Source organism: Heptranchias perlo, chromosome 3, assembly GCF_035084215.1.
Source record: "Heptranchias perlo isolate sHepPer1 chromosome 3, sHepPer1.hap1, whole genome shotgun sequence".
Classification (NCBI taxonomy): Eukaryota; Metazoa; Chordata; class Chondrichthyes; order Hexanchiformes; family Hexanchidae; genus Heptranchias; species Heptranchias perlo.
This window is the reverse complement of record NC_090327.1, coordinates 87,326,808-87,615,165: the sequence shown is the minus strand read 5'-3', so window position 1 is coordinate 87,615,165 and position 288,358 is coordinate 87,326,808. Positions and strand designations below refer to the sequence as shown.

At 43.2% G+C, this 288,358-nt stretch overlaps 1 protein-coding gene and 1 long non-coding RNA gene across 6 annotated transcripts; one reads left to right on the top strand and one right to left on the bottom strand.

The window, feature by feature from the left end:
* Positions 1-93,302: 93,302 nt before the first annotated feature.
* On the bottom strand, positions 93,303-241,365 carry rbbp8 (retinoblastoma binding protein 8). 4 transcript variants are annotated; one of them, XM_067980737.1, is made up of 21 exons: positions 240,906-241,363; positions 218,662-218,821; positions 173,145-173,334; positions 161,452-161,494; positions 148,682-148,777; positions 142,051-142,163; positions 141,863-141,938; positions 141,566-141,768; positions 140,998-141,105; positions 138,094-138,194; positions 132,063-132,184; positions 128,203-128,305; positions 127,489-128,079; positions 123,937-124,069; positions 115,463-115,551; positions 112,008-112,113; positions 108,141-108,251; positions 105,870-105,939; positions 104,704-104,800; positions 102,222-102,363; positions 93,303-93,815 (listed from the first exon to the last, which is right to left on the bottom strand). In XM_067980737.1, exons 3-21 carry the CDS (start codon positions 173,263-173,265, stop codon positions 93,715-93,717), a joined length of 2,526 nt encoding a protein of 841 aa, XP_067836838.1. In that variant the 5' UTR covers positions 173,266-173,334; positions 218,662-218,821; positions 240,906-241,363; the 3' UTR covers positions 93,303-93,714. The 4 variants fall into 4 exon arrangements, with proteins under 4 accessions (XP_067836838.1, XP_067836841.1, XP_067836840.1 ...); XM_067980740.1 differs by lacking the exon at positions 108,141-108,251 and having other exon boundaries at positions 240,906-241,365; XM_067980739.1 differs by lacking the exons at positions 218,662-218,821; positions 240,906-241,363 and adding an exon at positions 194,295-194,353.
* Positions 102,728-137,997, top strand: LOC137317305 (uncharacterized). Of its 2 annotated transcripts, none has more exons than XR_010961694.1 (4): positions 102,728-102,804; positions 107,510-107,627; positions 123,664-123,715; positions 137,929-137,997. It is a non-coding gene; the product is annotated as an uncharacterized lncRNA (long non-coding RNA). The 2 variants fall into 2 exon arrangements; XR_010961696.1 differs by lacking the exon at positions 102,728-102,804 and adding an exon at positions 104,601-104,659.
* Positions 241,366-288,358: the final 46,993 nt, after the last annotated feature.

Here is a 288,358-nt window from a genome sequence, read left to right as displayed (position 1 = left end):
GAGAGCGGAATTGATTAAAGTGGACTGGGAAAATAGATTAAAGGGTAAGACGGTACATGAGCAGTGGTGTTCATTTAGGGAGTTATTTTACAACTTTCAAAATAAATATATTCCACTGAGGAAAAAAGGGTGTAAAAGAAATGACAGCCACCCGTGGCTAAGTAAAGAAATCAAGGATAGTATCCGACTAAAAACAAGGACATATAAGGTAGCCAAACTTAGTGGGAGGATAGAAGATTGGGAATTCTTCAAAAGACAGCAAAAAGTAACTAAAGGATTGATTAAGAAAGGGAAGTTAGATTATGAAAAGAAATTAGCAAAAAATATAAAAACAGATAGCAAGAGTTTCTATAGTTATATAAAAAGAAAAAGGGTGGCTAAGGCAAACATAGGTCCCTTAGAGGATGAGACCGGGAAATTAATGGTGGGAAACATGGAGATGGCAAAAATGCTGAACAAATATTTTGTTTCAGTCTTTACAGTAGAGGACACTAAGAATATCCCAACACTGGACAAACAGGGGACTCTCGGGGGGGAGGAGCTAAATACGATTAAAATCACTCAAGAGATGGTACTCAGTAAAATAATGGGACTCAAGGCTGATAAATCCCCTGGACCTGATGGCTTCCATCCTAGGGTCTTGAGGGAAGTGGCAGTAGGGATTGTGGATGCTTTGGTGATAGTTTTCCAAAATTCCCTGGACTCAGGAGAGGTCCCGGCAGATTGGAAAACTGCTAATGTAACACCGTTATTTAAAAAGGGTAGTAGGCAGAAGGCTGGAAATTATAGGCCAGTTAGCTTAACATCTGTGGTGGGTAAAATTTTGGAGTCTATTATTAAGGAGACAGTAACGGAACATTTAGATAAGCATAATTTAATAGGACAAAGTCAGCATGGCTTTATGAAGGGGAAGTCATGTCTGACAAATTTGCTTGAGTTCTTCGAGGATATAACGTATAGGGTGGATAAAGGGGAACCAGTGGACGTAGTGTATTTAGACTTCCAGAAGGCATTCGACAAGGTGCCACATAAAAGATTATTACTTAAGATAAAAAATCACGGGATTGGGGGTAATATTCTGGCATGGGTGGAGGATTGGTTATCAAACAGGAAGCAGAGAGTTGGGATAAATGGTTCATTTTCGGACTGGCAACCAGTAACCAGTGGTGTTCCACAGGGGTCGGTGCTGGGTCCCCAACTCTTTACAATCTATATTAACGATTTGGAGGAGGGGACCGAGTGCAACATATCAAAATTTGCAGATGATACAAAGATGGGAGGGAAAGTAGAGAGTGAGGAGGACATAAAAAACCTGCAAGGGGATATAGACAGGCTGGGTGAGTGGGCGGAGATTTGGCAGATGCAATATAATATTGGAAAATGTGAGGTTATGCACTTTGGCAGGAAAAATCAGAGAGCAAGTTATTTTCTTAATGGCGAGAGACTGGAAAGTACTGCAGTACAAAGGGATCTGGGGGTCCTAGTGCAAGAAAATCAAAAAGTTGGTATGCAGGTGCAGCAGGTGATCAAGAAAGCCAACGGAATGTTGGCTTTTATTGCTAGGGGGATAGAATATAAAAACAAGGAGGTATTGCTGCAGTTATATAAGGTATTGGTGAGACCGCACCTGGAATACTGCATACAGTTTTGGTCTCCATACTTAAGAAAAGACATACTTGCTCTCGAGGCAGTACAAAGAAGGTTCACTCGGTTAATCCCGGGGATGAGGGGGCGGACATATGAGGAGAGGTTGAGTAGATTGGCACTCTACTCATTGGAGTTCAGAAGAATGAGAGGCGATCTTATTGAAACATATAAGATTGTGAAGGGTCTTGATCGGGTGGATGCAGTAAGGATGTTCCCAAAGATGGGTGAAACTAGAACTAGGGGGCATAATCTTAGAATAAGGGGCTGCTCTTTCAAAACTGAGATGAGGAGAAACTTCTTCACTCAGAGGGTGGTAGGTCTGTGGAATTTGCTGCCCCAGGAAGCTGTGGAAGCTACATCATTAGATAAATTTAAAACAGAAATAGACAGTTTCCTAGAAGTAAAGGGAATTAGGGGTTATGGGGAGCGGGCAGGAAATTGGACATGAAGCTGAGTTCGGATCGGTCAATGCCCTGTGGGTGGCGGAGAGGGCCCAGGGGCTATGTGGCCGGGTCCTGCTCCGACTTCTTGTGTTCTTTAGATTTGTGGTTGGGATCAGATCAGCCATGATCTTATTGAATGGCGGAGCAGGCTCGAGGGGCCGATTGGCCTACTCCTGCTCCAATTTCTTATGTTCTTATGTTCTTATGTTCTTATGTTTATTTTAGAAATCCAAGACAGTCTGCTCAAAACTGGACAGTCAAATCCTAAACTGGACAGTCACTACACTTGAACGAAATATTTAAGTTATTTTTGGCGTCTTTCTAAATGTATCGTATGTCTCTGGTTCTTGCAACCAGAAATCCGTATTTTTTTTCTTAAGCACTTGCTTGTTGATCTCATTAAAACCTTAATTGTTGGAGAACATGGAAAATCCTTCATTTTAAGAGACACAGCTCAAGTCATTTAACCTTGGTTTTGTAACAACTTTGCATTACAGACAGACAAATTAAGAGTTAAAGATCACTAAGAGCAAGCTGGCCCAGAGCCAGAGGACATGTGGCATACTGTTATGTCTTCTCATGCTGTAAGTGGAGCTTCAGCAAAGAGCCAATTTTGTACTTAAGCTGTGACCAAAATTACTTCTTCAGCAAGAAAGGGAAACACCTAATACAAAGATGTAGTACGGTGTAAAAACATTCATTTTTTAAAATATATATATATCAAAAATGAAGACGCTATTTTTTGTTGCCAGGCATTAAGGTATTTTGGACAGTTACGTAATGGTTCGTACACAAACACTGCTCAGGCAGAAAAGCCAATATTCCAGTAAATAGTATCTTATTTTACTCTCCAATTGGTTATTAGTTGAAACAACTTTAATTTTATGCCTCAGTGAGAGGAAACAAGGTACTTGACCCGTGCAAATATATGTGACATTGTATGGTGGTGACAGTAAATGGTAGAGAATAGGAACCAAAGCCAAAGTGAAAATTCCACCATGCAACATCCCACCTGCCGGGAGTGCAAATTGGGAAATCGTGGGGATCGTGCCTGTGATTTCCCAATAAGTGCACCTGGTGTAGGAGACTTCATCCAAAATCATAAAATTGGCCCATATGTTTGACTTTGGTCCAAGCCTTTTTGCATCCTTCTGGGCCTGGGAGAACACATTTTGTACCAATAAATTCACTTTTGTGTTTGACAAGATTCAGAAAATCATAGAATCATAGAACGGTTACAGCACAGAAGGAGGCCATTCGGCCCATCGAGCCTGTGCCAGTTCTTTGTAAGAGCAATCCAGTTAGTTCCGTTCCCCTGCTCTTTCCCCATAGCCCTACAAATGTTTCCCTTCCAGATGGTGAATCTGTTTACAAATCCCCTGAGCAAATTACCCTCAGCTAATTAAAGGGCACTGGAGTTTGAAAGCTCACTGGTAGTTGATGGAATGGGTGCTTCATCCCTGGTAGAGCCTTCAGCCAATGTAATAGTTTCAGCAAACCATGTGTTGAACAATTACTCTGCAAAGAATTTAACTGTTCTATCATTGAGTTAACTCCAGCTCAGCTGGTGAACTAATTCACCTCTGGTCATTTTATTTTCTTCCAGTAGAAAACTGCAGCATCTTTCTCTGAAAGCTCATTGGTAAACCTTTTGGACCATAATAAGGAACAGCAGGTTTAAAAAGTGTTCTGAACAATTTCAGTTCCTGCATGTTTCTGGCAGGAAACAAGAAGTAGTGCAGAAAAGGAAAAAAAAGCTGGTGATTTCATATCATCTCCCCGTACACAATGCCCTGACTTTCATAAACCTCAAAGGATTCCACTCCATCAATTTGGAGATGGTCAGTGACTGTTACCACAGGATCATACAGGCCTGCTCCCAGGTCATAGTCATGATTCTTTCATTTTAAGTCTGCTCCTGTTAATTTTAAGTAGTTGTTTTGCTGGAAAAAAATTCAAATGATCCAGCAATTCATAGAATGACATAGAATTTTACAGCACAGAAACAGGCCATTCGGCCCAACAGGTCTATGCTGTTGCTTATGCTCCACACGAGCCTCCTCCCACCTCACTTCATCTCATCCTATCAACATATCCTTGAATTCCTTTCTCCCTCATATACTTTTCTAGCTCCCCCTGAACCATTTTAATAACACAGCATGAGGCATTCGTTGTTGCACAATTTAAATTCAAATGAACAAATAATTCAAAGTAAGAGGAGTACACTGTAATTGATTAAGAAGGCAAACTGGAAGGACTACAAGACCAAGAATACCCTTTTAAACTCTGGCTCATGATACTATCACGATGGCCACGATCATCAGCTAAGTGAAGGTAAAATGAGGTGCATACAACCAACATAATAATTATTTAAGCGTATTATTGATATCTTGAAGCCGTGCCTCAGATGCCTGAACAGATGCCCAAATGTGCTTTACAGTACCTCTACCCCCAATCATCATTATCTGCTGCATGCTGTACAACTTTGCCATCCAAACAGGCCTAACCATGGAGAAGATTGAAGAGGAGGAGGAAATGGAGGCGTACCCACAGCAAAGGGCAAAGCAGGATGCTGTTACTGATCCAAATGATATTGGGCCGGATCTTGCTGGAGCGTGCTATCATGCGGAATGGCCCATTAGTTAGGCTTTATTCTGCACCCTTCAGCTCAAATATTTTTTGCGCCGTAACTTGCTGGAAGTGCAAGCTAATGACAGGTGGTGAGAGCAACGGGGCATCTGGGACCTCAGTGAACAGTGGGACCAACAGTGCATCTACTTAATCAATGAGATTTATGGATTGAGAAAGAAACAGGAATGACTGAGAAGGAGGGTGAATTAGAGTCGGTGAATTAGAGACAAATCATGTATAGAAGGAGAAATAAAGAGAGCGAAAGAAAGATTGCGTTAAGAGAGAGAAAAAAGGGTCAGAAAGGAAAAGTAAGAAAAAAATGTTAAAATTTAAAATTTGACATTTTAAAAATCTCTAAGAACAATGTACCACCAGAAGGAGTAAGACTCCACAGTTTAAATTGTTCAATTTCTGAGCCAGAGAGGTTGATTGGCATTGCATTAACAATTATTACATTGTTAAAAAGATACTTACACTGTTAATGATCAGAATTAATTTTCTGTGACGAGTTTAATGGGCAATTAATGTGCAAATCCAGCAAGTTGTTAAAAATAAAGAGGAAGCTAAGGGTGAGATGCCGTTTGTGTGAAGCAACTGGCGGAGCGGCATAAATCAACCAGCAAATTCTGGAGATTTGCAACTCACGGCTTATCTCTTAATCACCTGAACTTGCTGGCCGATTTTCACATTAATAACAGTGTGCGTTGTTAACACGCCATTATTTTTCCAGCAAGTTCCAGCCCATTCATGCAGAACACCTTTGCAGCTATGAAGAGTCTTCACCTAAATGTTTGATTTGCCCAATGCACTAAAGATCCCATCCACATGTGCACAATGGAGTGGCCCAACATACCTTCACCAACATCGTCCTCTGCATTACCCTTACTTCCATGGATGCCCATCCTTTGGTCTGCTGAAACCTCATTCTGCATCATCAGAGGAAAACTCCCTGGACATGGCTAAAATAAAGTTCAAATCAACGTCTAAGAGTGAGGAGTGTAACGACTAGTGTGTTTAACCTCGTGCTTCTACTTGTTAGCCGTGTATGATATATGCCTTCTAGAGCCTAACCTAGTCATTCACAACTGAACAGATGTGGGTGAAGGACTTCTCTTTAGTTGCTACCAGACCTTCCAGAATGTTTTGTGCACACTCAGATGACTATATAAAATATTTATGCTCAGATAGCAGCTTTCTTTTAAATAAAGGGCCGGTGCAATCTAAGGTGCAATGCAGTCTAAATTCCAGGGCTTTGCAACTAAGAAGGACGTGAGTTAAACCTCCAGCCAGCAGGTTCCTGCTCCTCCTCTGTCAGCACCAAAAGCTCTTACTTATACTATGTGATTACCTAGTGCATCAGCCTCAAGTTAACTAACTAAAATTTCTCTGGTAGGTGTACCTGTGCCAGTGCTTGCAATGGATGGAGTGATTGATGCTGGGCGCTGTGAGGTGATAACTCGTTCCTATGGCAAATCAGGCTGTTTCGACCTATAAAAACAGAAGAACGCTGTTAAAATGCTGGCTGCAAGACATCCCTTCAACTAGTACTTACATGACTATGTATCACATGGTGGTGTGCTGGGGTGTATGCATGTGACTGAGTAAAGGAGTGAGTGAAGAAAGAATAACAGGAAAAGGGTGGTACTAGCCCTGAGCTCGGCAGAAGGTTCCAGCTTCACGCTGCTCCACTCCTTTTATGCTCTCCAGCCCAGGATTCACAGAGTGGCCTCTTCAGAAACACTTATTTGTAGGGCCCTCTTCCCATGCAGTTTGCTCATCCTGTTACGTGCCACTTTGTTCTGTAAGCAAAAAGTACTACGAGGTAATGGAAGTATGAAGAGCCTATGCAGTGACACCCAAGTGCCCACCCTGTACTCCAACATACGTGTGAGTAAATTATCATACACAATGCAGATAGTTTTTGTGGGTTTACCTTTTCAAACGCGAATTTGACAATATGTCAGGGTTGATTTTCCTGATTCATGCCCCAAGTTAAGTGCAGGTCAGAAAAAAGGGTCACCGTCCTGTTTTTCCAGGTCTCCACACTTTTTACATTGCCATGGGATTTCTGGAGCTTCCCAGACGTTTGGGGTGAGGGCGAGGCGTCAAAACTGAGCCTGCATGAAACGTGGCACTGTGGTCTGTCCTGGGACCCCCACTGACCCTTTGGTTGGTGCAGGCTACAGAGGCAAGCCAAAGAAATTTGGGTAAGTCTCACTTTATCACTATTAGCCCCACCCCGCCAGGATTTTTGGTTGTAATTGAGGCTTTCTGGCTACTGATCTCCATCAGCAGCCAGAAGGCTCTGATATTGGAGGCCCAACACACAGAAACAGGCCTGGGAGGTGGTTGGCCTGTGCCAGGGGTGCTCTTCAGTGTGCTACTTCTATCCAGCATCGGGGCGAGTCGGGCAGGAAATTATGCCCTCTCTAGTTTTAAGTGCCATCTAGAAAGTTTGCCATGCTACTTTCTAGATGGCACTTAAATCTGCAGAGGTCATTATGTAGAGGTATGCATTTTAAGCTGTGAAAGAGCCATAAGGTTGTTCTGAGTGTTTTTCAAGTGGTTACAGTCAAGGTGCAACAGGTTGAGAAGAAACACTTTGTAGTGTACATATTGCACCCATCTACTATAAGCAAATGCAGAGGATGCTTGTTTTGGCAGACTTTCTGATATTGGCAAACTTTCTCATCTGCACCCAGGTCCTCTGGGTGTTTGTTGCAGCGTTCACCTTTTCTGCCGTCTCCTCCCATGTGGTCTGCGTCACTTTCTTGTGAGGAGGGTTCCCATCGGTGATAAATAGGGCAACCCTCCTTTCACCCACTTCCTGAAGAAGCAGCTTCCCAGCTGCATCAGTGGATGGAGGGTTTTTTAATAGTTACTCAACCATCCTTCAGCTATTGGAACAATCTTCTGCCTTATATCTTCTTCCTGCAGAAAGAAATCAACTCACCTTTAATTTGCAACTGCAGCCCTTTAAGAGTTGCAGCTGTACCAGATGTTACGGTTGCTCTATCAGTGAGTGAACTACCAGTGGGAGTCCCAACCCTAGGTCAGGAGTTTGTGTTGAATATATAATTAGGCCAAATCCAGGAGATCCAATAGGGACAAAAAGCTGTTGAGGTTAGGTCAATTGAAAATGTCAAAACTGAGATTGATATATTTTTGTTATGATGTGGAGATGCCGGTGATGGACTGGGGTTGACAATTGTAAACAATTTTACAACACCAAGTTATAGTCCAGCAATTTTATTTTAAATTCACAAGCTTTCGGAGGCTTCCTCCTTCCTCAGGTGAACGTTATATTTTTGTTAGGCAAGGGTATTAAAGGTTACCAAACCAAGGAGGGTAGATGAAGTTAAGATACAGATCAGCTATGATCTAATTGAATCACGGAACAGGCCCGAGGGACTGAATGCCTACTCCTATTCCTATGCTCCTATGTTCTCATGACAGCAGTTCCAAGTATGTGGAAGTGCAAAGCTCAGAGTGCATTAGTCCTACAATGCCGGAATGGAAAATCTACCATATTATGAAGCTTTTTTCCCTTTGCAGAGGCTGGTCACTATATTACAAATCCCTGAACTGTGACATATTGAACCCTGAATATAAGTGTACTTTTAAAAATCAGGATATTTCCAAATATTAGAACTACTAAGTCATAGAGCTGTAAAACATTAATTAGCCCAAACCACTTACATAAAAAATAAAGCTAAAAATTACTGTTTTCAATAAACGCTTCACACATTCCTCTGACATTGCTCTGTCCATTATTTTAATGGGATTGTTAACCAATTTAAATAGGATTACACCTCCGTTAAAATAGTAGAAGGATGGCATATGGACATGGTAAGTGTTTGTCCGCTAATATCACCAAGAGTAATTTTTAGTCTACATTCTCTACTGCAAAGCACAAAGGTTTTAAAATATGGCAACAAGACAGCTATAGGGAGAGACCAAAGTTGTACTGACCTTACTGTTGTTCCATAGAAATTCAACAAATATAAATACATTTATTCCATAGTTATTTAAACATATGAATGGTACAATTATTTAAAGTAACATCTTGTAGGCTATTTTCATTTACTTTGAATGCGCAATAAATATTTAACAAAAGTTGCATTGTTGAAGACTGAAATACACACCACACCCAGAACACAAGGAAAATAGCTGCTTTCTTTAAATATTTATAGTACTTTTTTGCCTAAATCGCATGACAATTTATGCAGAGTTGAAGGGGCAAAAAATCTGTAGGCAGAAATTTGACATTTAAATCACATTTGACAGTGCCCCTATAGTGCTGACCCCACCGGAGTTTGCTGGGTCAGTGGGTGGGCACTTCATTTGCATGGGGCCAGTGGGTGCACACGCATTATCAGTGCATCTTGACCACTTGCCTGCCACGTGCTATCAAGATCTGGTGAATACCAATTTATGGGAGGGTGGGGATACTCGGCCCCTGTCTCTGGGAGATCCATTCTCTGACCCCTGTGTGTAATCAGACCAATACTCAAAACTTTTTAAAAAAAACTTTAACCATCTTTGGGAATTCAGGCTGCTTCTCTGGCCTGGACTCACCTTCCCCCACCCTGGGGGGATCCACTTGCACCCTTCTGGAAGCTGGAACACCTCAGATGGCTCAGTGTACTGACCTTCAGTCTTACACTGGCCAGGGAAGCAGGAACAACTAGTGTAGGGAGTCTCCACCCTCTCTGACATGGGAGACCTGGTAAGGGGTGGGCAAAGGCTCCGCCCCTTACAAGGCCAGGCACGATTTCCCAAATGTGGTCCACCCAACATATCCTGATCACAGCCTCTTTCCAAACTGAGCCACAGTAGAAGTCCAGCAGAACAGATGAGGAAATTTAGCCCCTATATGTTAAGATTCAGCTTACAATTAGTGAATGAAAATTATAAATATTTAGTTTACCTTACTCCTGAGTGTTTCAAAGGTCCCATCATTATCCAAGGAAGATACTTCAAAGGCCTCACAACTTTTTCTGCTTTTACCACATACTGATTGTACATTGTACTGCATTGAGGTACTGTTTGAAAGTAACTGGGGAGGTGGCGATCTATGCAATGACAAATATAATTATTAGAACATATTCATTGCCTTCTTGTCCATAAAGTGGCAGAAACAGTTAATCATACAGCAATAAAACAACAGAATTGCTAGCTCTGGAAAGTTTTATTTACTGGGATTATGTTATATCAGATAGCACTGCGTGACTTAAATTAAATCTTAATTGGCTGAGATGAAAAGAGTCAGAAATATAATATTCTTTAAAAAAAGCACAACGGTTTGATAATATAATCACTGGTTGCAATTCTGTAAAATTCTAGGATTACTTTTAACACAATATGATTTTTAAGACAGATTTCCAGAAAAGCTTTAAATGCTGACCAGCTAAATTAACAAAAATCATTTAGTACAGGGACTTGACCATGTCATCAAATTAAATGGTGTTCATTGGGTGCAATACAAACTTTTTGGTGATTGAAATTCTGATGGGGCGGCACAGCAGAAAAGGTGTGGACCTCCCATGGTGGGGGGGCGGAGAACAGCAATTTGAAGCATAACGTGGATCATCTGGGTTTCCGTCCCATGCATCATCTGGCCCAAATGCTGCTCAGCGAGTCTGCCATCCACCCTTCCTAAGTCCACTGACAACTTTGGGGCATGCCTGCGGGTCTGCCCATTACTCTTCCCCCCTTAGTGGGACTTACACCAGCTGAGAGCCTATGTAGGTCCTGTACTAGACCTTCCAAAGACCACAAAAGGACCACTGGCAAAGGTAGTTGATCTCAGAAAGGATCGATTACCTTAAATAATTCGCCTTTTTTCCCTTCGGGGAATTAAATAAAAATTTGGGCAATTTGTCTTCAGCCCTTTAAGGGCCTCTGGCTCCGCTATTGTTTCCCTACATCATTCGGAACAGTCACCTCTGTTCCACCTGTACAGGTGCGCACTGCCTACCGCGCTTATGGAAATGACCCAATCTTTGCTTTTTGGGGTCTATGGATTCAGACTGCAGATAGATAGGAGTCCCATTGTGCTGTACTTCTGCACTCCTGGGATTTCGGGACCCATGATTTTATCAACAAAATGGATAAAAGCAGGATGATTTTTTTTTCATTTCTACCTAGTAAACCTCTAGTGCTAAGAGTATGGGTGTTCAGGGGGTTGGTCAGTGCTAGATCTAAATAGGTGTTAGTTTTAGTTGAAAAGTAAACCAGCTGGAAGGAGCTATCAGCGACAGCAGAGTGCAGCACACCTGCCAGGATCTGCTTTTTGCTTCCTCACTAACTTATGGTGGCACCTTATCACGGTTCTCAGAATGCTTCACATGAATTACTCTAAAGTGCAGACATTATTGTGTAGGCAAACATGGATGTTTATACGCAGCAAGATCATACAAACAGCAGCAAGATGATTGACCAGTTGATATGTTTATTAGTGATGTCAGTTGAGGGAGAAATGTTGGCCAGTACACTAGGAGAACTTCCTGCTTTTTTCTTTATAATAATGCCATGGAATCTTTAAAAGCCATCTGACTAGGTAAAGGGGGAGGGGCTCGGTTCAATGACTTATCTGAAAAATGGCACCACTAACAGATTCGCTGTACTGGAATGCCATCCTTGAACCCATACTTTCTGACTGAGAGGCAACAGTGTTACCAATTGAAGCAGGCCGACACATACGGGCCAATTTTGCGATCTTGGTTAAGTGGAGCCAAGACTGAATGGCTGCCAGCACAAATTTATCCAAAACCACACTGCTGTAATTTTCTAGAGTCAGCTTATTTGATTAATGAGCATGAGCTCCCTGCACAGCTTTGGCCTTGTGACAGGAGCTAAAATCTGGCCAGCAGCTCAAATTTAAAGAGATGTGCCCACTTAAAGGTAAGTGTAGGGGGTAAAATATTATTTCAGTCATTATGAAGGTTTAATATGGATTTTAAATATTTTTCAGCCTTTCCCAAAGCTGGACGGTAGGGGAAAAAATATGCCAGGCATAAATGACATGAAAGGATACCCGATGTGGAAGCACGAAATAGTCTGTGGACAAATGATGAAATGGCACTTCACCTGGCCCCTTGTTTGATGGCTGGCAAAGTTGACAGGTTGCTGAGTAAATTGGTGCAAGAGAATTGCCTAGGTTGCACTCTAGGGTACTCTCCCCAGAAGACAGCAGGCACCATGTCAGTCAGGAGGTTGTGGCCAGGTTCAATGGTCTGTAAAGTACATGTTTGCCATCTATAATGCCCTGCATTCTTAGGAACACTAACATTTGGGAAAAGTTCTGTGCCCTATTGAGGTGATGCCTCCTTTCCATGGGATAGGTGATGAATATTTTGACCTTTGCAAACAAGGCTCTGCTTTGCGAATGGAACCTCAGGAAGTTTCCCCAATATAATAACTGAAGTAGCTAATCAGGAGAATGGTATAACTAGAGGTAGAGCAAATTCTGTAAATATAGGATCACCAGCAGATAGTCGTAAGTTGCAACCAAAAGGACATTCTCACTTTGAGAAGTACTTCTGTTAAAGTACTTTGAAGATACTTAATTCCAAATTTTGCCAGCCCATGAAGCAAGGCTATTCTGCTACCATTTGCACTATGTCCTGTAAAAGGGCATAAAACAGTGGATGGATGTAACTTGAGCGCATCCAAATCTCTGTTATTTTTACCCTAACTCACACCAAGTCCTGTTCACCCATCACCCCTGTGCTCGCTGACCTACATTGACTCTCTGTCCGGCAATGCTTCGATTTTAAAATTCTTATCCTTGTTTTCAAATCCCTCCATGGCCTTATCCCTCCCTATATCTCTGTAAACTCCTCCAGCCCTACAATCCTCCGAGATCTCTGCGCTCCTTCAATTCTGGCCCCTTGCGCATCCCCGATTTTAATCACTCCACTATTGGCGGCCGTGCCTTCAGCTGCCTAGGCCCTAAGCTCTGGAATTCCTTCCCTAAACCTCTCTGCCTCGCTTTCCTCCTTTAAGATGCTCCTTTAAACCTACCTGTTTGACCAAGCTTTTGGTCAGCTGTCCTAATATCTCCTTATGTAGCTCGGTGTCAAATTTTGTTTGATAATGCTTTTGTGAAGCGCCTTGGTGTGCGATATAAATGCAAATTGTTGTTGTTGTTGTTATGACTCGCTGTTGCACTGACCATCATGGAACCATAGAAATTTAGAACACAAAATAGAGGCCATTCAGCCCATCTTGTCTTTGCTGGCATGTTGCTAGAGCAATCCAAAACTAATCCTGTGGCCCTGCAATCTCCTCACAGCCCTGTATGTTACTCTTCTTCAAATATTTATCCAATGTTCCCTTAAAAGATGCAATGGTTTCTGCCTCAAACCAGTGCATATAGAATTTTTTCTTAACCTCTCTCCTCATTTCCTTAGTGACAATTTTAAATTGACCCTTTATCACTGACTCCCCAACCGGAAGAAATAATCTTTCCCTATTCACTCTATCAAAACCTTTCATAATTTTAAAAAAACCTCTCTTAAATCTTCTCTTAGCCTTCTGTGCTCCAGTAGAAATAGTCCCATTATCTCAAGTCCCTCCTCATTATTTCCTAACCCTGGCATCATCCTGGTGAAATTATATTGTACAATTCTATGGCTTTAATGTCCTTCCTATAATGGGATGCCCAAAACAACACACAGTATTCTAACTGTCACCCATCCAATGTTTTACACAAATCTATCATTACTTCTTTATATATATAAAGTCCAAATGTTGTTGTCCTTATTTTTGGCTTTATCTACTTGCATAGAATCATAGAATCATAGAATGGTTACAGGACAGAAAGAGGCCATTCGGCTCATTGAGCCCATGCTGGCTTCCCACAAGAGCAATCCAGCTAGTCCCATTCCCCTGCCCTTTTCCCGTAGCCCTGCAATTTTTTTTTCCTTCAAGTACTTATCCAATTCCCTTTTGAAAGCCACGATTGAATCTGCCTCCACCACCCTTTAAGACAGTGCATTCCAGATCATAACCACTTGCTGTGTAAAAAAGTTTTTCTTCATGTTGCCTTTGGTTCTTTTGCTGATTACCTTAAATTTGTCTGCTCTGGTTCTCGACCCTTCTGCCAATGGGAACAACTTCTCTCTATCTACTCTGTCTAGACCCCAAGACATAGGGCTCAATTTTAGGGGGCAATTGCGTTGGGGGTGGGGGGCTCCGAAAATCACGGAAATCCCGTTCGGGTTCGGAAGCCGGCTTCAACCCGCTGATTTCTGAGTTTCCCAGGGACCCACCTGTGTGCGGCGGGCGACCCAGAAACGGAAGTCTCACCGGCAATTAAAGCTGGTAGGATGACTGTCAAAGAGCCAAATGTAATTCACTGAGGTACACTTTTAACTTACCTGGGCGGCTTCTGATTCATGCCTGGCTCTGATGTCTGATGTCTCCGATCTCCCCCTCTTCACCCAACTTCTCCCCCGATCTCCCCCTCTTCACCCCTGATCTTCTCTTCTCCCCGATCTTCCCCTCCCCCCCGATTGTCCCCTCTCCCCACCAATCTTCCCCCTCTCCCCACCAATCTTCCCCCTCTCCCCCCCAATCTTCCCCCTCCCCCCGATCTTCCCCTCTCCCCCCCCCCGATCTTCCCCTATCCCCCCCTCCCCGATCTTCCACTCTCCTCCCCCCCCCCCCCACCCGATCTTGCATTCCAGCACCGGATGATGTCTCACTCTCTCTCTTTCTCTCCCCCCCACCCTCGGATTGCAGCTCCTGACGGCCGCCAGCCTGTCAATCGGGCTGGCTACCGGGCGCGAAACCCGGAGAGCACATTAATCAGCAATCAACATGCGATCGCGTCGGAAACGGTAAGTTTTGTTCATCGAGTTTGCCATGCGCACCTTCACCCCCCCTGCTGCCAACCCGCCATCATTGCAAAATTGACCCCATAGTGTCAACTCGGCTCGGTTGGGAGCACTCTTGCCTCCAAGCCAGAAGGTTGTGGGCTCAATCCCCACTCCGGGACTTCAGCATGTGATCTAGGTGGACACTCCAGTGCAGTACCAAGGGAGGGAGATCTTGTTAACATTTTCAAGTATCTAAGCCGGGCTAATAATATTAAACTCTGTAACTGGGGGGCGGGGGCATGGATTGGAGCTGAGAGCAAGGAAGGTGAACAAACAGTTTAGATTGAATTGTTTCACGCAAGAAGGTGTGGAACAGACTGCATGGGGGTAGAGAGAGAGTAGAAGAGGATAGAGAGTGATAGTAAATTCAAAAAGGAGCTGGAGAACTTTTGACAAAAGAAGTGATGAGGGGTACATGAGAGAGAGTTTAAGATGGGAATTTCAGACCTTTGTGACCAGCTACATGGACTGTAGTGACATACTTAAAGTTCAAAAGTTAAATAAAGCCAATTACGTAGGTATGAGAGGCAAGTTGGCAAAGGTAGATTGGGAAATTAGATTAAAAGGTATGACGGTAGATAAGCAGTGGCAGACATTTAAAGAAATACTTCAGAATTCTCAACAAGTATATATTCTTGTATACTCTTGTATATTCTGCATTCTTCTTTTGTATATTCTTGTATATTCTGCACTTGCTCTTTCGGGGAATTTTGTATTTGAATGTTGAGGTTTCTCCTAGGTTTCTCTATTCATCCACACCCTTCAGCATCCTATCATTGAGTACACACTCCCATTCCTTGTTGTTCATTCCAAAATGTGTTACCTCACACTTATCCACTGTCTTCCCATTCTGCTAACCTGTCTATGTCTTCCTGAATCTTTTACAGTCCTCTTCACTATTTGCTGAACCTCATATTTTGTTTCATCAGAAAATTGAGATTGTGCTCCCTATGCATAACTCCAAATCTCCTATATATACTCAGAAAAAAATGGACCCAGCACTGACCACTGAAGTAAATCGGTTCCAATTCTTCTCTATTCCTTTCTGAAGCTGCAGTGTGCGACCAGTTGCTATTCGAGCACAGAGATCTTCGGCTTCAATTTTCCAACACTTAGTGCAAATATGCTGCCCCTGGATACACTGAAGATTCATGATGGCCCACAGATCACAGTCCACGCACATCACAAGGATTCCCTACACTGCCATCACTCTCCTGAACTCTCCAACTGCAACTCAAAGCTGAACTCCTTCTAAGGTTGAACTCCCACTGAGGCTAAATTCCATACTCTTCTGGCCTATATACTCCACAGGCCTCTTGCAGCTCATTCACACATAGCTATTATGTTGAGATGTCAGAAGCTGCAATACTGTAAAAAGATGACAAGTCTGTCCAAAGGCTGCAAAAGTTTAGAAATTGTAAACTTGCAATCCACCTGTATCATTACCTACCAATTTACCAGCAGTTATAGCTATCTATATCTGAGCCATTTCCCAGACCATGCAGTACAATAGGTTTGGCCAGACTCACAACCCCCGACCAGGAGGATTGGTGGACAGACTTGAGTCTGGTTCCTACCTTTCGACCTGTTTGACTTGGGTAGCCCTACCAGGAGTTATATTCCTGCCAGCACAGGTCTCAGAGTCAGAGGAGCGCAATCATTCCCACCTTATCAAGGTGCCTTCTCTAGTTAATTGAAGTAGAACATTTGCAATTTACTCCAAGGTCCTCTAGTTTCTTTAAAATATTCTACTTCAATTAACTAGTTTTATTGCTGATTCACATACTTTATTTATTATTTTAACTAACTTGGTAAATGAATTTTTATTTGCATAGTTCATGTTAGAAATGTACCGAATGAAGTTTGCTGAGTCAACCAGCTGTTGACATCACAAAATCTTAGCAGGAGTTGGACTGACAACTAATGTAACAAAAACAAAAGCCTGAGGGTGCAATGCATCGAAACGATTATGTAAAATGGTCATGTTAGTTGGAGATAATCACAGTAAAAGATTCTGACTATTCGAAGTAAGTGTATAACTGCTTCAATACTCACTATTTACTTCCCTATTACCACGCCGGTGTTTACGGATGCTACGAGTAATGACACCATCTGAACAAAACACAACCAGGAACAGAAGGAGCATGGAGCTGCAAAAACCTGGTGAGAAACAAAACATAGAATTACATAGAATTACATAGAATGTACAGCACAGAAACAGGACATTCGGCCCAACGGGTCCATGCCAGTTTTTATGCGCTGCACGAGACTCCTCCCATCCTTCTTCATCTAACCCCATCAACATATCCTATTCCTTTCTCACTCATGTGTTTATCTAGCCTCAATTACTTCCTGTGGTAGCGGGTTCCACATTCTCACCACTCCCTGGGTAAAGAAGTTTCTCCTGAATTCCCTATTGATTTATTATTGATTGTCTTATATTTATGGCCCTTAGTTCTGGTCTCCCCCGCAAGTGGAAACATCTTCTCTACATCTACCCTATCAAACACTTTCATAATCTTGACGACCTCTATCAGGTCACCCCTCAGTCTTCTATTTTCTAGAGAAAAGAGCCCCAACCTGTTCAATCTTTCCTGATAGCTATAACGTCTCGGTTCTGATATCATCCTAGTAAATCTTTTTTGCACCTTCTCCAGTGCCTCTATATACTTTTTATAATATGGAGGCCAGAATTGTTCCAAGTGTGGTCTAATCAAGGTTCTATATAAGTTTAACATAACTTCTCTGCTTTTCAATTCTATCCCTATAGAAATGAACCCCAGTGCTTTGTTTGCTTTTTTACGGCCTTATTAACCTGCGTCGCTACTTTTAGTGATTTGTGTATCTGTACCCCCAGATCCCTCTGCTCCTCTACCCCATTTACACTCTTATTTTCCAAGCAGTATGTGGCCTCCTTATTCTTCCTACCAAAATGTACCACCTAACACTTACATTGAAATTCTTTTGCCAATTACATGCTCATTCTGTAAGTTTATTAATGTCTTCTTGTATTTTGTCGTAATCCTCCTCAGTATTAACTATACTCCCCCAATTTGGTGTCGTATACAAATTTTGAAATTGTACTTCTGATTCCCGAGTTCAAATCATTTAAAACAAAGTAAAAGATTATAAGGAATCAAGATTATAAGGAATTACTGTTATTAAATGATAATGGTCATCAAGAAGTTTCCTTTTAAAAATAAAAATGTAACTTGTTATCAGTATTTAGAATATAATCATTTGGACATAGGTAGATGCTCAACATTGAGGAGGTTTGAACCACTTTCACAATATAACAAAAAATCTGCTATGAGTGGTACCTGTGCATAAACTTCCCCTCAACCTGTTGATTGCTGTATTATGATAAATTCTCTACTACCTGTGTAGATTCCCTCCCCCCCTTCCATTCTTATGATTGCTGTTTTACTGAAAAAACCTGTTACATACTTCCATTCATTTAAAGGCTGAGCTCTCTTGGGCAGTGTGACACCACCAGTGCCTCTGGACTAGGTTTGTGGATTATTAGTATGACATATAATTTGTTGCAGTCCTACAACGAATTCCACACTTACCATGTGTATTGTGATTTGCCTCCTGACTACCGCAATATTGCATTAAAAAGTCCTGGAGGCAGTGAAAATGCTGCTTTGTGAGCAGATCTGAGTGATAACAAAACAAATCACTTACCCTAATCATAAACTAACTACAGTGCCATGTAATTAAAATTTCACAATGGAAGAACCCCTCTATAATGGAGACCATTTAAATTATTTTTAAAAAACGTGAGTGGAGAAAGCTATTAAAAACATAAAACATTCCATAATGAAACCATATTCATTTTTTTTCAGAATAATGAGAGCAAATTATTTGAAACTATAGGCTTATTTGACCATTATCAATACAACAAAAAAAACCTCCATACTCATACTGCATGATAGTTCCAAGAAGGGCCTTACAACAAAAAGTAAATTCACTTGGTGCAGCTTTGATATCCATATGCAAGTCACCATAAGAAATAGGAGCAGGAGTAGGTCATACAGCCCCTTGAACCTGCTCCACCATTCGATAAGATCATGGCTGATCTTCGACCTCAACTCTACACATACATATACAGGGTAAGTTTTACTTTTATTCCATATTTTAATAGGTCTCAGTAAGACACAACATTCATAATAGTTGGATCTCACAAACTTTAACCTATGAGTTTGCGTGTTATAATGTAGAGTTTTTGCTATTACTAAAAAGCAGACTAAAATGTTCAATTGTAGCTTATTTGAAGAAAAACCTCAGGTAAAACAAGTATTTGTCCATGTCTCAGTTTTGAAAAAAAAAGAAATCAGAGCCTAAGATATCAATGTACAGCTCTGCGTAACATCTCTCACTTTGCCCCACCACTGGTTGGAGCCCCTTCAGTTGCCTCAGTCCTACTCTTTGGAACTCCCTTTCTAAAATGCTCTGCCTCTGCATCTCGCTCTCCACCTTTAAAAACCTCAGTAAAATTCATCTCTTCACCCTTGCTTTTGGTCACCTTTCCTAATCACTTCCTTTATTCCACCATTGTAAACAATTTTACAACACCAAGTTATAGTCCAACTATTTCATTTGAAAATCACAAGCTTTCGGAGGCTTCCTCCTTCCTTAGGTGAAACATTCACCTGAGGAAGGAGGAAGCCTCCGAAAGCTTGTGATTTTCAAATAAAATAGTTGGACTATAACTTGGTGTTGTAAAATTGTTTACAATTGTCAACCCCAGTCCATCACCGGCATCTCCACATCATTCATTCCACCAATTTGAGAAATGACTCAGCCCTCAGGTAAAATTTTACATTAAAGGTGCTACATAAATGCAAGTTGTTGAAGTTGTTGTTAACTGGACATTCATTTCAATTGCTGTGTATTAATTGGCTGCCAAGTTTGTGTATATAACGACCGTCACTGCATTTCAAAGTAATTCATACTATTTAAAGTGATTTGAGATGTTTCTGAAAGATATGATAAGGTGCTTGTTACCTTTTTGTGTCTTTTCTAACCTTCTTACTGTTGATTATTTCAATCTCTAGTTTAAATCACTCTCATGAGCAAATCCCAATTCTCCATACCATCATGACTATCTATCCTTGCTTTGAGATCTAGGTTAGCTTTTGGAAATGTGTCCAGAAAATGAACAGACAAACCAGTCTGGTAATTGCTTTTAGCTATTTGACATATCTTATGTCTCCACATGGTCTCACGCCAGTCTTTGAAAGCAGTAGAGCACCACATAGAGTCATAGAATGGTTACAGCATGGAAGGAGGCCATTTGGCCCATCGAGTCTGTGTCGGCATTATGCAAGAGCAATCCAGCTAGTCCCACTTCCCCGCCAGGCCTTGTTTTAAATTGAAAATATCAAGTAAATTAATTTTACAGAAAAAAATGAACAAGTAGATAAGTAACAGTCTTAGTTATATATTTGCAGTAGACATACGTCCACTTAACTCCTCAAGTGAACAAAATAATAAAAAGAACTAAGCTAAGCCTTTGTAAATAACTTTTAAACAATACATAGTATTTATTTTCCTAGAATTTCTTATAATTATGGGAGCCTAATTATTCTAAACTGTTTCTTGGAAATTCAAGTTGATTTTATGCTTTCAGGAGTTTCAAATTGATTGGTTTCTTAGAACCATAGAATTTTATAGTACAGAAAGAGGTCATTCGGCCCACCATGTCTGTGCTAACTCTTTGCTAGAGTCTTTCAAAACTAATCCCATTGCACTGTTTTCTCCCCATAGCCTTGTGTCCTCTTTTTCTTTGACTATTTATTCAATTTTCCCTTAACAGATGCAATGGTCTCTGCCTCAATCACTCACTGTGGCAAAGAATTCCATGTCCCAACAACCAGCCGTGTAAAGAAATATCTTAACCTCTCTCCTCAATCTTTTAATGGCAATTTGAAATTGATGCTCCATCATTACTGACTCCTCAACCAGAGGAAATAGTCCTTTTCTATTCATTCAATCAAAACCATTCATAATTTTTTTTTAAAACAATAAAAATCTCCTCTTAGCTTTCTCTGCTCCAGTGGAAATAGTCCCACTATCTCAAGTCGCTCCTCAATACTATAATTTCCATCTCTGGTATCACCCTGGTGATTCTGTTGCACACTCTTTGTGGCTTTAATGTTCTTTCTGTAACGGGGCCCCCAAATGTGCGCACAGTACTCTGACTGTGGCCTAACCAATTTTTGTACAAGTTTATCATTACTCCTTTACACTTGTACTCTATGCAAATATTCATAAAATGAAAATGCTCTTAACCTTTTATATGGCTTTATCTACCTACGCTCATACTTTTGGGGAATTATGTATTTGAATCCCAAGGTTTCTCTATTCATCCATACCCTTCAACATCTTTCCATTTCCTCCCAAAATGTATTACCTCACATTCATCCACATAAATGACATTTTCCACTTGTCTGCCCATTCCACTAACCTGTCTTCCTGAAGTCCTCACTGTTTACAAACCCTCTATTTTTGTGTCATCAGCAAATTTCAAGACTGTTCTCCCTTTGCACAAATCCAAATCACGTAAGTATACTGAAAGTAAAAGTGACTCCGCACTCACCAAACTTTCTCTAATTGAGCAAAACCCATTAATCCTAACTCTTTGTTTCCTGTATGTTGACTAACTTTCTATCCATGGGACTGGGATTTTTCTAACAAACCTCTTGTGAGACACCTTATCAAATGCCTTCTGAAAATCAATATACACTATATACATTGCATCATTTTTATCTATCCAATCAGTTATCTCTTCAAAAAGCTCTATTAAATTTGTCAAATGCAACTTGCTGTTAATAAATCCACACTGGCTGCCCTTAAAGAACACATATATTTCTAAATGCTTACCGATTTTATCTCTAATTATGGATTCTAAGAGTTTACCTACAAATGACATTAGGTTAACTGTCTATAGTTACCCGACTTTATCCTTCACTCCTTTCTTGATCAACAGTGTTACATTGGCTACATTGCTGTCCAACAGCATAATTTGCATATTTAAGGATTAAAAAATTGTGGCCAGAGTCTCTGCTCTCTCTTCTCTGACTTCTTTCAACAGCTTTGCGTGCATGCAAGAGAACAGACTCTGTAATATAAAACAGAATTGGTCATTTTATCTCCCAAAAGAGTGTCACTGGGATTTCTGGAATTTTTAATATCTCACCATGCAAATTTAAAAAAGGAGCTGTCAATTATACATGAACTGAACCAATCATATAACATTGTCTAAGTTTGTGTTATTCCTCTCTTTAGCCTGAAACTGACAAATCTTGCAACGTTGTATTGGTTTAGGTCTGCTACATGATTCTGTCTTAGCTGGATCTTAAACTCCTTAGCCCTAAAATTCTTTTGAATTTTTAATGCAATTTTCACACAATTTGGGCAGGGAGGTGGGGTGAGTAAAATGGGGCATGACCCCCCCACCCCCAGATCAGTCGGGTTTCCGCCCCTTTTTATGACCGCCAAAAGTTCTGCAGGAAGTGCCCGCCCATTCCAAGGTGACGACGTTGGAAAGGACGGGACTGGATGGATGACAATATGGGGGTAAAATTGGTTAACCCCTGATACCGGGCGCGGGTACCCCGATCCGCAATCAACCTGCGCCCGGTGCTTCTGGCGTAGGCAGGACGAGACATTCGTCCAGCCTAAACATTTACCTGACAGCAGCGTTAAAAACCAGGGCTGACATGTGCACTTTCCACCAGCAGGGGGAGCCCCAATCTCTTAAAGGGAGGCTGTCTCTCTGACAGGAAGCCAAAATCTCTTAAAGGTAGTCGGTACCCGTTATTTGCTGAAAATAACAGTTTACTGTCTACACGGAGTCTGAATGGAGATTAGACATCGCACAGGTAAAACACAATTGCAGGTCCCGTCCCTATGTTTACAAACTGATGAGTTATGTTAAAACATTAAATAAAGTTTGTGCACTACTAAATCCCACATCCTCCAATCTGCATGCCAGATATCAGCAATCTGCCGGTCCAAGTTGGTACCAGTCCTGTGAGAGTGCGTGCACCAAGGTTCTCTGCTGATGCACTAGAGGCCTTGGTGCAAGAGGCGGACAAAAGGAGGGAAATCCTATATAGAAGCCCTCCAGACATATGCCTAAAAGCCCGTGGGAGGCAGTAGGGGATGAAGTCAATGCCTGGCGCACAGCACCATGAACATGGATGCAGTGCAGGAAGAAGTTCAATGCTTTGACACAAGTGGTCAAGTGGCATCTCCTACCAAGTGCACCACTAGCCGCATCCACTGCTCCACGCACTACAACCCCCCATCACTCACATACCAACAAACTCTTTCAATCAGTACTCAACTCTGTCAATCAGATGCCTCCTCTCACCCTTACACATTACCACTGTTGCAAGCTGCCCACCCACAACTCACAGGCCACACACACACTGGACGCTTTCTTGCAGGAGAAGCAAGTGGCAGTGGCATTTAGCCCCTCGAGTCTGTTCCGCCATTCAATGAGATTATGGTTGACCTGTGATCTAACTCCTTATACCCGCCTTAGTCCCATATCCCTAAACACCCTTGGATCACAGAAATCTATCAATCTCAGATTTAAAATTCTCAATTGAGCTAGCATCAACTCCTGTTTTCAGACAAGCGTTCCAAACTTCTCCCACCCTTTGCGTGTAGAAGCGTTTCCTAACTTCACTCCTGCACGTCCTGGCTCTAAATGTTAAGCTCTCTCCCCTCGTCCCACTATTCAAGTATAGGAGACCTCCAAAAACAGGTACAAATGCATCAGCAGCTAGAAGCAATAATCCAACAACTAACCTGTAAATCCTGCATGGTCCCTTTAAACAGCACTGGTGGGGGGTTCCTTCAGGCACTCTAAGACATGTTCAGCTGGTCATGGTTAAGAATGTGCATTGAGTGGAGGCGTAAAGTCCCAAAATGGTGTCTATCACTTTAAATCAGCATTTCACACTGACTGAATGCATTTTCTCCTTACTTTACATGCTGCCGGCGTTTGTTATTTGCGCATGTGCTAAACCTTTTACCAAGATGGCGTCCAGCGCACATCACGCTAGAAGCTTGCCAAGAAGCCATCTTGTATATTCAGGAGGCAGCGTAGTGCCGAAACAATGGGCGCTCGACGGCCCAATTTCTAGCCCTATACGTCCTAAATCCTGCCAGCTGCCAGCTGGTAGAAATGGGTCCCAACATTTCTTTAAAGGCTAATTTCCCTGTGCTAATCGATCACAGATGTCAAATAAAAAAGAGTGAGCCTCCAATATGGTGTGATTGGCCAGAAAGTTATTTGTTCTAAGCTGAAGGAACTACAAACTCACGGAGGTAAATGAACCCACAATACATACTCATCCTTGAAGAGGAAGAAATTCCAAATGTACTCGGAACACAGAATGACGACCACAGTGTCACTAATAGGATTCCACTAGGTGGCAGCTAACTAGGTTCCAGGTGGCAGCTAACAGCTCTGGATTCACACCAGTTTTCAATATCACGGGGAATGAATTAATTGCATTTCTGTCCCGACTAAGGTGGGGTTCGATCTGCTGTAAATTGCCTTCCAGAGACAGGACAAAGGCCCAATTATGTGGGGGAGGGAGCTGAGTGCATTCTCACCAACACCCAAAAGCCACATCACAGCAGCGTGTATTTTAGGAATAAAGAATAGCTTTAAAAACACAGGTCTAGGTTTAATATCTTTATAGCTGGAACAGACAGTCTGTAAATGATGATGTGGTAACACTGCTCCTCTCTCTTTTAGACACACACAGGGGCTCCGACTGCAACCGCAGGAAGCTTCTGGACAAATACCAAAAGAGCTGTGGGGCAGGCACACAGATTGCTAATCTGCAGTCAGGATCCTGTGTAATTTAGGGGAGTTTCTCCTTGTAAGGAGGCAATTTATCAGAAAGTTATCAGGTTCTGGAACTGAATGTTGTAGGTTTTCCTAACGGGGAGACGCATGGTTGTAAACAACTCCCAACAGTTTGCCAACAGAGCCAATTTAATGAAGAGAGAAAACACAACCACAGCAATTCACACGTGTAATCATAAAAAAGTTCAAAATAAGTAGGTGCAGAATTAATTAAAAAAACACCACAGAGACCAAGTTCATGCAATTTTCTGTCAGATTTGTATTTACTTTGGGTGAAGGTTCATCTGTGCAGTAATCAGTCTCCATAAGGATGAAGTATTGTTTTTGTCTGTCAAAACGAACGCTGTAATTAACTACAAAACTCAGCTATGTTTTTAATCCTGTAACTCACCTCTTCTTTTAATAATCTGTGTTTTGAATGAAACAAACTATATCTTTAGTGTGCTCCACCAAGGGAAGAACAGCGCACAGTGACTGTGTGCACAACTAGCTGATAGATAGCACAGGAGCCAGAGGGGTGGGGGAGGGAGAAGGAGAGGAAGGATTTTTTTCTCTCTCTGTGGTTAGCTACTGAGGTAAAGTGTGAAGGAGACAGTGAGTGACAAGGACAGAGAAGCAAGGGATAAATTAGAGAAAGAGTTGTGGCCAAATGATGGAGATTCACAGTGCTAGGCATTGCGGGAGACTGATTCATAGGGAATTAAACCCATTAATTGCTTCTTTGCAGTAAAAAGAGAAAATGCTGGAAAACACAGCAGATTCATCGGCACATGTAAAGAGAAAAGACAGGTTAATATTTTGTGTATCAATCACCTTTTGATCAGTCCTATACAGAAGCTCACAACCTTCTACTTTACAGTTCTAGTCAAGAGTATACATCTTAAGCATTAACCTGTCTTTTCTCTTCACAGATGCCAATGGACCTGCTGTGTACTTCCAGCATTTTCTGTTTTGAGTCAGCCTAAGGGCTGGACTGTTGACTGAGAAAGAAGACTGAACACTGGAGTGAGCAACGGCACTGACCCGGCAGTGATTACCTACCTCCCTGATCTGTCCCCTCTCTCCACACAACATGTCCTGATCAATCTCAGTGCTGGCAGAATGCAGCTGCACGATGAAGAACGAACATCTCCTCTCCCTTTCCACCACCAGCACAACCCCAGCGCAAAAGAAAATAGTCCGAGACGTATAACTCCACATCACCCTATTTATAGGGATACTGGGTGATTATGGATATAATTTGAGCAGCATAATAGATGGTGATATGGGTTATTGGTGCTGAATTTCCTGGAACAACACAATTGGCGACGTACTCCATAACTTACGTTGTTTTGGTTGCAGATCTTCCCGTTGCGAACTTACTCCAAAATTTCCTGGAAAATGAATTTGAATACACTGCAACGAGCATAGTGGTGAATCAGGGACCTCAGAAATGGCGCTGTCAATGGCGGGCCCCCGAAAACCAATCCCGTGACTATAAAAACTCAGATCAGACGCCATGTGAGTACCATCGACAGTCCCCTGCACCTTGGGAAAGCCAGCAAGATTGTGGAAGTTGATGGCCCTGTCTCTTTGCCCTGGAGGTGATGTGTCATATTTGATGAAATATCATGCCCTGCAGAAGAGGGCATCTGTCACCTGTCGAATACAGGCCCTCACAGCTTCCTGGATGATGTTGCAGAAGTCTCCAGTGAATTACTGGGAGGAACCAGAGCCAAAGAAATTGAGAACTGACTGATAAGGCCCTGCGGGAAGTAGGCCTCGACCTCAGGTCTTCCTGCAGCATTTCACAGAGGTGGCCAATTGCTTCTTTGGTGAAGCACAGTCTGTGCACGCACATCTCCTCCGACAGCTGCTGGTATGACATTCGTTCCCTGTACACTCTCTGGGGGGGAGGGAGGGAGGGGGAGTGCCTCGTGCACCGTGCATCCTGCCTCTGCTCCTCCCCCTCGTCATCCATAATAATACTTAATAGGGGAATGCCCAATGGAAAGGCCATTACAAAATTTTGATCTTCTGAACATGTTGAGTGGGTGGAGGTCCTGACAAGATTTATTGCCTTCAGACACTCACAGGACACTGGATGGGAGAACTGGCAAAACTGAAGATCTCAGTAACAGAGAAGCAGCAAAAAAGATCTGAGCGATCAATTCCAGACTGCAGAGATGAAGATTTAATGGTTCTCTCAGGATGAGATGTCATGTGCGAGCCATAAACCCTCGGCCCTCAATTTCAAGCCACAAATCACGTCGCTACCGGCTGGCCATGGGCACACCTACAATATGATTCTTCAGTACAAGTGGATGTGATGAGAAAACTAGTGTAAATCCAGAAAATTGGTGATTGCCATTGTCTTGGGTGGAGCTGTGATGATCAACTTTTCATGGTTTTGGCAGAGCGGCTGAAAAGTCCCAGGAAATTATGGTGTAGTGTGAATAGTGTCGTAACTCACTGAAGCAATAATTTCCTCTGACTTATGCGCTGGAAAACAGATTCAACGACGTAGATACGCCATTCCAATAGCCTAAGTTTCGAGGCAATTTTCACCCATTGTATTGAGGATTACTATGGGCAATGCCATGGCCTCGACCTCGGTGGAGCTCCTGTGGACTGAAATTACTAATCCTAATACATCAAGACAGAGGGACTGCACAGGCTGGTAAACGTTACATCCAGGATTAAGGTAGGAGATAGATTCCATCAGAAGATAGATTCCAACGGGAGCTATCAGCATCAGAAGAAAAACCCTTCAATAATAAAATAAACACTCCAAAGCATTGGGAACTGCATGACATAGCATGGGGCATAGCACAGCATGGCATAGCATGGCATGACTTGGCATGTGTGGAGCTTCTGGGAGGGTAGGTAAAACAAGCGAAGTAAAAGAACTAAAAAGGGATTACGGAGATAAAGAAATTTACGAAAAGAACAACATAGGTAGAAACAAAGTTATTACAAAGAAAGCACCTAACTGGATTTAAAGGCAATAGGAACAGTTGAAAGTAACAAGAAACCCCAGAAGTTAAGTAACAATTAAAAGAGGGGCATCGGATAGAAGAAAAAAATCAAAAGGGAACACCTGAGATTAAAAAAAAGTAAAACTAAAATGGGGCAATAGGGGAAATATAATGAGAAAGGGAAAGAGCCGAGAGAAGTACAACTAAGATGGAAACTATGACGTGTATTTGCTGTGGGCTGTTCACAAATGAGACAGGCAGAGGGAGGCAGAGATGTGGAAACTGCCTGTTGATCAGTGAACTTAAAGAAAGAGCTATGGCCTGAGAGAGTAAAGTACAGGAAAATACGAAGACAGACAGAAGGGAGGGATTTTGAAGGGTGAGTGGAGAGTAACACATTCAGTAAATGAGTCATCTCAGGCAAGTGATATGGCCAGGCTAGCATTGGACCTCAAGAGTGAACCTTTGGGGATTAGAGCTGGAGACCAGTAAACTCAGGAAGAGCAGTATCATTACAGAGAGACAAGTGCTGAAGGAAGCTGAAATGGGAATACTGGATGGATTAATAAGTAAGAAAGGCAAAAGAAAGAAAGAATTTGCATTTATATAGCGCCTTTCGTGACCTCAGGACATCCCAAAGCGCTTTACAGCCAATAAAGTACTTTTGAACTGTAGTCACTGTCGTAATGTAGGGAACGCGGCAGCCAATTTGCACACAGCAAGCCCCCACAAACAGCAATGAGATAAGTGACCAGATAATCTGTTTAAATAGGTAATAAATCCTATGAGGCTACCCAAGAGATTATGCTCTCGAAAATATACAGGCAGGCACACCCCAGCATATGTGCCCATGGCCACTGGTCCTGCTGGAGCTTGTGGGGTCAGGGGTCAGGACCATAAAATGTGATCTTTTGGGCCAAGGGACACATATGGGGCAGAGGAAGCCACATATAATGGTGTAAGTGACGAGACAGGGACAAGGGTTCTGACCTACCCCTAGAAACAAAATGTGCTAGACCCTCCCACTCCCCCCTTTAAAGGGGGCTGTCCATATTTTTTTTAAAGTCCCCTCATTTTTGGGAGTTCAAGTCCAAGTCTCAGCTTAGCCTGGACTCTCTCTCCCAGTGTGGCCCACATGCACCAGTATTCCTCTTCTCCCACAGCACAGCAGCCCCTGATATTACCTTGGGTCCTCTGTAGGCTAAGAATACAGGAATTCCCGGAGTTGGGAGTCTCCGACCTCTGCTCTGACCCTTCTTGTGCAGGTGCTGAAGTAAGAGGCGGATGGCAGTTCCGCCCCTTACAAGGCTCCACGGGAATTCCTATCTAAGGCCAGGATCCAGTAGATCTGGGTTCTGGCGGAGCTCCACTGGAACACCACACAAGTCCACCCCCAGTATTAACAAAGATACCAAGCACTGTCCAACATTGCAGAAGGTAGTAAGGTCCCAGAAGAAAAGGTGGTTAGAAAACGAAAGAGGACAGCATGGACAAAGATACAATTTGCATATCACACAGAGATTGTAGTTGTACAGGATTAACGACCTGGTAAACAGCAGTCAGCATTGATTTATAAGTGGAAGATTTTGCCTAATCAACCTCCTTGACTTTTTTTAGGCAGTGACAAACCAAGAGGACTGTGATAAGTCCTATGATATGGTGTACCTTGACTTCCAAAAGGCTTTTCATAAAGTTTCATATGAAAGGCTATTAATTAAACTCAAATCTGTGGGGATTCAGGGTAAACCCTAGGAACGGATAAGAAACTGGCTGAAAGGTAAGAAACAATGAGGTCGATTTTGACTGCCTTCGCCTGGTGTTAACGCGCAGTACAGGCTCTGACCATTTCCACGGGTGATGGAATCGAAGAGGCCCATCAAAGGTAAGGGTCGAATTATTTTGTAGGACTTGGAGGAGGAGGAGGATCATGGTACCTACCCCCCCCCACCACCAACAACATACCTTGCTGGCAGCCACCAAGGTCTGTTTCGAGCCCCGCAGCTCACCTATCAGATTTAAATGAGGTCGGAGCTTCAAAATTGCTGGAGCCTCTTCGCTGCTCATGAAACAGGCGGCCCATCAACTACAAAAGTCAAAACAGACCCCAATGAGTATTCGTTAGAGGAATTATGTCAGAGTGAGGATAAGTACTGAATGGAGTGAATCAGGGACCACCCCTGTTTCTAATTTACATAAATGGCCTGGACTCAGAACCTCAATGCAAAGAGGTCAAATTTGAAGATGATACCAAACTAGGAGGGGCAGAGGAATTAGAAGAAGTAGCTCAGAAATTATGAAATAAGTTGGCCAAGATGGGATAGAATTTCCATAGGCTATTTCCTGATCTTGGGCTTTTCAGCCTCGAAAGGAAGCATCTAGTAGTGATCTTGTAGCAGATTCTTAAGTGTATAGAAAAAGTTAACCTCAAATATTAATTTAAATTAAACTGTGGGAGTAGAACCAGTTGAATACAGATTCAAACAAGTGAAAGGTAATTTTAAATCTGCTAATCAGGAAATTCTAGTTCACATAAAAAGTGATCCACGTATGGAAAAATTTCCAGATAGAGTAGTGGAATTATTTAAGAAACAACTGAATGCTACAATAGGGGGGATGTTAGGATCTCTCTGGATGGATGAATTAAAATGGGCTGAATGGCCTTCCTCCTCCGTAATTATTTTGTGATCTGTAACAGTACTGAAGATTAGAGGATAGATTGTATGAATTTGTGCTTCCAGTGGGGAGCTTGCACACTTGAAGTGCAAATTCATAAAACGTACTCTTAGATGTCATTAAGATTTTCAAAATAGTTAGCTGGTTGTCTATCCAGTGCCTTTTAAAGCTACTTTTACATTGGGTTTAGTGGATAGTTAGTAACATCAGCTCCTGATTTACTAAGGCTGGCCACCAAGAAAACATAAATTTAACTTGTTCCGACAGAGGGTTATGCTCAAAACATTAAACTGTCTTTTCTCTTTACAAATGCTGACGGACCTATTGTGCATTTCCAGCATTTTCTGTTTTTGTTTCAAACTGTGCAGTACAGACTGTTGCAAACACAATTCTGTTGAAAGAATCTGCAGACAGACCATCATTTGATTGTCTGGGCAATAATGAGGTTAATGAAAAGTTAAAGGGGTGTGTGCGCAGTCCAGGAATGTGGGAGGGGCAAGTATGTGGGAGGCCATCAGCTATCCCTACCATAATTTAGTTGGTGGTTGCACCCATGTTCATCGCCTGGCATACTTCCTTCACCCAAGTATGCCCAGTGCTAATCTGTGGTTACTTCAGATTCCCTGCTGGAGTAAAAGTTTGAGGATCACTTGCTTCTTTTTGACACTTTCCTTTTTAAGAATTTGTTTATCTCACATCAGATATGGCTGAAGGTTACTGATCATTCCTTCTCGTTATTTAAAGGGCATTAGTGGGGGTCGATTTTCACTACCTTTGCCTGGCGTTAACGGCCTCAAAATTGGGATGGTAGCTAATACCGGTGATGCGACCGGCTCCATTTTGGAAGGGGCCTACATAGAAACACAGGAATAGCTAGACGAAGAAGGACCAAGGTTCATCTAGTTCACCTTCTACCATCATGGTAGCCGCATGGTACAATGATAATGGAGTTGTTGATCAATCATAGCAATCAGTCTCTATCAATTAGTCTACAACAAACCCAGAAATGACACAAGAAAAACCCCTATGGTGGAGATCTTTGGGAACCATAGTCCAAAGTCACCTTTTTTTTCCCAAGCATGCTACACTTACCATATGTCATGTCTCAAATTACTCATATACTATATCGCAAAATGTTATTCTCTGAAAGAAATCTATCTAATTTGCATTGCCTTCTGCTGGGTGTCTAATGCAATTGCCTGTTTCAGGCGATAGGCTCCTTTTAATATAGAAATTGGGATTCAAAGAAGTAAATAGGACCTTGATTGCCATTTTAGGTGGGAATTGGTCAGAGCCTGCGCCATACAGACTCTGACCAGTTCCACGGGCAATTGAACCGAAGAGGCCCAGCCAAAGGAAAGTGTCGAATTATTTTTGTGGGCCCCACAGAAGCAGCATTGCCCATCTGGGTCCCACAAAAATGTTCTGGGTCGTTGTTGCCCAGGACTCCCATGTTCCACTTGAATCCAGCGAGCTTCATCGGGACACTTCTTTGGCATCTTGCAACTTGCCTGCCAAATTTAAATGAGGCCAAGGCCTCAAAATCACGGGCGCCTCTTCGCTGGCGCCCAAAAGTTAATTTTTTTTTTCTTGAAAAGGATTGCTGAGCTTTTACTACCTGTCTCCTCTACTCACTTCCTCCATCCAATGTTTCTCCTTCCTATCTTTTGGGTGAACTTTTACGGGTCAATTTTATGAATTTGCACCCCCGACATGGAGCTTCAGGCGCTGAGAGCACATATCAGAAATTGAAGCAGGGAAGTCAGTGTTCCCATCCTGGATCTTTCATCCAGCTGCCCGAATTCCTGATATTGAATCCCAGCACATGAAACTGTGCGCAGGCAGCTTGAATTTGTAAAGTTTATCCTTTACTGTTATTTCTTTGAGCAAAGTCTTTTTTGTTTTCCAAAATCACAGTAGAGCTACTTTTTCTATGATTACTTGTTCTTATTTTGATGTTTCTCTCCAGCATATTAAATTGAGAGACCATTGAAGAACTAAGATTCTTTTGCAGGATACAGCCAAGGATTAAATGAGTAAAAGAGATGAGATAAATCCGGAACTAGTGATTAGGTGATGCTTAGCTTAGGTTTTAGAAACCTGTAGATTTTAGCAGGAACGTAAGACCGAGGGAGGTAAGTTTTGAGCTCCCGGAAAAGAATGAGTTACAGTAAGAGACAGTGGGGGAAAAATTGGATAGGGCCTATTATTGGGCGGGGATAGCGTGATCCGCTATTGCCCAATGGCCCATGCGCAGGCAGGACGAGACTTTCGTCAGGCCTGTGGATTTACCTTCAAGCAGCGTTCCGAATCAGCGTTGAACGAGGATGCAATGCAATTTGCACTTTCCACCAGCAGGGGGAGCTGCAATCTCTTAAAGGCAGGCTGTCTCATAAAAACCTCTTAAAGGTTGTTGGTACCTGTTATTTGTGAAAATAACAATCTGCTGTCTGCACGGAGTCTGAATGGAGATCAGGCATCGCAAATGCAAAACAGATGCAACTCCCATCCCTATGTTTACAAACTGATGAGTTACGTTAAAACATTGAATAAAGGTTGCGCACTACTAAATCCCACATCCTCCAATCTGCATGCCAGACCTCACCAATCTGCTGATCTGAGTTAGTACCAGGCCTGCGAGAGTGCGTGCACCAAGGTTCTCTGCTGATGCACTAGAGGCCATGGTGCAAGAGGTGGACAGAAGGAGGGACATCCTATATCCGCAGGGGGTGGGGTGGCAAGAGCCTTCCAGACATATACCCAAAAGGCAGGGGGAGGCAACAGGGGACGAAGTCAATGCCAGGGGCACAGCATCATGAATATGGATGCAGTGCAGGAAGAAGTTCAATGCTTTGACACGAGTGGTCAAGGTGAACGAGGTCAACTGTCAAGTGGCGTCTCTGACCAACTATACCACTAGCCGCACCTCGCACTACACCCCCCATCACCCACATACCAACAAACTCTTTCCATCAGTACTCAACTCTTCCAATCAGATACTTCCTCTCACCCTTACACATTACCACTGTCGCAAGCTACCCACCCACAACTCACAGCCATACACACTGGCAGCTATTCAACCATGACAGATATATCACCCAGGCAAACGTCCCACTTTCTTGCAGGCGAAGGTGGCGCTTATCAGGAGGCAGCAAGTGGCAGTGGCATTTAGCCCCTCAAGCCTGTTCCACCATTCAATGAGATCATGGTGGACCTGAGACCTAACTCCATATAGTCCCAAAATGTGTCTATCACTTTAAATCAGCATTGCACACTGATTGTATCCTTTTTCTCCTTACTTCACATGCTTCTGACGCTTGCTATTTGCGCATACGCTAACTCCTATACCAAAATGGAGCCCACCGCACGTCATGCTGGAAACATGCGTGCGCAGCCAAGACACCATCTTGGCAATTCGAGAGGCCGCGTAGCGCTGAAACAACGGCCGCTACACTGCCCAATTTAGCGCCCAGTGTATTAAGCCTTGATTTCAATGCAGTGAGGATGCAGGAAGCACGAAAAGCATGTAGCACAGTGTAGGAGGAACAAGCGTTAAAATGTTCAGAGCAGCACCTAGCCAGATTTTACTCAGAGAACAACAACAAAAAGAGTTGCAAGGGAGAGAGAGGTTGGATGCTCCTGGGGACAAGAAGGATTGCCGAATGGATGGCAACTTTTTTCTTGTATCTTTTTCAGGATTGGGAGAGGGGGGTCAGAAGAACCTCTCCAAATATGAGCACTATTCAAATCTCATTCAGACTTGGGCTTTATGTGGAGTTATCAGTTGCTGAGGGTAAAAGTACAAAAGAGGAAATCAAGCTCCTTGCAGCAATGTTAGCAGTGGAGGAGATATGGGAGTTTGATTTGAGATCTGAGTAGACAGTGAGGCCAAGAATGTTAAATGAAGAAGGAAGAATGGAGCCATCAAAGGTAACAGGTGGGAGCTGTTGGTTAGGCTTGCAAGAGACATAAAAGGGGTGATTCTAAACCTGCCTACAGGTGGGCAAGCAGTTAAAATCGCCTGTGGATCTAACCCGACAACATCCCACACCAATCCCAATCAGATTTTAACCTGCTCTTCTGAGCAGATGAAAGGACGGCCTGCCGGAAACTGTCAGGGTTCATCTTTAAATATGCGGATTGGGCTCCGATGATATCATCAGGGTTCGACTGCTATTTGAGCCAGCGGCCTGCGCTGGAAGAGGAGTCGGGGCCAGAAGAGGTCCAAATAGATAAGACGTTTTACATTTTTTTACTTTTCTTGTGGGGTGAAGAGTAACAGGAGTGCTCCTCCGGGCCCCACAAGGAAAGTTTAGGCCTCCCCTACCTCAGGCTTCTCCCGCCTGCACCCCCTCCCCCCTCCCCACCGATCACAATGCCATCCTGAACCCCTTCCTCATGACTTACCTGAGTGCAGAGGACTGTTCCTGTGGCCCCCAGCAATCCTGCCAGCCCACACTGTGCTCCCTCCCACAGGCCAGCTACTGCTTCCCACCGATTTCAGGCAAGAGGCTGACTGAGGTAATGAAGATGAGGCCTGGGAGTTAAAAACTCTCAGAAGTTAAAGTCTTCTGGGTCTCACACTGCTAAATTCAGGTCAGCTTCCTGCCCGTCTTGGCTCCTGCCCCAAGGTGAAATTAAACTCAGGCGGCGGAAGTGCCATGGAGTGCCCTTCGTTGGCTTCTGTCTCGAACCCTGCCGAAGTATCTAGGGTTAGAGGGAGATCGCCTAATTTAAGTGTCACTGGGCACATTTAGGCAACCGTACACTGAGTTCATTCCCACGTCGAGGTGAAAGAGGCCGGGGCCAAGGAAATTCCTGGTGTGGGAAGTCCTTCCCCTCAGTCCCACCCCCTCTAGCATCATGGGACATGTTTGAAGCAGAGGTCTTGCTTGCCCCAGGCTTCAGTGAGAGTCGATGACCAATAGATTTGTGGCAGAGAGTGAATGTTTCCAGGCCCCTTCTCTCCAATTCAAAGCTCATATTCTATAGAATATAATTCTGGCTCATGTGGATATCTTCTATGACTTTTTAGTTTAAATATGCTAAAATTTTTATTTTATATATCGCCTTATCACATTGGCCAAATACAATGAATAACTTTGAAATGCCGACTGTTGTCATGGCAACGAATTTAGCAGCCATTTTGTACAAATATAAGATTCCATAAATAGAGATGAGATGAATAGCCCATTAATCTTTTTTGGTGATCTTGGTTAAGGGAGGAATGTTGGCTGGGGAACTCCCTGCTCTTCTTCATATAATGCCATAGAATCTGCAACATCCACAGGTGGGGCCTTGGTTTAACATTTCATCAAAACGATGATGCATCTAACAACGTAGTACTCCCTTAGTATTGGACTGAAATATCAGCTTATATATGTGGGGGTGCCCTGGTGTGGGGCTTGAACGAACAGCCTTCTGACTCACAGGTAAGTGTGCTAACAACTAATTAACCAGTGTTTTATACAGCTCCATCATAACCTCCTTGCTCTTATATTCTATGCCTTTATTAGCCGAGGCATAGAATATAAGAGCAAGGAGGTTATGATGGAGCTGTATAAAACACTGGTTAGGCCACAGCTGGAGTACTGTGTGCAGTTCTGGTCGCCACACTACAGGAAGGATGTGATCGCTTTGGAGAGGGTGCAGAGGAGATTCACCAGGATGTTACCAGGGCTGGAGCGCTTCAGCTATGAAGAGAGACTGGGAAGATTGGGTTTGTTTTCCTTGGAGCAGAGGAGGCTGAGGGGGGACATGATTGAGGTGTACAAAATTATGAGGGGCACAGATAGGATGGATACTAAGGAGCTTTTTCCCTTCGTTGAGGGTTCTATAACAAGGGGGCATAGATTCAAGGTAAAAGGCGGGAGGTTTAGAGGGGATTTGAGAAAGAACTTTTTCACCCAGAGGGTGGTTGGAGTCTGGAACTCACTGCCTGAAAGGGTTGTGGAGGCAGGAACCCTCACAACATTCAAGAAGCATTTGGATGAGCACTTGAAATGCCATAGCATACAAGGCTACGGACCAAATGCTGGAATATGGGATTAGATTAGACAGGGCTTGATGGCCGGCATGGACACGATGGACCGAAGGGCCTCTATCCATGCTGTATAACTCTATAACTCTATAACATTTCTGTTGCATTGCTTGGGGATTTCCCTTTGCCTTGATATGTTTTTCTACATTAAAGGCACTATATAAATGCAAGTTGTTGTTGTGTTTACCTTTCCCATTACTGTGTACGTTAAATCTGTGACACCCAGAATTCTGCTCTTCAACACAGATCAGCATGCTCAAAACTTCTTTTTGTCCTTCAGTGGAGTAATTACTTGTACACAAAACTTGATTTTATTGCACAAAGGTCAGGTTGCTGGTCATGCTTTTACTTTTTTAGGGCTGTGCATACAGGAGATAAGGGCCAGGAATCTCCTTACACACGTAAACGGGGTTTCCGCCACACTTCTGACATAGTCACAGCGGCAGAGTGGAAGCAGGTCCGAGGAAATTCCCAGCCATGGTCACGACTGTCAATAGCCTGATTTGTGTTAAAGATTGTGGGAATACAGGTCATGAGATGACAATATTGCTTAAAGAACTGTAGCAGTAAATTCACCATAATGAGGTGGTTACCAATGTTCTTTATTTTTTTGTTTTTGCCCCTATCCTTTCTATCCCTTCCCCATATCCATGCTATCCTCCTTGGTTATAAGAACAGGATCAGCCAGCCAGCTCGTTCCTTTAGTACTGCTACTGTCATGTTGGTTGACCAGCCAACACTTGCTTGATCAGTATGGGAAACGGGGGTAATTTTAACTTTTAGTGTAAAATGGCTGATATCGGATGACTTCAAAGGAATCGGAAATTGGGAGATGTGTATAACGGGAGGCCGATCCTATGTCAGCCATTTTACACTATCGCCAAAAATTAAAGTGACCCCCTTTTCATCACTCAAAATGCCTGGCAAAACTTTGCGGGGGAGCCTTATGATGAATGTCAATCAAGGTTTGTATACAAACTCAGGTTGCCAAGTTAGGAGCCCAACATTGCAATGTTATGTTGATTATGCTTTATTCATCTTATTTATAAAGTATGGTCTACCTGGGGTCTGCTGTATTAAAAAGAATGGCAAAATAAATGCCTAAGAATTTTCCAGAGAATCTTCACGATCAGACTGGCCCCCTTGGGCTCAGAGCATGTGCAAGTCAGGCCTACACTTAACTGCTCGTATATAACAAATATGTAACCACATTACACACCTACAAAATTGCTGCAGAATCTTTCAACCGGTATTTCTCTGTACTCTTGTGTAAAATTCTATATTTAGTAGATAGACTTAACTGATATATTCTGCATAATTAACTTAAACATTGTCTCTACATGAATGAACCTCAGCTACAAATTTTTAAACTTTTAAGCAACATGGTAATCTATCTCAATTTCAATAGGTACTCTAGGCAAAAACAACAAAAAAATCCAGTTTGGTCCACTGTTGTACTGTGGATTACATGTTCTCATAAACTTCACAGACACACATATACTGCACATTTTGAAGCAAAAAGATGTAACATTAGGCTTTCAAACAACTGACTGAAGACTCATTTGAACATTTTCTAATTTTCAATATCAGTTAATCACTGTAAAGAAGGGAAATGTAAATCATAATTTTACCTGAGAAGGAACTCATGTTTTTATCACAAATCCTGGATCACTGATCTCTTGTTCTGTGATTCTGATCTCCCAGTTCTATATATCTAGTATATCCCACATTTTATAGAGCTATGCCCCTTATACCACAGGTCATGGGTGGAGTTAAGCTAATTTTCATTTAGCAGAAGAAGTGTGTAATAAACAATCTACCAGGAAGTCTTATAGAAGGTTGTCAGCAGAATCCTTCTGACTACATAATGCTCTCGAATCATTCACAATACTCCAGCAAACCTATCAAGATATGTCACGAATATGGTGGGAAGTAACTACCAATAAAATAAAATAAAGAAAGTAAAAATATGGGAAAATAAATCGAATAATAATACTTTTTGAATACAAAGTCTAAAAGCCTGTTGTGATTGCCAAAAAAATTAACTCCTCCAGAAATTTGAGTATTTCAAATCCAGTCTATCCAATATCATTTTACTCTACTCTTTAAACAACACTGCATAGTTGGTGAATAATCTGTATGTATTTATTTTGAGATAGAAAAGATAAGAAACAGAATAGTGAAGAAAGATGTGTTTGGTTAATTCACATGTGAAATCTAAGCCAATGATTTACATCTGATGATGTTTTATTTAACTTATCACATTTGGAACAGTGAAACTTTGATGCATGCTGGTGTGTGCTCATGAACACAAGCACAAATCACAGCCTTCCGAATCTTATTCCCTTTCCATCATTCACTAAAAAAGACTCACTAAATTCCTCTTGCTGTTACTACTGAAATGCCTACAAGCAGCAACAACCACATGATCTTATCACCATCTCACTCTGTATACAGCTGTCTTGGCACTGTCCCTTCAGCTACCTAGGCCCTACACTCTGGAATTCCCTCAATTTATTTTTATAAACATCTCTGAAAGCTGTCACTCAGATTATGATTAAATGTGTCATGATTCAGTTTCATTCTAATTGTACACCTGATGCACTATTAAATGTAGCCACGTAAATCCCAGTCAGTCTCCATGGGATCAGAGTAGAGTAAAAATATATTTTCAAACTGTCAGATTTTTTACATTGAATTATCTTCATTTAAAAAATTACAGCTCAGTTCTTAAGACTATTTTGGACAGTTTAAATGTTAATGTGCATTTTCCAATGTAGAGAGAATCCAGAAAAAGAGAGTATAGTCTTAAAATTAGAGCTAGACCATTTCTGAGTGAAATCAGAAAGCATTTTTTCAAGCAAAGGGTATTGGAAATCTGGAACCCTGTCCCCTAAAAGGCTGTAGATGCTGGGTCAATTGAAATTTTCAAGACTGAGATTTTTGTTGGGTAAGAATATCAGGGAATATGCAGCATAGGTGGGTAAATGGAGTTGAGGTAGAGATCAGCCATGATCTAATTGATTGGCGAAACAGGCTCGAGGGACTGAGTGGCCTACTCCTGTTCCTATGTTCCTATAAAGCAGCCCACTTACCACTCTTTTTTCGTCCAGCAGGTATCTTAAAGCCGGGCAGCTGAGATGCCCGCCTGACTCAGGCAAGAGCTTCATGAATTTATGCTAATCGAGATCCTATTATGTGGATAGGACCCCAAGGCCATTTTTATGGCCTATTGGGTGGAGTGTCCACCATGCGAGGTGATGAATGGACAGCTATTGCATCTCCTGCACCTGCATGGAAAGGTGCCAGGATAGGGTCAACAGATGGTGGGGCTGGAAAAAAAGTGAACAGAGGGGAGTGGGGAAGATGTTTTTGATGGTGGGATCATGTTGAAGGTGATGGAAATGGTGGAGGATGATCTGATGAATGTGGAGGCTGATGGGATGGAAGGTGAGGACAAGGGGGACTCTATTACAATTTTGATGGACGGGAAAGGAATGAGAGCAGAAGCACAAGAAATAGGACTGATCCAAGTCAAGAGTCCTATCCACCATGGCAAAGGGGAATTCATGGCTAAGCTAAAAGGAGGACAATTCAGAATCACTGGTGTGGAAGGTGGTATTGTCAGAGCACGTGTGCCGGGGAAACCGGGAGAAAGGAATGGAGTCCTCAAAAGAAGTGGGGTGGGAAGAAGTATAAGTCATAGTTGGGCTTGTAATAGATGTCTATGGAAAGCTCATCATTGAAGATAGAGTGAGAGAGAGAGAGAGAGAAGTCCAGAAAGGGAAGGGAAGAGTCAGAGATAGACCAAATATAGGTAAAGGATAAATAGAAATAGATAAATAGAAATTTGAAGCATAGTTAAGGAAATTCTTTAGATCAAGGCAAGAGCAGGAAGTAGTACTGACCACAGTCCTCAATGTAATGGAAAAATACATCAGGGAGGGGGGCCTGTGTAGGACTAGAACAAAGAGCGCTCAACATATCCTGCAGAAAGACAGGCATGGCAAGGACCCATGCAGGGTCCCATAGTGACACCCTTTATCTGAAGACCAGGACCCAGATATGCCGAGTCCCAGCCTGTTCTGGGAGTTATGATGTGGAGATGCCGGTGATGGACTGGGGTGGACAAATGTAAGTAATCTTACAACACCAAGTTATAGTCCAACAATTTTATTTTGTAAGGTTCCTTACATTTGTTCTGGGAGTTGACATGGGGCTTTGAAAGGCTGCCCCTAAAATGGCCTCTAATCGCCCATATAAGGCCGGTGACATGGAGTGAGCAGGACCAAGATGTGGTCCTACGTTGGAGTCCCTGAGACCTTGGCCTCTCAGAAGATCAGCACATCTTCAGGCGACACACCCAATGGGAAGAGGCATTCTGGCCTTCTTGGTGGTGGTTGTGGGGCATTCCCGGGGGGTCCAGGCTGGGGTAGTAGACTAGGACCCTGACGATTTATGATTAGGTAACTTTTTTTCTCTGAAGATGGAAAAACTTACAAAGGGGGCTGCTGGGGGCCGAATCTGAATATTTCCAGGGTAACTGACCTGGGCATCAAGGCTGCATTTTGCAGCATCTGGGGCAAGCGAGTGCCCGAGATGCAGCCATAATGGCATGGGTGCCTGCCACCAGCATTTAAATGAGGTGACTCCCACTGTGCTCACATACCCCAGCTAGGGGATCACTGCCCCAAGGAATTTCTGGACCAATATGCTCAACAGTAAAATAATTAGTTAATAAGATTACTACTTCACCAATGCATGGTAATTTAACATAACCTGGGTTCTAAAGTATGTAAGCTTGATTTCTTCTTCGATTTACTAGATTTACTAAAGCTTCTATGCTTTGGGAGGATGCATTACTAGATGGATCCTCTACAAGATGATATTCCAGATGAGGGGCCATCTCAGCCACAGAAGAACTGGTTACTGGCTCCAAAAATACTGCTGAAAGGCCTTCGAGACACACATCCCAGAATTTTATGGAGGAAGACTGCCAATTTCACATCCATTATGGTGAATAGGCTGACTAGAGAGTCAATCTGCTCCATCAATTGTGCTCAGCTAATTGTATATTTTGCAAGCCAAAATGTTTATACCAATCTTTTGCACTTAGTGGAACTTTAGAGACTACTCCCTACTCCACTCCCTACCACACTGCATAGTGAGTTGTCAGGCATCATTTTCATTTCTAAAAATTTGCGTTGTTTTGTAATGAGACATGTTCCATTTCCCACAAAGAGAACAGACAAATTAAATGTCATAGGTGCTGACTGGCCTACTGTGTATTTCTAGTACTTTACTTTGGATTTCAAGCATTTGTCTTGGGCTCTAGTGCCATATGGGCGAGAGTGTATCGGCAGCCTGTTTTACACTCCATTACACGACATTGAAGTCAACGGAAAAGAGAATCGGGCGGAGTGCAAAAAAGGCTGCCGATTCACTCTCGCCTGTTTTGCATAACTGCCCGAGATAACCCGACCTGTCCAAACACAGCAGAGCAGCAATCAACAAAACAGATATAGCTAAACTATATAGCCAAAACAGTAGTGTACAAGTTGGAGGAAGTCATGTTAAAACTGTTCAGTGCTCTTGCCAGACTACTGAAGTGCTGTGTCCCGTTCTGTTCACTAAGACTCAAGGGAGATATTCAAATCCTGGAATGAGTTTGTAGAAGAGCACTAAGATTGATCCGTGAGGCAAAGCTAGAGAAATTGGAGGTTTTCAGTCTTAAAAAAAAGTGCTTGAGAGGGAATCCATTAAACGTATATAGATAATAAATGGTGTAGAAAAGGTAAACACTACTTTTAATCAAACTGTGACGGTAGAACAAGGGTCACAGGTGCAAACTAACAAAAGGTCAAGTGAGGACTGATATCACAAAGATCTTCACACAGAACGATCACTATGTGGTATGCACTTCTGAGGAGTGGAGGCAAAAAACCTTGAAATCATTTAAGGAATGTTGTGATGGAGGAACTGTTGATGGATGAGCTGAGATGGGTAAAACAGCTTTCCTCATCTGTATCGAACACAAAAACTAACAGACAGAAACAATTATCAATAATACCTTCCATAATGTAATAATTCACAGCTATTATCATTAAACTATTTGTCACATGTCTGCCTCTGACTCACTCTTACACCATCTGCAATTAAGTATGATTTTTATAATTGTTTTTCATGTTCTTTCATACTTGTTTCATGATTTGGCAAGCCAATGTGTAAATATTCATAAATAATTGTATTTTTAATGGAGCATTTACAGTTTACACCAATCTATATCTAGATCTATAATATACTAAAGGCTGGGTTTTCCACTGAAATTGGTTTTACTTTCCATTGATTTTTTTCTGTATAACCTGATAACATAAACTATGCTGTTATCAAGGCTTTAAATTTTTGCTGGTTTTCCCAAAGTCTAGCTTTAACTTGATGGGAGATCAGTGGAACCCCTGGAGAAAGGGTGTAAATGGCTAAAAATGGTTACTTATGCCATTCCAGGGATTGTGCCATTCTTCTGCTGGAGAAACCCTGCAGAAATTCCAGGAACAGGTTTTTATCCAAAACAAAATAGTTTTGGACTTTTATCCTCGGTAAATGATGATTTTTTTGACATAATTTCTGAAAGTGTTTAGGGTTGACAGCAAGACTGTCCTTTCACAGAGAAAGCTGATGGCAAGTCCCACCTCCTCCCACTCACGTTCCAAGAGGTGCAAAAATTGATAACCAACTTGCATTGTTGAAAAAACAGCCATGTGTTTACTGTTCCAGAGATGCAAGGACAGAGGCATGCATGTTTATTTATACAACTGTGATATTTATTTATCTAAAGAAAACAGTATTTACTTATTTTACAGGAACCAGTCTGGCTTTGATGAGAGCTCATCTGGAGTATTGCGTACCTTTTCATTGCCCCCTGCCTCAAGAAGGACAGTTTCGCTCTAGATAAGGTATAGGGAAAAGCAACGAGGAGAACGCCCAGCATAAGTGCATTGAGTCATGGAGATAGACTTCATGCTTTGGGCCTGGATTTGAGTTTGGATCTGTTGGAGATTGGGGTCCATTTTACCACCCCCCCCCACCCCCCCACCCCAAACCAGGCAGGAATGGTGTGTAGAAGAGGTTAAAATCAGGAAAGTTGACTTATCAGCCCAGGGTCACCCTGTTCCTGCCTAGAGCCATTTTCTCTTCACTTACTATTAACTCGGCTGAGGCTTCCTTTACAGGCAGGTGGGGGCCTAATTGAAATGCCTGATGATATCCCAACACTATTTTTACTCAGGAGGAGGCCTGCCTGGTGACAAACACACCAGAGAACCTCGGCAGGAGGCAGCAGATGGGCAGATAGAGGCCAAGATAAATTAAGTTTTTTAAAAGTTGGAAGGATTCCTTGGGGCCAGGAGGAGCTAAACTCCACATTCTACCTCAGTTCTAGCCAAATCCAATTCCACTTCCAAAATACTACCAAACCAGAGCCACCTCACTCACAATATTGCCAAACTCCAGCACCTCAATCTCACTGCTGCCAAACTACATATCCCTGTTTTACTAAACCCCAGGACATTCCCCCCACCCCAGTACTGTTAAAATGCATGACCGACATCAGCAGCCAGATGGCTCTCACTGACTGCAAGTATAGGGGGTGTATAATCCTAAAAAGAAAAAAACTTATCTTTCTGTCTTCAGCCTACCCACATAAGACCCTCTGTTAGCAGGGTCTGGGAGCAGGCCACAGCACCAATTACCAATCAGCCATCCAGATATATGGCTCTGAGTCATAACGACTGGCATGGCGGATTGTCACATGATACAGTGTTATGGCAGCTTCTTGCGCAACTGGCATTGACGAGTAGGATGAGGTCATTGGCATTTCCCACTAGATGGACATTGAGCATTTCCTATTTATAAAATTGAGGTTTTTTTTCATATGGGTGTGTTGAGTGCCACATGTCAATTGTTCCTTGGATCTGTCAAAACCCTGACAGTTTGTAGAACTGGATAACTCTCACTCTTTTTGTCTGCTTGCATTGGGAAGGATATAAATTGTGTGGTCCTCCTGAATACAGTATCATTTACCTTCTTGATGCAATGGTGAGCAGCTGCCCAGCTAATATACTAAAGGTCACCTGATGCTGCCTGAAAGGATCCAGACAAAAAGAAATTCAAGGCAGTGCTGACCTTGCCGGGTACAGACAATGCTGTTCTCCTGGTAGAAGTGGGCTTAAGGTCTTCAGCCAGCAGTTGACATATTTACCAACTACATCCTGGGGAAAGTGCAGTCTTCAAAGGGACTGATAGTCAGAAAAGCATAAGTAGGATCTTCTTAATCTACAGACCCAGATGAGTGGGTGTGAGCATATAGGAAAAAGGCGCCTTCTGCAATGCCTCACACTAGGAGCCTCTAATCTAGCGTCAACCTTAAATAGCATCACACAAAATAGCCTCCTCAATGTAGTATTCATTTAAGCATTAACTTCCTACAACTCCTATCATAACTTGTACAATGGCAGTAGTTATTTGGAGTAGAAGTTGGGCAAAATAGATGGGAGGAGTTAGCCATACTCCCTTGACCTGATTTACATTAGATGGGTCGGGCTCCCAGAGGGCCTTATAGAACTTTGTATCTTTTGGGAGGATACTTTAGGTACAGGTTTGAAGCAGTAGCCTCTAAGGACCCATTTTGCTCCATTTAGCATTCCAAAACCTCCCCAAAATGAAGGAAAGGAAAATCTAGCCCATTGTGTTTTATATGGAATATAAAACTGAATAGTTCACAATGATTAAACTTACCTATAAAATTATCTTATTTGACTTTCAGTACCTTTACTAAGGTTTTAGAATCTCTCAAAAGCCTAGGCATGCAGTTGATATCTTTCACAAGCTAACATAAAAGCAAAATACTGTGGATGCTAGAAATCTGAAATAAAAACAGAAAATGCTAGCAATACTTGGCAGGTCAGGCAGCATCTGTGGGGAGAAAAACAGAGTTAACGTTTCAGGTCAATGACCTTTCGTCAGAACTGCATATCTTTCCCAAGCTATGTGTGCCTGCTATTCCCCGAAGTCCCTAGTCTGAACTTGTCCAGAACATGTGCAGCCAGGTTTCCACTCTAATGCCCACCAGACGCAAAATCCATTCCCATCGTTCTGCCCCAGACTTCCTGTATTTTTTTTAAGTCCTGCATCATTGTGTCAGAAGTAGGCACAGATATTTAAATCAATCCGTTTTATCGCATTTTTGACATCACGACAACCTTCGACCTGACTTCCAGGTTTACATGAATCAAAATGGGCACTACTCCATTAATGTCCAGTTAGTAAGCAATCACTGACACAAATATATTCAGGGAAATGCACAATGCTTTCCCTCTTGTTTGAAGAAGGTCAAGGATGGAAGGGCTGGCTGTTCCTGCCTCTGAGAAGCCATTTAGAAGAAGCACCAGACTAATTATCTGTCTACAAAAGACACTCATTATTACAACAATAACAACGACAATTTGCATTTATATAGTGCCTTTAACGTAGTAAAATGTTCCAAATCACTTCACAAGAGCATTATCAAACAAAATTTGACAACAAGCCACAAAAGGGGATATTTGACCAAAAGCTTGGTCAAAGAGATAGGTTTTAAGGAGCATCTTAAAGGAGGAGAGAGAGGTGGAGAGATTGAGAGAGGGAATTCCAGAGCTTAGGGCCTAGGCAGCTGAAGGCATAGCCGCCAATTGTGGAGCGATTAAAATTGGAGATGCACATGAGGCCACAATTGGAGGAGTGCAGAGATCTTGGAGGGTTGTAGGGCTGGAGGAAATTACAGAGATAGGGAGGGGCAAGGCCATGGAGGGATTTGAAAACAAGAATTTTAAAATCGAGGTGTTTCTGGACCAGGAGCCAATGTAGGTCAGCGAGGACAGGGATGATGGGTGAACGGGACTTGGTATGAGTTAGGACACGGGCAGCAGAGTTTTGGACGAGCTCAAGTTTGTTGAGGGTGGAAGATGGGAGGCCAGCCAGGAGACCATTGGAATAGTCAAGTCTAGAGGTATAAAGGCATGGATGAGGGTTTCAGAAGCAGATGAGCTGAGGCAGGGGCGGAGGCGGGCGATTGTTATGGAGGTGGAAGTAAGCGGTCTTGGTGATGGAGCGGATATGTGGTTGGATGCTTGTCTCAAGGTCAAATAGGACGCCAAGGTTGCGAACAGTCTGGTTCAGCCTGAGACAATGGCCAGGGAGAGGGATGGAGTTGGTGTCTAGGGAACGGAGTTTGTGGCTGGGACCGAAGACAATGGCTTCGGTCTTCCCAATATTTAGTTAAAGGAAATTTTTGCTCATCCAGTATTAGATGTCGGATAAGCAGTGTGACAAATGGGAAACAGTGGAGGGGTCGAGAGAGGTGCTGGAGAGGTAGAGCTGGGTGTTGTCAATATACATGTGGAACTTAATGTGTTTTCAGACGATGTTGCCAAGGGGCAGTGTGTAGATGAGAAATAGGTGGGCAATCCTTGGGGGCTCCAGAGGTAACAGTGTGGGAGTGGGAAGAGAAGCCATTGCAGGTGATTCTCTGGCTACGATGGGATAGATAAGAATGAAACTAGGCGAGCGAAGTCCCACCCAGCTGGACGACAGAGGAGAGGCGTTGGAGGAGGATAGTGTGGTCAACCATGTCAAAGGCTGCAAACAGGTCGAGAAAGATGAGGAGGGATAGTTTATCACGGTCACAGTCACATAGGATGTCATTTGTGACTTTGATAAGAGCCGTTTCAGTGCTGGGGCGGAAAACTGATTGGAGGGATTCAAACTTGGAATTGCGGGAAAGATGGGCACGGATTGGGAGGTGACAACATGTTCAAGGACTTTGGAGAGGAAAGGGAGGTTGGAGATGGGGTGATAGTTTGCAAGGACAGAGGGGGCCAAGGGTGGGTTTTTTGAGGAGGGGGGTGATGACGGCAGATTTGAAGGGTAGGGAGACTGTACCTGAGGAGAGGGAACCGTTAACAATAACATGGGAGCCAGGAAGGGAAGTTGGATGGTCAGCAGTTTGGTGGGAATAGGATGGATGGAGCCGGAGGTGGGTCTCATGGTCAAGTTGAACTCTGAGAGGGCAAGAGGGAGATAGGAGAGAAACTAGGGAAAGATACGAGTTCAGGGCTAGGGCAGTGGGAACCTTAGGGGAAGTTTGGCTTGGTGGGCTACAGCTTGGGAGGTGGAAGGCTGCTGAGTTTCCATTGAGGACACTGCAGATGGCCATGGTGGGCGACCTTAAGCAGTTCAGGACCTGTTCTAATATCACTTTATGTGGCTCAGTGTGAAATTTTATATGATAACGCTCCTGTGTAGCATCTTGAAACATTTTATTACGTTAAAGGCGCTATATAAATGCAAGTTGTTGTTAGAAAGGGGAAGCAACAGATTGGGAAAAATTAGGTTGATATAAACAATTTGCATATCTGTGCAATAAATGTGTCCTTTTGATGTTAGAGGGAGCTGAGATTTTTGTAGTCGATAGAATGGTAGCATAGAATGGGGGTCAGGTAACCTCAAGTGGCTGTGAGGTGCTCTGCCTTACAAAAGGTACAATGGACAAGCACTGCTAAAGTTCCCCTATAGGCACCAGTGACTCACCCCGACCATGAAGATGACCCTTTCCTTGGGATTTGGGATGGAGTATGTATCTTGGCATCTGTGTGGTCAGGAGTTCTAGAATTTTGGCCTATAAATTATCTATTTTCCAAGAAACTTGGTGAATATATTGAACAGCAAACACATGCTTCATTGTCTCTGAGGAATTCTCCCACAAACTTCTTTCCAAATTCTTCCCCCCATCTGCCCCCAGTGCTTTCAAACTCCAGGAGCCCTATCCATGCTGCTAACCCCCACAGTCCATCCTACATTCTGCCAAACCCTAAGTTCTTCCTGCGCATTGCTTCTAAACTATAGGCCTACACAGGTCCCAAACTCCAAGGGCTCGTCCCCAGTGCTGACAAACCAAAGGTGCGCCAACTCACTGCTAGCACACGCCTGGCTCCATCCGTGCTGCCAAACCTCAGGAGCTCCACTTCAGTGCAGTGAAACACCAGAATCACCCTTTGATGCTACCAAACCTAGGACCGCCTGTCCATACTACCAAATCCCAATACCCATCTCTCCATACTACTAAATCCCAGGACCCATCCAATACTGCCAAACCACAGAAGTCTCACCCACCCTGCCAAAGGCCAGGACCAACCCTCACCTCCCTCCACTGCTACCAGAGCCCAAGACCATACCCATTATACCCCATGACTCCTCTTTTCCCTGTGCTGCTAAAAGCCAGTACCTATCTCCAGCCTGGTACAACTTGCTGCGCATCCTGACTTTAAAAAAGTCAAAAGATAAATAAAACTGAATGTGAGAGTAAAGGAATGACTACGGCACTGATGTATGGTTCTCACAGAAAAATGGGCTGGTAACAGAATGAAGTGGAAACAGAATGAGAACAGTGGCAAAATAAAACAAAATCACAATCTGTTTCTCTGACTGTCTGATTATCTGACTTCAGGGAGAGACAGAGAAAACAAAGATTGTCCTAGTAGTATCATAGTATCATAGTATGGTGCAGCGCAGGAGGAGGCCATTCAGCCCATCGTGCCTGTGCTGGCTCTTTGGAAGAGCTATCCAATTACTCCCATTACCCTGCTCTTTCCCCATAGCCCTGTAATTTTTTTCCCTTCAAGTATTTATCCAATTCCCTTTTGAAAGTTACTATTGAATCTGCTTCCACCACCCTTTCAGGCAGTGCATTCCAGATCACAACAACTCTCTGCGTAAAAAAATGTTTCCTCATGTTGCCTTTGGTTCTTTTGCCAATCACCTTAAATCTGTGTCCTCTGGTTACCAACCTTTCTGCTACTGGAAACAGTTTCTCCTTATTTACTCTCTCAAAGCCGTTCATGATTTTGAACACCTCTATCAATTCTCCTCTTAACCTTCTCTGCTCTAAGGAGAACAACCACGGCTTGTCCAGTCTCTCCACATAACTGAAGTCCCTCATCCCTGGTACCATTCTAGTAAATCTCTTCTACACCCTCCCTAAGGCCTTGACATCCTTCCTAAAGTGTAGTGCCCAGAATTGAACAAAATGCTCCAGCCGAGGCCTGATCAATGTTTTATAAAGATTTAGCATAACTTCCTTGCTTTTGTACTCTATGCCTCTATTAATAAAGCCCAAGATCCCATCTGCTTTTTGAACAGCCTTCACAACTTGTCCTGTCACCTTCAAAGATTTGTGTATATACACCCCAGATCTCTCTGTTCCTGCACCCCCTTTAAAATTCTACCATTTAGTATATATTGCCTCTCCCCATTCTTCCTACCAAAATGTATCACTTCACACTTCTCTGCATTAAATTTCATCTGCCATGTGTCTGCCCATTTCACCAGTCTACACCCTCCCGAAGTCTGTTACTATCCTCCACATTGTTTACTACATTTCACAAGTTCCTCTTCCCTCTCCTCAACTCTAGGTATCAAAGATTAGTTCACAGAACTGCCAAAGTTACTACCTTGAATGAAAAGCAGCTCCCCGGTGCAGAAGCTTGTGGCATATGTTCAGCTAAGCCTCCTGCCGGGGCATATTAAATGTAAAATCATTCTAACATAATGGCAGGAGATACCTTTAATTACTTTCATTGTTTCAAAGCTAACTTGACAAAGATAACAGTTCAATTTCTATCAAGGCTGCTCTATAGAATCACAGAAACATAGAATCTTGCAGCACAGAAGGAGGCCATTCAGCCCATTGTGCCTGTGCTGGCTCTTTGAAAGAGCTGTCCAAATTAGTCCCATACCACAGCTTTATCCCCATAACCTTGCAAATTAATTCTCTTCAAGTGCCTTTTGAAAGTTCCTAATCTGCTTCCATCACTCTTTCAAGTAATGCATTCCAGATCTTAACAACCCTCTATGTGAAAAAAAATTCTCCTCATTTCCCCTCTAGTTCTCTTGCCAATTATTTTAAATCTGTGATCTCTGGTTACCGAGCCACTTGTCAGAGAAAACAGTTTCTCCCTACTTGCTCTGTCAAAATCTCTCATAATTTTGAATACCTCTATTAGATCTCCCACTAACCTTCTCTGCTCTAAGGAGAACAATCCTAGCTTCTCCAATCTCTCCACATAACTGAAATCTCTCGTCCCTGGTATTATTCTGGTAAAACTAAGTACCCTCTCCAAGACCTTGACATCCTTCCTAAAGTGTGGCGCCTGGAATTGTACACAATAGTCCAGCTGAGTCCTAACCAGTGATTTGTAGTGGTTTAGCATGACTTCCTTGTTTTTGTATTCAATGCCCCCAAGTATCCTCTACACTTTCTTAACCACCTTATCAACTTGCCCTGCCACCTTCAAAGATTTGTGAATCTGCACCCCCAGGTCCCTCTGCTCTTGCAACCCCCTCAAAATAGTACCATTTAGATTATACTGCCTCTCCATGTTGTTCCTCCCAAAGTGCATCACTTCACACTTATCCACATTAAATCGCATCTGCCATGTGACTGCCCATTTCGCCAGTCTATCTATGTCCTCCTGAAGTCTGCTACTATCCTGCTCACTAATTACATTGCCAAGTTTTGTATCAGCCGCAAACTTTGAAATTGTACTCCCTATACCCAAGTCCAGGTGCTTTATATATAACAAGAAAAGCAATGGTCCTAATACTGACCCCTGGGAAACCCCATTGCATACTTCCCTCCAGTCAGAAAAACATCCGTTCACTGATACTCTCTGCCTCCTATCCCTTAGCCAATTACGTACCCAAGTTACCACCGTCCCTTTAATACCATGTGCTTCTATTTTCCAAATAATGCCTTTTGAAAGTCCATATGTACAACATTTACTGCACTACCTTCATCAACCCTCTCTGTTACTATTTGGTACCCCATTCTGCTAACCAATCTAATCAATGTTTTAAATGGATTATTATCCCTGGGAATTAACCTTTTCTAAACTGATTCCAACCTTATATCAACAACAAATCATGAATTCAAACAAAATCCTTCCAGGCCACATAGATGAAAGTGCCAAAACGTTACATTAAGGATTGTAGGAAAATGATGCATCATTCCGGGCACTCATAGAAAACCTATGGTCAATCTGGATACAATGTAGACATTATCAGAAAGCTCAAAAGGTTAACCCTTGCATGTTGGGAAATCCTTCAACATAGTCAAGAGTCACACCCTGGTACAGTCAGATGTTTCTAATTAAAACCCTGGTGCCAGCTTGAACTGCACATAACAAAGAAACAAACTAATCAACTGATTAATATGGTATCATCTTTGATTAGAAACATTAACAAATGCCTTTTGAAAGTCCATATATATAACATAGTGGAGCTCTCTGAAATCAGGAAAGATGCTTTCCTTAACCTGCTTTAAACATTATAAACCAGTAGGAAGTTGAGCATCTCATGGGAAGTCTGCTCATTGACAAACTAATTAAAATTGAACTGTTATAGTTCCTGATATGTGTGTCCAGTTGAATGACATCTTGGAAAAGGATTCAATGATTGAGTTGATTATCTTTATTGGTCACTGATAGTTAAATCCCATAAACGGGGCTTTCTTTAAAGTTATGCTTTGTTCACCCGAAAGGGAAATTTTTCAGAAGATTTTAGTAGGTTTAAGAATGTTGTAGGGAACTTTGAAGCAGGCCTTTAAAAATTGAGAATTTACGAGTGCAAATTGAAAGACCAAGGCTGGGAAATTCCTTGGAGCAGCTCCCGCTCCGTCCGCATTACTTCAGCAGATGTACAGTGGAAACCGTATTTACGTGCGTAAACAGCTGATCTTATAGAAGTCTATAAAATAATGAGGGGCATAGATAAGGTCGATAGTCAAAATCTTTTCCCAAAGGTAGGGGAGTCTATAACGAGGGGGCATAGATTTAAGGTGAGAGGGGAGTGATACAAAAGGGTCCAGAGGGGCAATTTTTTCACTCAAAGGGTGGTGAGTGTCTGGAACGAGCTGCCAGAGGCAGTAGTAGAGGCGGGTACAATTTTGTCTTTTAAAAAGCATTTGGACAGTTACATGGGTAAGATGGGTATAGAGGGATATGGGCCAAGTGCAGGCAATTGGGACTAGCTTAGTGGTATAAACTGGGTGACATGGACATGTTGGGCCGAAGGGCCTGTTTCCATGTTGTAACTTCTATGATTCTATGATTCTATAATGCTGGCTGAGTGTGGATAGACTGGAGAAGCTGGGGTTGTTCTTCTTAAAGCAGAGACGTTTGAGAGGAGATTTGATAGAAGTGTTCAAAATCATGAAGGGTTTAGATAAAGTAAATAAAGAGAAACTGTTCCCATTGGCAGAAGGGTCGAGAACCAGAGGACACAGGTTTAAGATGATTGGCAAAAGAACCAAAGGCAACATGAGGAAAAATCTTTTTACGCCTGAAAGGGTGGTGGAAGCAGATTCAATCGTGGCTTTCAAAAAGGAATTGGATGAATACTTGAAGGGAAAAAATTTGCAGGGCTGCGGGGAAAGAGCGGGGAATGGGACTAACTGGATTGATCTTAAAAGCGTCGGCATGGGCTTGATGGGCCGAAATGGCCTCCTTCTGTGTTGTAACCATTCTATGATTCTATGAATTTTCCGGCCCAAGTGTTTAATTGAGCTGAAATATATCACAGCTGTTAATTTGAGAGAAATAATGTACAATATAGAGAAATAACACATGTGAAAGGTTAACTAAAACAAAGAAGAGAAGAAAACAATCAAAGAAAGAAGCCAACATCTCACTGCAGGTGTCCCCAGAGGTAAAGCTTGACTATACCAGAGGAAGCCAGAGCTGCTCATCAGCAGCCAACCTACTACGAAAGGACAATTTACTTCTTTTGCACATGTAAGAAGGATAGCTTTAATAATGGAAACTCCCAGTGATACATTAAATACAGACTATACTTGCTAAACCGTACTATAAATTTGGCCAATAAACATTATTTTGTTAATGTTTTTTAACTAAGCAAAACTTAGCTAGTGCTGTAATATCGTGATACATTTAAATACTGTTGTGCCTATGACAATTTACATTTTCCAACCAAAGTTAACCATCCTCTTACTTTATTGTAATCCTTAATATTTAACCTTGTTATGGTATTAATTGCATTTTCATAGATATTAAATAAATTAGTGTAGTTCATGCATCTTTGTGGCCAACTTCATCTTTGATAACTGACAAGTAGGCGTTAATTACGGTTTACTTAGTGTTGTGCTGCGGTCTTGCTGTGATTTATTTGGCTTGGTTAATTATTAGTATAATTTGGGATGTGTGGAATAGTTCTAAGGTGAGTTAATTTAGAGACCTTATAAACTATATACATGAAAGGTAAGTCTCAAACCAATCTTCCGATGTGTACAGTAGGAAAGAGAATGGATTTGCCTGATACTCTTTAACTAATATAGTTTACATATTGGAAATTCAGATACAATGGGCTAGATTGTCCAGTGTGCTGGATTCATCACAGAAATAGTACTGAAACTGCAGTTCTGCCCATCAATATAACTCTGCCAGGACCAGTCTATTTTTCTTCAGCGCACTATAATTACATATTCATAGCAGACACCCAGCACTATTAGTACCCTCTACAGGCAATTTACCTCAGGGGAGAAAAGTCCAGTGCGCCTGCAGCAAATGAAAGGGTCAAGGTAGCCACTTTATGTCTGGAACAATATAACTCACTGAAGTGGCTGAGGCTGGTGCTTCCTTAGAGCACTGAGCGCATAAATTTAAAGACTCTTATGTTGAGGTGACACTGTCTGTGATCTGGCAACACAGGATCCAGTTTTTGGTCTCAAGGAAGGAGGCTCATGAAAAGCATGATCCAAACTCATGGAAGGAGGTGACCTTGGCAGTGAGTGCTAGTTCCAGCATCCTCCACATGGCAACTCAATTCCAGAAGCTCACTGACCTTTCCAGGACAGCAAAGTTTCCCAGGGCTTGGGAAACTAAAGGGAGGTGAGAACTGGATCCAGCAGGTAAGTACTTTTCCAACACTGCTTGTGGGCCAGGAGGAGCAGGAGTGTTTCTCCCCAGCCCCCCAATCAAATGTGCCATGATCCACGACCTCCCCCCCACCGCCACGATCTCCAGGTCAACCCCCCCAGCAATCTGAAGCCCCCCCCCGCAATCTCCAGACCCACCCCGCTGTGATACGACTACCACCCCACCCTGATCTCCAGACCGACCCCCCTGTGATCCTATCCCCCCCACCGTGATCTCCAGATCGACCACCCTGTGATCCGATCTCCCCCCGCGATCTCCAGACCGATCCCCTGTGATCCGATCCCCCCCACAATCTCCAGGCTGACCCCCCCACCGTGATCCAATCCCCCCCCCCCAACCCCGTGATCTCCAGGCCGGCCTTCCCCCGTGATCCGATCTCCCCCACGATCTCCAGACCGATCCCCTGTGATCCAATCCCCCCCGCGATCTCCAGGCTGAGCCCCACCACGTGATCCGATTCCCCCCCACCCCCGCGATCTCCAGGCTGAGCCCCCCCCAACGTGATCCGATTCCCCCCAACCCTGCCGTGATCCCCCCCCTCCCCATGATGCGATCTCCCCCACGATTTGTTGCCGACCCGCGATCTCCCTCCCTCCTCTCCGATCCCCGGCTGCAGCCTTGTGCCACAGGCCTTCCCGCCTGACAGTCTGGCAACCTTTCAAGCTGGCTGGCAGCCAGTCAGGAAACAGAGAAAAAGAATTCAAATGCCCTTAACTTCGGCAGGACCTCTGGGTTTCCTGGTCACTAAAAGACGCCCCCATTCCCTCGCCGCCTCCCTGTAAATATCAGGGCCAATATTTCTCATGGGCAGACACTGGGGGATAACACTATCAGCTTTAGGGGCAAGCAACCAGGGCAATTGCCCGATGTCCTAGGCCATGGTGGGGGCTCATAGAAACAAAGAAAATAGGAGCAGGAGTAGGCCATTCGGCCCTTCGAGCCTGCTCCGCCATTCAATATGATCATGGCTGATCGTCTATCTCAATACCATATTCCCGCTCTCTCCCCATAACCCTTGATGCCTTTTGTGTCTAGAAATCTATCTAGCTTCTTCTTAAATATATTCAGTGACTTGGCCTCCACAGCCTTCTGTGGTAGAGAATTCCACAAGTTCACCACCCTCTGAGTGAAGAAATTTCTCCTCATCTCAGCCCTAAATGTCCTACCCCGTATCCTGAGACTGTGACCCCTCGTTCTGGACCCCCCAGCCAGGGGAAACATCTTCCCTGCATCCAGTCTGTCTAGCCCTGTCAGAATTTTATGTTTCAATGAGAACCCCTCTCATTTTTCTAAACTCGAGTGAATACAGGCCGAGTCGACCCAATCTCTTCTCATTTGACAGTCCTGCCATCCCAGGAATCATTAGGCTAAGCTATGACATATCCACAGCATGGTGAAAACATGAAGGAGGGAGCGGAGGGCCCAAACCTTAGCCTCTGCCCAAGGCCTCTACGAGTCTAACACTGATGCTAGATGGCAAGGAAGGGAGATGAAGCCTTGCAGAAAACTGCCCCACTCACATTAAAGGCAGCAATGTTATCGCGTGTCATTTTCAATGAACTGGTACTTTCCTTTTATGTGTAAAAGTATTGGGGTGTTTCAGTTTTGGTACAAAAACTCACTTGTTGGAATTCTTGTTCAAACACGTTGCCACCAATTTTAATAATCTAAAATAGTCATTTTCCAGTAAAAGCACAATCAATACTCCAGTTATCTCTTGACAACATTGCATAATCTGGTCGTTGACAAATACCTTCTTTTTAATATGTCTGGAGGTCACTTCTTTTTTCAACATACTAACATTCTCATGTCACTAGGTCTAGAAATTGAAAAAAACTTACCAAACTCCAAGATCTCTGTTAAGTTTCAATTGCATTTTATTCTTCCATACAATTTCCCAAGAAAGTACAAATAGTTGGAAAAAAATGTGTATTAAATCAAACTTACCCACCATGTTCAAAACAACATTAAACTCTCTAATATCCATGCAAAAGTTCTTTACAAATTAATTCATAGCTATATTTTCCTTGTAAGTCCTTTCCAAAACCATGGCCTAGAAATTGGTTGGCGTTAGCCTTCCGGCGCCAATCGAGCGCAAGGAACGATGCCTGCACCAGAACGGGGAGGACCGAGGCACACCCGATATTGGGCGTCGGACCTCATTTACATGAGACCGACGATCTGCCGATGCCTGACGGGCATCCCCGGGCAGCTCATGGGCGAAGATGATTACATTTACAAGCCATTGCATTGCCGTCAGTGGCCCTCAGGTAGGTCCTGGGAAAGGAGGGTAGTGATCGGGAGGGAGGGAAGCGATTGGGAGGAAGGGGGTGATTTTTAAAAAATTTCAAAGTATACTTCATTTCATAAAATTTAAAGATACACACGGTTTACACACAGTTCAAATATAGGGCACAAAATGCAGCAAAGTGGTTCAAAGCAATACAATACAAATTGTATACACTGTGATCTCATTGTTACAATTTTAAAAACATGGTACATATTTTCCAGTACATTCTGTACAATACAAGGTGGGGTGGCATTATACGTTGGCCTTTCCCCATAGAGCCTTTGCGTAGGCCGCATCTCGCCTCAGCACGTACTCCTGGATCTTGAAGTGTGCCAGTTGGTAACACTCGGTCATGGACAGCTCCTTCAGCTGGAAGACCAGCAGGTTTCGGGCGGACCAAAGGACCTCCTTCACCGAGTTGATGGTCTTCCAGCTGCAGGGGAGTCTAACCACCTCCCCTTGGCATTCAATGCCATTACCGTCGCCGAATGCCCCACCATCAAAATCCTGGGGGTCACCATTGACCAGAAACTTAACTGGACCAGCCACATAAATACTGTGGCTACAAGGCCAGGTCAGAGGCTGGGTATTCTGCGGCGAGTGACTCACCTCCTGACTCCCCAAAGCCTTTCCACCATCTACAAGGCACAAGTCAGGAGTTTGATGGAATACTCGCCACTTGCCTGGATGAGTGCAGCTCCAACAACACTCAAGAAGCTCGACACCATCCAGGACAAAGCAGCCCGCTTGATTGGCACCGCATCCACCACCCTAAACATTCACTCCCTTCACCACCGGCGCATCGTGGCTGCCGTGTGTACCATCCACAGGATACACTGCAGCAACTCGCCAAGGCTTCTTCAACGGCACCTCCCAAACCCGCGACCTCTACCACCTAGAAGGACAAGGGCAGCAGGCACATGGGAACAGCACCACCTGCACGTTCCCCTCCAAGTCACACACCATCCCAACATGGAAATATATCGCCGTTCCTTCATCGCCGCTGGGTCAAAATTCTGGAACTCCCTACCTAACAGCACTGTGGGAGAAGCTTCACCACACCGACTGCAGCGGTTCAAGAAGGAGGTTCACCACCACCTTCTCAAGGGCAATTAGGGATGGGCAATAAGTGCTGGCCTCCCCAGAGATGTCCACATCCCATGAACAAATTTTTTAAAAGGTGATATCAGTCTTGGTGTGCGTCCAGGGGAACAGCCCGTAGAGCACAGTGTCCTGTGTTACTGAGCTATTGGGGATGAACTGGGACAGATACCAACGCATCTCTCTCCACACCTTCTGTGCGAAGGGGCAGTCCATCAGGAGGTGGACGACAGTCTCCTTCGTGCCACAGCCTCGAGGGCAGCTCGCGGTGGTGCTGAGATTCCATGCATGTCAGAAGGACTGCACTGGGAGGGCCCTTCTCACCACCATCCAGGGTACATCCTGGTGCCTGTTGATCATTTCAGGCGACGAAACGTTCTGCCAAATGGCATTGGCCGTCTGATCAGGGAAATGCCCAATCGGATCCACCCTCTCCTTTCAGAACGATTCATGTCGACCACTTTCTAATGGCCTTGTGGTTGAAGGGATTCCTCCTCAGGAACTTCTCCACCTGGGACACATAGTGGGGGACGGTCCAGCTGGATGGGACGTCCTGTGACTGCTCAGCCAGCATGGTCAGACCCAACTTTCTCGGTATGTTGGACAGGTAGAAACTCAGCACATAGTGACACTTGGGGCTCGATTTTAAAACAGAACTGTGGGAGCATTGGGGGCGGGGGGGTTGCGAAGAAAACAATGATTTCCAGGAGCGGGCAGAAATCCTAAGAACATGCACGACCCAGAGTCATCTGGGTGCGTGCAGCGTTCCCGAACTTCCCGAAGTATTTCAAGTATTTCAAATACTTGAAATTTGCATAAATCTAATTAAGAGTGAAGGCAAGCAATTTCAACACTGCCTCAGCGTGTTTCCCGTGCTATGTGAAACACGCCATGTTGAAGGAGTCGTGTTTCAGCCGGCAGCCATTTGGACATTTAAATGCCTGTTTGACAGATGGGGATTAAAGGTGAATTATTGCAGCAGGGCACTCAGTTCTTTCAGACAAACTTTTGGCTGGGAGATCTTTGTGTTTAGACTGAAAATTCTTGGTTTCCACTCAGAATTGTTCTGTTTACGCAGATTTACCAACTTTTCAGACCCCTCAAACTGACACCATCAGGATGGGGGGCGCATTGCTGCATTCACCACGACATCCGAGGATGAGCAACATCATCATCCTCACCAGGCACGGCGTGCACTTCCGCCACTTGGAGCTCCACAACACAGTGCTGCACCACAGGCACCTGCACAAGAGCACAAAGGGCAACAATGGAGGGAGCGACGTCGCAGGAGGTACTACCCTCGTCAGATAGTCTACAGACCAAGGCTCAGCTTCTTGGACCTCCCTGAGGAACAGTGCATACGGAGGCTGAGTGTGAGTCGCCAAGTGTCGTAGACATCTGCAGCCTCCTTCATGCTGAGCTGCTCCCGTCTAGGCCTGGGGGCAGGTCATTACCCGTCGCTGTTAAAGTCACCACTGCCCTCAACTTCTTCACCTCCGGATCATTCCAGGGTGCCACCAGTGACATCGCCGGGGTCTCTCAGTCACCTGCACACAAGTGCATAAGGCAGGTCACTGATGGTTTGTTTCGCTGGGCCTCGCAATACGTCAACTTCCCCTTGGACGACCTCAGCCAGATAGAAAGGGAAGTGGGATCCCACTCTCTGGCTGGCTTTCCATGGGTACAGGATGCAATCGATTGCATCCATATAGCAAACTGAGCACGTCCACACGAGACAGGACTGTTCATCAACAGAAAGGGGTATCACTCCATCAACACTCAGCTCGTTTGTGACCACCACAAAAGATTTCTTCACGTGTGCGCCAGATTTCCTGGCAGCTGCCACGATTCCTTCATTCTGAGGGAATCCAACATCCCGGGCCTCTTCCACGCACTGAACACCCTTAAGGGCTGGCTCCTCGGGAACAAGGGATACCCCCTGTACTCGTGGCTCATGACACCTCTGAGGAATCCCATCAGCGAGCAACAGCGTCAATACAACAACAGCCACATCGCCACCAGATTTATAATTGAACAAACGATAGGGCTGCTCAAGATGCGATTTCGGTGCCTTGATCGTTCTGGGGGAGCGCTTCAATACGCACCAGCGAGAGTGGGTCGTATTAAAGTAGTGTGTTGTGTCCTGCACAACATGGTGCAACAGAGAGGGGTACCAGTTGAAGAGGCCCCGTGTCCTCATCCACCATCCACATCTGCCATCCACATTGAGCAGGAGCAGGAGGAGGGGGAGGAGGACAAACCCATGGGCAGAGTAGCGGCTCACCTGGCTGCTCATGAGGCCAGGGAGTCATTCATATGTGAACTGTTCTCATAAGATCAGAAAGTGAGAAGAGTCCAGTTCTCACACCACCTGGAAAGACCAGCGCCAACACCAGCACCACCCCCCACAACCCTGCACCAGACAGTCCTGCAACTACACATACATCCACTGTAAAGTGACCCTCTGGGTGGCATCAAGTGTTGCCATTCATGATGAAGCACATGAAAGGGCAGTTTCACAAAAGCCAGTCAAGAATGGGCAAGAAGTGGCAGTAGTGGTGAGAATGATAACATTTAATGTGACTTTAACAAAAAACAAATATAAATGAAAAACATGACAGTCTGTCAGACACCCTTGTGTACACCCTTTGTGATCACAAAACCTTAGCCTGTCTCTTCCTACCGCTTCTACGTGGTGCATCCCCTGTGTCTGCAGCAGAGGTAGTGGCAGGTTGCTCATGTCCATGGCCGGACTGATTAGATGCTTTGGGCCTATGCCCTCTGGGCTTTGGAGCCCATGAGGGCCCCTCCAAAGACTGGTCCACCTGCACCTGTGCAGGGGCAGACACGGCCACTTGGAGAGGAGGCAGCATTGTGGATACTGGTTAGAGGGGGGCAACAGGTGAGACGTGAGAGTGCTTTGAGTGGTGTCCCCCCTTCCATGTCCCCTTTTGCCATCATCCCTCTCCTGGACCGGGCCCACATCACTCCTACCACCCTGCTGGAGAACAGATTGGAGGACATGTGTGATGTCTTCAAAGCCCAGTTGTAAAGTTTCTGTCTGCCTGTTTAAGGCGGCAGAATGTTGCTCACCGCGAGTCCGAATGGCCGTTGTCAGGGCCTGAATGGACTCATTTGTGAGCCGTGCTTGAAGCTCAACAGAGGCCAGCCTTCTCTCCATCGCAGACATTCCTGCACTTACCTGCGACACTATCTCAGACATTTCAGCAGTTACGTGCGACACTATCTCAGACAGTTGCTCATGTTCCTGTGACACTATCTCAGAAATTCCCTCACACACCTGTGCCACCATTCCACTAATGCAGGAGTTGGACTCCTCCATCCTCTCCGCTATTGCGGAGAGTGTGTGTGGCACCTGTTCCAGTACCTCGCAAATGTGCTGCTGTCCCTCGATCATTCTCCTTTTAAAGGATGGCTCCCAAGGTTCAGCATCTACGTCCAGCTGAGCAGAGCCTGGAGAGGTGTGTGCCCACCGATGGGACTCTCCACAGCTGCCCCTGCCACGGTGTCTGCTCGTGCTCACTTGTGTGTGCTGACTCACCAGGTGCCAACCCAACTCACTGACTACTAGGACCCACTGAGGTGTGAGTATCTGCGCTGGTGGATGGCTCGGTAAGATGTGATGGTGCGCCCTCAGAGGCCAGGAACCTCTCTGAGGAACCTCTCCCCCTGCCATCATTGCAGTTGTTGAAGGGCCTGTACGAGAACAGAAGGCAATATTAAGCGTCATCACAGTTGTGTCATGTTGCGATGAGCATACTGAGGTGTTCAACATGCCAATCATTGTTAACATCAATTCATGTTGTGTGTGATGAATGTTAAAGTTGTGTCACCAGACGTTTGTGGGGTGCCAGTCTCGGCTTCCCCGATGGACAGGCACTCGAGGGTGCTGCTGATCTACAGGGCCTCCTCCTCCGCGTCTCTGAGGACCACTATTTCTTGTGGCCTCCCTCCAGTCCTAGCCCTCGCGCGTGCATTTTGAGCTCTCTTCTCCTAGATGGGGAGAAAGTACAGATGTGTGAGTGAGTGATGGTGAAATGGTCAGCCGATTAATGCATTGCTTTGGTTGAGGCTGACTGTGAAAGAGGTGCATCAGAGGGTGAGTATGAGACAGAGACATCACATTGGGTCAGGATTGGGGTGAGTGGTAGTGGTGGGGTGATAAATGGGGAGGTGAGGAAGTGCTCAGGTAGTGAAGGTAAGTTGAGGATGAGCCTTAAGTGGGTGTGAGGAGTGTTGTGATAGAGTAGGTTTGGCAGTGCTCAATGAGTTGGGGGGGTGCGCGGGCGGTGACGTGCAACACAGAATGCAGGAGAATCAGTAAGTGTACTCACTTTTGCTGACCGAGTTAGGTCTTTTTTTTTTATTCGTTCACGGGATGTGGGCGTCGCTGGCAAGGCCGGCATTTATTGCCCATCCCTAATTGCCCTCGAGAAGGTGGTGGTGAGCTGCCTTCTTGAACCGCTGCAGTCCATGTGGTGACGGTTCTCCCACAGTGCTGTTAGGAAGGGAGTTCCAGGATTTTGACCCAGCGAGTTTTATCATTGAAACGCTTCCTGCACTGGACCCAGGTGCGGGATATTTTGCTCCTGCTGGTGACCTCCTCTGCCACCTCGAACCAGGCCTTCTTGGTGGCAGAGGCAGGGCACTTCCTCCTGTCGGTCGGGTAAAATAGTTCCCTCCTCCTCCTCAGCCCAGCCAGCAGCACCTGAAGTGAGGCATCGCTGAATCTTGGAGCAGCCTTGCCCCGGTGCTGCTCCATTGGGTCTTCTTGCTCTTTGCTCCATTGGAGCAATGGCCCTTTAAATCCAGGTGCTCCAGCTGACAGCCTGTCATCCGGGTGCGCAGTCCGCCCACTGCGCAGCTTTCAGACGGCAAAACCGGAAACAAGATTAATGGCCACGAATTAAGTCATGATCGCGTGGGAAATGGTAAGTTTTTATTATTCGAGTTTGCCGTGGGCCTATTGAAACCCCCTGCTGCCATCCTGCCGCCTTTTTAAAATCAAGCCCCTGGTGTTTGCCTACTGGGGCTCTACACACATTCTAAGGCAGCCACACATAAAGATAGCCATCAGGATCAGAGTGGCATTAGGAACGCTCTTCTCCCCTTTGTCTGGGGTCTTGTACATGGTGGCCCTGTGGACGCGTTCTACCTTGGACCTCCAGGCAAAGTGAAAGATAGCTCGGGTGACTGTGATGGCGGATCGGCACGGAGTGGGCCAGACTTAGAGCAACACCGCGAGTACCTCACACCTTATCACCAGGTTCCTGCCGGTTATGGAGAGGGAGCGCCCTCCCCACATACTAAGTTTCTGTTTAGCCTTGGTGATCCGCTCCTCCCAGTTCTTCATGCAGGCCTGGGGCCTCCCCGAACCAAATCCCCAGAAGCCTTCAGGTAGTCGGACCTGACGGTGAAGGGGACAAAGGATCGGGTCTCCCACCTGCCAAAGAACATGGCCTCGCTCTTACTTCAGTTCACTCTGGCCCCCGAGGCCAGCTTGAAACGGTCGCAGATGCCCATCAATCTGTGGATCGACTGCTGATCGGGAGGGGAACAAGCATGGACCGGCAATGGTCTTTGGCACTGGAGTGGCCCTGGGAGGAGCACTCCTACTCATCCTCGCTCCACATTCAGGTAAGTATTTATTTTTAAACTTCTCTTCAAGGATCGTTGGTTAGGCTGCATTTGGACCATGTTTTCCTGAACGCAGCCAGCACTTCTGCCATGTAATGAGCGCGCGTGCCCTGCCCGCCATATTGGAAGCTTAGGCACCCTTTTATGCCTGAAAAACAGGCGCAGTGCCATCGAATTTCTAGGCCTGTGTCTTTAACTTTCTGCTTCAAGTTCCAGTGCATGAGTGCTAATAAGTAGCAGTTTTTATATTCTCAATTTAGGCTCCAGATGAATCATTATCCTCCTTCAGCTTTACCCAACTCATCACAAAGGACCCAACTATTTCTGAGGCCACTGATAGGGCACAAGAGATGAAGAATCCATTGCACTGACATCCTCTGCAGCTTCCAAACAGTATTCACCCATCTTCAGCGAAGGTTCAGTGGCAGAGACCTAAAGGATCAGAGCATCACTTGTGAATGCTCATACTGCTAATAAAGAGGTGTTGGACTTTAATCTGCAACAGGCTTTCTTGGTCCACTTCAAAATGCTGGAGATCAGTTTAAGAGACCTTGAGGCAGTTCTTCACTGACCCCATTGCTGCCCTGGGCTCTACTCCTACCCAGATCACTAGACATGCTGAGGCACTGCCCAGTAGCGGGGGTATAGTTGGGATAGACACGAGTGAGGCAGTTGTCTCTCAATTTGTTGCCTCATCCAGGCCATCCATCCCCCCCAACACAAATAATAGAAATTGTGCCACAAGGCAGACGGAGGACCAGCCACATCTCATGACCCAGGGCAAGGGTCCGCAGGGCCACCTGAATCTCAGCTGGCTCCCACTGCCTCCCAGCCACCAAACTAAATCCTTTCACTGGGGAGTCAGTTGGAAGAAGTCACAGATTAGGAATTAAAAGGTGCACACAATGTGACAGCACAAAGGGAAAACACCAGGGCAAAAAATATTAATCCCACACTCATAGCACTGATACGATTAATAAATTGGTATCCCTGAAATTGATCTTTATCCAGAGAACTTCATTCTGACAGCACAGAATAAGGTAGCAGTTCAGAAAACAATGGGCAGCAATGTGACTTGAGATAATAGTGAGTGCAATGTGGAGAAAGTTGTTTTTGAGACATTTGATTGAGTACATGTAGACAGGAGGCTTCATTAAATGGTGAGGTCAAGCACTCAGATGAATGTATCTTGTTAAAACATCTAGTGCAAGATTTTACCTGGTGGCACCCTTTTGGCCAACATCTGTATCCTGCTCTGGTCTTGATTGTGGGTTGGCCTCCTTGTCCTTCATGGCCAGGCCTTTAAGCAGAGCAAAGCTATGGGGCATGCAGCATGGTATTTACACTGACTCTGTAGTTTTCTTTTAAGTTCAGCTTTTAGGCCTGGCTCCTAGGAACCTCCTTTTCAGGCTTCTCTTACAGAAGCTTTACAAAATCACATCTTTTGTTCAAAAAAAAGGGAGCAATGCCTGTTTTATTTCATTATTTACAACCTGCTAACAAAATGACGTGAATGCAAGGTTTTGATTCCTGAGTTTGTGATCTCGTTACCAATAACAAAACATGTCAGGAGAACATGATGCACAGGGTGCAAAAATCCACTTTCAGGAAATTATTACACTGTGTGGTCAAAGAACAAACAAAGAATTCTACCTTTCCTGGAAACCAAACATTTATGATTTTATGCCAAACTGTGACTGCATTTGATGCCAGATATGGATTTGGAGAAGTCAAACAAGTTGGCTTTTATACTGGAATGACACAGTAGTGTTTAAATTTTAAAAGAAAAATGAAAAAAATACAAAAGCTGGAAATGCACAGCAAGTCAGTCAGAATCTGTAAAGCTCAAAGGCAGGTTATTATTATTATTCATCAGAACTTCAGGACGTGGCACTTCCGCTGGTGCGAGGACAACCTAGTCTCGCCAGTTTTTCTGGCTCCCTCCTCTGGAAGAAGGGGTGGAGTGCTGTGCCATTGGGAGAGAGAACAACTCTAATGAACTCAAAGTTAGAAGTGTATATTTTAGAAAAACATAAAATAGCCTTGCTCATTTCATTGCAAGAGAGTGTTCTAAGAATTTATCATTTATTCAGGAACTGTCTTTTTTTAGCATCAGCACAGCTCCTGCTGTGAGCTTCCATGTCACTGCACCCACTCATCAGACCCTATCGCAGCAATTACATTGTGGAAGCCCGTGTACATCTCTCACGTCATTTGGACAAGCTTGTCAGCTCTCCAGTCCAATGAGGAGGTCCCAAGCCTCTGCCAGTGGAATTCCATTAAGAAGATGCACCACATGTCTTTATCACCTCCAGACTCAATTACTCCATTGCTTACCTGGCCAGCCTCCCATCCTCCACCCTCCATAAAGTTCAGCTCTTCCAAAATTCTGCAGAGTAGAATTTGACTTTGTGTGATAATGTAAAACAGATGATGGTGAATCGACAGCCCGTTTTACATCTCTCCTGAACTCACTGGAAATAAAAATCGGGAGAGATGTAAAGCAGGCTGCCGATTCGCCATCACCCGTTTTACTCTATTGCACAAAGTCAAAGTCTACCCCTGCTACTCGTATCAGATCTCACACCAAGACTCACTCACCTGTCACTCCTGTGCTAGCTGACCTACTTTGGTCCATGATTTCCATTTCAAATTTAAAATTCTCATCCTTTGGTTTAAATCTCTCCACGGTCTTGCTCCTCCCTATCACTGTAACCTCCTTCAGGTGTACAACTCCTCCAAACTCTCTGTTCCCCTGACTACAGCCTCTTGTGCATCCCCCCGACCTTCATCCAGCATGAGTGTCCATACCTTCAGCTCCCTAGGCCCCACACCCTTCCACCCCATCTACTGCTTTAAAACCTCCTTGAAAGCAATCTCTTTGAAATATTTTGGTCACCTCTCCCAATCTCACCTTCTTTGGCTCAATGTCCGTTTGTTTTCTTTATACCTCTGTGAAGTGCCTTGGGAAGTTCTTCTACATCAAAGGCACTATATCAATGCAAGCTGCTGTTGTGGAATTGGAACTGGAGCAGGGCATGCGCCAGCTGTTAGGAAGATGAAGCACCGTGGTGGCAGGCATAAGGTACAAAGACAGTTCTTCACCTTTTGATTAACTATTTTTTTGTCAGCATCACTGGTTGAGTTAACAGAATTTCATTCCAGAGGTAAGGGTTGAAAATGTGCAGATAAGAATGGTGTTGCTGGAAGAGAAGGAGGATGGTGTAGCAAACATTATGGCTCTGCCCAGTTACGTATGGCAGCTATCTGAGCAAACATAATGGCCTCTATTGTGAAGAGTTCTGCTGCAAATGTCCCTGGTGTTGTTACTCCTTCCAAGGCTGACTGCATGCTTTTCATGAATGAGGCTGACACTTACCACCTTGTGTTGAAAGCTCCAAGGAAGCCTGTCCCAGTGACTCCAATAACTTCTCAAGCTCTGAAAGCATTCATCTTTCAGAGACTGATGAGACTGGAGCTGGGGCCTGGAAATCTGAATTCCGGGCCTCACCAGCTGAGAAGGGAGGCAAACTCACTCTCCAGCAGTGGCTACCTGCTCCACTTTTACCACCTCCACCTGCTCCTGTCCACCTGTGTTCTGTGCATCACCCTCTGTACTGGCCTCCAATCTGACTATATAAATCCCCTAGGACGGATAGCTCTGTGCTGATGCTTGCCAGAGTGAGATGCAATGACACAAGTGCCAGGCGAGGTTCTGGAGGACTCCTCCTGGCAGGAGTCCACTTCAGCTGCTTATGCCATATCTGAAGAAACAGAAAGTGGCATGTGTTGGGAGGCAAAACTAAGCACAACTTGGTGTAAAGCTGCCCTGGGCAAGTAGCTGGCATAATGCCACAGATGTACATCAGTTTGTGTGTTGGTGCTTGTGGGAGGATGTAGGATGGGCTGTGAAGAAAGGAATCTTTGTCATACAAATCCTGCGGTGGGTCATGACTCCTGCTTCCCATCTTTAGCTTCATTCATGCAACTCTCAGCCATGAATTTGCACAGTCCGCTCCTCAGATGGGGTGAGGTTGTACATTGAAGCTTAAACCCATTCAGTTGCAGCCAGTTCCTTTCTGTTGTGCACGACTTGTCCTGAAAAGAAGAAACAAGGATAGAGAAGATAACAATGAGTGCATGGAATCTGGCTAGCCCATGTGGGAAGGTGGGCTCCAGAAGGATAATGAAGAGAAAAATGTGCAGCATTCAGGTGATGGGTATAGAAAGCTTGTCAGCAGGTTGTCCCTGGGCATACTTATGCTGAAGGTAGGAGTGCTGGGCAAAGAAAGCAGTGAAACGTGCACAGTGAAGAGCAGGGACAATCATAGGGAGGAGGAGAGATTGTGAAGGAAGCATGGGTAGGAGGCAAGAGTAAAAAAAAACAAAAATGTAACAATGTGGTAGACCATATATGAGAAGAGTATTCACAACATATGATGAAAGAATATTTGAATTATTTGTGAGGAAGAGTTCAGAAAGTGTGGAGTTTTCAGAGATTGTAGGAGAGCACAGAGGTTGTCGTATGTATGCAAATATTCAACTATTAGCACAATATATTCCATTACTCTGTCTACACACAGTGATTGTGCATAGGCACATAATGGTATATGCAATAATATTAATAATGCCAAACCCAAATGGATAAGTGTTCTTATCTATTTATAAATGGATCATCTGCTCTCTTCACAGAGTAAGAAGATACAGGCTGGGATTCTCTTCTGCGATCCCACCAACATCAGATGGGATCACGGTGGAGAATGAGGGAAAGTGGAGGTGGCTAGGCCTTCCACCGCCTCACTGCCCCAACCGAGGTTTCTCTCTACCTCCCTGCCAGAATCACTGCTAGCCACTCCTTCCCTGTCCTCCGCATGCAAATAGCCGTGAGAGGAGGCATGGCCCGAGTCCCCAGAGGATTTCCCTCCCATCCGCCCCTCTTACCACCACTTCTTGCGGCCACCATGTAAAAGATAGCAGTAGACCTCGGGAAGTAGCAGTAAAAGTCTTGCGTTTCCCCAGTGAAGGGAAAGGACCATGTTGTGGCTATTTCTCCATTCAAGTTGGGCCCAGCACTTACCTATTGAAGGTCTTGATCTCAGCTAAAGCCTTCATTGGGAGCCTTGATGCCATCTTTGGGGCACTTCTGCCCCTTTAAAATCCCTTGCCTCCTCTTCTGGTGCTGCAGCATGGATTTTCCACCCTCACACTCGCAGACTGCTTCTTGGCAACAGGAAACTCTCCAGGAGATAACCATGCATATGGGATGAACCCCAAATCAGGAAAATTGGTTGGGCTTGGGGCAGAACTGGAGGGATTCTTGGAAATATTACCCCACCCCAAAAAGGAGAATCCTGGCAACATTTACCCTGCACTGAACCTGAATATCGGCTTCAATTCACTTGCAAAATTGTTACCGAAAACCATAAGGGAGCAATTGCAAGGCCTCATAGCTTCTCATGGAGCAGCTGGAACAAGATGGAGGTCTGCTATCACATGGAGTCTACGACACCACAAGAATATCATTGAAGAACCAGAAAAGTTTATAACACCAAAGGTGACCGTTCAGCCCATTGTATCTGAACTAGCAGTTTGTTAGAGCAATCCATAAATAACACTATTGAAAGAAAGACAGACTTGCAATCTCAGGACGTTCCAAAGACCTTTATAGTCAATGAAGTATTTTTGAACTGTAGTCACCGTTGTAATGTAGGAAATGTTGTAATGCCTCATTGGAATGCTTTGCTTTCATACTGTCATTTGAACAATGTTATGGGGAGATGTTTGCACTGCAGTCTGCTGATGAGCATATAACAACACTCAAGACATCTATACTGGGTAGCCTCAATTACACAGGCCACAGGCACAACAGCAGCATCTCGAGTAATCCCACTGCTGCACTAGAGATTTGGGGTCTGATTTGGAGGATGCAGCCACGCCTGGCTTCAGCTCATTTGCAAAATAATTACAGGCAACCATGGGGGAGGAATTCCCAGATCTCACAGTTATTCACTGTCTTTTCTCAGAGAGATTGGTGAGTGTTATTCGGAGATGCCCTTCAGCGGTGTCTTATGTGGAGTAGCACAGGAACAGGCGGTGACACTCATGTACTCATGTCATCAGTAGTTCTGTGCATTACATAGCTTTGCAAATGTGGCAGTAGACACTACCTGCGAATGTAATTAGCCCACAGTGACCATAACAAAAGTGGCTGTTGGAACTGATGGGGATCCACCAGGGTTAGTCACAGGTTCAGGTGGGAAACCTTGTGTAATCCATGCAGCTCACCAGGTAGGTAGCCACCCCACGGTGCAACCTCTTCAGTTAGGGGACAACTTAATAGTGGGGCTCATGCAAAACCTGAATGGAGAAGTTCATGGAGCATGAGAGGCAAATCCACAAATATACCAGAAATCCTCAAAGCAGTGCTGAATACAGATGAATGGTTTGTTACTGCTTTCTGCCATCATTATAATACCTTTACTCATGTCTACTTCATAAAATTATTGAACAGAAGAAAATGATTCCATTGCCATTTTGGAGTAAAAGCCTCCAATTGTTCTCCAATTTCTGTTTGATATTAACAGCATTAACTTCAATAACAGTTTGGCACAAAATGTTAAAAGCTGCTTCCAGTAAAAGGTGATCACTCAGTGGAATATTTTGTGGCATTGCTGTGCATTCCTTTTATTTGAAAATATCCTTTCTCAACACATGCTACCAACACGTTTATTTTTCACTTCAATTTAAAGAATGAGGAAGATTGTGCAATCCCAGCAGTGCAGCACTGAGACCACGGGGGGTATTTTTACTTTTGGTGATAGTCCTTTGACCTACCACATGTTATTTCATCACAGTTTTGGCCAATATGGTTCACTGACCATTAGAGAAGCTTGAGAGGTTCACTTCGACATGATTTGGGCTATCCTTATCTCATTAAAACATAATTTGAATTAAACCATGGGTAAACCATTCCCCTCTTCTATATTGTTGCTAAAATTCCAAACTCCTTAACAGGCCTTAACATTGCCAATTATTGCAGCACCGAATCCAAAATCTATCTATATAAATAAAGCAAACATACTAGCCAAATCAGAATGCAAGATATATATATTTTCTCGCATTAACAGGATCTATGCATCAAACGAATTTTGAAAGGTTTTGTTAATCTATTATTTTTATTACAACAGAAGTTCTTATCAGCATTTCCTGGCAGTTTCTCTTGTTTACATAGGTTAGGATAGTCACTCCTACAATCTGATGTAAGAGAACAAGCTCTTTAAATCCAATTGTAAACAATTTTACAACACCAAGTTATAGTCCAGCAATTTTATTTTAAATTCACAAGCTTTCGGAGATTTCCTCCTTCCTCAGGCAAATGTTTTTCCTCCTTCCTCAGGCAAAACATTTGCCTGAGGAAGGAGGAAATCTCCGAAAGCTTGTGAATTTAAAATAAAATTGCTGGACTATAACTTGGTGTTGTAAAATTGTTTACAATTGTCAACCCCAGTCCATCACCGGCATCTCCACATCTTTAAATCCAGGCTTGCAGAGTGTTGTAACACAGGGAACCGGGAGATAAGAGGCAAAGAGCAAAGGATCAGCACAGAAACACAGACTCTGTCTCATCATCGTCGGGTAAGTTGACAAATTAGAGAAATATGCTGAAATAACAGGGCCATAATAATGAGTCTTGGATCAACTTGAGAGTGAAATCATTCAGCATATGCCTGACTGATTTTAAATCGCAACTAGAACTGGACGGAAATGCTAATTTATACATATGAACTTTTACTGAAAAAAACTTGTATTAAAGAGAAAAACTTAATCAATTGAAAACAAAGCAAAATGATAAATCTGGTCATACTTCAAATAATTTGGTTGATTAGATCTTTAACTTAAAATAAAAGTTGAGCCTGTTGTTTAACTGTGTTTTCTGCTCTTCAGGCACTTACAGTGGGAGGACCATGTTCTTAGTGATCCTTGTTGCATTTTGCTTTAGTGCTGTTAATGCAGCCTCTAGTGAGTATTTAAATATTTAGGTATTTTATTTATTGGAACTCTAGATCTTTTGACTAATTAAATTATTGTAAAGTTTTCAACAATCTATGCAACTGATAATACAATGGCCAGCGTCCATTGCGCTGAAGCACATTAGACACAAGTTCCCCATATTATTGGGTGTAGAGCCCTGAAGCCTAGTCTGTACCCAGAAGCCTACTCCAATGTGCCTATCATGTTCAAACACGACTGGCCAGTGTGTAACATGCTGGGAGCCTGCATAACGACAGGCGCTAGGCTCATTAAAGCTGCAGAACTACCGTAAATTACAAGTGCTGCCCTTAACACAACTGGAGCACTTGATCAGTGGTCCAGTTGTTCAGCATCTGTTAACAATTGGCACTGAAGGTTAACCAATTTAAATATTTTTATTTTCTGGACTATCCAGCTACCCTTTATTCGAGCATTGAGACTCAGGAGGCTGATTTAGCTCAGGCGATGGATGCTGGCCTCCTTCTCGCACCCAAAATGGTTCTTCAAAGATATGGGCTTTGGGAGTTACTTAGGGGTGCTGGCACCTAAAGTCCCAGCGTGCCATGCACTGTGTACTGGGAGTAACATTTTAGTGTAATGAGCTGACGGTGCATTGTGGAGCATGGTCAGCTGGTTGAGGTGCAGACCCACTCAATGATTCAGAAATACTGAGGGGTAATTTTGATATTTGGCAATATTGTAAAATGGTCAATATCGGACTGGCCGCCCATTATACATCTCTCCCAATTTTTGTTACCACTGATGTCAGTAGAAATTAAAATTGGGAGAGGTGTACAATGGGCGGCTGATCCGATATCAGCCATTATGCACTATCACCAAAAGTAAAAAGACCCGCCGTGGTCTCAGTGCTGCACTGCTGGGATTGCAGAATCTTCTTCATTCTTTAAATTGAAGTGAAAAATAAACATGTGTTGGTAGCATGTGTTGAGATAATTTGTTTTATTATCTATTCTCTACTAACGCATTAATGTTTCTTCTACATAGATTACTGATAATGCAAAATGTAGTTCAACGAGGGAACCATCGGCCCAGAATTTGCTGGGAAAATAACGGCGAGTTTAATGCACTCGCCATTATTAGTTTGTAAATTGTCCAGCAATTTGTGGCAAGGAAGAGCTACCCCGTGAGTTACGAATCGCCATAAATTGCTGGACGATTTGTGCCGCTCCGTCATTAGCCTCGCGAAAACGGCAGCTCGCTCTCAACCTCCCCGTAAGTTTCAAGAATTTGTTACATTTGCGCAGTAAATACAAATTAAATTTGCTGCAGAAAGTTAGGGCTGGTACTCAACAGCGTAAGGACCCTTTTAATAACGAGATTTATGTTCCTGAAATGCCACTCAGCCTCTCTGGCCCAGAAAGGGAACAACTGAAACTGTGGAGTCTCATTCCTAGAGATTATTAAAATTTAAAATTTTTATTTTTTTTTTCTTACTTTTCCATTCAGCTTCTTTTTTTTCTCTCTTTCTTAATCCAATCTTTCTTTATTTCTCTTTCTGTACCTAGTTTGACTCTAATTCACCCTACTTCCTTCTCCATCAATCCTCTGTTTCTTTCTCTATCTTTAAATCGCATTGGTTAAGGAGATAGACAGTTGGTCCCATCGTTCACCAAGGTCCCAGATGCCCCGTTGACCTTGCCACACCGTTATCAGCTCACACTTCCAACAATTTGAGGCGTTAATAATTTTCGAGCTGAAGGGTGAGGGGAAAAAGTCTAACTAATGGGGCACACCATGAGATGCCCCGCTCCAGCAAATTCTGGGCCATCATTGTCTGGCAATGCTGTATATATGACCTATAATGCTCAGATGTCAGTAACATGTTAGACAATCCTTTCAGAATTGATTTCTTTTTCTCTTTTCTTTAAATAATTATTTTTATTATCAAAACAAAAGAAGCTATTGATTCCTAATGACGTTCATATGCTTTGAAGAAGGCAATGAATAATTTGTATTAGTTATGAATTAAGATTTTTGTTTTGTAGTTTCTAGTGGGCGAGGAGATGGTATCTATCCTCATGACATTACAAATCTGTCTGAACTGACAGCTGTATATAATATGCCTGTGAGAAGAGCTGAGAAAGTAGAGAGGCCTTGGCTTGCATTTATCCCTCATAAAGGAGTAAGGTGAGTTAATTACAGTAAGCTTCAGTTTTGATTTGGTCAAGAAAGCAGTCCTCTAAAATCATGTCACACAAGGGAACTCTCCAATGTCCTTTGGATATGCAAAATGGTGATATCCTAAAATTCAAAGATTCTGGACAAGCTGTCAAAGAAAATCCAAGATGATAGATTTTTGAGGTTACGTTATAACCTCATACTTTGATTAATAAATTTTACCCAAATGAACATCACCTAAAGCATACGACCTTTGTGTCTGTCACCAGACTCGTACCAAATCATTGAAGTAAGTGGCTATCGGGCAGCATTTTTTAAAATTCGTTCGTGGGATGTGGATGTCACTGGCAAGGCCAGCATTTATTGCCCATCCCTAATTGCCCTTGAGAAGGTGGTGGTGAACCACTGCAGTCCATGTGGTGAAGGTTCTCCCACAGTGCTGTTAGGTAGGGAGTTCCAGGATTTTGACCCAGCAACAATGAAGGAACGGCGATATATTTCCAAGTTGGGATGGTGTGTGACTTGGAGGTGGTTCCCATTGCCTGCTGCCCTTGTCCTTCTAGGTGGTAGAGTTTGCGGGTTTGGGAGGTGCTGTCGAAGAAGCCTTGGTGAGTTGCTGCAGTGCGTCCTGTAAATGGTACACACTGCAGCCACAGTGCGCCGGTGGTGAAGGGAGTGAATGTTTAGGGTGGTGGATGGGGTGCCAATCAAGCGGGCTGCTTTGTCCTGGATGGTGTCGAGCTTCTTGAGTGTTGTTGGAGCTGCACTCATCCGGGCAAGTGGAGAGTATTCCATCACACTCCTGACTTGTGCTTTGTAGACGGTGGAAAGGCTTTGGGGATTCAGGAGGTGAGTCACTTGCTGCAGAATACCCAGCATCTGACCTGCTCTTGTAGCCACAGTATTTATGTGGCTGGTCCAGTTAAGTTTCTGGTCAATGGTGACCCCCAGGATGTTGATGGTGGGGGATTTGGCAATGGTAGTACCACCGTTAAATATCAAGGGGAGGTGGTTAGACTCTCTCTTTTTGGAGATGGTCATTGCCTGGCACTTGTCTGGCGTGAATGTTACTTGCCACTTATCAGCTCAAGCCTGGATGTTGTCCAGGTCTTGCTGCATGCGGGCACGGACTGCTTCATTATTTGGGGGGTTGCGAATGGAACTGAACACTGTCCAATCATCAGCGAATATCCCCATTTCTGAACTTATGATGGAGGGAAGGTCATTGATGAAGCAGCTGAAGATGGTTCGGCCAAGGACACTGCCCTGAGGAACTCCTGCAGCAATGTCCTGGGGCTGAGATGATTGGCCTCCAACAACCACTACCATCTTCCTTTGTGCTAGGTATGACTCCAGCCACTGGAGAGTTTTCCCCCTGATTCCCATTGATTTCAATTTTACTAGGGCTCCTTGGTGCCACACTCGGCCAAATGTTGCCTTGATGTCAAGGGCAGTCACTCTCACCTCTCCTCTGGAATTCAGCTCTTTTGTCCATGTTTAGATCAAAGCTGTAATAAGGTCTGGAGCCTTGTGGTCCTGGCGGAACCCAAACTGAGCATTGGTGAGCAGGTTATTGGTTAGTAAGTGCTGCTTGATAGCACTGTTGACGACACCTTCCATCACTTTGCTGATGATTGAGAGTAGACTGATGGGGCGATAATTGGGCGGATTGGATTAGTCCTGATTTTTGTGGATAGGACATACTTGGGCAATTTTCCACATTGTCGGGTGGATGCCAGTGTTGTAGCTGTACTGGAACAGCTTGGCTAGAGGCACGGCTGGTTCTGGAGAACAAGTCTTCAGCACTACAGCCAGGATGTTATCGGGGCCGATAGCCTTTGTTGTATCCAGTTCACTCAGCCGTTTCTTGATATCACCTGGAGTGAATCGAATTGGCTGAAGACTGGCTTCTGTGATGGTGGGGATATCGGAAGGAGGCCGAGATGAATCATCCACTCGGCACTTCTGGCTGAAGATGTTTACAAACGCTATCTCTTAATTCAGGAGTAGATGGCTATCCTACATAAAAAAGTCAGACCAGAAAAAGTCAGAGCCAAGCCAAACAGCATAACAATTGGAAACTTATTTCATAAGTTTTTCCTCTAAATTCACACTTTTCAGCCATGTCTCAGTGGTGGCAGTCTTGCCTCGGAGTCAGAAGGTTGTAGGTTCAAGCCCCACTCCAGGGACTTGAGCACAAAATCTAAGGTAACACTCCAGTGCAATACCGAGGGAGCAATGCACTTTCGGAGGTACTGCCTTTCGAATGAGACGTTTAACTAAGACCCCGCCTGCCCTCTCAGGTGGATGAAAGAGATCCCTCAATCAACATCACTAAAATAGATCATCTGGTCATTATCACATTGCTGTTTGTGGGACCTTGCTGTGTGCAAATTGGCTGCTGTGTTTCCTACATTACAACAATAACTACATTTCAAAAGTACTTCTTTGGTTGGAAAGTGCTATATAAATGCAAATCTTTCTTTTCCCCAATTTTCTACTATTTTCTGTTGGAGTAGGAGGGCGAGACCGAGAGTCCAGGAGGGTGTGTTGCCTACCTGGTGCAAGGGTAAAGGATATCTCGGAGCAACTGGAGAGGAACTTGGAAAGGGAGGGGAAGGATCCTGTTGTCATGGTCCATGTTGGGACCAATGACATAGGGAATATAAGGTTAGAGGTCCTGCTAAGAGAATATCAGAAGTTAGGAACTAAATTAAAAAACAGGACCTCACAGGTGGTAACCTCAGGATTACTACATGAGCTACGTGCTAATTGGCACAGGGTTAGACAGCTCAGGAAGGTGAATGCATGTCTGAAAGAGTGGTACGGAAAGGAGGGGTTCCACTTCATGGGACACTGGCACCACTACTGGGACAGGAAGGAGCTGTACCGTTGGGACAGGCTCCACCTGAACCGAAATGGGACCAGTGTCCTAGCAGAAAGCCTAAATAGGGCTGTGGATAGGACTTTAAACTAGTAAGATGAGGGGATGGATCTGGTGAAAATAGCATATGTCTGAAGATAAAAGAAATAGGAGATGAGAGTAAAGGTCAGACCAAGGGAAGGAATAAGGGTATCATAAACAGTCAGGGAACAAATACAGTTATAGAACATGAGCGCAAAATGACTGTTAAAAATAAAGTGAGGGGAACAATTATTAGAAATGTGTGCAGCGTTTGAATAAAAATGGGGAAACAGGAGGCAATAGTTTGTAGTGAGGAGCCAGATGTAGTAGGGATAACTGAAACATAAAGAACAAGACTGGCAGTTAAATATTGCAGGAATAACGTATTTAGAAAGGATAGGGAAGGAAGATGAGGTGATGGGGTAGCTGTACTAATTAGAGATAACATAATGGCAGTGGAAAAAAGGGACATAAGTAACATTAAGCTAGAAACAGAATCCATATGGACTGAGACAAAGGATAAAAAGGGATCGATCACGTTAATCGGTATATTCTACAGACCATCTAATAGTGGAAGGGAAGTGGAGGAAGAAATATATAGGCAAATCCATGAAATGAGTAAATAACATCAAATAATAATCATGGGAGATTTCAACTACCCCCAAATAAACTGGCAAGAAGAGGTAGGGAAAGGGAAAGGGGAATGGAATTTTTATTGCCTGTACAGGACTCCATTCTTACCCAGTATGTAAGAAGCCCAAGTAGAGAGGAATCACTGCTTGATCTAGTGATGGGAAATGAACCAGAGCAGATAAGAGAGGAGATAAGTGGGGGAACATCTAGGCAATAGTGATCATAACATAATAGGTTTAAAATAATGATTGAGAAAGACATAAGTAAGACAAAGACCAAAGTAATAGATTAGAAAAAAACTAATTTTGAGGGGATGAGAATGGAACTGGGGAAGGTAAATTGGAAAAAAAATTGACAGACAAAGAGGTAGATATTTAAATTGATGATTGATAGAGTTCAGGAGAAATATATTCCTCGAAAAAAAAGAACAAACTAGCCAATAATAAAGATGAATAAAGAGATTAGGGTAAAATTGAAACCAAAGGAAAAGGCGTACACTAAGTATATGGATAATAAAGGAAAGGATGACAAAAGGGAATACGAAAAGGTTAGGAGAGAAGTCAAAAAAACAATTAGGAAGACAAAGAGAAACTATGAAATTAAATTAGCAAGGAATATAAAAAGAAATAGTAAAGTATTCTACAGACACATAAATAACAAAAGAAAAATCAGGACAGGGACAGGGTGAGTAAAAGGATATACATGATAAACTCACAGGTAATGACAGTGAAATGGCAGATATATTGAATAATTACTTTGCCTCAGGGAGATTAACAAGGTGGACATGACATTAAAAGAAGACTTCAAAAAATGTGAGGTGATGCATTTTGGTAGATCGAATCGGGCCAGGACCTACTCCGTTAATGGTAGGGCGTTGGGGAGAGTTATAGAACAAAGAGATCTAGGAGTACAGGTTCATAGCTCCTTGAAAGTGGAGTCACAGGTGGATAGGGTGGTGAAGAAGGCATTCGGCATGCTTGGTTTCATTGGTCAGAACATTGAATGCAGGAGTTGGGATGTCTTGTTGAAGTTGTACAGGGCATTGGTGAGGCCACACTTGGAGTACTGTGTACAGTTCTGGTCACCCTATTATAGAAAGGATATTATTAAACTAGAAAGAGTGCAGAAAAGATTTACTAGGATGCTACCGGGACTTGATGGTTTGACTTACAGGGAGAGGTTAGACAGACTGGGACTTTTTTCCCTGGAGAGTAGGAGGTTAAGGGGTGATCTTATAGAAGTCTATAAAATAATGAGGGGCATAGATAAGGTCGATAGTCAAAATCTTTTCCCAAAGGTAGGGGAGTCTATAACGAGGGGGCATAGATTTAAGGTGAGAGGGGAGAGATACAAAAGGGTCCAGAGGGGCAATTTTTTCACTCAAAGGGTGGTGAGTGTCTGGAACGAGCTGCCAGAGGCAGTAGTAGAGGCGGGTACAATTTTGTCTTTTAAAAAGCATTTGGACAGTTACATGGGTAAGATGGGTATAGAGGGATATGGGCCAAGTGCAGGCAATTGGGACTAGCTTAGTGGTATAAACTGGGCGACATGGACATGTTGGGCCGAAGGGCCTGTTTCCATGTTGTAACTTCTATGATTCTATGATTCTATGAAAGATATAAAGACATTTAAGATAGAAAGGGGGGAGATAATTGATAAACTAATCAAACTTAGAAAGGATAAAAGCCCTTTTCTGGATGGATTGCATCCGTGCATATTGGAAGAAGTTAGGGAAGGAATAGCAGAGGGGCTATTACATATATATGAAAATTCATTAGAAAAGGGAATAGTGCCAGAGGACTGGCGGACAGCTAATGTGATTCCTAAATTTATAAAAAGTGAGATAGAGCAAGTCCAAGTCGAGGAAACTATAGACTGTTGCTTAATGTCAGTGGTAGGAAAGATAATGGAATCTTTGCTCAAAGATGTAATAGATAAACATCTAGAAAATGAAAATATAATAGAGTAGTCAGCACAAATTTTAGAAGGGAAAATCATGCTTGACCAATCTTATTGAATTCTTTGAAGAAGTAATTGAAAGAGTAGACAAGGGTAATGTAGTAGATGTAAAATATTTGGATTTTCAAAAGGCCTTTGATAAGGTACCGCATTGTAGACTCATGACTAAGTTCAGAAAATGGAGTCAGGAGACAAGTAGCAGAATGGATAGCAAGCTGTTTATAAAACAGAAAACAGAGAGTAGGGGTTAAGGGTAGCTACTCAGACTGGCAAAAGGTATGAAAAGGGATCGGTGCTGGGACCACTGTTGTTCACAATTTACATTAATGATTTGGACTCGGGAATCGGAAGTACAATTTCAAAATTTGCAGACGATACCAAATTGGAGGGGTGTAGTTAGTACAGGGGAAGAATGCGTTAAAATGCAAGAAGACATTAATACATTGCAGAATGGGCACGTAATTGGCAAATGGATTTCAATATAGATCAGGGTGAGGTAGTGCATTTTTGTAGGAAGAATAAGGAGGTCACATATTGCTTGGATAATAAGAGTCTAAATGGGGTAGAGGAGCAAAGGGATCTAGAGGTACAGATACACAAATCACTAAAAGTAGCGGTGCAGGTTAATAAGGCCATAAAAAAGACAAATCAAGCACTGGGGTTCATTTCTAGAGGGGTAGAATTGAAAAGCAGAGCAGTTGTGTTAAACTTGTATAGAACCTTGGTTAGACCACACTTGAAGTATTGTAAACTGTCCTGGTCTCCATATTATAAAAAGTATATAGAGGCACTGGAGAAGGTGCAAAAAAGATTCACAAGAATGATACCTGAACTGAGAGGATATACTTATCAGGAAAGGATGAACAGGCTGAGGCTCTTTTCTCTAGAAAAGAGAAGGCTCAGGAGTGACCTGATAGAGGTCTTTAAGATAATGAAAGGGTTTGATAGGGTAGATGTAGAGAAAATGTTTCCACTTGTGGGGGCGTCCAATACTAGAGATCATAAATATCAGATAGTCACTAAAAGGGAATTCAGGAGAAACATCTTTAATCAAAGAGTGGTAAGAATGTAGAACTCGCTACCATAAGGAGTAGTTGAGGCAAATAGCATAGATGCATTTAAGGGGAAGCTAGATAAGCACATGAGGGAGAAAGGAATAGCAGGGTATGCTGATAGGGTTAGATGAAGAGGGGTGGGAGGAGGCTCGTGTGAAGCATAAATGCTGGCATAGACTAGTTGGGCCAAATGGCCTGTTTCTGTGCTGTAAACTTGATGTAGCTCGATGTAACCCAATGTAAAGCGCTGCCAGTTCCATTGACATGGGCCAATTTCCAGTACATCACTGAATTGAAGCATATCCTTCTTATCTGAACCTAGACAGTAAATGTGCAGGGTTTTTGGCTGTGACAGACTTTGCAGCCAAGTCCATCACCCTCAGCTAACTCAGCATGAATCAAGTATTGAATCAGAGATCTTCATGCTCTGTGTGGCTCTGAAATGGAGCCCTAAGTTCATCTTTAAGTGTGGTTTTTTTTGCTTGGTAAAGGGAGGGATTTTAATGCTGTAAACGGGAACATTTGTCCACTTGGGCATCAGATATCAGAATCAATCATTCCGAAATCAGATATATCACAGCTCCTTCTGCTCTTCCCCTAAAATGTCCCTAAATTCCGGCATCCAAATAACAACCACCTAATGCACCATTTCCTATGTTCTATTTCCTGGCTGCTCTGAGTGAGGTTGACAGTACAGTGCCAAGTTGTATTGAATTGAGTGGTTTAGTGCTAAGGGTCCTCACCCCTAAGAACTTGGGCTGAATGTCCCTTCTAGGTAGCAATAAGATTCTGGATCCAAATTGAATTTCCAGAGATGGAAGTACAGTGTGCTAATCCAATGTGCTATTGTGTACCTATTGCTAAAATTTCTTTAAAAATACATCAATTCCATTTGAAAAATAGATGTAACATTTCAGGTGCCATACAACTTAACTCCAATCTAACAAAATATGAGCTAATTCTAGCTCCTCTGATATACATATGTCGTCTAGATCAATAATCTTTTATTTGGGAGATAGGAGGAAGTGAACTCGGTATTGTTTTTTGCTTATATTTGCTGCTGAAATAGCATTTATTGCAATGATTGTATCCATTGCTACTTTGAGCTGTTCCACATATACTTGATAGCAACAGGTTGATTTAAAATGGCAGCTCTAAGGTAAAGATTTTCTGAATTGCTGTGCTGATAGTTGGGCTTCAGTTGTAGAGTATTATGATCAATTTATCTTCTATTGAGGGTGTAACTAGCGGGGTAGGTAAGGGAGAACCAGTGGATGTAGTATATTTGGATTTTCAAAAGGCATTCGATAAGGTGCCACATAAAAGGTTGTTATTCAAGATTAGGGCTCATGGGATTGGGGGTAACATTTAGCATGGATAGAGGATTGGTTAACGGATAGAAAACAGAGAGTAGGAATAAACGGGACATTTTCAGGTTGGCAGGTTATAACTAGTGGGATGCCGCAGGGATCGCTGCTTGGGCCTCAGCTATTTACAATCTATATTAATGACTTAGATGAAGGGACCGAGTGTAATGTATCCAAGTTTACTGACGTTACAAAGGTAGGTGGAAAAGTAAGCTGTGAGGAGGACGCAAAGAGTCTACAAAGGGACATAGACAGGTTAATTGAGTGGGCAAGAAGGTAGAGTATAATTTGGGGAAATGTAAGGTTATTCACTTTTGTAGGAAAAATAGAAAAATGGAATTTTTTTAAATGGTGGTCAACTGTTCAATTCCTAGAGTCCCAAAAAACCTCCTTTAACTAGTCGCAAGGAGGCATAGGTTACTGCCCAGATTGAACTACACCATAACATTGTCCCTCCTGTTCCAGCCGAGGACATGCTGCAACCACCATTTAATATTTCCTGGGTTAATGCAACTCAGATTGAGAATTGAGCAGAGGGGAAGATCAAATCTATATTCGCCAATCTGTAGCACTGAGTGTTTAGTATTCAAAAACTTAGCACACTGAGCTGCCCCACTTAACCACACTCTGCAAATTCTAATTACAGCCTTGATATTGGAGCTAATAAATCTGCAGTTCAAATGTTAATTTCCAGTTTTTGCAGATATCTATATTTATGTAATTGTCGTGTTACTTGTATTTCTGACTATTACTTATCTGTGCAATTGTAAATCCATTTTCACAATATACTTGTTGGAAAGATGAAACTTTATGCAGTCTTTCCAATGTAGGGTTATTAAAGGTAGGTAAGACTGGCTGGTTTAATAGCCTTCAGAAAAAACAATAATAAAACAGAAGAAAAACACAAGTGAGATTTTGTTACTTTACTTAAAATTTCCTGGATCATTTACAGACAAAAGCTCTCTGTGTTTCAGAGTTACCACAGCTGATGGAAAACAATGGCTGATTCACAAAGGAAGTGGATATGGTTGCTCATCTCAGACTGTAATGGTTGATGCCATTCACATGTCAGATCGGTGGAATGTATGTATCAACTATTTATGAAAGTCCTTAGCCAAATTAACTTCAGGAATAAGATGGTAACATTAGCCCTTTTTCTCACTGTACAGGTGCTGGAGACTAAGCTAATACGACATAGCACAGTGGCAGACTATGTTCGAGCTGGTGGTGATACTTATCGCCTAATTGGGGACAATTGCTACGATGCTGCAGACAGAATGATGATGCTTAATTGACTGATTCTGCCATTCTAGTGTGATGCTTTGTTCTTTAATCCATGCTTTCGCGATCTGAGTTAGAAAATGTTAGTTGGGTAGTTGGCCAAATCAAACTAATTTCTAGATTCTTAGTTGATCTAAAAAAAACAGACTAGAAAGATTTATTTAATCTGCTCACTTCTTAGTTTATGTTATAGTTTCCATCTCACACACAAACCTCGTGGGAGCCTCTCCAACAACCATTTTCAGACATAGTCAGGATACAATTCTTTATAAAGAAGTGCTGAATGCAGTCTGATCAGATTTCTCAAATAGATGTTTAGAGAAATTCTACTTTTTGAATGGCAAAAATTATAGAAACTGGCGTAACTTGTTTCAATAATACAAAGCATTAAAATGTTATAATGATTATAAACTACCAAGTGTACAATTTTACTGCATATTTTACAAGGGGATTAATTTTAGAACCAGAAAGTGAAGACCATTTCAACATTTTTGACCATTTGAAATGCCTTGAAGTGTCTTCTTTGAAAATATAATGATGCATTGAAGGTGTTATATTTTATCAAACTCTTGCACCTTTTGGGTCTGTTTCCACTTCTGCTTCTCAGAATAATCCAATTTTCAGCTTTATTGTTGTTAATATTCGTCCATGTGAAATTCTGTTGTTTTCTGTGGTGAACAATCTTTTATCACTGGAATCCTGGCTAATCCTAATTTACATCTGATAATACCTGTTTCATATTTCTAAAGTATCTTAGTGGCCATTAGTTTATGTAACACCCAGTGTTATAGTGTCAACTGTGAGGGCAATTCTGAGGCTACTGTATCTTTAATGCACAGAAAAAGAGCTCACCTTGTGGACACTTCTTCAACAAAAAAATGAACTTGCATTAATATACCACTTTATCACACCCTCATGATATCCCAGATCACTGTGCAACCAATTCATTGCCTTTAAAGTGTTGTTACACAGCAAGCATGACAGTCAATTTTCACGCAGCAAGGACTCAAAAACAATAAATGGGGTCAATGACCAGTTATCCTGTATTTTGATAAAGATGGCTGAGGGATAAATGTCAGGCAAGAACCAGTAGAACTCCCTGCTCTTCTTTGAACAGTGCAATGGGATCTTCAACATGAACCTGAACAGCAGGCATGGCCGTGGCATCTCAGCCGATAGGAGGTCTTCGGGGAGTTGCAGCATAAGACCCGTGAATTAGACCTCAGCTCCGAGATTCCAGTGGGAGGGGGGAAGGTGGGGGGGGAAACCTGTTTAGGGCAGAACTTCTGTCCATCCCAAACATGGTCCTTGATGTCAAAGGGGAGGTAGCTAGAGGATGTCTGATGGTTAGTACGCCCAGATGATTGAGATGTACTGATTGGTGTGATGGCAGTGAACTGGGACTAGCTAGGAAATCAGGACTGTTTTTTTATTCAAATTTCTTGTTTTTACGGCCACTTTATAAAGAGGCCTGATAGGGTGCTAGAGGTTATGTTTTGTGGGGAGGGGTACGGCACCCCCAGAACGACTTGCCACTGCCACAATTTCCAGCCTCCCCCTTCTCCCCCATCCACCCCCACCCCAGGCAACTGAGATACAATCATAGTGATGCGGACGCCAGCCAATAATATACTAATGAGGGAACTTCTCCCAACCCCGGAATGTCCAGTGGGATCAGTAGCAAAGGTTCTCAGAGGGTGCATCCTGATATTTGAACTGGGATTACTGATCCATGCATTTTCGGCCCTGAAGTCTCTTTTTCACAGTTGCAAATTTTCAACATTGTTTGAGGGAATAATCAAACCAATTCTGATCTAATGAGGGACTGTTTACAGAAAAAGACATAAACAACAGAGGGATGACCTCTTTGAAAGTCCATTCCAACCAGGTTGATAGCACACTGAGTCCCTCATTTTAAAACAGACATAACATCAGCTTCCATTTTAAAAATGCCAGCACCTATACAATATAAAAACCTTTTTAACTTGAATCCAGAAAACTCACATTCTATCACTGCAATCACCACCTTTGACGACAGATACCCCTTCATTGTGTGCAGGTAGATTTTCCTCTTCCAAGTTGCATTATCTTATAGTTCTCTGTATTAAAATCCATCTGCCATTCATTAGCCCATCTGTCCAATTGGTCTGTATCATTCTCAATGTTTATTGATCTCCTTTATACCAGTCACCTGGGAGAGAAATGCAATTCCTTATTTGGAGTTTGACTTGAAGAATACAAAGACCACCAATGACCAATGGCCCTAGTCCAAAAATCCATGGCATTGCACATTACTTGAAACTGGATTTTTCATTGCTCATTACCTCTATATGCCTTAATGATAAACTAGCTTTGGGATAGCATAAGGCTCATTACCTTTTGCAATAAGATACTGGTAGCTTGTTAACTGCATCTGCTTTATACCATATTGATTTGAAGCAGTCAATTGGTGTATGAAATTATACACTTCGATAAATCGTGCCAGATGTGGCTTCTTTAATGCCTATTAACTCTCTTTTAAACTTACCATTCTCATGCTTGCACTGAAGTGATCATCAACTTCTAAATTTATTGGGTTACTTTATAGAACATTCCTAAATATATGGAAACTGTGCCATTCACTCTTCATTCTTTTTGCAAAGTGCCATAAATCATGGAAAACAAAGATTCAGAGCAAATCTCAACAAGTAGCATCTTTGAAAGTCTAAAGAAATCATCTTCTAAACTCTTTGGGTAAACATTTCCAGTGCCCTCAGATGGCTCTAATGTCCAGTGCTCTCAGGTGACTCTGATGTCCAGTGCTCTCAGATGGCTCTGATGTCCAGTGCTCTCAGGTGACTCTGATGTCCAGTGCTCTCAGGTGACTCTGATGTCCAGTGCTCTCAGATGACTCTGATGTCCAGTGCTCTCAGGTGACTCTGATGTCCAGTGCTCTCAGATGGCTCTGATGTCCAGTGCTCTCAGGTGACTCTGATGTCCAGTGCTCTCAGATGGCTCTGATGTCCAGTGCTCTCAGGTGACTCTGATGTCCAGTGATCTCAGGTGACTCTGATGTCCAGTGCTCTCAGGTAGCTCTGATGTCCAGTGCTCTCAGGTAGCTCTGATGTCCAGTGCTCTCAGGTGACTCTGATGTCCAGTGCTCTCAGGTGACTCTGATGTCCAGTGCTCTCAGGTAGCTCTGATGTCCAGTGCTCTCAGGTGACTCTGATGTCCAGTGCTCTCAGGTAGCTCTGATGTCCAGTGCTCTCAGGTGACTCTGATGTCCAGTGCTCTCATATGAAAGATGGAATTAAAGAATTCAAATTATATCAAACTGCAAGAGCAACTCTCAGTTTATGTTTGTCATCGGAGCCTCAAGTTCACTGACAGGAAATTTAAATATTTTTGTGCTACTCAGTTAGCGCTGGAAAATTAACTCCAGCTTCAGTCACTCCCACATTGAGCAATGCAGGAGACAAAGGCAAAGTAAAGACCCCTCTACTATGTCCCAGTTTCACAAGAGCAGCACAGCGCAATGCTCTTTCAAGTAAGAATGTCAATTTATTCCAAATTATGAGTAGTTTTCTCCTGTGGACAAATCTACTAAAAATTGAGTTAAGACTACCCAAACTAATTTCACTTGTGCCCCTAACAGTCAGGAATAAGAGACATTCTTCCAATCAGTGTAATTTGGATTTGAACCAGTCATAAATGTGCAAGACTGTGCTGCTTATGAAACCAGGTCACAAAGGAGAAAGAATAGTATTTTAATCTGCTTCAGCACCCACTCCCCAGAGAACTGATTTTCCTGTCTAGTTACATAAACTGTTGTAACCTGAACCCACACGGTTCTGCCAGGCGGGGAGTAGGGGTAAAATTCCCCTTAAGTCTTATGGAAATCACTGGAAGTAATGTAAGTAGGTTCTGCTGCGCCTTTCAGTCATATTTGTAATACTGTTAGATGATATAAAAGATCGTCAGTGAGATGATAGTGTGACAAAGGCAAAAGAATCTGCTCCACAATGCTGCCTATGGGCCAAAGCCTACAACTATATTGTTATATTTAACTGTTTATATACAGGATTTCCATTCCAAATGTTTACATAGGCAGCTTCAATGGTAAATGTTGACATAAAAACATGACAAAAAATCATGAAGTTGGACCTGAAATGCACACATATATACAAGATTTTTAATAATGTTTGAATGACAGCTGTATCGTGAACATCAGATAAGCAAAATTCTCTGGCTACTTTAAATTGTCCTGGCTTACAGTTTTAAATCAAAGAAATACCTATATTTTGTTAAAGAATTGTTTAATATCAATACAGAATGGACTTTTAGCCTTCTCTTACTTTTTCCTTTGCCCCTAATTTTTCTCCGTGACTACTTTCCAGTAAGAGTCACTGGATAGCTAAGTTGCTGACCCAAATTGCTATGCTCTACTTCGCCAGCACAACCACTCCTTGGGACATTCAAGACTTTTCTGACCAGCATTTTAAACATTTCTTATGCAAAAATAAATACTAGCTCAGCATGATCGCCCATTACAACAGTGACTACATTTCAAAAGTACTTCATTGGCTCTAAAGCGACTTGGGACGTCCTGAAGTCATGAAAGGCACTATATAAAAGCAAGGGTGCCTTAAGATGCTTGCCATAACCGTTTTTGTTCCCATCTGGTGACACTGGGCAGCTTCTTTTAGTTTGATTGGACCACATGTTTCTTTCTTATATTAGTGGTGCCCTAAAAGGGACATTTGTTGCGCTGATTCTTGTTTGGTGACTTTGGGGCAACCTTATTGGTCCATCAAAATAGGTATATAAATGCAAGTCTTTTTTTTCTTTTATTACAATAGTCAGTGATTGCTGATAGTAGACCTTTCCCAATTGCCTAAGACCTGCTAAAATCAGTGCTATAAAAATAATGCAGTATTTTTTGTTAAATTTACATTGCTTTCCCTCAATCTTCACAAGACTGCTAACTACTAAACAGAAGGATATGATGGACGAAAACAGGAAACGCATCAGGCTGCAGAAGTAGACATTGTCCTGTGTTGTGAGCATCATCTTGTCAGTAGTTACCTAACTGCTCCAACTGAGATCAGCTAACAGCACAGGTTGTGAACTAGAGACCTGCTAGTCTGTATACCTTAGAGCTACACTAAGCAGTGCCTTTACTCAGTAATCCATCAGCACACTATGTCAGAACTGTTAATCAGTGCGGTCAACATTAATTATATGAAGATTCCTGGCTGATCTCTGTTGAATATGTCTCAGGAACTCCCAATATCTGTTATATATTAAAATCAATGGGCCCGATGTTAGCAGGGCTGCGGGTTCTCGGCGGGGGGGCTATCGGGCGCATGGGTAACGTGCCCGACGAAATCAGTCAGCTCCCCGCGCGATCGCAGCCTAATTGGATCCACTTACCTGCTCCTCCGGGTTCCCCACTGCTGATCTGCGTGTCGGGCGGGCTGTGCATGCGCAGTAAGATCTGTCAGCTGGAGGAGCTCTATTTAAAGGGGCAGTCCTCCACTGACAGATGCTGCAACAAACAGAAAAAATCACAGCATGGAGCAGCCCAGGGGGAAGGCTGCTCCCAGTTTAATGTTGCCTCACTCCAGGAATCAATACATGGGGTGAGGAGGAGGAGGAGGACAGGGATCTTCCCCCCGGCGCGCGGGAGGAAGCGGCTTGCCTCTGCCACCAGGAAGGGCTGGCTCGAGGTGGCAGAGGTCACCTGCACCACCAACATATCGCCCACCTGCATACAGTGCAGGAGGCGCTCCAATGACCTCAGTAGGTCAGCCAAAGTGAGTACACTTACTCATTCCCCTACACTCCATCTGCCACATCACCGCCCCCACCCCACATCTCCTTCAGCACTGCCAACACTACTCTGTCACATCACCCCTCACACCCACTCAAACCTCATCCTCATCTTACCTGCACCTACTCACCTCGCCAGTACTCATCCCGCCACTACCACTCAACCCAATCCTCATACAATCTCATGGCTCTATCTCGTACTCACCCTCTCGTGCATCTCTTTCACGGTCAGCCTCACTCAACCTGCCACTACCTGTGCTGCAGCCACAGGGCATGCATCACATATGTGCAGTAGGCAGCGTAAGGCAAACGTGTCGTGAGCATGAAGGGGATGCACAAGGGTGTTTGAGGGTTTGTCATGGTTGTTACTTATATTGAATTTCTGACCAACTCACATTACATATTATATTGGCACCACTACTACCATGTCTTCGTGAATCTTGTCTGGTCTGTGCAATAATGCCCTTTCCTGAGGATCACTATGGAGACCCACAACTGATGCCACCCATTGTGTCACTGCAGAGTGGGTGTAGGTGTATTTGCAGGGCTCTTTTGTGCAGACGGCTGAGAGACGTCGGTGATGTCCCCGGTTGCACCCTGGAAGGATACGGAGGAGAGGTTGTTGAGGGCAGTGGTGACTTTGACAGCGACAGGTAAGAAGATGGTGTTTGGGCCAGCCAGGAGTAGCTTGGCATGAAGGAGGCTGCAGATGTCCACGACTACATGTCGAGTGACTCTGAGCCTCCATGTGCACTGCTGCTCAGAGAGGTCCAGGAAGCTGAGCCTCGGTCTGTGGACCCTGTGGCGAGGGTAGTGCCCCCTGCGACGCATCTCTCTCTGTGGTTGCCCTCCCTCCTGCTGTGCAGGTGGATGTGTCACAGCACTGTGTTGTGGAGCTCCACGTGTCAGAGGTGGACGGCGTGGATGGCGAGGCTGGTGATGCTGTTCGCCCTCCGAGGAGGTCATGACTGCAGCTACGGCGGCCCCCATCCGGAAGATCTACATCTGAGGGGGTCCGCAAGGTAGGTACATGTCTGGACACCGGGGTAAGTGTGCAAGTTGGTGACTTTGATTGTCAGGAGGAGGGTGGTGGAGGCCAAACTTTGTCCCAAGTGACAGAGTGGCCTCCTGCAATGAGTGAGGGTCTCCCCCCCCCTCCCCACCTGTCAAATGGACCTTTGCAGCTACCACAGGCTGACAGCTGCAACAGGTCCATTTGAACTGGGAGTGTTTCCCCCAGTGTGGGAAACAGTCCCAGTTTGCTCTAAAATCCCACCCCTCCTCACATAATCCCTTAATCAGGTCAGTTAATGACCTGAACAAGCCAAATAAATACCTTCAAGTGGCATCCCGCTGGCTTTAATTGCCTGCGGGATTCCCACCAGCAGGGGCTGCGCGCGCACGCCGGCGCGTCAGCGGGGAACCCGGAAGTGCGTGGGTTCGAGGCAGGCTCCGGACCCGCTCCGGGATTTCCTGATTTTCGGGGGCCCCCCGCCAGGAACGCACCCAATAGCGGGTGCTAAAATGCTGCCCAATAGGTGGGTCACCACACTCCGTTTCAAAATGCCTGCAAATCAGTTGTTCCTGTAGATGGTGCTGTGACACTGGGTTTTCAATGTTAAGTGTTAACAAATGTCAAAACACCCTAACTGTGAACAAAATAGGTATTTTACATATTGATACCTGTACAGTTATAAAGTATTCTTGTCCTCTGCATTGAAAGAGGCAAAAATGGGGTCTTTTCAAGTTGGACCCCCTCCAAATCAGGTCCTAATTGAAAAAAAATCAGGGCTTCCTCAAAGGTGCTAAATTTTGACCTCTGAAAACTTAAAAACTTGGGGCATCACAACTTCTTCCACTGAGTGCTTTTCTAAGCATCCCCCATGTTCGGGTACTTTAAAAAGAAAAAAACATGAACATTTATATAGCGCCGTTTGTGATCTCAGGGCATACCAAGGTACTACACAGTCAATAAAATATTTTTGAAGTGTAGTCACTGTTGTAATATAGGGAAACACAGTAGCTACATTGCATACAGCAAGATCTCACAAACAGCAATGAGATAAATGACCAGAAAATGTTTTTGGTGGCACTGGTTGAGGGATATATGTTGGTCAAGATTTTGGGAGCAATCCCCTACTCTTCTTCAAATAGTGCCATGGGATCTTTTATGAGAGCATAGACAGCACCTCCATATAGTGCTGAAATATCAGGCTAGATTATGTGCTTAAATCTGTGGAGTAAGGCTTAAAGTCATGATCTTCAGACCTGGGTGAGAGTGCTGTCAGGAAACCATTGCTGACACTTTTTCCCCTTTCCCCCGGTGGAGCTGGTTTCCTGATTCACCTCCCCCACCCACTAAGTTATTCCTCACCATGTTTATTCCCATTGAGGATGTTAACTGTTTTCCTCCACTACTGAAGGAGTCTCCCCACCCCCGATGTTACATTACTTCCTCCCCTTCCCAACTGGACTGGTTTTCTTACCTCTCTGCCCTGGTGAGATAGTGGGGGGAGGTGGCAAGGAACATAGTAGTTTCCTTGCTCTTCCCTCCTCCCAGGGTATATCACTATCCCCCTCACTAAACCTATTTCCTGGGCCTTTCCCCCCGCTGAGGAAATCCCAGAGATACTTTGCTTCCTTGTCTCTCCAATATGTTGGTTTTCTTGCTCTCTCCCATTGACATAGTTCCTTACATCACATCACCAACTGAGGTAGTTGCTCTTTCCCTCCCCAGCCCACCACCCTGCTGAGGTGGTTTACTTGTTTCCACCCCCTTCCTCCCTGGTCTATCTTGATTTAATTATTCCTATGCCCTCTAATCCTGTTTGACCTGCAGTCTGTAGTTGGTCTGAACTTCCTATGTGCAACACCACCAGAGATTGATTAGTACATTATATAAAATTAGAATAAATTTCAAGGCTGCAATATCGATGGGTGCAGATGAGAGCTGCATATTTCTTACTATTGTGGCCTATGAAATACCATAAACCCTTCCATGATAGAACAAGATTCTTTCAGTTTCAAGTTATAACTAATTCTATATAAATTTGCAACTAGGCCTAGGGTAGGCAACTGGATTTTTAAAAAATATAACGAGAAGCCATAGCTGCTATGATTAAGATTCCCTTTGTCTTATCTTCAAATCCAGCAGGCAAAATGTAATGGGAGCATTGTATAGACAAATTTGAATTAACTGTATTGTTAAGAAGTGACTTTATTTGTCGATTATGAAACTAAACAGCATTGGGCCTGAATCTAATTAAGTCAAATCTTGTTTAGAGAAGCTCACTGCTAGTTGAAGTTGTTAACACTTGTCTCTGAATTACTTCCTATACTGGTGGACCAAAGTGGGTCAGTTTTTATTATTGGGAAAGACAATTTTTTTAAAATCATCCTTTATGCTAGATTGGATATCAAATCAAAGTGAAACATATAACCACCTTCTTCAGTTCCCTACCTGCTGTGCAGCTATATGAGCTGTAGCTATTGGGGTTCCCTCATTTCTCAAAATGTATTTCATTATAGACTTGTTTAAAAGCTTTAGAAAACGGCTTAAGTTTTGGTACTTTTATTGATGGCATAAAGTAGTGTTATAATTATTTGCTGAATCATTCTTGCCTCTATATAATTTTATTTAACGAACAACAGTAGGTTTTAGCTTGAGCTATATGCTCTGGAAGCATAGTGTTTCCTCCCAATTTGGGGAGTTCTGCAACATACAACATGTATCATTTCCAATGCATATCTCTATGGTAGAAGTATTTATTATTCACCCTATGGCAACACAGGCCTGGATATTTTGTATACAAGTCAGGTCTCTGCTCATGGAAAGTGTAGATTTGTCTGTGGAAGTTGACTTTTGTAGGAAGCATGAACAAAGAGTAGAAGACCTTTCATTTATATAGCACTTCATCATGTCTCAAATGCTTCACATACAATGAATTACTTTGAAATGTAATTACTGTTGTTGTCGGTTAACGTAGTAGCCACTCTGCACACAAGGTCCCACATACACTACGTGGACGGGAGTTAATCTGCTTTTGGTGTGCTGGTTGAGAGAAGAATGGGCATATGCTTTTCTCTGAATAGTGCAATGGGATCTTTAACATCCACTGAACTACTAGAACAGGTATAGAGGGTCCCAGTTTATTGCCTCATCTGAAAGATGGCACCTCCAACAATATATAGCACTCCCTTGGTATTGCATCTTTAAGCCTGCTTCATTTTTTTTAAAATCCCAAAATGTGTATTGGAAAGTAGCTTGAATTCTAACACCTTCCATAATTTATTCCTGTTTATCTATTATTTTCTGAACACTAACTCCTTTTCTCATGCAGAACGATGCCTCCTTTCCCCTTTTGTTACAATTATTTTGCTATTTAAAAAAAAAAAATCCCCTCCACTCATGACTGCACTGACCTGCTGGGATATGGTTGCTGAGCTGGCAGCCATTCTGTGGTATCTTGTCAAAATGACCATTTTTCATGGGCGAGTCTGTAAAGTGCAAGTTGGCAGGATATTCATCACAGCCAGGCCAATCCAGTCTTCATCAGAGTTCCACAAATGTGTACTTTCCAGCAGGAGGCACTGAGTAATAATCAGAGACAGGAACCTGTCTGCTTTTGTCCTCTGTCTAGCCACGAGTTGAACGGGAGGCTGTATGCCAATTGGAGTGCCCCAATGCAACCATGGCTGCTAATGGCCAACTCAGGACAGACCAGGGATTGAAACAGGGCAGCGCTGCTCTCCGTGGATCAGTTACATACTGGTCGGTGCACTAACTAACTGAGCCATGATGGGACTTGCAAAGTTTGCTTTATGGAATAAAGGTTATTCTATGGACAAGCTGGTGTTCAAAGCAAGGTATTTTCTTTATTAATCTATGTTAACGTTCTATTTATTATTACAAATTTTGTCAAATGATCATCACTAAAATCTTATTCAATCAATAACAAACATCCAAAAATTCAAGTTATATTTACAGACAATTATATAATGGTTTACATATTTAACTGCATAATTATCCAGTGCAACAAATAGCACCATACCTTATGCTGGGTGTGCAAATGCCAAAGTTTCCACCTTATATACAGATGAAAAACAAATTATAATTTAAATAACAATCATGGAAAAGAAGTTAGATCTGACAAACTGCTATAAAAACATCAGATAAGAGTTTCTCAAACTAATATTTGAAGCAAAAAGGAGTTTAAAACACATTCTTCAGCGTAGACCTTTTTTGCATTTGTCTCTTATTCGTATGACTAAGTTGTGTTCTGTTCTTTGCCCTTTGGTAAAAATGTTGGATTATAAGGGCGTCTCCGTCTTGGGCGCTGACAAGGTGTGCTCTCTTCTTTTATATACCCTGAGAAGTAAAAGTATACATAGTTGGCAGTTAAAGGGATTATGATTGTGAGTTTGAGACTTGATTATTTCAAATTGCCATTTCCTTAAAATACCACTAGATGGTGCAATGTTAGCTCTCTATGAAAAAGGAAAACAGCAACAGTGTTAGGTAAAAGTTAGGTTTTCAAAACAGATACATACTCATGGAAATGGAGTGGATTTCACCAAAGCTATTAAGTGCCTTGCATTGTTGGGATTGCCTGATTAACTTATTAAAAATCCTCGTTTCGATAATTTTTGGTTCAGGTAGACTCTCCTCCCCTTCCCTGCCTTTTCGCTTGCTCTTTGGCAAAAGACTGTTATTGGAGGTGGGGCTATCCCAGCATCTATAGCGCAAGCAAATGGGTTTATTAAAACTATAGGTCTGTTTATTTTTACGGAGCCCTTTCATTTGTGTTCTGGATGCTGGGACAGACCCACTTCCAAACAACATTCTTTAAGACAGGGAAAAAAGTGCCGAGTATCAGTGTTGGTTGGCAGCCAGGAGGGCTTTGGAAATAGTGAGAAAGGAGAGAAAAAAGTACATTATTGGCATTTTTATACTCCACCAGGGGATGGGAAAGGGTAAATTATATAAACAAGAAGCTGTTTTCACCATTCGCTTGCATAGGCAAAGGAGTGCTCTTCTCACACACAATCAAATTCAAATATGAAATCCTGCTTACTGCTCCCCAACTGCCAATGATTTTCAATGACTGGAAAGAGCCGATAAGGGAGCTCTTTTAATTATTAAAATGCAAATGATGGTACAGCGGACAAGATTTGTTAATAAACTTCAGTACTGGGGAAAGAGAGAACTGTTCCGTTGGGATGGACTACACCTGAACCATGCTGGGACCAGAATCCTAGCGAATCGAATAACTAGGGAGGTAGATAGGGCTTTAAACTAAATAAGGGGGGGGAGGGTTCTGGTGGAGAGAAATCTAGAATGCTAAGGAGAAAAGACAAGGAAGCAGTGCAGGAAAGTGATTGGGGTAAGGATAACCAGATTGCGTCAGGAAGGGACAGAGCATACAAACAAAAGAGTGCACTAATATTTAGGGTCCGGGTAAGAAAAAAATGGTAAGACGACAAATAGGGCCATAATACAAAAAAATGTTTAGATTTTTCTTTTTAACATTGAGACATCTTAAGGCACTGTATCTGAATGCACGAAGCATTCGTAATAAGTTAGACGAATTAACGGTGCAAATAGATGTAAACGAATATGATATAATTGCGATTACAGAGACATGGCTGCAGGGTGACCAAGGCTGGGAGCTGAATATCCAAGGGTATTCGATATTTAGGAAGGACAGGCAAAAATGAAAAGGAGGTGGGGTGGCGTTGTTAGTAAAGGATGAAATCAGAGCAATAGTGAAAAAGGATATTGGCTCAGAAAATCAAGATGTAGAATCAGTCTGGGTGGAGTTAAGAAGCACCAAGGGCCAGAAAACACTGGTGGGAGTTGTCTATAGGCCTCCAAACAGTAGTGGTAATGTAGGAGACAGCATCAAACAGGAAATTAGAGATGCATGTAACAAGGGTACTACAGTAATCATGGGTGACTTTAATCTACATATAGACTGGCCAAACCTAATTCGCAATAACACTGTGGAGGATGAATTCCTGGAGTGCATACGAGATGGTTTTTTAGACCAGTACGTTGAGGAGCCAACCAGGGAACAGGCAATCCTAGATTAGGTATTGTGCAATGAGAAGGGGTTAATTAATAATCATGTTGTGCGGGGTCCTTTAGGGAAGAGTGACCATAACATGATAGAATTCTTCATTAAGATGGAAAGTGAAGCAGTCCAATCCGAAACTAAGGTCCTAAATCTAAACAAAGGAAACCACGAAGGTATGAGGAGTGAGTTGGTTATGATAGATTGGGGAGCTTCATTAAAAGGCACAACGGTGGATAGGCAATGGCTAACATTTAAGGAACAAATGCATGAATTGCAACAATTATACATTCATTTCTGGCACAAAAACAGAAAAGGAAAAGCCCAACCATGGCTAACAAAAGATATTAAGGATAGTATTAGATCCAAAGAGGAGTCATATAAAGTTGCCAGAAAAAGTAGCAAGCCTGAGGATTGGGAACAGTTTAGAATTCAGCAAAAAAGGACCAAGAGATTGATATATAAGAGGAAAAATAGAATGAGAGTAAACTTGCAAGGAACATAAAAGCAGACTGTGAAAGCTTCTACAAGTATGTAAAAAGAAAAAGATTAGTGAAAACAAATGTAGGTCCCTTACAGTCAGAAATGGGAGAATTTAAAATGGGGAACAAGGAAATGGCAGAGCAATTAAACAAATACTTTGGTTCTGTCTTCACGGAAGAGGACACAAATAACTTCCCAGAAATGCTAGGGAACCAAGGGACTAGTGAGAAGGAGGAATTAAAGGAAATTAGTATTAGTAAAAGAATAGTGCTGGAGAAATTAATGAGACTGAAGGCAGATAAATCCCCAGGGCCTGATAATCTACATCCCAGAGTACTAAAAGAGGTAGCCATGGAAATAGTGAATGCATTGGTTGTCATCTTCCAAAATTCTATAGATTATGGAACAGTTCCTGCAGATTAGAGGGTGGCAAATGTAACCCCACTATTTAAAAAAAGGAGGGAGAGAGAAAACAGGGAACAAGGAACTAGCCTAACATCAGTAGTAGGGAAAATGCTAGAGTCTATTATAAAGGATATGATAACAGGACACTTAGAAAATATCAACGTAATTAGAAAAAGTCAACATGGATTTATGAAAGGGAAATCATGTTTGACAAACCTACTGGAGTTTTTTGAGGGTGTAACTAATAGAATAGATAAGGGAGAAACAGTGGATATGGTGTATTTGGATTTTCAGAAGGCCTTTGATAAAGTCCCACATAAGAGGTTAGTGTGCAAAATTAAAGCACATAGGATCGGGGGTAATACACTGGCATGGACTGAAAATTGGTTAACGGACAGGAAACAGAGAGTGGGAATAAATGGGTTCTTTTTCGGGGTGGCAGGCAGTGACTAGTGGGGTACCGCAGGGATCAGTGCTTGGGCCCCAGCTATTCACAATATATATCTATGATTTGGATGAGGGAACCAAATATAATATTTCCAAGTTTGCTGACGACATAAAACTAGGTGGGATTGAGTTGTGAGAAGGATACAAAGAGGCTTCAAGGCGATTTAGACAAGTTGAGTGAGTGGGCAAATACATGGCAGATGTAGTATAACATGGATAAATGTGAAGTTATCCACTTCGGAAGGAAAAACAGAAAGGCAGAGTATTATTTAAGTAGTGATAGATTGGGAAACGTTGATGTACAAAGGGACCTGGGTGTCCTTGTACACCAGTCACTGAAAGCAAATATGCAGGTGCAGCAAGCAGTTGGGAAGGCAAATGGTATGTTGGCCTTCATTGCAAGAGGATTTGAGTACAGGAGCAAGGATGTCTCACTGCAGTTATACAGGGCCTTGGTGAGACCACACCTGGAGTATTATGTGCAGTTTTGGTCTCCTTACCTAAGGATACACTTTTCATAGAGGGAATGCAGCGAAGGTTCACCAGACTGATCCCTGGGATGGCAGGACTGTCGTATGAGGAAAGACTGGGTCGACTCGGCCTGTATTCACTCGAGTTTAGAGGAATGAGAGGGGATCTCATTGAAACGTATAAAATTCTGACAGGGCTAGACAGACTGGATGCTTCCCCTGGCTGGGGGGTCTAGAACCAGGGGTCACAGTCTCAGGATTATGGCGTAGGGCATTTAGGACTGAGATGAGGAGAAATTTCTTCACTCAGAGTGGTGAACCTGTGAAATTCTCTACCACAGAAGGCTATGGAGGCCAAGTCACTGAATATATTTAAGAAGGAGATAGATAGATTTCTAGACACAAAAGGCATCAAGGGGTATGGGGAGGAGCGGGAATATGGTATTGAGATAGAGGATCAGCCGTGATCATATTGAATGGCAGAGCAGGCTCGAAGGGCCGAAAGGCCTACTCCTGCTCTTATTTTCTTACGAATCAAAATCATGCTTGGGGCTCCCCCAATGCTCAGTAAGTTTCTCCATTGAGTAGCTGAGACATACAGACGGAGAGCATCTAAAGCAAAGGACTGCGGATGTTGAAAATCTGAAATAACAACAGAAAATGTTGTAAACACTCAGCAGGCCAGGCAACATCTGTAGAAGTTTCTCCACAGATGCTGCTCGACTTGCTGAGTGTTTCTAGCAATTTTTGTTTTTATTTTAGGAGAGTATCAAGTTTGACCTCCTGAAAACATTTACCAGAGCTAGCCTGTGCTGGGTGAGCTGATCTTGGCCAGGTCAATGGTAGGGTTACTAAACTGGCCTCAGTGTACCTGGTAAGGTGCTACAAATGTCGTCAGTTCCCATGGTTTAGGAACAGAAAAATAATCCAGGATTCCTATTTCTGTTTGTTGTTCAACAATCCCTGCTGTGTATGCATGCATGTGTGCACATGTGTGGATGTGGGTCAGAACGGTTTTGGCTTTGATGCCCACCAGTCTGCTGACACATACTCTCGAGGCGCACATGAATAATGGTAACTTAGTCGAGGTATCAGAGGGCCATTAGCAGCTGCGAAGTCAAAGCTTTTAGGAAAGGAAGGGAGAAAATCAGTAAGAAACATGGAAAAAAAGTGGTCAAATTCCAGATCCAGTCATTTTGATTCAGGAAACGATAGCACAAATAGTGGTCAGTAAAACATGTTAGGATGAGGTAAATGTCCATAAGGCACTTGGGCCAGATGGGATACACTCTCAAGGAAATAAGGGAGAAAGCTGTCAAAACTCAGGTAAATATTTAAGGAACACCATAACACTGAAACTGTAAGGGATGACAGGAATGTTGGACACTTAGCCTAAGGTCTGTAGTGGAGAAAATGGTCAGAAGAATATGAGATGCTATCAGTGCTTATCTAAAGAATACGGGAGTCATGGTGAGCATGGATACAAGAGCAGAGGCCATTCATCACAAATGAACTGGGATTCTTTTCAGGTAAATAATCTAGAAGATAAGGGCAAAATTCCATATGGGTCTTTCCTTAGTCCTCTACTGTTCACATTATTTATGAAGGACTTGGAGGAAAGTACTTCTTGTAAACATAAAATCTGCTAATGATAGCAAGCCATATGGGCAGGTGACAAATAAAAAAAAATAAAATAACCAGCATTCAAAAAGATCTGCAACAAGTGGTTAGATTATGAAATGGCCACTCAGAGGGTGGCGAATCTTAGGAATTCGCTACCCCAGAGGGCTGTGGAGGCTCAGTCTTTGAGTAAATTCAAAACAGAGATTGATAGATTTCTAGATATTAAAGGCATCAAGGGATCTGGGGATAGTGCAGGAAAATGGCATTGAAGTAGAAGATCATCCATGATCTTACTGAATGGCAGAGCAGGCTCAAGGGGCCGGATGGCCTACTCCTGCTCCTATTTCTTATGTTCTTAAAATAGCAGATATATTTTAATGTAGATATGTAAAGTAATGCATATCAGAACAGGAAAAAGAAAATGTGCACATCGTGAAAGGGAAAGATAGAATGCCACTTTCCACACCAGAACTTCCGAACTGCCCTTCTGTTTCCTCAGCCGAGGATTCCCCTCCACCGTGCTAGACAGGGCCCTTGACCGTGTCCGTCCCATTTCCTGCAGTTCTGCCCTCACCCCTTCTCCTCCCTAGCAGATCCATGATGAATCATGCTCCACCACTTCTGCCACCAAACACATCTTCCCCTCTCCTTTCAGCAATCTGAGAGAACGTACTGCCTGTGACACCCTAAACTATCGGGGATACCAAACGCAGACTGGGTGATCATTTTGCTGAACATCTCTGTTCCATCTGCAAGTGCAGCCCTGAGCTTCCGGTCGCTTGCCACTTTAATTCTCTGTCCCACTTCCACTTTGACCTCTGTCCGTGGCCTCCTACACTGTTCCAATTAAGCTCAACGTAAGTTCGAGGCACAGCACCTCATGTTCCTACTAGGTACTTTACAGACTTCTGGTCTTAACATTTACTTTGACAACTTCAGACCTTAACCACAGCTCCCATTTTCTCGCAGATAGCACATGCTGGTAATGTAGGATGGTACACCAGTGCTTCAGGAATGGGGAGGTTGTGGGCTGGTGCTTGAGATGTGGACTGAATCCCTGGTGTCACATGCCTCTTTTTCCATCCTTATTCCTGGGCAACTGGAGCCATCTCCGCTTTGCCAGATTTTCCATACATCACTCCACTTCTGATATTCATTTACACATCCTCTGGGTCTTGGATACATCTTTTATTTCTCCAATTTCTCTCATTTTTGCCTCCTTTTGTTACACCATTATCGCTTCGTCATTTAATCATCTCCTGTGCTCCACCTAATCACAGACCATTCTTTTTATTCTCCCCAACCCCTTTTCCCTAGCTTTCTTCCTCAGAGGCAGTTCATCTGTAACATCTCCCGGTTCTGGTAAACGGTCATCGACCTGAAACGTTAACCTGATCTTACTCGCTCCACAGATGCTGCTCAACCTAAGTGTTTCCAGCATTTTCTATTTTTTTCAGATTTCCAACATTTGCGGTATTTTGCTTTTAGTTTTAAATCATGGAAGGGTTCTATTTTAACTAAGCAATTGAAATTGTAGAGCTAGGCAAGCTTGCTTAAATCTTGAGCGTTGCTACATTTGGAATAGTGTGTGCAATTTTGCATGTACTACCTTCAAAAGAATATTGATGCATTGGAGAGGGTCAGAAAAGAGAAAACTCAAGGATGAGGAAAGGGCTCTTTACCCCACAAACTCATGGATGATTTTGGACTTAAGTATCCAAGTTTAAAGAAGAGATTTGCGGGCCTAAATTTGTTTTCATTGAGGAAAAGTTTGAAGGAAGGCATGATGTAGGTTTAAGTGCACAAAAGCATAGTTGATGTTGATATAAGTAAGTGTTTAAACTTAAACTGAGAGAACATGAGGCTTGTTTATTTTAAACCTAAGTGAGATAATTAGGAAAGCTTTTTCACTCCCACCTAAAAAAAATGGTGGATCTGTAGAACAGACCCCCATAGCAATAGCAGTTAAGGCTGAATTGATCAACTTTGACAAAATAAATATGTTTAGGATGGGTATCGGGATAGTTATAGATTGTGATGGTCACGTACTCTAAAAGTCATCATTCCAAACTAAGGGTGTAGAGAGAGGTTGGAATAAATCTCTATGCAGAGTTGGAGCAGGGAATGCTTTGCCACAAGGAGCAATGGCCAGACATCACTGCATCTTTTAAGGGAAGAGTAGATGAACATTTGAAGCAGAAGATTCAGAGCTAGGAGGAGAGAGTAGGGCAGTGAGATGTTTTGGATTGTTCTAGCAAGGAGCTGGCAGGCACAATGGGTTGAATGGCTCTTGTACAGTGAACTTCTATGGTTTTATATCTGAATGGTATTCTACTGGATTTAAGGGAGAGGGGAACAGAAGTAAAAATGTTCCACACTTTACCAGATAACACTCAATATGAACATTCTACAAATTCAGGTCTGCTGTAGATACCTTTTTTTTGTTTCAGTGATGTTGGTTGCTCCCTTAAGCAGTCTGAGAGTCTTACTTTTATGGGAGTTGACACACACTGGCCTGTTTATGTGTACAATAGCATAACCCGGGGTTTTAACAATCTTCCTGCAAACTGGATCAAATACTCATGTCTTTTGCACGTGTATTTCTTCGCTCTCTCCAACAGTTTTATTTCACAGTAAGGTGAAGGTACAGAACAACAGTTACTATCAGTTTTGATGATTTCCATCAATACAACTTGTCTTGCTTGACTTAACATTAATTTCCTCAGTCCTCTCCCCCATGTGCTATCTTCCTCACAGCACTTTTCTACCAAACTGCCCCTCTACTGCATAGCACTCTCTTTTTAAAAGCCCGATTCCAGTGCATAACTGACTACTGCCCCTTCTAGAATGGAATCCAACAGCTTAACTTTGCAATGATCCCTAGTGAGTTCAAATGAAGAGAGTTCGAGCAATAAGAGTGATCGACCACTGAAATATCAAACTATCTTTCATTGTGTCCAAGACGCAGGTCGAGATGCTCGTAACCGAATTTATACCCGACAGCCTCCCTATGCTGTGAACTTAACCCCTTGAGAACTAAGCTTAGCTCAATTGCAGCATTTTCAACATACATCACGTGGCAGCATGGTCTGAAGGACCCAAAACGTGACAGAGCACAAAATTTAAAAAACTCTCCCAAAATTAACTAACTTGTTGACTTAAAAAGATGCATTCAACACTGCTGAAAGCAAACAGGGGTATACATATAGTATAATCTATCACTAAAGAAAGAAAAATAAACTTGACCCACCAAGTGAGTCTATACTTTCTCACCTCGATCAACACAGGTTTGTGTGGAGGGGAACCCCACCTCCCAGAAGTTCTCGGGTGTGTTTGGGGGAATGTACCGGAATCTATGCCTGGAGCAATTTGCCAGCTTCTTCAGTCTTTCTTCCTCTGGAAGATCTGCATAATACTTAAATAAAAGTAAATGAATTAGAATCTGTATTAGTCTGCAATGTTGCACTTAGAACTGCAAATTAATTCTACAACACTTTTCCATGAAAAGCAGGGCAATATTCTGCACTAACATCTCAGACCTCCCTACTTCCAGTCACTATAATTTTAACCTGATTTTAAACAGTTCTTAGTATTAAAATTTCATTCAGACCATAACAACAAGCAAAAACAATAGATGGATGGATAAAAGGAAAAAAATCTTTTAATCTTGTCCGCAAACCACTTACGTTTTGTCCTTGCAGTTAATAATATCTTTGCTATAGTGATGGACTTGGTGGCCATTTCCCAGGCTTTGCTGCTAAGTGTTATGACTGTACTGTTAAGAAAACAAGCTGAATGGCCAAGCTTCAAACTACAGACTACTACCAAGGTTCGAACATGTACGAGAGACAACAAGGTAAATCGAGCAAAGATTAGATGACACCAAGCTTGGATTTTTAAAAGCCTATAGAACGTAGGGGCAAGTTACCAAATGCCACAATTTCCCATTCTGGGAGGCAGGGGAAGACGAGAAGGAGAGAGATTATGGTTGCCACTGTCCTGTTATTTATTAGAACATTTTCTTCTTTTGAGGAAAGGTGTTTATCTAACTTTATACATGTCATTTTCTCTCCTTACAGTGATAACATTGATTAGCAAACCTCGGGAAAGGGGCACCAAGTCCATCCTGAAAGCACGGAGATAGATGTACTCCTAGGCCAATTCTATTCTAAACAAACCAGGAGGAGTGACAGCAGCCTAGAAACATGGCTCCTCCCTCTCTGCACAGCACTCTCCTCAGTTCAGGAACTTGGCATTGTGATATATCAAACCAGCTTCTTACCATTCCACAGAAAAAGTGTCTTGGCATCTTACAAACTCCGCCATCATGTCAGAAAAAAATCTTGTTTAAAAGCCAATCACAATTTTCTTTGAATATTTGTGTACATTTAAAAAAAATAGTATTCTGCCTCCTGAACCACTCAGTGTCAGGTACAGTTAAGGACATGATAACAATCCTATGAAAATTAGATCAGCCTGCAGGCAGAGGATGAGAGCGTGATGTGTAGTTCCTAGACTAATGAGGGTTAAAACCAGTACTCCTGGAAGATAAGCAGGTTTGTCACCATCACTTTAACATTTTAAAAAATAAGTATGTTAATGCTATTAGCCCCAATTTCCTCAGGGCCATCATATCCATGGTGAGAAGAGACTTTCTCCTGCTGGCCGCAGGCGCCCCTGACCCAATTGGAATTCCCGGGGCCAGGGCATTTACATAAGGTGGGTGGGTGCCTATGCCAGTACCAGTGCAACTGGGTCACCCACCTCAGAAATTTGAGCAGGAGCCAGTCACAGCATTAGTGAATCACCCCAAAAAAAAATCTTCAAAAAATTCACTGAATTATTTGTCATAGGCCAGCTTCCGAGAGCTATTTGCTGTAGTGGGGAAACACTGGTCTTCAATAAAGTTAGCAACCTCTGATGTTCTTAGCAATGTTGACTGCCTGGGATCCCTTGCACCTAGTGTTGCTAAAGATATAAATGTGGGAATTACATGATATCACATCATCCCACATTTGCATGCGTCCACCCACAAATTTGGACAGGTGGTACAAAAAAAAGGCAGGGAACTGACATAATCAGGCTCCAATTTTCAACCTTGCCTGCCCTCAGCACAGCAGTCCAACGCTAACAGGCTAAGGAAATTTGGCTCCATTTAAATTTAAGACTTAAGCTAACATTTTAGAAGCACTGTTATCACAATACTAATCCTACTATTAAACAACACAATACAGTCAAGCTGGTTCCAACATAAATTATCTTGGAAATACACAACACGTCAGATGACATCTATAAGGAGAAAAGACAGGTTAATGTTTGAGATGTGTAGCGTTCATCAGAACTCAAGTGCTGATGAACCTGCTGCATACTTCCAGCATTTTCCATTTTTTATTTCAGATTTCCTGCATTTGCTGTTTTTTCTTTTTTATCGAAGAGTATATTTACTGATTATTCGGTCCATTCTGCCTATTTTTGGTTTGAAATATAATTCTATCCGGTGTCAGAATTTTCAGATTTTTTTTAAAAAAACCTTCCGATTGAAAATGAAATCTGAAAATTCTTATTCTTGGTAGCTATTATTTCAAACCAATAAAAAAAAAGGCAAAGTGAACTCAAACAATGAATTTTAAGAATGCCTGCCTTTGTTTACAGGGGGACAATTTCTTTGCAGAAAGCCAAAAGGGTAAAAGTGATGAAAGTAAAGAAAACAGGTAACACTAGAGCGGTTCTGACGACACACTTAGCCAGTACTTACCACTTCACATTCCTTGCATGTATGCCCATGCATTTTTCTTCTCTCTTCCTTGTTACGGACCACCTCAACATGAGGGAAGTTTAAGACAGTATTTTTCCTACACAACAAATAATACATTTGCAAAGTTACATAATTTATTAAATATAGTTGTGTTCTAGCAAAAAATGTTGGCATGTAATGTGACGCTGAGTATTAATGCACAGGTTAAAGATAATCACACCTATTTAAAAACCTCAGAAATGATAGATGGTGGTTTCATAAACTGAAGTCACAGAAATATGAGTAGCGCTTGAAGCACAACAAATTCCAAGACATACACTTGGTTGGGATGAAGAAAATATACAGCGCTGTTCCCTTTTCACAACTTTTACACAATTCTGGAAGCATATTCATAACCTTTTGAGGACTCCAGAAAGTTAAAAAAAATTAATGATTTTTTAAAAAACAAAGAATGCTATGAATTCAGAAAAGTCTTATGCTGCTGTATATTTCAATAATATGTTAACTTACAATACTGGATGTTAGAACTCTACAGAATTACTTTTGTAGATATTAAATGAAAGAAACTGAATGGCAGCTGAACAGGTTATACAAAAGACTGCACGATATGAAAAATGATTTGGTTAAATATTGTGTTACTTGTCTAATGGTATAGTTAACGATTACTTAAAGGCATTTTTATTTTGTATATTTGAGCACCAGAACAGCAGCATTCAGAGACCAATGGCGAAGGCAGCCACTCCCCTAGTTTATCTTCTGGCAGTGGGTCCTTGTTTGGGCCTGGTAGAGGGCCAGTAGGATGGAGACTTGTGTTTTGCACTGCCTCCAACAGCAGCTTTCAGTGTTGCTGAAAATCTGGGTTGTAGATGCTGTTGGAGGTGTGTAATTTGCATTCTTTAAACTGCCAAGTGCCACTGACTGTGACAGTACCATGCTGGTGGTGACGAGAGCGAGTATCAATGTAAAATTGCCCGAAGAGCTGACTGTGACCAGCCAGATGGCAGTTACATTGTCTCTTCCTCCAACTCCATAAAGAACAACAGTGCATTTTGCTGACTGTAAATATATAGATTACATATTCAAAAGTGAAAATTAGGTCATTAATTACAAAGTGTATTATGTGTGTAGACTACAATACTAAATTAATCTTTTAAATTATTTGTTACCTTTGCCCAGAGTTTAAATAAGGCTGCACAAAAGATTCATTTTTTATTTTCTCTGGCTCGTCTTCAAACACTAAAAAACATAAACAGTCAAGTTCTTAAAGAAAATACCAACATCAATGATGCCATCAAACATTTACATAAATCATTGTGGTGAAATGATCAAAAAGGTTTGGCTACATCAGTATTGGAAAAACATAGAATCAAAGAACTTTACAGAACAGGAGGAGGCCACCCGGAACATCACGACTTTCTTAATCCCATTCTCCTGCCCTTTCCCTATTCATTTTTAAAATTTCTGTCCTCCATTTATCTTTTAAACCCATTATGGATTCTGCTATCAATACTGTTTCTGGTAAGACATTTCATGTCCTCCCAACCCTCTGCTAACCACTTACATTGTCCTCTTGGTGATGATGTTAAAGTTAGACCCTCTAGTTATTAACCATAACAAAATCTTTTGAATATCTTTACCAGATCTTCTCTTAATTTTTTCTGTTCCAGTGAAACCAGCCTCTGTTTCTCTAGTCTCTCTTCATAACTAAAGCCTCATCCCTAAAACTCTTTTCTATCCTCTCCATGACTTTGTCATCCTTCTTAAAGTACGATGCCCAAAACATTATGCAATAGGGTTGATAATCCTCTCCCGGGGCTGCATGGGCCCATGATCTCAGCACTTGATCTTCCTATCAGGCCTGATTTAAATATCACTGGTGTGCATTAGGTACGAGTGTGCCTTTTTAAAATGTACTAGTTTTTAAACATACAGTTTAATCAATCTGTCCTCCCACAAAGTTTCATCTATCTGAACTCCTTAAGTTTCTCTACCATTTTATTCCTTTTACGATTATTCAAAATGAATAATCACATATTTCTTTGGATTAAATTTGATCTGACAACTGTCTGCCTATGTCCTCCCTAAGTCACAACATTCTTGTCACAACTAACCATGGCCCCTACTTTTGAGTCATCGGCAAATTTTGATATTGTGCCCCCTTTACCAGAGTCCAGGTCATTAATATTTATTGGGAATGAAAATGCACAGGAGCTCTGCCAGCCTCTCACCATAACTCTGTTAGAAACCCCTGGAAAACAGCAGAGATCTGGTCTCCACCATTTCCAGGAGTTTGCGTCATGTCCTCCCACTTTTCAAGATTCGTGCATCTGCAAGGTCAGAACAAGGCAAATGTTGTCAACAGGGCAACGTAAGGGTGGAGACTGTCTATGCTGGGAATTCCTGCTAGATTAACTCAGTAGGTACACCAAAGGGGCAGTTTTAAAAAAAAAAGATTATCTCCCTTTCAAAGGAGGCCAAGGGTCACATGGCTGGGGTTGGGGGTGACCTGGGAAATCTGCCTCCATGGAGGACGGTGCCAGATTTCCCAGTCGCATGGGGCAGGTGAGCACCAGTAGTGGTGCTTGCACTCACCTGCAAATCAGATACTCTCCCAATGACCTTGCAAACTCCAGTGAGGATAGCACTGATGTGCATGATCCTGATGTAACTCCTGGTATTGCGTCAAGAGGAATTTCAAGGGTCATTGAGAACAGCAATGACCCCAACACTGATCCCTGGAGGACATTTGTTGTTTGCATCCTTTTGGTTTGAAAAACATTAATTAATCTCCATTTTCTCTCTTTAGCCAACTTTTTAATCCATGCTTCCAGGCAAAGAACTCAAGGCACATTCCAGAAAAGGGACGGCGCACTTCAGAGTGGGGGATGATCACTGGTCACTCAGGCCATATGTTTCTCAAAAGGGTAGGTTTTCAATAATTAGGAATCTAAATCAAATTGAAGCCAAGATGTAGAATAGAATCTAGATCTGAGACGGTGAGATTACTACTTTTAAAATTTTTCCTTCTTCTCTCTCTCTCGGGGACACTCGTCAGGCTAATGTTCCATAGGCGCTGGCAGTCCTACTTCGTCCACGTAGTCATTCTTCATTTGTGAGCTGAGTCAAAGAGTACTGGCGGGCTATTTAACCAGAGACTGCACCTGTTTTTATCCAAAGCCCACTCACATTTTCCAGCTGGTGTCACTGGATAGCAATCAGGTGCAGGAATTCTGGCTAATTTTACTTCTCTCTAGCCCAGGAACACAGAAGGCAATTCTAGCATTGCTGCTGCTGCCCCAGCTGAGGAATTAACTTAAGCAAAGACTTGTAATAAAAGTTGGGACTTTCTGGTCAGGATGGCTTAGTGCTGCATTGCACTTTTATCTACTATGTCGTCAGGGCAGAAGCAAAGATTTAACCCCCAAAATTAGGATTACCATTGTCATATACTTTATGGGGACTCCTTTCTTGGGGAAACGATTCATATTCACCATACGCAGTACGATCAAACACCTCAGCAAGGCTGTCATCCATGGTATGTCTGCTTCCTGTAGCAAGAAAACCAAATAGGTAGCTAAAACTATCAATCAATCACAAACCAAGGGAATTTGTCAAAACCCGTTAAACTGACCAAAAGAGGAGAATAGTTCCTGCAATGTTACCCTTTCCAGAAAGTGTTATGTTGAGGTAGCATAGCGACACTGTGGTGAAAATTTTCACATTTTCTCCACCTCCCCCATGCAGTCAGCAGGGGGCCCACACCAATCAAATAATCCATGAGTAGCCATAACGCATTTAACTAACTCCTGGGCCAATATGTCCCAATGTCCTTAGAAACACACGATTGTACAGGACCAGAAACGACCACTTCCATCCATCAAGACAGTCCATAGGTCATGGACTTCCTCCCCACTTTATCTCTTACCCTTCAATGTCCTTGCCTGCCATAAATGTATTCATCATCCTCCTGAAATTCATAACATCTTGTGCTTGCACTGCCTTCCTCAGTAGATTGTTCCACATTTTCACCACCCTTTGTATGAGGAAATTACGGGGGTAAAATTGGGTAACCCCAAAAATCAGGTGCAGGTAGCACGATCCGCTATTAACCCGCGCCCGGTGCTTCATGTGCAGGCAGGACGAGACTTTTGTCCGGCCTGTGGACTTACCTTCAAGCAGTGTTGGAAACCAGCGTTGACACGAGGATTCAATGCAATTTGCACTTTCTGCCAGCAGAGGGAGCCCCAGTCTCTTAAAGGTAGCTGGTACCTTGTTATTTTCAGCAAATAACAGTCTGCTGTATGCATGGAGTCTGAACGGAGATCAGGCATCGCACATGCAAAACACAGATGCAACTCTCGTCCCTATGTTTACAAACTGATGAGTTATGTTAAAACAAAGGTTGCACACTACCAAATCCCACATCCTCCAATCTGCATGCCAGACCTCACCAATCTGCTGATCTGAGTTTGTACCAGGTCTGAGAGAGTGTGTGCACCAAGGTTCTCTGCTGATGCACTAGAGGCCTTCGTGTAAGAGGTGAACTGAAGGAGGGACATCCTATATCTGCAGGGGGTGGGGTGGCAAGAGGTCCTCCAGACATATGCCCAGGCGACAGGGGACGAAGTCAATGCCAGGCGCACAGCATCATGAACATGGATGCAGTATAGGAAGAAGTTCAATGCTTTGACACAAATGGTCAAGGTGAGTGAGGTCAACTGTCAAGTGGCGTCTCCTACCAAGTGCACCACCAGCCGCATCCACTGCTCCTCGCACTACACCCCCCATCACCCACATACCAAGAAACTCTTTCCATTAGTACTCAACTCTTCCAACCAGATGCTTCCTCTCACCCTTACACATTACCACTGTTGCAAGCTGCCCACCAACTCACAGGCCACATGCGTTGGTAGCGATTCAACCACGACAGGCACATCACCAAGACACACGTCCCGCTTGCTTGCAGAAGGTGGCGCATAACAGGAGGCAGCAAGCGGCAGTGGCATTTAGCCCCTCAAACCTATTCCGCCATTCAATGAGATTATGGTGGACCTGTGATCTAACTCCATATACTCGCCTTAGCCTTGTATCCCTTGATTCACAGAAATCTATCAATCTCAGATTTAACATTCACAATTGAGCTAGCATCAGCTGCCGTTTGCAGAAGAGCGTTCCAAACCTCTACCACCCTTTGCGTGTAGCAGAGTTTCCTAACTTCACTCCTGCCCGTCCTGGTTCTAAATGTTAGGCTACATCTCTGTGTCCTAGTATTCAAGTTTAGGAGACCTCCTAAAACAGTTACAAATGTCTCGGCAGCCAGAAGCAATAACCTAGCAACTAATCTGTAAATCCTGCATGGTCCCTTTAAATAGCACAGGTAGGGGTCCTCCAGACACTCTAAGACATGTTCAGATGGTTGCGTTAAGACTGTGCATTGAGTTGAGCATTAGACACCATTTTGGAACTCATCACTTTAAATTAGTGTTGCACACTGATTGTATCCATTTTCTCCTTACTTTACACGCTTCCGGTGTTCGGTATTTGTGCACAAGTTAACTCCTATACCAAGAAGGTGTCCAATGCACGTTAACGTGCTGGAAATGTGTGTGCGCAGCCAAGATGCCACCATGGCACTTCGGGAGGCCACATGGTACCAAAACAACGGGCGCTAGATGAACGAATTTCTAGTCCTAAATCTTAACTATGCATTCACCTTTTCCTCATCGAAACCATGAATCTATTTCAGCTTCTATTAATATTGATCAGTCTGGGATCCACTTTATTTACCCCTTTCAGGATCTTAACTACCCCAATAAGGTCATCTCTAAGCTGCCTTTTTTCCAACTCTTTGTATCTGCAGGTTTTTTTCATAGATTATTCGGCCAAAACCGATAATAAACTTAGTTGCCCTTCTCTATACCCACTCCGAGTCCATGATGTGGTATAATGCCCAGAACTGGACATAATACTCAAGATGGGGGAAAATCAGTGTTTCATACAAAATAATTGTCACTTCCTGCGATTTGAGCTCCATCTCTGGATCCGAAGATCCTGTTTGCCCTTTTCATCACTACTGAACATTGTGCTGACAGTTTGAGTATTTTTCTCCTCTGTCATTGCCTGAAGAGTGTTCCCATTTACTTTGTACTCCTTTGTTTGCCTTCTCCACTTCATGACTTCGAGTTTCTCTACATTAAACATCCCTCACATTTTGGTCCAATTTTCCAACTTGCACGGATCCCTCTGCAACTTGTCCGCTGGTTTCCTATGATGTACAATTCCTCTCTATATTTGGTATAATTTCTAAACTTGGAAAGCTTTGTTGCTGTCCCATCCTGCAAATAATGAATACTTGTGGAAACAGTGGCCAAGAATCAATCCTTGGTGTGCCCAGTTAGTAACCTCTTTCCACGTTTATGCTGCTCCCTTAACAATTATTCTTTGCATTCTCTGATTCGACCAGCTAGTTATAAAATGGGGCTTTGCCGTGGCTTAGTTATACTGCAACTTGAAGCAGTGCAAGAGGTCTACTTGAGGCGGTCACACACCCCACTTCAGTGCACTTGGGAGCCAAATGGTTGATCTAAGTCCTGAGTTATATGGTCACTTTTGCGTTGACGCACACACAAAACACTCTGCATCAGTGCAAAAGTGGCCATATAACCATACTAAAATGCCAAGTTCATCACTGTTTGTTAGGTTTGCTGCAGTATGTACTAGTTGATGAGAAATATTACCTATTACCACAGTCCAATTGCTCTAATCTTTATGGCGCACCCAACAATTATCTGACAGTTTTATGATACATTTATCCTTGTTACAGTTGTTTTCACCTGCATCCTGTTGCCAACTCAAAAGACTAGAACTGAAAAATATTCACTCAAATCAAAAGCAAAATACTGTGGATGCTGGAAATCAGAAATAAAAACAGAAAATGCTGGAAATACTCAGCAAGTCAGGCAGCATCTGTACACAAAGAAACAGAGTCAACGTTAGGTCGGTGACCCTTCGTCAGAAGTTATCGACCTGAAACGTTAACTCTGTTTCTTTCTCTACAGATTCTGCCTGACTTGCTGAGTATTTCCAGCATTTTCAATATTCACTCAAATTGTACATTTGTATGAAGCTAGTTTGAAGACACAATTAGATTTTAGAGATTTGGAAGTGAAATATTAATATATTTCAACATTTATATTAGTCAGTGTACAGTACATATTTTGTAGCATTAATTGTGTTGTGTTAAAGTTAGCAGAGAATGGGTCATGAGTTAACAGAATAATTAATTACCATTCCTAATTACTTACCAAGGATAGACTGGTCTACTCTTGATTTTTTTGGTTTCAGCAATATACTTTCACTCACATAAGTGCAATCCATGTCTGGAGTATTGGTCCCTATTTGCCCGATGGACTGTTAGAAAAAAAAATGGAAGAATTCAAATTTTCTTTTACCAATCCCTCCACTATGTCTTCAATTGATTAAAGAAATTACAAGTAAATAATACATTCTGATTATGAGATTATTTGTTACACTCCAAATACATATCTCACTAAATGACATGGTTTAGAGCCCTTAGATGGGATGCTAATTTATGTCTGCACAGCAGAATGAGTTGAGTTGGATTGCTATAGCTTTCAGAACATCATTTACACTACAGGTTAACTTAAAGTGAGTTAATTGGGGATTTAATTAGAAACTTAGTGGGAGGAAAGTCTAGTGAGAATATTTTCTCTTCAGAGCAATGTCTGTGAAAAAATTGAGAGAAAATATTTTGACTACATTTAAATAGAAAACACCAATTTTTAGCCTCAACACAGACCTGCTTTTTCAGGTCTTATCCACTCCAGAGCTGCATCAGAGACACAATTGGCAGGGAGGATTTGCAGACAATGGAATCATTCATTTAAATGAGAGTCCCAACCTTGGAAGCCATCTAACTCCCAGAATATTGCCTTCTGGTTTGGTCCCGGGTCTGTGCAGTTAGCAGACATCAGATGGTTAGTGGAGGGGATGTGACAACTGGCCTCAGCGTTCTTTGGGTAGGAGAAAAAAAATTGTCCAGATTGCCATTCCTGATCACTATCCAGAGATCCCTACTGGAGGCATGTATGTGTGGACCTTGGATGAGAGAAGACAAACTAATTACAAGAACAGTTCATTCTTAGTCCCCCTTATAGGACCATAAGAGATAGGAGCAGGAGAAGGCCATTTGGCCCCTTGAGCCTGCTCCGCCATTCAATGAGATCATGGCTGATATGATTTTTACCTCAACTCCACTTTCCTGCCTTTTCCCCATACCCTTTGACTCCCTTGCTGATCAAAAATTTGTCGAACTCAGCCTTGAATGTATTCAAAGACTCAGCCTCCACTGCTTTTTGGGGTAAAGAATTCCAAAGATTCACGACCCTCGGAGAAGAAATTCCTCCTCAATTCCATCTTAAACGGGCGACCCCTTATTCTGAGACTATGCCCCCGAGTTTTAGATTCCCCTATGAGGGGTAACATCCTCTCAGCATCTACCCTATCGAGTCCCCTCAGAATCTTGTATGTTTCAATAAGATCTCCTCTCATTCTTCTAAACTCCAATGAGTATAGGCCCAACCTGTTCAATCTTTCCTCATAAGACAACCCGTCCATACCCGGAATCAACCTAGTGAACCTTCTCTGAACTGCCTCCAATGCAAGTATATCCTTTCTTAAATAGGGGCACCAGAACTGTACGCAGTACTCCAGGTGTGGTCTCACCAGCACCCTGTACAGTTGTAGCATGACTTCCCTGCTTTTATACTCCATCCCCCTAGAAATAAAGGCCAATATTCCATTTGCCTTCTGGATTACCTGCTGCACCTGCATGTTGACTTTTTGTGTTTCATGTACGAGGACACCCAGATCCCTCTGTACCGCAGCATCTTGTAGTATTTCTCCATTCAAATAATATGTTTCTTTTTTCTTTTTCCTCCCAAAGTGGATGACTTCACATTTTCCCACATTATATTCCATCTGCCAAATTTTTGCCCTTTCGCTTAACCTGTCAATACCCCTTTGCAGACACCTTGTGTCCTCATCACAACTTGCTTTTCCACATATCTTTGGATCAGCAAATTTGGCCACAAGACACTCATCCAAGTCATTGATATATATTGTAAATAGTTGAGGACCCAGCACTGAGCCCTGCGGCACCCCACTAGTTACAGATTGCCATTTTGAAAATGACCCTTTTATCCCAACTCTTTGTTTTCTATTAGGTAGCCAATTCTCTATCCATGCCAGTATCTTACCCCCAACACCATGAGCTCTTATCTTGTGCAGTACTCTTATGTGGCACCTTATCGAATGCCTTTTGGAAATCCAAATATACTGCATCCATTGTTTCCCCTTTATCCACCCTGCCCGTTACTTCCTCAAAGAACTCTAATAAATTTGTCAGACACGATTTCCCCTTCATAAAACCATGTTGACTCTCCTTCATTGTATTGAGTCTCCAAATGTCCTGCTACTACTTCCTTAATAACGGATTCTAGCATTTTCCCAATGACAGATGTTAGGCTAACTGGTCTATAGTTACCTGCTTTCTGTCTCACCCCTTCTTGAATAGGGATGTTACGTTTGCGGTTTTCCAATCCGCTGGGACCTTTCCAGAATCTAGTGAATTCTGGAAGATTACAACCAATGCATCCACTATCTCTGTAGCCACTTCCTTTAAGACCCTCGGATGCAAGCCATCAGGTCCAGGAGACTTGTCAGCCTTTAGACCCATTAGTTTACCTAGTAGTTTTTCTCTAGTGATAGTGATTGTTTTTAGTTCCTCCCTCCCCTTTGCCCCTTGATTTTCTACTATTATTGGTATATTATTAGTGTCTTCTACTGTGAAGACAGATACAAAATATCTGTTCAATTCTTCTGCCATTTCCTTGTTTTCCATTATTATTTCCCCAGTCTCATCCTCTAAGGGACCAATGTTTACTTTAGCTACCCTCTTCCTTTTTATATACTTGTAGAAGCTTTTACTGTCAGTTTTTAAATTTCTTGCTAGTTTACTCTCAATTTATTTTCTCCCTCTTTATTATTCTTTTAGTCATTCTTTGCTGGTTTTTAAAGTTTTCCCAATCTTTGGGCGTATCAGTAATCTTTGCTATGTTGTATGTTTTTTCTTTTAACCTGATACCATCCTTTACTTCCTTAGTTAGCCATGGTTGGTTCACTCTTTTTGTGGAGTCTTTCCTCCTCACAGGGATATATTTTTGTTGCGAGTCATAAAATATCTTTTTAAATGTTTGCCACTGCTTATCCACCATCATACCATCTAATCTGTTTACCCAGTCCACTTTAGCCAATTCCACCCTCATTCCTTTATAATTGCCCTTATTTAAGTTTAATACAGTAGCTTCAGACCCAAGATCCTCACTCTCAAACTGGAGGTGAAATTCTATCATGTTATGATCACTGCTTCCCAAGGGATCCTTTACTTTGAGATCATTATTAATCCTGTTTCATTACCCATTACCAGATCCAAAATGGCCTGTTCCCTGGTAGTGGTCTGGAAATAGATTACCCAGCAGCTCTCATGGATGATGAGAGATTCAGAAGACCAAGTAGTAGTGAGAAGAGCTACCCAAAAAAATGGCTCATCCTAACAGACAAAATACAAACACAAAAATATTTGAAGCAGAGGATGATGTAAACTTCCATGGTTCTAAATAAGAGTGAACATGTGACCCTGAAATAATATAAATAGTTCAACATTTATATGACAAGTTACCTTTGAGTCCACTTCTGAAGTGTCCATCTTACAATCAGAGAGGTCTACTTCTGGATCTATGCTCCACTGAATATTTTCTGATTTTCTCCCTGAAATTATCAATAATTTAAAATCAACTGTACAGACTAGACATTTCCACGAGGGGGAAAGGAAGGGCACCCAAAGCAAGAGCTCCCTGGATGACTAAAGATATAGAGATTAAAATGTACCAGAGAAAGGTGGCTTATGATAAATGTCAGGTTCATAATACAGTACAGAACCAAGCTGATTTCAAAAAGTACAGGGGAGAACTGAAAAGGGAAATAAGAGGGGCAGAGAGAGTACATGAGAATAGATTAGTGGGTAACATAAAAGGGAATCCAAAAGTCATTTATAAACACAAATAGTAAAAGGGTTGTCAAAGGAAGTGTGAGGCGGATTAAGGACCAAACAGGTGACCTTCTCGAGCAGGCAGAGGTTATGGCTGAGGTACTAAATGAATACTTTGCATCTGTCTTCACTAAAGAAGAGGATGCTGCCAAAGTCACAGTAAAGGAGGAGGTAGTAGAGAAATTGGATAGGATAAAAATAGATAAAGAGGAGGCACCTAAAAGGATGGGAGCACTCAAAGTAGAAAATTCACCAGATCTGGACGGGTGCATCCCAGGATGCTGAGGGAACTAAGGGTGGAGATGGGTAAGGGTGTAAGGATGGCTTGGCCAGAATCTTTTAATCCTCCTTAGATATGGGGGTGGTGCCAGAGACTGGAGGATTGCAAATGTTGCACCCCTGTTCAAAAGAAAGGGGAGAGCGATAAACCCGGCAAGTACAGGCCAGTCAGCCTAATGTCGGTGGTGGGGAAACTTTGAGACAATAATCTGGGACAAAATTAATTGTCGCTTGGAAAAATATGGATTAATAAATGACAGCCAGCATGGATTTGTTAAAGGCAAATCATGTTTAACTGACTTGATTGAGTTCTTTGATAAAGTAACGGAGAGGGTTGATGAGGGTAGTGTGGTTTATGCTGTGTATATGGACTTTCAAGAGGCATTTGTAAAGTACTACATAATAGACATGTTAGCAAAATTGAAGCGCATAGGATTAGAGACAGCTGTAGCATGGTTACGAAATTGGCTAAGAGACAGAGGGGAAAAAATTGGATAGTGGTCGTTTTCAGGCGGGGGTAGCGCGATGTGCTATTACCCCGCGCCCGATGGAACCTACGCAGGCAGCACGTGAACTTCGTGCTGCCTGCTAATTATCATGATATCTCCGTGCAACCAGCGCAACCCGCGCTGCTGAGAGGCTGCACGGAGAATGAGGAAGTTGGAAATGGGGCGTGCATAGTGCACGTCATCAGCAGCCTGCACCTCTTAAAGTTGCAGGTGCACATTTCAAATGGCATGTACACAGCTTACTTGGAGGAGGGAAAGATGCCATGAGAATACATGGACAGGCACGAGAGAGGGCTCCACGCTTTTCTGATGATGCTCTGGAGGCCCTGGTGGAAGGCATGGATGAAAGAACGGCCAACATGTACCCGCAGGGTGGCCAGAGACCCTCCAAGCTGCAGCTCTGCAGGCATTGGCAGACTGTGGCGCAGGAAGTAAACGCCAGGTGCATTGCACCACGCACATGGGTGCAGTGCTGACAGAAGTTCAATGATTTGACACGAGTGGTCAAGGTGAGTGAATGCAAGTGTCAAGTGGCACATCCTACCAACTGCACCATTGTTCCACGCATCACAGTCCCCGTCACAGACCCACCAACAAACACTGCCCATCCATACGCAATGCTGCACTCGGCATGCTGCATCTCACCCGCATATAATACCACACTTGCAGGACACACAACCACCACTCAAGTCAGACAAACTGGCAGCTAATCGACCACGACAGGCACATCACCCACACACCTTGCAGGACATTCACTGACACACTGTCCTTTGTCTTGCAGGAGAAGGTGGCGCATAACAGCCAGCAGCAGGAGGGACCCGAGGGTGGACGGGCACGTTTACACATCCTCACCCCCCTAGAGGAGACAGCACTTCGGATCATTGGGTGGGCCGTCACTGCATGCCACGCTGGAGGTCCCGATGAAGGGGGTCTCTGCATATCTAATGCTCCTTCTCCTTTTCCACATCTTCCTCCTCCCATAATCTTTTCTGACTCACGGGCTGCACATGCTGTCAGCACACACGTCTTACTTGCTCCTCTCCCCACTCCACAACTCAACATGTTTCCCTTTGTCATTGCAGATACCCAAGAACACGTAGTGGCACCGTCGGAGGAGGAGGAGGACACTGAAGCCACATCGTCACTCGATCTGACACGTGCTTCCACGAGCTCAGAGACTGACACTGCGCATTCTTTAGAGGTTAGGTTAGAGGAGGGATCTACACGTGGTGAGACACCGAGCACAAGTGCACAGGAGCCGGGGCGGGGGGAACAGATACCACAGGTGCCAGCTCGCCGGAGGGAGAGCTCGCTCACTAGTTCTGCTGCAGAGGAGTAAGATGAAGACTTCAATGGGCCAGGCTACAGAAGGCGGCTGATGGGCGTACACCAACAAATGTTTGGGGCACTAGAAAGCCTGCCAGATAGCCTGCGCATAATGGGAAGGGGCATGGAGGAGTCCAATTCCAATTTGGCACAAGACACTACGCAAAGCTTGGAGCCCATCCTTTCCAACATTGAATGGGTGGTCACCTCCATCAGCATACCTGTAGAACCCACCAGGATGCCGCATCTGATGACTGATGTTTGTGCGGCAATGGATGCTGTGACATCTGCCATCCAAGGTCTGACTGCTGCATTTGCAGCTCAGACTGCTGCTATCGTGGGTCTGAGGACCACTGTGGAACGGGGCTTCCAGGGCGTCTCAGCACTCCAGCAATCCGTTCTCCAGCAGATCACCAGGATTGCTGAGGCACCGCCCTGGGACAATAACCTTCCTGCTCCCACCCCTGCCACTCTGCTAGTGCCCCTGTTGTTGCCTATCGGTCAGCCAGGCCAGACTGCTGCAGCCCATGCTGAGATGGTGTAGTCTGAAGCCAGTCCCTCCCGGCCCAGAGCTGCTCGAGGTCGTCTTCCAAGGCCATCTGGACGCTCCTCCATTGACGGCCAGTGGCCTCCCACCACCTATGCTCCAGCCACTGGGGAAGCTCCTTGTAGGAGCACTAGGATAGGTAAAAGCACATGAACAAAAGGCACTAAGGAATGCACAAGGGTGAATAGTTTTGTTATGTTTGCATAATTTCATTTATTCATTGATAAATTAGACTTTGATTTTGCATTTGGTGGTGGTTTTTATTTATGCAATGAGCTGAGAGGGACACCAACGTGTGATGAGATGGAGGGCAATTTGATTGTCTTGTGGGAGTGGAAAGGTGGGGAGTGTAGGACTGTTGGTGAGTTGGGGGATGTAGTTCACATTATTGATAGCGGGCACGGATCAGGCGAGCACGCACAGCCCTTGCAGACAAGGTGTGTGTGGTTCCTGCTACACCCTTACGTCTTCCTCCACCCCCTCCTCCACCTCTGGCTCTTCTCCAATCATTGGTGGCAAAGGCTGGTCCCTCATGATGGCGAGGTTGTGCAGCATGCAGCAGACCACCACAAATCTACCCACCTGCTCAGGGGAGTACTGCAGGGCTCCTCCAGACCGGTCTAGGCAGTGGAAGCGTTGTTTGAGGAGGCCTATAGTGTTGTGATGTTGCATGTGGCTGCATGGCTCTCATTATAGGCCTGCTGTGCACGTGTGCGTGGGTTCCTGACCGGTGTCATGAGCCACGGCGTGAGGAGGTAGCCCTGGTCGCCCAGTGGCCAGCGTTTGACTTGCCGAGTCGGGTGAAAGATAGCTGGCACGTTGGACTGTCGCATGACGAAGGCGTCGTGACTGCTCCCAGGGTAGCAGGCATCGACCTCCATGATTCGATGAGAGTGGTCGCACACCAGCTGCACGTTGAGGGAGTGGAAGCCCTTTCGGTTGACCAAGATGGCTGAGTTGATGTGCGGGACACGCAGGGCAATATAAGTGCAGTCAATAGCACCCTACACCATGGAGAAGCCACGAATGCGAGCGAACCTCGTGCTTGCGCGTTCTGCTGGTCTCTGTGAAGAGGGAAGGTGATGAACCTGTTCCTCATCTGGTACATCGCGTCTGTGACCTCCCTTATGCAGCAGTGCACCGCATACTGCGAGATGTTGCACATGTTGCCAGCAGAGGTCTGAAATGCTCCCGAGCCATAGAAATTCAGCACCACATTGACCTTCGTAGCCACAGGCAATGCTCTTACTCTGCTCTGAGGCTGCAGTTGTGGCCGCATCAGTTTACAGATCTTGGTCACTGCTTCCTTGGTGAACCTCAGGCGTCGGATACAATCCTCCTCGGTCATGTTGAGGTAAGAGAATTGGTCCCAGAAGGCCCTCATTGGGGAGGGCCTCCTGCTCAGTGCCCTGCGCCTCCTTGCAGCTTGACCTGCTATGCGAGGCCTCTCTGCATGTTCCCAGTCATGCACAATACCCAGTGGGAGCCCTAGCAGGCCACCCATGGTTGGCAGGAATGTTGTTCAACTGCGGTTGTAACTTTCTGACCCGTAAGGCAGTACCTGCCAAAGCACTCTCAAAAAGTAGTCCAGGAACTCTCAGTAAGAATAGGGAGCTTCAAAAAACACTTCCTACTCCTCCAACAGCCAGAAGCAATAATCCAGCAACTAACCTGCAACACCTACATGGCCCCTTTAAATAGCACTGGTTTGGGGGGGGGGGGGTGCTGTCCTTCAGGCACTGCCTGAAAAGGTGGTAGAAACAGGCTCAATAGTGGAATTGGATAAACACTTGAAGGGAGAAAATTTGCAAGGCTACGGGGAAAGGGCAGGGGAATGGGACTAATTGGATAGCTTTTTCAAAGAGCCGACACATGCACGTTGGGCCGAATGGCCTCCCTCTGTGCTGTATCATTCTATGAATTAGCACACCATCTCAGCCATCCCAATAAAAAATGCACCGTATGTTTGTGAGGATGGAATGACAGATTACTTATTGTACTGTAGCAAATCTGAGGGCTTGTGCTGTGGGGTGGATGGCAAAGGGGTGAAGGAGTTGGGTATAAATGACATTATCTTGAAACTGGGGAAGGAGGGGTATAAGGGGAAAGAAAGAGGGGAGAGGGGATGGGAAAATCAGCAGGAGAGGGAAGAGGAGAGAGGAAGAGAAGGAAAGAGAAAAGCAGCAGGAGAGAGAAGAGGAAAGAGAAGAGAGGGAAGAGAGAAGGGGTAAAGAGAGGAAGGAGGAGAATGAAAGTGAGGAGGGGGAAGAGAAAGAAAATATCATCCTGTGGCAGTTGCTGACTTGTATCGTTACCAAACATATTCAATATACATAAACGTGTTTGGCGCTTTGTCTGGAAAAAGTTGAAGCCCCTGTTATCTGGTGCTTAAATGGGTTTTCACAGCATCGATGAAACACAAATGCTCATGGGGTCAATACAGATCAATGATGGTTTGGCATCCAAAACTGAAAGCCGGGTTTATTTGTGACCAATGCTAGAGGAGGCTGTGGCTCTGAAGCCCACCCAAATCTTCACCTCAGTTTTTCAAAGCAAAGCTGAATGTTATTTAATCAGTGTTTCTTTAAAGGGGCAGTAAGGTCACTGCAATACACTGCAGCATCTGTGGGTTAGGAAAGAGTTTCTACTGGAAGTGCACAAGTGTGAATGATAGGTGAAACTTAGCTTGTCATATCTTTCACAGTTGGATTGCCAGCCAGCACTCAAGTCACACACGAATAGTGGCCACTTAGAGAAGGTACTAGAGGGCAACTTTTGCCCATGGGCTATTAATACTTTCAGCAAAGGTTGAGAAAAGAAAATTGGAGATAAATTGGGGCAAACAGCCTGCTTAGTTGTCAGTCTGACCTATGAGCAAAGGAGTGTTTCATTGAACTGCATCCCAAGGTCTGGAGCAAATCACCCCTAGATAATATAGAGGTGAGGATTCCCTTCCAATGACTGAGTTGATTGTGTTGAGACTGTATGCCAAGTCTGGAGCAGATAGAAAAAGTTATACAATGGTGGATGGAAATGAAGACAGGTTTGCCATAGACGGCACTAGCTCCTGATTCTGAAGCCAATCACTAGCATGAATAAGTGGCCACAGGACTGGGGTCAAAGTAGTTTGCAGGGAGGGAGACATAATGCACTATGCACTCCAAAATGGCACTAAATAGTGCACAAACACATTTCTAGCCCAATTTAAAAATTGAACTTTTAAAAAAAATTTGTTCATGGGATGTGGGCATTGCTGGCAAGGCCAGCATTTATTGCCCATCCCTAATTGCCCTTGAGAAGGTGGTGGTGAGCCGCCTTCTTGAACCGCTGCAGTCCATGTGGTGAAGGTTCTCCCACAGTGCTGTTAGGAAGGAAGTTCCAGGATTTTGACCCAGTGACTATGAAGGAACGGCGATATATTTCCAAGTCGGGATGGTGTGTGACTTGGAGGAGAACATGCAGGTGATGTTGTTCCCATGTGCCTGCTGCCCTTGTCCTTGTCCTTCTAGATGGTAGAAGTCGTGGGTTTGGGAGGTGCTGTCGAAGAAGCCTTGGCGATTGCAAATAAAAATCCTGAAAAAAATTCAATGAAATTTCTTTCGATGCCTCAAGGGACTGAAAGAGGTGTGGGAGTCAAAAAAATGTCAGTTGCCTTAAAAAGATGAAAAAGAATGAAGGCTTCCCTTGGATGAAGGCTGTAATATAGCAGAGTGGGGGAAGAGCACCCTATTAAGAAAATTGATCACACATTTTCTTAAGATAACAAAGATCCAGGTGGTATGGGACGACAATCCAAACATGGGTTGAACAAATGAGGAAAAAATAACTTTCTCCAATATTCCATTTTTAAACACATTGGGGGTAATTTTAACCCCCCAGAACGGGTGGGCAGTAAAAATAGTTGATTTTTGGAGTGGGACCGCATTCCGGCTCCAACGCACTCACTTCCGGGTTTAGCCCAGGCTTGTTTGGATGCGCGCATACAGACACCCGAAAGTCCTGTCCCCACTTAAAGCTGGTGGGCCGATACTTAAAGGGGAAATGTACCTCGTTACGATAGTTGAGGCACTTGATTTTTTGTATATTAGAAATGTCAAACAAATTTAACCTTACCTGTTTGGGTTTCCCATCGCTTCTGATTCACGTCCGATTCACAAAGCAGGCGAAAAGGGCTGGATCCGTGAGGTGAGTGCCTTTATTGCACTGCTTGTGGGCCAGGAGGCGAAGGAGTGCTTCATCCAGGCCCAACAAGCTCACCTGGCATGATCAGACCCCCGTGATCGGTCGACCCCCCACAATGGGGGACCCCCCACCGATGCTGGACACCACCCCAGCCCCGGTCTTCTCCGAGGCCCACCTGATGTTGTCCACGTTCCCCCCACCTCCCCGATTTCTTCCATGGCCCACGATCTCTCCCTGTCCCTCCCGCCCCATCTCCAATTCACGGCTCCTTTCCCTACCAACAAGCAGCCGGCCTATCAATCTGGCTGCCTGGCGCATGGGAAACCCAGAAGCACAAATACTTACCTTCAATTGAGTTGCGATCGCAGATTGCGACGCACTCATTTGGCCTCCGGGTTCCCCATGGGAATACCTACAGGTGCGCTGGGTTCCCAGCTCAGAGCTAAATTCATGCCCATTATCTTTGCCCTTTTTTTTTTAAGGTTCTCCAGCTCTACTCACTACTACAGACTTCAATGGGCAAGTAGGTAGCCTACTTCTTTGCCTCTCTAATAGTGCTGGTAGGTACAAAAAAGTAGCGACTTGCCCACCAATTTTGCTTCCTCTCCCATAAGGAAGCACCCATCTGATTCTCATGATTAAAGCATGTTGCTGTGACACATTGGTCATCCGTTTTTTATCTTTATCCTGAACACAGTGAAACAAATGAAACTTTTCCCCATTAAAATGACCTTTCATGTACGAGCACCTCTGATGTAACATTGCCTGTGAATCCCTCAGTAATACATAAAAGACAACTCTCCCAATAAAGGTGGTCACATGACAGTAAGCTTATCATATCCTTGCCAGAGAAAGCACTACAGACAGATAACTGCATTCACAATGTGAAAGTGCCAATTGGTGTGGGCATAGTGTATACTGTACAGAAATGTAACCCAGTAAAATGGAGGAATGCTGATATATTTGTGATAATCTATCTGCAATTTCAGTCTGCACTGAGAAAAAGTGGGGTCAAAGCGATATCACCATACTACTGAACCAGTAAGTATTACTAATTTTATAATTTAATATACTGCAAGTGAATTTTAAATTAGACTTTCCAAGGTGAACTGAGTATTCAGTCACAATTTTAGTCAGTTGGTACATACATAATCCAGAAGTTCTTAATATTCTAAATCAGAGAGGAATTATGGTGCATTACAGACATTCAACTTCCAGTCCAATCATCTGAATGCTACTGAACAATTGGAAAACTAACTTACCATCTTCATCATCATTTGTACACTTTGCAATGGTTGCACAGGGGTTTGGATTTGGTTGAAGTACTGAGGTGGGCTCTGATTCTTTGGATGCTGTTCTTGCATTTTTCCTCATTGGAACTTTGACTTCAAGATCCTGAGACAAGAATATGAAATACTTCAAGTAAATGAATAAGACAATATAAATCTTTAATAAAACATGGAAATCAATTAATATCATGATATAATGGTAATCTAGCCAGGGAGATGGAACGAAAGTGCCTTTACACTATCAGTTGGAAAGGCCCTACATAAAATGTTTGAGTAGTCGCACATAGTTTATTTGGGGTGTGACCTATAGCGTAAAATTGCTCCTGCAAATACCTACGCAGTTCTGGTCGCGATTCCATTAACCTCTCCAGCTAACACCTCAGACTGACCTGAGGTATGGAACCTTGATGTGCTGTTTGGTCCCCAAGATCAGCCTCCTCATATCCATATCCAGTTAGTCACTAAGGTCACTTTCTGTCACTCTTCGATCATCACCTTTCTCTACCCTAACTCTTCCCCATTGCTGCCAAAACCGTAATCCATGCCTTTACCAGCTCAAAGCTGGATTTCTTCAATGCTCTCTGCTAGTCTTCCCACCTCCAGACTATAAACTATCCATAACACTGCAGGCTGTGTCCTCACCTGCACCTTGATCTGGATCTATACTCCCATCAACCCAATCTTTGCTAGGTTCCACTGGCTCCCTGTGCCCCAGGGAATCAACTTCGAGAACCACATCCTCACCTTAAAATTCCTCTGTGGTTTTGCCCTTCCCTACCTTTACAATCTCCTATAACTGTATGTCCTTGTGTATATCTGGTGGTTTCTCCAGCAGTGGCCTACTTCATGTTCCATTAATAATGCCTTCTCCTTCAGCCAATCCCTCCGCAATTTGCTTTGTCACCTCCCTCCTTGCCTTCAAAGTACTTCAATAACCTTTCTCTTGCTCCCTCTTGACCTTTCTCATTAGTTGTTAGCATTGGTTTACTGGTAGCACTCGCACAACCACTGTTCCTTCTGAGTCAGAAGATTGTGAGTTCAAGCCCCACTCTAGAAATTTGAGCACATAACCTAGGCTGACACTTCACTGCAGTACTGAGGCATTGCTGGACTATAGGACATGCCCTCTTTTGGATGAGACGTTAAAGCGAGGCCCTGCCTGCCCTCTCAGCTGGACCTAACAGATTCCATGGCACTTTTCGAAGAAGAGCAGAGAGATTCGCCCGGTGCCTTAGCCAACATTTATACCTCCATTAACACCACCACAAACACATTATCTGGTATTTTATTTCATTACTGTTGGTGAGACCTTGCTGTGCACAAATTGGCTTCTGCGTTCCCTACATTACAACAATAATTACACTTCAAAAGTAATTATTTGTCTGTGAGGTGCTTTGGGGCATCCTGGGGTCGTAAAAGACACTATATTAATGCAAGTTCTTTCTCTTTTCTTCTGATTAGTGTCACATGTTATCCACTACCCTACAAAGAGATCATTCTCTGTGTGTGAGAAGCACGACAGAAATGTAAATTCAGGGCACGTGGTGCCTAGACTCAGATACTCTGGAAAGTAGTCCAGCTGCATTAAAAAAATCATGTTCACTACTTAGTTACCAAAGAAGCTTTGTTAGACCTTGTTTCTACTTCTGAAGTACTCCAGGTACTAGTCTAATTGCAACCCCTTCTGACCAGGAGAGTGTTACCAGATGTTCCTCAACAAAACATAGACTGATATACAGCATGACTGCATCTTCCTTCAAGACAGCATAAACCCTCCGCCTTGACCATATACTGACCTTTGCATTGAAAACTTTCCTCTATTGCAGAGATATAATCCAACTGTTCTATAGAGCATTTTGTCTTCATTAGCCATGTTATATCTTGAGGATCTAACCAATTGGCTATGAATCATAATATAACATTGTCAAATGAAAACAATCAAAGCACAACAGCAAATCAAAAGCAAAATACTGCAGATGCTGGAAATCTGAAATAAAAACAGAAAATGCTGGAGAAACTCAGCAAGTCAGGCAGCATCTGTGGAGAAAGAAACAGAGTTAACGTTTCAGGTCGAAGACCTTTTGTCAGAACTGCACAACAGGGCTGATTTTCGCCTCCATCCCCTGCCAGGTACCAAACAGGTCCAATATACCAGAGGTGTGCTGCAACGGTTAAGAGAGCAAGGCAGTCAAATCTCTTAGTCTAGGCGCCCTTCCTGTTCCGGTCCATGCACTTAGAAGAGGTAAGAGAGGCCTGCAGTTGTGCTCATGGCCACCACACTTCAGGGCTTCTAGCCAAGGAACCTGCTGTGAGAGAATGAAGAGGACTTACCTTCCGCTAGGTTCTGTCTTTAAAGTGCTCCCGGAGTCCCTTTGATCTGTTGAAGATCCTGGTACAGGTCCCGATGCCAACATTTTGGCATCACATGGGCGGACAAAATGGAAAGCGAGGCGGGGGGGCCAGGAACATCCTCGTCTGCTTCATTTGAAACGTTGGCACTGCATCTATTAAAAGGTGCAGATCCAGTACTGCCTCATTGATAGTCCCCAGAAAATCCCAAGGCACCACAGTAGGGGCATCACAACCTTTTCCTCTTCTCTGCCTCGGAACTGAGCATTCCTCAGGCGCAGTGAAGAGGAAAATCTCCACTAAGATCCCAATGGCCATGGAATAAACAGAAATCTTGATGCCATAAATGTAAAATGCTTAGAACAAGCACAGTATTCCATTTACTGTTATCAACCCATGTATTAAGTAGTCATGGCTTTATTAATGACAATAGGTAAGTTCTATAAAGTGCACAAGTATTATTAATCATCCCTGTATTCTACATAGATATTCATTTTGAATTTCAGCTCCTAAACTTTCCATCTTCAAATCATCTTCTGCCTCTAATGAAAACATCTTTCTCCACTCCCTCCATTTTTTCCTGGAGCAACCAATTCTACATCTGTGGGAGGTACAACTACCTTGCAACCAGGCCAATTATCACTGCCACTATCCAACAGCAGCCTGATGGAGATGGTCCTGACCTGATTTTTATTCTCCCATGGGAGACACCAGGTTCTGTGCCTCAATTCAGCAAAGTGACAGAGCAGGAGCTCAGCAAAGTGGAAGAACCAGACCGGTATCTATATTGCCACTTTTTCACACAAAGGATAGTATAAAACTTGGAATTCTCTCCTCCAAAGGGTTGTGGATGCTGGGACAATTATAACTTTCAAGACAAAGATAGATAGATTTTTGGTTAGGTAAGGGTATCAAGGGATATAGAACAAGGGCAGGTAAATGGAGTTGAGGTACAGATCAGCCTTAATCTAAAAGAATGGTGAAGCAGGCTCAAGGGGCTAAAATGGCCTACTCCCGTTCCTATGTACTCTAATGTGCAATGGCACTGCACTGACCATCTTCACATCATTTTCATATTAATCCATTATTCTGTAATGGAGAGAGACTACACAGATTGCCACAACTGCTCAAAGTGAAAGATAACTAAATTACATTAACTATTTACATTATGCATACCTTCATGTCACTAAAAAGTTGTTCATTCTGAGCAAAGTTACTAGGTTCCCGTTGAGGATAGCTGCAACTAGATGAATCTCCATCTCTTCCATTTTTCTCATTTTTCATTTTAACATCTTGACATATTTCACTACGTGATCTCCCAATGGTCTCTTGCAGATATGCATCATCCTGAGAATCCTTAGTAAATCCATTGTAGGCTCTTCTGAAATTTGTAGTCTTTAAACTTGGTTTCAGGGATTCCAGCAGAGTAACTTTAATTAGTTTATTACCCACTGCATCTTTACTTTGGCTTCTCTCTTCCAACCGGCCACTAGAAACATGTTCAGATAAATCCAATGGCTTGTCAAGATTATCACCGTCTACAGAAACAGTTTTCTCTAATTTTGATGGGAGGTTTTCTTTATTAAATGAAGGCATTTCACAATCAGTGCTAGAATCCCTTCCGTCTTCCATTCTTTTCCTTTTTGCCAATCTGTTAGATGTAGGCAGGCAGGCAGTGTTCCCAGCTGTATCAGGTTTAATTTCAACATGCTTTTTTGTAATCCTTTGTCCTCCTCTGGATTGCTCAACGAATTGGTCCATTTTAATCTGGTAGTCAAAGGGTGAAATAAGAGCAACCTTTTCAACATTTGGATTTTATATGTGAACATGTCCAAGCAATTCTGACCCTTGGAAGAAAATTCTTTAACCAAATAAAGGTGATCTACTTACTTCTAGATCAGAGGAACATTTAGCAGAAACTCCAAATACAGGAGAAGGACACTGAGAAACCCAGTTTCCACTTTTTGCATCTGCTTCTGTTGCACAAGGAAACCTAAAAGAAAATTTTAGGCTTTAGTTGTCTTCCCTCAACAGAAGAGTCAATAATAAAATTTTTCACAGCATCTGATAGGCATTTGTTTTCTTTCAGTTTTACTTAGCCCTGCTCTGGAGCAACATAAAGTTCACAACTTATGTCATAGATGAATCTGTATATGTGGAAGGAATTAATTTATTAAATTTGATTTGTGTGGAGGTAGGGGAAGGAAGGATATTCAATTGTTTATGGAGTAAACATACTCTGTCAGTGGAAATGGATTTGGAGTTCATTTAATAGGGATACTTGATTCTTATTTGGATTTAGAATGGTTATCATAAATTAACAGTTTGATTAGTACATATCTCATCAAGTCAACATGGGACTGGCAATTGCTGGGCAGATTTCTATTGCAACTTACTGTAATTGCCGCAGAGGGAGTAATGACGCAAATAGCTGATCACTGTCGTGGAGACACCAGACATATGTTAGTCATAGACATCCTTCTGATACTCAATGTCCAACTCTTCAGTTTGTCAGGGTCATTAGATACTTAACATCTCTTCTCTTACTGATAGTCATGGATGTTATAAATGGAGGGGAAGGACCAGAGCAGATTCCGTCATTACTGATGGAGGTTTAGATTTATTGAACTAATCTGCAGAGCCTTTGACAGCTTGTGCAATGCAAGCATAACTCTGTGCCTGGGGTCACTGCTTATCCAAAACCAAATTCTAGTAACATTAGGGCAGATTGAACCCGGAGATATATTTATGCCCATTCATGAAAGAGAATTTTTTAAAAACCCACAAAAAACATTCTAACCACCTTAATATGAATACTGGACAACAGACTTCGGCTAGTTTAACTAGAGCACATCTGATCACTTTCTAATCAAATCTCCTGGGCTATACAGAGTGCTAGGACTTCTGTAGAGGATACACTTGTCAACCAGTTATCCAGGGAAAGAGAAGGAGAGAGGGGATTCAGGACTGTACTCTAGTTCATGGCTGACTTCTCAACTTTGCTGCTGTGTTGGGCCATGGACAGAAATCTGCTTTCTCCTGGGCCGAATTCCATTTTACTGCTGGCTTCTGGGCTTTACTGTGAGCTCTGCCATCGCTGATTTCTATTGAGACTGTTCTCTCTCCTCCTTGCAAAACAAACACACACACATTCAATTATCTCCACACCCTCTATCTACACTTGACCTGCAAAGTCCATTCGGGCTTGACTCCCCATGTGCAACACCACGAGAGATCAACTTGTATATTAAAGTTTAGTTTAATATGCTTCTGCTTTCTTAATCCTGAGGACCACAGTTATCGTGGAAACTGCCCATGTAAACTTGTCATGCTGGAATTACATCTCCTACATGTGGTGGCACAGTAACACCTCAGTTTTATGTCGTCCAGCTAGTCAACCTGTACTGGAAAAAAAAAACGACTGCATTCCAACCAACTCTACTTCCCAAATTGTCATTGTTTTGCTTTTCAGTTAAATAATATAAAATCAAATTATATAAAAACAAGGACAGAACGTATGACTTTGAAACGGGGACCTGTGCACCTTGATCCAATTATCCGCCACTCTCAAGCCTCGGTTCACCTATAGACTACATTTGGTACATACACATATATAAAATTTGCGTAGGGCACACACTTTCTATTCACAAACCATACTTCCTGTTGTCACAATTTTTGGTCGTGTTTTTGTATTAACATTTCTCAATTTCAATTACAATATTAATATTTCCCATTCAATCTTGCTGTCAACTACTGCCATGCAGTTGCAGGCTCTTGCCACCAGGTAGTGGTGTGGAGCGGGTTCTGAAGACTCCCAACTTGCCGTCTTGTTTTTTCCTTCTTTCTGAACTGCAGACTGCTTTAACTTTTTATAAATTGTTTATATGTTCAAACAAATATAAAATTTAAATATTGCATCACCGTCCCTACTTGCTGCCAACCCATAGTGAATAACAACATTTTCTCTGAACCCGCTCCCTTGAAAAGTCGTGGCTATTCCAGCCTCCAGCCTTGTTCCCTACTTGCCCGATTCCACTCTTTCTAAAAATTGGCACTTGGCTGGCCTCCAGTCCCCGCTGCAAAAAAAATAATTAAAAAAAACAAAGCCCTTCTCCCCTCTGCCTGGCCCAACTCGAACATTAAAAAAAAATCTCCTGCCAAGCCACCCCTCCTAGTAGCTCCAATAAATTTCTCCTGCCTGACCAGCCTCACTTCCTTCTGGCTTCCTTTCTGCTGGCTGACCCTACCCCCTGGCACCGCTCCCCTATGGCCCTGCTTCAAAATCTGGCCTCGCTCACCTCCTGCATAGCCTGGCTGCCCTGTAGCCCAACTTCCTGCACTTGGACCTCAAAAAATAGTTTATGCCTCCCCTCACAGTTCTATCTTGTAAACAATTTTACAACACCAAGTTATAGTCCAGCAATTTTATTTTAAATTCACAAGCTTTCGGAGATTTCCTCCTTCCTCAGGCAAATGAAGTTCTATCTTGAGCGATGCTTGTGCCATTTAGGCCTCCCCATGTCTCAGTTCTCAGGCCTCCCAGCTTTGTCTCTTTCCCATTTTCCTTCTGCATCTGCCTCCAAGACAGAAATGGCATAAACTCCCAGAATAGCAGCAGCACAGATGGATTCATAAAAAGGTACTTTCCTGCTTCTGCATTAATTGATTGATTCACTGGTGTGCCCTATGCCTGCTACTGTACTGGTTTCTCCATTTGTTGGTGCCCACTCCTCTGTTAATTTTATGATTCACTGGTTCCTGCCTCTCTGTGTTAATTTATTAATTTGCTGCTGCTGCATTATTGATTCACAGGTTACAAGTGCACTATTAATTAATATACCACTGGCACCTGCTTCTATATTAATATTTTGATTCTCTGGTCTGTTGGTCCAATGATTCATTAATTCAGTGAAGCATACATCTGCATTAACTTACTGATGCTTGCTACATTATGAATTTATTGACTCAGTGGCACCTGTGCTATTACTTTAATAACTAGTGCTTGCTTAACTGTACTGCAATATTCATCAATAACCTTTTGTTGTTGCGAGTGAGTGGTCATATTTGTGGTTTGTGTGGAGTAAGTTTTCCTGCTGCGATTGCATAATGTAGTGTCAAACAGAACAAAAGAATGCATTTGTTGCAAATGAAGTTTTCCAGTTAATTCTGTTAATTTTTAATCTTTATGTTATAGTGGCAGCTTTTGTTGCCCACTGTTTTAGGGTATTCGCTCATCACATTCTTGGGAACATCAAGATAAAATGTTCAAAACTATACAGGTCTTGATTCCCCATTTGCAAATCATGAGAGATCAACTAGTACACACACATATTGTATATACAAAGACAATACTGCATTGTTAAATACATCTATTCCTACTGAACAATGATATATGCCTATTAGCTTACATTTCTAATATAGAATTATAGAACGTGAAGCTGCAAATAGGATTTGAGTGTGAAGAGTGAAAAACAATCCTGAAGACTTGAGCACACAATCTAAAAAGAAATGTTCTCATTTCCATCCCTGATTGGTTACTTTTCTTTCATTTTTGTTCTGCACCACAAACCCTTCTTGCCGTGCCTCAGCTGGTTATGTTACTCAAAACATTCAGGTTGACACTTCAAAATTGTGTTGGATTTAAAGGATGCAACTTTAGGTTCTAACAACATATTAGTACATTAATGAGCTTTACCACTCAAAATTCTAAGGAAAATATAATTACATGCTAGAATTAACATGCAACATACCCAGGGCTATTGTCCTTTAAATGTTCCAAGTTTGCTGCCTGATTGACATCCTTTTCCAACATATGTGGAATTTGTGTGGTCATGGTGAGGTCTCTATATGAATTCAGAAGACTTTGGGAGTCCTTTAGCAGAAAAAGATGAGCATTATTTCAAAAGGGGAAAATATTTAAGATAGAAAAAAAGCACAGGTCTTTGGATTGAATTGTGTTAGTAGAGACACATAAATTTAAATAATTACAAACCCTACAGTTTAAATAAAGATAATATCAGAACATAACATAAGAATTGGAGCAGGAATAGGCCATACGGCCCCTCGAGCCTGCTCCACCATTCAGTAAGATCATGGCTGATCCTTGACCTCAACTCCACTTTCCCACCCGATCCCCAAATCCCTTCATTCGCTTAAGAGTCCAAAAATCTATCAATCTCAGCCTTGAATATACTCAACGACTGAGCATCCACAGCCATCTGGGGTGAAGAATGCCAAAGATTCGCAACCCTGAGTGAAGAAATTTCTCCTCATCTCAGTCCTAAATGGCCGTCCTCTTATCCTGAGATTATGCCCCCTGGTCTAGACTCTTCAGCCAGGGGAAACAGCCTCTCAGCATCTAACCAGTCAAGCCCTCTCAGAATCTTATATGTTTCAATGAGATCACCTCTCATTCTTCTAAACTCCAGAGAGTATAGGCCCATTCTACTCAATCTCTCCTCATAGGACAACCCTCTCATCCCAGGAATCAATCTAGTGATCCTTCATTGCACTGCCTCTAAGGCAAGAATATCCTTTTCCATTTTTTGTCTGTCTTTTCGAAAAGTGAAGTACCCTGGAATATTTAATTCCCAACCTTAATCACTTTACAACCACGTCACATTAATGGCTACTAGATCAAACCTGTTCATCTCTATTTGTGCCATTGATTTGTCTATCTTGTTACGAATGCTTTGTGTATTCAGATAAAGAGCCTTTAATTTTAACTTTTTACTATTTTTCCCTGATTTGACCTTATTTACTGTTGCACTATTACTGTTAAACTCGCTGTCCCTTCCTGACACACTCTGCTTATCTTTACCAAATCGCTACACAGCTCTATGGCCTTGACTTTTCTCTTTAGGTTTATAAATTTACCCTTACCTGAACCCCTCCCCCCACCCCTATCTACCGCCCTTGTTATTCGATTCGCCAGGACACTGGTCTCAGCCCGGTTTAAGTGGTATTTTATTTATTGAAAGATGGAAGTGAACACACTAGTTGTCAATCTGTTATACCGTATACTAAAACAGCACTCTTGAAAAGGTTATGTCGCTGTGAAGACAGAAGGACATTTAAATTGCCTTTATACTAACACTTGTTTAGGCCGGATTCCAGGAGGAGATCAGCAGCCACGCTGCTAAATCCAGCAAACTTGTCTTGGAATAGATCCATGATAAACCAGACCTCTGATAACAGAACACTTGGAAGGCATTAACGGGATTGGACAAAGTCAGCATGGGTTTATGAAAGGGAAATCATGCTTAACAAATCTACTGGAGTTTTTTGAGGAGGTAACTAGTAGAATAGATAGGGGAGAACCAGTGGATGTGGTGTATTTGGATTTTCAGAAGGCTTTTGATAAAGGTCCCACACAAGAGGTTAGTGTGCAAAATTAAAGCACGTGGGATTGGGGGGAATATACTGGCATGGATTGAGAATTGGTTGACAGACAGGAAACAGAGAGTAGGAATAAACGGGTCTTTTTCCGGGTGGCAGGCAGTGACTAGTCGGGTACCACAGGGATCAGTGCTTGGGCCCCAGCTATTCACAATATATATCAATGATTTGGATGAGGGAACTAAATGTAACATTTCCAAGTTTGCAGACAACACAAAACTGGGGTGGAATGTGAGCTGTGAGGAGGATGCAAAGAGGCCCCAATGTGATTTAGACAAGTTGGGTGAGTGGGCAAGAACAAGGCAGATTCAGTAGAACGTGGATAAATGTGAGGTTATCCACTTTGGTTGTAAAAACAGAAAGGCGGATTATCATCTGAATGGTGATAGATTGGGAAAAGGGAAGGTGCAATGAGACCTGGGTGTCCTTGTGCACCAGTCGCTGAAAGCGAGCATTCAAGAGCAGCAAGCAGTTAGGAAGGCGAATGGTATGTGGGCCTTCATTGCAAGAGGATTTGAGTACAGGAGCAGGGATGTCTTACTTCAGTTATACAGGTCCTTGGTGAGACCACATCTGGAGTATTGTGTGCAGTTTTGGTCTCCTTATCTGAGGAAGGATGTCCTTGCCATGGAGGGAGTGCAACGAAGGTTTACCAGACTGATTCCTGGGATGGCAGGACTGACGTACGAGGAGATTGGGTCGACTAGGCCTATATTCACTAGAGTTTAGAAGAATGAGAGGTGATCTCATCGAAATATATAAAATTCTAACAGGACTAGACAGACTAGATGCAAGGAGGATGTTCCCGATGGCTGGGGAGTCCAGAACCAGGGGTCACAGTCTCAGGATACGGGGTATGCCATTTAGAACAGAGATGAGGAGAAATTTCTTCACTCAGAGGGTGGTGAACCTGTGGAATTCTCTACCGCTGAAGGCAGTGGAGGCCAAGTCATTAGATGTATTCAAGGAGGAGATAGATATATTTCTTAATGCTGAAGGGATCAAGGGATATGGGGAAAAAGCGGGAACAGGGTACTGAGTTAGACGATCAGCCATGATCATTTTGAATGGCGGAGCAGGCCCAAAGGGCCGATTGGCCTACTCTTGCTCCTATTTTCTATGTTTCTATGATTCTGTCAGCAATATAAGGTAGCTGGGGTAAGAGAGCATTATTTAGTAATGTAGGTGCTAGGAATCAGCTTGTGGATGCCAGTCTGCTGGAATTTGACTTAACAGTATACAAATGGATTTACGTATGCATTACACCTCAAATACTTACACTTGGGTATACAAACAACATACATCTAAGTGGAGTAGAAAACATCACTAAGCAAACATATAATACTGATTAACTGTATAAATAAAGCCTTTTCTCCAAGTGACAACCAACAATGATTAGATCCAAGGCCCTGTACTAACATTATGTGTAATTCTTAATGCTTGCAGTTCTAGCTGAGACATTGCAGAAGAGATTACCTAGTGTTCACAATGCTAATTTAATGTGGAGCTGCCAGGATAGTATCTTTTTATTTATTATCTAATTTTATGGGACAGGCAGTGTTAATATCAAAATATTATTGCAATGCCAGATGGATTTTTTTTGGTGCATTTTTATGGTAATTAAGGGGAGGGCAGTCAATGCTAGAAAATGGAAATGGGCACCCAGTGTTAATAGCAAGCATCATCAGACTCTAGAGTACTGATCCCTCCACTCTGTCCCAACAATATGCTTTGACTCTTAATCGTAGGAGAGCCTTTGCATCAGTGATATTTTTTCCCCTCCTATTTCCAACACCATCCATCTTTGCTGAATGAGATCACCAATTTAATGTTATTTTGTGAATGGTTTTGTGCTGTCGATACACACCAACTTGCAATAGTGTTGAGACTGCCCAAATACAATTTTGTGGAGAACTCTTACAGCAAGCAGAAAGTTTTGTGTGAGAGGGAGAATGTAAAGAGGGATGGTGGAAGTGAGTGGAACATAGGAACAGGAGTAGGTCATTCAGCCCCTCGAGCCTGTTCTGCCATTCAATGAGATCGTGGCTGATCTGTGTCCTAACTCCATCTACCAGCCTTGATTCCATATCCCTTAACACCCTTGGCTAGGAAAATTCTATTGCTCTCAGATTTAAAATTATGAATTCAGCAAGCATCTACTGCTTTTTGTGGGAGGAGTTACACACTTCTTCACACAAAGGGTGGTAGAAGAGTTTCCCAACTTCTTTCCTGAATGGCCTGGCTCTGATTTTAAGGTTATGTCCCCTTGTCCGAGACTCACCCACCAGCAGAAAAAGTTTCTCTCTATCTACCCTATCAATTCCATACAAAATCCTAAAATCCTCAATCAAATCACCCCTTAACCTTCTGTATTCCAAGGAATACAAGCCTAGTTTATGTAATCTCTGAGCGTAATTTAACCCTTGGAGCCCTGGTAACATTTTGGTGAATCTGCGCTGCAATACTTCCAAGGCCAATATATCCTTTCTAAGGTGCACTGCACAGAACTGTACACAGTACTCCAGATGTGGTCTAACAGGGCTTTGTATAGCCATAGCAAAACTTCCTCCCCTTTATATTCTGGCCCTCTAAATATAAAGGCTAAATATAACATTCCATTAGCCTTTTTGATTATTTTTGTACCTGACTACTACATTTTAGTGATCTGTGCACATGAACCCCTAAATCTCTTCGGCCTTCTACTGTTCGAGTATTTTTTAAATGGTAAAAAGCTAGGATCTATCCTTTTTTGGTCCAAAGTGGATGACCTCACACTTACCTGCGTTGAAATCCCATCTGCTATCGTTTTGCCCACTCACTTAATCTATCAATGTCTCTTTGCAATTTTATGCTCCCGTCTACACTACTTACTATGCCACCAATCTTTGTGTCATCGGCAAACTTGGATTATATGGCTCTCTATTGTGTTATCTAAGTCATTAATATAGTGGATAGTTGAGGCCCCAGCACGGATCCTTGTGGGTCACCACTAGTCACTTCCTTCCAATTTGAGTACATAACCATTATCCCTACTCTGTCTTCTGCCTAAGTAATCTCCTAACCAGGTTAATAATTTGCCTTCAATTCCATGAGCTTTAATTTTAGCTAACAGTCTCTTAAGTGGAACCTTATCGAATGCCTTCTGGAAGTCCATATAAACTACATCCATAGACATTCCCCTATCTACTACTTTAGTTACTTCCTCAAAAAATTCAATTAGGTTTGTTAGATATGACCTACCCATTACAAATCCATGTTGGCTCTCCCTAATCAGCTCAAATTTCTGTAACTGCTCAGTCAACCTGTCCTTAATTATAGATTCCAATAACTTCCCCACAACAGATGTTAGACTATAATTTCCTGCTTTCTCTCTTTCACCGTTCTTAAATAATGGAGTTGTACTTGAAATTTTCCAATCTAAAAAGTGAGAATTCCTGAATCGAGAGCGCTTTGGAAGATATGGCTAAAACATCTACATTTTCCTTAACTACTTCCTTTAAAACCCTGGAGTGGAAACCATCAGGTCCTGGGGATTTGTCAGTCTTTAGTGCCATTATTTTTTCTAATACTGTTTCTTGCTTACATTAACTTTAGTGAGATCCAGTCTTTGATTCATTATTAGTTTCCCTGGAATGTCAGGTATATTATCCTCTTCCTCTACTGTGAAGACTAACACAAAGTAATTATTCAACAAGTCTGCCAATTCCTTATTTTCATTTGCCATATTACCCGCATCTATTTTTAAAGGGCCCGCATTACCCTTGACTACCCTTTATCTTCTAATATAATTCTAAGAACATTTTGTGTTAATCTTGATATCCCTTGCAAGTTTCTTTTCGTATTCCCTTTTTGCAGCTCTTACTATCTTTTTTGTCTTCCTTTGCTGTTCTTTATATAACTCCCAGTCCCCTGGATCTACACTATACTTTGCACTTTTGTATGCTCTTTCCTTTAGTTTTATGTTATCTATCACCTCTTTTGTCAACCATGGCTGTTTAACTTGGTAAGTACAGCTCTTGCCCCTTGGGGGTATAAACTGGTCCTGTATCAAGGTAAATTCTTTTTTGAACATGGGGAATGGAAATGTGTAAGGTATAGAGTGAGAATTGATATGAGAGAGAAAAAGAGAAAGAAAAAAAGAGAGAAAAAGAGAGAGAAAAGAGAGAGAGGGAAATAAATTGTGACCACACGTGCAAACGTATAGATTTTTTTTTACAGGAGCTAACGCCTCATTGGGATTTCACGTGTTGTATCGGGGAATGAAGATTATCTTGCAATAAATGGTCACTTACAAAAATGGTACTTGTAGTCTTCAGTTTCAGTTAACTAGTCCTGATTTTAAAATACTTGTTTAAACAGCAAATGCTGTATTTAAGTACTTACGTGTTCCTCGTGAATTCCAAGTCCTAAAGTTTCTGCTACAACAGCAGCTAGATTAATGCTATTTTTTTCTGCGGATAAATATTCTTTTAGTTGTCGAGTAGCTGGAAGATGAAAACAGAAACAAATGAGGCAGACGATAAAGCAGTTAGTTGTTGCTGAAATGTGTACAAGTGAATCATCAAAATATTAAAACTCAGGCCACCATGTACACCTTACAGGGCAGAGAAATGACATCCAAAGTTTAGTTATATCACACATTTGAAACTTTACACCTAATTCAGCTTTGTATTACTTTTCATGGATTCCCAAATAACTGCACTAAAATAAGTTATTTTATTTTCCTTTGCCAAATTAAAAATTAGATTTATTGGAATGACTTATTTACTAACGCTTCCACATTTATTTGTAAGTGCACTGGTGTTGCAGTTATAGTGTGGTTTTACTGTACATATTTTTCATTTGTTTTTGGGATGTGGGTGATGATGGCAAGGCAGCACTTACACCTCAAGGCAGGAGTCACGTGTAGGCCAGACCGGGTAGGGGTGACAGGTTCCTTTTCCCAAAGGATATTAGTGAACCAGTTGAGTTTTTACTACAATCTGGCAGCTTTCATTTTCTGTTGCCAGCCCACGTTTAACCAGATTTATTTAATTCAATTTTATAACTTGCCATTGTAGGAGTTGGATTCACAACCTTTAGATTACTAGTCCAGTACTAAAAGCACTAGACTACCATATCCACTTAAGGGAGTTAGATTGTGTGCATACAATTACAATACATGTGTGTTTCAGGCCACACACCATGCTCAACGTAATGTCAGTGTACACTGCAGAGTGCACTTTGGGCTAAATTCTCCCACTTTTACAGTGGCTGCAATAATGCAACAGTCAACGTACAAGGCTAATGATGCAAAATCAGCTCTTCCTACAGGTCTAATTTACAAGATGATCAGGAAACCAATAGCATTACACTGTGCTTGGCACAGCACAGCACACAAGCAGCATACCACTGATGCTAAATTCACAGGATAACTACAGCATGATATCACTGGGTACAAGTGAAAAATAATTGAAGGCATCATAAGTTGTAATACACCAAGACTCTGGAATGAATCGGAATTTTACAAAAGGTGGTCATTCAGCCTATTGTGCCAGTGCTAGCTTTCTGAAAGAGTTATCCACCAAGTCCCATTCCCTTTCTCAATACCCTATTATTTTTTTCTTTTTCAAGTATTTATCTACTTCCCTTGTAAAAGCTAGTATGAACTCTGCTTCCACCACTGTTCCTGGCAGAGCATTCTATGTCTCAACAATCCTTTCCTTTTGTTCTTTTGGTGATGATCTTAAATTGATGCCCTATAATTACCAACTCACCAACCAGGAGGTCTACAATCAAATGATTAACAACAGATGATGATTTGTTAAGAAGCTCCAATCACCACTTCCAGTAAAATGTTTCAGTGCAAATTCGAATGTGCATGTCAAGTGTATCAAAAGAGAGTAGCGCAGGAGGATTGGAAAGCAGCTAACGTACTACCAATCTTTAAAAAGAGCATAGGGATGACCCAAGAAACTACAGGCCAATGAACATACAACTGTTGTGGATAAATTATTGGAAGCCATCTTGAAATTGAGGATAATGTAACACCTGGATAGGTATGGGTTGGTGTAAGAGGGAGTCAGCATATATTTATGTGAAGCACCACATGCCTAACACACTTATTGGCATTCTTTGAGAAAGTACTTGACCACAATGGAAATTCTATGAATATGATCTATTTAAATTTCATGCGACAGAAGCAATTCAGCCACAAGGCAAGAAAGCGTGGAATAAGAAGCAAGCTTCTGGAGATGGATTGAGAATTGGCTACATCAGAGAAGCAAAGGGTGGTTGAGAATGGAACTCCATCGACATGGCAATGGGTCACTAGCAGGTGCCACAGAGTACAATGTGGGGGCCACTGCTGTTTACAGTGCCTATAATTGATTTGGACCTGGGGACAGAAACCAGGCATTGTTCTCTGACTATATATGCGGTACCTTTCATGGAATCCCACACTCACCTGACGAAGGAGGAAGCCTCCGAAAGCTTGTGATTTTCAAATAAAACTGTTGGACTATAACCTGGTGTTGTAAGATTCCTTACATTTAACACCAAAGAGAGGGAGGTTCAATAGGGAGTAGGCAAGGCAAATACAAAAGGGATCTGGTAGATGGGCTGATGAGTAGTAAATGGCATTTACTGTGGACAAATGCAAGGTAATGACATTAGGGAAGGGAATCAAACAGAGGGAATATAAACTAAATGGCTCCAGGCTACAGGACTTTGGGGCATTTGGAGGAGAGATCACTCAAACTAACAGTGTAATGTGCGGCAGCAGTGAGGAAAGTTAACTGGATCTTGGAATGTATAGCCAGAGGGATAGAAAACAAACCCCAGGACGCGACAGAGTCTGTACAAGGCACTGGTACAGCAACGCCTGAAGTAGAGTGTATAATTCTATAGCAAGGATATGGAACATATTGACTGTCCAAACTCATTTCATGTAGGATCCTTAGTCAGGAAACAAGGAAACTTACAGTCCATCAATCTGGGCTGTATTTGAACTGAGGTTACAAAAGAGAAAGAGCAGTTCAGCTCTAATGGATTTTCAGTATTTCAAAGTTGAGATGGAAAAAAAAAGATGCACATTACAATGCAATTATTTCTCATAATTTGCCATGTATTTTTAGTACAGTTACAGTAATAAACAGCAAATTCTGTATTGATGGAGAGTCCATTTATTCAGCTAAACAGGTATCGCTAAGATAGCCAGAGCTATCAAGACAATTTACAACTTCGCCGTCGCTCATTACATCTGTCAAATTAATTCACTTTATTACATGGACAGAGTTTAGAACTTACTCTTTATTGAGGATAGTCCAAGATCACAGGTGTCTGCTACTAGGATTTCTTCATTTTGGAAATGTTGGGTCATGTCAGAGAAGCGTGCTAACAGCATTTTACATGTCTCTACATAATAACAAAATGTCAGTTATAACAAATAAACATTACAGGACCCACAGTTTACAACAGTTATTAGAAAATAAAGTAGGAATATGATTGCAGCAAATATTTCTTTGAATATACTGGAGGTACTTATTTGGTAAAGCTGAACCATAAGAATTTTGAGTCAGAAATACAGATGGAGATTCCTGAATCCCAAATATTGATTCTGAATCACATCATGTTTCAGCTGTAGTATCCAGTGCCTTTATCTTTACTAATGCACATTACGCACCTGCTGCAATGTTCATATGACTTTCTTAAAGTCTTACAAAGGATTGCAATTTGTAAAAAATACCGTAACATTTTCATTTGTCTGGATAAATTATCGGCGTAATTTTAAAATGTAAACAAACATCTGGTAATAATTGAGAATTATACTAAGTTTTGCAATATAGAAATAATGCATTACAAATCACATTAATACCATCATTAGACTGAGGCTCTGAAGGCTCTGCACGAGCGTGCTCCACATAGCGAATATGCCGGTTGTCCTTTCTCCTTCGCATTCTGCTAACCACAGAGGTGGAAAGAGATAAAATTGGAGAATCTGGGATTATTCCATCATCATGATCTGCTGCTCCAGCCCTTTCATGATCTTGTTTTTCTGCCACTTCATGCTGTTGCTCTCTGATGTCACAGAAATAAAAATCAGACAGGCCAAAAAAAGTTTTTAAAAAAATAAAAAGTCACACAAGAAGAGCAATAGACACGCATGACTTACTTCAGCTGAAGCTCCCGTGATTCAAGCTTATCACTAAGTATTTTGTTTTCTTCCTGAAGGCTATTCTTTTCATTCACTGTTGATTAAAGATAATGATAGAGAGGCAGAAAGATAAGAAAAAGCATTGTCATTTCAAAAAATGAAAAATATGCTCTCAGAAGATAATTCTATCCTAAACATCCACTCACTAAGTTCAGTAATAAGCTTTAGATTCTGCTGCCGAATATTTTCAAACTCCAGCTGCTTCTTCTTCATGTGTTCTTCAGTAACTGCACACCTGTCACATAAGCCTGCTCGTAACCTGCAACAGATATGGATCCTAAGCATCAACAATTTTGTCCATTAAAATAATAGAATACTTTTGTTGACCTAAGTAAGTTGCTTACTTTCTTAAATTTACCCCAGCTTACTTACGGTCCACACATTTTAACTAAAAAAAAATATATGGGCTGTGCTAGTTAATCATTTTCACAGAAATTGCTTAATACATAAGCAGAAAAAGATTAAATTCAGTCTGGATCAAGAGATGTGATTTCCCATGTAAACAGAGAACTTGTTGAAAAAGTCAATTAAATAGATCAGTATTGAATTTCTTTGTCCAATTTTAATGCAGACATATTATTACATTAAAAAAAACTCTTGTAAGATTCTAGAGTTAACAGCACTGACTAAAATTACTTATAGACTTGCATTACATTGGAGCATCAACATGCTGCACACACCAGTACATCATGGGTTTGAACTCAGTTCCCGACACAACTCATTCCTGATGTCAGCTGTTATGGCATGAGGATGCACAGAGCAAAGTTGCTGTTCCTCACCTTTCGATTAGGCAGTTTACAACCTTCCGGACACAACACTGATTTCAATAACTTCAGATCATAACCACTGTTCCCATTTTTCCAGACAGCAGGTGCTGGTAATGGTTCTGCTGTTGCCATTTACAGCTCCTCTAGACCTATCTTTTGTTTCATTACTTGTCCCATTACCACCTCCTTTTGTCTTGCACCATCATCCCTTTTGTCATTTAATCACTCCTGCCCTCTACCCGATCACAGATCTTCCCTCCCCTCTTCCCTGGATCTGTACTTGATTAAAAACTGTTAAATCTCCAACTTCTTCCAGTTTGGACGAAAGGTCATCAAACTGAAACGTTAACTCTGTTTCTCTCTCCATAGATGCTGCCTGACCTGCTGAGTATTTTCAGCATTTTCTGTTTCTATTTCAGATTTCCAGCATCTGCAGTATTTTGCTTTTGTCAACAATCTGTTTACTGTTTATACACAAAATGCAAGAGGTGGATTTGATTTTGAACAACATACAATGTGGGAAAAATAAATTATATCTAAACTTAACCTGTCTACCTGTGTAAATTGGAAGAGAGATTATTTGTGTAAAGGACATACTTATGATAAATACATTGTGGTCAATGTAGTTCACTCAAATATTTTATAAACACTTCCTACAACCACAAGATGCTGCAATCAAACAGTGAGATAATTTCATAGAGACATAGAATGGTTACAACACAGAGGACATTCGACCCATCGAGCCTATGCCGGCTCTTTGTAAGAGCAATCCAGTTAGTCCCATTCCCCTGCTCTTTCCCTTCAGCCCTGCAAATTTTTTTCCTTCAAGTATTTATCCAATTCCTTTGTGAAAGCCACGATTGAATCTGCTTCCACCACCCTTTCAGATAGTGCATTCCAGATCATAACTACTTGCTGCATAAATAAGTTTCTCCTTGTGTTGCCTTTGGTTCTTTTGCCAATCACCTTAAATGTGTCCCCTCTGGTTCTCGACCCTTCGGTCAATGGGAACAGTTTCTCCTTATTTACTCTATCAAAACCGTTCATGATTTTGAACACAGATATCAAATCTCTTAACTTTCTCTGCTCTAAGGAAAACAACCCCAGCTTCTCCAGTCTATTTGATAACTCACTCTGATTTCAAAGTCTAAAATGGCACAAGTCATAAAACTTTGTAACAAAAGGTGATTCTATGAACACAGATCTCTTGTCTGTACAAACTGTGACATTACAGCATCATAAAAATTTATAATGAATATTTAACTTAATGGTAGTAAATGAGCTGTGGTTAAAGCAGTTTATGTTCGCATATCAACATTTTATAGAAGCACTCTGTCCACAATCGTCTACTTTAAAAAGAAAAAAATGCTTCACAAGGTTATTTGAAGCCGTAGACAAAATCACCTATCTTCAATAAACTAGACACAAGGGCCCCGAAAATCCATGGTCACTCCAGCAGACTCCTGCTGGAATGGGCGTAAACAAGGATCCTAGCTTAGTGCCAAAGTTTCCAGGATGGCCTTCTGGTACCAAAAACTCTGACCAGCCCTTACAATGCCATCGATTTAGAGGTATGGAAGCACCCAACATTGCAGTTCCTGTGCCCCGATTTTCCTTTGGGACCTATGGCATGTTCAGCGCACGTTTTGGTTCACCAAGGACAGATGTGGGACCCAGCTGAGGTTTCCAAGGCAGAATCATAGCCTAGACCTCTGCAGATCAGCACAAGCAAAATGTTTTTTTTTTAAACAAGTTTTAAGAAAGGCACCACGGGGGCACCAAAAGTTACTTATGGTAGTGGGGGGGGGGGGGGGGGGGGGGAAACCAGTGCCCCACAGCCCTGGACTCTGGACAGTTTGAACACAGTGGGCGCTAAATTGGGCCATGTAGTGCCCGTTGTTTCGGTGCTACACGGCCTCTCCGACATCCAAGATGACGTCTTGGATGCGCACGCACGTTTCCTGCATGACGTGCGCCAGATGCAGTCTTGGTATAGGAGTTAGCGCAGACGACGAAATTTGGAATCATGTAAAGTAGGGAGAAGATGGTTTCAATCGGTGTGCAATGCTGATTTAGTGATAGAGACCATTTTGGGACTTAACGCTCAACGCAACGCACAGTCTTAACCCCGACCATCTGAACGGGTCATAGAATGCCTGGAGGACCCGCCACCAGCGCTATTTAAAGGGACCATGCAGGATTTACAGGTTAGTGGCTGGATTATTGCTTCTGGCTGCTGAGACATTTGTAACTGTTTTTGGAGGTCTCCTACACTTGAATACTAGGTTGCGGGGGCATAGTCTAACATTTAGAGCCAGGATGTGCAGGAGTGAAGTTAAAAAATGGTTCTACACGCAAAAGGGTGGGAGATGTTTGGAACGCTCTTCTGCAGACAGCAGTTGATGCTAGCTCAATTGTGAAAGTTAAATCTGAGATTGATAGATTTCTGTGAACCAAGGGTATTAAGGGATATGGGGCTAAGGCGGGTATATGGAGTTAGGTCACAGGTCCACCATGATCTCATTGAATGATGGAACAGGCTTGAGGAGCTAAATGCCACTGCCACTTGCTGCCTCTTGATATAAGCCACCTTATCCTGCAAGCAAGCGGGACGTGTGTCTGGGTGATGTACTTGTCATGGTTGAATAGCTGCCAGTGTGTGTGGCCTGTGAGTTGTTGGTGGGCAGCTTGAAACAGTGGTAACGTATAAGGGTGAGAGGAAGCATCTGGTTGGAAGAGTCGAGTACTGATGGAAAGAGTTTGTTGGTATGTGGGTGATGGGGGGGGGTGTAGTGTGTGGTGCAATTGGTAGGAGACGCCACTTGACAGTTGACCTCAATCACCTTGACCACTCATGTCAGAGCATTGAACTTCTTCCTGCACTGCATCCATGTTCATGATGCTGTGCGCCTGGCATTGACTTCGTCCCCACTGCCTTTTAGATACATGTCTGGAGGGCCTCTTGCCGCCATCCCCCCCCCACCCTCCCCCCTGCGGATATAGGATGCCCCTCCTTCTGTCCACCTCTTGCACCAAGGTCTCTAGTGCATCAGCAGAGAACCTTGGCGCACGCACTCTCGCAGGCTTGGTACCAACACAGATCAGCAGATTGGTGAGATTGGAACACGTGGGATTTAGTAGTGCGCAACCTTTATTCAATGTTTTAACATAACTCGTCAGTGTGTAAACATAGGGATGGGACCTGCATCTGTTCAGACTCCGTACAGACAGTAGACTGTTATTTTCAGCAAATAACAGGTACCAGCTACCTTTAAGAGATTTCTAAGAAACATCCTCCCTTTAAGAGACTGAGCTCCCTCTGGTGGTGGAAAGTGTGAATTGCATTGATTCCACGTGCAAGGCCTGGAATGGAACGCTGACTGCAGGTAAGTCCTCCGGTGGGCTGAAACTTGCGTCCTGCCTGCGCAGGGCCATTGGGTTTGGGGTAATAGCGCATCACGCTATCTACGCCCAAGAACGGCCCCTATCCAATTTTTCCCCCCAGTGTCTCCAGCTGCAGGGCTCTAGATGTGCGCTAGCCAGCCAAAGACATTCAAACCTCCCCCTGACCCTGCGAGCTTTAGCGGGGTCTGCAGATATCAGGGGCAAACACATCTCGGCACTTATGCCGAGATGTGCCATGCCATGAATTTTCAGGGCTAAGAAATTTAGGCCTGGCTTTTCTCTTTAAAAAAAACAATTCCGGTTGTCAGCTGTTTTTTTGGTGCTGTCAAATAAAATCGGATGGAGGGGCCTTCCACTGAAACGTTGTCCCAAAAAAATCGTTGCCACGATTTGCCTCCCATGGCCCCACTGTAATCCCGATCCACGTGCCATCAGAGCGTCCTACTAGATTTAAATGAAGCAGGAGGGCAAGGCCAAGTGCCCCCCTCCCTGAGATTTGCCTATGTTTCGGCCCCTGTAATCACAGCCACTGTAAAAGGTGGTGATGCTGATCCTGCATGGTGCCTCAAAGGCGGAAAGAGATCAGGAAGGCGAAAGGTCACACATATGTGCACTTTGGCTGGGAGTGACTTCCACTACTTTGAAGCTGCAATTTTTTAGCATTTAAAAAGGTACTTCACGAAACTTGCTGAGAATTTAAAGGGACTTCTACTTGTGAAATAATGGATTTCCCTCTGGGGATTCCATTATTCCTGTGGTTTGAAGACAACGATGATGACATTGAAGAGGAAAGGATGGAAGCCAGGAGAGTGCGGCATGATGCACACATGCAACAGCCGACCTGCAGGTACTTGCGCCACAGGGTCTACAGGCCATGGAGCATCTAGCTCAGTGTTAGCACTCTCACCTCCGAGTCAGAAGGTCGTTAGTGCAAACCTCACTTCATAAGACTTCAGCCTGTAAATCTAGGCTGGCTGTTCAGTCTAGTAGAGGGAATGCTGTCTTCCAGACAAAACATTAAAGCAAGGTCCTGTCTGCCCTTTCAGGTGGACCTAAAAGATTCCCTGGCACTATTTGAAGAAGAGCAGGGGAGTTCTTCCCCGTGTCCTGGCAAATTTGTATCCCTCAACCAATATCACTTTAACAGATTATCTGGTCATTAATCTCATTGCTGTTTGTGGAATCTTGCCGTGTAGAAATAGACTGCCCTCTTTCCTGCATCACAACAGTGACTACACCTCAAAAGTGTTTCATTGGTTGTGAAGCACCGGAGGTCATGAAAGGCACCATATAAATGCAAGTTCGTTCTTCTTTCTATCTGGATTTTCCCTATAAGCAGTGTCTGACATGGTCACCAAGATATCCCAGCTACAGGACCCTGACTTGGAATCTCTTTCCATTAGGGGCACTGCCTTGTCTGTGTGGCTATGAAGGTGACAACCCTACTTCCCACATGTTCTTCCTTATGGTCATCAACCCCTTTGCTTGCCCCTTCAAATGTAAGGAGTCTTACAACACCAGGTTATAGTCCAACAGCTTTATTTTGAATCACAAGCTTTCGGAGCTTTCCTCCTTCGTCAGGTGAATGTAGGATTCCATAAATGCACAGCATATATAGTCAGAGAACAATGCCTGGTGATTACAGATAATCTTTCCAACTGCCCGTTATCACACCTCAGCATAGATATAATCAAAGCAATCAAAAGAGTGGATGGTGTTCAGACAGAGAAACATTACATCCCAGACTACTGAATACACAAGCGGTCATAACACAAAGACAGGGAGAGAGAGAGAGAGACACCCGAAAGGCAGAGAGAGAGAATGACCAGTTGTATTAAAAACAGATAACTTTTTTTTGCTGGTGGGGTTACATGTACATTTGTCCACCCCAGTCCATCACCGGCATCTCCACATCCTTGCCCCTTCAGGAAGAGGAGATAAATAACTCCTCTGTTCACTAAATCAGCAACAGCCTTAGGCTATTCGTCTCACCTCCTGCTTGCAATAATCATTATAAGTCCCTCCCTCCCCTCAGCAACCTCAACTTGAAAGCACACTGCCCACAAACTACCAAACTCTGACTGTAACAAGTTTAGGCTCGCCAAGGGATTTGGGATACCCACATCGAGAGGGAGACACAAGGCCGGGGTGGTCCAAGGACTCCTTGCAGGGCCTGGGGGAAGCATTCCTGCTCCTCCTGGCCTAGAAGGATTTCACAGAAAAGTATTTTTTTTTTTTTTTTTTAAACTTACCTTGGACTCTTCTGGCCAGTCAGCACCTCCTGCTAGGTTTCTCTGACGGGTTTGACAATGGACGAGCCTCTCCGAATTATTGTGAAAATCAGGTTGCGGCATCAATGACATCATTGGGCTACGACTTTTACATTTAAATTAGTCCCCCCGCCTGCAGCTGAAGCTGCGGCCGACTTCAAAGTCGGTGAAGATAAGCTGTCGCCGAGCAGGAACGGTGTGGCCTCAGGCCGATCAAAATTGCCTTCTCCAGTGAAATGTCTTTCCAATGCATCTCTAGCATGATGTAATTTACAATGACACCCTTCTAATATGATCCATTGAGTATTTTTTTTAAAAATTGCATCATATCTCACCTGTCTTCTAAAACTTTGATGTTGTCATGTAGTGCTTTTTGTTGTTCCCTTAACTGCTGATTTTTATTGTAGTACTCTTCAAGTCTCTGAGCATCTCTGGGAAAATAGAATTATGTATTAACACAGGACATACTCAAAATATTCAGGAATTATTTAAAATAAAACAAATCTTGAAGTCCCCTCTTATCTGAATGTCAAATGTGAATTTTTGATTATCCCAATTCAGTACTGAACTCCAATTGGTTTTCAAGTAGTAGAGCAGTGCAGAAAATATTTGACTGTCTAGGCGCGTGATATGTCATGACAAATGTAAATTTGATGCACGTCCTTGCTCTAATCTGAATTAATGTTCAAGATTGCGCACTAAATTTTAAAAGGACATACAGATAGCAACTCTTTAAACCTATGCAAGATTAACGCTGATAATTCTTGAAAAAATTAAGACTGAGGTTAAATAAGTAAGATTTAACCTCGCCTCCAACTCCCCCCTCCCCTACCCCACTTTTCTATAGTATTTAGCCGGGCAGCTTCTCAGCTGTTTGGTACAATAAGATCTCTTTTGTTTGTTCATGTGATTGCTCAGTCTGAAGTGTTTCCCAATGCTAAAGTCCAGTCCGATGCCTTTTAAATTGAAGTGGTCAAGAGTCATGAAGCATAGTTTAATGAAGATAGCATGCATTTGGATTTTAAAATGAAGCAAGTCAGACTAGAGTTTCTGTGTTAGCAGAAGACAGAGTATGCAGAAATTGTCTACCATTAGTTTATAAGACAAGGGAGTTTAAATGGATTCCTTCATTATTTATCACCTTCATCAATTTGCTACAATTATACTGATGTGAAGACATAACATTCTCAAATATTCCAAAATGGTGCTTTTTTAAAAGCTATCATTGTAAACAGCAGCATAAAATTGAAGCGCTTCAAAAGTAAATTAAAAATAAAACTGCAGGAGCAAAGGGAGGTTTAGGTTCTTTTGACAAATGTGATTGACAGGTTGGCACAAAAGTCCAGACTTACTAATGGCCTTTGCCCCAGCGTCTACTGAATCATTAGCTGTAATGTTCAGCAAAGTCCTACACAAGAGCTCCATTGTCATGCTGGTTATCTGTTCTGAAATATTAAACTTCAGGAATTTGGGGGAGTCAGTGAGTAACAGTGACTCCTGTTAAGGACTATTATATCTACAATGGGATACTTGTATAATGACTAGCCATTTTGCAAGGTATGCAATGAATCACAACAGACTATTCAACGATTCTGCTGGATTCTTCCATTTGTGAACCATATATAAAAAGGCTAAGAAAGCAAAACTCAAATTCACCTCAGGTTTAAAAAAATTCAATTTGTACAAAGTTCCTTTGAATATTCACAAACATTAAGTATCATAAAATTAGATTAGCCGTATTGTTTTCTTTATCAAACAACAGGTATACTTCATAAACTACAGGAATTTACGCAAGCTTTTTTGGTTCTAAAGAACTAATGCCAAAACGAATTTTTCTTGTCCTATCGCGTTGGACAGTCACACATGACTTTCCCTGTATAAAACTTTGAAATTTACCTAAACCGACTTCACAATAAAATTCCCAGCAAACCAAAAAACAGAATCTATTAGGGTCTGGAAAGCTGGTTGGAAGGTATTGTGGTGCATCATTGAAAGAAAGAAAGACTTGCCTATCATTCAAAGAATAAAGACAACCCTGCAAGGTGGGTAAATCTAACTTTCTTCTTTATTAGTCATGCTTTACACACTGCAGGAAACTTACCCAAGCAGTGCAAAATCTAGGAGGAAGGTTCCTATTGAGGAGCTCCACCCCTGCTGCTAAGTAAAGAAACTGCCACAGGTTTTTTGCCATCAGAAGCAATTAGCTGCTCAAAATTTCTAAACTCCTGAGTTCGGCAAACATAAGAATAGAGACCCCACTCCACTGAGAGCATGCATATAGTGGAATCTAAGGTCCACTTCTGGTCAACGGAGCAGCAGATGAAATGAGTGAACAGTAATTTTCTGAAGCTGGGAAACAACTTTAAGAGCAACCTTGAGGAGGTCCTAAAAACCAGAGAACAACAGCACAAGAGGCCATTTGGCCCATCGCGTCTGTGCCGCCTCTTTGGCGGATCAATCCAAAACGAAACCTGCTGCTCCACTCTGTCCATAGCCCTGTAACAACTCAGTCTTTACACCAAAGCAAATAATGTACAACTAAAGCCTGCAGTTCACTAATTATATGAACCAAATCTCACACCAGGAATAGCATTGTTTTCCATGCAAAAATTCTTAAATCGCACTTTCAAAGAACCTCAAAGTTTGAGAACTACATTGATGTTCCTGATTTGGAACCAAGGGTGGTCTATCTGGGTGCTGTTTCCAGATAGCCTGCATGAAACAAGACACCAAAGAACACCCAGAAGGCAGTACCTCATGAAAGGCAACATATTCACAGACTTTGGAAAGAAAAGGGACGTTGGAGATGGGGCACTAGTTTGCAACGACAAAATGATCAAGGATGTTTTTTTTTTGAGGAGGATGATAATGACAGCTGCTTTGAAAGGGAGGGGGACAGTACCTGAGGACCAGGAACCATTTACAATGTCAGCTAGCATGAAATCCAGGAAGAGAAGTTGGGTGGTCAGCAGTTTAGTAAAAATGGGGTCATCCCATAACTCAAAAATCCCCTTTACTAGCGGTGTGTACAGACGAACTGTGATGCAATAAAATGTCTGTCATGTTGTCCAATGCCGACTATTTGCTGAGTCAAGTGAAATATGCTGGGGGAACACTTCCACGGTGTGCTATATGTAACAAAATCATAAGCCAATTTAAAAGAAGGGGTTAAAGATTTTGATACATAATGAACAAATATTCTCTTTCCTTCTCACACCCCCTGTGAGGTGGATACTAATGTGCCAGTTGAAGAGCAGACAACACAAGAATGAGTTTCTTCCCCATCTCTCCTGTTGGTTGGAATACTGTGGTATTATTATACAAATGCACAACCCTACCTTGGATTACTTGACTGAAAGTACTTCTGCATTTGAACTGAAAAAAAAGTCAGCATGCTAAGACATGTGAACAGTTGCCTGTGCCCATATCTCTTGAAGGTCTGCTCCCCAGCCTGAAAAAATAGCACCCATCACTATCACCAGCTGTAGGGGAGGCAGCCCTAATAAGGCTGTTTTACGTGAATGCTATGGTTCCTATCACGAGAGAGTTCTGTAACTTATGTAACCTTGAAGTTCTCTAATGAATCTTTTCTTAACCATCAAAGACAAAGGGTAAATAGTGAAGCTGATACTTTGGTTCCCTGGATTTGGCTACAATGCACAGGATGCCATGCAACATAATCTTGGCTGCTGAGTCAAGTATATATGTGTCAATTGGCAGCAAGAAATATTCATGGAAGCAGCTCTGGGTCGGTGGCTAGTGAAGTTTGTACTTTTGACAGACCTACTGCTACATGTTCATTAAGCTGTCAGGAAATGCGTCAATGCCAGATTCATCAGCCGCACTCAGAAGACAGTCCAGAATGTCACCCGAGCACAACGCAACGCCATCAACGCTCTCAAGACCAACCGCAACATAGTCATCAAACCAGCGGACAAAGGAGGAGCCATAGTCATACAGAACAGAACGGACTATTGCAAAGAAGCATACCGACAACTGGACAACCAGGAACAATACAGACGGTTACCCGCAGATCCGACCAAAGAACACACCCACCAGCTCAACAAACTGATCAAGACCTTCGATCCAGACCTTCAAAGCATCCTACGCACTCTCATCCCACGTACTCCCCGCGTGGGAGACTTCTACTGCCTCCCAAAGATACACAAAGCCAACACACCCGGACGTCCTATCGTATCAGGCAACGGAACCCTGTGTGAGAACCTCTCTGGATACATCGAGGGCATCCTGAAACCCATCGTACAGGGAACCCCCAGCTTCTGTCGCGACACTACAGACTTCCTACAAAAACTCAGTACCCACGGACCAGTTGAACCAGGAACACTTCTCACCACGATGCACATCTCGGCACTATACACCAGTATCCCCCACGATGACGGCATCGCTGCGACAGCATCAATACTCAACACCAACAACAGCCAATCTCCGGAAGCCATCCTACAACTCATCCGCTTCATCCTGGATCACAATGTCTTCACCTTCGATAACCAGTTCTTTACCCAAACACATGGAACAGCCATGGGGACCAAATTCGCACCCCAATACGCCAACATTTTCATGCACAAGTTCGAGCAGAACTTCTTCACTGCACAAGACCTCCAACCAACATTATACACCAGATACATCGACGACATTTTCTTTCTATGGACCCACGGCAAGGAATCACTAAAGAGACTACACGATAACATCAACAAGTTCCATCCCACCATCAAGCTCACCATGGACTACTCCTCAGAATCAGTTTCTTTCTTGGACACACGAATCTCCATCAAAGGCACCTCAGCACCTCACTCTACCGCAAGCCCACGGACAACCTCACGATGCTCCACTTTTCCAGCTTCCACCCTAACCACGTCAAAGAGGCCATCCCCTATGGACAGGCCCTGCGAATACACAGGGTCTGCTCAGACGAGGAGGAATGCGATGGACACCTACAGACGCTGAAAGACGCCCTAGTAAGAACGGGATATGACGCTCGACTCATCGATCGACAGTTCCGACGGGCCACAGCAAAAAATCGCATAGACCTCCTCAGGAGACTAACACGGGACGCAACCAACAGAGTACCCTTTGTCGTCCAGTACTTCCCCGGAGCGGAGAAACTACGCCATGTTCTCCGCAGCCTTCAACATGTCATAAATGAGGACAAACACCTCGCTATGGCCATCCCCACACCTCCACTACTCGCCTTTAAACAGCCACCCAACCTCAAACAGACCATCGTTCGCAGCAAATTACCTAGCTTTCAAGAGAACAGCGTCCACGACACCACACGACCCTGCCACGGTAACCTCTGTAAGACATGCCAGATCATCGACACAGGTACCACCATCACACGAAAGGACACCACCCACCAGGTGAATGGTTCATACTCCTGTGACTCGGCCAACGTTGTCTACCTCATACGTTGCAGGAAAGGATGCCCCAGAGCATGGTACATTGGCGAGACCATGCAGACGCTGCGACAACGGATGAACGGACACCGCGCAACAATCGCCAAACAGGAGGGTTCCCTCCCAGTCGGGGAACACTTCAGCAGTCATGGACATTCATCCACCGACCTTCGGGTAAGCGTACTCCAAGGCGGCCTTCGAGACACACGACAACGCAAAATCGTCGAGCAGAAATTGATAGCCAAGTTCCGCACCCATGAGGACGGCCTCAACCGGGATCTTGGGTTCATGTCACGCTACACGTTACCCCACCAGCGAACAAATGTTTTCTGTTTTTAATATAACGGGTCAGTTGCTGTCTTTTCTATGTTTCTACCTCTCTATCTCTGTTTTTTTTTGTTTGTTGTTTTTTTTTTGGTGATTTGTATATTCTGTGAGACCTGGTAGGTAACACCTGTCTGTCTGCACACTGATTGCCTTGGCAACGGGTAGTTGAAAAAACTGTCTGTTATCACCAAGCATTGTTCTGTGAATTATAAATGCGATTTCATTTCGAGGATTTCATTTTCACATCGTTCACCTGACAAAGGAGGAAGCCTCCGAAAGCTTGTGAATTTAAAATAAAATTGCTGGACTATAACTTGGTGTTGTAAAATTGTTTACAATTCCTGTATATCTGTTATCATACTCCTCCACCCCTTGAGGAGGCCTTCTCTATTATGTTAGAAGCTCGCAGTACTGTGGTGTTATTTTGGAAGTGTGATCAGCCTTGTTTTGCAGGCAAACGTGGCAGCCGAATTTCCACACAGCAAGGTCCCAGAAACAGTAATTGAAATAAACGATAAAATACTCTGAGGTCTAAATTTGGCACCTTAGGAGTCTGTGTTGCACCTAAGGACCCAAAATGGCGTCTGGTGTGACGAGCGCCGGATGCCATCTTGGTAAAGGCGTTTGCGCAAGCGCAGATAACGAACGCCAGCACCATGTAAAGGAGGGAGAATATGCGGTAGATCAGTGTACCACGCTGATTTAAAGGGACAGATGCAATTTTGGAACTCAACGTTCCAGCCAACGCACTGTCTTAACCTCACAAAGCTGAACAGGTCTTGAACAGCATGGAGGACCCCCCACCAGCACTATTTAAAGGGATCATGCAGGAGTTACAGGTTAGTTGCTGGATTATTGCTTCTGGCTGCTGATGCATTTGTACCTGTTTCTGGAGGTCTCCTATACTTACATTTTAGGGGACATAACCTACAAATTAGAGCCAGGGCTTGCAGGAGTGAAGTTAGGAAACGCTTCTACATAGTGGTAGAAGTTTGGAATGCTCTTCCGCAAACATCAGTTGATGCTAGCTCAATTGTTAATTTTAAATCTGAGATTGATAGATTTTTGTTAACCAAAGGTATTAAGGTATGTGGAGTTAGGTCACAGATCAGCCATGATCTCACTGAATGGCAGAATAGGCTCGAGGGGCTAGATGGCCTACTCCTGTTCCTATCTTCTAATGTTCTTATAATAAAGACTCTACAGGAATGGGCTGGCTAGCTGACAGGTAACAGCAAGGACACTGGCGGAGGGGCAGGGGTGGGACAGGAATGCTGTCATCCTGAGAGAGGACAGCAGGTTCATGTTCAATGGAGTCACTGCCACTTGCTGCCTCCTGTTATGCGCCACCTTCTCCTGCAGGAAAGCGGGACGTGTGTTGTCCAGGTCTTGCTGCATGCGGGCACAGACTGTTTCATTATGAGGGGTTGTGAACGGAACTGAACACTGTGCAATCTTCAGAGAACATCCCCATTTCTGATCTTATGATGGAGGGAGTCATTGATGAAGCAGCTGAAGATAGTTGGGTCTAGGACAATGCCCTGAGGAACTCCTGCAGCAATGTCCTGGGGCTGAGATGATTGGCCTCCAACAACCACTACCATTTTCCTTTGTGCTAGGTATAACTCCAGCCACTGGCGAGTTTCCCCCCCGATTCCCATTGACTTCAATTTTACTAGGGCTCCTTGATGCCACACTCCGTCAAATGCTGCCTTGGTGTCAAGGGCAGTCACTCTCGCCTCACCTCTGGAATTCAGCTCTTTTGTTCATGTTTGAACCAAGGCTGTAATAAGGTCTGGAGCTGAGTGGTCCTGGTGGAACCCAAACTGAGCATCGGTGAGCAGGTTATTGGTGAGTAAGTGCTGCTTGATAGCACTGTCAACGACACCTTCCATCACCTTGCTGATGATGGAGAGAAGACTGATGGGGCGGTAATTGGCCGGATTGGATTTGTCCTGTTTTTTTGTGGACAGGACATACCTGGGCAATTTTCCACATTATCGGGTAGATGCCAGCGTTGTAGCTGTACTGGAACAGCTTGGCTAGAGGCACAGCTAGTTCTGAAACACAAGTCTTCAGCACTACGGCCGGGATGTTGTCGGGGCCCGTAGCCTTTGCTGTATCCAGTGCACTCAGCCGTTTCTTGATATCATGTGGAGTAAATTGAATTGGCTGAAGATTGGCTTCTGTGATGGTGGGGATCTCAGGAGGAGGCCAAGATGGATCATCCACTCGGCACTTCTGGCTGAAGATGGTTGCAATCGCTTCAGCCTTGTCTTTTGCACTCATGTGCTGGGCTCTGCCATCGTTGAGGATGGGGATGTTCACGGAGCCTCCTCCTCCCGTTAGTTGTTTAATTGTCCACCACCATTCAAGACTGGATGTGGCAGGACTGCAGAGCTTTGATCTGATCCGTAGGTTGTGGGATCGCTTAGCTCTGTCAATAGCATGCAGCTTCCATTATTTAGCATGCATGCAAGTCCTGTGTTGTAGCTTCACCAGGTTAGCACCTCATTTTTAGGTACACCTGGTGCTGCTCCTGGCATGCTCTTCTACCCTCCTCATTGAACCAAGGTTGATCCCCTCGCTTGACGGTAATGGTAGAATGAGGGCTATGCCGGGCCATGAGGTTACAGATTGTGGTGGAATACAATATTGCTGATGGCCCACAGCACCTCATGGATGCCCAGTTTTGAGCTGCTAGATCTGTTCTGAATCTATTCCATTTAGCACGGTGGTAGTGCCACACAACACGTTGGACGGTGTCCTCAGTATGAAGACGGGACTGCGTCTCCACAAGGACTGTGCGGTGATCACTCCTACCAATATGGCCATGGGCAGAAGCATCTGCGACAGGTAGACTGGTGAGGACGAGGTCAAGTAGGTTTTTCCCTCATGTTGGTTCTCTCACCACCTGCCGCAGGCCCAGTCTGGCAGCTATGTCCTTCAGGACTCAGCCAGTAGTGGTGTCAGTAGTAATTCCTTTCCAGGAGTCCATAGAGAGTTCACTGTCTGCAGTGAAGGAAAAAGCCATAGAAGCCTAAACTTTTTGAAAGTACGCTGGCAAGCTACGATAGTACTGAACGGCACTCTGGAATCAGGAGAGCATTTAATTCTATATGTGCTGACCTCTTGGAGGTTGCCTGTTGTGAAGACTGATGAAGTTCATTCGGATTTTTGTTTCACTTGGCCTGTATCTTTAAGGCAGCTGGGGATAGCTGAAAGGGCTGTGTGGTGATCCCCTTGTAGGGTTGGAATTTGTGTGTTGAAAAACTACAAGAGTCTAATGCTTGTTGCCCAAAATTGCTTGGTTGCAATATCCCCAGAACGGATAATTTCTCCCTCTCCACCCGCAAGTGGCCGTAGCAGTTGGTCTATTACATATGTCTAGATTGACAGCCACCTGTAGGTCCTTGGCTCCTCCTCCTGGGGTGCATCATGGTCAGAAGAACCCTGCAGGGAATGACCTGTTTTCTTAAGACTGTTTTTCGAAGGCTTTATATCACTATTCTGTAAATTTTAGCTAAGTTTTTTGGCTTGGAAACCCAAGGCAAGTAGTTAGATCATAAATGCAATTTAAACAATTTTCATGTTGATCTGCAATGGAGTTTACTGTTGCGATTTTTTAATAACATGAAGTCCTTGGTAGCAGATGGAATGGTCATTTTCCACTCTTACTTACAATTTCCTGTAATTACAAGTCTGTACTGGATCAGCACATGTATATGGGAGATCAAACCCCATCTAGCAACTGAAGGCAACTAGATTGTTTCTCTCCCTACAAGCTACACATTATCTGTTTCTGTGGGGATTTAACGGAGACCACACCCAGATGGTGCTATTTGAATTCTTGTGTTTTTGTTTTATCTACTAGAGTCAAGGTCCAAGGGCTCCATTTTATTTGGGGAAACACACTAACAGAAGCAGCTGAATTTTTTTTTTGAGACAGAAGCTTCCCCCCACCCCCAACCTCACAATCTGCAATGGTATTTCAGATATTTATACATCCCTGAAATGTTCTTTTCCACCCCTGCCTGCCAGAGAGCTGAGCACTTGCTACGGTTTGTACAAAAACTTGGCTGTTCTTTGCCATGAAAAGGTCAATCTTTTCCCTTAATAAGGGTTGTTGAATCACCTCTAGCTTATTGCTAATTCAAAAGGTCCCTGACAAGTATCTGTATGAGAAGCATGGAGGCTGAAAGAAAAACAGATATAAAATGTAATAGAAAATATGCAGTCTCTGCGCAGCCCAACTCTTGAAGCTGGGAAAATTCAATGCTAGCACTTGACAAAGCTGGGAGTAAATGAACTGGTCCTATTGAGCAGGTCTTGGACCTTGATGCAACACATGAACAGAAGGTCACGTGCAATTCTGCCCAGTTTGACCAAATCAAAATTTAGGAGATTGTTTAGCACATGATTTTTGCAGAACCCAGGAAGCCTGGCTAAATTCCTACAGTGTGTAAGAGATGCCAAATGAAGAGGAATGTCTATTACAAAACTACAGTTTTATGCAACCAATTATTACAGTAACTACAATAGAAGTATCAACATTGCCCAACATCTTTGGATGTCTGACAATATTAACAATATTTGGGAGTTTTTACACCAAAACGTTTAAGGCATTCTAACGTATCTGGAAACAATCCCTATAACAGACTGATTTTCACTCTTCGCCCTTCTCCCCAGAATATTAAGTACTTTATCTTCCTAATATACTGCATCAAATATTGAGGCAAATTGAATATTTAAAAGTCTCAACTTTTGAAATAAAGGAGCAATGGAAAAAAAATCATCCCCTGCAGTACCTGTGTGCGCTTTTCTTGGTTATAACCAGCTGTAACCTAGCTGGCACAACCTTTATCCAGGTTAGCTGGAGTGGCACAATAGTGAACATCTTATGAAATGGGTCATGAAGTAATCGGGCAGGAATGTGAAGTTTCAATCTGTTAAACTCACACATTTTGAAAATGGTTGCTTTCGTGGAGACAGGAGTACCTTTCTGCTTGAAATTTATTTAGCAAAAAAGCCAGAAGTCTGTCAAATTTTACACCCAAAACGCTAATCCATCTTTTCTCATGTCAAATGTAACCTGCTGTGTATTTTCAACGTTTCTGTGTCTCAAGTCAGCAATTGGATATCACATTCACAGGATCAAACTGATGGATGGAGGAATGAGTTTTCGCAACCCTGTGCAGCAGTTCAAATTTGGGCAGACACAAATCTAGCAGATAATGTACAAGAATAAGATTCATTCACAGCTTGCTGTAAACAAAGAAAACAATTCAAAGCCTTGACATACAGACAATGAGGACCTTAAAGAACTGGTGTAGAAATGTTTCCAACCCACAAGGTCACAGAATAGTTCTGCAGTCAAGGCAACTAATGCAAGAAAAGGCCCAAGCATTAGCTGAACAGGTAGGAAACACCTGAATTCTAAGCTTCCAACAGCTGTTTTTTTTATCTTTAAAGAAACATATTATTGCTGCATGCACTACAGGTGGTGACATTGCAGATGCAGCAGAGATAGCAGGAGCAATAGTCAATAGTTATGGTACCTTCAACATTTTCAAAACTGACGTACTACATCAGACACTTCTAAATAAAAGACTTGCCTTCTAGGGGCGATATTACAAAGACAAGAAAAGCAAGGAAGATTTAAAAGTCGGATTTCTTTGTAAAAATGCAAGGGGGAGAAAGGAAACAGCCGTCACTGAAAAGTACAAGCTGCTTCAAAAACCTGGACCCAGTGAATTCTGGCATCTGGTCTTGCAAACAGAAAAGCATCAATCACACAGAATGGCTCAAGGAATTTCAGAAGTGTTGGACAGAAATGCAAAATTCTCCTCTGTCGTTGCCACCCTGCAATAGAAAGACTTAAACTTTTGAACATCACAGGTGAATTCTTCCCAATAAACACAACTTCAAAAATGCAGCCACTAGACCAAGGCATCACAAAGTGTGCAAAAACTGAATGCAGCAGGTTCCTGGTTACTGCCACTGCTTTCCAAGATTGATACCGGTAATAATGTTTTGGATGGGACGCACAACAGGCAACTTGATGCCGCTCACTGTCAGATTTGTACAGAAAATTTGGCCTCGTGTGAAGAGGGGAGGAGTTAAATACGGAAAACGCTTCCCCAACACACCACGCACCGTCGCCCTTTTTTACAGCGGCGGATATCGGGGAGTTAGAGTGTCCTGCCATGGAGAGATGGAGAGGAGATATTTAAAATCGGGCTTACACAATGCAATTGGCGGTGAAAAATAGGCAGGAACTGCCGGCTCCACAAGGTAAGTGCCTTTCTCAGCACTCCTTGTGGGCCAGGAAGAGTAGGAGTGCTGCCGCCGGACCCTCAAGGAAGCCTTTGGCCTCCCCCTACCTATCGTGGCCTCTTTCTCCCCCTGCCACGATGGCCAATCTCCCCCCCGCTCCAAGCCCCGATGGCTGACCCTTCCCCCACCCTCCCCACCCCTGCTGCGATGGCTGATTTCTCCCCCCGATGGCCAGCCCGTTCCCCCTCCCGATTGCTGGGGACCGACCCCTCCTGCTGCTGGTTTTCACTTCTGGCCATTTGCCAGGCTGTCAATTTGGCTGACTGCCGGGCGGGAAACGGATAAAAAAAAATGATAATGAGGTCCTGCCGTTAAGTTCAGCAGGAGCTCCGGGTCCCCAGTCTTGCCGAGTTCTTCGGCTTCCCCCGCACCCTCCCTCCAAATATCGGGGTCCTTGACACTGCTGTTTTGAGTATAAATGGCTTTCAATTGGTGGACTGGGACCTCATGGATAACCATCATATAAGTAAGGAATCAACGTCAAGAGTGTGGTGACAGGGAACCACTGAAAGTGCTGTTAGTGAGCATGCCTGACTGTGACAGTATGATCAAGTCACTGAAAGAATTCATGATGGAGAAGAGAGAAACTGAAATATTGACAACTACTATGAAGCTTTTCAAGCAGGTCTACACTGGCTCACAGTCATGGATATGAGATAATATTAGAGACATTTTTCTTTTGAAAATACAACTCATGATGGACTTTTAATGTTGATATTGCTACTGAATACATGTTAAATACACTGCAGGTGCAGTAATACTAAAATAATGTTAATTGCCTTAATGTTTGATTGCATGATTGCATTTTCAATTAAACAAAATATCATCGTCAACAAGATTGTCTTTGTGGCTGCCTTTACAATGAAATACATTTGCCTTTTCACATACCCTGCCTGTATTTAGTGGCAACTTATGTATTAAAACTAACCAACCTGTTTCTTTGGGCCACCGTAATGGACAGTTTCAACTATACATAATACACAATTATTATAACAAGAATTACTTTAGGGTAAAATTAAGGTACTTACAAACATCTCTCCTTCTTTAGTTTGGTTACTTTCACCTGCAGCACTGCATTTAAAAAAAATAAAAATTATGTTTCAGGACGACACAAAGAACAACAAAGTATTACAACACTGTAATGAAGATCAAATAAGATGGCATACAGGAAGCAAAAATCCTCTAATCCTAGCGAGTTAACTGAAATTCTATTCCTTTCCTTCATTATCTGAAAGACGAGGAGGAATTCACAGAGCATGAACTAGCAAAAGCAAAATACTGCAGATGCTGAAAATCTGGAACAAAACCAGAAAATGCTGGAGAAACGCAGATCAGTCAGCGTCCATGGAAAGAATAGACAAGTTAGTGCTTTGGCTCCTTTCCCAAGAACAGTTTTGAAGACGTTTACATACCCGAAACGTTAATTTGTCTGTTGTCTCCATGGACACTGATTGACCTGCTGTATTTCTCCAACATTTTATTTCCATTTTTATTCAAATTTTCTTAGTTGTTTATAATCCTTTTATAACAGTATATAGTTCTACAGCTATAAATACTTTAAAATAACACCTTGCCTTTGATAGATACCTTACTGTCAGTTACCAATGCCTTTAGAAAGTTGTAAGCATAGTCTGAATACTGGATAGCGTAATTTTAATATTGTAACACAAATAACCTGAACAACCAGTAACAGAATAGGTGATCAGAATCATAAAAGAAACTTTAATCAATAATATCCTATTTTAATATGGGCCTATTGTTGGTAGCCAACTGAAAATCAAATCAGTCATAGTTACTTAGCAATTTTTGTGTCTAGTTATCTGTATGAGCAATACCCAACCCTTTACTGAAAAGAAATAACATAGATTATCAGTACCAACAGAAACCTAGTCAGATATCAATCTATTGCAATGTTTTTCATCACTAACATCTTTGTGACCAGATCCCCCTGCTCTCCCTAGCCAAGATAAATTAAGTAGTCAATAGTAATGATATCAGATTGTGCAGTTTAGCATTTGCACAAGTGGGTGGTTTGTACACCACAAATGTTTGGACTTTCTTCGTCAAATGCCAAGTAAGGTGGTTTATATCGTTGGCTCCTGCCCGCACTCTCAAAACAACAAATGTATACCTGCCCTGCAGCAGGACTCTGCACATGTATAAACCCAAAGTTCTCTCCTGGCAGCCAGTGTGAATTTTGCAGCCTGCAGCATAACCTGGTTGCTGGTTAAAAGATTCTGGAAAATGCTAAGAGTTCAGACACTGATATTTATGATAGTTTAAAGTATTGTGTAAGTTAAACATTTGTTGTTGTTCTGCTTCAGTGTAATTATAAATCTTGTAAATAAATATGATTTGCAAGTAGGGTTTGGTAGCATGCTATTTTCTATGATAAGCAACCCATATAACTTCAGATATAGAAGAACATAGTAAAAGAATAATTGTTAATCCTGTGGCACACAGCACACATAAGTGTGCAAGTTTCTGATTATAACAGATGTGGCTCTGCTTATTGAAAATGCATTTTGTGGTAAATACAAAAGTTGGGAGAGCTTGAATTGTAATACATATGATTTAATGTGCCCTAGTGATGTGCACAGCATTAACAGCAGTCATTGTTTCTCAGTGTTGTAAAAGCTTTGTCAAAGCAAAATCTAGGTTTGGGTTAAGCAGGGTGAGCTGTGGGAAAAGCTTACAATATCAAATATTAGTTGCTCAATCCAAAAACCAGATCAACAGGATTTTTTGTGAATAAATCACACATGTTTATTCTACATTTGAAAAACCAAAAAAAGCACAATTATCCACTAACTTTTAAAAAATAATTTGAAACATTTAAGTGGATACTTTTCATTTATAAGTATTCAACACCTGCGAGATGTGTGTGTTCCATCATGTGGATTGGTAGTGAAACAGAGGGGAAAGAAAACCTTTTCTATTCCTCCAAGTCAAATAGGCAACTGCAATTAAAACCATATAAAGTGCACTTTAATCCTGATCCACACCCATCCAAAGGTATGAGACTGCCCAACAATACAGCTCCTGTATGAACAGGCATTCTGTTCAACAAAGCATTCCAAATTGAAACAACCGCAACCTGAGCCACTAACAAGAGAAGCAGTAACTCAAGCAGTCAAGTACTGTTCAACTGTAATTCAACCCCCAAAACCTACTGAATTCATCCAAATCAAAAAGCTAAACTCATCTACTATAATGCAGAGAGCTTGTCACTATCCTAAAGATACGGGAGATTCAAAACATTGACATTTCCATAGCTGCTGAATATCTTTATAAATAAATTCCAAACAATTCTTGAAAAAATTCAATTTCATTCAACCTATAATCCAAGATCAAGGAAACTACTTAAATTTTCTTAAATAATATAAAATGTTTGAAATATTTTACTCTATCAATAGCGAGCATTCTATGAGATCAAGAGGCCAATCTTTCTCTCCAAGCACTGTCTGAAAGCAATTAGTGTGCAGCATAACAGAAGTGCACTCTGCTGGGACTCAGAGCTCTGTGCCCAAACTTCCTCCTGGACTCAAACAGAATGAAGGGAGTTCACTAGTAGCTGTAGCCATGAAGAGATAAGTGAAGTCTGGGTACATCCTGGACCTAGGAGGCAACCTCCACCTATAAAGGGGCATGCACAGTAGAAACCTCGTGAAGAAAAAAAAGAGTAATTTTTCAGGGTTTCCTGTGCATGGAACATAAAATATTAAAAGTGGCAGCTGCAGGTGAATATTGGTGAGTACTGAATTTACTTATAGCCATCAAAAGTAAGGTATCCCTGCCGTCTACCTTGGAGGGAGCTTGGTAAGAGGGCAGCACTGCAGAGCCGAGCGGTCGGTACAGGAACAGGGAAAACATATGGGTACAAAGAACAATGGTATGGGAATGGAAAGAGGGTGCTTGTTCGACTCTGAGGCTTCCATTTTTATTCCAAGTGTTGTGGAAGGTTGTATGGTCAGGGGTGGAGATATTCTTACGCTGTGGTGGAGAAAAAATTGTTACTGGCTCAAGAAAGGAACAGGTAAATTACTTCAGCAGCTACCAAAGGGCTTGTGGCTGTTCCCCCTCATCTGCCTCCAAATAAGCCTTATTGTTAAGGTGGGGGGGGCGGGGGTAGTGTCGCATTCACCTCCATCACTAAGTGTGAAATACTAAGAGCATTCTGCAACAAGTCCTGAAGCAGCAAAATTCTTTTTTATTCAAAAACAAAGGCTTCTCTTAATGATGCCAGCCTGACTCTCAAGACAGATAGCACCTAAACAACCGCTTGGAAATCAGTAGCGTCAGTTTTTATAGGGGAAGTTTGCCCTTGATTTTTACTCAATGCTATTAATGGAAATCAGTATTCAGAGCCCTTTGACATCCATTTGCACGTAATTTATATTGATGTGCCTTATCAGGCGCAGACAACAGAAAAGCCACAGAAGTAGTTTGGATGCAGTGCTACGAGGATTAGTGACCATAGTTTTTCTGCATTGCACCCGTTTTCCAGGTGCTATTTGGGAGCATGGCAGATGGAAATTGGTTCCTAAATTTGTTGAACAGTAAAAGCTCTCAAAAATGTAAAGAGGAGTCACCTTTTTGCCACACTTTTACAGTTCATGTTCAGCATCACTATGGCACAATCTTGCACTACACCAACAGGTTTAACAAGAACAAGATCATCTCGAAAGGTAATTATGCAACACTCTTATCCTACCTGAAAACTTTATCAGAGGCCAGTGAGCCAAGCTATATGTATGCATTTTAATATGAAAATGAAAAGCACCACCTTCGTCAATTTGAGAATGCTGTGATATGAATATAGGAACAGGAGTAGGCCATTTAGCTCCTAGAGCCTGTTCCACCATTCAATGAGATCATGGCTGATCTATGACCTATCTCCATATAACCACCTTAACCAAAGGTATTAAGGGATATGGGGCTAACAAAATTCTATCAATCTCAGATTTAAAATTAACAATTGAGCTAGCATCAACAGCCGTATGCGGAAAAGTTCCAAACTTCTACCACCCTGTGTGTGTAGAAGTGTTTCCTAACTTCACTCCTGGCTCTAATTTTTAGGCTATGTCTCCTAGTCCTAGATTCCCCAACCAGCAGAAATAGCTTCTCTATATCTACCCTCAGTTCCCTTAATATCTTGAAAACTTCGATCAAATTAGCCCTTAAACTTCTAAATTCCAGGCAATACAACTCTATTTTGTGTAATCTCTCCTCGCAATTTAACCCTTGGAGTCCAGGTATCATTCCAGTAAATCTACCCTAGACTCCCTCCAAGGCCAATACATTCTTCCTAAGGTGCGGTGCCCAGAACTGAACACAGTACTCCAGATGTGGTCTAACCAGGGCTTAGTATAGCTGTGGCATAACTTCTACCTCCTAGTATTCTAGTCCTCTAGATAAAAGGGCCAGCATTCCATTAGCCTTTTTGATTATTGTCTGTACCTGTCCATGACATTTTAATGATCTGTATACATGGACTCCTAAGTCTCTTTGGACCTCCACTGTTTCACCACTAAATGGTGAGCTTTTCACCATTTAGAAAGTACTATAATCTACCCCTTTTAGATCCAAATGGTGGAAAATAATCAAGTTGCCCACTCTCAGAAATGTAGATGCACCATAACTAAGGCAGTTCTCTATTTCCTAAAGATTTAAAACCTCAATATACTATCTCTACACATCCTGTGAATTTTACTTACATTTATATAGTGCCATTAATATAAAAAATATCCCAAGGCATTTCACGGTTGGGGGTCAGACCTGAGTAGTATGTCAGCATTTGAAATTAGTTCACAGAAAACAAATGAAGACAAATTTGTTTAATAATTGAAAGCACTACTTTCTTTTAAAGGGGCAACTAAATCTTAAATAAAATCCATGAGTTTAAAACAAGGGGGGTAATTTTAACTCCCAAGGACAGTGGGTTGGGGGCGAGTGGGAAAGTAAAAATTGTAAAAAAGTAAATCCCGACCCCATCTCGCCTCCAACCCACCCACTGCCGGTTTTAACAGAGACGGGGGGGGGGGGGGGCAACCAATCTGCTCTCAGGAGGCGGGTGGTGACTAAAATATTTTAAGGAGGCTGCGTGCCTCCATTTTAATAGCTGTTTTACTTTTTAATTCCTGGGGGCCAGGATTCCCGGCCTCGTGATTCTCGCCACGGAAGAGGAGGCGAAAAGGGCCGAATCAAAAGGTAAGTGCCTTTATTTCATTGCTTGTGGGCCAGGGGGAGAAGAATGTTTCCTTCAGCTCCAACAAGCTTACCTGCCGCAACCCAACACACATGATCGTCCAACCCCTCAGCCATCATGTCCGACCCCGATGTCTCTGACCCCCCTGATCTATCCACGGCCCCCCTACCCCGCCAACGATGTCTCCAACTTCCGAAGTCTTTGTCCCCTTCCCCAATGTCCAACTTACCTGGCCTCCAATCCCCGGCTGCTTTTCCAACCAACATCGCAGACAGTCTAGCTGGCTGTCGTGCGGGGAACCTGCTGAACGAATTTAAAAGACGCCCTAACATCAAAATTGGCATGACATCCGGGAAACCCATACTTCCGGGTTTCCCGTCTGAAAAAAATCCTCCTCCTCACCCCCCCCCCCCCCCCCCCCCCGGCACCCTTATTCGGAGTAAAAATCCAGGCCAAGGTCTTCTATTTTTCTGATGCACGCCTCAACACGTGATGGTTAAAATTTCTAAACATGCCTGCCTTTGCTTCTAAATGGCTGACTGGACCAGTGCTATGTTCTCTTTAGCATGGGATTAAAAACCTGTTGAACAATGCCTGCAAGGCCCGCAGAGCAGAGATGAAGATCAGATCCCAAAGCAATTACCACAGTCATCACATTATATAGATACTAATGGCCCAGCTATAGCTTTTGTGTCAACATGACATGGTTTTCTTCTCACATCGACAAAGGTTGGCATATATCTGGAAAGTGAAGTCAACATTCAACATTGCATTTTGACAAGCAATGAGAGGCCAGTACTGCCTCGGTGGCAGTATAACTAAAAAAAATTATTTTACTCTGATCGTAAAGTTCACAGTCAGGAACTTTTTCTTCAACTTCATTGTTCAACTTTTCAGTGTTTGAGAACACGCTGTCCAGTCAGTCTCAAAGTAACATTAAAAATGTAACTGCTACTTGGACTGTAGCACTGTATTGATCCAAGTAGGTCTCAAACTGGTACCTGCAGTATACACCATGTACACAGAAAATTAGGTCATCTCAGCCAGCCCTCACAGGAAATGCATGTAATCATAATTTCACAACAGGCTACACTGAATAAAGAGTAGGTGCTTGCCAGTATAGCTGAATGGCACTATAAAACAGAGATTATTAACATATTTATAGAAACCAGTATTTTATTGCCAACATCTGCACAATTACAATTATATATGCAAGGATTTCAAAAATCAGAGAGAAAGAAATTTGAGAACACAATGCACCAATGTTTTTATTTTTCAGTTGTCTTGGCTATACCTACATCTGATATGTGCAATGGGAAAATTCTACATTTGTGCGAACAGTTTAGTGACAGCTTAAGATAAAGAAAATGTCTGCCCGACGGCTGAACATGACTCTGCCCTGCCGTCCACACCCTGAAAATATATACTTGATGAATGATAAAGGATTTTAATAAACGCCTAAACATTTAGTTTCTCGCTGCGTCTATTTAAAACCAGGCACCAGATGACTAGCTTTTCCTCCCCTTTTTACATCAAGGAACATTAAAAAAAACAAACTTGGAATTTAGCCATTTCACATTTCAGGCTGTGTTCTCTCACCGTATTCAAGATAGTGAATGGATAGAGTCTCATATAATGTTATACCTAAAAAGGAAGATCCCAGATTCAACTCCATTCCTTTTTTAAGTTTGTAAGAAGTTAATCATTTTTTCTCTTTCTTCCTGAAGACATTGACCCCTTGCTGGGGTTCATTTGGTGGTCACCACTCTCTTGTACCTTTCCCACGTAGCCATTACTCAGGTGTTAGTAGGCAATTTGGCCACAGGAAGCATTACAGACAAGCCTGAACCTGTCCTCAGAAGGCTGGCTGATTTTCACTTTCCCTAGCCCAGAGACACAGACAAATTGTAGCACTCCTACTCTTGCCCGAGCTAAGATAAGTTAATTTATTTTATATCTGGGGCTTTCTGGCCTGTATGGTTTCGTATTAAAAAAAGTTTAGAGGTCAATGTTCCTGAAAAGAGAAGTTCACCAAGAGGACATTGTTTTTTTCCCCATTCGTTCATGGGATGTGGGCGTCGCTGGCTAGGCCAGCATATATTGCCCATCCCCAATTGCCCTCGAGAAGGTGGTGGTGAGCCGCCTTCTTGAACCGCTGCGGTCCGTGTGGTGAAGGTTCTCCCACAGTGCTGTTGGGTTGGGAGTTCCAGGATTTTGACCCAGCGACGATGAAGGAACGGCGATATATTTCCAAGCCGGGATGGTGTGTGGCTTGGAGGGGAACGTGCAGGTGGTGCTGTTCCCATGTGCCTGCTGCCCTTTTCCTTCTAGGTGGTAGAGGTCGCAGGTTTGGGAGGTGCTGTCGAAGAAGCCTTGGCGAGTTGCTGCAGTGCATCCTGTGGATGGTACATACTGCAGCCACGGTGCGCCGGTGGTGAAGGGAGTGAATGTTTAGGGTGGTGGATGGGGTGGCAATCAAGCGGGCTGCTTTGTCCTGGATGGTGTCGAGCTTCTTGAGTGTTGTTGGAGCTGCACTCATCCAGGCAAGTGGAGAGTATTCCATAACACTCCTGACTTATAGATGGTGGAAAGGCTTTGGGGAATCAAGAGGCGCATCACTCACCGCAGAATACCCAGCCTCTGACCTGCTCTAGCAGCTGTGGTATTTATGTGGCTGGTCCAGTTAAGTTTCTGGTCAATGGTGACCCTCAAGATGTTGATGGTGGGGGATTCGGCAATGGTAATGCCATTGAATGTCAAGGGGAGGTTAGACTCTCTCTTGTTGGAGATGGTCATTGCCTGGCACGAACGTTACCTGCCAATTATCAGCCCAAGCCTGGATGTTGTCCAGGTCTTGCTGCATACGGGCACGGACTGCTTCATTATCTGAGGGGTTGAGAATGGAACTGAACTCTGTGCAATCATCAGTGAACATCCCCATTTCTGACCTTAAGACGGAGGGAAGGTCATTGATGAAGCAGCTGAAGATGGTTGGGCCTAGGACACTGCCCTGAGGAACTCCTGCAGCAATGTCCTGGGGCTGAGGTGATTGGTCTGCAACAACCACTACCATCTTCCTTTGTGCTAGGTATGACTCCAGCCACTGGAGAGTTTTCCCCCTGATTCCCATTGACTTCAATTTTACTAGGGCTCCTTGATGTCACACTTGGTCAAATGCTGCCTTGATGTCAAGGGCAGTCACTCTTACCTTACCTCTGGAATTCAGCTCTCTTGTCCATGTTTGACCAAGGCTGTAATGAGGTCTGAAGCGGAGCGGTCCTGGCGGAACCCAACTGAGCATCGGTGAGCGGGTTATTGGTGAGTAAGTGCCGCTTGACAGCACTGTCGATGACACCTTCCATCACTTTGCTGATGATTGAGAGTAGACTGATGGGGCGGTAATTGACCGGATTGGAGTTGTCCTGCTTTTTGTGGACAGAACAGACCTGGACAATTTTCCACATTGTCAGGTAGCTGCCAGTGTTGTAGCTGTACTGGAAGAGTTTGGCTAGAGGCGTGGCTAGTTCTGGAGCACCACTGATTTTACACAAAGTAGTCACTCCTTCAACTGTCACGTCACAATACCATCAAGGACCTTCCACAATGGTTAACACAATTATCCATAACAATGTGTACAGCACGTTAAATGTAAATTTAGAAATACATCTTCATTATACAAACCTGGTTTCTTACGATCCTGGTTTCTTACTACGAAAACATGATGCTTTACATAAAATTTATTTCCATGGCCTATTGCACTTATTGTAATACTTGGCAATGTTAGAGGTGCTTTTAAAATGATCAATTAGTAAGAGTTTTCAATAAATTTCAAGTATGTTTCAAAAGAATAAACTGGAGTTATACAAATAGTCATACAAGATTGAAATTGCCACAAGATACAGGCCAATGGAGCTGGTTTTCAATCATAAGAAATATCACAGGATGTGATAAATACCACAGAAGAAACTAAATCGATTTAATGGAACAATGTGCAAAATTTCTTCCACCTTTAATGGAAGGCTTACAGAAAGCCTGCAGATTGTCCACAACAAACAATGATAAATTTTCTTCTAAATCATTCCCCCTTAACAGTCGCACCATCAACCACAAAACTGCTGGGTCCAGGTGCAGGATCTGATCTGACAATTGAGAGAGAAGGTTTCTTCAGTAGGATAACAAAATTGGGCAAGCACAAGTGGATTAGGATGTTTGGGAACCATGGTTTATGAAGTCAATAGTGGGCTACCATAGTCACCTTCACTCTAACTGTTCTGATTTGCTGCAGAATCCAGCAAAGACCAGGGAAAGTGAATAAAAAAATATATAGGCCAGCCCCAGAGGGAAAATCTACAACAAATACCCCTTGGGTCTGGGGATGGGCCTGAAATGATGTGTTGCTATAGGGCCTTTGCACCCTGACCAAAGCGACTAAAGAGCTGTTGCTGGACTTCTGGTCTAGGCCTGCTGATGGGACAAATAGATGTACAATAGGGAGCCCAACTCCTCTCTGCTATTTCTGGATTTGGCTGAAGTTTCTGTTGCTACCATCTGAAATCCTCCAACATCTCCACTTGCATCTGTAACAATTGCTGCTTCAGTTCCAACGAAAACATTGCAAAACATAGCCAAGCAAAGTATGCATCTCAGCCACAGACCATCATCCCTGTCCAGTGCATACACTCAATCAGCAGAAAGGACTGCCTTAGGAATGGATCAGAAACCATTTTACCTATTGCCCAGAGCTTTGACACCCATTGACCAGCAAACCCAGCCCAGTGGATTTGGTTACAGGCTATCTGATTCTGTGAACTCTGTTGACATTTGCCTAGCCATCAGAAGTTTAGGATTTATATCCTAGCAGTAGACTTTCCACATCAAGATAACCGAAACATAACAGTTGAATTGGCAACCAGAGTAATGTACAGCAGGTCGGCAGAGGCACAATGTGTTAATTGCATCCATATGATTTAGATCAATTAGTGTTAATTGTATTCAGTTGGTGCACATCAATTGGGGACTCTCTTGTATCCATTTATAAGAAAGATTATCTAGGGTGTGAGATGTGTTGATCTTTGTGAATAAAGGCTTGGAAGCAACTGAAGACCAGGCTCTAGTATTCTATCCTTCACCATCTGGCTATCCACTTTGTAACACAATGGACCTGGTAGATCTTGTTCACCTTGGCTAATACTTAAGGTTTTCACATCTCAGCCCAGAATCTCTTCCAAAGTTATGGAGCTTGAGCAGGAGAAGCCCTGGGGAAATTCACCCCAACTGTCAGTTCCAGCCCGATTCCTATCCAATTTGCAAAGAAAGAACCTGAATTGATCATTTATCTGCCGCCTCCACAAGCTCGTGAAAAATGTGGATTTTTTAAAAAAGTGATTGATTTGATTCACAATAGGTGCCTTTACCCTTTCTCTTTTAACTTTCTGTTGGATGCTGACCTCTGTTGCGCTATTTGAGGCAGAGACTCTTTTTTTTTTAAATAGAGTGCAAACTCAAGAGACTAGTTCACTTCATTTACGTTGCAAAAACACGGAATCTTAACACAACTGCAGATTCACAGACCTACATTTTTATGGATTAATGATGCAATCGATTCCCTGAGCATTGGTTCTTTTACACTAAGGAATGCAGCTGACCAAGGCAGAACCTTGAATCTGCCAACATGGCACTACTAAACTAAAAAAAGTGTCTTTAGTGACAGAATTGGAAATAAAACATTGTCTTTGCAACAAAGTACAATATTTAATTAAAAATGACAGAAATTAGAGGGTTCCCAATAGTTCAGTTGCTAAGAACATTGCCTAATGTGGAACTGAGCTATATAGACTCGGAAGAGCATAGGTGATGTTAATGGATATCAGACAGGACAGGGGTACACATAGGACCATGACAAATAGCCTCAGTGCTTCTGGAATATAGAGGAGGGCGGCGGGGGGGGGGGGGGGGGGGGAAGAAACAAAAAGAAAATCAGCCAGAGTTTCCACCTAATTGTTATCTAGTGACTCCTGATGAAATGTGCTTACATGATTATACTGTGTGAGGGCAAATCCACAGTTGGCTATGATATTCCCTCAGGGTCAACAGTCTGCTGCCAGTGATTGTCTAAGCTCAAACAAAGAACAAGATCTTTCTTGAGGTACCATAGAGCAACCAGGCCCTTAGAACTTTATCCCAGCAAGAATCTAAATGATCAGGAAAGGAGGAAGTAATAAAAAAGAAATTCCTGAGTTTCTTGGAAGTAAAGAGAGAGTTAATGATATCCACTACGGGTCCTTGGTGAAGAACTACCCAAATGCTTACTGTTATTAATGCATCAACTGGGATAGGAAAAACAGGGCAAGTTCCATCAAATGGCCATGAAAAGGAATACAGAATGATGCAAGAAAACCACTAATGATTTGGATATACAGACAAAACCTCTCATACAGGCTTTATGCCATTGGATTTTACATGTAATTTTAAGGTGATAAATTATGCTAATCCAGCTGAAGTGATCACATGTACCTTGCACTTCGTTGTCATGGCATTCTTTCAGTTTGGTCCAAATATCCTTAAATACATCTATGGCAGCTTCAGCTATGCTCCCAGTGCCTGGACTCCCACAGCTTGCACTGGAGCTATTCATGGTACTATCTGTATGTAGATCTTCAAAGCTACATAATGTAGTTAAAAAATCCTCTTAATCAATGTTCACCTGCAAAACAGATTAGGTAAAACTGGACTTAGAATATAAAAGACAGACAAAATATTTTCCCACTCCACCACCCGATTTCCTCTCTTCTCCAGAAGGTAAGCAGATGAGGAAGATCCTTCAGCCCATTTAATCTAAAGCTTTCTGGGGAAAAAAAGCCCTATATAATCTTCCTATTACAATATCTAGCTTTTTCCTTTAATAAGTCTAATACCCTGGCTTCAGACACTCTTCCTGGCAACCCATTCATGCGGTTGATCACCATCCACGTAAACAAATACTCCTGGTGGTGTCCTTCCTGGATTAATGTTGGTAGCCTTCCAGTACCTTTTCCAGCTGGCTATTTCTCCAGCTGTGATCCTAGCAGGTTATCCAGCAGGGGTGCAATACAACTGAGCTCAATACTGTCGCTTCTAAGCTACATTAATGATGTCAAAACTAAATGTAAGCTTGTCAAATTTGCTTATGACACTATAATAGGGAAAGCTGTAGAAACATAGCATGCGCAATAGGATTTAGATAAGCCATATGATCAGGCAGCAAATGGCAAATGCAATTTGACAATGTAAAATATTGCACACTGGTCAAAGAAAATGTACATCCTAAGTATACAATAAATGGAACTGAATTGGTAGAGGGAGACCTAGGAAGGAACTTGGTAGTTAAACTTAGTTGTAGTGGAGTGGTTGTGGATGAGCCACCAGAGATCAAGCGTTCAAATTCCAGCACGGCAAGCTGTGAAATTGATCATTTGTGGGCTATCACCAGAAAATGATCATGAGAGTTGACTGATTATCATAAAAATCAAACTGATTCACTACTGTGCTTCAAGCATGGAAACCTACCATCCTTACCCACTCTGGCCTACATGCAACTCAAAACTCAACCACCTGTTGTGGATTAAACGTTCTCTGAAGTGGCCTAGCAAGCCACTCAGTATGTAAAAGGGCACCGTCATATGAGGGTAGCTAGGGATGGGCAATAAATGCAGTCATGCAGTGTCGCCCACATCTGAGTACAATTTTTTTTAAAGTAGACTCTACTTTCAATGCCTTGACCAGGACTGCCCAAGCTTTGAGTCTTTGAGCACAACATAGTATGGAGCCTTGCATGCCTAATATAAAGATTAAACCACATTTAAATTAACATTTCCATTAAGTTACATATATTTCAAGCTGCGAATCTTGGTGTTGAGATTTATAATTTACATAGGAACAGGAGTAAGCCATTCAGTTAGATCATGGCTGATCTGTACCTCAACTCCATTTACCCGCCTTTTCTCCATATCCCTTGATATCCTTATCTAATAAAAATCTATCGATATCAGTCTTGAAAATTTTAATTGACTCAGCACCCAAAGCTTTATGAGGGACAGTGTTCTAGATTTTCACTACCCTTTGTGAGAAAAAATGTTTCTTGATTTCACTCCTAACCAGCCTGGCTCTAATTTTAAGATTATACCCCCTTGTTCTGGATTCCCCACCAGAGGAGATAGTTTCTCTGTATCTGCCCTATTGAATCCCTTTAACATTTTAAACAACTTGATTAGATCACCCTGCAATTTTCTAAACTCGAGGGAAGACAAACCAAGTTTATGTAACCTGTCCTCATGATTAAGCCTTTAATCCACTTAATTTATCCATCAATGAAGAAGAGCACTAAGAACAGCCTTTCTAGACCCACAAAATTCAAGCAAGACAAACTAGTAAGAAATATAAACACAAATGGAACTAAGTTATCATGGACCATAATTTAGACACCCCTGGTCTAGACAGACAATGCAGTGAAATAATTAAAGTAAACAGAATGCTGAAATATATAGCCAGAACAGTAGAGCACAGGTTGCCACCGTCACTTTCTGTCCCTGGGTCAGAAACCCCCACCTCACTCAAGACCCCGTCTAATAGTGACGTTCCCCCTTCTCTAGCGTGCCAATAATTACATGGATGCCTCCATCATTCATCTCCACACTACCCCGCCCCCCCTCCCCTCCAAATACGGCAGATCAATGCAGATTTGAACTGCTCTGAAAGCAGGTTATCCACATCTCACCTTTCATGAGTTGACATTGGGGAATCTAAAGCAGAGGAGAAAATAACTAGCAAAATAAGGTGAAAAGAAAATGGAGATTTCCCTGTTACTGCACTTGGGCATATTGGATCATCTAGCTGCAGTGCAAAGAGAAAAATTGGGTGGGAAGATCCATGTGCCTGTAACGGGGCCCGTCCAATGTTCTGATCATTTCAATCGAGCAGCTTCCATTACTGGTGTAAATATAAATGCATTAAAACTGATCTGAAAGCCCACATGATGTCAGAGGCAATAATAAACTAATGATTCTGTATTCAGAGCCCAATGAGCTAAAGAAACTATTTGAATATCAGTCACAAAAGACAGAGCTCCTGGGTGGTACCGTCTCTGTTAAATATTTGCGGCAAAATCGTAAGTGGGAGTATAAATACTTACAATTTCACTATAAAAGAGGATATCTTTCTCCTCCAGCAGTGGACTGGTATCGTGCCTGTAACATGCAAAAGGTCACAGGGCACTTTACAAAGATGGGGAACTACACATGGAGAAATTATGAAGGAGAGTTAGCTGAAATAACCCAAGACTCTTGTTGATGTTTTGAGAAGGCTTTGGAAAGTGGGGCAAGACGGAAGGCTTTAGGAATGGAATTCCGGAGTGCAGGGATATGATGGTTGAAAGCTCTGCCACCAATGGAGGAGTAGAGGAATGCAGCGTAGACTGGTCAAAAGAGCGGAGGATGTAAGCTGGAATGTAAGGCCAGGGAAGGCTGCACAGGTAGAGTGGAGCAAAATCTTGGGAGGGATTATAAACAAGGACAACAACTTGCATTTATATAGTGCCTTTAACATAGTAAAAGGTCCCAAGGCAGTTCACAAGGGCAAGAACTCTGAAGTCACTTCATTGTGGAAAATGGAGAGCAGGATGATATGTAAGCAGGAATTGGTGCAGGATAGGATACAAACCGCAGAATTTTAGGTGAACTGGAGTTTGAAATTCTAGCAAGGAGAGTGTTGGGGGTGACAAAGGGCTGAGAGTGGGTTTTGCCACTGGTGGGAATGATATAGGGGAGAAAGCAGTAAATATTACAGAGACAGTAGTAATCAGTCTTTGTGATGGACTGAATAAGTTGTTTTACACTGAGCCCAGCTTAGGGTCAGAGATATCATTGAGGTATAGCCTGACAATGCACCCTGAAAGGGAGAAATTCTCTGGTGAGGCCACCTGCTGACCACACACCATCGATATAAAACTACCTTAAGATGGTTCTTACAAACCAAGTTCATAGTTGCAAGTAAATTAGATTGATTTCTTTCAGAAAATAATAATTTGGGATACAGTACGAGTAATTTGAGACATGACATATGGCAAGCGTAGCATGCTTGGGAGGATTAAGCAACTTTGGACCTACTGGTTCCCAAAGTTCTCCACCACTGGGGGTTTCCTCACCTCATACCTGGGGCTTTTGTAGACTAATCGGTAGAGATTGATTGCCACGATTAGTCAACAAATCCATTATCGTTATTCATGCGACTACCAGAATGGTGGAAGGCAAACTAGATGGACCTTCGTCTTTTTTCCAGCAATCCCCATGTTCCTATGCACATGGAAAGTACTTCTTTCAATTCCATACTCACAGCCAACCAAAGCTACTGCTGGCTTGGCACTGACTGCAGTCATTAGAACCATCTGCTTGGTACTAATAGAGTTGCTGTACTACAATGCTGTCCAAGTAATTTACAACATGAGGGACTAAAGTTATTGAATGAAACAGAATTGGAGTTCAGTGACCAGGATGAAAGGCATAATTTACTTTAAAGCCTGAGATTTCCAGTATTGTCAGGCATGACAAAACCTGCCCTCATTCCTTTCTATTCAGCTTCTCACGTACTACTGGACTATGACTGGTTAATCAATTACCAAATGAAAGCCAGAAGTGTTCTTGTTTTCTGAGTTTTAGCATAACGTACCATATAATACACAAGAAAATGATTAGATCCTCATTTACAAAAAGTTATTTTTCAGACCAATAGATTCATACTTTAAAAGATAAGTCTAACAAAATAAACAGACATCAATTAGAGATTACCAGTTTTCTTTCAAAAGAAAATCTGTACTACACAATAAAGTAGCAAGTTACCTATCTTCAAAATTTACACAGAAGGTATCTTCTCATTCTACCTCATTGAGAATATCTAAATTTCATACCACAAACTTAAAACAATACATTTAAAATTCCAACTTAACTGTAAAAACAATGAATATTCAGTGCTCCTTACCTTTAAACTTAAAGTGTGAGAAAAGCTTTTATTAGCGAACATTTAATCTTGGTATTCCCTGGAGCTACAATCCTCACGTGTATTACAGGAGGCAGTACACCTGGACCACACTTGCTCACCGAGAAAGCTGCTGCTCAGCTCAAGCTGTCTGATTCTGCTAGGGCATATGTGTAAATGCACAATGGATAACCCAATATGCTTTTCACAACTGGTTGAGCAGGTCTGTACTCTCTGGGACTGGGAATCATACCAGAATTTGTTGGCATAACAGGCCAGTCAAACTGGTTTTCCACTCAACTAGAAACTAGTTCAACCAGTCCGCATCAAAAGAAAATTCAACCTATAGAGGTGATTCAGGAATAAGCCTGAAATGCAAAAAACAGGCCACACTGCTGTCAACTCCCAATACATGATGTGGAGATGCCGGTGATGGACTGGGGTTGACAATTGTAAACAATTTTACAACACCAAGTTATAGTCCAGCAATTTTATTTTAAATTCACAAGCTTTCGGAGGCTTCCTCCTTCCTCAGGTGAACGTTGTTGGAAATGAAATCCTCGAAATGAAATCGCATTTATAAATCACAGAACAATGCTTGGTGATTACAGACAGTTTTTTCAACTGCCCGTTGCCAAGGCAGTGTGCAGACAGACAGGTGTTACCTGCAAGGTCTCCGAATATACAAATCACCAAAAAAAAACAAAAAGAGATAGAGAGGTAGAAACATAGAAAAGACAGCAACTGACCCGTTATATTAAAAACAGATAACATTTGTTCGCTGGTGGGGTAACGTGTAGCGTGACATGAACCCAAGATCCCGGTTGAGGCCGTCCTCATAGGTGCGGAACTTGGCTATCAATTTCTGCTCGACGATTTTGCGTTGTCGTGTGTCTCGAAGGCCGCCTTGGAGTACGCTTACCCGAAGGTCGGTGGCTGAATGTCCTTGACTGCTGAAGTGTTCCGACTGGGAGGGAACCCTCCTGTTTGGTGATTGTTGCGCGGTGTCCGTTCATCCGTTGTCGCAGCGCTACACGTTACCCCACCAGCGAACAAATATTATCTGTTTTTAATATAACGGGTCAGTTGCTGTCTTTTCTATGTTTCTACCTCTCTATCTCTTTTTTTTTGGTGATTTGTATATTCGGAGACCTTGCAGGTAACACCTGTCTGTCTGCACACATATTGCCTTGGCATCAGGCAGTTGAAAAAACTGTCTGTAATCACCAAGCATTGTTCTGTGATTTATAAATGCGATTTCATTGAGGATTTCATTTCCAACAACGTTCACCTGAGGAAGGAGGAAGCCTCCGAAAGCTTGTGAATTTAAAATGAAATTGCTGGGCTATAACTTGGTGTTGTAAAATTGTTTACAACTCCCAATACAGGCTAGGCACGGTTAGGGCTCCATGTTTTCAAGTTAAATGGATAAACATAACCCTTGTTCAATAAAATTTGGAATCGATTTAACACTTACAAACTAAAATGTTGCATTTGATTCAGATGTACCAGAAACTTTTGATTTTGATTCATGAAGGATGAGTCGAACAAGTCAGGTACTCAAATCAAAAATAACATTCAAAACTCCCATCCCTGAGTGTCCACTCGATGGTTGTTCTTGCTTTAATGCTTACGGCCCTAAGCTATACAGTATGAGGCTGGCCGAGTTTTTAGTAGTTACTCGATTTTGCTTCAATTATTAATTTTTCCAATGTCACAAAATGAAAGCATTGATAAAACACCAAATTCAGTGGAAATGAAAAGTAGCTTCCAAAAAAGAATGAAGACCTCCCCCAATAGATAAACACTAAAAACTAGAAATCATAGATAGACCTAGGTGGACGGAGGTGGAAAGCAACTTGGGGACACGCTAAGCTGTGTCCCTGCCTCTCCATTGCTTTCCAAGGCCAGCAGCGACCTGAAAAACTGCACCCACTCATATGTGGGCAGGTGCACACTAACAAAATATAAATGAAGGAAACGGCCTTTTTAGTGTTTTCCGCCAATTGTACTGCAATATTGCCAGCTATAGGGGCTGCATATTGGGCCCCAGTGTCCATTCAGAATTCAGCTGATGGGGCACCGGGGCGGAGAGAAGTGGCCTGTACAAATACTCAAGAATGCAGCCTTGCACAGACCCCATCAGATGAAAGAGAGATTCTCCTTAATTTTTGTTTACATTCTCGTTAGGCAGGATAATAGCCACCTGTTGACCTGGCCATTATTTATCCCTCAACCAACACCACTAAAACAGATTGTTTAGTCATTTATTTAATTGCTGTTTGTGGGACCTCGGCGTGCATAAACTGGCTGCCACATTTCCACACATTACAACAGTGTACATTACACTTCAAAAGTGCTTCATTGGCTGTGAAGCTGTTTGGAAGCTCCCGAGTTGGTGAACCATACTATGTAAATGCAAGTTCTTTCTTTCTTTTTACCGCAACAGGAGCCAGGGAATTTGCCTCCAGTCTGATATGATGTGGAGATGCCGGTGATGGACTGGGGTTGACAATTGTAAACAATTTTACAACACCAAGTTATAGTCCAACAATTTTATTTGAAATTCACAAGCTTTCGGAGGCTTCCTCCTTCCTCAGGTGAATGTTGTGGAAATGAAATCCTCGAACCCTTCGCATTTATAAAATCACAGAACAATACCTGGTGATTACAGATAGTCTTTCTAACTGCCCGTTGCCAAGGCAATCACAGTGTGCAGACAGAGAAGTGTTACCTACAAGGCCACCGAATATACAGACACCCAAAAAAAAAGGCAGAAACATAGAAACATCCGGAAGGAAGAGAAAGACAGCAAATGACCCGTTATATTAAAAACAGATAACATTTGTTCGCTGGTGGGGTTACGTGTAGCGTGACATGAACCCAAGATCCCGGTTGAGGGCGTCCTCATGGGTGCGGAACTTGGCCATCAACTTCTGCTCGACGATTTTGCGTTGTCGTGTGTCTCGAAGGCCGCCTTGGAGTATGCTTACCCGAAGGTCGGTGGCTGAATGTCCTTGACTGCTGAAGTGTCCCCAGACTGGGAGGGAACCCTCCTGTTTGGCGATTGTTGCGCGGTGTCCGTTCATCCGTTGTCGCAGCGTCTGCATGGTCTCGCCAATGTACCATGCACTGGGGCATCCTTTCCTGCAACGTATGAGGTAAACAACGTTGGCCGAGTCACAGGAGTATGAACCATGCACCTGGTGGGTGGTGTCCTCTCGTGTGATGGTGGTATCTGTGTCGACGATCTGGCATGTCTTGCAGAGGTTACCGTGGCAGGGTTGTGTGGTGTCGTGGACGCTGTTCTCCTGAAAGCTGGGTAATTTGCTGTGAACGATGGTCTGTTTGAGGTTGGGTGGCTGTTTAAAGATGAGTAGTGGAGGTGTGGGGATGGCCATAGCGAGGTGCTCGTCGTCATTGATGACATGTTGAAGGCTGCGGAGAACATGGCGTAGTTTCTCCGCTCTGGGGAAGTACTGGACGACGAAGGGTACTCTGTTGGTTGCGTCCCGTGTTAGTCTTCTGAGGAGGTCTATGCGATTTTTAGCTGTGGCCCGTCGGAACTGTCGATCGATGAGTCTGATAAGCAGTGGCACACTTATATCGCCTGATAAGCTTTCTCTGGGACTATGGCTTTGTAGCTTATGCTACCCCAATTTCTGCAAGAATGGTTTGGATTACATTTTGTTGTCCCAGCATTCAGCTACTGACTCCATTTTGAGGACAACATTTAAGGCAATTCTAAGGGCATTTCTCCTACACAAGGCAGCAAGGAAGCTCCTGGAAACAACAAAGTTGGTACAACTGGGCCACTACCATTTTCCTGGGGGCTCTGCTGGTCTCCCACCAGAGTTACGGCAAGTGACCGGCGGAACCCTCAAGGAATTTCAGCCCCTATAATTTTAACAGCTTCATTGATAGAAGCAGATTAACACTGAATCAACAAATACTGGCATTTAATACATTACGAATCAAAAAGGAAAAAATATATAAATCACTGGTTCGGCCTCAGCTGGAGTATTGTGTCCAACTCTGGGCACCACACTTTAGGAAGGATGAAGGGCTTCAGTTACATGGAGAGATTAGTTACATAGAGAAGCTGGGATCGTTCTTTTTAGAGCAGAGAAGGTTAAGGGGCGATTTAAATTATGAAGGGTTTTGATAGAGTAAATAAGGAGAAAATGTTTCCACAGGCAGGGGGCATCGGTAACCAGAGGACACAGATTTAAGGTAATTGGCAAAAGAACCAGAAGGGAGATGAGGAGAATTTTTTTTACGCAGTGAATTGTTATGATCTGGAATGCACTGCCTGAAAGGGTGGTGGAAGCAGATTCAATAATAACTTTCAAAAGGGAATTGGATATCTACTTGAAATTGAAAGATTTGCAGGGCTATGGGGAAAGCGTAGGGGAGTGGAACTAATTGAATAGTTCTTTCAAAGAGCTGGCGCAGGCACCAAGGGCCAAATGACCTCCTTCTGTGCCGTATAATTCTATGATATAATGATCATTGTGCAAAATTAAAAGATTCAAACTATCTTTTCCAGCATCAATTATACATTGTCCCTTGCTTCGCCGGGTCAGAGGAATCACATTTTTGAGCTCACTGGTCTTATAATCTCATTTTTTAAAATAAGCAACCCCTCTGAAAATTTGAGCTGAGGGGGTTTTTTGTTTTTCTTTTGCAAAAATTAAACATTCTCTGCTGATGTCAGTATTTAGCACAGGAGCCACTTACTGCTTCAAAAAGACTTTCTGAATCTCGAAATTTAAAAAAAAACACAACTGAAGCATTGTAAGACGATGCAAGCACAGGCTTGCTTGTGCAGCAGACAGCAGTTACGTGCAAGTTTAAATATTCCCGTACAAGAATTCAAAACAGAAATTCACAGCATAACCCATCCCTCGCTGGTATCATGCAAAAATGTTAATGGAGCAAAGGGTTTGTTTAAACATGTCCATTTTTTGGTTTTTTGTCATTAGTATAGTACTTTGACACTTTTTGTAAAAGGTCTCTATTTATTGAAACCCATTCCCATATGTATAGGATGCTAGCAACTTATTGCAAAATCAACCGTCTTGGCTTTACAGCACAAAAGCAGCCCTTTGTTGCAAAATTGGGTATTATGGGATAAACCCAAGATGTTCACTAATATTTCTTTAATTCTTGATGAACCTAACAATTTGGAAACTATTCAAACTACTGCTGTATTCCAGAGAGACTTTTCATAACAGCAACTGTGAAATTGGAATGACTATAGCACGGATCTCACTAACAGCACTACTGCTGATTTGATCTCACTTTTTTGTCGCTGTTTTTCCTGGGATTCAAGACCGAATATTAAATTAAATAAATGAAGCTGAAATTCTTTGGGGGGTTCTGCTGGTCTCCCATCATAACTGGCAGGAGACCAGAAAAAACCGACAGGAAAATGGCAGAGACCAGTTGCGTCAGGTCTCGCCGTTTCCTGACTATATTGTAAGGAGTGGAACCACCTTCCCCCCTTACAAGGAAAATGCCAGCCAGGGGACTCCCTAAGCAGGAGTTCCAATTCCTGAGGTTGGATGGGGACCCAGCATAAATGTGATCCTTTCATGACAATGCAATTCAGTGCAAACACAAATGTATAGTGTACTGAACACAAAATGTTGCATACTACACACTGGAAGAATGACCTTTTCTCCAGCAGTATCTCTGAACTAACAGAGAGGGAGTCACACATTCAGTGGGGGAAGTACATTCATACACACAGTCAATCGTAAACAAAGGTAATAACACTTTTTTCACTAAAATGGAGTACATCTTTACAGCTGCAAAATACAGATACAAAGATCACCACTGTGGAAGTTGTGGACAAAAATAGGGATATTATTAAGGTTGGTCATGGATTTCTTTTTAAATGCAGAAACTAGTTAACTATACTGCTCACAGGAAATGAAATCTTTAGAAACAAAAGGAAGTGGCTAAGCAAAATTAAACATGTAGGGATGGAACAAGTTAAATTGTTCATGCAACTGCATCTGGTGGAAACGAACAGGAGTGTAAAAAACAATAGATGTGGTATGTAAGGTTAAATAACACATTGGTTGTAATGGAGATCGGTGCAGCTGTCTTTGGTGTTTGACAAATAATTTCCATAGTTAGAATTAAAGTTAATACTTAAAACAGATGCTCAAAAAGCTAAAAAAAACCCAGCAAAACCACCAGATCTTGACCTGTACCTGGTAATAAGAGGGTGATAAGTAATAGAGAAAGCCTAATTACTTCAAGCCAGACCCATCCCTTGCATGCTTAAAAGCTATAGATAAAATTACAGGAACTGGACCTGCTGGAATCTTTACAACAGTGTCACATTTCTATCTTCTATTTTTTTTTCTTGTGGCCAATGGAAAGTGGGTTGAAAGTACCCAAACTAATTTTTCTTCCAATGTGCTTCCACATGAGCAAGATTCACCAGTTTTGAATAAGTCCAAACATGTCTTAGAGGTGAACATACAGGCAAAAAAAATTACTGCTATCCATATTAAAGAACAAATGCCTAACATGTTCATATGACAATTCTCAGTCTACTATTTTAACACACATTAAGCTATTTGTTTCAAATCGGTCTTGCTTCCACTAAAACGGTGGTCAGAGGATTGTCCTACAAGCAGATTAAGTGTTCATTTACAAATATCATCAACAGTTATTTCTAGGCTACAGTGTTCTAACTCAATGTGCTACACAGTGCCTCCTTCAAATTTTTCCAAGAATAAAGGAAAATGATTTCAAGCATTCTGCATTTCCTAAAATTCTCAGAAGGAAAGGATGTCCATCTTACATCCTCTCCAGTTACTCATCCATTACCTGCCAATCTCCCTTTGCCCAGCCCTCTTTTATATGAAAATACTGAATGGTTGAGTTGAGTTGAAGAGTTCTCCAAATATAAATTGCAAATGAAGATTTCACATCACAGAACCTACCCCATACAATTGGAACAAAACGCTATTATAAATGGCTAATATTTTTTACATCAATAAAATATTGCTATGGTATTGTTGCATACTACATTGTTGAGTTTTCCATTGTGAATGTACTTCTGTTTAACTGAAAAGAATTTAAATGTTATTTCTCATTGCTTTTCTCCATACACCTACCTTATCCAAGAGGACAGGCTGAAGGTATACAACAGCACAGGTTCTAATCAATCCTCTCTGCAGGAAAGTGGTCAGTCTCTACTCTCCACATCACAGCAGGAAAGTAGTCAGTCTCTACTCTCATATCTTTCAAAAAAATTGCACCTGTGAACAGTAACTCAATGTGGGGAATCACAGGTGCAAATCCACATTTTATCACTGACAAAGCATGTTGAAGATCCAACAGGAAATGCTGTCAGTCCCACATAAGTATTTTTATTTTCACTCATAAAAATCATCATTGAAGATGAAAAGAAGTGATTTATAAATACTGTGTGGTTTGCAAATTCTCCAAGAACAACAGAAATATGAGAATGACTTAAAGTAGTAGCTTCATTGAGGGGTTTCCACAACATCATAAACCACCAGAACAAAGTTTTCTGTGGTTTATAATTGCTATCTAAAGCTCGAGATGAGATTGTACTTGTGTAATTACTCACACATACCCACTGCTTTTGTTTAACCATAAATATTAATTGATCTCTCATGGCATTGTTCATTAAGAAACCAGACCTGAATTTTCTCCGTAAAATTGGCATGAAAATTAACAAGACAGGATGTAGTACAGTGACTGACATGACATGCTTTTTTTTAAAAAAAAAATGAAGGTAATACCCATATAAAAAGATACTGACATCTTGGTAAATCTGTAGATCATTGTACAAGGTCTATAAATGGAGGTATGCAATAGTGCTTTTGGAGTGCAACAATATTATCACAGATCACAGTTGCACTAAAAAATTCTTTACTCCAAAGAAGTTAAGGGATAAATAGTAAAAAATACATATTAAATCTATGGCCGCAGTAGATGCTTTGGTTTCCAAATTTCCTCCATTTAGCAATTGAGGTCACTACAGATGGTGCAAAAGTATTTCTTCTCTGCGAAACTAGTTCCGATTTCACATAAAATGGCAATCTTGCATCAAATTGGAAGGTGAGCATTTTTTTGTTACCACTCTTTTTCTCACTTCATTTTGTACATGGCAAAGGAAAAACCCAGGGAGGGGTTATAAGATGAAATCTCCGGAACCTGATGAAATGTATCCCAGGACGTTATGGGAGGTTAGGGAGGAAATTGCGGGTCCCCTAGCAGAGATATTTGAATCATCGACAGCTACAGGCGAGGTGCCTGAAGATTGAAGGGTAGCAAATGTTGTGCCTTTGTTTAAGAAGGGTGGCAGGGAAAAGCCTGGGAACTACAGACGGTGAGCCTGACATCTGTAGTGGGTAAGTTGTTAGAGGGTATTCTGAGAGACAGGATCTACAGGCATTTGGAGAGGCAGGGACTGATTAGGAACAGTCAGCATGGTTTTGTGAGAGGAAAATCATGTCTCACAAATTTGATTGAGTTTTTTGAAGGGGTAACCAAGAAGATAGATGAGGGCTGTGCAGTAGATGTGGTCTACATGGACTTCAGCAAAGCCTTTGACAAGGTACCGCATGGTAGGTTGTTACATAAGGTTAAATCTCACGGGATCCAAGGTGAGGTAGCCAATTGGATACAAAATTGGATTGACGACAGAAGACAGAGGGTTGTGTTTCAAACTGGAGGCCTGTGACCAGCGGTGTGCCTCAGGGATTGGTGCTGGGTCCGCTGTTATTTGTTATTTATATTAATGATTTGGATGAGAATTTAGTTAACTGGCAGTTTATTTCAAAACTATTCCTTCGAAGAAATATTTTGCTGGAAAATTTGCTAGAAAAACAGCATTGGAATGTTTTTTTTAAAAAAAAAATATAAGTAACGGGTTCTGACACTATCACCTATGATGGTGCCGTACTCGTCAATAAATCACATCAGCACCACCAAGCTACTGAAATTGTCACAAATCAGTAAATGGTAAGGATTATGTTACTTCACACCATTCAATCTACTGCAGCTGTTCCACTCACTGCATAAGGAGTGCAGAGGAAATACGATCACCTAAGCCTAGGGAGGGGTGGGACTTTGGAAGCCCCAATAAGCTTATTATACAATGTGAATGAGATCAGTGACCATTATATGGAAAAGGGGACTTTACAGTTATCACATTAGTTTGTAGCTGTAGGTTTGTTCACAAGCTAGCTAATTTTTTTTTTCAAGCCAGGAGAGAAAACACAATTTGTACTTTGATTATATAATCCCCTTTCCCATCGGCCAAATCAATCTGAGTATAACTAAAAGGCAAAGGTCTATTTATCTACAGGATGATACAAACAAAAAGATTACTGGATAATTATCACTGTGTGTGCCACAGAGATGCAAACGTAACTCTTTCAATGGCCTGGGGGTGAAGGCACTGCCCATGTAGTATTACACCATACAGACCAGAAGGTCACAGGTGCAATTCCCAAGCTGCGCTGAGTTAGCTAATCTCAGGTGAAGCAGCGGAAGGGGGCGCTATAACTGACCTCAACTTTTGTTTCATATTTCAAAATATACTTTATTTTCATGGAATTGTGGTTATCTCTAAATTTTAAGGTGATACAATTCAAAACGGATCATACACAATACAATTTAAAACACAGTACATATCTTATAACACATGCTGTACAATACAAGGCGAGATGATCTTACACAATGGCCTTTCCCCATAAAGCCTTTACGTAGGCTGCACTTTGCTTCAGTGCGACCCGTAGCACGTATTCCTGGACCCTGAAGCGTGCCAGTCGGCAACACTCGGTCGTGGACAGCTCCTTCAGCTAGAACACAACAGGTTTCGGATGGACTAAAGGGCCTCCTTCACCGAGTTGATTGTCTTCTAGCAGCAGCTGATATCTGTCTCGGTGTGCACCCTGGGGAACAGCCCGTAGAGCATAGCATCCTGTGTTACCAAACTGTTGGATAACTGACCTCAACAGCCTTGGATTAGGGAGGGAGAAAAAAAAATGAACTAGGAGGAAAAAAAAGTGAACCAAGCTTCCCACTTCTGATCACTATTCAGTGAGCTCAGTTGAAGCGTGCATGTGGGGAAATCAGACAAAAACACTTAGGACACTGATGCACACGGAATGGAATGCACTTTTCTAATTGTTTCCACGCTCTTGAGCCACAACCCACGTCCGCCCACTCTCTGTGCTGCATCAGTTCCAGCCTGTTTATTCTGTTTTCAGTGCTCTTTTGACAGCCCCAACATGCAACCTCCTTCTCTATCCTGCAGCAGCCAACTTAGCCCACTTCCTCTTACACTCAGTGCTCCATCGGTGACCCTTGGCCACTCCTTGCAATTTATGAACAACCCTGGTCCACTCCCTGTCGGACCAGCATCAGTGGCCCTGGCCTACACCCTCCCATTCTCTGAGCTTCTTCAGTAGCTTCAGCTCACTCTCGCTAGCTGGCAATGCTGCAAGACATTTAGTACAGCTGGCAAATACAATTGCTTTGCACAACTAAGATCCAGTTTCTACATCAATCCTCCCAGAGGTTCAAAGCCCTCCCGCCCAGTAATCTCACTTCCTAACATTAACCCTATGTTCAATATCCTGGGACCGCCACCCCCTCCCAGTAATCCTACATCCAACAACCCTCTTCCCAATGGGGGGTTCATAGACCCAAGAACCCCCTTCCTGGTGCTCCCAGACCTGATCACCCTAACCCTAGTACTCCCATATCATAACATCCTCCACCCACCCAATACTGGCATACCCTAGGACCTCTCCCCCTCAGTCTTTCCCAATCCGGAACCACCCTTCTACTGCTTTAGAACCCCCGTCTTCCAGAGCTCCCAAAACCTAGCACGCTCATCGTGTTCCTAGATGCCAAGACCCCTCCCAGTGATCCCAAATGCCATCACCCCCTCATCTGCCCCCCTTCTCATCACTGCCAGATGCTCAGATCCCCACCCAAAAATTCTGCACCTCTAGATCACCTGCTGCTTCCTGATCCCAGGATCCTATTCCCCATAGTTCCATAGCCCAATTACAATGTTACCAGACCTCATCATTGCTCCCAAATCCCATTATTCCCCCCCTCCTATGGCTCCCAGAACCCCAAGACATCAGTCCCAGCATTCCCAGGCATTGTCATCTGAGAGCAGGAGTGTTTTTGGCCTATGGGAGTATAGGGTGAGTGAGCTGAGGGTCTGGGAGCAACGGGAGAGATATATTGGGGATATACTGCCATCCTTACAATACTCCCATATCCCGTGACCCCTTACCCAATGTTTGCGTACCCCAGGATTCCCGCCCCCAGTGCTCCTCGACTCCAGGATTACTTTTCCAGTACATTGGGAATGTTTGAATTGGAGGCCTCAGACACCAGAACTTCCTTGCAGACCCCAGCAACCTCTCCATTGCTTCCAAACCCCAATGTATCTCTCCCATTGCTCCCAGTCCCTCAGCTCACTCACCCTATACTCCCCATAGGCCAAAAACACTCCTGCTCCCATGTGCTGGGATTCCCCCCCCCCCTTCCAGTAATTCCACACCCAGCAACCTCATCCCCAATGTTCCTAAACGCCATTATCCCCCTTATATTGTTTCCAGAACCCCAAGACACCTCTCCCAGACAATGAAACCCCCTCAGTACTCAGATATTCCACATCTCCCACCCAACGCTTACATACTGTGAGACCCAGCCCAGTGCTCCCAGGTCCAAATAATCTCCCTTGCCACTGTACCAAAAACCAGATTCCACTACAAGTGCTCCCAGATGTAGTAACCCTCCACTCCAGTACCACCAGACCCCATTAATAACAACAACCCACCATGATCCCAAACCTGCTATATTCAGAGCCCTGCAGCCCACTCCCCAGCATTCCCAAGCCCAGGAACCTACCTCCACACTGTGCCTATATCGATTCATGGGGATACCCCCATTGCTTTCAGACACTGATACTTTTCCTCAGTCCAGCCTCCCAACCAATCACCTACAGCTTTGACACATGCTAGGACCTGCTCAGTGCTCCACAACCCTCTAAACCAGTGCTGACAGACCCCAGCGCTGCTCTAATGCTCCCAGACCATAGGGCACCCTCCCATCCCCCCACTGGGACTACTGCACAACACCAGAAATCACCAACTAAACAAAACCTCACATCACACCTTCACCGTACTATCAACTCTCAGGCTTCCCCTCCAAAGTACTACCATATACCAGAACCCCTCCCACCGTCCTACCACTCCCATTACTACTGCTAAATACAATGACCCCTTCCTCCTCACCATTTCTAATCTCCACATCCACCTCCAATCTGTACAAGTTACTTGCCATCTTCATGTGTATCCTGGGCTTTAAAAAAGTTAGAGGTAGAAATTAAACACATTGGTAAATAATAATATAATAAGCAAGGCAACTCATTTACACTGTTCATGGAAAAATGGAGCGCCTCAGAATTCATTCCACAATACACTGGTAAAAATACTAAAATAGCATGCAATAAAGAAACACAATTTGATTACCCATTCATTGCAAGTCAGTGGCCCCGATAGTACTCTGTGCTTTACATGGCATATTAAATTTGACCTGAAACATCGACTCCTTTGTTCTCTCTACAGATGCTGACTGACCTGTCAGAATTTTGTTCTTTTATCTCAAATTTCCAGCATTTACAGTATTTTTTTTTAAACTTTCTCTCCCCCAGAAGTTTTAATGTTAATTCGAACCAGTGCAAAATAGCAACCATCACTAAAAAGCATACAGGATGAAAATATTTTTTGGGGTGGAGTCAGTAAAGAGAGGGAGGTTGGAGGGAAGAAGGAAAAGTAAAGTAATTCCTTACCCCAACTGAACAAGTACAAAACATGCTTATAATTTAATCTGTGAAAATTTCAGCTCCTCTAATACTGCCTTTTTAAAATTGATTTGGAGCACCAGGATCACCTGCCTTTTCATTCTGAAATTAGGGGATTTCTCCTCTCTCATAGGGGAAATATATCATTTAAAAATATTTTTTTTATGAAAGCTGGAAAATAAGAGACTTCTCCCAGGGTACTGTTTTTATTGAAGCCCTGGTCCAGAGAATCTAAAGTGGAATTCATCATCAAAAATGCAGGAGGCCATCCTTGGAACAAAATTTGATCCACTTATTTTATTTGGTCTTCCCAGCAGCCGGCTAAATGGAAAGCCAGCAGCACTAGCAGAGATTTTATGGAATATAATAGCAGTCAATAATAGGTTAATATCTCTGATGGGTCTCTGAAGTTCATCCATTCTTTCAAGATCACTTTCCAATGTTTCAATTGGTCATGAAGAACCCTGTTGGAGAGTTTAGAACATGCAATGTACCTCAAAGTTGTACCTCCCAACAACAGGGTTCAACCAGGTTAACACTACAAGCCAATTCATCAAATGAAGAACAACAACAAAGCTTCCATTTCATGATTTTATTCCTTCGATTAGGATTACCTTGAGAAATAGGATTACCTTGAGAAAGATTTGTTAGAACATACCTAGAGTTAAGGTATTAACCCCCATAATACCCTTCATTGGTATGAATACTGTATTGATTTATAGTTTTCACACAGACTGGTTTATGACTCAAAAATATGTTTGATAAAAGCTGTCAAGATTAAACTGTTCAGAATATGGTGCAAGAGATTTACTGATATTCTGAGATATGAGTGAAGTTATTTTCAACTCTCCCCCAAGAAGCATACATGGAGGAAATGTATACTCTAACTAGAAAAAAGGAAAAGCTTTTATCTTAGTAAGGCTTTAAATACAGCTCATGTTTCCTGGAAATGCATTGCTTTTAAAGTCATAGGAGCTGTGGAGGAGATATATACTTTTTGGCTCATCTATTCAAATTGTTAAGAGATGCCTGAATGCTCCTTTGAATACTGATTGCATGACTCTGCATTACAAACAGCTGATTGATTTGTTCCCATTGTTCAAACATAGCCCTGGGATATAGAAAAGTTCCACTTAAAACACTTTTAAAAAATCAGTATATTGTTCCTTATGTTGCAGCTCATTTTCTGCATTTGAGTTCACTTCAAAGGAAATCTTATCAATGCGATCCCAAATTTTAGACTTTTGCCTGGGGTCTTTAGCTTTACAGTGGTTAAACACATTTAACCATCTACGGGTTGCATCAAATTCTAGGCACGTAGGGCCAGCATCAGTCTTTTAGATCGACCTTGTTTTTGTCAAGCTGCTGTGTCAGCTTCAGTGGAGTTCTCTACAATGCTTTGGCAGGTTATTCTTGGTGTTCCACACTTTGCTATACAGGTTTGGCACAGTAATCTGGAGTTTTGCATTCAATCTAATCAATTGAGGCACTTTTCCTTTGGAAGTTGAATTACTATTTTTGTCTATTTTGTTCACAACTTTATCTGTCCAACTGATCTGGAGTACAGTATCTTTAAGATACCTGATGCTAAAACTTTCAAATTTATTTTCTGTAGTCTTTGCCACTGACTGAGTTTCACTGTTATGTGGTAAGGAGTTGCTCTGTGAAGTCTGATCTTTGTATTGAGGATATTATAGCGTTTCTCTAGATGTCAGCCAGTTTGTTAAAAGTAGTAACTGTTTTCCCAACTCAGCTTATAACTCTTCTCCAATATTAGTATTGCTACATTATCATACTTCAAGATAGATGAAGTGGTCTACTTTCTTTAGTGTTGTTGCTTTAAGCTCGAGGTAAACATTGTTGTTATCCATTGCAACTGTGATGATCTTTGATTTCTTCTGAGATCTTTAGTCTGAACTGTTGCCCAATTTTTCTTGGAATTTCTTTCATTTGTGTAAATAGTGCTAAGTCATCCAAAATATCTAGCTCTCCTACTGTTTGCTCTTTTTTCTCTTTCTGGTCCAGTTTGTTCCCTAGGATAACTCAAATCTTCCCATTTTAAATCCTATCCCACCAACAGTTAATATTGAGCTGATATTATACAGCATATTTTCAGCTCCCAGCACTGTAAAATCCATCCCATTTTCACTGCAGGGCAGATTCCACAGCAATGACCTACCACAAAAAACAGCTCCCCTAATGGTGTAACGGGTAAAAGCACCATTCCGTCTAGTAATCAATACTCACCAGAAAATCCCAGGTGCTTCCATCAGGTCCTTGACCGTGGTCTATTACTGCATTTACTTTATAGCCTGCTATTACTAAAATCGGGACATCACTAGCAGAAATACTGTAAATACAACAATTATAGATTATTTTCCCAGTTCTGCAGGAATTTGGCATTCCTCCCTAACTGGGGACCTGATTCATATCCAGTACTGTCATTTCCCCACATTCACTAAAGAAAAAGAACATTGGATTCTTTCATACCTTCATTGAATCCAATACCCATTTTGAACAGTAAAGCAGCCAAATTCCATGCCTTAGTCTCAAATCTGAAATTCTGAACAATTTGGGATAAGTGGAGAAAACATTACACTGCATTCCCAAATCCTTCATACAAAAAACAATGGCATAGCTACCACAACAGCTCTTACTTTCCTCTAACAGTTCTTGCTTACTGACGGTTCACTTTGTAAGCACTGACTAAAGAAATTAAAAGGAGAGAAAAGAAAAATATCTATTCTTGTGCATGCGGAAATATTCAAGAATTTTTGGGTTGCAAAGTGAAGAATTCTTTTGCTTCGGTTCCACAACCAAAGTCTAAGGAGAAATCTGCTTTGCAGGCGAGTGGAAACCACATTAATTCAGAGTTCTGTTTAATTCATAAAACCACCCCACACTCTAAAAACAGGGCAATTTTTAAATGAACTAGTAACAGATATTCGATTGACATAGCAACCTCAATTAATACATCAGTTTCTGAACCAAAGTACCTGATGATTACAGCAGACTCCAAGCAAAGTTTTTTGGGTGATTTTTTCTTAAATTTTCTCCCTTCCCCTCTTAGGCCTCTCTGTACCATGCACTGTGCTCTGATCAACTGGACATGCAACTGACTCAAGATAGTTGGCAATATTGCTTTGTAACCAGCTGCTTGGAGGTGTAAGAATGTAGCCTGAGGAATCTTAGTGTTCTTTGGAAGTACCTGGCCTCTGCTCTGAACCTCTCCCTCACAAATGTGATTGAGTGAGGAACTGTAGATATGATCCTGCAGTCTGCCTTCTACAAAACAGTGCATTGAAGACTATGAGTTTGAGTTGGTTTTACCTCTACTTTCAGTGAGTATTAAGGCATTTTAAATTGTTGTTTGGCTACCAGGTCATGAAGCACGGGCTATCCCTTTTTATTTGGCTCATTTGTGTCAGGGAGGGAATGTCTACAGGATTTAAGAACTGCATTTAACCCTTTTAATTGTTGACTTGTAAGTATACTCAGTAAGAACATTCCACTCAGTTAGAACATTCCATTCCCCAACATGGTTATCCTTCCTTCGAGAGGTTCAGAGTTTACACAAAATACTATATACAGAAATGCAAGAATTATCAAATGTTCTATTAAACATTACTTCAATTGCATTCCGTTCTTTAAGTTCATACACAAAACTAAAAGCAGACTAAGTAGTACGCTGAGCAAACGCTTATCTTAGAATATTGCAATTTAGTTAAATACATCAAGTACATATGCCCTTTAGTGACACAATTACTTACCATGAACCCATCCTATTTTCCGATCACAATCCTTATCCTTTACATTCACTAGTAGAAAAATGCCATGAGGTTATTGACAACAGCTGTAACAGCTTACACAAATAATACAGCACATTAGCCATCATTCCCAACATGTCCAGGCCAGTACAGCACATACCTCAACACGTAAAGCAAAGTCTCTAGATGCATTTTTTCTGGTCAGCTGCTAAAACAAAACTTTCATAACAGAAAATTATACTCCAATACTATTACAGAAGTTTAAAAAAATATTTTATATTAAATCTCCCTCCAAGAAAACTTGAAATATATTAGCTGACAGCATACAGGCACTTGTGCCAGAATTGTAGGAGTAGAGTTACCCACTTAACTTCCAGATCCAGCCAGCCCTTTGGGAGAGTGGTGAAGAGGAAAGAATGGAAATTGTGCAATTCTTGCACCCACTCCCACAGGGCAGTTATAAGGGGGCAAAGGCACAGAAGCAATTCACCTCCCTGTTGTTTCACTCAGGAAAAGAATACATTGTTTTTCTCTTTAAAATAAAAAGGGAAAAAATGTAATTGCCAGAAATAAAAACAAAAATGCTAAAAATGCACAGCAGGTCAGTCAGCATCTGCAACGAGAAAGAACTTTATTCTTCATAGAATCATACAATGATACAGCATAGGAGGTGGCCTTTCGGCCCATCGTGCCTATGCCGTCCAGGGAAGAGGCCTTATGTTTTGTGGGTTATTGACACCCAGTTATGGGGAAAATGAGAGCTATTCCCCAAGGGTGGGCTACATCTAAACAGGAATGGAGCTAATTAACTGGCAAAATAGATAAACAGGGAAGGGAAGAGCCATTTAAACTAGGGAGGAGCGAACTAGGCAAATAAAAGCAACCAGAAAGAGCAAATAGTGAGGTTGAAATAGATGAGGTAAATGTACAAATAAAAAAGAATTTAGCAAATAGGATAGCATGTAGAAGAAATAAAGGAAAAAGAGGATGAAAAACAAATTGACCAGTTATAAGCAGGAAAAAGACCGAGATAAAGCAATGAGGTGTTGGTTTGGACCAGGGGTGTCAAACTCTTTATATGGTGGGCATGATCCGATATCATGGCATTTAGTGTGGGCCATATTCAGCAAAAATCTCAACACATTGGGGGTAATTTTAACCCCCAAGAACAGGTGGGTGAACAGTAAAAATAGTTGATTTTTGAAGCAGGACTGCATCCCAGCTCAAATGAGCCCAATTTTAACCCAGGCACATTAGGATGCGTGCGCAACAGAAACCCGGAAGTCCCGTCCCACTTAAAGCCGGAGGGCCGATAGTTAAAGGGGCAATTTAGGTACTTTAAACACTCGAGGTACTTAACTTTGTGGATTCTGCAACAGGAACGATTTAACTTCTCCTGAACGTGTCTCCCATGGCTTCTGAAATATGCCACTGAAACGGAGACGAGATGCAGCCGAAGCTCATTTGGCCCTTTAAACCTGTGACTGACGCATCTCAATAAAAGGTGAGTTAGTCCAGTTGGACACAGAGTTCTTTGTATTGAGGCTGAGATTTCTTGTGTTCACACAAATTTACCAACATTTTGGAGTCTCTCAAACGGACATCAGGATGGGGGCACAATGGATCGATTCCACAGTACATCTGAGGAGGAGGCACATCACCACGTCGTACAGTTCTGGGATATGCAGGTGCACAAAGCAGAGGTGCTCATCAAGGACCAGCCATATAAATACTGTGGCTACAAGAGCAGGTCAGAGGCTGGGTATTCTGCAGCGAGTGACTCACCTCCTGACTCCCCAAAGCCTTTCCATCATCTACAAGGCACAAGTCAGGTGTGTGATGGAATACTCTCCACTTGCCTGGATGAGTGCAGCTCCAACAACACAAGCAGCCCGCTTGATTGGTACCCCATCCACCACCCTAAACATTCACTCCCTTCACCACCGGCGCACTGTGGCTGCAGTGTGTACCATCCACAGGATGCACTGCAGCAACTCGCCAAGGCTTCTTCGACAGCACCTCCCAAACCCGCGGCCTCTACCACCTAGAAGGACAAGAGCAGCAGGTACATGGGAACAATACAACCTGCACTTTCCCCTCCAAGTCACACACCATCCCGACTTGGAAATATATCGCCGTTCCTTCGTCACTGGGTCAAAATCCTGGAACTCCCTTCCTAACAGCACTGTGGGTGAACCTTCACCACACGGACTGCAGTGGTTCAAGAAGGTGGCTCACCACCTTCTCAAGGGCAATTAGGGATGGGCAATAAATGCCAGCCTCGCCAGCAATGCCCACATCCCATGAACGAATAAAAAAGAGCAGAGAGGGGACCAACGGAGGGGCCGAGATCGCAGGAGGCACTACCCATGTGAGAGGGTCTACAGGCAGAGGCTGAGCTTCTTGGAACTGTCTGAGGAGCAGTGCCTAAGCAGACTCAGATTGAGTCGGCAGGCAGTCGCAGAGATCTGCACGCTCCTTCAGGAAGGGCTGCTCCCAGCTGGACCTGGTAGCTACGCATTGACGGTCACAATTAAAACCACAACTGCCCTCAATTTCTTCGCCTCCAGGTCCTTCCAGGGTGCCACCAGTGACATCTCCAGGGTCTCTCAGTCATCTACACATAAGTGTATAAGACAAGTGATGGATGGCTTGTTTGCCAGGTCATCCGACTTCGTGAACTTCCCCCGCAAATGACAGCCAGACTGCGAGGGTAGTGGGTTTCAACTATCCGTCCAGCTTCCCATGGGTGCAGGGTGCAATCGATTGCACACACGTAGCAATCCGAGAACTTCCACATGAGCCTTCATAAACAGAAAGGGCTAACATGCCAACAATGCACAGCTGGTGTGCGACCACCGGAAGAGATTTCTGCAGGTGTGCGTCTGAATCATGACAGCTGTCAGGGAATCTTTCATTTTGGGTCACGTCTATTACCACCTCTGTGGTGGAACTATGATAATTCGTTATTGTCACAGACTGGGAGTAGAGGACGATACTCACCCAACCCTTTATTTGGAATGTGTAATTTGATCCAATCATTGTCAGGCAGGCTGCCGAGTTCAGGGAACGCACGACGCTGACGCTGCCGAGTTCAGGGAACGCACGGCGCTGACGCTGCCGAGTTCAGGGAGGAAGGGGTGAGGCCATGTAGGGATTTCAACATGAGGATGAGAATTTTAAAATCAAGGTGTTGGTGGACCGGGAGCCAATGTAGGTCAGCGAGCACAGGGGTGATGGGTGAACAAGACTTGCTGCGAGTTAGGATACGTGCAGCAGTGTTTTAGATGAGCTCAAGCTCAAGGTGGAAGATGGGAGGCCAGCGAGGAGAGAATTGGAATAGTCGAGTCTGGAGGTAACAAAGGCATGGATGAAGTCTTCAGCAGCAGATGGGATGAGGTAGGGGCTGAGGTGGGCGATGTTGTGGAGGTGGAAGTAGGTGGTCTTTGTGATGGAGCGGATAGGGGGGTCGGAAGTTAAGTTCAGGGTCAATTAGGATACCAAGGTTGTGAACAGTCTGTTTCAGCCTGAGACAGTGGCCAGGGAGAGGGATGGAATCAGTAGCGACGGGACGGAGTTCGTGGCGGTGACCGAAGGCAATGTCTTTGGTCTTCCCTATGATCAAATGGAGGAATTTGCAGTTCATCCAAGACTTGGGGAGGGGGGGGGGGGGCGCTGCGTGTCAAGAAAGGTGGGGGTGGTGAGGTAGAGCTGGGTGTTGTCAGTATACATGTGGATGACGTCGCCCAAGGGGCAGCATATAGATGAGACATAGGATAGGGCCAAGGACAGATCCATGGGGGACTCTAGAGGTAACAGTGCGGGGGCAGGAAGTCATTGCAGGAGATTCTCTGGCTACGACTGGATAGGTAATAGTGGAACAAAGCAACAGCATTCTCACTCAGCTGAACAACGGAGGAGAGAAGTTGGAAAAGGACCGTGTGGTTAACAGTGTTTAAAAACTACTGAAATAAAGATGAGGAGGATTAGTGCATCACAGCCACAGTGACGGAGGATGTCACTATTGACTTTGATTAGGGCCGAAACCTGATTGGAGAGGTTCAAACTTGGAGCTGCAGGAAACATGGCAGACAGGTATGGGGCCAGTGGAGAGCAGCATTTCCTTCTGCTCCACAGCCGCAGATAACGCAGTGTCTTTCGGTATACAGGCGACAGCTGTCGGGAATTGCAGGGAAAACAAACTGCTCCGTGCCTCTTCACTCCTCCAGCTGCTCTGCCAGTTGGGTTCTGTGTATCTATGAATGCTGCTCATCCTCCTTCCATTGCTCCTTCTCTTCCTCATTCAAAAAAAATCACAAGATAATTATGGATGAGCAAGGCCATTTGGCTCACCTTGAACCTCTTTGTGTGAGGAATGATTTCTTGATATCATTCCTACATTTGAATCTATGTTGATTTCTCCTATACCAACGGTCCTCCTTGTGGCTTTTCTCTGCACTGGCCACAGCACATCAGTAGCTCCCTTGTGTCTCAGTGACCAGCATTGCACAAGGGGGTCAAGGTGAAGTCTGAGCAGCAAACTTCCTCTGACTTAAGGAAAGTCCAGACCTTTATGAAAATCACTCACTTCTGGGTGGTAGTCTGGCAAGTGAAGTGGGGCTGGGCACCTCAGCCAAAACTCCACACCAGAACTGGCCACCTCAATTTCTGCCATGATTTCCCTATTATGACTCCTCTGTGGCCCTGATCATTCTGCTGGCAGCGGACCCACCAGAATCAAATTGGGGGGGGGGGGGGGGGGCGAATGCTAAACTCAAAAAACACTGTTGCCACTACAGAAGTGACAACAGCTCTTATACCCTCCTCCTAATGTTTGTCTGGCGGCTACATTGATCTCCTGGATTGCCACGGGAACATAGGAACAAGGGTAGGTATTACAGCACCTCGAGCCTGTTCCATCATTGAATTAGATCATGGTTGATCTGTATCTTTACTCCATCTACCAGCTTTGGTTCCATGTCCCTTAATACCCTTGCCTAACAAATATCTATCAATCTCAGACTTGAAATTTCCAATTGACCTGGTCTCAGCTTTTCAGGGAAGAGTTCCAGATTTCCACTACCCTTTGTGTGAAGAAGTGCTTTCTGACATCACCCCAGAACGGCCTAGCTCTAATTTTAAGGTTTTGTCCATTTATTCTGGACTCTCCCACCACAGGAAATAAGTTTCTCTATCTACCTTATCAAATCCTTTAATCATCTTAAACACCTCAATTAGATCACCCCTTAATCTTCTATACTCATGGAATACAAGCCTAGTCTAAGCAACCTGTCCTTAACCCTTTTAGCCCCAATATCATTCTGTTGAAACTGCACTGCACCCGCTCCAAGGGCAATATATCCTTCCTGAGGTGCAGTGTCCACAACTGAACGCAGTACTCCAGATGGGGTCTAACCAGAGCTCTGTACAGCTTTAACATAACTTCCACCCCTTTGTATTCCTTCATCCAAGTCATTTATAAATACAGTGAAAAGCTGTGGCCCCAGAACAGATTAATGAGGGAACACCACTTGTCACATTCTGCCAATTTAAGTACATACCATTATCACTATTCACTGTCTCCTACTTCCTAACCAATTCCCTACCAAGTTATCAGCATGATCTGTAAAAACTCCAACAAAACTCCCGTCTGCTGGGAGGGAGTGAGGCCTCCACATTGCGAGTAGCTGCTGGGGGGATTGCGTGGGCGTAAGTCCCATCCTGCCACTTCACCCCTCAACACCATCTCATTGCTATTTATGGGACCTTGCTATGTGCCAATTGGCTGTCGCGCTTTGGATCCTTTGTTTCTTTTCTTCTTTCCTTCCCCTAGTATGGCCCCATACTCCTGCAAGCCCAATGAGCACAGGTTTGGGTGTATCCGGTGCTCAACACACTTAACCATCCGTCACCATATCAGAATGGACAGCATCAAGCACTTTCAGGCCTCACCCTCCTCTGCCTAGACCACCTACCACTCCAGGGTCATCCTGAAGAACAAAAACCCTCTGCTTCTTTAATGCACCAATCGTTTCCATAAACTCATCCCTATCTACCCCTCACCTCCAACAAGTTGGGAGGAACTCACTGTTGCCATGGTGCACTATCCACCCTCGTCCTCAACCTCATGGCCCATAGTCATCGATCACCACCACGCCTGGGGACGAGGCCTGCTGCAATGCGTGGTGTGGAAGGGCATCTCTGGAGCAGCTGCAGGTGGACTTTCGAATGGCCTACGAACCCAGTGAAGCTCCCAGGAAGGCCTGCCTACACGCTAAACACCAAAATGGCAAATAACACAAACGTAATGTCACGCATGTTGGTAGGACCAACACAGAATACGCCGTCATTTACAGGAAATAATAGTGAAATAATACTGGTTGGACTGCATCTGGAGTACTGCACCCAGTTTTGGTCCCCTCACATGGTGGTGATATGGTGGCCTTGGAAAAGATTGAAAGGTGAGCTACGAGAATAATTCCATGCTTAAAGAACCTTAATTATTCAGATAAGCATAAAGAGCTGGGTTTATTTACTTTAGAGCAATGTCGACTTAGACGCGACCTGATAAGAGGGAGACTGGGGAATGGGCGGGATAAGTCTGTCAGAGTTGGAAGCAGCAGCAAGAACGTGGTGAGTGGGAGCGATGCCATGGGAGGAGCAGCTAGTAAAGGGGTGAGTGAAACCTGGGGAACCTTACTGTGGGTAAATAGTGAAAGATTAATTCCACTGACAAACCAGGCCCCACTCTATGGAAGGCAGCATGGCACCAATTTGTGCCAGTCACTTGTACCTGGCATCACACATGGCACACTGTCGGCATGATCTGTAAAATCTCCTACGAAACTCCCCTGTCTGCTGGAGGAGTGAGGCCTCCACATTGAGCAGCCTCCCGCCTCGCTTTGACTCTGAAAACACTCCACACCAGCCCAACCCAACAATTGACTTGCAGGCCCTTTCAAATATGTGGCCCCATCAACGGGCACTGCAAGATCATGCAGGGGGCTGCAGCCATTCCTCTGAGGCTGAATTTGACAAATCTACAGCATTGACTATTTTACATAATTTGAGCTGCAAGGTTAGTTTAGTGAGGGCGCATTTATTCAACGAGAACAAGTGAGAGTGATGTCATTGGAAGTGACATCATTAGCGGAGCTGTAGCTTTTTAGCATGCGCAGGAGAACGTCATGCATCGATCGAAAACCGGAAGTGCACACAGTCGCTAACCACTCGGGGAGAGAGCTACAGTGACTGATGGGACATTGTGTGTAGGTCATGGATTGTGTTCAGGTTTATTGGGTAGAACGTGGGAGGGGTCACCTTTTACAGTACAAAGTGAATAGTGACATGGGTCCGATGAGGTCACTTGCTGCGCATGCGCCAGGCTTTCCGAGAAATCAACTCTAACGGGGGGGGAGGGGGGGGGGGGGGGGGGGGGGGGGAGGAGGAGGAGAGCGTGATCCAGGTCTAACGGGGGGGAGGGGGGGGGGGGGGGGGAGGAGGAGGAGGAGGAGGAGGAGGAGGAGGAGGAGGAGAGCGTGATCCAGGTCTAACGGGGGGGAGGGAGGAGGAGGACGAGAGCGTGATCCAGGTCTAACGGGGGGAGGAGGAGGAGGAGGAGGAGGAGGAGGAGGAGAGCAGCGTGATCCAGGTCTAACGGGGGGAGGGGGGGGGGGCGGGGGAGGAGGAGGAGGAGGAGGAGAGCGTGATCCAGGTCTAACGGGGGGGAGGGGGGGGGGGGAGGAGGAGGAGGAGGAGAGCGTGATCCAGGTCTAACGGGGGGGAGGGGGGAGGAGGACGAGAGCGTGATCCAGGTCTAACGGGGTGAGGGGGGAGGAGGAGGACGAGAGCGTGATCCAGGTCTAACGGGGTGAGGGGGGAGGAGGAGGAGGAGGAGAGCGTGATCCAGGTCTAACGGGGGGAGGGGGGAGGAGGAGGAGGAGGAGAGCGTGATCCAGGTCTCACGGGGTGAGGGCGGAGGAGGAGGAGGAGGAGAGCATGATCCAGGTCTCACGGGGGGGGGGGGGGGAAGGAGGAGGAGGGGGAGGGGGATGGGGGATGGGGGATGGGGGATGGGGGAAGGGGGAAGGGGGAAGGGGGAAGGGGGAGGGGGAGGGGGGAGGGGGGAGGGGGGAGGGGGGGGAGGGGGATCCAGGGGGCGCGGGGGGGCAGAGGACGTGATCCATCTCCTTATCTGGACCACATTCTTTCTCCCTTCCCCACATTAGACCTAGATCACATTCCCCTCACCCGCCCCCCCCCCCCCCCCCCCCACCACCCTCACCTCCACCACACCCGGTGCTCTGCTCCCTCCGGGCTCCTGCTCTCCACACCAACCCGTGTTCCTGCTTCTGCTCCCCCTTCCCCCGATGCTCCTGCTTCCTCCTTTCGTCCCTTCCCCCGATGCTCCTGCTTCCTCCTTTCGTCCCTTCCCCCGCTGCTCCTGCTTTACCCCCTTCCCCCATTGCTCCTCCTCTTTGCTCCTTCCCCCGCTGCTCCTGCTTTACCCCCTTCCCCACAGTGGTCTGGCCTCCCCCCTTCCCCTGGACTCTGCTCTCTTCCCCCCTTATGGTTAGCCACATCAGTTGCATTTTTGGCACTCGGCCATCGGCCTCCTTTAAGGAAAGGGAGGTAAAGGGATGTGGGAACAGGGCAGGCACGTGGGTTTAGGACTATTGCTCACGTGGAGGATGAACACCAATATTGCATGTTTCTGTGTCGTAATTTCTATATAATTCCATGAAATTTGTTCCCTTCTTTATGGCATATCTGATGATTCCCTCCTTCTCCCTTTCCCATTTTTACTCAACCATACCAGAATGACTGTTTATTTTTTTGTATTTAGTTCTGATGCAGGTGACACACTCGAAATAGCAACCTGTCCTGTTTCTTTACAGCTGCTGACTGACCCGTTGTGTGTTTTCAGCATTTTCTGTTTTTATTTTTGCTCTTTGTTTCAATGCATGTATTTATTTTGTGGCCAAAACTGAACAGAGGTGTGGTCTGACCAGTGCAATGTAAACCTTAACATAATTTCTATGGGTTTGCAGTCTATTGTTATGGCTTTATCACCTAGCATTCTATTCACTTTTTATAATTGCTTCGCTACATTGTCTAGACATTGAAAGTGAGATTATTACTTCCAGGTCTTTTTATAAGTATCCCAGTTTTTGTTAAAAATGTAAGTAGTCATGGGAAAACTCCAATTAGATTCAATATCCCTAGGCTGGAAAAGGATAAAAGAATTAAAAAATAGCTGAGTTTTACTCTGCTTATCAATGCACAGTAACCCCTGGTGGAATTGCAGGCACGCCCATTGGCTGAGGATAGGGTTACGCAACAGCTGTAACACAACTCCTCCTCTCATTTTACATTGATTATACAGAGAAGCCACTGCACTTGCAAGTCCCTCAAAATCTACTTGCATTGTGGTTGGACTGCTGGGAGCTGGTTAGCAATGTTTTTTGGACAATAGAAACTTTGCTTTCTCTTTCCTACGAGGTGAAGCAACCTGCAGTATGAAATTGCAAAACCACTTTCCAAACTAAATGTATTCTATAAAGCTGGGTTAATACAACTAATGTTACAAAATCATTTCTGAGCACAAAATGCAGTGTCACGGCATCTACACAAGTCATTTTGCATAATTACAACAGCGTTTAGAAAGCATTTTTAAAAAAAAACTAGCTTAGTTTATACTAACTACTCTCAAGCTGTTTCCTGAAACATACTACACTTTGCGGTGTACAGAAGCCCCACTGAGGAAGTGTGTTGTAAACTGGGATACAGATAGCATGAATAGTCTTATTCAGCACTTACAAACCACTAGCTTCTTATGCAAAGGTAGACAGGCATAGCTTTGTTCCAAAGTAATTCATCTACATTTGTGAAGGCATTTATTTTCAATGCATTATAGAAAACAGCCTTTTCAGATACCTAGTTAGCATTTAAGTAATCTAAAGATTTCCCTTACTTCAACTAAAGGACGTTCCACTACAGGAACTATAAACACTTTAATCATTTAAATAAACCATTGTTGTTTCAAGTCATGCTAAGAGTCAAGACCTCTGTAGGTTCTGGCAACAGGCACAAGAACCTCAGTGTGCAGTGATGGCCAGGAAAGGCAGGATGGGCTTTATTTCAGCAAGTTATATATTCTACAGGAAAAAACTGGATTTAAATGAAACAAATAAAAACACATTTTCAAACCAGGTTGGTATTGTGTTGTTAGTACAATTGAACAGTTTCCAGTTAACAAAGATTAGAGGGCAGAGCAGTTTTAAAAGCTGACAATTTTTCTGCTAAAACTTTCAATTAAAAAATAAATGGTTACCAGTTTACCATTTACAGAAGTAACTAATCACTGATTTAAACTGCCTTCATATTATGCTGCTGTTGCTGCTTTCCCAAAGCACAGGTCTTACGCAGCCAGCTGCAGACCAAATGTAAAACCATCTTGACTTTCGCCAAGACCAGGACAGCTGCTGAAAACAGGTCTTCCCAGCGGCCGGTCTTAATAAGTCCACGTAGTTTTACATTTGGTTTCCAGCTGTTTGCACAAGATGCACGCTTTGAGATCTCAGTGGCACAGGTGTGGGTCTTGCACAATATAAAATCACTTTTAAGTAACATGGTTATTAATCAGCGATATTAACAAAAATATACAGAAAATAGAAGCTCCCACAAAACATAACCCCAAATCAAGAGATAGGGATTGGCACGAATGTATGCCATACCGATGTTCATAATTTGGAATGCTACACTTCTCCTTTGCTAAAAGCTGGCAATGCAAAGATAGGACGGAAATATGGGAAAGGAAGAAGAAAGTCTTGCGCTTTTCACAACCTCAGGACTTCCCAAAGCGCTTTACAGCCAATGAGTATTTTTGAAGTGTAGTCACTGTTGTAATGTAGGAAATGCAACAGCCAATTTGCGCACAGCAAGGTCCCACAAACAGCAATTTGATAATGACCAGATAATTTAAAAAAATCTGTTTTAGTGATGTTGGTTGAGGGACAAATATTGGCCAGGACACTTTTGGGCCAGAATTGCTTTTTTAAATTGAATCTCAAGTACAAACATTAATGCTAAATTTAACAACAGAAAAATTACAATTTTTAAAAAATATTCAGGCATGTGTATTCCTAAACATAGCGCTGTCAAATACTTCTTACACTAATCAGTGGTAATCACATTGAAGAATTTTGATCATCAACAATGAAAGCAACTCATTCAAAATCATTCTCTTCCTGGCAGCTTTTTGAAGAATAATAATGCTTGGAGTTAGTAATCATGGTGATCACATAATGATCTCCCAGGTATTATTAGCCATGATGTGGAGATGCCGGTGATGGACTGGGGTTGACAATTGTAAACAATTTTACAACACCAAGTTATAGTCCAGCAATTTTATTTTAAATTCACAAGCTTTCGGAGGCTTCCTCCTTCCTCAGGTGAACGTTGTTTCCAACAATGTTCACCTGAGGAAGGAGGAAGCCTCCGAAAGCTTGTGAATTTAAAATAAAATTGCTGGACTATAACTTGGTGTTGTAAAATTGTTTACAGGTATTATTAGTGTATTGATCCTAGATTTAAGAGAAAACACTTTTTGCTCCATGTAAGCAAGTTAAAAAATGTTCTTAAAACATTTAATTGCCTGACATGGGCAAGAATTTCCTTTTTCCTAGATTAAGGCCCAACCTCCACCAGACAAGTGCAATATTGTTATAATTTCACTGGGGAAAAACAGCTGCAGACACATCCTTTCAAAACTAAGGTTTCCAAACCGCAGCCTACAAAGCCCAGGTGACTCGGTTTCAGAAATGAGTTGGACAAACTATGTGACGGGGCAGAACAATGGCAGATGAAATTTAATGCAAACAAATGTAAAGTACCACAGAATGATATTGAACTAGCTAAGAATGAAGCTGAGGCACATAAGAGTCTTAGTAGACTCAAAGTTAAATATGTCCAGCCACTGCAGGGCAGCAAGCAACAAAATCTACGTTGAATTACATGGCCAAAACAGTAGAATGTAAGTCAGAGCTGGTAATAATCCAACTGTATAGAGCTCTGATCAGACTACAACTTAACTACTGCATCCAGTTCTGGTTGCCAAGGAACAAAACATGTATATTCAAATGCTGGTGGCAGAGCAGAGACCAGCGACCAGCCGATTCCCAGTGCCATGGGTCTGGGTTATGAATAAAGACTGGATAGATTTGAGCTTTTCAGGCTGGAAAGGGGGTGCTTGAAAGTGATCTTGCAGAGGTATAAGATTCTAGAAAAGTTAACCCAGAATATTACTTTAAATTAAACAGTGAAGTGGAATTAGAGAACATTATTTCAAACTAATAAGATGTACTGTGTCTGATAAATTCATGCCAGAATTCCAAACTTTGGTAAAAGAGAAAGACTGCAATTTTACACTGAATGGTAGTAGATGTTTGTTAAATAAATATAAGCGTGAAGTACATTTACCTGTATTGTACGTATGGCATTTTCTACTAAAATTAGTGCTTTAATTTAGCATGTGGCTAAAATGCTGTTGCTGTAGCCATGTCTGTGGCTAGTCAGCAATTTCTATTGGACAACACCTATTTAAAAAACACCTATTTCAGTTCCACATTCACCTGAGGAAGGAGGAAGCCTCCGAAAGCTTGTGAATTTCAAATAAAATTGCTGGACTATAACTTGGTGTTGTAAAATTGTTTACAATTATTTAAAAAACAACCGATTGCTACAATGGTGGGGGGGGGGGTTAGGATTTCTCTGGATGGATGAATTAAGATGGGCCAAATGGCCTCTCATCTGTAATTATCTTGCGATTTTGTGTGAAGAGACGGAACAGATAGCCAGCCTGGCAGCAATGAGAGCCCCATCCATGATTGGGATCAGGGGAAGTAGACAACCTGACTTGAATGGAGAAGAAGTAGGCAGGAACAGGTCAGCAGGCAAGTACTGCACCAAAGATTTGTAGGCTTGCATCGTTATAGCTTTGTATACCCACAACACAGATATTAATGTGTCATATGATGTTTTTAAATTGAATAAAATTAATTTTTAATCAAATTTGTAACTGAGCTGAAGGGGTGCTTTTCTGTGTAGTTATACAAATAAATTGGCAACTTAGAGGAGGTAATCAGTAGATGATCTTCACCCACTCAGCTCTGTATCCAGCCTCATTTCTGGACCGCATGCTTATGCTACATTTATATCGCACCCGAGACCAGTATTTGCACTATTGGTTCCAGCCAGGCAGTAGCTTATTAATACTACTTTGCTCCAACTCCAATTTTCCTATCCAGGAGAGCTCTGCACATGCATTCTTGCTGACATGCATTGTGCTTCCCTTCCAGTGATTACAATTTAAATGCTTTGGGAAAGTGACAGGAGCATACACATACTCAATACATTTGAAACTTACCTGGAGTTGATTTGAAAGTACTTAGGTGGTCCATAGGACCCAAGTGCTTTTGAAACCAGGTCTGACACTGCACTGGAACTATACTCCATGCCACGTCAAACCCAAGCAGTGAGAGACTTCTTCCAATGCAGGTCTCTCTGGATTATACTGCAACTTTAGTGCAACTGAGTGGGGCCTTCCATCAGCTGAAGACAGATGTCTGTCTTATAACGAGAGGAAATTTAGACTAGATGCTGTTACTTGAATGCTGGGCATAAGAAGATGGTCTTATATAGCCAGGGCTTGGCATCCACCAAGATTGGGTTGCAGAGTCAGAGTTATACAGCACGGATAGAGGCCCTTCGGCCCATCGCGTCCGCGCCGGCCATCAAGCCCTGTCTAATCTAATCCCATATTCCAGCATTTGGTCCGTAGCCTTGTATGCTATGGCATTTAAGTGCTCATCCAAATGCTTCTTGAATGTTGTGAGGGTTCCTGCCTCCACAACCCTTTCAGGCAGTGAGTTCCAGACTCCAACCACCCTCTGGGTGAAAAAGTTCTCTCAAATCCCCTCTAAACCTCCCGCCTTTTACCTTGAATCTATGCCCCCTTGTTATAGAACCCTCAACGAAGGGAAAAAGCTCCTTAGTATCCATCCTATCTGTGCCCCTCATAATTTTGTACACCTCAATCATGTCCCCCCTCAGCCTCCTCTGCTCCAAGGAAAACAAACCCAATCTTCCCAGTCTCTCTTCATAGCTGAAGCGCTCCAGCCCTGGTAACATCCTGGTGAATCTCCTCTGCACCCTCTCCAAAGCGATCACATCCTTCCTGTAGTGTGGCGACCAGAACTGCACAGTACTCCAGCTGTGGCCGAACCAGTGTTTTATACAGCTCCATCATAACCTCCTTGTTCTTATATTCTATGCCTCGGCTAATAAAGGCAAGTATCCCATATGCCTTCTTTACCACCTTATCTACCTGTTCCGCCGCCTTCAGGGATCTGTGAACTTGCACACCAAGATCCCTCTGACCCTCTGTCTTGCCTAGGGTCCTCCCATTCATTGTGTATTCCCTTGCCTTGTTAGTCCCTCCAAAGTGCATCACCTCGCACTTTTCCGGGTTAAATTCCATTTGCCACTGTTCCGCCCATCTGACCAACCCATCTATATCGTCCTGCAGACTGAGGCTATCCTCCTCGCTATTTACCACCCTACCAATTTTTGTATCATCAGCGAACTTACTGATCATACCTTTTACATTCATATCCAAGTCATTAATGTAGACCACAAACAGCAAGGGACCCAGCACCGATCCCTGTGGTACCCCGCTGGCCACAGGCTTCCAGTCACAAAAACAACCTTCGACCATCACCCTCTGCCTTCTGCCACTAAGCCAGTTTTGTATCCAAAATGCCAAGGCACCCTGGATTCCATGGGCTCGTACTTTCTTGACCAGTCTCCTGTGCGGGGCTTTATCGAAGGCCTTACTGAAATCCATGTATACCACATCCATTGCGTTACCCTCATCCACACGCCTAGTCACCCCCTCAAAAAATTCAATCAAATTAGTCAGACATGATCTTCCCTTGACAAAGCCATGTTGACTATCCCTGATTAATCCTTGCTTCTCCAAGTGGAGACTAATTTTGTCCTTCAGAATTTTTTCCAATAATTTTCCTACCACTGATGTTAGGCTCACTGGCCTGTAGTTCCCCGGTTTTTCCCTACTCCCCTTCTTGAATAATGGTACTACATTAGCGGTTCTCCAGTCCTCTGGCACATCCCCTGTGGCCAGAGAGGTTCTGAATATACGTGTCAGAGCCCCCGCAATCTCCTCCTTTGCCTCACACAGTAGCCTGGGATACATTTCGTCCGGGCCTGGGGATTTATCCATTTTTAGGCCTGCTAAAACCGCCAATACCTCCTCCCGCTCGATGTTAATATGTTCGAGTATATCACAGTCCCCCTGCCGTATTTCTATGTCTACATCGTCCTTCTCCATCGTGAAAACAGATGCAAAAAATTCATTTAGAACTCCTCCTACATCTGCCGGCTCCACACAGATTGCCATTTTTGTCCCTAATGGGCCCTATTTTTTCCCTAGTCATCCTCTTACCCTTAATATACTTATAAAACATCTTAGGATTTTCCTTTATTTTGCTCGCCAGTGTTATTTCATGGCCCCTCCTTGATCTCCTAATTTATTTTTTAAGTATCCCCCTGCACTTTTTGTACTCCTCTAGGGCTTCCTCCGTCTTTAGCCTTTTGTATCTGCCAAAAGCCCTCCTTTTTTTCCTAATCCATTCTCGTATATCCCCTGACATCCAAGGTTCCCTGGAGTTCTTGGAACCACCCTTGACCTTTACGGGAACATGTTGCCATTGTATGGTCTCAATCTCCCTTCTGAAAGACTCCCATTGCTCCGATGCGGATTTTCCTACAAGCAGCTGATCTCAGTCCATTTTGGCCAGATCCTGCCTTATCCTATTAAAATCGGCCTTCCCCCAATTTAGAACCTTTATTTCCGGCCCCTCCCTGTCCTTTTCCATGACCACCTTAAATCTCACCGAATTATGGTCACTGTCACCAAAGTGCTCACCTACTAGCACTTCTTCCACTTGGCCGGCCACATTCCCTAGAATTAGGTCCAGTACCGCCCCCTCTCTTGTAGGACTTTCTACATGCTGGCTCAAAAAGCTCTCCTGGATGCACGTTAAGAATTTCGTACCCTCTAAGCCTTTTACACTCTGAGTATCCCAGTTAATATTGGGGAAGTTGAAATCCCCCACTATTATTACCCTATTATTCGCACAATTTTCTGAGATTTGCCTACATATCTGTTCCTCTATCTCCCCCTGACTGTTTGGGGGCCTACAGTACACTCCCATCAAAGTGCTTGCCCCCTTTTTGTTTTTAAGCTCCACCCATATGGCCTCATTAGAGGAACCTGCTAATATATCATCCCTCCTTATGGCAGTAATTGATTCTTTAATTAATATTGCGACCCCCCCCCTCCTCTTATACCTCCCCCTCTGTCTCGCCTGAAGATTCTGTACCCCGGAATATTGAGCTGCCAGTCTTGCCCCTCCCTCAACCATGTCTCTGTGACAGCAACAATATCATACTCCCATGTGTTTATCAACACCTTCAGTTCATCCACCTTATTCGCAAGACTCCTTGCATTAAAATAGATGCCATCCAGCCTTGCCCTTACATATTTGCCCTGTCTTCCAAGCTGACTTGTTTTTTTTCTCTATATTTGGCTGCACATCACCCCCTATTGTAGCTCCACTCTGTATCCCATCCCCCTGCCAAGTTAGTTTAAACCCCCCCCAACAGTGCTAGCAAACCTCCCCGCAAGGATATTTGTCCCGCTCTGGTTCAGGTGCAACCCGTCCGACTTGTACAAGTCCCACCTTCCCCAGAAGCAGGCCCAGTGATCCAGGAAACTGAAACCCTCCCTCCTGCACCAACTCTTTAGCCACGCATTCATCTGTTCTATCCTCCTATTTCTATACTCACTAGCCCGTGGCACTGGGAGTAATCCAGAGATTACAACCTTTGAGGTCCTGCTCTTTAATCTGCTACCTAGCTCCCTAAATTCTTGATGCAGGACCTCATCTCCCTTCCTACCTATGTCGTTGGACCGCTGCCTGCTCACCCTCCCAAAGTGCTGCTTGCCTCAGCAGCAGAGAGGCAAGCAGCTGCTGCTGAAACTCTGCATCTCCAACTAATGCTGCCACCATTTGATGAGAGTATTGGTAAGTGGCCAGGAAGGTGATAGCAATGTACTCACACATTTTATGCTGAGTTGTGCCACCCACCATGTCATTTGCAAGGAGCTCCTGGTATCTGCTGTCCATCTACCTAGAGGTCAAACCCACACATCAGTTGTCTAATGATCAGCTACTGACTAACTTTCAGGTAAGCGACACAGTTTAGATAGCTAAACTCCAGCAGTACTTCTGAGCATACTGGGAGTCCTGAAGTCTTGGCTCTGCAACTTGTGCCTAAACTCGTGGAATGTGTTCCTACAGGGAAAGTGTGCTCAGTCCATATCAGGAAATACTACATGTTGAGATTTCTCAGTAGTTTGGTTGGAGACATGCAAAACATTTCACCCGACTCACCCCCCCAAAAAATAGTCTGCACCAGTGGGGACAATGACATTTTCTCTAGTGCGAATTAGTCAGCTGGACCATCTGATCATTCAACCAGAATTGGTATTGGCTTGTGGAGGGCCTTAAGATTAGACTGAGTTGTGACCAATGCTGGAGGTGGTTTGTGAGACCCCGATGCCTTCTTCCCAGCCATATGAGCCTCATTCCTCAGTTAATCCACCTTTATGTTCATTTTGCAGGGAAATATTTCCTGGTAATATTCAATCCTCGAACTGACCAGTCGGTGAAGAAATCCTTCTGCGCTAAACCAGACTCTCACACAGGAATCAAGTTTCAACAATGTTGTACTAACAGAGAATGTTGGAAACACTCAGCAGGTCAGGCAGCATCTGTTTCTCGCTCTACAGATGCTGCCTAACCTGCTGAGTGTTTCCAGCATTTTCCGTTTTTATTTCAGATTTCCTGCATCCGCAGTATTTTGCTTTTGTTTCAGCAATGTTGTAGTTACAGTGCCTTCTGGCAAGTGAGTGAGTTTCCCAAACTCTTGGCCTGACTTTCAAGGAGGCTTCACACTTCTAAATGTTATGCAACAGAAGACAGCAGGCAGATGTTATGTGGCATCATCACTAGGAAGGCCCTTTGCATTTGATATTGATGTCAAAACTGGGGCACATCATCAGCCAGTGACTAAGCTGAAGTTGACCAGAATCAGCCCACACTCAAAATAGCAATGGTGGGGAACTTTAACTGTAAAGCAAAGAAAACTCCTTTTTACAAAATTGTTGCAATTTCAGATTATTAAGGTACAGCTTTTAAAGTACTGGTTTCAATTGTTGAACAGACCATACCCCTACGACCTGGAAACTGTAGTTTTAATCTGTCTTTTATAAAGGCTGAGTGACATACTCTTTTCCCTGTACTTATAGTAATTGATTTTACTGGACTATGTCAGATTAATTATGCACAATGGATTAATTATATTTTTGAATCTGATAATGGAGTGAAGCAATAGAGTCAAGTCTAAAATCCCAAACTCCTAGTGGACTGTCAAACTCAGGGCACACTGATTGTAGAATCAGGGTTACAACTTTGGAGGCCTAGCTCCAAACAGCACTCCTTTCTAGCTTGGGCTCCCCAGTAGAAACAAAAGATTGCCGAGTTAACCCTAAAAAGCTTTTCAGCACAGTTTCTTGATTTTAAAAAAATGCTGGAAACAAAGTCTGTTTTTTCTCTCATCACTCCAGCACAGTTTTTCTGAGATGAACTCTCTCTCCATTAGCCAGACCAACTTTTTAAGTCAATATATTTACCAGTTAGAATTACAGCCACACTTTGACAAGATCAACACTTACAAACATGAGGTTAGGTGATCACCCAAAACATGACAAGGTTACTTCCAGTCAATAATTAACAATGTTTGATCATACACCAAGTTTTCTAGTCAAATATCTCACACACAATCTGCTACAAAAATTGATACCTATTCTGGTCTGCGACTTTGATATAATTTCCATGATATTAGCGATAACTATGCATGACCCAATGTTTGGCTCAGTTAAAAATATATGGCTAGTTACATGGAAGGCAGTCATTAGTATATTAAAACAGCTATAAAACCTTATCATTGGAAGCAAGGGATGATTTCCTGGAATCAGCCAGGGCCATGTTCCATCTTGGATTTAAAGCAAGAGTACATTATTTTCCATATACATTAATGGATAGAGGAAGAAATTTGGTTAAGTGTTTTTACCAAGGTTTTAAAAATACTAATGCAATTTCTTCTTATTGCACACCTGTAATACATGACTTCTGATCTAACTACTTTACAATCAATTTACCAATGCACAAACCTTACGAGAATAAGTTTTTATACAACTGTCAGTATGACAGAGGGTATACTGTATTTCCAAAGCATACCATATGGAAGATTGAAATAACAAAGTCATATCAGACTAAAGGTATAATTTAGTACACATCAATGAAAACATAAAATCCCAGAAAGTACCAGTTTCCTATGGATATTACAATCGATGTTTGCATAGCAAAGAAACAAAATATTATGAATAAAGGAGCTAACCATAATAAAAAAATGTAAAAGCAATGACACTATGTGACCAACTGTAAAAAAAATACTAGCATCTTATATCTGCTGCTGCTGGACTAATCTTAGCTTCCGCAGCTTTGATATAGGAGAATCTAATGATTGCAATATAAAATGGCAATATAGTAAAAGGAAAATGGTGCATTCCATAGCAGATTTAACAATCAAAGTTGTTCCATTTTGAAGAAAATTCTATATCTAACTTATTACATATCCACCAAAATAGTGGGAAATCTGAATATTTTTAGGAAACTATATAGGTAACACCATGTGTATAATGTTTATGGACTTGTATCTATTTTGCACACACCACCACACACAATATACCAATTACAAAAAGTCTGAGCACCAGAGCCATGAGTAAAAATTAAGTTTTCGGTTTATAATATGGCTGCTTTTGACTTTTTTAAAAAGAAAATATAAATAGAATAAGTAGTCAATGATTGTAACAGTAGATCAGTGTTGGAACCTCCAATGTTACAACTAAGTGATGCTTGCTGAGTAGAAGCTGCATCAGTCTGGCCATTGAATTCAGGTGGTTTTGATCAGTGTGCTGCAGGAAGCGTGTGCAAATATAGTTAATTACTTCTGTGAATCCATGTTTTTGTTTCAAAGAACAAATGGGCCAGGATTTTGACCCGGAGCCAGGAAGGGGGGGGGGGGGGGGGGGGGGAGGAGGGCGGGGGGAGGCGGGTGGAAAAAAAGAGAGGTCAAATCACGGATGGAAAACCCGGAAGCACGGGTTTCCCGGACGTCCATACGATTTTGACGTGGGTACGTCTTTTTTTTTTGTCGCTTTCCCATTCGACTGGCCGACCTGTTTGACAGGCTGGTCTCAGGTCGGATGGGAGCAGAGCAAGAGGAAGTGAAAAGGTAAGTGTTCAGGTAAGTCTTAGATTGCATGGATTTGGGGGGGGCGCGGAAAGAAGAGAAGGGGCCTGGGTGGGTACAGGGGACATCGGGGGATGGGTGGGCACGGGGGCATCTGGGAGGGTCAGTCATCGGGTTGGGGGGTAGGGGTGGTCAGTCATCGGAGGTCAGTCACCGGGGAGTCAGTTATCGGGGGGAGGGGGGGGTCGGCGCAATCATTGGGGGGTGTCAGTGATTGTTGGGGGGGGGGTTCACTCCAGGTAGACTTGTTGGGCCTGTGGGGGGGGGGGGGGGGGGGGGGGAGCACTCCTACTCCTCCGGCCCACACACTATGCTACAAAAGCACTTACCTGCAGTTTCGGGCCTTCTCGCTTCCTCTCAGGCAGCGTGAAGGAGAAGGTCCAGAAATCCTGGCACCCATGGACTGAAATTGCAAAACCTTTCAAAATGGAGGCCCGCAGCCTTCTTGAAAGGTTTTAGTGACCAACCCGCCTCCTGAGAGCAGGTTGGTTGCTTGCCCCTCCTCCTGACCTGGTGAAAACCAGAAATAGGCGAGTTGGAGACGGTTTGGGGCAGGTCTGAAATTGTTGCAATTTTCAATTACCCCACCCCTCTCCCCCTAACGCACCCGTTTTTCCAGTTAAAATCCTGCCCCTGGTGTTTGTGCAATGAATTGGGTTACAAAGGTAGACACAAGTAATGTTATTGTCTTGATTTTAAAAAATGGTGAGTGCATTTAAAATAGTCAAACACGAGCACTGAATTTAAGCTCCAGAACTAGCTGCGCCTCTAGCCAAGCTGTTCCAGTACAGCTACAACACTGGCATCCACCCGACAATATGGAAAATTGCCCAGGTATGTCCTGTCCACAAAAAGCAGGACAAATCCAATCCGGCCAATTACCGCCCCATCAGTCTACTCTCAATCATCAGCAAAGTGATGGAAGGTGTCGTCGACAGTGCTATCAAGCGGCACTTACTCACCAATAACCTGCGCACCGATGCTCAGTTTGGGTTCCGCCAGGACCACTCGGCTCCAGACCTCATTACAGCCTTGGTCCAAACATGGACAAAAGAGCTGAATTCCAGAGGTGAGGAGAGAGTGACTGCCCTTGACATCAAGGCAGCATTTGACCGAGTGTGGCACCAAGGAGCCCTAGTAAAATTGAAGTCAATGGGAATCACGGGGAAAACTCTCCAGTGGCTGGAGTCATACCTAGCACAAAGGAAGATGGTAGTGGTTGTTGGAGGCCAATCATCTCAGCCCCAGGGCATTGCTGCAGGAGTTCCTCAGGGCAGTGTCCTTGGCCCAACCATCTTCAGCTGCTTCATCAATGACCTTCCCTCCATCATAAGGTCAGAAATGGGGATGTTCGCTGATGACTGCAGTGTTCAGTTCCATTCGCAACCCCTCAGATAATGAAGCAGTCCGAGCCTGCATGCAGCAAGACCTGGACAACATCCAGGCTTGGGCTCATAAGTGGCAAGTAACATTCGCGCCAGATAAGTGCCAGGCAATGACCATCTCCAACAAGAGAGAGTCTAACCACCTCCCCTTGACATTCAACGGCATTACCATCGCCGAATCCCCCACCATCAACATCCTGGGGGTCACCATTGACCAGAAACTTAACTGGACCAGCCATATAAATACTGTGGCTACGAGAGCAGGTCAGAGGCTGGGTATTCTGCGGCGAGTGACTCACCTCCTGACTCCCCAAAGCCTTTCCACCATCTACAAGGCACAAGTCAGGAGTGTGATGGAATACTCTCCACTTGCCTGGATGAGTGCAGCTCCAACAACACTCAAGAAGCTCGACACCATCCAAGATAAAGCAGCCCGCTTGATTGGCACCCCATCCACCACCCTAAACATTCACTCCCTTCACCACCGGCGCACTGTGGCTGCAGTGTGCACCATCCACAGGATGCACTGCAGCAACTCGCCAAGGTTTCTTCGACAGCACCTCCCAAACCCGCGACCTCTACCACCTAGAAGGACAAGGGCAGCAGGCGCATGGGAACAACACCACCTGCACGTTCCCCTCCAAGTCACACACCATCCCGACTTGGAAATATATCACCGTTCCTTCATTGTCGCTGGGTCAAAATCCTGGAACTCCCTTCCTAACAGCACTGTGGGAGAACCGTCACCACACGGACTGCAGCGGTTCAAGAAGGCGGCTCACCACCACCTTCTCAAGGGCAATTAGGGATGGGCAATAAATGCCGGCCTTGCCAGCGACGCCCACATCCCGTGAACGAATAAAAAAAAAGTGGTACAGTCATGATATAAACATGTTTTTTTTAAAACAAAGCCAGGACTGGACTTTTAAAAAAAAAATTCTACCAGAACATTATTTGTCATAAAAAAGGTAATCTGACTAAACTTCTTAAAGAATTCAATTAACCATCCTTCACAAAGTCAGAGAGTGGGAGTGCCACCTGCCATCATGAAGATAGCAAGGTACAAGTCTTTTGCCAAATCTCCCAAAGGAGCACTTTAGTGCCAATATCAAGATGGCTGATGACATCTTACATTTAAGCAGCCTTTTCTAAACCTTCAGCATGTAATAAACTTACATATGCACAGTGGAATCTGTAAAAAGCACAAGCCAGTTTTAGGTTTATACCCATTGACAGTAATAAACATTGCTTTGATAGGAATTATCAGCAGAATCTAAGCAGACAACAAAGTGGTAGAATGCAAACTGGATGGCTTCTAATCACAGCTGTAAGAAATGCTGGTCAAAAGCCATGTGCCTGTCTTTAGGGAGAGAAAAATTGGTGGGAGTCATCCCACATTTTTGCACATCTTCCAGCAGCATTTGCCTGGCTCTTGACAGTATCAAGATTTGACAGCTGCACGTCAAGTGCAAAATATGCTTTAGATAAATAACATCCAATGCATATGATTTGTTCTAATATTTAGCTGTATGAAAGCTTTGAGGATTGTAAGAGAAGCACAACAGGAAATCCCTGACAGAAATATTAAATAAGATTGGACTGAAAATGTTTCACAACATTCACTGTAAATATCTAATATACCAAACAACATAACTTGCAATTGATCTGAAAGTTTATCTGAAGCCATAAGTGTAATATAAAATTGCTCTCACGATGTGGGTTGCAGATTGCATGTCAGGCTGTTCATGTAGTGCAAGTGAGATATTTAACGTAAAGGCCACTTTACAAAATATAGTTGAGGGAGGGTAGGGACTAGAAAAGCCCAAATAAGCCAACAATCTCACCAAGTCATTATGGTTCATGTACAGTTTTTAACCAGTTTCCAACAATAAACTGACAGACTTTTTCCAGGTGGCGAGTTGGTAGAAATTGATGTCCTCCCTAACTTGAGAAAAATTCCAAAAATGAGTAAAATATTTTCTTACCAAAAATCAGGTCAGGAGATCTATGTGCATGCACTTGTGATGTTAGTCTGACTGTGCTTTGAAATAATTTTTTTTCCCCCACTGTTCACTGCCCTCAGCCCACTGGGTCTGCAGCTACCATGACATTGGCTCCAAACTAATTTTCAGGCCTTGGCCTGGCTGTTTCAACCCTGATTGAACCTGCAAATTAATCTACTCCCAAACACTCCACACCACTGCTTCTTCTCTGGACCATTTTAGGATCCATCCTCCATTCTACAAAACGGGGGCTAAACAGATAGGGAGGGGCAGGGGGGGGGAGGCGGGAGAGGAGGGGAAGGGAAAAAGAGATATGGCAGAGAGAGAATGCAGTTGGAAACATACGGCTCAAAAAAGGGTTAAAACTACTTTACATTCAACATTAAAATTTCCTTTCAGTTTGAGGGTTCTATGCAAATGACGAGCACAGTAATCAGCTTCCAATTTAGTGTGAAAACTCACCTTTTCTGCAGTGAGCAGGACTCCATCCATATTGAATCAAGGCAGCAGACTGTGAATAATCTTGTCCCCACTAACAAATCACCTTTGATACAGACTCCAACGTTCCTGGTTGCCGAGATATGCATGCAAGGTTCTTCTAAGGCTGAGATAATTGTGTGCTCTGCAAAGGAAAGTAAAAAAAATTATGGAAGGAAAGAAAACCAATGCTGACTTCATACTTTGCAGGTTTAAGCCTGGCCAGAACCAATCATGCAATTTGAAACAGGACAAAACTAATTACATTTAATTAAGACACACCTAAAATGAAGGCAATGTGAACTTAAAGGGAGGTTCAGAATAAAAGAACAACCATGATCAAGTTCTTTTTTCACAGCAGTACATTTTTGTTGATATAGTTTCTGACTTACAGTAATTGCTTTTTCCACTTGCAAACTAAAGATGACAAAGAAATGTTGTTTCCCTCATTGTCATTCTAAGCAATTGGATGAAGACTTTGTTTGAGTGCAAAATATTTAAGTGTACAATTAAAATTTGTTTTTTCTTAATAAACGTATAGCAGAAGTAGCCAGGCTTCTTATCGTGGGCATCGTATGTCCACAAAATGATGTCTCACGGTCCACAGAGAGTTTAAAATCAATGTTTCTATTAATTTGTATACATCTCAAGCTCTGGATACAAATAGGTCTTGGTGATCTGATTTAGGATTTATTCTCCAATTTATGGCCCAAAAAATGTAAGCAGGAGAAACGAGCAAGAAATATAAACACGCAAGAACTGAGTTATCTGAACTTCATGGCCAGATTAGCAGTGCGTGTGGGCTGTGTAAGGCCTACCTCTGATCCATAGCACTATCTTTCACTCATATCATTAAGAAAGGATTTGATGATTTGAGATGTCATAAGTTTGTTTCCCTATTCCACCCACATTACTGGTAATGTGAACTTTTTAAGCGGTTTCAAAAGTAGAATGTAAATGACATTAGAACACAACCATACATGAAGCACTCTGCCTCTCCCTCACACAAAAGATTTACATTTGTAACATTTAAACCTGAGTATTGCATTTTAATACTATCTGACTAATCCAGTTGAATTTTTTGCGGTCACTATTAATAGAAATTCATAATATGATTAGGCAGAGTCAACACAGTTTTAGGAAAGGGAAATCGCATTTGACAAATCTATTAGAGTTTTTTGAGGGTGTAACTAGCAGGGGAGATAAAGGGGGAAGCAGTGGATGGCGTATATTTGGATTTTCAAAAAGGTATTCGATAAGGTGCCACCCAAGAGGCAAAAGAAGCAAAGATTAAATAGTGTTCAGCACAGGAATTTGACGGGGTTAAAGGATATATACTTCAATGCAAGGAGTATTAAAAACAAAGCAGATGAGCTAAGGGCACAGATAGACACATGGCAGCATGATATCATTGCTATAACGGAAACCTGGCTTAAAGAGGGGGATAATTGGCAGCTCAATATCCCTCGATATAGAGTTTTCAGGCAGGATAGAGTGGGTGATAAAAAAGGAGGGGGGTAGCATTATTGGTTGAAGAATCAATTACAGTTGTGAGAAGGGATGATATGCTAAATGGATCAATCGAGGCCATATGGGTTGAGCCAAGAAATAAAAAAAAGGGGCAGTCACACTACTAGAAGTGTACTAAAGACCCCCGCATAACAAAAGGGACCTAGAAGAACAAATATGTAGGCAAAGTTCTGAGTGTAAAAAAAAAGAGGGCAATAATAGTAGGGGACTTCAACTACCCTAACATCAACTGGGATTCAAACAGTGTGAGGGGCACAGAGGGCGCAAAATTCTTGATCGGTGTCCAGGAGAACTTTTTTAGCCAGTACGTGACAAGCCCAACATGAGGGGATTTAGTCCTGGGAAATAAGGATGGGCAAGTGGGTGAAGTGACAGTAGGTGACCATATTGGGGATAGTGACCACAATTCAGTTAGTTTTAGCATTATTATGGAAAAGGACAGAGTTAAATCAGGAGTAAATGTTTTAAATTGGGAGAAGGCAAATTTTACAGAACTAAGAGGTAATTTGGCAGAAGTGGACTGGACACAACTACTTGAGGAGAAATCAGTAGCAAGCCAGTGGGAGGCACTAAAAAGTGAAATTCTGCAGGTACAATGCCGACAGATCCCCAAGAAAAAGGGTGGCACTGCCAAATTTAGAGCCCCCTGGTTGTCTACAAGTATACCGGGCAAGATAAAACAGAAAAAGAAAGCTTATGACTGTCACAGAAAACTAAATACTGCAGAAAGCCTAGTGGAGCATACAAAGTACGGGGATGACGTAAAAAAGGAAATAAGGAATGCAAAGAGAGGACATGAAAAAATATTAGCTAGTAAGATCAAAGAAAACCCAAAGATGTTTTATCAGTACATTAAGAACAAGAGGATAGCCAAGGAAAAAGTGGGACCTATCAGGGATGATAAGGGTAACTTATGTGTAGAAGCAGAGGATGTGGGTAGGGTTTTAAAATGAATATTTTGTCTCAGAATTCACAAAGGAAAGGGATGATCTGGACACAGTAGTTAAAGAGGAGGGGTGTGAAATATTGGATAAACATAACGAGAGTGGAAGTACTAGAGGGACTGGAATCCTTGAAAGTTGATAAGTCACCAGGGCCGGATGGATTGTTTCCGAGGCTATTGAAGGAAGCCAGGGAGGAAATAGCAGATGCTCTGAGGATCATTTTCCAATCCTCACTAGATACAGGGGAGGTACCGGAGGACTGGAAGACTGCAAACATAGTACCATCGTTTAAAAAGGGTACGAGCGAAAGGCCGGACAATTATAGGCCGGTCTGTCTTACCTCGGTGATGGGCAAACTATTAGAATCAATACTGAGAGATAGGTTAAACTGTCACTTGGAAAGACATGGTTTAATCAGGGATAATCAGCATGGATTTGTTCAGGGAAGGTCATGCCTTACAAATCTGATTGAATTCTTTGAGGAAGTGACATGGAGGATTGATGAGGATAGTGCAGTGGATGTTGTCCGCATGGATTTTAGCAAGGCATTTGACCAGGTCCCACATGGCAGACTGGTCAGAAATGTAAAAGCCCAATGGGATACAAGGAAATGTGGCGAATTGGATCCAAAATTGGCTCAGTAACAGGAAACAAAAGGGTAAAAGTCGAAGGATGTCTTTGCGAATGGAAATCCTTTTCCAGTGGTGTGCCACAGGACTCAGTGTTGGGTCCCTTGCAGTTTGTGGTATATATTAATGATTTGGACTTGAGTGCAGGGGGGCATGATTGGCAAATTTGCGATGACATAAAAATTGGCTGTATAGTTGACAGTGAAGAGGATAGTTGTAGACTCCAAGAAGATATCAATGGGTTGGTGGAGTGGGCGGAAAAGTGGCAAATGGAGTTCAACCCGGAGAAGTGTGAGGTAATGCACTTAGGGAGGACAAACAGTAAAAGGGAATACACAGTAAATGGGAATATATTGAGAGGGGTAGAGGAAGTGAGAGACCTTGGAGTGCATGTGCACAGGTCCCTGAAGGTGGCAGTACAGGTAGATAAGGTTGTGAAGGCAGCATACGGAATGCTGTCCGTTATTAGCCGAGATATAGAATACAAAAGCAGGGATGTAATGATGGAACTGTACAAAATGCTGGTAAGGCCACAGCTGGAGTATTGTGCGCAGTTCTGGTCACCACATTACAGGAAGGATGTAATTGCTCTGGAGAGAGAGTGCAGAGAAGATTTACAAGAATATTGCCAGGGCTTGAAAATTGCAGCTACGAGGAGAGATTGGATAGGCTGGGGTTGTTTTCCTTGGAGCAGAGGAGGCTGAGGGGAGACTTGATTGAGGTGTACAAAATTATGAGGGGCCCAGATAGAGTAAACAGGGAGTACCTGTTTCCCCTAGCGGAGAGTTCAAGAACTAGAGGACATAGATTTAAGCTGATTGGCGGAAGGATTAAAGAGGACATGAGGAAAATCTTTTTTTTTTACCCAGAGGGTGATGGGTGTATGGAATTCGCTGCCCGAATTGGTGGTAGAGGCTGGGACCCTCAACTCTTTTTAAAAAGTACCTGGACCTGCACCTAAAGTGCTGTAAGCTCAGGGCTACGTACCGGTGCTGGAAGGTGGGATTAGAATGGGCACCTGGTTGTTATTCGAGCCGGCACGGACAGGATGGGCCGAATGGCCCCCTTCTCTGCTGTATCTTTTCTATGGTTCTAAGAGGTTGTTACACAAGATTAGGGCTCATGGGATTGGGGTAATATATTAGCATGGATTGAGGATTGGTTAACAGACAGAAAACAGAGCAGGAATAAACGGGTCATTTTCGGGTTGGCAGGTTGTAGCGGGGTACCGTAAGGATCAGTGCTTGGGCCTCAGCTGTTTACAATATATATCAATGACTTAGATGAGGGGACCGAGTGTAATGTATCCAAGTTTGCTGATGATACAACGCTAAGTGGGAAAGTAAGCTGTGAGGAGAACGCAAAGAGGCTGTAATGGGATACAGACAGGTTAAGTGAGTGGATGAGAAGGTGGCAGGTGGAGTATAATGTGAGCAAATGTGAAATTATCCACTTTGGTAGGAAGAATAGAAAAGCAGAATATTTTTTTAAAAAGGTGAGAGACTAAGAAATGTTGGTATTCAGAAGGATTTGGGTGTCTTTGTACATGAATCACAGAATGGTGACATGCAGGTACAGCAAGCAATTAGGAAGGCAAATAGTATGTTAGCCTTTATTGCAAGGGGGCTGGAGTATAAGAGTAAGGAGGTCTTGCTGCAATTAGATAGGACTCTATTGAGACCACACCTGTGTACAGTTCAGGTCTCCTTATCTAAGGAAGGATATACTTACCTTAGAGGCGGTGCAATGAAGGTTCACTAGATTGATTCCTGGGATGAGAGGGTTGTCTTATAGGGAGAGATTGAGTAGAATGAGAGGTGATCTCATTGAAATGTATAAAATTCTTAGAGGGCTTGACAGGGTAGATGCTGAGAGGCTGTTTCCCCTGGCTGAAGAGTCTAGAATGAGGGGTCATAGTCTCAAGATAAGGGGTGGCCATTTAGGACCGAGATGAGGAAAAATGTCTTCACACAGAGGGTTGTGAATCTTTGGAATTCTCTACCCCAGAAGCCTGTGGATGCTCAGTCACTGATTATAGTCAAGACTGAGGTCGATGAATGGACACTAAGGGAATCAAAGGATATGGGGACAGGGCGGGAAAGTGGAGTTGAGGTAGAAGATCAGCCATGATCTTACTGAATGACAGAACAGGCTCGAGGGGTCATATAGCCTACTCCTGCTTCTATTTCTTATGTTCTTATAAAGGTAGGTAAGGGAGTGTCTACAGATGTCGTCTATATGGACTTCCAGAAGGCATTTGATAAGGTTCCACACAATGATTATTCGCAAAATTGAGAGCACATGGAATTGGCCTTTTGACTTGGGAGGAAAATTGGATGGAAGGTAGGAGATAGAGAGTGGGGATAACGGGCAGGCACTCTGATTGGCAAGATGTGACTCGTGGTGTTCCCCAGGGGTCTGTTCTGGGGCCTCAAGTTTTCACCATATTTATTAATGACTTGGATGAAGGAATAGAGAGAGTTGTATATCCAAGTTTGTGATGACACTAAGTTAGGAGAGACAGTAAGTAGTGCAGAGAGTGGGAAGTTGCAAAGGGACATAGACAGATTAAGTGAGTGGGCAAAACTCTGGCAAATGGAGTTTAATGTGGACAAGTGTGATGTCATCTGCTACGGACCCAAAAAGGATAAATCAGAGTATTTTCAAAATGATGCGAACTAGGCACTGTAGAGAAGCAAAAGAGATTTGGGAGTCCAAGTACACAAATCATTAAAAGCTAGTAGACAGATATAAAAAGTAATCAAATAGGCTAATGGAATGTCGGCCTTTATCTCAAGGGGACTGGAATACAGAGGGGAGGAAGTTATGCTTCAGTTGTTTAGAGCCTTGGTCAGATCTGTAGTACTGTGATCAGCACTGGGCACTGCAACTCAAAGGATATACTGGCCTTGGAGGGGGCTGCAGCGCAGATTCACCAGAATAATGGAGGCTTAATGGGTTAAATTATGATGATCGGTTGCATAAACTTGCCTTGTATTCCCTTGAGTATAGGAGACTGAGGGGTGATCTGGTTGAGGTGTTTAAAATGTTAAAAGGATTTGATAGGGTAGATATGGATAAACCATTTCCTCTGGTGGAGGAATCAAGAACAAGGGGCCATGTATTAAAATTGGTGCTTGGCCATTCAGCAGCAAAATCATGAAGCACTTTTTCCACACAAAGGGTAGTAGAAATTTGGAACTTTCTCCCCCAAAAGGCTGTGGATGTTGGGACAATTGGAACTTTCAAGACGGAGATAGATATATTTTGTTAGGTAAGGGTGTCAAGAGATATGGAGAAAAGACAGGAAAATGGACTTGAGCTGCAGATTAGCCATGATCTAAATGAATGGTGGAGCAGGCCGAGGGACTGAATGGCCTACTCCAGTTCCTATCTTCCCACCTGAAGAAAAACCTTTACCATCATACCAACTTCCAATGATTCAAATCACTTCCTTAATCAAGGCAGACCACAAACTCTGAAGTGTTGGTATAGTATAAAAAGAACGCATAAGGGAAAGGTACAATAGCAAACGCCTGCCATAAGAGAAACAAGTTCACAAATACTTTCCAGGTTTGAATTTCTGGGGACTCCAAGATCAAGTACAATAGCTATTGCTTTTCTTTAAAAATATATACATGAAAATGATAGTTACGAGAAATCGTTACTTTGTCCATAACTTTAAAAGTACTCCAAGTTTTCACAATCAATGAAAATGTCACCAATACCACTTTTGTGAGTTGTTCATAGATGAAAGATGTTAGCCATCACTCAAAAGGTTTTATGTACAAAGATAAATGAGTTGCATCTTCAAAAATGTAGTGCTTACATAACTATATGTTTGTATTAATTTGGAGATACTATAATATTTTTATACTTACACATCATATAGTTGTTTTTGTAACTAACTTTAAACAGCTGTGAATTTTTGAAAAATCACAAACTTGGTTAAACATTTAGAGGGTTAGATTGATAAACACGAGGTAAATTACCCACACGCTAATTTTTAAGTCAGAGTTCAATTTGAGTGGATTTAAAAGTTACCTTTAAACTTGATATTTACAGTCGGAGTCATATTTGAACTGTGATTCCTATTGGTGAAACTGCCACACCAGGGTAGCGTGAAAGATAATATGATCACTATCAGCTTATCGTTCAGTGAAATCCACCTTGTACATTACTCCTGGAAACATAGGAACAGGAGTAGGCCATTCAGCCTCTCGTGCCTGCTCCGCCATTTGATAAGATCATGGCTGATCTGTGATCTAACTCCATATACCTGCCTTTGGCCCATATCCCTCAATACCTTTGGTTGCCAAAAAGCTATCTATAGATTTAAATTTAGCAATTAAGCTAGTATCAATTGCCGTTTGCGGAAGAGAGTTCCAAACTTCTACAAACCTTTACGTGTAGGAATGTTTTCTAATCTCACTCCTGAAAGGTCTGGCTCTAATTTTTAGACTGTGCCCCCTACTCTGAGAATCCCCAACTAGCGGAAATAGTTTCTCCCTATCTACCATATCTGTTCCCCTTAATATCTTATAAACTTCGATCAGATCACCCCTTAACCTTCTAAACTCTAGAGAATACAACCCCAATTTGTGTAATCTCTCCTCATAACTTAACCCTTGAAGTCCGGGTATCATTCTAGTAAACTTATGCTGCACTCCCTCCAAGGCCAATATGTCCTTCCGAAGGTGCGGTGCCCAGAACTGCTCACAGTACTCCAGGTGCGGTCTAACCAGGGTTTTGTATAGCTGCAGCATAAATTCTGCCCCCTTGTACTCTAGTCCTCTAGATATAAAGGCCAGCATTCCATTAGCCTTATTGATTATTTTCTGCACCTGTTCATGACACTTCAATGATCTATGTACCTGTACGCCCAAGTCCCTTTGGACACCCACTGTTTTTAACTTTTTACCATTTAGAAAGTACCCTGTTCTATCCTTTTTTGATCCAAAGTGGATGACTTCACATTTGTCTACAATGAATTCCATTTGCCACAGTTTTGCCCATTCAGCTAATCTATCAATATCGCTTAATAATTTTATATTTTCATCTACACTGCTTACAATGCCACCAATCTTTGTGTCATCGGCAAACTTAGATATGAGACTTTCTATGCCTTCATCTACGTTGTTAATAAATATTGTGAATATTGAGGCCACAAGACAGATCCCTGCTGGACTCCACTAGTCACATCCTGCCAATGTGAGTACCTACCCAATATCCCTACTCTCTGTCGCCTTTCACTCAGCCAACTTCCTAACCAAGTCCATACTTTTCCCTCGATTCCATGGGCTTCTATCTTAGCTAACAGTCTCTTATGTGGGACCTTATCAAATGCCTTCTGGAAGTCCATATAAATAACATCCATTGAATTTTTTGAAGAAGTGACTAAAGTAGTGGACAGGGGAATGTCAATCAGGTTTGTCAGGCACAACCTATCTTTCACAAATTCATGCTGGCTCTCTCTGATTAACTGAAAATTCTTGGTGTTCAGTCACCCTATCCTTAATTATAGACTCCAGCATTTTCCCCACAACACATGTTAGGCTAACTGGTCTATAATTCCCTGGTTTCCCTCTCTCCTTTCTTAAAAAGCAGAGTGACATGTGCAATTTTCCAATCTAGAGGGACAGTTCCTGAACCTAGAGAACTTTGAAAGATTATAGTTATGTGCTCACCTACTTCCTTTAAAACCCTGGGATGGAAACCATCTGGTCCTGGGGATTTGTCACTCTTTAGTGCCAGGACCACTCGGCTCCAGACCTCATTACAGCCTTGGTCCAAACATGGACAAAAGAGCTGAATTCCAGAGGTGAGGTGAGAGTGACTGCCCTCGACATCAAGGCAGCATTTGACCGAGTGTGGCACCAAGGAGCCCTAGTAAAATTGAAGTCAATGGGAATCAGGGGGAAAACGCTCCAGTGGCTGGAGTCATACCTAGCACAAAGGAAGATGGTAGTGGTTGTTGGAGGCCAATCATCTCAGCCCCAGAGCATTGCTGCAGGAGTTCCTCACGGCAGTGTCCTAGGCCCAACTATCTTCAGCTGCTTCATCAATGACCTTCCCTCCATCATAAGGTCAGAAATGGGGATGTTCGCTGATGATTGCACAGTGTTCAGTTCCATTCGCAACCCCTCAAATAACGAAGCAGTCCGAGCCCGCATGCAGCAAGACCTGGACAACATCCAGGCTTGGGCTGATAAGTGGCAAGTAACATTCGCGCCAGACAAGTGCCAGACAATGACCATCTCCAACAAGAGAGAGTCTAACCACCTCCCCTTGACAGTCAATAGCATTACCATCGCCGAATCCCCCACCATCAACATCCTGGGGGTCACCATTGACCAGAAACTTAACTGGACCAGCAACATAAATACTGTGGCTAAAAGAGCAGTTCAGAGGCTGGGTATTCTGCAGCAAGTGACTCACCTCCTGACTCCCCAAAGCCTTTCCACCATCTACAAGGCACAAGTCAGGAGTGTGATGAAATACTCTCTACTTGCCTGGATGAGTGCAGCTCCAACAACACTCAAGTAGCTCGACACCATCCAGGACAAAGCAGCCCGCTTGATTGGCACCCCATCCACCACCCTAAACATTCACTCCCTTCACCACCGGCGCACTGTGGCTGCAGTGTACACCATCCACAGGATGCACTGCAGCAACTCGCCAAGGCTTCTTCGACAGCACCTCCCAAACCCACGACGTCCATCTAGGTGGTAGAGAAGAGCAGCAGGTACATGGGAACAGCACCACCTGCATGTTCCCCTCCAAGTCACACACCATCCCAACTTGGAAATATATCGCCGTTCCTTCATCGTCGCTGGGTCAAAATCCTGGAACTCCCTTCCTAACAGCACTGTGGGAGAACCTTCACCACACGGACTGCAGCGGTTCAAGAAGGCGGCTCACCACCACCTTCTCAAGGGCAATTAGGGATGGGCAATAAATGCTGGCCTCGCCAGCGACGCCCACATCCCATGAACGAATAAAAAAAAATTACTGTTGCTTTACTTATGTTAATTTTAATCGAATCCCTGTCCCTGATTCAATATTAGTTTTCTTGGGAATTCCGTCATGCTATCCTCTTTTTCTACTCTAAATACTGACGTAAAGTAATTGTTCAACATGTCCGCCATTTCCCCATTGTCAATGACAGTATCCCCACATTCAGTTTTTAAGGGGTCAACACTTCTCCTGATCACCCTCTTTTTCCTAATGTAACTATAAAAGTTCTTCGTATTGGTTTTGATATCCCTTGCAAGTTTCTTTTCATATTCACTTTTTGTAGCTCTTACTATCTGTTTTGTGACCCTTTGTTGATCTTTGTATCTTTCCCATTCGCCAGGATCTGTGCCATTTTTTGCCTTTTTGTATGCCCTTTCCTTATGTCTTATACTGTCCCTTACCTCTTTAGTTGTCCATGACTACTTTTTTTTGGCAAGTAGAGTTCTTGCCCCTCAGGGGTATAAACCGATTCTGTATCACGTTAAATGTTTCTTTAAACATTTCCCACTGATCATCAGTCGTTTTACCCATTAACAGATTTGCCCAGTTTACTGTGGACAGTCTCTGTCTCATCCCATTGAAGTCGGCCTTACCCAAGTCTAGAATCTTAGCAGCTGATTCACTTTTTTCCCTTTCAAACACTACACTGAACTCGATCATGTTATGATCGCTATTGGATAGATGTTCATGCACAGCTAAGCTGTTAACTAAATCTGGTTCATTACTCATTACTAAATCTAGTACGGCTTGCCCCCTTGTTGCCTCTAGGGCATACTGCTGTAGAAAACTATCCCAGACACACAAGAAATTCACTACCTTTCTGACAGTTGCTAGTCTGCTTTTCCCAATCTATGTGAAGGTTAAAGTCCCCCATTAAGACCACTATGCCTTTGTTACATGCTTGTCTAATCTCTGCATTTATACAATCTTGCACAGGACAGGGAAGAGAGGGGGACACAAAACAATTTCTCCTCCCCCAGCTTTTCACTCATTGATGCGCTATAAATAGTAACAGTCATGGCAGGTACCAGTGAAACCATTTGAATGGCATCAGGGATCGAAGCAAATGGAGTGTAGATGCTATGGTAATTCAACACATCTCATCATGAAATCCACCAGCATCTATACTACATTTGCCAGAAAGGTGGGTTTTCTTTACTTTAAAGTTTTCTACATCATCAAGCCTTATTCTGACAGATGAAAGTTGGGAACACCCTTTATTTTCCAGTAATTTGTACCCTATTCAAAAGTATCACAAAGAACCAAGGGTCTGGTGTGACAAGTGTCCGTATCTGGTATGCTGAAAGTCTGACGGAACTTGTCAAGTTACGAGAGTTGACCACTTACTGTCCGTAACATTTTCTTTCTTTTATATTGTAGGCGTTGAATCTTAATGCACTGCCAGTTCCTAGCATGTATATTTTCAAGAGGACATCCAAAGAATAATTAGGAAATAATTAAGTTTAATAAACAATGGGATAAATCTTAACCATCAAGAACGGGTGGGGAGTAAAAATACTCAGTTTTCAGAGCGGGACGGCATCCCAGCTCCAGCACACCTGCTTTTGGGTTTAACCCAGGCAGGTTTGTGTGCATGTAGAGAGCAGACATCAGGAAGTCCCGCCCCCACTTAAAGCCAGTGGGCCGATACTTAAAAGGGTAATGTACCTCATTGAGATACCGGAGGTATTTAATATTTTGTGTATTGGAATAATAAAATGAGAGAACACAGAGCCCTGGGGAAACCTTGCATTTGAGAAAGCTTTAGAATAAGCAATCAACTGCAGCACAGATAGAGTAATTTGAGGTGAAACTGGAAAGCCATGAGCATAAATTTTGGTGGAAGATCACATGACGGCAATTTGTTTAGAGGTGGTTTTGGAGATGTCCAAGATGTTAACAAATCACTCACCAAAGTGGTCAACAGCAGGGTCCCCTTGGTGCACAAAGCAGGCAAGATCACCCTGAGTAAAATGTACATGGATTAGGCCATAACTTTCAAGTTGATGAATAAGAGGTAACAACAATTCCCACAACTTTAGAAAGTACAAATGTGAGATTATTATAATACTGGCAGGAAGGGCACAAGAGATCACACAAGATGAACACAAGCAAATTTCCAAGAAGAAAAGGTGGACTCACTGAGAAAGGAAAAAGAGAATGCATGGGGAAGGGTAGGTTCACAGAGGCATATCTGAGGACAATAGGAGATACACCATAACCCCTATTGTAATCCAGACACCAGTGGATCCAAATTTACCTGTGTTTGAAGGACTGAAGGCAATTGGCCAATTCAACCATCTTAAGTTGAGGGGGGGTGAAAATTTTTTAAAAGTCTGATGTTACAATCTCTTACAGAAATTTCAAACCAAACTGGAAGCCTTCCCTTTTACATAAGAACATAAGAAATAGGAGCAGGAGTAGGCCAATCGGCCCCTTGAGCCTGCTCCGCCATTCAGTAAGATCATGGCTGATCTGATCCTAACCTCAAATCTAAATTCATGTCCAATTTCCTGCCCGCTCCCCGGAACCCCTAATTCCCTTTACTTCTAGGAAACTGTCTATTTCTGTTTTAAATTTATTCAATGATGTAGCTTCCACAGCTTCCTGGGGCAGCAAATTCCACAGACCAACTACCCTCTGAGTGAAGAAGTTTCTCCTCATCTCAGTTTTGACAGAGCAGCCCCTTATTCTAAGATTATGCCCCCAGTTCTAGTTTCACCCATCCTTGGGAACATCCTTACCGCATCCACCCGATCAAGCCCCTTCACAATCTTATATGTTTCAATAAGATCGCCTCTCATTCTTCTGAACTCCAATGAGTAGAGTCCCAATCTACTCAACCTCTCCTCATATTTTGAAATGGAAATTAAAATTAAATGTAAATCTATAAATGTAAGTTGTTGTTTTTAATTTGAAAGGCTACTTTACGTGTTAGGACGGTCACAGCCATCCCTAGTTCCCATCTTGCCCTCCCAATGGCCCATACTTTCCACTTTTCATCTCAAATGTCACCCAATATTGCACCTTTTAAATTATATTGGAGGATCAGAATTAGCATTGAAGACCAGGAACAAAGTGATCCTTGCTTAACCCATGCAATTCCCCAACCAGACAGTTACACCACTCTGGCATCTTTTCTGACCAGCAGACCTAACTTGACAAGTTTCACAAGGTTATTTGGATCCACTGGTGTCTGGATTTGCTCCCCTTTAATCAGAATCTGTAACTAACAATATGCATACAAAACTTCTTTAGGACAAAGTTAAAGCAACAGCTTGGCCTAGATTAATTATTTCAGCTTCAATCACCTTAGGGGCTAAGCAGGGAAATGAATCAGTCAATCAATGAACAAAAGTAATAATGCTCTATCCCAAGCAGAGGCACGACAGTCTTGAAATTATATAAAGAAAGTGTATCTTTTATACAATAACATCAAACAAGATGAATATATGGTGACATACAGGCACAGAGCTATGGTCAAGGGATTGGGAAGGTTGGCCAAAGTCAGATTTGGCTGACTTGGCCCAGATATTTGGCCGAGTGGGCGGATAATTGCCACTCTTAAACCATTATTCACTTGTCCGCTGTAAAATTGCAGCCAATTTCTTTTGGTATGAGGGGTTAACCAAAGACAAGGGGATACCTCAGAGTTTGTCCAGTCAGTAGCTGAAAGGGTGAGAAGCAGACCAAAGAGAGGCAGACTAAAGAGCTAATGCTTCATGGCTACACGTGCAATGACGTCCTTCAATGCCACGTTTGCCAGCCTCAGTGATTATGGAGGAGTGGGACATGGCTATCCTAACCCAAACCTCACCCTACTGACTTCGCCGCTGGTGACGAACAGACTAGGGGCGAGGGGTACAGGAGAACCTGAATGTCCAGCAACTCCAACACAATAATAGGTTCACCTCAGTAGTTACAATTGGTGCTAGTTCAATTTTCAAGCTGAACATAGGTAAGAAGTAGAATCTTTTTTTAAATTCGTTCATGGGACGTGAGCGTTGCTGGCAAGGCCAGCATTTGTTGCCCATCCCCAATTTCCCTTGAGAAGGTGGTGGTGAGCCGCCGCAGTCCATGTGGTGAAGGTTCTCTCACAGTGCTGTTAGGAAGGGAGTTCCAGGATTTTGACCCAGCGACAATGAAGGAACGGTGATATATTTCCAAGTCGGGATGGTGTGTGACTTGGAGGGGAACGTGCAGGTGGTGTTGTTACCATGTGCCTGCTGCCCTTGTCCTTCTAGGTGGTAGAGGTCACAGGTTTGGGAGGTGCTGTCGAAGAAGCCTTGGCGAGTTGCTGCAGTGTATCCCGAAGATGGTACACACTGCAGCCACGGTGCGCCGGTGAAGGGAGTGAATGTTTAGGGTGGTGGATGGGGTACCAATCAAGCGGGCTGCTTTGTCCTGGATGGTGTCGAGCTTCTTGAGTGTTGTTGGAATTGCACTCATCCAGGCAAGTGGAGAGTATTCCATCACACTCCTGACTTGTGCCTTGTAGATGGTGGAAAGGCTTTGGGGAATCGGGAGGTGAGTCACTCACCGCAGAATACCCAGCCTCTGACCTGCTCTTTTAGCCACAGTATTTATGTGGCTGGTCCAGTTAAGTTTCTGGTCAATGGTGACCCCCAGGATGTTGATGGTGGGGGATTTGGCAATGGCAATAGTGAATGTCAAGGGGGGGTGGTTAGATTCTCTTGTTGGAGATGGTCATTGCCTGGCACTTGTCTGGCGTGAATGTCACTTGCCACTTATCAGCCCAAGCCTGGATGTTGTCCAGGTCTTGCTGCATGCGGGCATGGACTGCTTATTTACTGCTTAATAGGCTTATTTCACTTGATATTAAACTGTTCTCTTTGGAAGAGCCTGGAAAAGTCCAGGATAAGAATCCACCATGGGCTGAATGTTGAGTATGTGTGAAAAAGATACCTCTTCACAGAAAGTACTGACCTTCAAATTGTGACAATTATCTCTGCTACATCCCGAGGCGAAGATGGAACCATAAAATACACTTGACAAGCTTCTAGTCCCCACTGTCTTTGAAATTGCAAAGAACATGATTGCCCTGAGCAGGAATCCAACCACCTTGTGCAGGGTTTGTTTTAAAACTTGGCATTAATCTTTTTTAAATAGAAGGCTGAATTTTTACAGCAACAGTTGAATACAAGGCCACTGAGGTACTAGATTTTCTCCAAAGGTTATGCTTTGCTTTATTAATACTTAATATTTAAATCCTTTGTGCATTTTATTTCAGGCTATAATTTTTTTTAAACTGTTACTAATCTTTAGTGGCATAAAGAAAATTTCTTACATTTTGAAAACCAGTAAACAGCATTACTTAGAAGTTGGTATTATGTTAAATACTGGTCCTACTAAGATCACCATCTTCATACCTGCAAGTAAACAAAAAAAATCCAGTTCTGTGGATTCTGTCAGATATGAAACTATCCAAATACCTGGAATTTCTGACTAGGATGCATTTCTCAATTTAGTTATTAATTCTACCATGAACATTCAATAGATCATTAGACACCAGCTATTAGCCACTAAGATAACAACAGCTATCAGATTTTAAATATACAAGCTTAGTCCTGCAAAAAGAATAAATTGCAATATTTCAAAAAAATTAGACTCATATTAATGTGCTGTACCCTTTGATAAAATTAAATGCTCAGTCAGGCCATCATTACATTTTATTCTTTTTCTTTATCCTTCATTTTTACTCCATTTCTATTGCCTTAATGCTACTCAACAACTGGTCGCAGAGCACCCTCTATTGGCCAACAATACCTTTCATGCAATTACAATAAACTTTAAAAGCAAATTTCCAAAATAACTTCCAGAAAAATCTTTTGAAACTCGACGTTTCTTAGACAATCCATTCCCAGGCCTACTTCAATTTCCTTGAGACTACAAATAATTGAATCATCAAACTTTACACAACACAGTCCATCCATTAAAACAATTCTTCCTTTTGAAACCAAATTCAAATCGGATGAAGTTTAAGATGCTTCTCAGCAATACTACAGACTTCTTGCAATAGTTCTGAAATAAATCTTCAATCACGAGCAAGTTTTAAATAAGACTTTTTACCAGCTAATTCTCTTTTTTCCCCAAGCTCTAAGCTGTAGAACAGCTGCCTGGCAGCTTCATTTCTGTCGTAATCAATGTTACAATTAAAGCTTCTCTCCCAATGCTTTTATTCACATTCACCGCAAAAGGCTGTTTCTATAAGCAGGCCCATGTCTCCAATAAACCGAAATGTAATCCTATGCTTGAAGTGACTTGAAGAGCATGCCTCTGGGTTAATAGTCTACTCTCCAACCACTAGTGTATACACCAGGAAGAGTATGAGACACCCACCAATATGACTGACCGCTCTGGCAAAAGGATAAATGCCACACTGACAATCATACATTTCAGGGAAAATTACAAATTGTATTTATTGTAAAATTTTTTTTTTAAATAAGAGCAACAGTACTTAACTTCCATCAATAATTTAAACTGTTTTCTGAAACCAAAAGAAGTTTAGTATTTGAATTTTCAGAGTTCTTAGGTTGAGTTTTTTTTTAAAAAACTAGCAACTGAGTTCAGTCTCACTGCAGTGATACAGAAGTACACTTGATACCAGTGGCCTAAACACATGGCAAAAAGTTCCAGTAAATTTACCTGGTCAAAGCAGCTTTTTACGTCACACATCAAAAGCAAAGCCTTCACAATAGGATAATGTCTTTAAAATCCTCTCAACGGCCCAGTAATATTTACATCACCTGGGTGGATTGGAGGGAAAATCAACTCTCCTCACTGTCTGGGTAGTTGCTGATTTTGTCTCGAGCCTCACACAGCCAATTGGAAATCTTATTTCTGATTGGCCAACCCAAGTGGTCTTTTATACGTCTACAGTCATCACATGCCATCAAATGTCACACAGACCAGAGAATTTCTGTGCCATTACGATGTAATACCTCCAGACAGAATTGTGCATTTGCTTTACCTACAAGCTCTCAAAACAGGAAGGAGAAAGGAAATCTTATTAGCAGCAGTCATGGCTCCAATTTTAAAATTCCCAGTGCCCAAGCCTAGCTAAAATTCACATGAAAGATATATTATAAAATATGTCTATATTGTGACACAGGACAGTGAGTCTGTCACAATCGGAATGAACCTGAAATGATGCAATGAAACACTGAACAATCAACATCCAGCTCACTGCTTTCACAGCAGTACTGAAAGTGGGCATAATTGCACAACATAAAATGGTCTCATCTATCATTGTTCCCCCAGAACCACCCCCACCCACCCCCGTAACCACTACAATAAATTTGCAATCAATGTAACATTATACTAGTAAAATCATTCTTCCTTTGAATGTGTTAGGTTGGATTAAATCTAAAATATCTGCCAACAGCACATTAACGTACTACATCTTAAATAACTGAACAAGTCAATTGATTAAAATTTCACATTTAGGCAAACGACTAAATTAAATCCAGTATCAAATCTATCTACCTTCGCTGAATCCATTTTGCTATGGCTGCAGCTTATGTTATGTAAACTATAGAATGTCTAGTTAGTTCATATTTAATGCAAAAAAAGTTGACCACGCCTTCAACAAAAACTAAACTGAAGGAATAACTTCATGATTTGAGTTATTAAAAATGCAATAGACTGCAACCCAATGCAGTACTACTTATATAATTGAAGTATTCAAAAGGGAACTGAATTTGATTAATTCCTAATTCTCAGCATCACAAGATCAATGCATATGAAGGAGGCCATTTGGCCCATTTTTCCTCATCCATCTGGAAGACTTACTTGCCCCCCCATCCTGTCATCTAACTGACTCCTGAAAGAGTCCAACATTTTGCCTGCACCATCTTAACCCAAAGACCATTCCAAGTTTTGATCATTCTTTGTATGAAGCAATTCTTCCTGACATCTGTCTTAAACTTTCCTTTCACCAGTATTAATCTATGTCCACTTATTCTTGATACCAGAAATAAGATTTCCAATTGGCTTTGTCGCAAGCCTCACAATCAGCAACTTGCAAGTGAGGAGAGTTGTTTTGGGGTAAATTTTACAATAACACAGTCAAGCACTAGGATTCACATGAAGGGAGTGCATATTGGAAATTCAGTTACACAGGTCACACGGCCAAAGCTGTGATTTCCAGCCCACCCTGCGCTGCTACACCCTGGGGTTTACCATCTAAATTTTACAAGACTCTGGGATCCTCCCTGGTGCTGCAAGATTTTGGGATTCCCCCCTCCACTGTGTGAGGTCCCAGTCAACACTTCTCAAATGCTGTCAGAGACCAGGCACCCTACCCCTCCTTCATCCAATGCAGCAAACCCCTGGAACTCCAGATTAAACTCATCATCCCACAGACAAAGATTTCACCGCTGAAATGCTGCATAAACCCAGGGCCCCGACCCCCTAGATTGTCACATTGTAAAATTTACTCCCAAATGTTTCAATGGGTCCTTGCTGTTACATTTCAACTATTTTGTTACACTTCAACTTTTTTCTTCAGACTTTAGACATTAGGCAAATGTTAAGACCGAGAGTTTTAATCAGTTAAAGTAATTTGCATGCACATGAAACTGTGTTTCTTTTTCAGAGTGAGATACTGTGAATCCAAATACTTTTAAAACCAAACTGAATCAGATTCAATCCAATTTACCAGACCCAATTACAGCCACTTTTTACTTTGATCCTCAGCTGCTGGCTCCTAGTGTCCAGACAAAAGCAAATATATTGCATTTTGTTTGCCAGTAAGGAAGACCAGTTTCTCCCCCTCCGTTTTAGTGTGTGCCACAGGTCTAACGGTGGCCACTAAAAACACTGCAGCAGCAGCAGGATCTTCAAGGATGTTCAGTAGGTCATTGTGCTGTGACCAATTTTACAAGATAATGTCCTGCTCTCACAATTTAGTTTAAAGTAATTTTTCATACCACTTACAATCTAAATATTGGGAAGACCGAAGCCATTGTCTTCTGTCCCCGTCACAAACTCCGTTCCCGAGCAACCGACTCCATCTCTCTTCCTCACCACTGTCTGAGGCTGAACCAGGCCGTTCGCAACCTTGGCATCCTATTTAACTCTGAGATGAGCTACTGACCACATGTCTGCTCCATCATCAAGACCCTTTACTTCCACCTCCATAACATCACCCGTCTCCGCTCCCGCCTCAGCACATCTGCTGCTGAAACCCTCATCCATGCTTTTGTCTAGACTTGACTATTCCAATGCTTTCCTGGTCGGCTTCCCATCTTCCACCCTCCATTAACTTGAACTCATCCAAAACTTTTCTGCCCATATCCTAACTCACACCAAGTCCCGTTCTCCCATCACTCCTGTGATTGCTGACCTGCATTGGCTTCCGGTCTGGGAAAGCCTTGATTTTTACATTTTCATCTTTTTTTTTCAAATCCCTACCTTTCTTTGTAACCTCCTCCAGCCCTCCGAGATCTGTGCACTCCTCCTATTCTTGCCTCTTGCACATCACCGATTTTAATCGCTCCACAATTGGCGGCCATGCCTTCTGCTGCCTAAGCCCTAAGCTCTGGAATTCTCTCCCTCAACCTCTCCGCCTCTCTCCTCCTTTAAGAAGCTCCCTGTCTGAATATCTCCTTATGCGGCTCGGTATCAAATGTTATTTGATCGTTCTCTGAAACGCCTTGGGACATTAAAGGCACTATATAAATGCACGTCATTGTTGTTGTATAACTAAATAAGATCACCTCACAGACAACTCATTTCAAGGCTGAAAAAAACAAGTTTCTCCAGTATCTTCTCATAACTTAGAGCCTTGACAACAGGGATGAGCTCTACTCTGCAGTGCCTCAAATGCTTCGATGTTTCCCTTGTGTCTCAAGTGATCAGAACTAGACATAAACTCAGTGTCAGACCATTGCATAGTTTGAGCATACCTCCTCTGGCTTGTATCCTGTTTTGGCTGTATTGATTAAAATTCTATTGGCTTTGTTGGTTGCTGTTCTACATTGCATGGACATGCTGAATGTTGAGTCTACTAAGACTCCTAGATCTCTTTCATCTTCATCTGTGAGCATGCACGAAACCTAGAATGCAATTGGCTGTCAGTTCAGAGAGACCAGTAGCTTGAGTGCAGGATTAATTTGGGAAAGCAGCTCTCTTGGGCTATGCTGAAGACCTGACATAGTACACAAGAATCTTGAACGTCCTTTTAAAATTAGTGTCAGCAGAGTGTTTGCACAGTTGCCTCCTGCAGCGCAGTTTGCCGCAGCGAAAGGCAACCCTGATGTAAACCTGCCAGACTCACTACATACAGTCACTGGAAAGACCCCTTTTCTTTTTCTTTAACCGGTTCTTCTTGGCAGCTGGATTTTAGCAAAGCCAGAAAATTTACATCAATTGTGTGCAAACTCTTAGAATCCATATAATTCAAGATAAAATTAGTGAGTATTTACAAACGCATGGGTTAACGAAGGACAGCCAGCATGGATTTGTCATGCTTGACAAATTTTACTAGGATCTTTTTGAAGAAGTGATTGGATCGTATGTGGATTATCAAACGGCATTCGATAAGGTGTTTCACAAAAGGCTTGACAGAAAAATGCAGTTATATTGTATCGTGGATAGAAAGTTGGTTGACGGAGAGAAAACAAAGAGTTAAGGTAAATGGAGGTTGCTTGGGTTAAACATGATTAGGACTAGCTGCTCATGTGGAGAGCAAATGTCAACACTGGCTGATTGAGCCAAATGGCCTGTTTCAGTGTTGTGACTTCTATATCAAGGCAGTGTGGTGCCACATAGTAGTAAACACAAGACTGACCCCGACACTGGGCTGAATTCCTATTCTGAGACACTTTACTGTGGGAAGGCATTGAGCAGAAGCCAGATATGGAGGCAGAGGCATCAAGACATTGCTGGCAAACAGTAGCATCCATAGATGTATGGCAGCATCTCCTCCTCGCAGGCACAACAACTTGGGATTTATATAGCACCTTTAACGTAGTAAAACGTCCCAAGGCACTGCACAAGAGTGATCAAACAAAATTTGACACCAAGCCACATAAAGGGATGTTAGGATGGGTGACCAAAAGCTTGGTCAAACAGGTAGGTTTTAAGGAGCATCTTAGGAACATACGAACAGAGGTACAGGAGTAGGCCATTTAGCTCCACGAGCCTGTTCTGCCATTCAATTAAATCATGGCTGATCTGTATCCTGACTCCATCCACCCGCTTTGGCTCCATATCCCTTAATACCCTTGGCTCGCAAAAATCTATCGATCTCAGATTTAAAATTATTAATTGAGCTAGCATCTACTGCTTTGTATGGGAGACATAGCGATCGGCACAAACAAATAGCGATCTTTTGGAGTAAAAAATCTTTCATTCATCATCTTTTTTAAGCCCACATTTCCAAGCATCTTGTTTACACAAGATGTCATCCTTGACAATAAAAGTAAGCAAAAGTAATTTAATTCAATTGTTCTCAAAATGCGTAAAACTGGCTCCACCCCTAAAAACAACTCTCAACCTCCAATATTCCTCTACCAGTGCATTTACACCTCACAAGTTGAGCATTCATGGAAAGTGCAGCGGCATTAACCTGGATCTATAAATCAGGCGTGAAGGCCAAATCTGAATCCAAGTCGAGGCGGTGCAAGACTCTTTCCTCCAGAGTCTCACCGCACTTTATTATGGTGTCAGGTCAGACTGCATTTACAGTATGATTGGAGAATCGACGTGAAGTGAAACTATTTTTCACCGACACTAGTGTAAATGCATCCTAAGGATACTCGTGCATCTGAAAAAGTACTCTCTCCTTCCCTATTATGTGTCTCTCTTTGCTCCTTCACTTCCGTGTCTCTGCTTCCACCCTTCACTCTCACTCTCTTTCCTGCTTGTTCTCGCTCAACTTCCATTTCCTTACTCCCCCTCTCCTTTTCGGGTTCACTCACTATCTCATTTTCTGGTTTATTTGCTCTTTTACTCTCCCCTTTCCTTCTTCTCTTCCTCTCTATTTTGATTCGCTCTATTTTCTTCTCGCACCCTTTCACACTCTCCTTGTTTTGGTCCATATCTTCTTTTTATTCTCTTCACTCCCCCCACCCCTCTTTCTTACCTCTCTCTCTCTCTCTGTGTGTGCCAGAGACCGCGAGGGGAAAAGAAAGCCGCTCTTGCTCCAGACGAGATCTGACCGGGCCGGGAATCGGCTGCAGGACCGGGCGGTGCAGATCAAACAGATCAGTCCCGTGCTGCCGGTCCGGCCCGGGCGGTGCAGATCAGTCCCGTGCTGCCGGTCCGGTCCGGCCCGGGCGGTGCAGATCAGTCCCGTGCTGCCGGTCCGGTCCGGCCCGGGCGGTGCAGATCAGTCCCGTGCTGCCGGTCCGGCCCGGGCGGTGCAGATCAGTCCCGTGCTGCCGGTCCGGCCCGGGCGGTGCAGATCAGTCCCGTGCTGCCGGTCCGGCCCGGGCGGTGCAGATCAGTCCCGTGCTGCCGGTCCGGCCCGGGCGGTGCAGATCAAACAGATCGGTCCCGTGCTGCCGGTCCGGCCCGGGATAAAGTTCGAAATGAGGCGGGAATAAGTGTGACGAACACCAGGACCGCCAGAGGGGGCGTGGTCCCGTGATTGACTCGAACCGCAGCCAATAGAAAAGAGGTAGTGTGGCTAGCCCCGCCCCCTGGCGGGTGTTGGTGAAGAGGGTGATTGGTAGCTCGAGGGTTGCAGCTGAAAAGTAAACCTGTCCTCTCTCTTTACATAGTTCAAATTCAGTTTGCTTATTTTAAACAGCCCCTGCCCTCCAACAAATTGCTAGTTTGCGATGCCATGCCCATCCTGCCAGCTGTGCAGCCTGGGGCAGACCTGATATGAAGGGGAAACGGGTCAGCAGCAAAATCAAGATCCCATCGCAAGAGGGTATGTTACAATTCCCCATACCTCCATGACTTCCAAAAAGAAACAGATAATCTACCTCAAGTTATTTTTTTAAATACCTTGACTGGGAGCACAATGTTAGCCTTGGCTCAGTGGTAGTGCCGTTTTCTGTAAGTTAGAAGGTTGTGGGTGCAAGCCCCACTCCAGGACTTCACTCCAAAATCTAAGCTGCTACTTCAGTGCTGTACTGACAGGGCTTTTGGTGTGGAGATGCCGGTGATGGACTGGGGTGGACAAATGTAAAGAATCTTACAACACCAGGTTATAGTCCAACAGTTTTATTTGAAAATCACAAGCTTTCGGAGATTATCTCCTTCGTCAGGTGAGTGAGTGAAAGGTTCTCAAATCGCATATCTTATATGATGTTAAAGAAGAGACATTAAACTGCCCTTTCAGGCAGATATAAAAGATCCCATAGCACTATTTAAAGAAAAGCAGGAGAGTTCCCCCATGTCTTGGCCAACATTTATCCCTCAACCAACATCACTGAAACAGATTATCTGGTCATTTGCCTCATTGTTGTTTGTGTGCAAATTGGCTGCTGCTTTTGCCTACATTACAATAGTGACTGGATTTCAAAAGTACATTGTTGGCTGTGAAGCACTTTAGCATGTACTGAGGATGTGAAAATTACTGTATAAACCCAAGTTCTTTCTTGGGAGAAGATTTCTTCCTTGCACTGGATGTAGAAAAATAATTCTTTATAAATGACTTTACAATTTTGCCATACTAACACACAGAAGAAATCATAGAATCATAGAAAATTTACAGCACAGAAGGAGGCCATTCAGCCCATCGTGTCCGCACGGCCAAAAATGAGCCACCCAGCCTAATCCCACTTTCCAGTACTTGGTCCATAGCCTTGTAGGTCACAGCACTTCAGGTGCACACCCAGGTACTTTTTAAATGAGTTGAGGTTTTCTGCCTCTCCCACCCTTTCAGGCAGTGGGTTCCAGATCCCTACCACACCCTGGGTGAAAAAATGTTTCCTCAGCTCCCCTCTAATCCTTCTACCATTCACTTTAAATCTACACCCCCTGGTTATTGACCTCCCTGCCAAGGGAAATAGGTCCTTCCTATCCACTCTATCTAGGCCCCCTCATAATTTTCTACACCTCAATAAATCACCCCTCAGCCTCCTCTGTCCCAAAGAGAACAACCCCAGCCTATCCAATCTTTCCTCATAGCTAAAATTCTCCTGTCCTGGCGACATCCTCGTAAATCTCCTCTGTACTCTCTCTGGTGCAATTACATCCTGTAATGTGGTGACGAGAACTGCACACTACTCAAGCTGTGGCCTAACCAGTGTTTTATACGGTTCCAGCATAACCTCCCTGCTCTTATATTCTATGCCTCGGCTAATAAAGGAAAGTATTCCATATGCCTTCTTAACCACTTTACCTACCTGTCCTGCTACCTTCGGGGATCTGTGAACATACACTCAAGGTCCCTCACTTCCTCTACACCTTTCAGTATCCTCCCATTTATTGTGTACTCCCTTGCCTTGTTTGCTCTCCCCAAATGCATTACCTCACACTTCTCCGGATTGAATTCACCTGACCAGTCCTGCAGTATACAGCTTTCCTCCTCACTGTCAACCACACAGCCAATTTTTGTATCATCTGCAAACTTCTTAATCATGCCCCTTACATTTAAGTCCAAATCATTAATATATATCACAAAAGCAAGGGACCTATTACTGAGCCCTGCAGAACCCCACTGGAAATAGCCTTCCAGTCACAAAAACGCCTGTTGACCATTACCCTTTGCTTCCTGCCACTGAGCCAATTTTGGATCCAACTTGCCACTCTCCCTTGGAGTCCATGGGCTTGTATTTTTTTGATCAGTCTGCCATGTGGGACCTTGTCAAAAGCCTTGCTAAAATCCATGTAAGACTATATCATGTAGACTACCCTCATTGACCGTCCTTGTTACCTCCTCAAAAAATTCAATCAAGTTAGTCAGACACGACCTTCCCTTAAAAAATCCATGCTGACTATCCTTCATTACTCCGTGCTTTTCTAAGTGACGGTTTATCCTGTACCTCAGAATTGATTCCAATAATTTGCCCACCACGGAGTTAGACTGACTGGTCTATCCGTCACTTCCTTTTTAAACAATGGTACAACATTAGCAGTCCTCCAATCCCCTCTGGCACCACGCCTGTATCCAGTGAGGTTTTCCCTCAGCATCCATCAACAATACAGAGTGCACCAGTTGTCAGAGGTCTGAACATCAAGATCCTGGCACACATTAAGACACATAGTAAATACAAAATGTGAATACTTCCATCCAATTGTTTGAAATATACTAGCTGAACTCATGTGGTATCATTCACATATGATCTGGAAGCACAGTTGTGATATGTAGTGTGGTCCCATTCCAAGGAGAGAAGGCCAGAAGCACAGTCTGGAATTGCCCACATACAGACCCATCTTGCTAATAAACGTTTAACACAGAGTAAAGCACAACATATGGAATAGGCACTTCACTATTATAGATGGTGATCAAGTAGATATGTAAAAGGCCATAACTACTCAGACACTCAGAGGAAACTCACATACATATCAGACTCCTCACAATAATTACCCCACCACACTCTTATGTTGGATGTGAGAAGGCAATCGACACAATGGAAGTACGCTTTCTATGTAGGGCAGAAATTTGATTTGGGCCCTGAAGTGGCCACTGCCTTTCAAAAGGCAATTGGACATGTACTTGAAGAGGACTAATTTTCAGCATTATGGGGGAAAAGCTGGGGTGTGGGACTAAATTGGACAGCTCTTTCAAAGAGCCAGCTTAGGCATGATGGGCCGAATGGCCTCCTTCGGTGTTATAAGATTCTATGATTCTACCTCTTTTGACCCTTCCTTGACTTCTGTGCTGTCCAACATCCAGTCTTGGATGAGCTACAATTTCCTCCAGTAAAAGATCGGGAAGAATGAAGCCATAGTTTTCGGCCACTATCAATAACTCTTTAACCTTGCCACCGATTCCATTCCGCTCCCCCCCGCCCCCACCAGCCATTGTTTCAGGTTGAACCAGAGTGTTTGCAACCTCAGTATCCTATTTGACACTGAGCTGAGCCTCCCACCACCTATCTTTTCCATCACAAAGACTGCCTACTTCCACCCCGTAACATCATCCATCTCTATCCTTACCTCAGCCCATTTGCTGCTGAAATCTTCATCCATGCCTCCAGATTTGACTATTCAACAACAACAACTTTTATTTATGAAGCGCCTGTAATGTAGTAAAACATCCCAAGGCACTTCGCAGGGGCCATTTTCTGACAAAATTTGATACTGAACCACATAAAGAGATAGTAGGACAAGTGATCAAAAGCTTGGTCAACGAGGTAGGTTTTAAAGATGATCTCCTGGATGACTTCCCATCCTCCACCCTCTGTAAACTTCAAATCACTAAAAACTCTGCTGCCAGTATCCTATCTTGCACCTAGAGCCACACACCCATCATCCCTGTCCTTGGTAACCTACATTGGTACTTGGTCCTCCATGCTTCCAATTTAAAATTCTCATTGTTGTATTTAAATCCCTTCCTATCTCTGTAACCTCCTCCAACCGTACAATCCCCCGAAACTCTGATCCTGGCTTCTTGTGCAACCCCTCCCTTTGCCCAACCATTGGCAGCTATACCTTCAGTTGTCTAGGTTCTGGAATTCCTTAATTAAATCCCTCCACCTCTCCATATCCCTCTTCTCTTTTAAGATGCTCCTTAAAACCAACCTTTTTGATCAAGCTTTTGGACCCCCCCACTAATAGCTCCATCTTTGTCTTGGCATTCATTTTGTTTCTGATTATGCCTTTGTGAAGTGGTTTGGGATGTTTTTCTATGTTAAAAGTGCTATATATATCGAAGCTGTTGTTGTTGGAAATCCCTGATTTTATTTTGTTAATGACTGATGCGTACCATAAACTAAATTAGTTCCGTGACTAATTTCCATGAATTGGTGCCGCATTGTAAATAGGAATAACCACACTTTGCTGACAAATCTTAATAAATCGTTTAATGTTTCATTATCAGAACTTGTTGACAGATTCCTTGATCTTGATGTCAAATGGTCAACCCTTCCTCTGACATAATGTTGTCTAAAGTACTTGTTAAAACAAAAACCTGGTCAACAACAGATTTAACACTACATAGCAATGTCAAACAATGTTGTTGAAAATTACCAGATTCTGTGCTAGCAATATCCTAACATCAATTGTATAGCAGAATACAGTATAGGATTTACCTACATTTTTAAAAATTGTCTTCACATTGTTGTTCTGGTCAGGTCCAGTGATTTATTTGTACTGAAGTGATAATCATTTTTTAGCTATTAATGCCAAGCCCCCTTTTTAGTGAAATGTGTAGTTCTGTGTCAACAAAGTTAAGAAGAATTAGCACCACCTCCTGGTAGAAACAGTCATTACCTCATCTGCTGTCTTTTGTTTCAAGACAGCAATTGGTTTTCTCTTTCTCTTCTAATTAGTAGCCACAGGAAGGACACCAGGTTAATAATCCTCTACAACAAATGCCCCAAACAAAAAACAATCATTATTTTACATAACAGAAAACGTATGATAGATAGATAACCAGATACTCCATTCTAATTTCAACTTATTTAAGCAAATGAAACAAATAAAAGAAAGAAAAATGTAAAAAGAAAAAGATTAGTGAAGACAAATGTAGGTCCCTTACAGTCAGAAACAGGAGAATTTATAATGGGGAACAAGGAAACGGCAGAGCAATTAAACAAATACTTTGGTTCCGTCTTCACGGAAGAGGACACATATAATTTCCCAGAAATGCTAAGGAACCAAGGGACTAGTGAGAAGGAGGAATTAAAGGAAATTAGTAATAGTAAAAAAAAGTGCTGGAGCAATTAATGGGACTGAAAGCCGATAAATCCCCAGGGCCTGATAATCTGCATCTCAGAGTACTAAAAGAGGTAGCCATGGAAATAATGGATGCATTAATTGTCATCTTCCAAAATTCTATAGATTATGGAACAGTTCCTGCAGATTGGAGGGTGGCAAATGTAACCCCACTATTTAAAAAAGGAGGAAGAGAGAAAAAAGGGAACTACAGTAGTAGGGAAAATGCTAGAGTCTATTATAAAGGATGTGATAACAGGACACTTGGAAAATATCAACTGGATTAGGCAAAGTCAACATGGATTTATGAAAGGGAAATCATGTTTGACAAACCTACTAGAGTTTTTTGAGGATGTAACTGGTTGAATAGATAAGGGAGAACCAGTGGATATGGTTTATTTGGATTTTCAGAAGGCCTTTGATAAAGTCCCACATAAGAGGTTAGTGTGCAAAATTAAAGCACATGGAATTGGGGGTAATATACTGGCATGGATTGAAAATTGGTTAACAGACAGGAAACAGAGAGTAGGAATAAATGGGTCTTTTTCGGGGTGGCAGACACTGACTAGTGGGGTAATGTAGGGATCAGTGCTTGGGCCCCAGCTATTCACAATATATATCAATGATTTGGATAAGGGAACCAAATGTAATATTTCCAAGTTTGCTGACGACACAAAACTAGGTGGGATCGTGAGTTGTGAGGAGGATGCAAAGAGGCTTCAAGGAGATTTAGACAAGTTGAGTGAGTGGGCAAATACATGGCAGATGCAGTATAATGTGGATAAGTTATCCACTTCGGAAGGAAAAACAGAAAGGCAGAGTATTATTTAAATGGCAATAGATTGGGAAATGTTGATGTACAAAGGGACCTGGGTGTCCTTGTACACCAGTCACTGAAAGCAAACATGCAGGTGCAGCAAGCAGTTAGGAAGGCAAAAGGTATGTTGGCCTTCATTGCAAGAGGAATTGAGTATAGGAGCAAGGATGTCTTACTGCAGTTACACAGCACCTTGGTGAGACCACACCTGGAGTATTGTGTGCAGTTTTGGTCTCCTTACCTAAGAAAGGATATACTTGCTATAGAGGGAGTGCAGCGAAGGTTCACCAGATTGATTCCTGGGATGGCAGGACTGTCGCATGAGGAGAGATTGGGTCAACTTGGCCTGTATTCACTCAAGTTTAGAAGAATGAGAGGGGATCTCATTGAAACGTATAAAATTCTGACAGGGCTAGACAGACTGGATGCAGGGAGGATGTTTCCCCTGGCTGGGGGGGTTCAGAACCAGGGGTCACAGTCTCAGGATACGGGGTAGGATATTTAGGACTGAGATGAGGAGAAATTTCTTCACTCAGAGGGTGGTGAACCTATGGAATTCTCTACCACAGAAGGCTGTGGAGGCCAAGTCACTGAATATATTTAAGAAGGAGATAGATAGATTTTTAGACACAAAAGGCATCAAGTGGTATGGGGAGAAAGCGGGAATACGGTATTGAGATAGAGGATCAGTCATGATCATATTGAATGGTGGAGCAGGCTCGAAGGGCCGAATGGCTTACTCCTGCTCCTATTTTCTATGTTTCTAAATACTTACAGCACCTTTCACGACCTCAGGATATCCCAAAGCGCTTTACAGCCAATTAAGTACTTTTGAAGTGTAGTCACTATTGTAATGCAGGAAACACAGCAGCCAATTTACACACAGCAAGGTCCCACAAACAGAAATGAAATAAATGACCATTTGTTTTAGGTGTTCGTTGGGGATAAATGTTGGCCAGGACACCAGGTAATCCCCTTGCTCTTCTTTGAAATAGTGCCATAGGATTTTTTACATCCACCTGAGAGGGCAGATAGGGTCTCAGTTTAACGTCTCATCCAAAGGACACAATTCCGACAGTGCAGCACTCCCTCAGTACAGCACTGTCAGCCTAGATTTTGTGCTCAAGTCTCTGGAGTGGGACTTGAGCCCAAAGCCTTCTGACTCAGAGGTGAGAGTGCTACTATCTGAGTCACGGCTGACAAGAAGGTGAGTTACACTATTTACTTCACAAATGTGAATGACCAATAACTGAAGAGAACAGTAGATGACCTTCCACTGAAGCAAAAGAAAAATTAGAACTTATTCCTTGTGCTTTGAAGCAATGTCACATTAAACTGGGGTGGAAAGCAATGGCTAGGCAGCAAGGTATGCCAGTTAAATTCATTGGTGTTGTTTACAGTGAATGTTCCTTTTATAGCCTTGCAGATTAGAATCTAACATGAGATGAATGGTTTGTGGAGTAGTTGTTGATTGTGGTGGGGAATGTGCATATTTGCAGCAAGTGCAGAAAATGGTTGGCAGGACAGTTAATGTAAGTGGGAGGAATGCTAGAGAGTCATTATGTGAAGGAGTCAATAATCAGGTAAGAACATAAGAAATAGGAGCAGGAATAGACCATACGGCCCCTCGAGCCTGCTCCGTCATTCAGTAAGATCATGGCTGATCTTCTACCTCAACATCACCTTCCTGCCATATACCCATACCCCTTGATTACCTTGGTGTCCCAATATCCAGCGATCTCAGTCTTGAATATACTCAATGATTTAGCATCCACAGCCCTCTGGGGTAGCGAATTCCAAAGGATCACAATCCTCTGAGTGAAAAATTTTTTCCTCATCTCGGTCCTAAATGGCCAACCCCTTATCTTGAGACCATGACCTCTAGTTCAAGACTCTCCAGCAAAGGGAAGCAGCCTCTCAGCCTTTACCCTGTCAGCCCTCTAAGAATTTTATACCTTTCAATGAGATCACCTCTCATTCTTCTGAACTCCAGAGAATAAAGGCCCATTCTTCTCATTCCCTCCTCATAGGACAACCCTCTCATCCCAGGAATCAATCTAGTGAACCTTCGTTGCACCCCCTCTAAGGCAAGTATGTCCTTCCTTAGGTAAGGAGACCCAAACTTTTTAAAAAATTCATTCATGGGATGTGGGCATCGCTGGCAAGGCCAGCATTTATTGCCCATCCCTAATTGCCCTTGAGAAGGTGGTGGTGAGCCGCCTTCTTGAATCTCTGCAGCCCGTGTGGTGAAGGTTCTCCCACAAGACTGTTAGGTAGGGAGTTCCAGGCTTTTGACCCAGCGACGATGAAGGAACAGCAATATATTTCCAGTCGGGATGGTGTGTGACTTGGAGGGGAACGTGCAGGTGGTGGTGTTTCCATACGCCTGCTGCCCTTGTCCTTCTAGGTGGTAGAGCTTGCGGGTTTCGGAGGTGCTGTCAAAGAAGCCTTGGCGAGTTGCTGCAGTGCATCTTGTAGATGTAAACACTGCAGCCACGGTGTGCCGGAGGTGGAAGGAGTGAATATTTAAGGTGGTGGATGGCGTGCCAATCAAGTGGGCTGCTTTGTCCTGGATGGTGTTGAGTTTCTTGAGTGTTTTTAGAGCTGCACTCTTCCAGGCAAGTGGAGAGTATTCCATCACATTCCTGATTTGTGCCTTGTAGATGGTGGAAAGGCTTTGGGGAGTCAGGAGGTGAGTCACTCGCCGCAGAATACCCAGCCTCTGAACTGCTCTTGTAGCCACAGTATTTATGTGGCTGGTCCAGTTTAGTTTCTGGTCAATGGTGACCCCCAGGATGGTGGGGGATTCGGCGATGGTAATGCCATTGAATGTCAAGGGGAGGTGGTTAGACTCTCTCTCGTTGGAGATGGTCATTGCCTGGCACTTCTCTGGCACAAATGTTACTTGCCACTTATCAGCCCAAGCCTGGTTGTTGTCCAGGTCTTGCTGCATGCGGGCACGGACTGCTTCATTATCTGAGGGGTTACGAATGGAACTAAACACTGTACAATCATCAGTGAACATCCCGACTTCTGACCTTATGATGGAGGGAAGGTCATTGATGAAGCAGCTGAGGATGGTTGGGCCTAGGACACTACCCTGAGGAACTCCTGCAGCAATGTCCTTGGAATGAGATGATTGGCCTCCAACAACCACTGCCATCTTCCTTTGTGCTAGGTATGACTCCAGCCACTGGAGAGTTTTCCCCCTGACTCCCATTGACTTCAATTTTACTAGGGCTCTTTGATACCACACTCGATCAAATGCTGCCTTGATGTCAAGGGCAGTCACTCTCACCCCAGTACACAGTACTCCAGATGTGGTCTCACCAGAGCCCTATAAAATTGCAGCAAGACCACTTTACTCTTATACTCCAACCTCCTTGCAATAAAGGCTAATATACCATTACCAGATAAAGCCATGTGTCTCTCAGGCTTGGCAATTGTTGTTCCACAGCAGCCTCCTCATCAACCATGTGTGTCTTCTCCGTAAATAGATTGAATGTTTTATTCCACTGGCTGCCCCATGTGCACAGCAAAGTTGTGCAGTGGTCATCAAACCACAATGATGCGTGACACGCTGGCTGGGTTGCTTCATTAGTAGCTCCCAGACCTGTTGAGGCACTGGAGTTGTTGTTTCAAGCTTTCAATGGTGTATTTGATGATGGCTTTCATAGAAGCATGGCTCCTATTATTCCTCTGTTCAGCAGATGCATTTAAATGTTGTACATGAATCATAATCCAGGCGTACAGTGGGTAACCTTTATCTCCAAGAAGCCAACCACGTACTTGTTGAAGTTCAAACAATAGAGGGATGGGGTACTGCCGTAAGACATGTAGCTACAATGGAAGTTGGCATTGATGTAGCTGATCATAGATTAGCTGCATATTGATGGGCTGAAATCCCTTGTGATTCATGAAGTCTCCTTTGTCGTGGTGAGGGGCATACAAGGCGTACAAGGCAACATGTGTGCATTTTAAGATGCCTTGGACTTTGGGAATTCTGTAGTTTGCAAAAAATCCAGGGCCCTTTCTTGCTGTTTCTGAATGTCCATGGGGAAAGTGATGAAGGTGTCAGTTACCTACTTGATGCTTAAATGGAGTACAGGTTGACTGATATTACTGATAACCCCAGCGACAGCCTGGAAGGAGCCAGAGACAAAAAAGCTCAAGGCTGTAGTCATATTTATTGAAACAGGCATTGCCACGCTTTCCCTGGAAGTTGGTTCCAGGTCATCGTGCAGCAGATGACTCCCGTTCCCTGCCACACCGCCTGCATGGAGATGGATTGCCTTCTGAAGACTACACCTCAGTTAACTGCAGGAATGTCTAGCGTGGCCTGTACACTCAGTTGGGGAGTGAGGGCGAGGCAAGGATCCTTCTCCCACCTCCAGTACCTCGAGCAGCTTCACTTCCTCCTCCTCCACTTCTTACAAGTAAGCTAAATATAGTGGAATTCCCAGAGGAACCTCCATAAAGCAAAAGATAGACTGCTTCCAACAATGGGCACTGTGGCAAACTCTCTCCACATACGAATGCAGATAATTATCAGTAATGTAGTTTCTGTAGCCAAAAAAAACCAATTTCCATCATACCTTTAAATCTGTGCCATTTAAATCTTACACCTGATCAGATCTAACACTCATACATTGTGGGCAGAATCAGGAAGTGGCACAGTGAGATGTAAACAATGAAAAGTCATTTCTATGTTCTAATGATGTTATTGCTGCCCAAGTTCATAGAATCATAGAGTCATAGAATGGTTACAGTGCAGAAGGAGGCCATTCGGCTCATCGAACCTGTGCTGGCTCTTTGTAAGAGCAATCCAGTTAGTCCCATTTTCTCGCTCTTTCCCTGTAGCCCTGCAAATTTTTTCCCTTCAAGTATTTATTCAATTCCTTTTTGAAAGCTACGATTGAATCTGCTTCTACCATCCTTTCAGGCAACACATTCCAGATCATAACTACACGCTGTGTAAAAAAGTTTTTCCTCATGTCGCCTTTGGTTCTTTTGTCAATCACCTTAAATCTGTGTCCTCTGGTTCTCGACCCTGCCGCCAATGGGAACAGTTTCTCGTTATTTACTTTATCTAAACCTTTCATGATTTTGAATACTTCTATCAAATCTCCTCTCAACCTTCTTCGGTCTAAGGAGAACAACCCCAGCTTCTCCAATCTATCCATGTAACTGAAGTTCCTCATCCCTGGAACCATTTTAGTAAATCTTTTCAGCACCCTCTCTAAGGCCTTCACATCTTTCCTAAAGTGTGGTGCCCAGGACTGGACACAATACTCCAGCCGTGGCCGAAGCAGTGTTTTATAAAGGTTCAACATAACTCCCTTGCTTTTGTACTCCAGGCCTCTATTTATAAAGCCCAGGATCCCGTATTCTTTTTTAACCACTTTCTCAACCATTCCTGCCACCTTTAAAGATTTGTGCACATATGTCCCCAGTTCTCTCTGTTCCTGCACCCCCTTTCGAATTGTACCATTAATTTTATATTGCCTCTCTTTGTTCTTCTCGCCAAAATATATCACTTCGCACTTCTCTGCATTATGTGGCATAGCAAATGGCTGCCAACAAAAAGGTGGCAGGTGGAAGAGCTGGTAATTGAGCAGGACAGCAAGGGAAAGGTGGGGGGCGTGATTAGAGGAGGCAGAGGTATCAGAGCAGATGGTCTCAATTTTGAACATGAAGAAATACATGAGTTCCTCACGCTTGATGTCTAAGGTATGGTTGAAAGATAATGGGGAAGGGTCAAGGAGCTTGTTTTTCAGAATAAATACTGCAGAAATCTAGATGACAAGTTTGGTGCTGTGTTTCCCTTGAAGAGATGTACAAAAGTTAAAATCGGTGGAATATTTCTTCATTTGGTGTTAAATCCTGATGGTTTTACTTGCACTAGTTTGGCATTCTTGCTAATGTGATACTTACATTGTGAAAACATCACTGCCTAGATCACTGTCTGGTCTGGAGCCTCTCAGTTTCCCAGTTTAAGGAATTTACCAGCCACACAAGTGCATGACTATACCCTAACAAAAGGGCAGACAAATAACAGAGTCTGAGGCCCAAGTTAGAAATTAATTTGTCAACAGTGTCAATGTTCAGAATGGAAACAAGATACTTTATTATAATTGTAAAAATGAAGGACATTGCAATGATGAATCAAGAAACTAACCCCTGTTTTGAAGTTTGTGGCTTTGGCACAATTCTATGTTTTAATATTCTGTAAAGTAAAACAAGAGTATGAGCATAGAATCAAAATTGTCCCTGAAAGGCAGACATCCCCTGAACAGTAATAGCAAGCAGACCCAGCATTACTCCCACAGATGACGGGATAAGATCTAGCCTAGAGTTAGCAAACTCCCAGAGTTCTCTTCAACAGAAAAACTGAGTTGAAATGTTAGTTCTTACTAAGTCAAAAAGAAAACACCCACACAAAAGCTTTCATTTCTCAATTACCTTACAGCACAGTCATCTTTCTTAGTAAATGTTTTTAAACAATGTAATAGATTAATCTTCTGACTGTGAAATGCTGTCAAAAATGAAGGAAAATGGGAAGAGGAAAATTATTTTTGGAATGGAATATTTATGATTATTTTACCTGATTATTCAGAGTGAATGTATGTGTAACATGCAAATAATAAAATCAACTGATAAAATGGCAATTAAAAAAGTAGTCAAGTACGTTGCACTAAAACCGGGAACTAAAAACTTGACATGTGGCAGTTCTTGTGCAAGGGGTACATTGTTCTTTGAATGTTGGAGGTCAACGAGTCATACACTTTTTCTTTTGTTGATTATTTAATTTATTCTGACCTTTCTCGCATGAAGCATTCTCATATTCTATTTGGCTTTTCTGAACAGATGCAGTGTAAGTTCTCATGGCCACCTATATATTATATTAAAAGTCTTGGGAATGAAATTTGTCTTGGGCAGAGTGTAAAACAGGCTGCTGATTCGCTATCATCCTTTTTGCGCGACTGCTGAAAATGAATATCAGGCCCCTTGTGTATCCATGTCCTTCTGGTCCGACTTTCTGTTGCCATGATTTTTTTTAAGGAGTCTTGCAACACCAGGTTACAGTCCAACAGCTTTATTTGAAATCACAAGCTTTCGGAGGCTTCCTCAAAGGAGGAAGCCTCCGAAAGCTTGTGATTTCAAATAAAGCTGTTGGACTATAACCTGGTGTTGTAAGACTGCTTACATTTGTCCACCCCAGTCTATCACCGGCATCTCCACATCATGATTATTTTTGCCATACTTTTATTCTAACACTTAACTTGGAAACTGCTTATGTAAACATTTAGAATTGAAACCCTGTACCCAGGTGCCTGTAGCATTGTAGTTGCAAGGTCTGAGCAATGGGTGGTAATTTGATGTGAGTTTCTGAGGTTTTTCCTCCCAACTCTGTATTCCATTTTGTTTTTCTGCTCTGCTTACAGGTAAGTACTTTACTTATAAAAGTTTTAACTTTTTACATTTTTTATTTTTTTTATCCCCTTCCAGGTCTCTCACTCTTGTTTTGGTTAATATTTTCAGTGCCAGCCTTGTTCTCTCTTTTTTCTTCAGCTACCTGGCCAATCACTCTGCCTGCAACTCCCCTGTCCTAGGCTGTTTGCTTTTTACAGCTGCATGGCCACTCCACATATCTCCAGTTCTTGCTGGCCTTTCTCCCTGCAACACAAAAGTTTTCTTTGGCCACTTCTTCTGCTTGCCCAGCAGCCAACCTCGCTGAAAAACAGTTAAAATGGGTTAGGGTCTGAATGACATAATCAGTTCCCAACTTTTGCATTTCAATTAGGCCCTCACCTGCCTGGGGTGAGCGTCTGACATGTTGCCTGAAATGGGCCTGCCAAAATGGTGAGAGATGCGAAGTCGGTACAGATGCGGCGTGTATCATGTTGCTGCAATTTTCCCCTCCCCCCAACCATTCCTGTCGGGTGAGGAGGTTAAAATCGGGGCTTATGTCTCAGCTTAACACAATGCAATGTTGCAATGATGGTTTACTTGAGGGAAGAGCCAAGCCATTCAATTCAAATACAAACATGCTGCGAGATTTTAGAATTTCAGGCAGGTATTTAAATGCACAAAGCTCGGGTTACTGTTTATGGGACATTTAATCGCCGGTCTTTTTCAAATCATTGATTTTTGAACTGCTGCCTTCAAAGACAGGTTATATGACTGGAATCACTTCTGTAGCTGGCAAGGAAAAGATAAAAAATCATTTTTAAATAAGTAAATATTTTAGCAATGGAGTTGCAAACAACTTATTATTTTCTATTATGTAAGGAGCTAACATAATGCATTGACAACTGTGAAAATATATGTTGTGTTTCTGCTACTATTTGCTTGTTTTGTTCCTGTGCTTGAAGGAGGGTAAATTCAAAATTAATCAACGGAAACAATATTTCATACTACATTGCATAGAGTTCACAGCACAGCACAGTCGGTTCAGTTGGTCTATGCTGGTGTTGATTCTCTACATGAGCTTCCTCCCATCCTACTACACCCAACCCTATCAGCTTATCGAGTTACATCGAAACTACAGCACAGAAACAGGCCATTCGGCCCAATGGTCTATGCCGGCATTTATGCTTCACACGAGCATACTTCATCTAACCCTATCAAGATATCCTTCAATTCTTTTCTCCCTTATGTGCTTATCTAGCTTCCCCTTAAATGCATCTATGCTATTTGCCTCAACTACTCCTTGTGGTAACGTGTTCCACATTCTCACCACTCTCTGGGTAAAGAAGTTTCTCCTGAATTCCGTATTGGATTTATTAGCGAATATTTTATATTTATAACCTCTAGTTTTGGACTCCCCCACAAATGGAAACATTTTCTCGACATCTACCTTATCAAACCCTATCATTATCTTAAAGACTTCTACCAGGTCATCACTCAGCCTTCTCTTTTCTATAGAAAAGAGCTCCAGCCTGTTCAGCCTTTCCTGATAAGTATATCCTCTCAGTTCCGGTATCATCCTTGTGAATCTTTTTTGCACCCCCTCCAATGCCTCTATATCCTTTCTATAATATGGAGACCAGAACTGTACACAATACACCAAGTGTGGTCTAACCAAGGTTCTATACAAGTTTAACATAACTTCTTTGCTTTTCAATTCTATCCCTATAGAAACGAACCCTAGTGTTTGATTTGCCTTATTTATGGCCTTATTAACCTGCATCGCTACTTTTAGTGATTTTTGTATCTGTACCCCTATATCCCTTTGCTCCTCTATCCTGTTTAGACTCTTATTATCCATGATGTGGAGATGCTGGTGATGGACTGGGGTTGACAATTGTAAACAATTTTACAACACCAAGTTATAGTCCAGCAATTTTATTTTAAATTCACAAGCTTTCGGAGGCTACCTCCTTCCTCAGGTGAACGATGTGGAAAAAAAACACTGCTTATTATCCAAGCAGTGGCCACTTTATTTTTCCTCATGCACTTATCTGGCTTCCTCTTAAATGCATTTATGCTATTCGCCTCAACTACTCCATGTGGTAACAAGTTCCAACCACTCTGGGTAAAGAAGTTTCTCCTGAAATCCCTATTAGATTTCTTAGTGACTATCTTATATTTAACAAGTGCGAGGAGCTCATGGACTTCTTAGTCACTAAGATTGAGACCATCCGTTCAGCTGCCTCTGCCACTACCCTCCCTTCCCCTCGTCCACCAAGCCAAACTTCCCCTGGGGTCCCCCCTGCCCCAGCCCTGAATTCACGTCTTTCTCTAGTTTCTCTCCTATCTCCCCTCATGCCCTCTCCAAGCTCATCTTGACCATGAGACCCACCACCTAGAGTCATAGAGAGTTATAGAGTTATACAGCACGGATAGAGGCCCTTCGGCCCATCGTGTCCGTGCCGGCCATCAAGCCCTGTCTACTCTAATCCCATATTCCAGCATTTGGTCCGTAGCCTTGTATGCTATGGCATTTCAAGTGCTCATCCAAATGCTTCTTGAATGTTGTGAGGGTTCCTGCCTCCACAACCCTTTCAGGCAGTGAGTTCCAGACTCCAACCACCCTCTGGGTGAAAAAGTTCTTTCTCAAAACCCCTCTAAACCTCCCGCCTTTTACCTTGAATCTATGTCCCCTTGTTATAGAACCCTCAACGAAGGGAAAAAGCTCCTTAGTATCCATCCTATCTGTGCGCCTCATAATTTTGTACACCTCAATCATGTCCCCCCTCAGCCTCCTCTGCTCCAAGGAAAACAAACCCAATCTTCCCAGTCTCTCTTCATAGCTGAAGCGCTCCAGCCCTGGTAACATCCTGGTGAATCTCCTCTGCACCCTCTCCAAAGCGATCACATCCTTCCTGTAGTGTGGCGACCAGAACTGCACACAGTATTCCAGCTGTGGCCTAACCAGTGTTTTATACAGCTCCATCATAACCTCCTTGCTCTTATATTCTATGCCTCGGCTAATAAAGGCAAGTATCCCATATGCCTTCTTTATCACCTTATCTACCTGTTCCGCCGCCTTCAGGGATCTGTGAACTTGCACACCAAGATCCCTCTGACCCTCTGTCTTGCCTAGGGTCCTCCCATTCATTGTGTAGTCCCTTGCCTTGTTAGTCCCTCCAAAGTGCATCACCTCGCACTTTTCCGGGTTAAATTCCATTTGCCACTGTTCCGCCCATCTGACCAACCCATCTATATCGTCCTGCAGACTGAGGCTATCCTCCTCGCTATTTACCACCCTACCAATTTTTGTATCATCAGCGAACTTACTGATCATACCTTTTACATTCATATCCAAGTCATTAATGTCGACCACAAACAGCAAGGGACCCAGCACCGATCCCTGTGGTACCCCACTGGCCACAGGCTTCCAGTCACAAAAACAACCTTCGACCATCACCCTCTGCCTTCTGCCACTAAGCCAGTTTTGTATCCAAAGTGCCAAGGCACCCTGGATTCCATGGGCTCGTACCTTCTTGACCAGTCTCCTGTGGGGGACTTTATCGAAGGCCTTACTGAAATCCATGTATACCACATCCACTGCGTTACCCTCATCCACACGCCTAGTCACCCCCTCAAAAAATTCAATCAAATTAGTCAGACATGATCTTCCCTTGACAAAGCCATGTTGACTATCCCTGATTAATCCTTGCTTCTCCAAGTGGAGACTAATTTTGTCCTTCAGAATTTTTTCCAATAATTTTCCTACCACTGATGTTAGGCTCACTGGCCTGTAGTTCCCCGGTTTTTCCCTACTCCCCTTCTTGAATAATGGTACTACATTAGCGGTTCTCCAGTCCTCTGGCACATCCCCTGTGGCCAGAGAGGTTCTGAATATATGTGTCAGAGCCCCCGCAATCTCCTCCTTTGCCTCACACAGTAGCCTGGGATACATTTAGTCCGGGCCTGGGGATTTATCCATTTTTAGGCCTGCTAAAACCGCCAATACCTCCTCCCGCTCGATGTTAATATGTTCGAGTATATCACAGTCCCCCTGCCGTATTTCTATGTCTACATCGTCCTTCTCCATCGTGAAAACAGATGCAAAAAATTCATTTAGAACCCCTCCTACATCTGCCGGCTCCACACACAGATTGCCATTTTTGTCCCTAATGGGCCCTATTTTTTCCCTAGTCATCCTCTTACCCTTAATATACTTATAAAACATCTTAGGATTTTCCTTTATTTTGCTCGCCAGTGTTATTTCATGGCCCCTCCTTGATCTCCTAATTTCTTTTTTAAGTATCCCCCTGCACTTTTTGTACTCCTCTAGGGCTTCCTCCGTCTTTAGCCTTTTGTATCTGCCAAAAGCCCTCCTTTTTTTCCTAATCCATTCTCGTATATCCCCTGACATCCAAGGTTCCCTGGAGTTCTTGGAACCATCCTTGACCTTTACGGGAACATGTTGCCATTGTATGGTCTCAATCTCCCTTCTGAAAGACTCCCATTGCTCCGATGCGGATTTTCCTACAAGCAGCTGATCCCAGTCCATTTTGGCCAGATCCTGCCGTATCCTATTAAAATCGGCCTTCCCCCAATTTAGAACCTTTATTTCCGGCCCCTCCCTGTCCTTTTCCATGACTACCTTAAATCTCACCGAATTATGGTCACTGTCACCAAAGTGCTCACCTACTAGCACTTCCTCCACTTGGCCGGCCACATTCCCTAGAATTAGGTCCAGTACCGCCCCCTCTCTTGTCGGACTTTCTACATGTTGGCTCAAAAAGCTCTCCTGGATGCACGTTAAGAATTTTGTACCCTCTAAGCCTTTTACACTCTGAGTATCCCAGTTCATACCTGTTCCCTCGACCCTATTCTCACCAAACTGTTGACCACCCAACTTCCCTTCCTGGCCCCCATTTTAGCTGATATTGTTAACAGTTCCCACTCCTCAAGTATTGTTCCCCTACCCTTCAAATCTGCCGTCATCATCCCCATCCTCAAAAAACTCATCCTTGACCCCTCTGACCTTGCAAACTATTATCCCATCTCCAACCTCCCTTTCCTCTCAAGTCCTTGAAGGTGTTGTCACCTCTGTGTCCATCTTTCCCGCAACTCCATGTTTGAATCCCTTTAATCAGGTTTCCACCCTTGCCACAGTACTGAAACGGTCCTTATCAAAGTCACAAATGACATCCTATGTGACTATGACCGAGGTAAACTGCCTCTCCTCATCCTAATTGACTTGTCTGCAACCTTTGACATGGTTGATCACACCATCCTCCATCGCCTCTCATCCATCGTCCAGCTGGGTGGGACTGCACTTGCCTGGTTCCAGTCTTATCTATTCAGTCATAGCCAGAGAATCACCTGCAATGGATTCTCTTCCCACTCCTGCACCATTACCTTTAGAGTCCCCCAAGGATCTATCCTTGGCCTCATCCTATTTCTCATCTACATGCCACCCCTCGGCAACATCATCTGAAAACACAATGTTAGGTTCCACATGTACGCTAACGACACCCAGCTCTACCTCACCACCGCCTCTCTCAATCCCTGCATTGTCTCTGATTTGTCACACTGCTTGTCCGACATCTAGTACTGGATGAGCAAAAATTTCCTTCAACTAAATATTGGGAAGACTGAAGCCATTGTCTTTTGTCCCCGCCATAAACTCCATTACCTAGCCACCGACTCCATCCCTCTCCCAGGCCACTGTCTGAGGCTGAACCAGATCGTTTGCAACCTTAAAATCCTATTTGACCCTGAGATGAGCTTCCAACCAAATGCTGTTTGATAACGCTCCTGTGATACGCCTTGGGACACTTCACTACGTTAAAGGCGCTATATAAATGCAAGTAGTTGTTGTGGAGGAGTCCAAAACTAGGGACCATAACAAGTGGAAACATCTTCTCTACATCTACCCTATCAAACCCTTTTATAATTTTAAAGACCTCCATTAGGTCACCTCTCACCTTCTCTTTTCTAGAGAAAAGAGCCCCAGCCAATTAAATCTTTCCTGATGGTTATAACCTCTCATTTCTGGAATCATACTTGTAAATCTTTTTTGTACCTTCTCCAGTGTCTCTTTATCCTTTTTGTAATATGGAGACCAGAACTGTGTCAAGTAATTTCAGTGAGCGAGTGGTCAATCTATGAAACAGGCTACCTAGGGAAGTGGTGGAAGCAGTTAGTATTGATTCATTTAGATAGAATACTTTCAGAAAATAACACTTTGCGATACAGTATATGAGTAATTTGAGATGTGATATATGGTAAGTGAAGCCCACTTGGAAGGAACAGGTGACTTTGGACATAGGAGGGTAATTTTAACCCCAAAGAACCGGGTGGGTTAGGGACAGTGGAAGGTTAAAATAACAATTTTTTGAAGTGCGACCACAATCCGTGCTTGAAGCTCCATGGAGGCCGCCACTTTCTCCATGGCAGATAGTCTCACAATTATCTGCAACATCAATCCACCAATGCTGGAATTGGACTCCTCTACCCTCTCCGCTATTGTGGAGAGTGTACGTGGCACGTTTTCCAGTACCTCGCAAAGGTGCAGCTGTACCTCAATCATTCCCATTCTCAATGATGGCCCCCGGAGTTCAGCATCTGTGTCCAGCTGAGCAGAGCTTGGAGAGGAGTGTGCCCTCTGACGCGGACTCTCCACAGATGTCCCTGCCACCAGTGTCTGTTTGTGCTCACTTTTGAGTTATGCATCACCAGGTGACAACCCAACTATCTGGCTAACATGACCCACTGAAGTGTGAGTATCTGCGCTGGTGCATGGCTGTATGTCCTGTGCTGGTGCATCCTCAGAAGGAATGAAGTCCTCTGAGGAATCTATGTGTTCTATCTCGCCACATTGTTCTGGAGTGCGTGAAGGCCCTGGAAGGCAACAGAAAGTGATATAAATTAGTCATTGGCAAAGTAACAATCTTGCCAATCACCATACTTAGGACTGTCAGAGTTCAGTCAATGATGAAATAAAGTCATCACGTGTGTGAAAGATGTTTAAGTTCTGTCACCAGGCATCTGCGGATTCCCAGTCTCTGCATTTCTGATAGGGATGAAGCTGTCTCACTTGTCTCCATGGCCTCCTCCTCCGCATCTGTGAGCTGGATTATTTGTGGTGGTCCACCTCCAATCCTCATCCTCTCCCTTGCATTTTGTGCTCTCTTCCCTTACAAGGGGTGAAAGAACAGACCTGTGAGTGACTGAAGGTGCCATATTCACTCAATAGATGCAGTGCATTGGGTGAGGTTGACTATCATAAGGATTTGCCACATTGCATCAGGATTGGGGTAAGTGGCAGTTCTGGGTGCATAAATGGGGAGGTGAACAAGTGCATATAAAGTGAAGGATGGTTGGCGCTGAAACTTAAGTGGGTGAGAGGACTGATGTGATGGAGTAGTCTTACCAACACAGAGTCACGGGTGGGGGTGGTGGTGTTGTACAACAAAGGATGTGGATGAATCAGCAAATGTACTCACTTTTCCTGACCTGGTTAGGTCATTAAAACACTTCCAGCACTGCAGCCAAGACCTGGGCACTGTGCTTCTGCTGCTCACCTTTTCTTGGTGGCAGAACCAGGTTTATTTCTCCCATTGCTTGGGTAAATGACCTCCCTCCTGCTTCTCACTGCATCCAGCAGTACTTCAAGTGAAGCATCCAAAAACCTGGGTGCTGCCATTGCTCTATGTGAATCCACACCTTCACTTCCTCCTTTCTCCTCCTAAATCCATTTTTGCATTGGCCCTTTAAATAGTGGACTTCAGATCGGATCATCTGGGTGTGCATTACGCCTGCTGCACAGCATGGGGACAGGAAACCCGAAAGTAAAATTAAGTGCCTTCAATTGAGTTGTGATTGCAGATTCCGACGTGCTCACTTTACTTCTGGGTTTCCCACGTGAAAATCTATCCACCCGTTGAGTTCCCGGCTCCAGGTAAAAATCATGCCCTTGGTTCCCAAAGCTCTCCACCAATGGCGTTTTACTCATGTTATGTCTGGGTCTGCTGTAGACTAATTGATAGAGATCGATTGCTATGATTAGTCAACAACTCCATTAGCATTGTTTCATGTGACAACAGGATGGTAGAAGGCGAACGGGATGGACTTTGGTCTTTTTCGGTCTAGTAATTCCTATGTTTCTATTTGTTTGGCGGCTAAAACAAAGATCTAGTGTAGTATTATTTTGCTTCTTTTGAGCACAAGAAGGATCCTGTGGAGGCAGAGAATAGTACCAGTAACTGAAGCAATTTAAAAGATAAAAAGATTTTCTGTTTGTTATCCTGGGCATACTATGCTAATTTACCTAGATATGAGGGCAAATGGAAACACTCTCAAAGATTTAGGGAGCAAATGTTAGGTTAAAGAAATAGCCTGGAACATGAAAGTCAAAAATATCTTGCATAAAAAGGTAAAAGAAACCCAAAAACATAGCAGTTCCTAAAACTCCCCCCAGTATTGAATTGGATTAACACTTGTTAATGCAAAGAACTGTCATTAATGTTTTTATTTTGGCTGGTAAGCATTAGTTAAAGGCAATTGTGCAAATTTGCTCATGCTTGTCTGACATTGTGTTAATGATGGCAAAAAACAGCAGAGAGAGTTCACACAGCTCATGTTGGAGCAGCCCAGGAGACGTCAAAAAGAGCAACACAGTTGTTTTCAGTCCAACTGCAATAGTTTAGCATTTGTTAGACATGTTGGAGGAAGACGGCCAGGAAGATCTCTGAGCATAGGAGGAGGATCACTGGGACCCAAGCAATGTATCTACTGCAGACAGTAAAACTGCTCCAACGTCACCAAGGAGCCATGTGTGAAGACGTTACAACCTACAAATGACCATGACTAATGTTGGTATACAAATGCTTAACGTATGTAAAACAATAACAACAACTTGCATTTAACCTAGAAAAACATCCCAAGATGCTTTACAGGGGAAAAGGTGAAAAGGAATGGATGCTGAGTCATGGTGGCAGAGTTAAGAGGTGACTGAAAACTTGGCTGAAAATATGGGTTTTAAGAATACTTTTAAAAGGTATATAGGTGTGGTGGGGGTTGTGGTTAGAGAGGGAGTTCCAGAGAATGAACCCAAGGTGGGGTGGAGGGAATGGGGGCTACACAGAAGGCCATGGTTGGAGAACTGAAGAGTGCAGGAGAGGGTGTAAGTTTGGAGGAGGTAGCAGAGATAGACTAGGGTGAGGCCATGGAGGGATTTGAAAATGAGGTTTGGAAATGAGGACAGGAAGTTTAAATGGAGTGCATTAGGAGACAGGTAGCCGGTGTAGATCAGTAAGGATAGGGGTGAGGGGCAAGCAGGACTTAGTGTGGGATAGGCTATGGACAACTGTGTTTTGAACTAGTTGGAGTTGATGGAAGGAGAAGGATGGAAGGCTGGCAAGGAAGACTTTGGAGAAATAGAGTCTGGATGTGAGAAGAGCATGGGCATAGGTTTCAGCAACAATGGAGTTGGCGAAGGCTGATGATATTGTGGAGGTAGAAGTAAGCACTCATGGATAATGGATAGGATATAGGGCTAGAAATTCAACTGTGGGTCAAGTAGGATGCCATGGTTTCACACAGCTGATTCAATGAGTTATTGGCAGGGTATCATAGTAGTAATATAGTATGGTACAGTGCAGCTGGAGGCCATTTGGCCCATTGTGTCTGTGCCAGCTCTTCGAAAGAGCTATCCAATTAGTCCTACTCCCCTGCTCTTTCCCCGTAGCCCTGTAATTTTTTTTCCCTTCAAGTATTTATCCAATTCCCTTTTGAAAAGTACTATTGGATCTGCTTCCACCACCCTTTCAGGTAGTGCCTCTATTAATAAAGTCAAGGATCCCATGTACTTTTTGAACAACCTTCTAAACTTGTCCTGCCACCTTCAAAGATTTGTTATGTGCACCCCCAGGTCTCTCTGTTGCTGCAATCCCTTTAAAATTGTATCATTTCGTTTAGGAACATGGGAACAGGAGTAGGCCATTCAGCCCCTCGTGCCTGCTCCACCATTTGATAAGATCATGGCTGATCTGTGATCTAACTCCATATACCTGCCTTGGCCCATATCCCTTAATACCTTTGGTTGCCAAAAAGCTATCCAGCTCACATTTAAATTTAGTAATTGAACTAGTATCAATTGCCATTTGCGGAAGAGAGTTCCAAACTTCTACCATCCTTTATATGTAGAAATATTTTCTAATCTCACTCCTGAAAGGTCTGGCTCTAATTTTTAGACTGTGCCCCCTACTCCTAGACTCCCCAACCAGCAGAAATAGTTTCTGTTTATCCACCCTATCCGTACCCCTTAATATCTTATAAACTTCGATCAGATCACCCCTTAACCTTCAAAACTCAAGAGAATACAACCCCAATCTGTGTAATCTCTCCTCGTAACTTAATCCTTGAAGTCCGGGTATCACGCTGCACTCCCTCCAAGGCCAATATGTCCTTCCGAAGGTGCGGTGCCCAGAACTGCTCACAGTACTCCAGGTGCGGTCTAACCAGGGTTTTGTAATAGCTGCAGCATAACTTCTGCCCCCTTGTACTCTAGTCCTCTAGATATAAAGGCCAGCATTCCATTAGCGTTATTGATTATTTTCTGCACCTGTTCATGACACTTCAATGATCTATGTACCTGAACCCCTAAGTCCCCTTGGACATCCACTGTTTTTAACTTTTTACCATTTAGAAAGTACCCTGTTCTATCCTTTTTTGATCCAAAGTGGATGACCTCACATTTGTCTACAATGAATTCCATTTGCCACAGTTTTGCCCATTCACATAATCTATCAATATCGCTTTGTAATTTTATGTTTCCATCTGCACAGCTTACAATGCCACCAATCTTTGTGTCATTGGCAAACTTAGATATGAGACTTTCTATGCCTTCATCTAAGTCGTTAATAAATATTGTGAATAATTGAGGCCCCAAGACCGTTCCCTGTGGGACTCCACTAGTCACATCCTGCCAATGTGAGTACCTTCCCATTATCCCTACTCTCTTTCGCTCAGCCAATTTCCTAACCAAGTCCATACTTTTCCCTCGATTCCATGGGCTTCTAACTTAGCTAACAGTCTCTTATGTGGGACCTTATCAAATGCCTTCTGGAAGTCCATATAAATAACATCCATTGACATTCCCATGTCCACTACTTTAGTCACCTCTTCAAAAATTCAATCAGGTTTGTCAGGCACGACCTACCTTTCACAAATCCTTGCTGGCTCTCTCTGATTAACTGAAAATTCTCGAGGTGTTCAGTCACCCTATCCTTAATTATAGACTCCAGCAATTTCCGCACAACAGATGTTAGGCTAACTGGTCCATAATTCCCCAGTTTCCCTCTCTCTCCTTTCTTAAAAAGCGGAGTGACATGTGCAATTTTCCAATCTAGAGGGACAGTTCCTGAATCTAGAGAACTTTGAAAGATTATAGTTAGGACATCTGCAATCTGCTCACCTACTTCCTTTAAAACCCTGGGATAGAAACCATCTGGTCCTGGGGATTTGTCACTCTTTAGTGCTATTATTTTCTTCATTACTGTTGTTTTACTTATGTTAATTTTATCGAGTCCCTGTCCCCGATTCAATATTAGTTTTCTTGGGATTTCCGGCATGCTATCCTCTTTTTCTACTCTAAATACTGACGCAATGTAATTATTCAACATGTCCGCCATTTCCCCATTGTCAATGACAATATCCCCACTTTCAGTTTTTAAGGGGCCAACACTGCTCCTGACCAGCCTCTTTGTCCTAATATAACTATAAGAGTTCTTCGTATTGGTTTTGATATCCCTTGCAAGTTTCTTTTCATACTCTCTTTTTGTAGCTCTTACTATCTGTTTTGTGACCCTTTGTTGATCTTTGTATCGTTCCCATTTGCCAGGATCTGTGCCATTTTTTGCTTTTTTGTTTGCCCTTTCCTTATGTCTTATACTGTCCCTTACCTCTTTGGTTGTCCATGGCTGTTTTTTTTGGCAAGTAGAGTTCTTGCCCCTCAGGGGTATAAACCAGTTCTGTATCTCGTTAAATGTTTCTTTAAACATTTCCCACTGATCATCAGTCGTTTTACCCATTAACAGATTTGCCCAGTTTACTGTGGACAGTCTCTGTCTCATCCCATTGAAGTCGGCCTTACCCAAGTCTAGAATCTTAGCAGCTGATTCACTTTTTTCCCTTTCAAACACTACATTGGAACTCGATCATGTTATATTGCTTCTCCTCATTCTTCCTGCCAAAATGTATCACTTCACACTTCTCTGTGTAAAATTTCATCTGCTATATGTTCACGCACAGTTAAGCTGTTAACTAAATCTGGTTCATTACTCATTACTAAATCTAGTATGGCTTGCCCCCTTGTTGCCTCTAGGACATTCTGCTGTAGAAAACTATCTCAGACACACTCAAGAAATTCACTACCTTTCTGACAGTTGCTAATCTGCTTTCCACAATCTATGTGAAGGTTAAAGTCCCCCTTTTAGACCACTATGCCTTTGTTACACGCTTGTCTAATCTCTGCATTTATATTGCTTCTCCTCATTCTTCCTGCCAAAATGTATCACTTCACACTTCTCTGTGTAAAATTTCATCTGCTATATGTCTGCCCATTTCACCATTCTGCCTATGTCCTTTGAAGTCTGATACTATCCTCCACATTGTTTACTCCATTTCCGAGTTTCATGTCATCTGCAAACTTTGAAATTATACCCTTTATATCCGAGTCCAGGTCATTAATATATATCAAAAAGAGCAATGGTCCTAATACTGACCCCAGGGGGACACCACTGTGTACTTGCCTCCAGTCTGAAAAACAACCTTTCACCACTACTCTCTGTTTTCTATCCCTTAGTCAATTTTGTATCTACGCTGCCACTGTCCCTTTAATCCCATGGGTTTTAATTTTGCTAACAAGTCTATAGTATACTATTATGCTCACAGATATTCTCACTGTAATTTCATATGTTCTGTGCAAGGAATTTTGAAGCTTGTGGCTATTGTCATGTTTCGTTTCCACCTATTAACTTGAAAACTGGATTGAATTCTCTCATTCTTCTCTCTCATTCTTTTATTCTTGTTTCATTCCCCTTCTCCCCTCTCAGTCCCTCTTTCTCACATTCCCTCTCTCTTAATTCCTCTCTCTCATTCCTTATTGCATTTTCTGTCATTCGCTCTTTGCCCCTCTCTCATTCTTTCTCACACACAAATACCAACAGGTTTTTTTTAAAACCCAAATGGTGTCTACACTTCAGGAAACACCATCTGGCTTGTTTTGTATCTCAGACATTAGTAGCATGCTGAAAGTTTGAGATTGTCGTAGCAATGGTGTTGCTTCCTGTTTGCTTCTTTGCCAGGCTCCCGACTGGTTGCTTGTTTAACAGCTGAGTTTGCCTAGCAGGATATGATTGTGCATTCAGACTAAAATTAGATGAATCAGAGTAATTCCACAAACATATGAACAATTAAATATATTTACTTTATGACAGGTCCATTTCAGAATTATCATTATTTAAGATGTAAAATCATCATGTTTCCAAGCTGCACTTGTCCCCATTTAAAAAAAAAGTTTTGACTGCTAACATCTGAAACAGGCATGAGATGGCTTGCACGTGCAAATTGGGGTCCTAGCATCGGCAGTTGTAGGATTCCGATGGAAAATTCGGGTACAAATGGGCAGAGCTTGTGCCATACAAACTCCGCCTAGTTGTACTACGCCTTGAGCAGCTCACCCAACGGTCCTTAAAGGATATTTAACAATATTAAAAGAAATTCTCCCCTTATTCCTGAAACAAGGGATCACTGAGGATAGTCTCTTAACCTTTCCGGGAGGGGGACCAGCACACTCCTTCCTCCCCCAGTCTGGTTAGTTTCAGATCTTTAGCAGAGGGGCACCACAGATGAGTCTCCAACCTACTAAAGGGCTGATCTCATAAACTCTCACCCTGTCGTTATGAACTTTGGCTTGGACAACAGCACAGGTCACCGGTGGGCCCAAACCTGGTGTAACTGCTGACATTGTGTGCCCGTGGAATCTCAGCCCCAATATTCTTCTGTGGAGTGAAATATTCCACAAGCTTGTTCATTAATACCTTCAGGCCCCATTTTTCCTCTCCCTCACCATACATAGATTTTATTATACACCCTTATTGCTTCCTCGTATATTGTATGCCGTATACTACTATAACACACCTTGCCTGTTTCTTTCTCCCAGGCCCAATGCTGTTGCAAACAAATCAATGTTTTTATTTCATTTTCTCTACACTTGTGCAACATTCCCTTCTAGTCTCAAGTAATCTGGAAACCTTAAATCGTCCATTCTTATTCCAGTTCTCATATTATTAAACTTTGCAGCTTAGGTAAACAACAACTTTTGCCAGCTGCAAGTCCGAACATTTATTCAAAATGTCTGCTTTCTTCCGTGGGCATGAGTTCTGATTCTCCTCTAATGTATGGGTGGGTATATTATAGTAGAATGTGATTAACAGATAATATGAAATAGTGCCTCGAAATTACACAGTTGTTCTAGCAGACCCCTGCCATAAGTCCAGCGGGAGTCATCCAGAATGACCACTAACTGAGTCGGGATTCAGATACGCTTTCTCCCGATGTTTCCAGCACGGCCTTGTGGGGGCAGAATAGCCACCTGTCCCTGCAAGGCTGTCGATGCAAATTGGGGGAGGGGGAGGCAGGTGTAAGGATTCCCTGTCAGGAATTCCTGCTCCTCAGCCCTCATTCGGGACCCAGAGTGCAATTGGTGCAGGTACCACCAGACATATGTGCCCAATCCAATTGGAAGTGGAGCCCACCAGGGTCCCGGCCTGGACCCCCAAAGTTCAGTTTTAAAGTGGCCTTTCTGTAAGGAGGCCTCAAGGGCAACTCATCCAGGGGAGGGGGGCTTGGTATTGCCCCAAGTCAGACAGCAACTGCCAATATTTCCAGGATCTTTGGGGGGGGGGTGGCACACCTCGGATGCACTCCCAAACTGCCGAACAGCAACTTGAGGAGGTCCTTCCCCTGATCCCGGGAACTGTAGTGGGGTTAATGGTGGCATTCTATGGTGGGGGAGATCCCAGCGTAACTGCCGGGATTTTCTAGGCTGATGTATTTTCCGTCATTTGCGCCCTTACATCCAGCATTTCTATTGGGAGAGGTTTAAAATATAAATGATTGCTATGAAACCATAGTCAAAGTGCGGACTTCAAAATTTTGAAACTTTAAAAATCAACCAGACACTGCGAAATGAGCTGGGATGAGGGGTGCAGGCAAGGAATGGCTGGAAGTCCTGCACCATCACTGCCGTTGTAGCAAATAACAAAATCAACTGCATGGTATTTATATATCAATCCCATCTCTGGCTATTAGATGGTGCAACTTTAACATATCATTACATCACATCCTCCAGAATATTAGTTCCCATCTTACCATAAGCAGAAAAGTTGGGGCCGAAAATCCTCTGCTCCACCCAGATGTTGTAAATACGGCGGAGTGAGTGCCGGTGACCTCCACTCTTGACCCTGCCAGAGTATCCGTGGTCAGGGCAGGGTCACAGTTTGCGTGCCAGCAAGGAGCAACCATTGGTATGTTAGCGCATCTCAGGCGCCTGCCAGAGGAGGGGATGTGGGAAATGTGTTGCTGATGGGAGGTCAAAAATATGAAGTCGCCGAGGCTGATTGGCCCCCTTGAAAGGAGGGCAGATCCAACCAACAGCTTCCACTATTTCTGCGGTCTTCCAAGTCATGACCCAGTCCTGGAGATCCTGGTAGGCCCTTCTTCCACCTCCTGCCATACCTGTATGTTGGGTTCATCCCAGTGTCCAGGTTGCTGGATTCCAGGGCAGCCAGGGCTGAGGAAATTTCCAGTGTGGGAAATTCCTTCCCTTGGCTTCGTCCTCTCCAACCATGTTTGGGGTGGATGGAAGTTCTGCCTCCTGTTGACCCCATGGGAAACCAGCAGCCAGTTGTATTCTGAGCAGAGACCTGGGGGGTGATTTTAACCCCCAAGAACGAGTGGGTTGGAGCGGGACTGCATTCCAGCTCCAACGTGCCCACTTCTGGTTTGAACCCAGGCAGGTTTGTATGCATGTGGACAACAGACACCAGAAAGTCCCACCCCCACTTAAAGCCGATGGGCCGGTACTTAAAAGAGGCATTGTACCTCACTGAAATACTTGAGATACTTAATTCTTTGTGTATTGGAAAACTTAAATGAATTTAAACTTACCTGTTTGGGTTTCCCGTCGCTTCCGATTCATGTCAGGTGAAAGCAGGTGGGAAGGGCCGGATTCAGAAGGTGATTGCCTTTAGTGCACTGCTTGTGGGCCTAGAGGAGCAGGAGTGCTTCTTCCAGGCCCAACAAGCTCACCTGCCCAACAGGACCCCCTTGATCGGCGGCCCCTCTCCCCCGATGGTGGACCCCCACCTATGCCCAACTCTTCACCCGAACTCTGGTCTCGTCTTCCGATCTCTAACCTCTTCGAGCGACACCCGATTTCCAAGTCCTGGGATCAAACACCCCGATCTCCCATCACCCGGCCCGCGATCTTCTCCCCGAACCCCCCATGTCCACCCCCTGATCTCCACCGCCCATCCCCAATCTTCTCCCTGGCCCTCCCGCTCTTATCCTCAGCCCCCCGATCTTCTCCCCAAACCTCCGATTTTATCTCCACATCCCCCATTCCCCCCCCCGCCGATATTCACCCTGGACCCCATCTTCTCCGTGTCCCCCAGATCTCCTCCCTTGACCCCCGATCTTCTCCCTGGCCCCCCTATCTTCTCCCCGGCCCCCTGGGGAGGATGCTTTTTAGTGGCAAACAGGACAACCCCGTCGCAGCCGTCTTATGCAGCACTACTTTAACTTTGTCAACCAAGGGTCTTGGCTGCTGCCCACAGACTCCAGTTCCTGCCTCTTCATTTATTGTTCTAGCCATTGGGTTTTGCAAGCTACCTTTTTGCTCTAAATAGTTTTTTGAAAGGCTGAAATGTGTATTTAAGACATTTGCAGGCTTTTCAAACCCCCTGGAACATCCAATTTCCCATCCCCCTCTGCTGAGCTTTGAATGCAAAGCCCACTGTAGTTTTTTTTCATAAAATATACTTTATTCATAGAATTTGCAGCAATACATACAATACAGTTGTCATGTCACATTCCAAACATACACAATACAGATTATACAATTTGCAGGTTATGTCAAGTACAGTTCAATGAACACATTGTACATAATTACAGTTCATGACACTAGGGTGCCTCGTTGCATTACAGTCAATACAGATTATTGATTACAGATTCATTACAGATACATGACAGATTCATTACAGGTACATTACATTACATCAATTTGAATTTTACATTCTGCCCAGGGTGGGGGGGGGTTTTCCTGATTGCAGCCCCTCGGTATACAATGGCGGGAAGGCTCTTAACAGTTGCCTTTCCCCACAGAGCCTTTGCGGCGGCCGCACCCGTCCTCAGTGTGTCCCTGAGCACGTAGTCCTGGACCTTGGAATGTGCCAGTCTGTAGCACTCGGTCGAGGACAGCTCCTTGCACTGGAAGACCAGCAAGTTTCGGGCAGACCAAAGGGCTTCTTTCACTGAGTTGATGGTCTTCCAGCAGCAGTTGATATCTGTCTCTGTGTGCGTCCCCGTGAACAGCCCATAGAGCACAGAGTTCTGTGTCACGGAACTGCTCAGGACGAACCTGGACAGATACCTAGACAGATCTCTCTCCAGACCTTCTTTGCAAAGGCACATTCCAGAAGGAGATGGGTGACGGTCTCGTCTCCGATGCAGCCTCCTCGGGGACAGCGCGAGGTGGCGCTGAGTCCGGGAGCACATGAAGGATCTGATGGGAAGGGCCCTTCTCACCACCAGCCAAGCTAGGTCTTGGAGCTTGTTTGAAAGCTCTGGCGATGAGGCGTTCTGCCAAATGACATTGACAGTCTGCTCGGGGAACCAACTGACAGGATCCATCATCTCCTTTTCCCGCAGGGTCTCGAGGACGTTACGTGCGGACCACTTACTGATCGCCTTGTGGTCAAAGGTGTTTTTTTGCATAAACTTTTCGACGAAGGACAGGTGGGGTGGAACGGTCCAACTGGACGGAGCGTTCCGTGGCAGCGTGGCTAGGCCCATCCTTCTCAACACCGGGGACAGGTAAAACCTCAGCACGTAGTGACACTATGTGTTTGTGTACCGAGGGTCCACGCACAGCTTGATGCAGCCGCTCACGAAAGTGGCCATCAGGATGAGGGCCACGTTGGGCACGTCTTTTCCCCCCTTTCTCCGGAGATTTGTACATCATGTCCCTGCGGACATGGTCCATTTTTGATCTCCAGTGGAAGTGGAAGATGGCTCGGGTGACTGTCGCGGTGCAGGAGCGAGGTATGGGCCAGACCTGTGCCAAGTACAGCAACACCGAGAGCACCTCTCACTTGTTGACCAGGTTCTTGCCCACGATTGAGAGGGATCGTCGATCCCACAGTCCCAGTTTCTGCTTCACCTTAGAAATACGCTCCTTCCAGTTCTTGGTGCACGCCCCGGCCCCCCCGAACCAGATCCTCAGTACCTTCAGGTAATCCGACCTGATGGTGAAGGGGACAAAGGATCGGTCGGTCACTGTAGTCGTGCCTGCATAAATTAAATGTGCTGAACACAGGAAATCCCATCTAGTTGGTGTCCTGGCAAAGTGGCATAAAGCCTGCCACATTCTGGTCGCATTGCTTTAGCACTGGGACCAAAAATACCTTTGTTCCTTTGTTTAAAGGCTAAGTGTTCAGTAGCATTTTTTTCACATTACCACAATTCTTACTTGTCTTCTTTTTGCTAAAATTAACAATGGCAGCAAAATATAAACCTTGACATCCTGTGAAATATGTATAGCTCTCAAATGGTAACTCTACTTGTTAAAAAAAATAATATTTTTCCATGCTTTAGTCACAAACAAAATCCTCTGCTAATTTTTACTGGCCTGCTGTGGAGAGCTCGAGATACAATTGATTTCCTGTCTTCAGCATGTTTCAGCCAGGATCTCACCACTGAATGGGCATGTGCCCAGTAAGCTGTGCTGAATAACTTTCCACAGAATTATGACTCAGAAAACTAACAGGCCTGGGCACTAGTGCCTCAATTGGTAAACATAATGTGGAGATGCCGGTGATGGACTGGGGTTGGCAAATGTAAAGAATCTTACAACACCAGGTTATAGTCCAACAAATTTATTTGAAAATCACAAGCTTTCGGAGGCTTTCTCCTTCGTCAGGTGAATGTGAACCTGACGAAGGAGAAAGCCTCCGAAAGCTTGTGATTTTCAAATAAATTTGTTGGACTATAACCTGGTGTTGTAAGATTCTTTTCAATTGGTAAAGACATTTCTCACTGTGAAACTGAGCCACACCGATCAGGAAAATCTCAGGTTTGATCCCTGATCTGTGCTGAGTTAACTAATCTCAACCAGGGTTGTGGCAGGAGCGCTACAATTAGCCTCAGTGCCCCAGACTAGGGAAGGGGAAAATCAACCAGGGTCTCTACTCCTGATCGCTATCCAGTCACCTGTGCTGTAAAATGAATGTGTAAACATTGGGCTTGGCTGTATCACCTCCCCCAACTCCCAATCCCATGGTCAAATAGCCTGCCAAGACTATGGCATTAAATTTCAGTGAGGGTTGTCTTCCTGGAATAATGCCTTCAAATAATGGCAGCATCACAGACTGCTGTATAATAAAAACATTATGGGTGCTCCCTGAATAATGGACATTAACCTGCATGATTACATTGCTGTGATCAGAAACCATCTGCACATTTATGAAGTGGTATCCCTTTGTGTTCATGTATGCATTTGGGTTGACATGTGGAGACTTGTTGGCCCCATCTATAATGCCGTGGCCTCTTGGGAAGCCTGCCAGGCAGTAAAAGTTCTTTGCCCTCTCCAGTTGGTGTCTCCTTTACACTGGGATAAAGGTGATTCCCTGAAAAGTATGCTGTCAGTCATTTGCTTTATACAGATATGAACTGGAAATTGCTTTATCTGGCAGATGTCCACTGAGGTGGCCTGGAAGGATACTGTTGCACAGAAGCTTAATGCTATAGTAATCTTCACAGCTACTGGGAGAGCTGTTTCACTTATTGATATTATCTGTTAATCAGCCTGCAAGATGTGGCATTGGTCACTACTTCTGCAGTGAAGCAGAGACGGCAAAGATAGATCTCATCTCACAAACCAAGATAGGACTGATGTAGACTGCAAATGCAATTTTGGTAACGGACGGGAAGGTACATATAGTCTGATGTATCATTAGATCTGAAGATATTGGTCCCTCATCTAATCCATGCAGTAGAATGGGAACTGCCAAAGGGATTCCCATTCTCCCAACTTTATCCGCTGAAGTTTCCAATGCAGCACCAATTGCTAAAATTACTGGAATGTTTTTACTTAGGAAACTGAAAGAGCTAACAACATTGATCCAATACAGGAGTAGAAAAATGGTGGCAATTAAAAATACTGCAATTGAACAAACAATGTAATCAATGGAACGCGCTACCACAAGGAGTAGTTAAGGCAAATAGCATAGTTGCATTTGAGGGGAAACTAGATAAGCACATGAGGGAAAAAGGAATAGAAGGGTATTCTGATCGGGTTAGATGAAGTAGGGAGGGAGGAGGCTCGTATGGAGCATAAACACAGGCATAAACCAGTTGGGCCGAATGGCCTCTTTCTGTGCCGTAGTTTCAATGTAACTCGATGTAATCTTACTTCAAATTTTTCAGTAAAGCAGGCCAGGCCCATATGACTGCCATGAGGCCATTTTACATGGTCGAGCTGCACACTGTGGACAGTCTCTTGTTTGACGTTGTGAAATTTAGCATGGGACATTATTAACAGGAGTAGTGCATTCAGTTGAGGCTCACACTCATCTATAACGTGATTTCCATCTGGCCCCACGAATCATATGTCACAAAATGTGGCACATGAGGTTCTTCTTTTGACAGCTGCTGTGCTGCGCTTAGTGATGTTTTTCACTAAAGATTTATAAAATTGGCTTCCACCAGGAGGCACTGCAACACTGCTATCACAGGAACCCAACGTTCATCGAACATGAGAGTGTGAATTGATAAACCATCTGGTCAATTTCTTTACACATCAAACACACACAGCCACGCACACAAATGTTTCAATCAAAGGATTGTTCTTAAAACTGCAAATGTTTGAATTAATGTCTGAGGAGTTCAGGGCTTTTATACCTAAAAATGGATCTCAAAGAAAGCATGGCTTGCATTGTTTTCTCAAGGCACCTGAACCATAGTCAGTGTAAACCAGCTGAATAGTTCTTTGTTTTTGTTTTACACAGTCAGGACAAAAGGGGAAAAAGCTTAAAAAATGTACAGACTGAAACATTTCCGTTGGATGGATATCACAATTGTAAATAGTTACCTATTGTTTTTCAAATTTGTCACATGTAGCTATGTTGATTTAGGGTGGGAGGAGAAGGACTGAACAAGTTTGATAAAGTTTTAGAAATTCTGCAACAATGTTCTTAACTAAGCAATAAACAAGAAAATGAAGAACTATTAATATTGGGCAAGTCATAGGTGTGAGACTTTTGGTTGTGAGCTAACTGCATACCTGAGGCATTGCCTTGCACCAGAAACATTAACATAGGTGAAAAATTCCCAGAGGGAATGGTATGTCTGTGCTTTAATCAGAATTTGCTGACCTGTTACCACTAATACAGTCACTCCAAGTGACTGATTTTCTTTAGTTATTAGAGCAACCAAATCACATCTGCTGGTAACTAGGGAAAGGGACAGGGACAGGCTGGCAGTGGGAGGCTGTTAAGCAGGGCTATGTACATGCATTTGAGTATGCATGCACAGAGTTCTGCTTTACCCAACTTAAAAACAACACAAGCAAGTCTAGTTTGCAATGCTGAGAAAACAGTTGATACTGCATCCTTCAGTGTACTATGAAAGTGTCATAGTCATAGAGTCATAGAGTTATACAGCACGGGTAGAGGCCCTTCGGCCCATCGTGTCCGCGCCGACCATCAAGCCCTGTCTACTCTAATCCCATATTCCAGCATTTGGTCCGTAGCCTTGTATGCTATGGCATTTCAAGTGCTCATCCAAATGCTGCTTGAATGTTGTGAGGGTTCCTGCCTCCACAACCCTTTCAGGCAGTGAGTTCCAGACTCCAACCACCCTCTGGGTGAAAAAGTTCTTTCTCAAATCCCCTCTAAACCTCCCGCCTTTTACCTTGAATCTATGTCCCCTTGTTATAGAACCCTCAACGAAGGGAAAAAGCTCCTTAGTATCCATCCTATCTGTGCCCCTCATAATTTTGTACACCTCAATCATGTCCCCCCTCAGCCTCCTCTGCTCCAAGGAAAACAAACCCAATCTTCCCAGTCTCTCTTCATAGCTGAAGCGCTCCAGCCCTGGTAACATCCTGGTGAATCTCCTCTGCACCCTCTCCAAAGCGATCACATCCTTCCTGTATGAAAGTGCTTTTAGTATTTTCTATCTTATCCCCTTTCCCTATCTTATTCTTTTTGGGGCTGGTTATGTGGCCCTGTAGGAGTGGAGCACAGCACATTGACTTCAGTGGAAAAGAAAATCAGGCGGGGTGTAAAACAGGTTTCTGATTCACTATCTCTCCATTTTGCACTACTGCCCAAGACATATTTCCTCCCCCCTCTATACATCTAATGCCCCCTCTATACTGCAGAATTGGATCCAGTGATAACAGCACCATCAGTGTCATTCCCTGCATTCTAAGTGAGGTAAATATCATGCCATCAGAGGGAACTAACTCTCTAGGCACAGGGTTTTCCCTTTGCTTCCAACCAAGAGGGTCAGTGGTGGACATGTATAAATAATTTGCATTGGCAATATTTGGGAGTAATTTAACATTTTAATTCTGATGCTATTAGCATTGTTGGTACAGATCTTCCCAAGATATTATGGAATGTCTTAAGTGTTGTGCATTTTAAAGATTCACATTCATAAATGGGCAGATTCAGCATAATGAAAACCACTACAAATGCTCCTACATAAAGAAAGGACTTGCATTTATATAGTGCCCTTGATGGCCTTAGGACATCCCAAAGTGCTTTACAGTCAATGAAGTACTTTTGAAGTGTAGGCCCGAAGCACAAAGTCTGAGGATCGATAGAAATTAGTCCTTGGGCTTTATTTGCATACTCGGGGTGAGCTACCAGTGCTGGTCATGCCTCCACAAGCAGCTCGCCCCACGGGAAAAACCAATTTTGGGTCGGCTGCAGCCGTCCTCAGGTAAGTCCCAGGAGGGGGTTGGAGCAGGCTACAGGGGAGGGAGAGCGATCCTGTGGAGTCAGGGGAAGCACGCCTGCTCCTCCTGGATCCATAGGAAGGTGTTTTTGAAAAAATAAAATTTCAAAAACTTACCTTTGGCTGATGGCTGCAGGAGCTGCTGAAGAATCTTGAGTGGGGCAAACCCTATGGCCGCCCCCTCATGAGATGATCAATTTGTCAAAGGGTCTTTTAACATGCATTAAGCCCCTAATTTACATATTTAAGGAGCCTCACACCTGTTTTAGGCGTCCACCTGGGACCCCTAAAAAATTACCCCATGAATTTGGCAGTGGAATCAACGCCTGTGTAGATTGGGCATAGGCTAACCCACTGCTAAATTGGTAAACAGAGCACAACACATAGCAATTTCTATCCCTAAGATATCTTTCAACTTCATCTGTAGCTAATTCAGCACCATTCATGCAGTATGTATGTCATCCATTTTTCCTCCTTACGTGTTTTTAATTTAAATTAAAGTATGCCAGTATAAAGAGGCAGATAAGATTTAGGAGGTGCGCTGAAGTAGATTTTTCACTCACGTGCTCATGCATCACAAATGCAATTTAACACAAGCCTATGCTGCTCTGTGCTTAGTGGACGATAAAAGTGAAGCTGAAATCAGTCGTGCAAATGAGAATGAATAGTGCCATCTATATTAATTCCTACATTATTCTGCAGCCTGGATTAAATCGAAATGTATTCTGGATATAGCTCTGCAGTATTATTTGAATAACAGTGGATTAAAGGGATATGATTGGGAAGATAGCAGCTACTGGTAATGGCTTATCACAGGGACAAAATAGTTTCTAATCTCCCTCTTAAACATAGAACTTTCAATCCAAGAAGTTCACGAATGAATACTTTACATGCTCGTGCTACATGCCTGTGTACTTCATTTTGATGCAGGCATAAACCTAATTAAAATATCCTTAGATGTTTTGGGGGAAAAATTGGATAGGGCCTGTTATTGGCCGGGGATACCGCGATCCACTATTACCCTGCGCCCAATGGCCCCTGCGCAGGCAGAATGAGACTTTCGTGAGGCCTGAGGACTTACGTTCAACCAATGTTCCAAATCAGCGTTGAACGAGGATTCAATGCAATTTGCACTTTCCACCAGCAGGGGGAGGCTCAATCTCTTAAAGGCAAGCGGTCTCTTAAAAATCTCTTAAAGGTAGCTGGTACCTGTTATTTGCTGAAAATAACCTTCTGCTGTCTGCATGGAGTCTGAACGGAGATCAGACATCGCACATGCAAAACACATGCAGCTCCCGTCCCTATGTTTACAAGCTGTGAGTTATGTTAAAACATTGAATGAAGGTGGTGCACTACTAAATCCCACATCCTCCAATCTGCATACCAGACCTCACCAATCTTCTGATCTGAGTTTGTACCAGGCCTGCGAGAGTGCGTGCACCAAGGTTCTCTGCATCATGAACATGGATGCAGTGCAGGAAGAAGTTCAATGCTTTGACATGAGTGGTCAAGTTGAGTGAGGTCAACTGTCAAGTGGCATCTCCGACCAACTACACCACTAGCCGCATCCACTGCTCCACGCACAACAACCCTCATCACCCACATACCAACTCTTTCCATCAGCACTCAACTCTTCCAATCAGATGCTTCCTCTCACCCTTACATATCACCACTGTTGCAAGCTGTGCACCCACAACTCACAGGCCACAAACACTGGCAGCTATTCAAGCATGACAGGCACATCACCCAGACACATGTCCTGCTTTCTTGCAGGAGAAGATGCCCATATCAGCAGGCAGCAAGTCGCAGTGGCATTTAGCCCCTCGAGCCTGTTCCACCATTCAATGAGATCATGGTGGACCTGTGATCTAACTCCATATACCCGCCTTAGCCCCATATCCCTTAATACCCTTGGTTCACGGAAATCTATCAATCTCAGGTTTAGAATTCACAATTGAGCTAGCATCAACTGTCATTTGCAGAAGAGCATTCCAAACTTCTCCCACCCTTTGCATGTAGAAGCATTTCCTAACTTCACTCCTGCACATCCTGGCTCTAAATGCTAGGCTATGTCCCTAAGGGCACAAAATGTACTCTGGGTGGGGGACTTCAATGTCCATCACCGAGAGTGGCTCGGTAGCACCACTACTGACCGAGCTAGCTGAGTCCTGAAGGACATAGCTGCCAGACTGGGCCTGCGGCAGGTGGTGAGCGCACCAACACGAGGGAAAAACTTACTTGACCTCATCCTCACCAATCTACCTGTCGCAAATGCATCTTTCCATGACAGTATTGGTAGGAGTGACCACCACATAGTCCTCATGGAGACTAAGACCTGTCTTCGCACTGAGGACACCATCCAACGTGTTGCGTGGCACTACCACCGTGCTATATGGGATAGATTCAGAACACATCTAGCAGCTCAAAAGTGGGCATCCATGAGGCACTGTGGGCCATCAGCAGCAGCAGAATTGTATTCCAGCACAATCTGTAACCTCATGGCCCGGCATATTCCTCACTCTACCATTACCAACAAGCCAGGGGATCAACCCTGGTTCAATGAGGAGTGCAGAAGAGCATGCCAGGAGCAGCACCAGGCGTACCTAAAAATGAGGTGCCAACCTGGTGAAGCTACAACTCAGGACTACATGCATGCTAAACAGCGGAAGCAACATGCTATTGACAGAGCTAAGCGATTCCACAACCAACGGATCAGATCAAAGCTCTGCAGTCCTGCCACATCCAGTCGTGAATGGTGGTGGACAATTAAACAACTAACGGGAGGAGGAGGCTCTGCAAACATCCCCATCCTCAATGATGGTGGAGTCCAGCACGTGAGTGCAAAAGACAAGGCTGAAGCGTTTGCAACCATCTTCAGCCAGAAGTGCCGAGTGGATGATCCATCTCGGCCTCCTCCCAATATCCCCACCATCACAGAAGCCAGTCTTCAGCCAATTCAATTCACTCCGTGTGATATCAAGAAACGGCTGAGTGCACTGGATACAGCAAAGCCTATGGGCCCCGACAACATCCCAGCTGTAGTGCTGAAGACTTGTGCTCCAGAACTAGCTGCGCCACTAGCCAAGCTGTTCCAGTACAGCTACAACACTGGCATCTACCTGACAATGTGGAAAATTGCCGAGGTATGTCCTGTCCACAAAAAGCAGGTCAAATCCAATCCAGCCAATTACCGCCCCATCAGTCTACTCTCAATCATCAGCAAAGTGATGGAAGGTGTCGTCGACAGTGCTATCAAGCGGCACTTCCTCACCAATAACCTGCTCACCGATGCTCAGTTTGGGTTCCGCCAGGACCACTCGACTCCAGACCTCATTACAGCCTTGGTCCAAACATGGACAAAAGAGCTGAATTCCAGAGGTGAGGCGAGAGTGACTGCCCTTGACACCAAGGCAGTATTTGACCGTGTGTGGCACCAAGGAACCCTAGTAAAATTGAAGTCAATGGGAATCAGGGGGAAAACTCTCCAGTGGCTGGAGTCATACCTAGCACAAAGGAAGATGGTAGTGGTTGTTGGAGGCCAATCATCTCAGCCGCAGGACATTGCTGCAGGAGTTCCTCAGGGCAGTGTCCTAGGCCCACCCATCTTCAGCTGCTTCATCAATGACCTTCCCTCCATTATAAGGTCAGAAATGGGATGTTCGCTGATGATTGCACAATGTTCAGTTCCATTCTCAACCCCTCAAATAATGAAGCAGTCCGAGCCCGCATGCAGCAAGACCTGGACAACATCCAGGCTTGGGCTCATAAGTGGCAAGTAACATTCGCGCCAGATAAGTGCCAGGCAATGACCATCTCCAACAAGAGAGAGTCTAACCACCTCCTCTTGACATTCAACGGCATTACCATCGCTGAATCCCCCACCATCAACATCCTGGGGGTCACCATTGACCAGAAACTTAACTGGACCAGGCACATAAATACTGTGGCTACGGGAGCAGGTCAGAGGCTGGGTATTCTGTGACGAGTGACTCACCTCCTGACTCCCCAAAGCCTTTCCACCATCTACAAGGCACAAGTCAGGAGTGTGATGGAATACCCTCCACTTGCTTGGATGAGTGCAGCTCCAACAACACTCAAGAAGCTCAACACCATCCAAGATAAAGCAGCCCGCTTGATTGGCACCCCATTCACCATCCTAAACATTCACTCCCTTCACCACCGACGCACAGTGGCTGCAGTGTGTACCATCCGCAGGATGCACTGCAGCAACTCGCCAAGGCTTCTTCGACAGCACCTCCCAAACCTGCGACCTCTACCACCTAGAAGGACAAGAGCAGCAGGCACATGGGAACAACACCACCTGCACGTTCCCCTCCAAGTCACACACCATCCCGACTTGGAAATATATCGCCGTTCCTTCATCGTCGCTGGGTCAAAATCCTGGAACTCCCTTCCCAACAGCACTGTGGGAGAACCTTCATCACACGGACTGCAGCAGTTCAAGAAGGTGGCTCACCACCACCTTCTCAAGGGCAATTAGGGATGGGCAATAAATGCCGGCCTTGCCAGCGATGCCCACATCCCATGAACGAATTTTTTAAAAAGTCCTAGTATTCAAGTATAGGAGACCTCCAAAAACAGTTACAAATATCTCGGCAGCCAGAAGCAATAATCCAGCAACTAACCTATAAATCCTGCATGGTTCCTTTTAAATATCTCTGCTGGGGGTCTTCCAGGCATTCTAAGACACATTCAGATGGTCGGGTTAAGACTGTGCGTTGAGTTGAGCATTAAGCATCATCGCAAGATATGGGCTCGGCCATTTAAAACTGAGATGAGGAGGAATTTCTTCACTCAGAGAGTTGTGAATCTTTGGAATTCGCTACCCTAGAGGGCTGTGGAAGCTGAGTCGTTGAATATATTCAAGGCTGAGATGGACAGATTTCTGGACTCTGGGGGAATCAAGGGTTGTGGGCATTGGACAGGAAAGTGGAATTGAGGTCAAAGATCAGCCATGATCTGATCGAATGGTGGAGCATGCTCGAGGGGCCATGTGGCCTACTCCTGCTCCTATTTCTTATGTTCTTATGTTCTTATTAAGTCCCAAAGTGGTGTCTATCACTTTAAATCAGCGTTGCACACTGATTGTATCCATTTCTCCTCACTTTACACGCTTCCAGCATTCGGCATTTGCACATGCGCTAACTCCTATACCAAGGTGGCGTCCTGCCCATGTCATGCTGGAAACATACATGCGCAGCCAAGACGCCATCTTGGATGTTGAAGAGGCTGTGTAGCGCCGAAACAACAGGCACTACACGGCCCAATTTAACGCCTTATGTTCTTTTGGCAGTGAGCCCATTGGTTTAATGTTCAAATCTTAAAATGATGGGAATGGATATCCAGTAATACAGTGCAGTCGGTGTGAAAAAACTTGAAATGTTGATTTATGCCCATTTCCGATTGTCATCAAAACACAACTTCGAAACATAACAAAAAATAACAAATTAGCTGCGCAGTGATAAGTGTTTTATTCTCCCTATTACTGTACATTAATTTTAACAGCAAAAATCAGATCAGAGGGTAATTTATCACCCTGTTCTATTTCATATTTTCAATAAGGTATTCTTTATTATGTTGCATTTTATCTGATGCATCTTGTTTGCTCAGCATTCACGTGTGTTATAGTGGAATATCTAGTCAAGGTTTCAACGACCAGTGAAAGATAAATCTATCTCAAACTTCCTGTGAGAGAACGACTGCGGTTAAATTAATGAACTATAGCGGGTTCTAATATAAGAAGCAACATGGTGGTATCCTTAGCAATATAGACTATACACATTTTCTTTCTTTTGTAAAGAAAGACAGATTTTGCATTTGTATGGCATCTTTCATATCTGCAAGATGTCCCAAGTCACTTCATAGCAATGGATTACTTCCGAAGTGTAGTTAATGTTGATTAGTAGATGCCTCAGCTAGTTTGTCGATAGCAATGGAACGAATAACCCATTAATCTATTTTGGTGGTGTTGCTGGTGGGAGGATTGTTGGCCAGGACACTGGGAGAATTCCCTGCTCTTCATTGAATAATGCCATGGAATCTTTTGTGCCCATCTGAACAGAGGCTTGGGGCTTCAATTGACAGTCTCCTCTGAAAGATATACAGTCCGACAATGCAACATTTCGTCAGTACCAGCCTTGATTATGTGCTCCATTCCTGGAATAGGGCTTTGACCAAGTGTGGCACCAAGGAACCCTTGTAAAATTGAAATCAATGGGAATCAGAGGGAAAACTCTCCAGTGGCTGAAGTCATTCCTAGGACAAGGAAGATGGTAGTGGTTGTTGGAGGCCAATCATCTCAGCCGCAGGACATTGCTGCAGGAGTTCCTCAGGGCAGTGTCCTTGGCCCAACCATCTTCAGCTGCTTCATCAATGACCTTCCCTCCATCATAAGGTCAGAAATGGGGTGTTCGCTGATGATTGCACAATGTTCAGTTCCATTCGCAACCCCTCAGATAATGAAGCAGTCCATGCCTGCATGCAACAAGACCTGGACAACATCCAGGCTTAGGCTGATAAGTGGCAAGTAACATTCGCGCTAGACAAGTGCCAGGCAATGACCATCTCCAACGACAGAGAGTCTAACTACCTCCCCTTGACATTCAATGGCATTACCATTGCCGAATCCCCCACCATCAACGTCCTGGGGGGTCACCATTGACCAGAAACTTAACTGGACCAGCCACATAAATACTGTGGCTACAAGAGCAGGTCAGAGGCTGGATATTCTGTGGCGAGTGACTCACCTCCTGACTTTCCCAAAGCCTTTCCACCATGTACAAGGCACAAGTCAGGAGTGTGATGGAATACTCTTCACTTGCCTGGATGAATGCAGCTCCAACAAGATTCAAGAAGCTCGACACCATCCAGGACAAAGCAGCCCGTTTGATCGGCACCCCATCCACCACCCTAAACATTCACTCCCTTCACCACCGGCGCAGTGTGGCTGCAGTGTGTACCATCCACAGGATGCACTGCAGCAACTCACCAAGGCTTCTTCGACAGCCCCTCCCAAACCCGCGACCTCTACCACCTAGAAGGACAAAAGCAGCAGGTACATGGGAACAACACCACCTGCACGTTCCCCTCCAAGTCACACACCATCCTGGCTTGGAAATATATTGCCGTTCCTTCACCATCGCTGGGTCAAAATCCTGGAACTCCCTTCCTAACAGCACTATGGAAGAACCTTCACCACACGGACTGCAGCAGTTCAAGAAGATGGCTCACCACCACCTTCTCAAGAGCAATTGGGGATGGGCAATAAATGCTGGTCTTGCCAGCGACGCCCACATCCCATGAACGAATAAAAAAAGTCTATGAATTTTTGATCTGACTCAGAGGTGAGAGTGTTACCACCGAGCTAAGCTAACACTTAATACCATTCAATAAAGGGCATAAGCTGGGAATTTCCTTGGGGGTTCTCCTAATCTTAACCCTGTTTATGTATCTATCCTGGGTTTCCACTGATCCTCTGCTGCAGTTACATTGGCTCATTGTGGGAACCTCCGAGGAGATTCCCAGTGTTAAAGTTCTACATGGATGAATTTAATTGCACCTGAGGATAACCAACAACAGTATACAAACTCATATTTGTTCATCCTGCCCCAAGATCACTGGGAATTGAAATAAATTCTATAGAAATGTAAATTGTTGTTATAGTGCAAAGAAATGGCTATGGTTGTTGCAAGATGATAAAGACCTTAAAAGAGCTGCCAGATGTAAACTGGAACACAACAGAATGATTAAGCCACAGCATCTAACTACAAAAGGCTACTGAGAAAACCACTGATGAGGCCAGTAGACGTTGGGGGCTAAATTGGTTAACCTCTGAAAACTGGCACGTGGATCGTGGTGCACGATTAATCTACGCCCGGTCATTGAGATTCAGGCAGCACGTAACATTTGTGCTGCCTGGTAATTTCTATGATTGTTGCGTGCAGCCAGCCCTACCTGTGCTATTGAGTGGCTGCTCACTAGCAGGGGGTCCAGATATTGCGAGTGGTTAGCACTATTTAAAGGCAGTCTGCATCTCTTAAAGGGAAAGTGCGCCATGACTGCAGGAGGTGGTGGAAGTCAATGGTGAAGTGAATCTGTGCTGCAATATAGTGAAGCATGGTGGTGATGGGAACTCTGGAATTTTTAATGAATCACAACTTGGCTGCTCAAAGTTTGCGGGAATCTTATATTTTCAAAATATAAGATACGGGTCTGAACGGAGTCTGAATGGAGATCAGAAATCGCACATGTGAAACACAGATGCAGGTCCCATCCTTATGTTTACAAACTGTTGAGTTCCTTCAAAACATTGAATAAAGGTTGCTCAGCACTACACCCCCAATCACCCACCTACCAACAAACATTCAATCAGTACTCAACTCTTCCAATCAGATGCTTCATCTCACCTTCACACACAATGGCAGTGGCAGCTATTCAACCATGACAGCCACATCACCCCAACATCTTGTAGGACACTCACCGACACACTTCCCGCTTTCTAGCAGGAGAAGGTGGTGCATCACAGGAAGCAGCAAGTGGCATTGGCTCCATGGAACATGAACCTGCTGTCCTTTCTCAGGATGACAGCATTTCTGTCCTCCTTGCTACTCCGCCAGTGCCCTTACTGTTGCCTGTCAGCTGGCCAGCCCACTGCCTGTAGAATATTGAAACTTTATTCTAGGAACATAGGAAGATAGGAACAGTAGTAGGCCATTTAGCACCTCGAGCCTGTTCTACCATTCAATGAGATCATGGTTGATCTGTGACCTAATTCCATATACCCCCCATATCCCTTAATACCTTTGGTTAACAAAAATCTATCAATCTAAGACTTTAAAATTAACAATTGAGCTAGCATCAACTGTTGTTTGCGGAAGAGCGTTCCAAATTTCTACCACCCTTTGTGTGTAGAAGTATTTCCTAACTTCATTCCTGCAAGTCCTGGCTCTAATTTTTAGGCTATGTCCCCTAGTCCTAGTATTCAAGTATAGGAGACCTCCAAAAACAGGTACAAATGCATCAGCAGCCAAAAGCAATAATCTAGCAACTAACCAGAAACTCCTGCATGACCCCTTTAAATAGCGCTGGTGGGGGGGGGGGTCCTCCATGCTATTTAAGACCTGTTCAGCTGTGCAAGGTTAAGACAGTGCATTGGCTGGAGCTTGGAGTTCCAAAATCGCATCAGTCCCTTTAAATCAGCGTTGCACACTGATCTACCGCATAATCTCCCTACTTTATATGCTGCCCGTGTTCATTATCTGCACATGTGCAAACACCTTTACCATTATGGCGTCCTGCACACGTCATGTCGGAAATATGTGCGTGCATCACGGACGCCATTTTGGGTCCTTAGGAGTCCGCATAGCGCCTACACAACGGGCACTACGCGGCTCAATTTAGAGCCCCATTGTCTCCAAACTGAAGTAGGATAATAACTTTGATTTTTCCTCTGAGGCTGTTGTGGAATCTGGTAATAGAATAATTTTCATGTTTGTTATTATTTTTATGTCATTCATAATTGTAAGTACATATTGATTGTATTCCAATAATTGAAATGCTTATACTGTGTCTTCTGCAATAGTATTAATGTAGATACATGAGAAGCCCATGAAGAGCTCAAAGTCTAATAATGTAAACTAGCTCTCAGAAATTCAGAAGATGATGAAGATATCAGAAGGCTGAAACATCGACCAAAGAAGATTAGGATGATTTCAGTCTGAACTGACGTTTGTGGATCTATCGATACCCCACCGCACATGCTGGAGTCGAGACCGTTCATAGCATTAGCTATGCAAAAATGTCAACACAACTGTGCAGTCAGGTAACATCTAGATACATAGTGAATCATTATGCAATTGAACCCATTCACAGAAGAGGGTGTCTGTGTAGTCAATCTGTTATCACACTTCTCTATCCAGCTGTTGGATGTTGTTCAGATCTCCCTTTGTGTCCTCTGAATTTCAGCTTCATGTGTATATGGGCTAGCACCAAATTATTCCATGTGGTTTTTAGAATCGTGTGAACTTTCACCCCGATCCACAGTGCCACCATGTTGAGGTTCTGTCAAATGATGGGCTCAGAAGCTAATCCCTAATGATATCTGTAAATAGAACACACATGGATAACTGTAATATATATTCCAGACAATATAATTGACAGTAAACACCATTATTTATTTTCTTTTGTTGTAGATTTGGCACATATTACTACAG

Coding starts and splice junctions, on each gene's coding strand:
- rbbp8 (XM_067980737.1), bottom strand. CDS start 173,265: ATGAATAGCTCCAGTGCAAGCTGTGGGAGTCCAGGCACTGGGAGCATA. Junction 148,778..161,451: donor CTAAAGAAGGAGAGATGTTT/GTAAGTACCTTA, acceptor CTATTTTCCCAG/AGATGCTCAGAGACTTGAAG. Junction 128,080..128,202: donor AATGTTCCTCTGATCTAGAA/GTAAGTAGATCA, acceptor TTTGACTACCAG/ATTAAAATGGACCAATTCGT.